A 250,214-nucleotide genomic window follows, 5' to 3' on the forward strand; every position below is an offset into this window, starting at 1 on the left:
TGTCTTTTTGTCCCAAGTGTGTCTCTTATATGCAACATATTGTTGAATTCAGGTTTCCAATCCATTTGGCTATTCCCTTCCATTCTATGGATTAGCTCATCCTGTTCACATTAATAATTATGATCACTAACTATGTATTTCCCTCCATTCCATTTTCCACTATTTATCCTTCTCTTTTTCTTTTTATCCTTTTCCTCCTCAAACATCTGTTTTGCTTCTATTTCGTCCAGAATGGTTGGGCCAGTTCATTAGTCCACCAACAATTCATTTACCATCCATTATCCTCATCTTCTTTAGCATTTGTCATTTCTGATAGGTATGTCATTTCTGATAGGCAAATTGAATTGTTTCAATTTGCCTTTTTCTAATCAAAAGTGATTTAAAGTGTTTTTTAAATATGGTAATAGATAACTGATTTCTTCTTCTGAAAACTGCTTGTTTCTATCCTCTTCTCCTTTCTCACTACTATCAATCTAATATCACCTCTTATAACTACCCATCTGAATTATTATGAAGTCTCAATGGGTTTCATTGAATCAACTCTCTATTCCTTTCCTCCATCTCCATCTAATAATGATAACTGACATTTACATAGCTCTTTTAAAGTTTGCAAAGTGTTCTGCATGTTTTATCATTTGATAAACATGTGTGATTATTCCCATTTAAGAGGGGGGAAAAAGTGAGACTGAAAGAAATTAAGTGACTAGTCAAGGCAACTGTTTGAACTTTAATCCAGTGCCGACTGTCCCATTTAACCCTAACCCTAACCCTAAAATGTGTGCACTCTACTTCTAACTCTGTTTCTATTAAAATAGCTATTGGACTTACTTATCCAAAGACTTGGTTACAAAACAAACATATCCTTTAGTGGTTCCCTATTGCTTACCAGGTAATGCTCAAACTAATTTGACTGGTGCTCAAAGACCTCCAGAATTTGGTGTAATCCTGCCTTTCTAGATTTAGTCTATAAAAGTTCTCTCAATATACTCTGCTCTAACTAAACTAACATATTTCTGCCAAGTAAGGTCATTACTATGACACCTCCTTTACTTAGAACTCTCATGACACTTTGTGACTCTTTGATTCACTTCTCAGGTATTATTTTGTATTATAGTTACCTTTATGTGTCATATCCTTCTATTAGCTATAAAATAAACAGAGATAAATACAGTGCTTTGTCTTAACTTTGTACCTCTACCATTGCTTACCACAGTACTTTACAAACAAATAGGTGTTAAATAAGTTTTTATTGAATTGAATTCTTCCCTTCTGCCACTAACTGAAAGTGATTTTTATTTCTTGTGACCCCTCATATCATCTAATTTGTACCTCTCCTATTGTTATTATATTATACTTACTTGTATGTATTCTTCGAGATTATAATATAACTCCAAGTATATGGAATGTAACAGTCTCCAAAGAACTGAAAGTGAATATGGATCTGAGGGCAATCAGATCCTCATTTCATGAGGATCTCATTATGAGTTCATCAGAGAAGAGCAATAACAGTCATGATACAACCTAATACTGAAAAATTTATATTTTAGCTCCCATTAATTAAAGAAAGAACTCTTTCAAAACATAAATCAAAACATAGACCAGAGGTATATGGTAAGTAAGCAGGCTAAAATATATAACTAATAAGATTTATGGAAAACAGGAGTAAAACATTTTAAGAAAAATGTATATTAGGGGAAAAAATGGATGTGTGTTGAGGTTGAGAGATAACAAATCATTGTCCTGAGTGCTCTATTGAAATAGTTGTGATGTCAGGAGAAATGACGAAGGCCTCCAGATTTTGAGTGGACTCCAAGTGAAGAATTTATGGAGAACATGAGCAAGAGGTGCATAGAATAAACAGGCATGGGGGAATTGAGATATACATTTTTGGAAGGAATATGTAAATTGATAAATTCATTTGAGTCTATGTCTTAATCTAATAAATTATAAATTTGACAAGAATAGAGAATGGCAAGCAATAATCTACTAATTTTGTCTAATCCTCACACTTCACAAAGAAGAAAACAGATCCATAAAGATTAAGGAACTTGTATAAGGTCACATACCTCCTTCTTGGAGTTACAGCTCCTAAAACCAAAGTATCTTTACTCTCTAGTAGCTCTTCTTAGCATCATATCATGCTGTATTAAAAGTAAAAAAATTCTGGATTTTAGAATTACTCTCTTCCTGGTTGTGAATGACAGCTCTCTTTCAGGGGGACCTACAATTTATTCTATCCTACAAGAAAAGTGGGAGTTTTCTAGAATTTCCAATTTAACTCTCAATTTAAAATGTAGTGAAAAAAATTGAGTCCATTTTAGAAGTTTATTTCTGACATATTCTTTCCTTTTCCGTTATAGATCCTAAAGAGAAATGATAGTTTGAGAAGAATTTTTACACAAAAACTAAGAGTTTGATTTCATGCTGATTTTTTTTTTAAATGGGAGCTACTGATAAAACTGAAATGTCTTATTTTGTTCAGGTTACCGAGGTAACAAAACTTTTTTTTTTCTTACTGTCAAAATTGTGATGATACCCTTAATACAGAGATGTCTTTGTACATTATAATTACTTAAGATACTGTGGGCAGCAAGGTATACTGGATAAAGCACCATGCCTGGAGTCAAGAAGACCAGAGTGCAAATATGGCCTCAGACAACATAATAACTGTGTGACATTAGGCCAGGTCACTCACTTCACCTTCTTTGCCTCAGCATCCTTATCTGTAAAAGGAGTTAGTTAGGGAAGGAAATAGCAAACCACTCCAGTATTTTTGCCAAGAAAACACCAAAAGGAGCCACAAAGAGTTGGGTATGAGTGAATAACAACTCATCTGTTGTGACTGACTGACAATAAGGTTACTAAAACCAAAAAGGAGGACCAAAATCTATTATATGGGTAAGATCTAGGAATGGAATAGCTACAAGACAAAAGGATATTGAAAGGTCATAGATAATGGATTTACAGCTAGAAGAAACATCAGAAGTTGTCTGGCCCAATCCCCTTGTTTTATAAATCATGAAAATGAGGTCCAAAGAGAATTGACTTGATCACAATCCCATAGACAGTAAGTCGCAAAGTTAGGATTTTAATTTAGGTTTCCTGACTTTGAATCCAGTGCTATTCCCAATATATCCACTTCTTGGTCTAAAAAGAGTTAGCTCATATAGGACAGTCCAGACAATCCTAAAACTGGCTCCTTTTATCAACACATTAATTTTGTAACTAACATATTTTTTCATCTAATTGTCTTATCTCATTATGAGTTCATCAGAGAAGAGCAATAACAGTCATGATACAACCTAGCACTGAAAAATTTATATTTTAGCTCCCATTAATTAAAGAAAGAACTCTTTCAAAACATAAAAAAAAATTTTTCAAGGAAAAACAAAGAACAAACAAGGGAAGTATGAAAAGAAATGACCCAAATGAAGAAAATATTGGCCACTTAACTAAAGGATATAATGTGCAAGATGCAATTCAGATGGAATTAAAACAAACTGAATGAGCCAAAAATGGATTTGACTATTGAATAAAAAGTTTAATTTAGGACATAGAGGCCCCAGATGACCGCAAATGGGCTTAATAAAAATAGAGAGTTTATCCACATGACAGGAAAGAAAGGCCTGACCCAAAACTAAGATAGTATAATGAAAAATCAAACTGTTTGACAAGAGACACATGGAATGTGACATAATTTACATTTGAGAGAGAGGGAGAAAAAAACAGAGAGCAAATAAAAGTGTGAGGGAGAATAAGAGAGGGGAAGGAGAAACAGAATTTCAAAAAGGGGAAATTCTCATGATTATTATTCCTATATTTTAAAAAAATTGAATAAATATTTAAATGTGAAAAAAGATGTAGATTTAGAAGAGAACAGAGAGGTTATATAGTCTTATCCCAAATTTTATACATGAAGAAATTAAGCTTCAGATAAGGTATTTGTTCAAGGTATCAGGGCTAGCCAATAGCAGAGTGGGAATTTGAACTTTTGTCAGTTAGTTTTTAGTATAGCATTTGTTCCATTGTAGTGTACTTTTCTAATAAGGCTATAGTTCTAATTTTCAGAAGAGTCTCTTGAAGATATTTCCTAATATCTTAGTAATTTTGAAATCAAGAACACCTCAATATTTTGTGTGTACATTTTTTCAGACAGCTTTTTGACCGAATCACATCACTTGAAGTTAATGGTTTTAGATTTGGCAGTTACATTATGTAAATTGTATGGTAGTCCAAAAACATATTGAACTCTGGGTCTAAACTTATCATCACTTTGCCACTCAAGCATAATTACCCCCTAGCTTTGATGGACTATATGGGAAATGGCATTCTCAGTTTTAGTTATTTCAGTGAAAAATCTCCAATCTCTTTTATACCCTGAAGGCTGATAAGGACTAGAACAAGCTGTGTAACTAAACTTCCAAGAATCATAAAAATAAAAAATGAGTTTGATGTAGATAGGAAGGGATTTTTTTTTCAGAAAAAAAAAAATCAAAGACCAGCAGTGGTAAATACACAAATAAAAAGGTTCAACTGTATTGTAGAAAGAGAAATTACATCTCATCCTCTCTAGAAATTAAGTTATATTACATACATCTTAAGTAGGTCACACAATCTCAGAATCCCAGAGATGGGAGGGATATCAGATACCATCTAGTTCTGTATCTGAAAAACACCTCCCCTCCCCCCTTTACCCTGACCAAAGCAAGCTGGACAATTAATTATGTATCCTCTTCCTGAAGATCTATAGGCTGTGTTTCTGACTGTCCTGGATTTAACTACTCTCTCAACTGCCTTATGACCTTGGAATATCCCTCTGTCATTCTGGCCCCGTTCTCCCATGGCTAAGTTCTTTCTGGGGACCTCCATTTTGAATAAAGGTTAAGGCAGGCCATACTTTATTTGCAGTACTTCCGAGTCTTCAGGACTACTCTATCATGTCCCCAGGGAGATACCTTTTCCATGGCTTGCCCCACTTTTTATGAGTGTCTCCCTCTCCCCCCCCCCAAAAAAAAAAAAGAAGGTAAGATCCTTGGAAGTAGGGATTGTCTTTGTTTTGGAATGTACTTTCATCCTCAGACTTAAACTTCTTGGTACACAGTAAGCACTTAATAAATGTGTATGTTGTCTATGCCTGAAGACTTAGTAAAAGGTAAATCCATAATTTTTCCAGGTAGCCAATTCCAATTTCTAATTGCTTTTGGCAGTTTTCCCCCTATTGCCAAGCCTAAATCTGCCACTCAACAACTTGAATTAAATTTACTTCAAAAGGCATTTATTATATATCTTCCATATTCAAGATACCCTTCTTCTATGAATTGCTCCTCTTCCTGTCTTCCGAAAACAAGGAGAATAAATATAATCCCTCTTCCTTATGGTAGTCCTTCAAATACTTAAAGACACCTACTCAGTTTTCTTAAGTTTTCTGTTCATTTGGCTAAATATTCCTATTTTTTATCAACTAGTCCTCACATAGCTTGATCGCAAAAACATTCTCTAACCAACTTTTCTGAAACTTTCCAAACTATTAATGTCCTTCCTAAAATATTCCAGAACATACCAGATGTAGTCCAATCAAGTCAGAGTACACCAGGATTATCAGTCCCTAAAACGTGACAATCAGATAAGAATGACATCACTGTGCACCAAAAAAAACCCCAAAAAACAAAAAAAAAAGAAAGAAAAATAGTCATCTATCAAAACTTGAAAGATATGGCTTGAAATGATTGAATAAAAGATTCAGACAAGTAGGCTTATAATAAAGAACTGAATATTTTTAATCTGTAAAAAGGCAATCACTCCTTGTCAAATTTTAGTCAATATATTTTCCACACATTCATCCAAAGCATGGGATGACTCAATTTGATTTCAGCTGCTCAAATATGATCTTCCTGGGAAAAGAAAAGGAAACTAAAAATAAGCATTTATAAGCCAGGGATCAACATCATTCATATGTCACAGTTGTTGTGTGAAGAATTTTAGCATTAATCTTCATTTCAACTTGCCAAGTCCTTAATAGTATTTCTTTGGAATATATGAACCAAAGAACTACTGTGGGGTGGAAGGTGGAGGAACCAATTGTACCAACTTATTTTATTTTTATGAACAATATATAGTTTTTTCATATTTCACAATCAGTCTGTAATAGAGATAAACATCCTAGAAGAAATAGGAAATCTCCTAAAATGTTCCAAGATAGACAAGTAATGAGTCTTCTTCAACTTTCTAACAATTACAGGACAGAGTTGATTTTTTCCATAAAAATGGGGGAGCAGACCTAGGAATTTCTACCAAATACTAACTTGATATAAGTGATTTCTATTTCTGTCTGATATTTTTGATATTCTGTCTGATTTCTGTCTTTCCATATACCTTTGTTGTCTTAAATACACATACTATTTCCTGTCTTTTCATGCTAGTCATTATTAAAAGTTTACATCATAAATGGAAGAGCATCACTTATTAATTGAAATACAGACATTCCCACAGTTAATGATTTCATATTAGTTTAAGTCTGCAAAGTACTTTGAATCATTTGTAACAGGAACCAAATGTACTTTACCAAGATATAGTTAATGTTCTAATTAGATATGCTGAAGTAAATTATCATTCATTGATCTACAGTTAGGCTCTGAAAGTTGGCATAAAATTCTATAGGTGTAAAGGTATGACACATAACTGAATGTATTTATTGAACTGAAGTAGGTTTCTTAGTTAAACTATAAAAACTGTATTTGATCCTTCTCCCCAACCATAGTTCCTTTGCAAGGCATCTTATCTTTTAGGACATGGTTTTCCTTCCCTAGTGTTTCATTTTGTCTCCATTACTCCTAATCACAAAATTTTACAGCTGTTGAGTTATTGGTTTTTGGTGGTTTTGGGGTTTTTTTTTTATTTGTTTGTTTGTTTGTTTTTAGTCATGACTAACTTTTCATGCCTCTATTTGAAGTTTTACTGGCAAAAATACTGGAGTGGTTTCCCATTTCCTTCACCGGTTCATTTAACAGATGAGGAAACTGAGGCAAACAAGGTTAAGTTCCTCACCCAGGGTCATACAGAAAAGTGTCCGAGGCTGGATCTGAACTCAGATTCCAGGTCCAGATCTCCATCTACCATACCACCTAGCTGCCATATAAGGTACATTGGAAAATGTTCTATTCTGATTAGCTACAGAGGCCAGGACCCTTCACACAGTCAACAATTGGAATTTTTAGCTGCCATACTTCTGCTACGTGACTTTGCACATGTGACTTAACCTCTGAGGATCTTAGTTACTTCATCTATAAAATGGAGTCTATTAGGTGATATCAAACTTTTCCTCCATCTCTCAGGCGCTAATAATCTATGATTCTTTCCCTCAGTGGAAACTCTTTTGTTGTCTCATCCTCTCAAGACTTGACTTCTTCACCCTTCAAAATGGCAATTAGCTGAAAAACTAATCTGGGCTAATGAAGTGGAGAAAAAGGGTTAGAAGAAAACACTTATGTCCTGTATTCCCCTGTTCCTCAGATTACATACATTTTAACACTGTATTTCTAGAGATAAAGCTAGTGATTTTATGTCTTAAAGCAATGACTCTGATGATAGCAATTCTGCCCTGTTGAGAGAATTATTATTGGACACTCGAAGTCCAGTTAGAAAGCATACTTTGGGAGCAGAGGGGGCTTTATATATGCCTTCCAATCTCCTTCCCCCGTGTAAACTGCCTTACTTCTCTTCAAAAGTTTGTTTTCAAAAAAAAAAAAAAAAAAAAAAAAGGTAGGGGGGAACTCTATTGCTGGCCACTTCAAGTACAACTCTTCTGCCTGATTTTCAAGGCCCAATCCAATCCAATAAACTTTAAAGACAAGCTCATTATGTACTAGGCACTCTGCTAAACGCTGAACATAGAATTAATAAAAACAGCCACTGCCTTCAAGGAGCTTATAATGCAAAGGGGAAGAAAACATACAAAGGGAGGAAGGAGAGCAGGGTGGGGTGGTAGAATCTTTTTCTGTGATCTGAATCCAGTTACTGTCCTCTATAAAGAAGAGCATTGAGAGGAGTTTGGTTTTCTACCCTGCAGCCCTTCAATCAGAGGATATCAATCAAAACTTGAATTTGTAGCTCAGTAGTAGTGAGTTTAGAATGAGCTTTATCCTGGGTGAGGCATCTTGTTTATTGGAATTGAAACCAGGCAAGGCAGTAAATGAAAAATAAGAAAGTTTTATCATATTTGTCTAACCCCAATTCTCTGTTTCTTTAACTTTGATTTTGTTTTCTCCACCTGGAATTTCCTTCTACAATTTCTCTCTTAGCTAAATCCCACCATTCATCTATTTTCTGTTTTCTGGACTTTACGTTCTTCAGAAAGCAGATTCAAAGCTAATGAGTTACATGAATTCACTGATGTGGTCTGAAATGAAAGCCCCTGAGATTGGACTTCACCAAACGCAACAGAGAGCAGTACTTGGGACTACAATAGAATGTTTCACAGAATAATAGCTTTTATTTTCAAAATACATGCAAAGATAATTTTCAACATTTACTCTTGCAAAATCCTATGTTCCAATTTTTTCTCCCTCCCTACTTCCTATTCCTCTCCCCTAGACAGCAAATAATCCAATACATGCTAAACATGTGCACTTCTTTAAATATATTTCCACATTTATCATGTTGCACAAGGAAAATCAGATCAAAAAGGAAAAAAAAAGCAAGGAAAAAAAAGCAAGAAAAAAAAAGCAAGCAAACAACAACAAAAAAAGGTGAAATGCTATGTTGTGATCCACATTGAGTCCCCAAAGGCTTCTTTTTGGATGCAGATGGCTCTCTCCATCGCAAGTCTATTAGAATTGGCCTGCAACACTTCATACAATTGAGTTTTGACAGAAGCAAACATGTCTTCACATATGGACTAATGTGGAAGTCCATGAATAATATTCCTGAAGTCCCCTTCTGTAGGGGGGAGGGTTGATTTTCTGAGCAGCATGATCTGTTAATAACCTTATAGTCAAAAAAGGACACTGTGTGGGCAATATCTGTCTTGGATTTGTTTTTTGAGTTCCCAACTTTGAAAGTATGGGGATTGGGCAGGTGACTTGGGGAATCAAGAGATTTGAGAATCACCCCTCCCCCTTATGCTCTTGGCAAAAGGCCAATAGGAAAGAGTGTTGCTTTGATCAGCAACCCCAAAATATTAGGGAAGAGAATCAAATACTTCATATTTTCATATCTGTTTATAGGATTCCTTGAACTCTTTATGGCATTTGAACTTTCTGTGGAATGAATTAAAGGCTATCTTATATTTACCTAAAAAAATAAAAATCTGGACCATTTACAAGGTCCAGCTGAAGTCTCACCTCCACTTCCAAGAAACTATATTTTACTGCTATAACCCATAATGATTTCTCTTCTCTGAGCTTCTACTACATCTTTTAGTTGACCATAAATAATGAATGATTCCCTGTTCCAACAAAATGCTCTTTTGCTATCTCCTAGTGGCATGGTGTCTTGAAATCACTGACTATAGAAAGTAAAGCTAGAAAGTTTACTTAGAGCATACTTGTTTCCTGAGACCAATCAAGCTGAATATGGAATCACTCATTATTAGGTAGTGGTGTAAATGGCATTATTTTCTGTGGCAGCAAGTCTCAAAGACCAAGGATTAAGTTGTAAAGGAGTTAACATTATCTGCTTCAGCACTGGAACATTTATTCATTTGCCTTAGCTTTGTCTTCCTCCAGGACTCCTAAGAGTCCTTCCTCTTAGAAATTCCTAAGAATTCCACTTAGAATTCTTTCTAGAATGTAAGCTCCTTGAGGGTCAAATTTTATTTATTTTTTTGATCATTGTATCCTGGCACCAAACATAGTATCTAGACACATAGTAGATATTTTATAAATGTTTACTGAATTGAATCTTATTATTAAACGACCAATAACTATTGCCTGAAAAATTTAGTATGAAGAACTATTCCTGAGCAGTACTAGATATACTAGATAGAGGGTTGGCCTTGGGGTCTGAAAGACCAGGATTCAAATCCTGCCTCTAATACACAACTGTACCTCTGCAGAAGAGTAATCTTATTTTTTAATGTCCCTCCCAGATAACTCTCTAAAATTGTAAATTATTGGTGAGTAATCTATATCAGTGGAGGGGATTTCCAAATCAGGAGTCATTAATTCTCTGCACAGATAACATTTCACAGTCCATTTAACCCAAGAAAAGCATTGTCTCAAGTGTTTGGTGAGGGTGTGATAACTATTGTTGTTGTAAGGTCTTGTACCATTCTTCTTGACCCTACTTGGGGTTTTCTTGACTGAAATAAGAAAGTGGTCTAACATTTCCTTCTCCAGCTCTTTTGACTGATGAAGAAACTAAGACAAACAGGGTGAAGTGACTTGCTTAAGGTCACCATCTAGTAAATGTCTCTGAGGCCTTATTGGAACTCTGAGTCCAGGTCTGGTGCTCTATCCATTAAATCATCAGATTTACTGCTCTAGTGAATGACTTATTTAATTGACAATGATGTGGAGGTGGCCTAGATAGTTTGGGGAAGGGAATGACTGGAGGCAGGATAGTTAGAAGGGATCGGCAGTGTTCTGGGTTTACTGTGGTGAGGAAGTGATGACATCGTTCAGAAATAAAGAGAAAGGTTCTTTGAATCATGTCCAATCAAAGTGAGTTTATTAAGTACTTAAGAAGCGCCCAACACACTGCTAGGAGCCAGAGAGAAAAAGAGAAGTGAAAATTCCTAAAAGAGCTAGCATTGTAACATGGGGGATAAGGTAGAAAACAAACAAACAGAAAGAAAAAAGAAACTTGTATAAATGCTATACAAAGAAGATAATCTATACTACATAAAAGGTAATGGTAGAGATGATAGCAGCAGTAGGGGAGGCGGTGAGGAAGGTGGGAAACACTTTCCTCAGAAGGTGGGAATTGAACAGAATCCGAAGGTGCGCAAAGAGTGGGTACTCAATAAATCCTAGATGACTATTGATCAATGCAGGAAGGCACTCGTAAATTGGAAGAGTGCTATGTCTGTAACTGCCTAGAGAAGAAAGATTCTTTCTCCTAGATTGCGAGCCTTAAGCCCGAGGGGAGTGGGGGGGGGGTGAGAGGGAATCCAGTTTCCCCCAGGAGTAAGCTGTCCTGCGGGAAATGAGGACATACATAAGTGTGTCCATGAGCCTGACTGCCTAAATGCATGCTCGCTACCCCCGCCACACTTGTCTCCATCACTTTTGGAACTCGACTCCCCGAGCCCGGGCACTGCGCGTTCCCCCACCCACTACCTTAAGCGGGGCGCGCTCCCTTCTGCCCCCCTCTCTCCCATGGTGGAGCGCGCGCGCGTGCACACTTGCACACAAAAACACACACTCTCTCTCTCTGGCACACTCACACGCACATATACACACGCACGCACCGGCGTAACGCTGCTGCTCCTCTCTCCGGCTCGGCGGCGGCGGCACTGGCAGCAGCAGCAGCTGGCGAAGCAGAGCGAGAACTCCCACACGCTGACATGCCCCACATCTAGTATTACCGGATTCCCCTGCGCTACGACTTAGTCCCTTTTGCTGCCCCGGCTCTCCCTCTGCCTGCCTTGAACCTGCAGACCTCCCCACTCCTCGCCGCCGCGTCCCCCCCTCATCCAGAGACCGGAGGATAAGAAAGACCAATTTCTCTTCCTCCGCCCGGGAAGAAGAGGAGCCTCGCAGCGTGGGGAGCCCGGACGGTTTGGAAATGCCCATTCCCAAGCTCTTCCTCGCTTGCTTTCAGCTCTTCTGCATCTGCCGATTGGGTGAGTGAGAGATAGGCTTGGGTGATGGTGAGAGTCTCCTCTCGGGGGGTCGTCGGGGCAGGGGGAGAGGGGTTCAATGCCAGGCTGCCTCCACTTATCCCCAGAAGAAAGGGACCCGTTTACTTTGCTCCCACTGGGAACGTACTGAACCTCCTAGATAGGAACGTGTCCCCTCCTCCTCCTCCTCCTCTTCATCTTCCTCCTCTTTCTAATTCTTCACATAAATTCTGCTCTTCCTCTGTTCAAAGGGCGTGATTCTTGACCCCTTGAAGAGATACTTGGGCTAGAATCATTCCTTTCTCCCTGACCCGCCTTTCTTCCCCTTTGGTGAAGTCTGGAAAGGACTATTAAAAGCCACAGAGACTAAATAATCTAACAATCCCTTAATAAATAAATAAATATACAAGTATTCTCATACTGCCAAGGGGGCATCCACTTTCCAAGCCCATGCCTGTTATATTTACCAGAAAAAAAAAAATGCTCATATGTGGAGAACATAAAAGTCCTGTAACTCAAAATATAGTGTCTGGCAACAAGCACCAACCTGACTCTTTGCTGTTTTCAATACTTTTAATTTAGTCACGTTCATGTTTGGGCAGTTACCAAAAAAAAAAAATCCCTCCTTAAATCATATATGACAAAACACATACACACAACACAACCTTTAGCTGACAATTATGTTAATGCTGCTATGTAACCTGTAAAACAGTGTATTATCCACAGAAAGCTGTTTGTTATTCCCTTTAGTAATTTATCCATCTTTCATTCCACTCCTTCCAAAACACAACACTCACATTTTACTAGGATTTATTAAATAACTCAAATCTTCTTCTTGTAACAGCCAATAGAGTATTTTGAATGTGTTCCAGATTTCATTTCTGCCAATCACGAATGAGTAGGATGGCAGAACAAATTTTCTGATTATTAAAGAAGTGTGTAACTGTTTTCCCCACCACCCCCAATATAAAAACTTTTTGCAGTCACAAACTATAGGGTAGTTGTGATGTGGTCAGTTTGTGTAATAAGTATTAAAAATTGGTGGTGAGCTAAGTTTTGAGTTCGCCATTTAAAATTTGTTTTATGTATGCTAATTGTTGAAATTTATTTTAATAAAGTAGGCATTAATTCATATTTTCATCCAATAGATGGTATTCCTGTCAGAGCAAACCTTTATAAACAGAGATCATTGTCATATTCTAATAATAAGAATAATGAGAAATCAAATGAAATGATGCTTGAATAATTGAATATACTTAGACTTGAAAATAACTTCATTTTCAAAGACTTCATGAAAAGTATTCAAATGTACTTTGTGATATGTAGAGATGGCATTTAAGAATTATTGGTCTTTTTTGATGGCTTCATTAAAATGGTTCATCTTAAAGGGAAGATATCAGATTTTCACCTGTTGATTTTTCTTTTCCTCCTTTTTTTTTTTTTATTACAGATGGGAAATTCCCATATAAGGTCATCATTCATTATTTAATGTAAACTTATTGTTGTCAGAGAGTAAGCATGCAAGCATGTGGCTCATCCCCCAGGAACAATATGCTCCGCTTGGGTTGTCATGTTCTGTACAACAGAAAGACATTATTTAGAGCCTGCTGGTCTCTTGTTATACAGATGCTCATTCACAAAGTAAATTCTTTAACTTCAGTAAAAAGTGCAAATGTTCATCATTTTTTTTTTTTGTTTTTATGTAGGCATATAATGTTGTCTTCCTTTTTTTTAAAGTAGAAATCACCATTTGCTTTTCTTGAACCAATTATGAAGAAAAGATCTACCTTACTATCCCCCCTCCTCATAGTTCTACTATTGTTCGTTGCCTTGACCTGGAAGGGTCAGAAGCTCCAAATGTGATGGATGACTTGATCTCAGTATTAATTCCTTTTGAAGAGTAGAGGCAGATTGCATACTGTGCTGAATGGGGTTATTGTTTTGATGACTATGCAGATTCACAGCTCACAAATGAAGACTCCATTTCAATTAATCATCGCTTAAACTACAATCTGTAGTTTTATTTGACCAACTTCATATGTTTCCCAGTAGAATGGAAGTTCAGATACATTTCTGAGTGATGTATAGTCACCTTCATAATTATTCAGGTTTTACCTTATCAAATTTTAAGACATTAACTGTTGAAGAGTAAGAAGGGATATGGGAATAGATGGTGAAGAGGTAGGGCAGTCACTGTATCCATTCCTTTGTCCAGAATATCTAGACATTTTGAACATTTATCTTGAAAACTTGGCATGCGAGTCAGTTTCCATGCTGTCCCTGTAGACTATTTTTGCCTCTGTAGGAAAACTGAGTAGGTACATACAAACAAAGCCAAGATCAAATTATTAGCAAAGATTACCCAATACAAAACTAGAAGTTTAGAGTGCTGAGTGTAAAATTTAAGGACTTAAAATTATTATTAGCTTTTCTGAGATTGATTTGTCATAGTTTTAGAAAGTTTGTACTTCCAACACAATATACGGATTGTCAAAATATGACCATTTCACTCTTCCAGATATTTCAATGAAACTTAAAATAAATTTCTTTACTTAGGGAGTTTTTAAAGACATTCACTCTTGAAGACCATATTGGATCTGTTGACTAAATCAGCTTAATCAGAATGTCAACATCTTGTATGTTTTAGATAAATTGGAACCTTATATTTTATGTGACCTTAGAGACTTGATCTTTAATACCTGAATATAATATTAATATAATACTATTGCAATATTCATGTCACAACAATAACACAAAGAGCATGGTAACTATTAAGCAATATTGTTAGTTAAGCAGTGTCTCAACAAGACAGAAACTAAAAGTGAAGAGTATGAATGTTCTTTAAATAACTTTAAATCCTGTTTAAAGGAAAGTTTGCCTTTTCTCTCAAAGTTTCCTGAAGGCAAGATTTTTTTTAAAAGAAAAGATGGTGAACACAATTAGTTATTCATTTAATTTCATCCTCTGAACAGATTATTTGGGAAACAATGCAGTGTTTTGTTTTGTTTTGTTTACCATAAATTGGCTTAAATGATTCACAAAAGAGATATAAAAGTTTAAGAGGTGAGGAAGTGGATAGAAATTTTACTTTTAGAAGCACCTTTGTGTGACAGAAAAGGAACTTCAAGATTTTCAAAGTAAATTATTAAATAAATACCAGGAAAAAGCTGCTTATTGTCAAATACTTCATGAACTAGATATTCACCTCTTAATGCTTGGAAATGAGCATGAACTCCATAATATTAAGTGACACTCTACTCTTCTGAAAAACTTTATTTGCCTCACTTAACCAGGAAGAAGTATTGAATTTAATAATATATGCATCTCAACTTGGGCTATTTCTTAAGAATATATATACAAAATAAAGAAATAAACATGAAAAGTCATTTCAATTTTCTCAAAATACTTTCAAGTTCATGGCACAAATATTGAAAATTCCTATAATGGTAACTGTCTTTTTTTTTTTAAGTTTGCTATTGACAGCTTTTGCACATACATTAAGGGAGCTCAATCAGAATATGTCATTCTATTGATATGTTTTATTTTGCTCTTATTTTTTATTCTTCTAGAAATTTTGAATTCTCATTGAAAATTCCATATCCATTAACTATCTTTGCCATTGTTTTGCCTTTGTGAGAAAAAAAAATCAAGGTTTTCCTGGAAGTACTCTTGTTCTTTTATTTTTTTCTTGGAAAGCAGTAACTTGTAAAGTTGTTAGAAGCAATGGGTTAATGAAGAAGGCAAGCTAAATTCACTATTTTTATTAATACTATTGTTAGCTGAAATTTATATAGGATTTATGATGGGCTCTGTGCTATGCAATCATTATCTCAATTGATCTTCAAACCAACCTTGGGAGATAGATGCTATTATTAAATTATAACATTTCATAGAAAAAGAAACTGAGTTAAACAAAATAAGTTAAGTGACTTAACTTGCCTAGCATAACACAGGTAGTAAATGTCTGAGAACAGATTTGAACTCAGATCTCCTGGTCTCCATACTAAGATTTTACTACCTAGATGATGAGATTGATGATGATAAATATAATCAAAATCTCTTTTGATTTTTTTTCTTCAGGCTATTCCACATTACTGAAAAAACCTTTCAATTTTCTAAGATACTCATCGGAAATCTGCAAATTTTCTATTTTTCACATGTACTTAATTTGGGCTGCTAGTTAAAGAGATCAACCTTTTTTTTTCCAACCATCTGTTAGTCTTTTATTCACTGAGAAAGCTCAGGATTAAAATAGTCATTTAAAACAATACCTACTGAACAGTTATCTTGTTGCTTAACACATATTTATTCATAGAATCAAATTCTGAGAGTTGGAAGACCAACTTAGCCATCTAGTTTAGCCTCCTCTTTAAAAAGATGACTAAACTGAAGCCCATAAGGTTAAGTTATTCTTTTTATGTATATTTATGTTCCCAGTCATTATTTTCCACCAGTAGCTTAGAATTTTCAAAGAGCTTATCTCAAGAATTGTACAAATATCAGGAAAATGGAAATGAACTTTGATTATAGCTTATACCAATGGGATTACAATATTAAGGTTAAATTAAGCAAATAGGAACATATATTGAGAGCTACTATTACCTCTACTTTAGGAGGCCATGTTATGCCCTAGTTGCCTCCTTCCTTTAGGTCCTTTTTCCATTGATGAGTTCTTCCTGCAATTCAGTTTTGTAAAAGGACTAATCACCCATGATTCTCTGGATTTATCCATCTTGTTCAGTGTTAGAACCTCATACCTCCATGTTTTTTCAGTTTTCCTTTTATGTATTATCTTTTCCCATTGGAATGTCAGCTCCTTGAGGACTGGAACTATTTTGCTTTTTACTGGGTTTTGTATTCCTCAACTAGTAAGCACTTAATAAATGCTTATTGGACTGCCTTGAGAAGGGACCTTAGAAGCCATCTAATCCATTATTCTCCTTTTATGGATAAAGAACTTGATGACAAAAAAGACGAAATAATTTTTGCTCATCATCCTTAAGGTAATAATGTAGGAGGTGAAACAAACTTAGGACTTCAGATAAAGGCCAGTACTTTTTCTCTTCACCAGGCAATAAATATTGGAAAACTAAAGTATTTTTTCCTAAAAATAATAAATATAGTACTTCAATTACTAAAGACAATATGGCAGATGTTAATTTGGGGAAAAAATTAATGCTCCTGAAATGTTTAGTTATATAAGTATGGAATTTCTTTCTGGATTCATTTCACATTAGCCATATTCAAAAATGTAATGACGTTGAGTTTTTTCCATGGAAATTTAAGCAGAGATGAAGAAGTTCTGGTGGCATTAAGGGTGAATGGAAGCTCAAGTCTCAAAAGACAGATTGTGGATTACCTAGACACTGTGAATCTTGTGAGAGTCCTATGCTGAAGCAGAAGCGTACTGGACCTTGCCCCTGACTCAATTGACTTAAATTTTAAGTATGTATATTTACACACACACACACCCCAAATCTGCAACTGCTATACATCAGAGCTTGACTTACTATTTTGCTGATTGTCTAAGCTTAAGAAAATGATAAAAAATGTTGATAATGAAAATTATCTTTAAGTATGTCCCAGAAAACCAGTTGTTAAATATTTATCACTGGCTATGGGTCACTGAGAGTACTATCTTAATGAATCCACAAGGAAATAAGTACTCCTCTCCTCCAACAGTGCATTTGTTATTGATTTAATTAACTTCAGTTTTACCATCCTCTCTTCCTTCCTCATAACTCTGGTTCTGACTCTGCCTGCAGATACTGGGCCTATATTAATTTTAACCCTTCCAATCATAATACTTTTCTGGAGCCAGTTTTTTTTCAGCCAACTTTCCCAAGAGTTTATTCAGAGATATTATCTGGATCCAGACTGAGTAGAGGCTGAAAAAAAATCTCCCCCACAATATTTGAAATTTTAAATAGATCAAAGGGCTTTCCAATTATTGCACTTTAAGTTGTACACTAGTGAGGGATATCAATTGGAAGTGGTTAGTCCATATGAGTAGGAGCCTGCTCATCACAGCAATTTAGCTTGGTTATTTGAGTCATGGCCCAATGACCCAGGTACCATAAGAAGAGTCCCAAAAAGTGGGTGTGTTTGTATGTATTGGATGATAAGTCAGAAATTGGGAGAGAATCATTTCAAAGGTACTTCAGAGCAGTGGACTTCTACAATAGCTAAAAGCCATGACATTAAATTAATTTCTTTCCAAGGACTTTCCCAGAGCTCAAGATGACTTCCAGAGATCAAATCACAGGGAATAATAGGTAAAGAAACAAAATTGTATGTCTGGGCATGTACTTGTGTATGCCTGCAAGAGCAAGTCCAGAGGCAATTTAAAGAATGGGAGATTTGGGACTTCTCAGAGGATTTGTAGACAGAAATTGAGAACCACTCTTTTATTTATTAGACTTTTTCACTTCTTATTTTTTTCTGCTGCTTATCCTTTCCTTATTATTTTAATCTTTATTAGTTTGTTCTCTTAAGGTTGAACAATGAGCACACAGATAAAACCTAGATCGGACAGCATCAATGATTAAAAGTTTGCTAGAAGAGGAAGTTAAAACTATTAATTAAAACCAATTTTTAAAAATCTGTGGCTTTTCCTTTTTTCTATTCCTTATTTGCATAGATAGCAGAATATCACATAATTAGAAATATATAGGTACAGATCAAAATTAAAGGAAATGTGAATATCGATTTCCTATTTAAAATTGGTTTCTTCTTATTAAGCATATATCTTTCATGTAACTTTTTTAAAATGAGCTATATCTATGGCTATAGATTAATTTCCCATTTTAGAAGGTCAAACTTGATATCTTGGTCCATATATGCCTTCTAAAGAGTTATAATTAATGACTAAATAAGATAGCTAGTTTGTAGGAAAAGAGGAATAGCTGTATTAAAGCTTTCCATAAAATTAAAACCCAATTCCAATATTATGAAAATAGATATTTTGTTCCTTCCCCATTTTGACCTAAAAATCATTTCACTCTTGTCTTCTTCCATTTTTCTTTCCCTTTTCTTACTCTGTTCATTTAATTTTTCTCCTATTTAGCTCTTTAAGCCTCTCACTCACACACACTCACTTGTTGGATGCTAAAAGTTTAAGCATTATGGTCAAAAATCATAAGATTTGATTTGATCAATTTCCTCAGCCTGCCAGGGTACATATTCACGTCAAACAGATTAGAATAAAGTTTGAACCAATATTAAGAAAAAGTTTGAATAAAATTAAAGATATTAATATCAATATTATCTTGTTCTTTTTAGAATCTGAAATATCATTTGCTAAAGTTTGTTCAATGAATTGCCATATTTCAAAATTTACTTATTTTGAAATCAAGTAAAATACTTGATTGATAAAATTGATAAAATACTAACAAGAATTTAGTATGTATAGTTAGTTAATATATCGATAAAGGCAATATTTTTGTCCTTTATTTTAGACTTTTTAAGCAGAGCTCATGGTACCTAGTTCTGATTGCTTGCTGCTATTAGAGGCCATTGTGTATATTTCTAAAAGTAATATTCTTTGCAAGTTTTAGTGCATCCTAAAACAAAACAACTATCGTTGGGAAAATGTTCATTGAATCTTCTCATTGTGTCACCATTTGACTTTCATAATAATCCCCTAAGTAGGGAAAATCCCAGAGATAGGTTCATGTAAGGTTTTTAAATGGATAATTTTGATTATATAAAATTAAAAAGGTTTTGCACAAACAAAAGCAATGCAGCCAAAATTAGAAGAAAAAAAGGAAGTTGGGGGGTAGTTTAAAAAAGGCTTCTCTGATAAAGGTCTTATTTTTTAAGTATGTAGAGAACTGAGCCAAATTTATAAAAATAACATCTGTTATTCAACTGATAAATGGTCAGGAGATACAATCAGATAGTTTTCAGAGGAAGAAATTATTTTCAATAGTCATGAAAAAAAACACAAGTCACTAATATTAGAGAAATGCAAATTTAAAACTATGGCCAAAAGATATAAAACCATGAGAACTCTTTAGCCTAGGAACTGAAAGAGAAAGGACTTGTATGTACTAACATTTACCCATTAATGCATATAATTTTTTTTAATTAAAGCTTTTTATTTTCAAAATGTATACATGGATAGTTTTTGAAATTTATCCCTACAAAACCCTATGTTCTAATGTTTTTTCTTTCTCCCCCCATCTCTCCCCCAGTTGACAAATGATCCAGTATATGTTAAATATATGCAATTCCTCTATATACATTTCCACAAATATCATAATGCAAAGAAAATATTTTGTGGTACCAAAGAATTGAAAACTGAGAAGATGCTTATCAGTTGGGGAATGGCTGGACAAGTTTTGGTATATGAATGTGATAGAATATTATTGGACAGTAAGAAATAATAAAGGGGATGGCTTTAGAATAACATGGGGAGACTTATCTGAATTGGTAAAGTATGCAGAGCCAGAACAATCCACCCAGTTACAGTAATATTATAAACAACTGAAAGACTTAGTAATTGATCAGTGATATAATAATCCACCACAACTCCAAAGGGCTCAAGATATAAAATGTTATACACCTCCAAAGAACTGATGGATGCAGATGGAATTAGTTTTAGGGTTTTTTTTCCCGTTTATTTTTTTCCCCTTTCCAGAAAATGGTTAAAAAAGAATTATGTTTTGCATGACTTCATATATATAAAAGTATCTTTTTCTCACCTTTTAAATGGATTAGAGAGGGACTGGGGAGAAGAAGAGAATTTGGAGCTGAAAATATAATTTTTAAAAGAAAAAGCAAAAGTTTTAATCAAAAAGCATTTGTTAAGTACCTATTGTATTATAGATATCATAATAAGTAAAGGTTAATCGTTGCATATAATCTATATCCTGAATCACTGTCTTTCTTAATGGTTCTTTGAAATATCTGAATAGCATTCTAAATGTATGAATAACAACATTTTCTTAGAAACAAACTGGACCTTTTAATTTTGTTAAGTACTCATCTTAAATGAATTTACTCTCATAATTATCTTGAATTTTTTTATTATTGACTTTGGCCCTCTGAAAGTGAACAAAAATTTGTCCTCAACATCCACATCAGAAATCTATTAAAGGCTTCTTCCATATCCAGAAAGTCCAGTTTGCATAATGGCTACCATCTTTGTTTTTTATAAACTCATGACTATAAATGTACTTAAAATTTGAATTTTCTGTAAAAGCATCAAAATAGAAAACAATAGCTTAATTAAGCCTTATAATAAATTTTCATATCGTTCACCTTATTAAGTCTCATTTTTAAATGAGAAGTATATATAGCATCATTTTGGTATGATCGCTGCATCTATTTAGATAAATTAAGGATAAATGAAGTATTAAATTGATGAATCATTGAAACTGGGAACTTAGGAAAATAATGCCAGGCTATTAAATACTGTAATACTTTGCCTATTTAATGTAAAAGTAGACATTCTAAATGTCTACATATGAGTTTGAAATAGAAATACACATATATATTTGATGGATGCAAGAATTTTGTCTATTTAAAAGACATAGTTAATTGTTTTAGGATGAAATCTTGGTTGGACACTGCCAAAATATTATAGTGAAGTTTATTTGTTATATATTTAAATTAAAGTAAATATATGGGTATTGCTTTCAGGATATGTTGTTGGTACTTTAAAATTATGTTGTCTTGTTTTGTGCATTAAAAATATGTGATGATGGATCATAATAAATTTTTTATACTGTATTTTGACCTAATGGAATTTCTAAAATGGGATTTTCCTTTTCTATCTCTCTTTCTTCTTAACTTTAGTTTTCATTCACAATAAACTTTTTCCACCACCCCACTCCCACTGTCCCATAATTCCTTTCATTCCATGGAGGCTTTTTCCCTACATATAACACAAGACCTTCCCCATCCAGTTGCAGTGACACAGCTCTCAAAGGTTTGTTCCGTGACTCACCTAATCTTTTCCTCTTCATATTTAGGTGTGGTGGTTTTTAGTTAGTGCATCTGGCCATGGATCCTGGTAGAGAAATAGATAACTTCTTTTGTTACTGTTAGCCCAATCAAAATAGTTGATCTTTGGAGGTAGAAGGAGGCAGCAGTTGCCAGTAAACCAAATAATCTTCTACCGTAGCCACACTAGAAAACAAAGCTAGCCCAGGCTTCTAGACCAAACCGACCCTCATACTGAAGAGATGATTGACTGTTGTCAAGAGGGACTGAGCAAAAGAGCCACGTGAGACTTTTTTTTGTGACACAATAGTTATAGTTTTCTGGTTGGTTTTCCTTCTGTGTCTTTGTTTTCCTGCTATCATGTGTATCCTTGGGGAGAATCTCATGCAATGGGATGTACTGCAAACTGCTAGAACTCATAAGGCACAGCATGCACTAAGGGAGTAGTGACAACAATGTATCACACGGTCGTTAAAGTCTACATCCTTGATACCTTCCAATATTTTCTCTATTTTTCTCAGGTATGACTGTGCCAGAAGTCACAGAATCATGACAGTTTCTTTAGTTTGTTAGTCATTGTTCTTTTAAGTATTTTTACACACAAAAGGTGTCTACTCTATCTGTGTTTATTCCTTTCCATCAACCTTAGATTCCCAGTTGGAAAAACTTAACCACAAGGTCCAAATGGATTTTATGCTTCTTTCAAGATTATCACTATCTTGGAAAGGTAAAGACTTAGAAGGAACCTCAGAGATTATCTGGCCTAATCTGTATATCTTCTCTGTAACTTCTAACACAAAACCATAGAGCCAGATCAAGCTTTTTCCCAGTCCCAATTTATAGAAGAGAGACGTTCCTCACAGAATTCTTCCTTTGAAAGTTGGGTGGTAATTTACAAGAAAGAGTACCTGAACTTTGCTTCTACTTGTCATGGGGATAAAATTCTGTAGTTTCCTACAAAACATACAAAGTGCCTCCAGGATCAGTTGCATTTTTTTTTTTTTTTTTGGCAGCCATAAAGAGAAGAATAATGCAAATTCACTTCAGCTTGACTAAAGAGGCATGTCTTTAGTCCCTAAGATGTATGTAGAAATAGGCTGAGAGATACAGGGGATAGAAAAGTTTGATATAGAGCGCCAGTCCTTAAATAGCTTATAATTTAGTTGAACTTGCTTAGAAAAAGTCAGTTTATGATCAAGTACCAATTTGTGTGGCTCAGACAAGAATTATATAAATAAAAGGCAATATGAAAGGAGATTGTCTGGGATGCATTGATGACAGAGCACACATGATAGATCTGTCAAAAACTGCTTCCACAACCTACTTACTTCCAAACTCAGGAGCCTTGTGATGCATTTTTTTTGTTGTTGTTGTTGGATTCAAAAGCACACTTTCATTTAAATTTTTTTAGTCTTGTAAGATTATATCTTGTAAAATATTTGACATTTTATAGTTCTTTAATGTTTGCAAAGCACTAGATATATGTTATTTGATCTGATGCTCACAATGATACTGTGAAGTGGGTACTTTTTATTTATTTTTTATTTAATTTTATTGATGAGGAAATTTAGGCTGGAAAAATTAAATGACTTGCCTAGTAAAGGTCTAAGGTAAGATTTAAACTCAAATCTTCCTAATTTCAAGTTCAGTGCTCTAATTCTCATTAATGTTTGTATGTTTTAGAACAGTTAGGATCACAACCAATTCATTCCCCTTTCTATGTAATATTTGGTAATAATTCTCCAGTAAATCAATTATGGGAAGACAACTCAACGTATTGAAGTTCTTCTGGTTCTTTTCATATTGGGAGGCTATCAGTGGAATACAGATTGCCTATTTGTTTTTTTTTTTGTTGTTGTTTTTTTTTTGTTCTTACTGCATTCCTGGTCTTTCTCTTTTGGTCATCTAATTCTTTGATGATATCCTTTCTGGTCATATGCTCTCTTTCTGATCATATGGCTCTCTGATAATATCCTTTCATTGCTTTTGAGCAACTGCCCATTGTACTATGTTGCAGGTTACACACCCCCACCAAATCCCTCTCAATTTCTCTTTGGATGGCTATCAACTTTAATTCTTTGGAGACTGATATTCTAATACAGCTGTAGAGGAGGAGAGAAGACTGGATTGTATTCAGGATATTATGCAATGTTTTTTGTGGTTCCAAGTTTATGCTGGAAATGGGCTCAACTTTTTATCAGAACTTCTTCCAGAGTTGTAGTATGGCTACAAGTTATTGTTTTTAAAAACAGGGCTTCTATATTATATATTTTTTGATTTACTATCCCTAGCATGAATTAAAAGCTTTGATACGGAGGTTTGTTCATTGTACTGAAATGTCTTCAATCTCTCCCCCCCACTATCATCTAGCTACACTAAAAAAGTACCTAACAACTTTTATTCAGGAAGCTACAAATGTAAATTATTGTATTACTTTACAACTTTTCTCTGAATCACTAATATTCAGAACCACTTATTATATAAAAATGATATGTAATTTTCTTAGGGTAGGTTTGTCTTTGTTTCCTGACTTAATGTTGGCATCAGACGACTGTTATTTGCTGATCAAAGCAACCCTAGGTGCTAAAAGGCAGAGATTTGAGTTAGTTCCCATGGTTCTTGGATACTGTCCAATTCAGGATTGTGAAAGCAGACAGAAGCTAGAACTGGATCTGATAAACTGTTAACTTCTGAAGGGAGCAGAGTAAATGGGATCTACCCTACTTAATTGAGTGGGGCTTCTCTATGTCAATATCCATTTAATGAAAGCATATGTGGTGACGGTACTATCTCTCCTGGGATCCTAACTTACCTTTATCCAAGCCACTCCAGGTTATTTTCTTGGCTGTAAGAATAAGTTGCTATTATTCTAAAGTCAATCTCTTGGTTTTGGTTGGTACATAGAAGACAAAGCACCACTGTACCCATTTTTAAACCTTTTACATTTAAATAATGAATGTTCAAAAGAGTCTCTCTCAAAGATGTTATCTATATCTAGATAAATGGATTTAATTTATCTTGGTAATTGAAGTACTTTGTTTTTCTTGCACTCAATATAAATAGAATTTGAGATATAACTGTTAGCTCATTTACATTTTTTGAAAAAAGATTATTAACTCTCCCTATGATATGCTAAGGTTTGGGCTGAATGAAATATGGTATTATCACCAAACTGGGATGAGGATGGGGAAACACAACAGCAAAAAAAATATTTCTCTCAAGAAATTTCAGCCTTCAACGTAAATTTTTTAAAAGTCACATATAGTATTCTAGAAAATGAATTAATAACTATTGAGGGGTAATTTGATGTGCTGATTTAACCAATTATATCATCACTGTTATAATTGACTAACATTTCTAAAACTAAATGAATCAAATGACAAAAATTAGAAAAAAACAGTGAGAGTTTGAATAATTTAAAATAATTTTCAGGTGATTGGTTACTTTTTACCTTTTGTAGACTTTTTTTTTCTTTGAATACCATGATTGAGGCTTACTTAAAGTATGGTATTTATTTACTTAAATTTTCTTTCCTGTTTTCTTTGTTATGTTTTCTTTTGTTCAATGTATTAGTATGATCTGCTGCTTTGAATTATTTCTATGCCAAATCAAAAGGAAAAGGGTTTAAATTTCATTTGAGAATGGGGAGTAAAAGAAAAAAAAAGACAAACATTTTCTTTATTATTTGGTGACAGTCTTCACAGTGTCTGACATCTGACTTTACAAAAATATATTTATAATCTGTAACATATATTTTAATGCAAGTTAATTTGCATTAGCTTTAATAGCATTTATTCAGATGTTTTATTTTTGTCTTTCTTTACATCCCTAGCTTAACACAATGCCTGACATATATAGTATTTGATAATTGATTGATTATGAATACATTTCCCTAAGGAATTATTCCTCTCAATAATGGTAGTGACAGAGAAGCCCAAATGAAAAGATTTGAGAAACTGCTCTTTTTTTCTGTAGACAAAGTCCCTTTCTTTTCTGAATCATATTCTCAACTATGAGATTTGGTTTGTGTAACCTGTCAGAGAAAAATGTACCTTCCTATAGCTATATTCTTTTCTAAATACCCAGGGAGTTTTGATTTTCTTGGGTAAAGCTATGTGATTGACACACAGGATGCTAGAGATTTGTTGGGGTGGTTGTGCAAATGGAGATAGAGAAAAAGAAAGAGACAGAAAAATAAAAACAGAGAAAGGGAGAAAAAAGAAAGTGACACAGGTAGATGGAGGGAGGGAGGAGAAAAAAAGAGAGGGAGGGCGCTACTTTCATGGAAGTAGGTCATCAAGAAAGGATTGATAGGTTCTCCTTTGTGCAGAAGTAATTGTGCTCATTTATTGCATTCAGTTATGACAGATATGCTAAAACTGTGTAGTTTTGTTAGAAATTTTTGTTAAACGTTAATCCTTTTGGCATCCTTGTAAAGGAGACTAAGAAAGAGAGAACACAAAATAATTGAAAGGAGCAATGTTACTCCTACCATAATTCACAGTATTATCTGCTGTTTAAAAAACAAACTACAAAAAAACAAAAACAAAACAAAACAAACAAAAAAAGAAAACACCCAGAATCTATTGGCTGGAAAAAGCTTTTCATCAACTCAATTACATATTAGAATTCATTGAGTTAATAGGACATGCAGCTAAATTCTTCACTATTCCCTTTGCATAAATTATTTCTAATCTTAGACAAGTATGTGTGGACTGTTTGCAAGCAGGTAGCAATGTATATAATAGAGTATTTAGAGCTAGTGCAGCAATCATTGATTAAATGCCCACAATGAGAAGGCATTGCACTGGACTCTGGGGAAATAATCACAAAAAAAGCCCATGCCTTGGTTATGAAAGAATATGCTATGTAAATAAATAAGTAAACATATATATGATAAATTAATGGAAAAGACATTACTAATAAGCTGGGGGGAGTAGTTTGGGGGATACAGTTTGAGAAAACCTTTCATTCATTAAAAAAGAAAACTGAGAATTCTAAAAGACTGAGGTGATGAGGAAATTTTTTTCAGAATATTTGCACTTTACAGACAAGAAAAGTTATTTAATTTTTCCTATATGTGGTCACAAAAAGAAAAGACTTCTGTGAATCTATTTCCATTTTAAAACATACAGAGGTTTTGGAGAAATCTTTCATAAAATTACAGTTGACAGTCCAGGTAGTTTAAGCCTATCTTATTTGTGTTCTGGAACACTTTGAGCTAAAATATATAAGATTACAGAGGAAATCACATATATTGAAATACAGTTATTAAAACATTTTTAAAATTGTCTATGACCCTATGTTAAGAACCAAATCCTTGGCTTAGCCTTTCATGGTCCTGAGCAACTGAATTGAATGAGTTCTTGAGAACCCTTGAAGGCTTTTATTTTGTGAAGTAAATAAGAGATAAAGCAGGGTATCTGAAATCAAATGCTATTCCACTTCCCAATTCTTTCACTTCATTGCCAACAATAACAAAAATAATTTTAAAACAAACAAACAAAACCATGAATTGGAAGAGGGATCCTTGCCACCATCTCCTCCAGTTACCCATTTGGTGTAACTATGCCAGCATTTGTAATTTGTTGTATCCCTCAATACAATTTATTCTTTTAGCAAAAGAAAGGGAATTTAGGAATAAATGAGTTAATTAAATCACATTTTCAACCCAAGAATTCATATAGGTGGTGAATTGAATTAAATTGGCAGGCCAGCATCAACAACTTTCTCAGGACATCCACTTTACTGTTAGCATTCAAATGTTTAATAAAGAAAATAAGTAATCAGAATAGAGAATAATAGTGAATGCAAGAAGAGGAAAGATGACTGTAGCCAGAACATGAGAAAAAGGGAACTTTAAGTTCTCCTATTCTAAGGGGTTGTGGGAGAATCTACTTTTTGGCTTGTACAGCGGATGCATCATTTCTATGGGTAACTTTCTCTTATGCTTCCTGTCAAGCCAGTGTTTTAATGAAACAAAAAGATACCGGATCCCTCTTACTAATACCTCTATATCCTTCCATCATCCCCTCTTCTTTGCTGCCAGTGCTAGCCAAGAGCATTTCTCCCACTCTTTTATCCTTTTTACACAGAAAACTATCTGAAATACAAGAGATCCTGTCTGATTCAAGCCTTGCAGAAAGCTCTGTGTATCTTGAGCTCAGTGATTACCTGTGTATATGTTACTAATAACTAGTTAAGGGATTGACACTGTTCTAATTTTTTACATTTTAAAGTACATGGACTTGTGATTTTCAAAATGTAAATCATATCCCCTTAATTACTAGTCAAAATTCTTGATACTTCAAGTCCTTAAAATAAATAAAAGTTGTAGAGCTAGCCTTAATGAATTAAAACCCATTTATTAGTATGTACTTTGTGCTTAAAACCATCTCAGGTTTGAATTATATTTTAAAACACCCTTGTTTATTCTAAAATTTCTCCTTTCTTAACATTTCACCATTTTTTAATCATCCCACATTCTCCCAGTTACCAGACCGGAAATTTTGGAATCACATTGCAGTCCCTTACTGGTGCTATTGATCTTACTTCTGCAGTAGCTTTTGCATCTCTCTTCTCCTCAGAAATCATACTTCAGCCAATTAAAGTCTTCATCACTTATTTCTTGGCTCATTCACATAATTTTCTAACTGGTCTCCCCAACTCAATTCTCTAACTTTTCCAATAAGTTCTTTGTATGGTTGTCAAAGTAATTCTACAGGCCTTGACCTTGTTGTAACTGGCTAGAAAATCTTCAGTTGTTCCCAATTGTATATCATATAAAATATGAACTTTTTAGCTTATAGTTCAAAGGAGATTGCCACATTCTGGCCTTTTCCATGCTCATTAAAAGTTTGGTGAAAAAGAAGAATATTTGAAAATCACAAAAAAACTGAATAAAACTTTTTCTAATGTGAGGGTATCTTTACTTACAAACCAAATATAAAGGTTCAGAGAAAAGAAAAACAATGTGAGCTGGAGCAATTGGGAAAATTATCCTCAGAGAGAAGGTAAGAACTTGGGTTGGGTTGTGAAGAAAAAGTTAGTTTTAAGTAGGCTGAGGAGAGTGGGAAGGACATGCTAGGCAAGGAAAATAACAAGAACAAAGCTAGTAATAAAGTAATTGGGATCCTAAGAGTCTGGACAAAGGCTGTAGCACTGGGAGTAACTGGGAAAGGGCAAAACCAGAGATCTCATCAAAGGAATTGTGGATATTCTATAGAGTTGACAAAGGAGAGAAAGCCGGGCCCAATTGATAAACTGCTGCTGACTTTCAAGAAGTAAGTCCTAGATTCAAAGTCTACTTCTCCCACACATAGACTATGATTCTGGGTAGGCCATTGCACTCTTCAGAGCCTAAGTCAATCAAGAAACATTTATTAAGCACTTATTGTGTGTCAAACAATACAAAGAAAGTTTTTTTTTTTTTTTATCCTTATTCTCAAAGATATCACAGTCTAATGGATAAACTATAAAAATAACTAAACTATAGGATAAATTGGAAATGAGCTCAGAGGGAAGGTACTAAGATTAAAGAAGGCTCAGAAATGTTTCTTGCTAAAGGTAGGACTTTAGGTGAAACTTGAGGGAATTCAAGGAATGTAAGATGCAGAGATGGAGAAAGAAATTTATAGAATGACCAGAATTTATAGAGTGGCTTGTGTGAGATTTAGCAAGGAGGCCAGTGCCAATGTATCAGATAGTATATTTGATGGAGGATAGGAAGGTAGAATAAAATATAAAAGTAAGAAGAAGTCAGCTTATGCAGGACTTTAAAAGCAACCAGAAATTATATTTTATTTGATTTTGGAGGTCCATAAGGAGCCATTGAAGTTTGTGGAAATGGGAGGGAAAAATTCACATATCTATCAAATATTTCATAGACTAGCAGGAATATTCTTAAACAAAAATTTCTGACAAAGATTTATCATTTAATGATGTTTTTAACTTGATAGCATAAAATCTATTGATAAATTATGAGGAACACATCTTTGTTCAGCTTACAAGCCTCTACTAAGCACTTAATATAGGTAAAGCATTTTAAGTGGTGATAAGGTTTTCAAAATGGAGTGATTTAAAAAAAAATACAATTGGTTGGACTCATAAGATGTGGAGTTGACAAGCATCTTAGAATCATCTATCAGGGACCCTCAAACTACGGCTCATGGGCCAGATGCAGCAACTGAGGACATTTATCCTCCTCACCCAGGGCTGTGAAGTTTCTTTATTTAAAGGCCCACAAAATAAAGTTTTTGTTTTTACTATAGTCCGGCCCTCCAACAGTCTGAGGGACAGTGAACTGGCCCCCTATTTAAAAAGTTTGAGGACCCCTGATAGATCAACAAGCTCATTTTACAGACGAGGAAACTGAAAACCAGAGAACAAGATCTTTGCCCAAGTTCACACAATCAGGAAGAAACAGATCTACTCAGGTTCGCTTATTCCAAATCCAGCATTCTTAAATCTGTTTTGGAAAATATAAGCCTGAGGTGATTTAAGGATGATTCATTGAACAACCATTTATGAAAATGGTGGCTTTTTTTTTTTTTTTGCTAGGTTTTATCAACATAGAGAATTCCCAGACAGAAACTTATGTCAATGCAACTGAGCAACTCCATCTTAACTTATAATTGTATAGAGTTACCTGAGGCACTGGTAATTTAAGATAATAAATATCAGGTGCCACATTTTTTTAAACCACAAATCAAATGTAGCTGCACATGATTTGAACTCAGTTCTTATTCTCTCTACTATGCCATATTATTTCCTATCAATTAGTACATGATATAATACAAAATGAATATTTTGGTATAGAGGTAAATGAAAGAGGAGTAAGAATCATAAGAGATTAATGATGGAATATAGAAATGATGTCCACTTAAAGTTGTAAATAAGGTCAAATTTGTAAAATCTGCATTGGTTCAAATAGCAGAGTTTCTTCTCCCTTCCCTTTCCTTCTCCTCTCATTTATTCTCCCTCTCGCCTCATTTTTCTGAATTTTATGTTTACTTAACAAGGGAGTAACAAGTTTTACCTCACTCTTTGCCTCAGTTTCCTCAAGTATAAAATGGCAATAATAGTAGTACCTGCCTCACAGGAAGGTTATGAGGATCAAATAAGATATTATTTATAAAGTACTTAGCATAGGGTCTGGCACATTATTGACATCTTTCTTTCCTTCCTTCCCTCTTCACATGGTATTTATATTAAATGATATAAGAGGTTGCTTCCAGCTCTAAATCCTTTGATCTAATAATATAGTTATCATGCAAACAAGCCTATGGTGATTAAAAATGGAAACAGCATGTACTAAAAGATATAAAAGCTTGCCTAACCAAAAATCATTACTTTTTGCTTAGTACATCCAAACATTGAGAGGGAATGAATCTAATTTTTGACATTTATTTCATGATAGAAAATTCAGAAACTCTTTTGAAATGTTTAATTGTTTTTAAAGGGATTTTAATATGTCCTGAGGGAGGCAACAATCATTATAAATTTAACAAATACATTTTTTAAAAGCCATCTTGGGAAAATAATTACTGTCACACAGATGTTTAGTGAGAATGACATCCTGGAGTACACTATTGAAATCTGGTCCAGAAGTGACTACAAATTTGTGTGTGAATATTCAAAATCACAGAGACTAATATCATATCAAAGTCAGATGCATTCCCATTGGCTTGTGTCTGAAGAAATATTGTTTCATATAAAAGAATTAGATCATATAGGGTTCAGGAAATAACCAAGAACAATGATTCAGATTACAGTAGAATTTATCTTTTTTAATTTTGGGGGGAGAGTTAAAGCATGGTGGCAATAATCTTGTTTGAAGGAAAGCTGTAATAAGTTTGCAAGTATCTGCCACATAAAAATCCTGAGGGCATGGAGCAATCAGATTTCGTCAGCATTAACATTTTCAGTGGTGTGGTGCAATAATTTCCTCTTGCTTTCAAAACAGCCTTAATCAAAGATTTAATCCAAACCTAAATAATCTCACTTAAATGAGGGCAGAGCCAAGTAGAAATAATGTGCTGAAGTTATAAATCTTGCATAAAATTCAACCAAGGAAGTGAAAGAAGTGTGTGGTAGGAGAGAAGAGGGAGGGTAGATGGGACCTTCAAGAAATAAACAAAATACTGTTCACACAAAAAAAAAAGAAAGAAAGAAAGAAAGAAAAGAAAAAGAAAAGAAATGTACTTGAGTTTTAGAAGAAAAAAAATTCTAAGAGGAAAACTTTCTTCAGAAGAATTTTCTTCTGAGGTGGCTAGATCAACCTGAAAACATTATTAGAAAACTTGCAGAAAAACAGTCTGCCAAGTAGTAGCAGCTCCATCTATTCAATGATTTTTAAAGGTATTCTCAGAGGAAGGACACTGTAACTGAACTGTAGCATGCACAGTGGCTATATCCAATTAATCCTTCTTGGCAAGATGAGGTAAACCAGGTTGAGGGTACTCGACTTCCTCAAAACCATAGGTGAGTAAGGGAAATGTCTATCCTAGTATGTAAAAAAATTCTCTCTTGAAGAAATGGGTGATGAGAATTTCTTCTAACAGCTGTGGAGGTAGCTTGGGGTGTCATCAAAGACACCAAGGTCACCCATTGCATCCCAGCCCTTCATCAGCTGTTCTGATTTTTGCCTTGCCACTGAATTTTGATTACCCTGGAAGAGAATGAGGCTGAAGAATTTGTGCAGCTCTACCTGACTTAAATCCAATCTTCAAGAATGTGATCCTATGATGTGATCTTCAAAAATGAAGAACAAACAACATTCCTGGCTAATTATCATCAACATTTCTGTTTACATGATTTACTTATTCCACCTCAAATGAACAGAATAAAATGTTTACAATCTTTGATCTATATGAATATAGATGTAAATATAAAAAATTTGCTTAAATTATAAATATAGAGACCCTTAGTGTAATTATATGTAATAGACTGGAAATTTAACTTAAAAGTTTTAGGAATATTTTTATATCCTTATTTTCATTGCTAATAGTACAGTATAGTAGAAAGAATACAGGCTCTAGAGATACAGGAACTCTGTGTTCAAATTCTGTCTCTGAATTTGAAACTGAGAATCGTAAAGTACCTCAGAGGGTCACCTAGGCCCAAATAGGAATTTCCCATAGAAAACATCAGAATAGTGGGTTTTTTAAAATTAAACTTCTACTTGAAGGCCTATCATTATACGTTTGGATGGCTATTTAGATCTGGGAGGGAATTCACAAGTCATCCAATCTTTGGTTTTTTGGAAGGCTGGGGAAATTGGAGTTAAGTGACTTGCCCAGGGTCATGCAGATTTTAAGTGGAAGGAGCTGGATGTGAACTCAGGGCCTCCTTAGGCCAGGGGCAGTGCTGTATCCATTGTATCATCTAGCTGCCTCCATTTAATCCTTCCAGCATAAAAATAAGCTTTATTACATTAATAGTTACATTTATGTGAGCCTAATATATATTTTTAAAAATTAAAAATCTAATTATTTCAAAGAGACAATATTACTCCTTGGTGTAATTGGTTGTTCTGATGAAGAAAGTTGAGAGACATTAAAAACATAGCAGAATACCAGACTAATGGGCATGAAGATTGACTTTCTAGGAATGGAAGGCACCGGAAATCTTGGTAAAATTGTAATTAGGTTGAGACTGTGGTTCTCCCTCCCTTTTAGTCATCTATTTCTTACCTTCTGATACTTTTGATATCCCTTACTTAAACTATTGAGTCTTCTGGATTTCTAATGGCCTTAATGATTTACTTGCTTAAAGTGGAAGTTAGGTCAAGTAGTTAGGTCCAGAGGTATCTATTTTTTATTCTTTCCTTTCCCAGTCATACTCTCTTAGGCTCATTACCCTGAGGGTACTCTCACACCCTTAAGGTAATCACACCTTTGTAATTAATTCACAGAGTATAATGACTGATCATTGTCTACCTTGTTATAAAAGGAAAAATAAAAAAAAAAAACTTGACTTTAACTGAAGCAGTATTTTAAGTATACATTTTCTGCCTTTCTAATATAAGTGGCTAGTTTTTATAGATTTTTTTTTTCAAAAAAGTGTCAACAGCACATTATCTAGCAATATCTTTTCCTGACATGTATCAATTTCTTCACTTCAGATTACCAGGCCCATTTTAGTTAAATTACTTTTATTTTTCTGGCTTGACCAATTAAATTTCAATTTCCAACAGTTAACACATTCCAATTTTCTTTGTCACTGAAAATTCCATAGGGAATTTCACTTCATGTTTCAATACAAATTAATTTTATTTACTTTTATCCATAACTAGATGTCCCACTCAATTCAGTTGTTGTTTCTTGTAAACATCAAGCCCTGGGATTTTAGGGCTTATTTTAGAATGCATATATTTCCTGTGATTCTTTTAATTCATAACTTGTAACATTTTTGCTTACAAATCTCTGACTCTGAAAATAGTATTTTCAATTAAAAATGCATGTTCATAACTATTTTATGTTGATTACCTGTGGATTTTTTTTTTTTTTTTGAGTTAAGAATTTCCTGTGGTTTAGTTTTTACTTGGTAATATAGAAATTCATTGATTATATATGACTTTTGAACTTGTTTGTTAGGACTTATAAAATCTAGAAATGATTGTTTATACCCTTGTATCTGTGCCTTGCTATTCTTATATGTCTAATGTTCTGATTGTTCATATATCTAATGGTCTGATAGCAGCCGATAATGTTGAATGTAGTATCCTGCCTTGCCCTGTAATTCCAGCCCCTTTGCTTGTCATTGAACTTCTCATTACATGCTAAAATAATAAACTAGTGCATGGGAAAACCATGTCAGTGTGTGTGATCCTCAAGTACAGAAGGTTAATTCTGAAGCAGAAACCTGAGAGACAGGGATTAAAAACCTATATCAAGGTCCAAGCCAAAGGTCAAGTTTAGTAATTTGAACAGTATGCATAGGTGAATTGAGTAGGCAATACAATTAAAACACAATGTGTGGGAACATATTCAGAAGTGAATTCAAACTAGAATACAAAACTGAGGTCTCAAGTTTGACTAAAGGTCAAACAAGGAAAAATGAAACAAATTATACAGGAGGTCTGATGGTTTATCATCCTCTTTTTGAAGGAGAGCTGATATCTACTTTGGATTCATGACTTCAGGAAAGAATAAGCAGGCAGATTATTCTATTCTCATCCACACCTTCCAATGATATTAGACTTGGAAAGGAGGCATTAAGGACATCAAGTAAAAAAAAATCTGGTACCAAATTTGCTGTATTCAATAAACTTTATATTGCTTGTCCTGATGTGTAAAACTTGCTAGTCTCTTAGACTCTCAAAGAAAGGACTTTCCCCTTCTAAAATTAATATTGGTCATAAGAAGGAGCAATTTTGAGACTTCTTAGCCCGTATTCATGTGAAAACACTAGCCTCAATAATTTAATTCTAATGTTCATAATGGATACTTAAAAGTGAGAGAAATGAGATAAAAATAGTGATGTGGTAATTTAAAATAGGGTTAAGTGGGGTAAAGTAAAACTCAATTTAAATCTAAATTTAGTTTAGTGCTAATAAAACAAAATTACATTTTGCTAAATGGTAGAACCTATGGGGACAGAGCTCTTAGATCATAATGCTTGAAGGCTTCTGAGTCACCCCACTTTTTGTTTTTAGCTCTTTCAGGAATTTTAATAACAACACTTTATATTTATATGTCATTTTATGATTATATATATTGAAGAAAATGATTTTATAGAAATTGTTTCTGCCTTCTCAAACAACCCTGAGAGTTTTCAAAGCACATATTATTAACCCCATTTTACAGGAAGGAATAAAATCCAGAAAGATTGTAAATTCCAATATAACAAGTAACATGACAGAGACAAGGATAACCTTTTGATTACATATCCATTATTTTCTCTTCTTTGCCATGTTCTCTTTTCAGGAATAAATAGATTACTATTTTAGGGTTAAGAAAATATTTATTGTACATTGGTTAGGCAATGGATAAACCATTGGTTGGTTTTTTTAAATTTAATTAATTATTATTACTTACACACAAACAAAAAATATGAAGAATTTAGGGAAATTTGGGAAGATTTATTGGAACTCATCAGAACATCAGAGCAAAGTAATAATAGTATAGCAATTACAGTAACATGAAAGAAAACATTTGAAGGAAATTAAAACTTGGATCCATACAGTGACTAAGTGTGAAGTCGGTGTCCATATAATGAAGAATTCCTCATTCAGTAGAGAAGGACTAGGTTGAAGGTGTAGAATGAGGCATATTTTGTTACCCATATTCTTTGAGTGAATTTATTTGCTTTATTTTGCTTAGATCTACTCTTTGTTGTGAGAGGGGGTTTTTTTTATTGAAAGGGTGAATGGAGTAATTGAAACAAAGAGCAAATTTCAACATGTTGCCATATCACAGGAATTCATTCCAGATATGAGGGGTGGATTAAAATTCCTGAAGGTAGGAGGCTGGATGAGATACAGTACATAAAATAGAAGCAGAGTTAGGCTGGAAAAGTAGGTCAAATGAACAGAGCTTATAATGCCAAAATGAGAATTTTGTATTTTATTTTATTGGAAATAGCAAACCATTGTCCATTTTTGAGCCAGAGTAGTGATATGATTATGCTATTTTGGTGATTGTATGAAAGATGTATTGAAGATGGGAAAACAAAGATAAGGTGATCAGTTAGTAGACTATGGAGCTGCTCCAGCTAAGAAGTGATAGAGCCCTAAGTCAAAGCATTGAGAGTAGATGGGATAGGATGCCAGAAATATTGCCAGAGTTTACCTGATTAGATATGAGGAGGAAGAGAAAGTGATGTTCAAAGATGATTTCAAAGTTTAAATCTGGCTTGATTAGAACCCTGGTACTAATAAAAACAGGAAAGATGGGCGAAGTGATAGGCCTATGATTTTGATTTTAAAATAAAAAACTTCTGCTGTCGTGTAGCAATATAAGAAGTAGTATAATAATATTAGATACAGGGAGTCATCAAACTAGGATTTCATGTTGCAAATAAATATTGAGGGTTTTTTTTTTTTTTAAAGAAACTCAAATTGTAGACTATGTGTCTTCTTATTGATGGATTTGTCATTGTTTTTGGAAGCTGAGAGTGATTGAGAAGTTTTCAAGCTTTTTCCTTAGGTTTCAAGGGAAGGTTGTGAAGAGGGTCATGGGAATTAGGAGTAAATTTTCACTATTTTAAAATGAACAAGTTTACTGATTTGATGTCATCTATATATTACAGATTTCTCATTCTTTGCTTTCTGATATTTGTGGTGGTAACTTAAGGAGATCATTTATAGCTCTGAGTCTGAGAGAACAGGAGTAAAATTGATCACAATTTCTGCTTCTCTTCTGTTATTTTAGCAAGCATCTTCCATGTAATTAGGTACTAAATATCTGTTGAATTAATTTTAATATAGAACTTAGGTTTTCAGGCCATATCAGGAGCCATATGCTCTTGGCATTTGGAAATTTGAAGATGGTCTTTAGATGGCTTACAGTTTCTTGGGAATATTCTACATTGTTTTAGGAATTTTTGCAAAGAAAATCACCAACTTTTAATAATAAGAATATTGAATTTCTGCAATAGAGGCAAAATTTTCTAATGAAAGTTTTTCAAAAGTGGAATGTGCTTTCTTAAGAGGAGTAGAGATCCTCACATCTGAAGGTCTTCAAGTAAAGGCTAGGGGGAGGAAAACAGAATTAAGGGTATTCTTTTGCAGTTATGAGTTGGCTTAGATCTGTTAGCCTCTTTATAATTCTGAGATCTTCAAGTTGTAGACAAATATTTGTTTATGAGTTAAAAAACATGCCATCATTATCAAAACTAAAAACAATTATTGAGTACCTATTACACAGTGTGTCAGGTATTGCATCTTTAAAGAGCTGAAGGCATGGTTTCTATGCTCTTGGGTTTAGGGTTTCCTCTGAGAGATAACATGGATATGTTAAAAATACTTTAAAACTCAAAGTGCTTAGGCTAAGTGTCAGATGAGTGTTTTGCATAATGCTAGAGGCAATCAGAGCAGGGAATTTGGCCACTCCAGGGATGCTTTCATGGAACAAATGGACTTTTGGCCCTAATTTGATTAAAAGGTAGGGTTTTGAGAAATAGAGAGGTGGGAGAGCAGAGAAGGAAAAGAGTTAAAGGCAGAAAGGAAATGCAAGAGCAAGAAACACTAAGATATGAATGCACAAATTGAAGGAAGTTAGAGGAATAAATATGACTGAAATGGAAAATTTCAATAGATATAATTAAATGTAAATGAAAGTTTTGTCAGATCATTTACATATATATGTATATGAAGAGAGAAACGTATAGATACAGTTATATAATATATATACACATATATAGGCATATGTGTGTATTTTATTTTAAAATAGCAAATATAAATTAGAACCTGTTGTAACTCCAGGTTGAGATTGGAGCTTTAGTTCAAGAGTAATACTTACATATAGTTTTCATGTGAGGTTCTCAAAGGGTTTTTACCAAGAACATGTAATATTATTGATAAATAATGCTATACATAATGAAATCTGAGGAAGATCTTGTTAGCGCAAGAACTTGGAATGTAACTGATTAATTTTAGGTTCCTTTGAGACAACCAGGCAGATAAACAAATAGTGTAAATAGTTGGAGATATCAGTTTGTAACTGAGAAGAAAGGATAAACTTTGAAATACAGTTTTAAGAGTCATCTGTGTGGATATGAATGGTAGTTAAAGGTATAAAAGTCATTTTGATTGCCAAAGGAGGGAATATATAACCAAGAACAGATCTTGGGGAACATCAAGAAGTATTTAAAAAAAAAAAAAAAAAAAAAAAGGATGAGGAGTAGTGAATGAAGGAGATAGAAAAAAGAAAAATTTGGCAGATGTGAGGATAACCCAGAGAGAATAGTTCCTTGCATCTCTGAGGGAAGGAGTTTCCCCCCAAGGGGAGGAAAGAAGAAAAAGTAATTAATATCAGAAATTGTAGTTGTGATAAAAAACAAAAGAGAGGGCCTAAAAGATATGGAAATTTTTAGGGTAAAAGATCGTTTTTAGCTTGGTGGAATCTGAAAAGGCTTTTAGGTGCCTGAGAGAAAGGGAGGGGTTTCATCCATCAGGAATTAGGAATATAAGAGAGCATGGGCAAAAAAGAATTATCTTGTGTTGAGTTTAAGGAACTAATGGGATATCTGGGTGGAGATAGATATCAACATTTGGAAATAAGGAAATGGAGTTCTTAGGAGATGTGGCACAGGGCATAGAATGCCTCACCTGGAGTTAGGAAGACTCATCTTCATAAGTTCCAGAGACCTAATTATCTCTCAGTAAAAGAAACGTGCTTCATTTCTAAAATGTTCAATCATGAACAACTCTTCAGGACCCCATTCGGGATTTTCTTGGCAAAGATCCTGGAATAGTATCTTTTCTCTAGCTTGTTTTACAGATGAGGAAACTGAGGCAAGCAGATTTAAATAACTTGTTTACCCTCAAAAAGCTAGTAAGTCTCTGAAGCCAGATTTGATTCATCAGGAAGAGGAATCTTTTTGGTACCAGGCTCAACCCTTTTTTCCACTGTGTCCATTTAAGACTGAAATTTAATGAATGGAGAGCAAAATAAAAAATGAGGAGTAGAGAAATATTCTGCTCTTGAAATTACTAAATATCAGGCCAGACTTTATTCATGTGACCCTGAATGATCTTTTAAACTATATTTTATATTACTCATCTCCATGAAATCTATATTGTAGACAAATTGGATGAATGTTTGGCTATTACCCAATCTTGTCTTATGTACCCTATTTTTGGAAGTAATTCCTTCCACATCTTAGCCTCTTGGAATTTTTCACTTATTTTAATAGTTAAAATGTCACCTCTTAATGATAACTTCTCTTTTTTTTCTCTTAGAACACATATTTCCTTTTGAATTTTGTAAGCCTTTCAGTTATGATCTCCTAGAAATTTTTTTTCTCATTCTAAATTTCTCTTAGAATTTTATTTATTTCTCATCTTCCAAATAAATTGTAAATTCTTTGAAGGTCACGATTGTCATTTTTTTTTTATCATTACATCTTTAGAAAAGCATTGTACATATAGTAGACAATAGATATTTATTGACTTAAGGTGAATAAGTAGGAAAGGAGATAGGACATGAGTGATAGATTTTTGGGAATGATTAAAGTCATGAGTGATTGAAGTCATAATGATGATAAAAAATATATTTGATGAAGGAGAAAAGAAATGGGAGAGACAGGTGAGTTAGGAAAACATGAGGTGGTGATCAGAGAAGGGCATTTTAGAGATCAAGATCTTAGATCAGTTATAGGAAAGAAGAAAACAATTGCTTATTAAATACGAACTATGTACCAAGTTCTGTACTAAGCTCTTTACAAATATTATTTTATTTTATCCTTACAAGAAGACCAGGAGGTAGATGCTATTATTATTCCTATTTTACAAATGAGCAAATTGAGTCAGACAGAGGTTAAGTGATTTACTTGGGTCACACTGTTAAGAGATTTGAACTCAACTCTATCTATCTGACTGCAAGGCCAGTGATTTATCCACTAAATTATCTAGTCTAACTATAAAGAATATATTCAAAATTAGATTGTAAACTCTGTGAAAGCAGGAATCATGATATCTTTTTATTTCTTCCAGTGCCTAGTACAATACTTAGACCTAATGTTTATTTAACTGAATATCATATATTAGATTTGTTGAGTATACATATATGAGTACAGGCAGCTAGGTGGTACTGTGGAGAGAGCACAGAAAGACTTCTTCCTGAGTTCAAAACCAATCTGAGACACTTATTAGCTTTATAACTCTTGAAAGAGTCACTTAACCCAGTTTGTTTTAGTTTCCTCATTTGTAAAATGAGCCGGAGAAGGAAATGGCAAACCACTCCATTATCTTTGCCAAAAAAATCCCAAATAGGGGTCAGGTAAAGAGTTGAATATGATTGAAAAATGACTGAACAACATATGTGAGTATAAACATATGACTGTTTATATGTGTGCCTATTTATACAATATTGGAATGAAATTGTGATATATCAATGTAGGTAACTACTAGTATGAATCTTCCTCAATGATTCATTCATAACATAGTCATAAACGGCTGCCTGAACCAGCAAGAGGTTAAATGATTTGCTTACAGTTGGACAGTGTTAGAACTTGAACCCAGATCTTTTGGCCATGGTGGTTTAACAGCCACTCTGTTAGACTGAGTCTCATCACAAATATTAGTACATTGAATATAATAGTATTGTTCTGCCAAAATAATTATATTTTCGATTCTTATTGCTAACAGTTTTAGGAAAATATAGCATTCTAATATCTAAATTTTTTTGCTGTAAAGGAAAGCCATGTGCATATTTTATACTTAGCTAAAACAAACATGGATTTAGGGAATTAACCAAATTCTCTATTTTACCTATGCACTTGAAAGCATTCTACTGACATCTGAAAACATTCTATTGTGTGTGTAATTACACCCAGTAATTATATTGTGGCCTGTCAATTTAAGGAAATAAACTTCTTTAAATACTTTGGTTAAGCTATAATTATAAATTATGGAAATTTTCCATACTGTGAACTTCTATTCTAAATGTTTTCACTAGAGTTAATAAAAAAAGGAAAATGAATCTCCAGAGAATTAGGCATTTGAATTTTTTTTGTGAATGTAATTGAGGGACATCCTTTAACATTTCCTATTGGCAAGTGTGCCAAATTAGCACACCATTCAAGAAACATTTATTGGACATTCACTATCAATAGAACACTGTAGTAGACACTTAAGGGTCAGAATTTGAAGTGGGGAACATAAAAGAGGATGTCATACTCCATCTTCAATTCTCTTTACAAATTCTAAAGAGGTGCAAAGAGCATCTCTCCCATTATTAGTTGCCTTCTTCATTCCTTCCTTCCCTTTCCCCACCTTTTTTTCTTTTTAGGCCCACTCCAAAGCCCACTCCAAAATTTCAGTTAATGGCCAGGTAGGGAAATGTTCATTATGTATAGGAGTAATGATGAACTTTTGAACATTTTAGAATCTTTTTTTTTTTTTTTTTTTGGTCTTTTCCACCTACCTCTAGCAGAAAGAAGGGAGATATTGGGAATAAAAAAGAAATGTATGAAGCAAGAAAAGAGACAAATCACAGACATAGGGGACTATGGGAGGCCTTTAGAGATGATCCAGACCAGCTTCATTATTTTATAGATGAGGAAAATAAATTAAATAACATGTGTAGGGTTGCACAGTTAATAGCAGACCTAGGACTATTCTGATGGAGATCTACTGTATTCTTCCTACTTATTGCCATATCTTGCTTTGTACTTTATCTGCCTGTTAGTAGTTTACAACATGATTATAAACATCCCAAATTTCCAATATAGTTAACTACAATGCTCTTTTTTTTGTACATGAAAATATTCCATAAATATAAATAGAGAAGGAAACCATTTAAGATTTAGTTGTTCCTATTGCTAGTGGGTTGAAATGAATTATCAGGCATTCAATGTTCATAATTACTTAATACTCAGAAATTGTAACTATGTTATATTTATTTTGTAGATAAAACTATGTGAATATGTTCTTCAGAAAATTGATTAGAATCATGTTAAGGATTTTTTCTGAAAAGGGTAAAGTTGTCAGATTATATTTAAAATTTATATTTTGGCTGATTTTCAGTGATCAGCTTGTCGATATGTTGCTACCCTGACAGACTTATAATCAACTCCTTTTAATTATCTAAATAAAATAAAATAAATTTTATATCTTGAAGCAGAATCTTGAAGTAACTGACATAGCCTTGTATACTCCAGGCAGTGTGTATGTGTGGGGAGGTATTGTACATATCAGTGTATGGTTTGTTAGAGAAATTCTAGTATTAGTTAAATAGAAAGAGGTACCAGTATATTAAATTCATCCTTTTGAATTTCTTTGTAATTACTCTGTGATATTGGTGGTATAGGTGCTATTATGCTTATTTAACAGTTGAGGCAACTAATTCTCAGAAATGTCAAGTGACTTATCTTTAATCACATAGTAAGCCTCAGAGCCAAGAGTACAACTCAGATTTTCTTAACTTCAGATCCAACTTCCTTACATTAATCCATTCTACAAGCTCAACTAAGAGAGAGAGGGTGGAGTGGGTTTCATGCTATTCTTTAAAATAACTAGCTTTTTATGTGACAGATAATTAGACAGCTCTTGCATTTCATTATTCTAATAGTGATTCACTTTTGTTTTCTTTGCAGACAAAATATAGTGTGGAAAACACATTGGAGATTATGGACATATAAAATACAAAATATATGCTATCCTATTCAGGAGCAGTCATTTGGGAAATTCCCTCCCATTCCCTGGTTCAAAAGCAGTTAGAACAATATTAATGTTATTAACAGATAGAAAGAAGGAAAATTCCATATTCTTTTCTCAGGCAGAGTAAAATGGAAAATTGATACAACAATTCAGATAATTTTTAAATTGTTTAAAAAATCACAGCCCCTGGTTGCAAATTTGTTTGTATTGAGGTGCAAGGGAGGTAGAGGGGAATATATGACTTTTTTGGCCACAAAACTATCCAGCTTGGCCACAAAATTTATTCACTGGAAAATAATATAATTTTCCACATCATCTTATATACAGTCTAGACTTAGTAAAAAGAGGAACAAACTTGTTGAGTCCTATTTAACTTGACCCACTTAGGAAAAATAAGTTTTCTTTTCCATCATAAATCTTTTATATAGTATACTTGACATTATCTGAATGATAAGACAGTATTTTCCTTACTTGTGTAGAAATCAGTTTGCCAATGTTCTTTTTATTATTAGTGGTAAACTAGATTTTCACATACAAGAGAGTATATTGTTTTAGTTTCCCACTAAGCTTCTTGACTAAAAGAAGCCTGAACTGCCATCTTTCTCTGTACGCTAATGTAAACTTCTAGAGACCAAGGGAGAATAAAAGGAGTCTGAATGTGTGTCCATGGCAATGTCTTAGATGTGAGGAAGAAGTTACAATGGACTTAAGCCATGAAAAGAATCAATTGTTTTCATGGAAAGCAGTAAAGACATGCCTTGAATTCAAAGAATTGTGTTCTTTAAAACTGGAAATCATCTATTAATTTTTTTCCCTCTCTTCAAGCACTCTTTCTGGTTAACAGCAATCCTATTGAATAAAATGTAAACATGAAGGAATTTAGATTGGAGAGTATGGAAAAAATGTTAATGATCTTTTTCTCTGAAATTTTCTATAAGAAACTACATCACATCCTTGCTGTTAAACATCCTGTGTTACTTCTGTTTTGCATTCCTTGTTTTTGTTACTTTATTAGAATAAAATGAAAAGACATTGATACACATGAGACTTCAACACCTTATGCTTAATAGATAGCTTTACTCCAAAATAGTTAAGTTATTTTATATCAAATCTACTGTCATGGCAGTAAAAGGGAATAGTTGTACTTAGTGGTTTGTATGGGTTTGAGACTCAGCTTTGCTATTAACACTTGTTTTTTCTGAATATCATTTCTTCATTTAGAAAACAGAGATCATCTTTGTTTTATCTGCTTCATGGAGTTCTGATAATGAAAGTACTTTCTAACTTCACCATATTTTGTAATTGTCAGCTTTATTATACAGCAAATATTATTAGAACAGGATACATTTGGAAAATCATGAATTATGAGACACTTAAAACTTAAAAATCAAAATGTTCCTGTAAAACATAATTTCAGTTAGTAATTTAAATTTACATGTTAATGAACACTATTATTAGTATTATTTTCTTTACTTATTATCTTAGTGAATAATAGTACTTGGAATTGGGAAAACACTGAGATCTTTAAGTGTCCCTCAGACATTTAAACAGTTATGTAATGATAGATATGTGACAATCTCTTACCCTTAGTTTTTTCATCTGTAAAATGGGACTAATGGTAGCAACAACTTCATGAAGTTGTTATAAGGTTGAAATGGGATACTATGTAAAACACAATACGAAGCTCAAAACCGCTTTATAAATACAAGCTATTATTAATATTAAACTTTTTTTGGCTTATTAAATATTTGCAGAATGCCTCCAAAGTCCAAAACTGAAATAAGAGTTTTGAGATATCCTGCAACTATTGATTTTATATCAGCACAACAGCATAATATATCATCTATCCACCATCATCAGGTATATCACAAATATGAGGTTTTTGATGAGATACTTGTCAATCATTTCAATCATGTCTGAACTCTAAATGACCCCATTTGGGGTTTTCCTGGCAAGACACCAGAGTAGCTTGCCCTTTCCTTCTCCAGCCCATTTTACAGATGAGGAAACTAAGGGAAACAAGGTTAAGTGACTTGTCCAAGATCACACAGCCAATAAGTGTCTGAGGCCAGATTTGAGCTTGGGAAGAGAAATTTTCATGATTCAAGGCCTAGCATTATCTCCATTATACCACCTAGCTGCCCATGAGGTTTTTAGATAATTAAAATTGACCAGTTTACTAATTAGAGTGTCATACTTTCTTTTGAATATATTTTGTAGAAATATTTCTAAAAATTAATTAAACATTGTTCTCCTTCATCCAACAATTTCTATTCAGTATGATTTAATTGTTTTTTCTTCTTAGCTCAGAGTCATCATAATAAACATTAATTATTGTATTCCACTGCTCCACAGTGATAGAATCTGGAAACAAATGAAGGGTAATGAATTGTTTGCTTCTGTACTAAATGATAATACACTATAGTCCTCATTTCCTTAGGTCATCTGATCCCAGACAATCCTTCTATATCTTTTGTCATTTTTTTTTTTTTGCTGTTTCTTAGTGAAATTAATGTAGTGTGTTTCCAATTTTGAGAAGTTTTTACTTTATACACTTTTGTTGGCAAGAGCATTTTTTGCAACATGGCTACCATTTCAGTGATATTCCCAGAAGCCCTATAGAGCATAGACCATTCTGTCATCTTGTCCTTCTGTATTCACCTTGCTCATCTCAACCACTTCTCCCATAAATTAGATCATGTTTTCTTGCATTTCTAGTCTCTTCACATAAATTTATTCTTTCCTATCTCCCCTTAAACAAACATAAATCTATAGTAAAAAAAATCCTTCCCTTAGCCTTGATACCTTGAAAAATAGAGCCCAATCTCTCATCTTTACTCTATTGCCAAACTTGCAGCCACATATTTCTTATTAGCCTGTTTCATCCTTTCTTCTGATTCTACCAAAACAGAAATCAGAGTCACCAATGATCTCTCAGTTACCATGTTGCTTCAGTATCATATAAACATATCATATGCTTAGGGGTACGGGGAGTTTTAGACTGTTAGCATAGTATAATAGTATAATGTTAAGAGGAACCAACTGAAAAAGATGAGATCCGAGTTCTAGTTAGTTTTACTACTAATTAATTTTGCAACTTTAAGTACAGTAAGCTTCTAGGACTTCAGTTTCTTTCTCTCCAGAAAGAAAGGACTGAATTGCATAAATTCCAAGGTTCCTTCTAGCTCCAACATTTCTGTAAAAGCCAATGGTCCCTTTCCTCTGTCCTTACTTTCTATGACTTAATTCTGGTAACTGGCCTATATCAAATGTAAAATTTTTGAAAAAGAGAGAGGTCAATAGAGTTTTTCCAAGTCCCTCATTTATTCAACAAATATTTATGTAAATATTTACTCTATAATGAATATGTATGGTAATTTTCACTGTTTACATGTTTACACTGGATAAAAATTTGTTTAATTAACGAATAAATGAATGATTTAAAGAAACTGTGAAGGCTTTGTTTCAACTTTAAAAATTTACATGTTAGATTTATTATAATATTTTAAAAGAAATGCAAGCTCCACATAATAGACACAGTTTTGTATGCAGTCTTCTTTTTTTCCTGTGATATATATGGAAATGTTCATTTTAGTTGGTATTTATTAATTTCTGAATAAAACATAAATATTTTTAAAAATACACCAAGAAACATATGTGAACAAGACAAATGGTGATATCTGTCAACCCTGCTGCTAAATAGACTCATTGACAATTTATTAAGTTCTCCCTCCATTTTCTTCTGACTCAGAAAAGTTCCTCAGATTTCAAGGCAGAGATTTCTCTTGGACTTCAAGAGACTAGAAATTCCTGCAGGAAAGAATCTAAGAATCTCTGGGAAGACTTAACAGTAAAGACCATTGGATTCCTCTCCTTTGGGACAACAGAGGCCATTCTATAAGCATTACTGCAGGTGGATGATACTATGATTTCTTAAAAGATTTCTTCTCCCTAGAAAAGAGTTATGGAGTTGTGTGCAAGCTGCCACAGTTCTTTTCTATTACATTATGGACTTTATTGTAACTATTTTCTTTATTTCAAGACATTTTTATTAGCTTCTGGATTCATGACAGTGTTCTAGATAACTGAGGTTGCTGTAAGTTTGATTTTAGAATAAATAGAACCTTGCTGGAACTGTCTGAAAGCTTCTACAGTAAGAGGGCATCAAAACAAATGGTATTTGATATAAATAAAATTCATTGTTTTGTAACCATTGCCTCAGTTGAATCCAACTATTGAAATGTCAGCTAATGTAAATTGGTAGATTCACTTTTTTTCCTCCCGATTATCTATAGGTTGGTTTAAGTCTTTTGGGGAGGCTGAGATATATTTCTCAGCAAAATTGACTTCAATCAAACTAATAGATCATTTTATACTCTTCCCTATAGTAGGATTTAAGATTTTTAAATGATCTTCAAACATTCTTGTATCTCTTTATTTGACGAGGACATTTTTTTTTCTAATTCACAATTTGTAGAAAAACTACTCCCTTTCCTCTCCACAGCAGTAGACAATTTGGCCAGCTAGTTGGCCTTATTAACATATTGAAGAAATACTTATGTGTTATACCATAAGTCACTTTTTATAATAGATAACAGAGGCTAATATGTAAATAAATGAAGACCCTTAAGTGTATACTACTATCCTTTTAGAAGTGATTATTTATAAAGGAGGATATCTTTTTAAAAACTTTTTAAGTGATGTTCTTATACAAAGATATTGACTTATAAAATTTATGTCAAAAGATGGAGTATGGAGAAGCATGTAGTCACCAAAATAATAGGAAGTCATGAAAATCTTGTAAGGACCACATTTTAATAGACAAAATCATATTATTATTCATATATAGTATCCATTTCCATTGTCTAATGTGATTCCTTTTTAAGTAATGAATTTTTCTTAGAGTATAAACTCATTTTAGTCGTTACAGGTTATCACTTTTATTTTAGTTGTGGTAATTTGGTTTCTTCGGGTAACTACAGCTATACTTTTATAGATTTTACTAGGGAGATACTGTGAGTAAAATTTGGAGTTACCGGGCAAGATTCTGCAAGACTATTAAATTATTTTAAGAGGCCATTGTGTGTTAACCTGAGGGCAAAAAGCCTTCCAAACCAGACTGAAACAGTCTGTTAATTTGAGTAAGTCTTTTGACTTTCTCACAAAGCTATAAACTTATAGAGAGAAAGCAGATGTTCTATTTGAAGTAACCATTTCAAAGTACATAAATTATAACCGCTGCAAAAGTTATTTGGATTTTTGTTTAAAATGTAACTTTACTTGGATAGATTCTCCAGGTCCATTATTTTTGCACAGAAGAGGAACAATATTTTAAGCTCCTGTTCCAGCCACACTTTTTTGCGTCAGGCAGCATAAATCCTTAAATAACCAGCACCATAGGAAACTCAGAAGTCTCAGACAGAGGTTATTGTAAAGCTATGTCATAAAGAAAAGCCACATTTAAAAAGAAATATGATTGGCTTATTCCATTATCAGAAGAACTGAAGTTTAGAGGACTTACATCATTTATGACAGCATTGTCTTACAATAGCCAGGCTTCTTAGTTCATAAGTATCATGGGGCTTCTCAACATGGGGAATCAAGGAGGAGAAGGTGAGGCGAGAAGAGCAGGGTCAGCAGACAGGAGGAAATAAGAGAGAATTGAAAGAAGAATAAAGCAGCAAAATTTAAAATGAAAAATATTCTTTTATTGAGCCATAAAATATTAATTAAAATCACCCTATTTCTGAACCATCTCAAATAACTGAAGATTTTCTCTTGGTATTTGAGGAGTTTCTAAATATCATTGAGTTTATAAACACCTAATTGTATAATATGTACACATAGAAAATTTTGTTTTTAAATGATGGCTGAAATGAGTTCTTATTTAAAGGGAAATTAAAATCCTACTTGTAAAGCTAGAGGACATAACTGCTTATTTTACAAATGAAGAAGTTGTGAATCAGATATTAAAAACTTGCTTGTGTTCACAGAAGTTAAGAGCCAAAAGGGAGAATTTGAATTCATATCTTTGATTCCCAATCTTCTTTTCTTGTGCTATTTGAGAAAGTTTGAGAATCTACCCCCCCCCCCCAGATTATTTACTTTTTTTCTAAGTAAAAGAGGCCATTGTTTGATTTCTTACCTTGTCTTAATTACTGAATGGACACTTAACCTCAAGCAAACTGACACTTGTTAAAGACCTTAGCTTAAAAAGACCAAGATTTCCCAAGATCTATACCTTGCCACCTGACCAGATGACTCTGGGGAAGAAAGTAAGGTTAGTGATTTTGCACATCTCTCTAACTTAAAGCTGACTCTCATGCACATCATGGCATCACCTTTCTGCTGTCATGACTCCTTCAAGAATGAAGGACAAAGAATAACAAATATTTATTATCTAAGTGAAATTGTATAGCAGTGGTATTCAGGTGTGGTAAAAATGAAATCAAGAACTTCATTTAATATTTTATTGTTAGAATGATATCTTCACCAGTAAAGCAAAGGGTTATGAGAAATTTATGTACATGAAGAATATTGCAAGGTAACATAAGCACGACATATTTTTATAAATTGGCAGTCAATTACTTAAAGCAGTTCCAAAGGCTAAAGATTATTGTTTTGTTGGCTTCTAAAAATTTAAGAATAAGGAATTCATAACTTTTTAAATCAACAGAATGGTTTAAAATCATCAATCAATAATCATAAATTGATGAAAGATTGATAATTATAGATTGATATAAGCTAAGAAAAAAGAAATCATACATGTAGAGCTAGAGGAGTGTTGATAGGACTAGATAAGTAAAGAAAAGACATTAATTGAAATGAACATTTAAGTTATTTTATGTTTTACATTGTTACAGAGAGAGATGCTTTCTATTAGTGAGAGTTTATAGCATATTCATTCAGGAAAATTAAAATAAGTTTCTAGTTTTCTATTTTCACTGGCAGAGTATAAATGGTTTTATAGATTGGTTATAGCTTCATTATAGCTTGTATCTTCTAATCTAAAGAGAATAACTAGACTAGCTATCAGCAAAGTTTAAAACAGCCAAATGAACCATCACTGCCATTTTGTCACATAATCAAAATAGAATCATAGATGATGATGTCTAATTGAACCTTCTTGTCTTAGGGACAAAGGGAATATGAAGTTTAAAGAATCAAAGTGACTTGCCCAGGATAACACAGAAAGTAATTAAGATCAGGATCCAAACTCAGGCTTTCTGATGCTAAATCTAGCAGCTTTTCTAGTTAATATTATCTTTGTCCATGACTAAAATTCCATTATTCTATAGGATTTTGTTTCTTTGTAGGAAAGTCAAATTTAATACATTTTAAGTTAATTTAATAAAATTATCTGAGTTGCTGTGTGGTAAGTTTCCACCCAAGAGATGAACATCTATCTATCTATCTATCTAGTTATCTATCTATACCTATATATCTATATATAGAGAGATAACTAGATAGATATAGATAGATAGATATATACACACACATTATATCCTCTTTAAAAATATCCTTATAAAGTAAATATGTGTCTCCATTTTGTTGTTGTTGTTGTAGGAACAAGGTCAATGAAATAAATTAGCTGTCCTAAGATCCCAAAATTGTTTTAAGGACAAAAATGATTTATATAGTAAGTTAAAAGAATAGCAAAATGGCAACTTTTCTAAGTATTAATTAAAAAGAACTCCAATTCTTGTGGGATTTTTATCAATATTTTTATCACTTTGAATTTTGACAGTGAGAAATAGTGAAAGTTTCTTGGTGAAAGTTTTAAGTTGGACTATTTTAATGAGTGATGACAAATAGAATCAGATGCTAATAAAATTTATAAATGGTACTGTACTGTACTGTAATAAAAGTAGCAAGTTAAGAATAACAGAACAAGAGACGTAGTAAAAAAAAAAGATCAGTTTGCTTAACATTTCATGCTTTTCTTAAAGATAATAGTTAACTCTTTTATGTACGTCATTAAAAACTACATGAGTACAAGGGGTTTACAGCATGTACAATGGTAAGAAGAAAAGAACATCTTTGTAACTTTGAACAGACTAAACATTTTGGCATACTTAATAACAAATTAAAAATATGTACCATAAATATTTTAAGATAATATTAAGATATCTAAATGTGAAATTTTTATACTTAGAACAAATGAATAGTTCACAACTTTGAACTTTATTACTTACTATAAAGTACCTATGGATAATAATGCTACTGAGTTCTACCCAGAGGTAAAAGGTTTGGGCTGATTTGGTCTTTTGGGCCATTTTGATTGATGCAATTTGATGATTTATTTTTTCTGGAAATAGATCTTTGAATATCTAAATGATTACAATCATTGTCCTGATTAACATGTGGATATGATTTCCTAAATGTGATCTGATTACTATCATTATTTCATTTGACTTCTATGTCAGGAGTCTTTCCTTTGGAATGTTTAATGGTGGGCTTATTATTTCTTATATATATTATTATTATTATATTGTTTTCTCTTCTGAAATATAAATTGAGAAGAGGCAATTGTGCTCCCATGCTTTTACGATGGTTAAAGAATTAGTAGCATGAGTCATCACAGCAACAATTTAAGTATGTTACAATTTATTGTTCAGTTGAATATAATATTTCATTTCTTTTCTTTAGTTTCTTCCAGCCATCTTTTCTTTTACCTCTCTTCATTTTTCCCCTTTTTTTTTTTTAACCATCTACTATGATTTTCTTTTATTCTCCAATGTCTTTCTTTACTCACATTATTACTTGTATTTCTGGTTGCTCATCACTGATTTCTCTTTGAGATATAGTTCAACTTTTTATCCTGATTAAAAAAAAAGATATTGTGGGCATTAGAGTTCAAATATTAGTGATTGAAAAAATTCAATGGCATTTGAATTCTAACATTAAGAAGCCAACTGCTGGAATCAAGGGAATGGAACACTGAATACACAACCTCACCCCAATGGGCCCTTTTCCTCTAGACCCATGTATTTTGTACATCTTCAGTTGTGTCCTGAGGGAGCCTCACTCTAATGAGACAGAACTACTTTCTCTTTCTCATACTCCTTGGCACATTAAACCTTCCCTCCAGAGTCCTTGGGGGGAAATTAGCAATAATTTAGGCTGATGCTCTGTCTAAGGACATCCCAAAGGAGAGAGTATAAAGGTACACAATGTAAAATATAAAATAATAAAATATAAAAAATATAACAGATGGGGCAGATATTTTACTAGATATTTTTTCTACATATAAAAGAAATGCTAAAAGATTACTCAGTGACAGAAAGACTTAAGACATGTTGAGGGTAGTTTGTATGTCAACTTCATCAGAACATAAAAGTTTACAGGAGCTGATTAGACATTTTACATTTCACTTTGTTTCTCACAACAAACTCGATGTCTTCTGATAATTTCTGAAGTAGAAACTTTCCATGCTATTGATTAGCCCCATTCCTTGGACCAGGATTTCCAGAATTCTTGAATTCACAAGATTGCTTCCAGGCCAACAAAATAGGCATCCAAGGTCCCAGAATATGTAGTCTAGAGAGAGTGAGTTAGTTACCTTATAATAGTTATAGAAATAAGCAAGCTGGAAAACATCTCTTCTTTTTAACTGATGAAACATCTAACTTTTCTGATGCTATCTCAGGGTCGGGAGAGATCCAAGAGACCACCCAGGACTCAATATGTCATATCAAAAGATCACGTTCTTTCAATGCTGAATTATCACAAGGCCAGAAGTAACCTGGGAGTCACTAAAAAACCACCAGTAGCCACAAAGATTGAGTTTCTACTATTTACCTTTCCTCAGGGTTCTTTGCACTTCACATATGTGTAATTAATGACAGTGAAAGTTATCATTGATATATTAATATAGGAAAATCGCAGCTTTCTCACGGAAAAGATCCTGATTAATATTGTGGAGAAAAATAAAAGAGCTGAGATGGGACAATCTGTGCTTTGCTACATGTGCTCATATTGGTAAAGGCAGCTGCACATATGTTTTGCTCGTGAAAAAATTTTGCTGATGTGATTATCTGTGATACATGTGAATAAACATATGTTATTCAGTTATCAGTCTTTCCAAGAAAAGTGGTTTACTTTTTTGTTTGTTTGTTTTTTATGAGAGACCAAAGCAGCTTTTACAAAATACTACATTCTCCTCATATTATATTTTCTAGGTAGAAAATGACCTGTTTAGTTAAACAAAGGCATATTTATAGACTTTCTTTTCTTAAACATATTGATTAATCAATCAATCAATCAAGATTTATTAGGTTCCAAGTATGAGCCAGTTTCTACACTAAGTATCCAAGAAAGAAATAAAGTTTAATTTTTAAAAAATATATTATAATTTGTTATTTAAATTACTATCACTCATAGAGCATTAGGGAAAAGAGCCTGGTCTTTAGCAAGTGGCTCTTCTCCAAGCTTAGTCTTCTAAATTAAACACTAGTGGGAATTAGGGGTAGATCTGATTTCATTAATTGGTGTTAATACAAATATTCCTTTTTTAAGTTGACTTTAGTTTTTTTAAACATATTCCATTTAAGTAATTTACTGATTAAATTACTTAAATGGAATATGTTTAAAATAAGCACTGATTTAACTAAGATTTTTCCTCTCCCATTCCCAAATAGTTTGAAAAATATTCAGGTTTATGGCCATAAATCTTTGGTTTAAGTTGTTTGTAGTAGACTGGTTGAGCTCCATATGGGCAGAAAGAACATTATAATTATCTTGGTATCTCCCCTAGCACCTATTATAGTACTTTGCATAAAGTAACTAGTCAATAAATGGTAGCTTAATGAATAATTTTAACTGATAACTGTACTGAAAGTAGCTAAAAAATAACAATTCTCAATTTCATCATTTTGGCAGGTTCACTTATTTAGAGAATTGGTGAGCAAAATCCTCCATATTTTCTTATGTAGCTGTTGTTTAATCCCACTTTAATACTAGTGTGTAATTTATTTTCACTAACATACAGTGTATATTTCATCATTTTATTTGTATCTGAAGGGCAGCATGGCATCTTGGAAAGGGATGCTAGCATTAGAATTAGGTACCCCTGAATTCAACTTCACCCTCTGAAATATGCTAACCAAGTCATTTTAGGCAAAACATTGTGACCTGTGACTATTCTCTAATTCTATAATTGGCATAATAAGTCCTGTTCTGCAATAATGGAGGGATTTTCTTACCTGTTAAATGTTGTTGAGTGCTTTTAAGTCTTGTACTCTTCATCACCCCATTTTGGGATTTTCTTGGCAAAGATACTGGAGTGGTTTGCTCTTTCCTTCTCTGCGTCATTTTACAGATGAGGAACTGAGACAATAAGGGTAAAGTGACTTGCTTAGGGTCACATAGCCAGTAAATCTCTGAGTATCCCCTTACAACAACAGTCTCATTGTGCCACAAGAATCATTTCATTAGTTTAATCATTTAACTTAATAAATAAGAATATTATAGAGGAGAAATAGACTGCCTACACCATACATATCTACAACTTATAATGCTTTTGCATCATATATTTTTTAAAGTGATTAATGCCCAACTATGAGTTTCCTTCAGCCACTAAATTCCATCTTTTACTGGAAATCTTTACCAAAATTTCTTAATACTGGTATCTTTATCATTATTTTCTACTTATCCATTGTGGAGCTTGCTTTATGTATTTGTTTAGATCTTGTCTCTCCTGGTAGATTGTAAGCTCCTTGAAGACAGGAAACCATCTTTTATCTCTTAATGAGCACTTAATAAATGTTTATTGATTGGTTGATTAAGTCTTCATGCCTTGCATTGGTAAAGGAAGTTGTAGCTTTTACTTAATAAAGTTCTGTCTGGTTGCTGCTGTCTTTACAATAACCTATCTTTCTTGGTGCTGTTAGGAACCTGGTTCCTGGAAGCTCCTCTTTAATTTCTTTACCATCCTAGAGGATCGGTCTTCTAAACCCATCAAGTGTTATCTGGATATTGGAGAAATTCTGATGTAATTCTTAGAGTAGACTCATTCATGACCTCATACCCATGGGATTACTTAATACTTGGAGATGATTTATCATAGGGTAAACATAATTGCAATGTCCAAGCAACATTTAAAACGCTGGAGACCCTAAAGATGACCTCAGATACCTGGTATGCTTGGGAAAGGAAGAAAGGAGATTCGCCAATTTGTAATAATCAATTTGATGACTTAGTTCAAATCCTGTTACTTGCAAAGAACCTGTTCCAGGTTCCCACCTTCATTCTCTATCTCATTGCTTTCCTTTTGAGGTTGCTTCCTATTGTAGTGTATCAAGCCTTCAAATACATTGTTATTCATATTCTGTCTCACTCATTAGAATGTGAAAAGGGATGAAATGTGAGTGTGTGTGTGTGTGTCCCCTATGCTTACCTAGCACACAGTAAGTGCTGAATAATAGCTTGTTGACTTGACTAGATATGGAATTTTAACATATTCTATAAGTTATTCTCTATTAAACATTTCTTCATATCTCTGAGGATCTATTTCCCTATCTTAGAAGAACATAAAATAATAGTAACCATTTTGGGGGAGATCTTCAGCAACACCAGATGCATAGGGAGGGATGATGAAAATGTATTGTTGAGCAAGATAAAGCAGAGGCTTTAGAAGTGTATAATCATTTTTAAAATTAATGCTAATACCCAATCTGCATGTTGTTTTTAAGCAACCAAACTGTTCATATGTTTAATTTTACTGTTCATTTGAATTTGTCATGTTATGTGTTTTCCAGAGTAAAAATATTATTTCCACTAAATGAAAGACTTGAAATGTAGTTATTCTCTAGAAAAGTTGTTTATTACTTGAATTTTCAGAAAACAATATTTTCTGAAAAGCAAGCACAATAGTATTTCTATCCTTTGTAAGTTACTATATCCTTAGCCAAAAATGGCAGTTGAATGCTTGTGTAGCAAAGAAACTAACTGCATGTCCTGATGGATGGGCCATGGCCCCAAAATTCATATGGGGAAATCTGAATTTTATTTGCAGGCTTTCTGTGGACAGGGGGAATGATCTTGGGAAGCTTGTTAATTTAGAGCCCAGTAAGGATCTTGAATAAATACTTCACAACAATCATAAGGTTAAAAAAGAAGAATTATTACTATACTTTAGCACTGTGCATTATTTTGAAATTGTTAACCAATTGTGGAGAAAATTTTCAGTTACAAAAAATATTTTTACTTTGCTGCAATAATGGGGATCTAAATAAAATGTAAACAACACCTAGTTGAACTGGAGTTTGCTAAATAGAACTTTGTTATAAGCCAAATGAATTTCTCTTAATTATGCAAAGAGATTGTGGAAAGAATTCCAAGGCCACCTACAATCAATAGCCTTAGAGAAAGAAACAACAGAATTCTATTTAGAAATGTCTTTGTAGTTAATTAATATGAAAATATTATCATGCACTGTGCATACTTGTGCTAAAATAAAATATTCAAGCTTGAGAATCGTGCATTTTTACTTGAATAATTTTAGTTTTTAAGGAACTAAAGTCAGTAATATTCATCATAAAGAAATCAAAAGCATTTAAAATATTGTATTTGTTAATATGGAGCCATATAACTATAGACTGAAAAGTGATTTTAAAGAACTTAATATTAAGTAAAATGTTTATTTGTTATGAAATTAGAAGAGTTAACTTTATGCAAATGCTGCTCTTTTTTTATAGTAGTAGTAGTAGTAGCATCAGAATAATGTAGGAAAATTGTCTGTGATATCATGACATAAATTATATACTTTCCAGCTGTGTGTTAAATTTATGGTTATTGCTAAAATTTTACTTTATTACCTCATAAATTAATTAATTTAAATGGGGAAAATCTAATTATTCTTTTAATTAGAATTTTCTTAAAAGAAAATAAAAAACATTTGGTGCATGGTTTTTATTTTCTTTTTTTGCAAAAAAGAAAATTATGAATTTTGTATTTGGTGACCGAGTGGTTTTCAAATGTGCATACATTTCATTGGTTCTTTTCTGCTTATATAGGATTTACTAGTTTTCAAAGTATATAATGCCACAAAAAAAAGTGAATCTTGCTTCTTTTTTTCTTGTTCATCGAAGCTATCACTACTCATCTATCAGAACTCTAAAAAAAATTTAAAAGTGAGGGTACTCTCTCACGCCCAGGACATACATAATTAACATATGAATGCCCAGTGGATTGTCTGAAGTAATAATTAAGAGAACAATACATAAAGGAAGAAAGTAAAGAGCAACTAACACCTGGGACTTCTGTATTTTAAAAACTTTCTCAATAAAAGTAATTAAAAGAAAAAAAATATTCATTGTCAAATGCCAAGGAAAGTTGAATTCTGTCCACATCCGGCTTTGAAAGCTTTACTCTCTGCATGTCTAAAGCAGGAGCTGACTTTCAATTATTCCTGTTACTTGTAAAATCAGCAAAATGTCTTTACTAAAAGAAAAATTTTCCAAAATGTGAATAGTTATTTTCAAAATTAACTTTTAAAAATTTAACCAATTTCTTCTGCTCCTATGACAGCTTACAAGGTGACCAGTTACAAATTAAAAGGGGGATATATATATATATATATATATATATATGCACATTCATGTGTGTTTATGTATATAGTCAAGTCAATCTAAATGCTCTGTTGTCTGTGATGAACTTCCTGTGCAAAACAAAGAGAACCATTTTAACCATGGAGGCCACTGGGTTTTATTGCTAGGGATAGTTTTATAAAATATCCTACCCTGACAAAATACATTGGGAAACAATGTTTGTATTTATCTCTTACTGAGTTTTCACATATTCATAGCTACTATCCTTTCATTCTCAGCAGGGAACATAAATGTTCTCAAATTCCTTCTTTATTCCTCTAATCACCTCAACATTTTTATCCAGCATCCTCTTTCTGTCTTCCTTTAGTAATAGGAAAATTTATTCCTCTTTCTTGGTTAAAAAAAAAAAAAAAGTTAGCTTGTTTAGACAAATATCCCATCTTTGATGGGATTTTCCCCTCTCTACTGTCTTTTCCCTCACACTTCAGACATGTTCATGTGTCCTGTCCTCTATGTCCCTCAGTCCTGAAACCAATCAATCAGTCTTCCCCAGAGCCTTCTACTCTTCTCAGGCTATCATGTAGGTTCTCCTGAACTTCAATACCAAATTCATAGAGGGCATTCTATAATAACTGTAATTTCTAATTCACTCCCATTCATTCACTTACTACTGCAGTCTAACTTTTCTCTATGATTAATTAATCATAGAATCATAGATTTAGAGCTTGAAGCATAGGTCAATGCCTATGCTAATGTCTTTCTTTGCCTTTATTTTATTTATTTTTATTGTAATAGCTTTTTATTTTCAAAATATATCCAAAGATAATTTTCAATTTTCACTCTTGCAAAACCGTGTGTTCAAATTTTTCTCCTTCCCTTCTCCCTACCCTCTCCCCTAAACTGTAAGCAAATCCAATATATGTGAAAAGTGTAGTTCTTCTATACATATTTCCACATTTATTATGATATACAAGAAAATCAAAGGAAAATCAATGGCGAAAAATGAGAGAAAACAAAAGGAAGCAAATAACAACAAAAAAGTGAAAATACTATGTTGTGATCCACACTCAGTTCCCACAGCTCTCTGACTGTTGATCTGATTTTCCCAACATTCCTTCCAACATTTATCATTATCTTTTCCTGTCATATTAGCCAATCTGAGAGGTGCAGTATCTCAGAGTTGTATTAATTTGTATTTCTCTGATCAATAGTGATTTAGAGCCTTTTTTCACATGACTAGAAATGGTTTTAATTCCTTCGTCTAAAAATTGTCTTTTCATATCCTTTGACCATTTATCAATTGCATAATGGCTTGTATTCTTATACATTTGAGTCACTTCTCGATTTGTTTTAGAAATGAAACCTTTATCAGAATCTTTGAATGTAATTTCCCCCCAGTTTTCTGCATTCCTTCTAATCTTGTCTGCATTGTTTTTGTTTGTACAAAACCTTTTAAATTTAATATAATCAAAAATATCTATTTTGCATTTCACACTGTACTCTAGTTCTTTTTTGGACATAAATTCCTTCCTTCTCCATATATCTGAGAGGTAGACTACACCTTGTTCTCCTAATTTTCTTATAGTATGACCCTTTATGTGTAAATCACGATCCCATTTTGACCTTATCTCAGTATAGAGTGTTAGGTGTGATCAATGCCTAGTTTCTGCCGTACTATTTCCCAATTTTCCCAGGAATTTTTGTCAAATAGTAACTTCTTATCCCAGAAGCTGGGGCCTTTGTAACCTCTTTATTTTAGAAATGAAGAACCTGATCTTCACACAGACATTTTCAAATTTTCTGAAATTATTCTAAACTTGTGAGGCAGCAAAGGATGAAGGATGGAGATGAGTTCAAATCCCACTTGACACATACTAACTATCTGGCCCTGGGCAATTCACTTAATTTCACAGTGATCTAAGCAACTGTGTAAGACTTTAATTTATTGAGGAACTTGGCAGATAGCATGGATAGAGTGAGTTTTCTCTCCAAGGAATATCTTTCAATCAGTGAAATCACATGTCTAGCCTATATTCTATATAGAATAGAGTAGAAAACTTGGAATCATGAAGGCATGTTTTCATTTTTTTTTTCCTGAGACAACTGGGGTTAAGTGTCATAGGTCTCCATCATCATCATCATCATCATCATCATCATCATCATCATCATCTATCCCATTTCCAAACTTGCCATCAATAAAACTAAAACTTTCAGATGCACAAACAAAAGTAGAAAAATATTTACATAAAATAGTAAACTCTATTATTAACTTGAGTTTTTAACATATGTTAACTTTAACAAAATAATACAAAAATGTCATTTGTTTTCTCTATTGTGTCTTTTTTTTGGGAGGGGGAGCGATTATTGTTACTATTGTTATTAGAAGAGGCAACTTATTCTAGTGAAAAAGGACTGGCTTCGGAGTCAGGAAGACCTGAATTTTCATTCCACTCCCTGACAATCACCAACTGTGTGATTCAGGGCAAATCACTTAAACTCAGTGCCCAAAACAATAAACTCTCTAAGACCACAAATTTCAGGACAGTTGTTGGTTGTTGATCTGTATTCTTAGAATGCATTTCCTTGGAGAATTTCTCTATGCCAATGAAATCACCTCCACCCCCACCCCCCAAATGTTATTATTGTCTTTTTTTATTCACCTAGTAGGCAGTCTGTTTTTTTTTCTTTGATTCTGCTTTTTCATTCATCACTTCATATAAATCTTCGCATATTTTTTTCACTTCTTGATACTTATGGTGCAGTAATATTCCATTTATATTCAGATATCATTGTTTCAACAATGAACTATTTCCAGCTTTTTGTTATTACAAATTTCTATGAATATTTTGTACAGATATGTCTTTTTCCTTTAAATAATGCCCTTAAGATATAATCCTAGATGTAGAACCATTGGGTCAAAACATCTAAAATCTTTTATAACTGTAACTGCAGAATTCCAGTTGTCTTTACAAAATATTCTATCAGTTTGTATCTCAGCTTGCAGTGGAATAATACCTATATTGCCACATCCCTGCCAATATTGGACTTTATCATTTTAATTCTCTGTGTAAAATAACATTTTGGAGTTAACTTGATTTTCATGTTAGGAAGTTTGAAGAAGTTTTCACATGAATATGGATAATGTATTTCTGCTTCCAACAAGTACTCATTCATTCCTTGAGAACATTTCTTGGCCAATGCTCTTTTTTTTCTGGCCTCAATTTCCTTGATCTCTGTGGCATATGACACTGGGAACCACTTCCTTCTTGATACCTTCTTATCCTGTTTCTTCAATGATACTGTATTCTTATGATTCTCCTACACTTCCCTGATACCCTTTCTCATTTGTTTTTACTGGTTTTCTTCCTTCTCCTGGGTCTTTTAAGTAAATGTTTCCCATGGTGTTTCTTTTGTTCTCTCTCTTCATGCTCTTTTTTCTTTATGTGCTTTCCCTGAATGAGCTCATCATTTATTGTGTCTTAAAAATTACTTACGTGAAGATGACTCCAAAATTTATGTCAATGCCCTCAGCCTCTTTTCAGTTCTCTAACAACTTTCTTGATCTTTCTAATCTCTCTTAATCCCACTAATTTCAAATTCAGCATGTTAAAATTTCGCTAGCCATCTCTTTCTCTCTCTTCCTCTACTCCCCATCTTCCTTTATCCCTTCTGAAAAAATAACTTCTCTTTTTCACCAACAGTCCACCAATCATCAAATTTTATCCTTAAAATCATATTTGATCCTTGCTTCTTTCTTAACCTCATACATTAATTAATTGCCCAGGCTTGTTATTTCTGTTCCTGCAATATCTTCCACCTAGGTTCTTCCCTTCATTCCCACTACAATGACCATCTTTGTCCTCACATCCTCTCTCCATTGATATCTTTTAATTGCTCCTTCTGCTTCCAGTTTAACTCTCTCTAGTCCCCTTTCTACCCCCCTCCACATTGCTGCCCTAGTAGTGCACAGTATGTATGTGAAACTCTACTATACAAAAATCTTTATTGATTGTATTAGCTTCTGGATTAAGTTTAAACCACTGCCCTGGAATTCAAGCCATTCCTTAAATAATATGCAATCTTACTGTTCAGACTTATGTCATCCTTATCACCTTCAAATATACTATATTGCATTAAAATTACATTATACTTTCTGCCCTTCCTTTTCATCCTACACACATCTCTCCCTGACTGACATGGATATCTTTCTTCTGCCTTTCCCTATTCCCCATCTTTGCTTAATGAAGTCCTTATTATACCCTTGGGCCAAATTCAGCTACCTTCTCCATAAAACTTTGCTTTTTCCTTTTTTAAAAAATTATTTTCTATTACTTATTTAACACTCATCACAATCATCAAAAAATACAAACCTTTTGATATACAAAAAGAAAAAGAATTATTTGTGAAGCTGTGAACTATTATTAGTTTGTACTTTAACAAGTACATTAAATTTAATATGTGAGTGATAAATCTGTCCAATTTCTATTCCCTTCTGAACTTCTGTTTGCTTTCTTCTGTGTATTTTAATGTATTGTGTTTTTTTTTCATTTCTGCCTGTAGTCATAAGATTTTGACCACTTCAATCCCTGCCACCTTGCCCTTGATATATACCTAGACATATATACAGATGGAAGTGATCTCTCTCTACTCAAATTTCTTATTACTTCTGGAATTTTCCTTTATATTTATCACCTTGTTCCCTATATCATCCTTGTTTATATGCTGTTTCCTGTAATGTTTGGGTTAGCTTTCTGGAAGACCTTGGGACCAACCTTGATCTTAGTGCAGGAGTACAGGAGGCAGGAGAGCCACCAGGAGGAGGGCTAAAAAATGGAATGTCCCTCTTTCAGTCCTTCTTAGCCCTTATATACTCTATTGAAATTACATCATTACAGCATACTATGTATGTGTGAACTAGAAAACTATTATATCACCATACTAAGTACTAAATATATGTGGGAACTAGAGAACCATCATATCATCTATTCCACTGAGTTAACACCTTGTTTCAAGTATACTTCTCCAGAGTTCCAGCCCTCTACAGTTTCCCCCCCTTTTTCTCTAATTAAATTATTAGCTCCTTCAGACCATGGTCTTTGTGCCCCATTAGACTGTGCACTTCTTAAGGGTAGAGACTTCTTTTGCCTCTTTTTTGTATCCCTAGTACTTAGTTCATTACCTGGCACATAATAGTCTCTTAATATATGTTTATCAATTGATTTTAGGACTGATTTTCTAGCTATTTAGTAAAATGATGCATATTAAGAGAATAATTATTTCTCAGAATTATTTTTTGGTTTTGTATATCATTATGTTTATAAGGATGTACAAATATGCCAAAGATGAATTTCACATAGATAATCATAGTCATGTAATTTTAGAACTCCAAGAAGCTTTCATTTAGATTTCATCTAATCTAATCTCCTTTTATTTTATAGATAAAGAAATTAACTCAGAGAAGTCAAATGACATGTACAAAATCACACATTTAATTAGTGGTAGAATCAAAGCCAGATCCCAGATCTCCTGATTCCCATCCCACTATTTTTCCAGAATTTGACATTTTAACCTATTAATGGAAAGGAAAAGGAAGGAAAGAAAAGGCAAAGAGAATCTCATTATTCTGAATAATTCTAGATCTGTAGGTCTCATCTGACTGCTGAAGGAGATACTTATTGGAAAAAAAGTTAAGAGTTTTTGCTTGCTCTAGAGATTTCAGTTATTCTCAGAAAATATCCCATATATTGGATGGATAAAAATCTCTGGTAGCACTGTAGTGGTTGGGAATATAGTGGTAGGGAAGAAGGATGATTTGTAAATCAGGAGTTTTGTATGTGTGTATGTGTGTGGGGGGGTGTTGTAAATAGGGACCTGACTGTATATGGTGTATTCTATCATATAGAGTTGTGACCCACATGGTATATATAATAAGTTCTTCAGTATTTATATATTTTTCTTGTTTATAGATTGGGCTTATGGATACTATCGACAACGAAAACTGGTGGAAGAGATTGGTTGGTCTTATACAGGTAGGTACAATAAATTCTCTAAGCATAGCCATTTTTTAAAAAATTGTATTAGGTTATTATATTGAATGTAGGATTTTGATTTTGTGATCTCTTTTTATTTGTTTCTGTAGAATAGATGGAATAGCAGATATAAATTTATTTCTTAAAAGGACTAAATAATATGACATTTTTTTTAAAAAATTAATAAACATTTGTGGAATTCCTTTGTGAGAGAAAATGCCTATAAATGCTTTCCACTGAATTCGTGTAGCAGGGTTTGTTGGAGTTGGGAAATGTCTAGGGCTATGACACTATTAACTTATAGACTATTGAACAACAATTTACTGTCAGGGAAGAAACATAGGAGATCACAAAGGCAGTGTTATAATCATTGTATTAGTGACTCTTGATTTTTTGGGGGGAGGGGAGCCCAAAGAAATTGCAGTGACTTGGGTTCTAAGAACCCCCAAGAACATTAAATGACTGATGTAAAGACAAAAGACATAAAAATGTATTTTAGAAAATAATTTCACTTATGATGCTGGAATCAAAAGTATAGATTTATAAAAGCACAGTAAATAGGAATCAAGATCAGAATCATGGATTTAGAGCTTGAAAGAACCTTGGAGGTCATTGAGTTCAAACCCCAATTATTAATAATATTAATATTATAAGCAATAAGTAATTTTATATAGTACTTATTGTGTCAATAGGCACTTTACAATTTTTTCATTTGATCTTTACAAATATGAGAGTTAGGGATTATTATAATCTCCATTTCACTGATGAGAAAACTGAGGCAAACATAAATGGAGTAACTTTCCCAGGTTTATACATCCATTAAGTATCTGAAGTAAATTGTATTTCATTTCTTTCTGATTCCAAGCACTCTAGCCACTTTAACTTCTATATCCCCAATAAGTATCTGAAATAGGATATCCAAAAGACTTTATCTCACCTCAGTTTTATATACTACATGAGAGTTCCTCTCAAATACAGAAAGAGATATAAATACAGAAAACACTATGGTTCAGCTTATAGAATGGAATAGTATTATAGGTGCTAAGCAGAATATGAAAGCCTACACAGCTATACCTGTTGGTTTATTGTCCCCATGAATTCATCTCCCAGGTTAATGTCTATATTCACTCTGCTTACTTCCCTACTTGCCACCTAATGTGAGAATTTATATTATTGAATGAAGTTGAGATGACTGGATGTCATGTTGGAGGAAGAGTCCTGAGATTCCCAACTGGACAAGAGATTTTCAGTCAATAGCTTGTGATAATATTATATATATAAGATGAAGCCAGATTGTACCACGTTGAGGTGTTTGAATTGTTTTCAGTTACTTATTAATGAAACTTGCAAGCTAACTCACAGCATTTTCAAACCCCTTACTCTAATCTTAGGGACATATGAGATGTTTAGGGAGGATTAGTAGCTCTGTCATTTGGGCTTATGAATCTTTTTCAGGGCTGCTCACCCACCTTTGGTGTCCATCTTCACCTGACTTTCCATTGTGACTCCAAGAAGCTGTAGCATTCCCAGGAGCCACACCAGTAAAACCCTTTCAGCAGGTTAAACCAGATTGAGGGTAACTGAAAAAGCCTTCTGATCTGTCAGTGACTTGGGAAGAGCATGTGAGACTTCCCCCATCAGAATGGGCAAATGAGAACAATTTTTTTTTTTCTCATGGCCACGAAGGTAGCTAAAACAGGAACTGTGCAATGCTCAGGGCTTGGTCAGGTTTCACAGACATCAAGGTTATCCACTGCATTCAGGGTCATTCATCAGTCATCCTGCCTATTGTCTTGCAATTGGATTTCTATGACTCAGGAGCAGAGAAGGATGATGACTTTGCACAACTCTGCCTCACTTAAATCAAAGTCACTCACAAGTGAAGACATCACCTCATGATGACATTGATTCTCTGAAAATGAAGGATGAACAACAACAATCCAGTCTTAATTTATCCATCCAGAGTTGTGACTCATGTGGTACATGGAACAGTAGTTCAAATTTCAAAATTATGTGATATAGATCATTTGATTTTCAGGTATATTCTTTTGCTTCTTGGACATTTTTATTTTCCCTTATATAATTTTGCAATTTGTTTTTTTATTATTGATAATGGGTATGCAAAGAAATTTTTCACTGCCTCATCTTATATTATTTACAGCCTTTGAGTTAATAGGAATTACATGGGCATAATATGAAAGTATTTCACCAGAAAACTTCATGTTGAGTCCAGAGATTCTAAGTCATTCTAATTTTAAATGTAATGAATGATTTAGGCTCTGAGATTTCATCAATTCTTAATACATTTGCAAAAAACATTTCTTAGGAAAAAGCATTTGACGATGCATTTAAATAAGTTCATAGTAACACAGTACTTTAAAGAGTTCAAAGGAACTTTAGACATTATTGGTCAAATCAACAACAAAAAAGTATTTTGGCCATAACATGCTCTATGTCTTTTTCACTAGATTTATAAAATAATATTTAATTTTAACATATTTTAAAATATCTCCTGTAAGGTCAATAGGATCACCCTATTCATTCCTAGCATTTGGCTAGTAAATTTGTATACTTTTTTATCTGTATCTGTTCATATTTTTAAAATTTTTAACTATATGTGTTTAAGCTCTTTTCCAAAGTAACACTTTGATATATTTTAATTTGTCCTCATATGGAGTCTACACCCTTTTAATCATTTTAATTACTATTCTATGGAACTTAAAAAAGGGGAAAAACATAGTTTCCTAGAGTCAAAGTAACAAAAATGTATAGTGTGTAATGGATGCCTTGGGATTTTGTATAAGGGTAACATTATATCTTCTGTATCTTAGTAAAACAATAGTGAAAATACCATTAAAGTGTTACCTTCCTTCTCTTGAAAGGTAAGGGAATATTTCATACACTTTCAGGGTGATTTTTAGGTTTGCCAAATTATTTTCTTTCTTTTGTAGATTGTGCTTCATGAGTAGCTTACTGGATAGTAGAGAAAAAGGCAGATATCTGGAAGTGAAGATGATGTAAAAACAAAAGATATCTCTGTCAATATATATGTATGTGTGCTTGTATATGTATGTATACATACACATGTATATATGTGTATATATGTACACACAAACATGTACAAAATATAAAACACATCTATATGTAAATGTATATATATGTGTGTATGTATATGTGTCTATGGGGGTATAGCATGCATGGTGGATAGAAAGCCCACTTTGTTTCAAGTCCTCTCTCAGAGAGAGACTAGACTGGCTGTGTAATCCTGGTAAATTTACTTAAACCTTGTAGGCTTTCAGACAACTCTTTTAAGATTATAAATTTTGGAGCAGGTGTCACACTCCATGTGTATAGAGTTTTTTCAGTGGAAGTTCTTTATATCAATAAAATCACTGTCTGATTTTTTTAAAAGTCATGAAGCTGAAAATGTTGATACTGGAAGGACATTTAGAGATTCTCCTATCCAAAGCCTTCATTTTGTAGTTGAGAAAACCAAGGCCCTGAAGTTAAGAGATGTGTCAAGGTTATGTCCTTCCATTTGTTTATATACAAAATAGCACATGACATTATCTACAAAATATCTCAAATAACAAGGGTTCCACCAGCCAGCCCTCATCAGAATTATTTTCACTTTGCTTATCAGTTCACATAGCCTAATTGCATTGTGTTGAAACCAACTTCAGATTTCTTTTTTTTTATTTGAATTCGTTTTCACTATGATGAATTAGTTGGCAGATTGTTAAGCAAGGACCCCAACTCAAGCAAGAAAGACTAGGCCAGCAGACATGGAAAATCTAAACCTAGCTTCACTACCTGTACCCCTTTGCAGCCTTTGGCAAATCCCATCAGTAATAAACTAACAAATGCAATAGAGGTTAACTTGATCTTTTCTGAAGCTTGATGCCTAAGAAGCTGCCTTCTCTCTCTAACATTTTCAGAATTAATGCCTTGGGAAGCAAGGGCACTCTTTCAGCACTCCATTAATTATAAATACTAACTGCAGCACAGCATCCATCTCAAAGAGGGCTAATGAATCTACTCCAAGCCATTTTTGAATATGAACATCATTTTAACATGTATTCTACTACGGAATGTTTTACAATAGGTTACTACATAATTATAGTGTGTGTAGTAACAATGTAAATCTCAATAGGAGATTAGATGGATGGGGAAATACAGGGTGGAGAGGGAGAAGGATCTAGGTGGTACCATTTTGGTTCATTTTTATAGATTAAAAATAAAACCTTTTCTCTTTAGGATGTATGCTATAATTATATTCAGAAATGACTGGGCTAGTAAGTAGAGAAGACAGGCAGTTTTAAAAGTGATAATAAGTAGGTTCATGGTGATTATAGGATTGAAATGAGTAAGATGAATTTGGCATACTTGTGACAAAGATTGGATTTCTAAGTTTTGGATCTAAGCACCAAGAATACAATTCTTTCCTTAGAACTTCTTTCTTTTTGAAGGTTTTAGTTTAGAAAAAACAAATAAACCTCAAACATTTTAAGCTTCATTAAAGAACCTGATGTTCACATCAGGTGATGTGAAGAATATAAGCATGAAATAAGACATAAGCTTTGCCCTTACAGAGTTTACTATCTAAAAATGGATTATTAGTCAATTATCTATTATTAACTACAATTATGTAATTGAATTGAATTACAATAATATAATTATGTTGTATGTATGTAATGATGATAATTAATAATCTATTAATTTTAAACTTTGCCTACATAACTAAATGTCTTTCTAATTCTGTTAAAAATTAGCTGTAGCTATGTCATATAGACATAGACTATCAAGTGAGATGTTCTGTGTTTCTTTTTTTATAGTAAGGTCTTTGACTATGCTAGGGTCAAATCCTAACAAAACTAGGGCTTGCTAAATGATCTTCTTTATTACAAGATAATAACAATGTTTAAATTACCATAAACCACTTAGCTCTGTGACTTTGGACAAGTCATTAATCTGTCTAGTCCTTTTAACTTTTCATCTGTAAATGAAAAAAATAACAACACACTTATATAGATAGCACTTTAAGGATTTACAAAGTGTTTTTGATATAGGAGTCACACATTAAAAGCTAAGTACTGCTGCTATTATGATTCCTCTTTTTACAGCTGAGGAGACTGAAACTCAAAAAATTAAGTGACAAGTTGTCAATGTTGAAGGCAGGATTGGAGGTCATATTTTTATAAACCCAAGTCCAAAGCAATTTTGCCTCTCACAAAATAATCTCTAAGGCCCCTTCTTCATCTTAATATTCTCTGTAACCTTTTAGGAATGAGTTCCCACCCTATCAATTATTTAACATGCCCTTCACCAAACATCAAGATAAATGGAAACTGTATCCATTACACCAATTCTTACCAAAGGTTCATGAGCAATTTTTCAGAGAGGGAATTTAGAATTGTGTAGAGAATTCCCAATGTAGCAACTCCTTCTACCAATGCAGGTGGAAAACTCGTGGTCATAAGAAAAATGACTCATCACTTAACAGTTGGGTTTGACTCATATCTAAGGTCATCCCAAAATCAAGAATGGGCAATAGAAAGGTACTAAATGTAAAATTTAAAATAGATAATTATTTCTTCCACTCCAAAGAAATGCTGAATACAAGAGACTCATGAGGGGACATTAACAAATTCTCAAAACAGACAGGATAGAGTAACTTCTAATTACTGTTATTTTCTCGTAGAAATTTAATTTAGAAAACTATCAAAACATGAAGCAGTTTATAAGACTGGCATTTAATATTTCACCTCAATTCTGCACTATCCAAACAATTCTCTCCAGGTTCATATTTTCTGTCAAACCAAATCATAGCTCATCTTCTTGCTTGTGATCTTCTTCAGTGCAGAAAATCTGCTTGCTATTGGTCAGCACCAATTGAGAAACCTGAGCTCTCCAGAACTTTTAAATGCATAAGCTTCCTTGTGAAAATAAACAAATGAGAAGAGAAAGCCAGGGACTCAAGGACCAAGATCAGGCTTGCTTAAACCAATGCACATGCTTTATTTATCATATAATTGCAGTTTATAATTTCTTCTTGGATGAGTGGAAGATACCCAGCCCAGGAGCTAGAAGTCAGAGCCATTCTTGGTAGATCCCACTGATAATGCTATTTCTCCCAGCTTAGTTAGTGGAATGACTACAATATTGTATTAGATGTTAGTAAATAGATGTATATATACTATATAATATATATATATTATATAGTATATAGATTATATAGATGTTAGTACACAGCAACAAGATTATGTGATGATTAGCTGTGATGAACTTGGCCCTTTTCAAATGAGGTGATTCAAGGCAGTTCCAATAGACTTGTAATAGAAAGAGCCATCTGCATCTAGAGAGATATCTATGGAGAATGAATGTGGATCAAAGAATAACATTTTCACCTTTGTTGTTGTTTTTTTGATTTTTTATTGTATTTTTTTCCTTTTGATCTGATTTTTGTTACAGAGCATGATGAATATTAAAATATGCTTAAAAGAATTGCACATGTTTAACCTATAGTGGATTGCTTTCTGTCTAAGGGAAGGAATAGGGAAAAGATGGGAAGAAATTTGGAACACAAGGTTTTGCAAAGATAAATGATGAAAACTATCATTTTTTTTGTATTTTTTTGAGGGGGAATTTAAAAAGACTTTAGACTTCTTAACCATACGGTGACCCATAATGACAGAGGAGGAGTTATGAATTCTCCTATCTTTTGACAGTAGAGTAATGGACATAGGCTGTGAATATTTTTGAAAATAAAAAGTCTGTGAGTTGATTTTGTCTTAATATGCTTATTTGTTAAAAGGAATTTTTATAATTTTTATTTTTGGAAGGTTGTGATAGTGAAGCCAAAAAAAAAGAGAGAAAAGAACATCAATGAAACATTTTTTAAAATTCAAAGGCGAGAACAGAAGGAAATTCAGAAGGAGACATGGAGAAGAAGGACAACTTTGGAAAGAATATGTTTTATTTAGCATATAATTTAAAAAAAACCAAGACCAAAGTAATAGAGATTCATGCTTCTCTACATAGAATTTCTTTACTTTTCTTTGTATATAGACATGTTTATGTTTGTTGCTGTTTTTCAAGTTCAAAATAACAAAAAAAAAGACCTTAAAATATATAGAAACCTAGAAGGTAAATTGGAGGCAGATGGTGGAGAGTTTTAACTACTAGGCTGAATAGTAATACCCTAGAGACAATTAGAAGTCATTCTGAATTTCTGAATGAGAAAGTGGCAGACATGTGCCTTTATAAAAATTGTTTTGTCAGCTTCATTAGGAATGGTTGGTAAAAGTAGATGTTCAAAATCGGTAGAATAGTTCAGAGACCATTATAGTTTTACTGAGATGAAGACCTAAACTATGGTGGTAGCCACGTTGAGTGAAGAGAAAGGGACAGATCAAGAAGTCATCATTGATATAAACTAGACTGAACTTAACAAAGAAATGCAAGAAATTTATTATGGTGAGAGTAAAAATGCTTAGGCTATTTCCTAAAGGTAAATTTCTTAGTTTGAGAAGCTCAGAAACAGAGATTACCGAACTATAATCCCTGCTGGTGCTGATTTTGAGTGCTGGGATTTCCAGACTCCCTCATTATTCCCTTAATTTCATCCAAGTTTTCTCTAAGGTCAAGATTTTCAGTTTTGTGGAATTGTGAGGAATAATTAAACATTTCAGGTAACTTGACAGTATTGTGTTCTAAAATGTAAGGACAGAAGATGCATATTTATCTGGGACTTCACCAGATAAAAAGCTTTATTAACCCATAAGGAAAATGAATGATAATTGATTTAGAAGCAAACCCAATCTCCTCTATAAATCTCTAAGGTTGAATCAACATTATGTAATTTGCCTGTGAAGTCATGAGCCTTTTACATTTTTCACATACAATAAATACTTAATTTCCAAAATTCATTATTTGTTTCTTGTGATTAAAAAAAAGTCCAGATAGTATCTAATTATGTATTTGATAACATCTCTAGGTTTTATGAATTTGTGTTGAAATGTGAGGGTTTTGTCTGGGTACATTTTATAATTATTTACTAGGAAAATGAATTTTATTCATATATGATATTTTGGACATTTAAAATAATTTATTATGCCTTGGAAATGACAGTATGATCCTATAGTGTGACTGACTAAATTTAATAATGGGATAGAATTACAAGATATTTAAAAATAGTAAACATCTTCTATATTTCAGTTCAATTGAATAAGCAGACTGACTAAATTTAATAATAAGATTTGTTTCAAAATATTTTAAGGTATTAAACACCTTATATATTTCATCTTAGTGGAATAAGCATTTAACGATCATATTAGCACCATCGACTGCCAAATTGGTCTCTACAGCATTTCTCATGTACATCCTTCTTGATAATTCACAACACTACTACCTGTTCAGTTCAGGACTGCATCATGTCTCCCCTGCACTATTACAGTATCCTTCTAATTGCTTTCTTTGCCTCAAGTCTCTCCCCACTTAATTCAGTCTTCCACATAGCTACCAAAGTGATCTTTCTTAAGCATAGGTTTTAGTACTCCATTTTCCCTCCTACCCAATTGCTCTCTTATTCAATCTTGACTCATATAGTATAAAATATAATCTCTTCTATTTGTTATTTAAAGATCTAGTGCCCTCTCTCCTAAAACTGCCCTGTATCTCTTTTTCTAAACATAATTTACCAATTACTATTTTTATTGCATTATGGTTAACTATTTTGCTTTTGTACATTTATTTGCAACAACTTTGAGCCCTAGTCATGGTCAGTTTTCATAAAAGTTCTAGAAAGTATTGAAATAAAGTATTTTTTATTACCTAAATGCTAGGCTCTTTTATTTCTACAATACTAAAGGACTGCAGGTATTCGGAACATACTGAATTGAAATTCATCATCAAACACAAGCTTTGAGATCTCAAACAAGTCACTTAATCTCAGTTTCCCCAACTACAAATGGGAATTAATAATATCGTCTTCATTTCAGGATTATTGTGAGGATCTAATAAGACAGTATTTTGTAAGGTTCTTAGAACAATCCCTGGAGTTGTGGTAGGAGCTATGAAATGTTTATTCACTATTCCTTCCTCCCCTATATTCTAAATTCAGCACCATAGGGCATAGCCCAGATTTTCCTGCCTACTAACAATTCTGTACCTACTCCTTTTGATCTATTACCATACTCTACACACAGACAGTACAGAAGCTAATTCAAGCAACAGTAACTTATAGTTTTGTGTGGGCCACATGCTGAATATAATGCAATAGAAAGAGCAGTTGGAAAGATGAACTTGCTAAAATTATAACCAGTGAGGATAAACTGGAAATTGAAAATGTTCTAAAAGAAAGGACAGGAACCCTTGCCCACTTAATATAGAGCATCCTAAAAATCCTAGGGCAGATTTAAGCTATTAAGTCTTAAATCTGTCCTTAGACTTTTGGGAACATCTTATATCTGCTGGCCCCTAGAGACCTCTATAAGTATTTTTTTTTTTAAAGATCAGCATTTAAACTTAACACTGAAGTTCTTTTTGACTTTATTAAATGGTTAACCATAGGTTTTCAACATCCTGACCCTCTTTTGATTTTTCACTAACATTTTTTTTAAAAATCAGCTTCTACAAAATAGTGATAGTTGCAGAAAATGGGGGTAAAGGAGAGAAAAAAAAAGATTTATGTAAATACTCATTGTATGGCAAGCCATATAATAAAGGCTTTGCAAATGTTAACTTCATTTAATTCTTACAATAACCTTTGGAAGTAGGTGCTATAATTATACCTATTTTACCATTGAGGAAACAGAGGCAAACAAGATCACACAGCTAGGTAGAGTCTGAGGCCAGATTTGAACCTATGAGTTACCAGCTCTATCCTCTGATACAGGAGGGATAAAATTTTATGTTTTAGGATTTCTTATCATTGTAGCATCACAGCCACTCTTTAATTTAAAAAAAAAAAGTATTAAAGAGGGATTTTTCCCACCAGAAATCAAATCATTAAGATGATGATTGCATTTGGTTCTTTTGTGTTGTAACTATCAGAAACAATAAAACTAATGGTCTAGATTTTGGAATCAGAAATGTTCAAGGCCCAGATATCTTTTGCCTTAACAAACGTAGGATTGATTTTAATTAGTTTTTATTTAGTGGAATATTAGTCATCTCTTTAGTTCTATAGAGAAGTTTCACTGTGGAAAAATTTACTTTGTAATGGATACTTAATAAGTATCTGTTTCTATTTGATTTTCTCTTACCTTCCCTTGTCTGCCAGTTTAGGAACTTACTCATTAGCAAACTTATTAAGCCATTGTTTTCATTGTTAAGAAGTGTTATACAGATTTTAAAATAGAGCGTGCAGGTGGACTGCGTAAAAAAAAGTCGCAGACTTTTACCCACTCCAATATTGCTGTACTTTAAAAAAAATTTGTAGGGAGAAAAAATCGTATTTGTTAGTTGTCTGCTAGAATGTAAACTCCATGAGGGCAAAGATTATGGCTCTTATAATCTTTGTGTCTTCTTGCAGACTGTGTCCTATATATCAAATAGCAATAACTTGAATGTAACTCTTGCATAGTTTTTTTTTGTTATTGTTTTTGCAGTTTAGTTGGTAAATTGTTATTAATTGTAGTGTAAATGTGTGATAATCACACCTTTCCAGGAATATCCTTACAAAAACTTGATCTAAAAATTAACATTTGATTAAGATTAAAATGAATTCCTCTGAAGACAGGGAAAGTATTTCTGTTTGCTTTTTAACACTTTTGCAGTAGCCATGTTCCTGGATCATATTGTCTTTTCAATTTGGGCTAAAAAATCATCTTATAAATATTCACTCTCCCATAGCCTATGATCTAAGTTACCAAAAGCTCCATCACTTTTTCTATACTATTTTTAAAAGGGTCTTCAAAAAGAAATGTAAAGGGAAAAGATATCTAGGCAAGTCACTGCCTAGATATGCCCCCAAATACATGCTTATAAGAAGTGAAACAGACTAACACTTGTATTCGTGGGCATAAATGTTCCTCAACTCTTCTCCCACCAGTGTTCTTTTATGGCTTTATTAGAGTCCTCTCTCTGACCTGCGGGTGATATAATTGAATTCAATTTAATGTAGATTCATTGTCTTTTAAAATAAAAACAATTTATCCTGGAAAATTATCTTTATTAGACATAAAGATATGTGGTGGGCCAAGACAGGAAGATGATAAGGAAGGGAAGGGACTAAGCATTTATTAAACACCCATTATATGCCAGGCATTTTGATCCCTGCAACAATACTATGAGATACATGCTTATTATTCAGCTCTTCCTTTTAAAATACTGTTGAACAAATGGGGCAGAAAGAGGTTGAGTGATTGTGTAGGATTAGAGACTTGTTAGTGTCTGAGGCTGACTCTGAATTCAAGTTTTCCTGACTCTAGGTCCAGTGCTCTATCCCCTGTGCCATAGCTGCCTCTGGTAGCATACCTATAGAAAGAGTATATGTATGTGTTCAAGTATGTATGTATATGTGTATGTTTTTCTGTAAGGAGAACTCTGCAGAGATTTTGGTGGGGGGTTAGTGAATAAGAGTGGGAAAAATACATTTTTATTTCCATTTTTTCCCATTTTTAATCCTATATAATTTTTAGAACACATTTAGAAATATGTTCTGAAAAGATATCCATTGTAAGCATCACTAGTATGCCAAAGGCATCTATGACACACAAAAAATAAAGAATCCTTGTAGAAAGAAAGGAAGGAAGGAAGGAAGGCACAAGGAGAAAAAAAGAGATTTTTGATTTTTAAAAATTCTTTTAATTCAATTATATTCTATTTTTAATTCCAAATTCCCTCCCTTCTTCCTTTCTTCACTCAATGGCAAAGCAAATGACAACAAAAAATCCCTAAAAACCCAAATTGTTTACAATTTCTGCTGGTTCCCTTATCTTCTTTGTTTCTCAGTGGACTATCTATTAGTTGTTAAGCACAAAAAGGAAGACTTGTGTTCCAAATTCATACTGACATATTTTAATGCCATCAACATTTTTGAAAATAAATTGAGTAGAAAATGAAGCCCTGACATATGATTCAGAGGTTTCTCACGTATTTGGCCTTTATTTAATTATACATGACTGTCCGCAAGATGGTTAGATAAACTGGAAACCACAGAGATCCAAGGAGTGATATTTATTTGATCCTACTTTAATGGATAAATTCACACCATTTTCTAGACTCCTAATGTTTAGTAATTGCAACAAGCAGAGCTGTCGGATAGATAGCCAAATCTAAATATCCATTAATCACTGAAAGTCTGCAAATAGACTTCTGAACAGTAAGAGGGGGTTGTGAACAACGCCTATCTATATATTATCTCCTAAACACTTGACTAAGACAAACTTTCTGAAATCCTTTGATGAGAGAATAAGATTCATTTATTCCTTTACTTCTAATATAATCAAAAATACTGCATCTATTAAAAATCTGTAAAAGATCACTAATGATGTCTATTAGACTCAAGAAATAGTTAAAAAGCAAATTAGGAAAACATTAGAACAGATATCCAGCTACTGGTTCTGCAGTGCAAGAGAACAGTATATTTGTCATGAGGTAGGTGAACCCTTATTTATCACCCATTCGGTATAATAAATTCATGCCCATTTATCTAAGGTAGATGCACAAGCCATATTTTCATATGCAGCTTAAGAACCCAAGACCGAATCAATCATTAAGAAAAATAGGCTTCCATGAACTTTCAAGTAGAATAGTCTTGAAAACAACAAACACTAAATCAGCAGTAAATCAATGGAACGTGTAAGGGCAATTTAGTTTTCTAAATGTTCTCCAAGTGATTCCATTATCTTACTGTGAAGGCTTTAAGAACCTTCCCATCTTTTCTCTCTCTCTTTTTTTTTTTTTATTTTTCAAAATCAGATTGCTGAAGGGTCATTTGAGCACATAAAGAAGAAAGACAGTAAAAGAGACTGGGACAGGCTAATGAATAGAACATAAAGTAAAAATTGAGGACCCCAGAAATGTTAAGATGTGGTTTTGTTGCTGATCAGCTGTGCCTCTCTAGACAATTTTCTTAATGAAGGCAACAAAATGTGGAGGCAGGGAGCAGTTTGAGTTCTTAAAAGGAAAAGTATTTACTATTTTTTATAATTGTTAATTTGACAATTCCCAATTGTTATTTGGGAAAAAAGAAATGGTATTTGCCTGGATATGTAACTTTCTCAAAAATGTGATTTTAAGGGGATAGTCAACTCCTTCCAATTCCACATGTTGAAGTTCTATTGAACTTCAATTGAAGTTCATTGAACTTCATTTCCATTGAAAACCACCTCCCAATTTCCCTTCTTCCACAAAATCTTCCCTAATATGCTTCCTCTTACTTTCATCTCTTTGATCTTCTTAACATTTTCTTTCTTATTTCATAGTTATATCCGGACTAGATCATAAATTACACAATATAATTATCTATCTTCCTCATGACATGTTTTGTGCACAGGACCTTAGTAAATATTTGTTGAACTGAACTGAATTGGTTAAATCTGTAAAATCCATAAAATTATATAACTCCATAAGAGTCCATTAGAAGATAATAAATTGGAAAATTACCAATAAAATTAAAAATCATTCAGAATCTTCACAGCTACATATATATAATCTTGTTGCTCCTAAAAGAAATTAGCTAAAGGATTGACCTAAATAATTAAACCCAAATACTGTTCTAATTTCCACCAGAATATTATGGGAATGGGTTTTACCCAGAACAACATTTCTATCCTTAAAGGTCCCCTAGGAAAAACTTCTTTCCTAATTCTGATTACTTTTATTATTCCCCATTTCCTGCTTACCAATGCAACATACTGGTTTGCCTTATTTTTGTAGCACCATGAAGCACTTTTTGAGGCTCTCAGAAAAGCTAAACTGTCTTCAAGTTCCTCACTGTATCTACTACTACTCAGTGTCACAGCTCATGAGCTCCCACTAATATTTTTACTTTTACTACTCAAAGGACACAGTTGATCTAAAGCAGTGACACTTAAAAAAGTAGCATGACAACAAAAGTTATATTTCTACCACAAACTTGGGTCCTGCCCTCTCCCTTATACATCACCATTTTTGGAAGGAGTTAGAGATCCCACATGGTATGTTGGAGCAGTGAGCACCATGGAGGAAATAGATGTAGCTAACACACATGTGGAGGGTCAAAATATGTAAGGAGTATGTGTGACAAAGGCAAAAGCATTGAGGAACCACGCATATATCTGACACTGAAGAGCTGCTGCTGGCATTGTTCCACTGGAGAGTCTTTCTTGCTCCTGGTCCTTCTGAATGTAGCATTTCTGTCATTTTCTATATCTCTTGATTCCCACTCATTTATTTTTTTTTATTATAGCTTTTTATTTACAAGATTATATGCATGGATAATTTTTCAGCATTGACAGTTGCAAAACCTTTTGTTCCAATTTTTCCCCTCCTAAATTCACCTTCCCCAGATGGCAGGTAGACCAATACATGTTAAACATGTTAAAGTATATGTTAAATACAATATATGTATACATGTCCATACAGTTATTTTGCTGCACAAAAAGAATTGGACTTTGAAATAGTGTACAATTAACCTGTGAAGGAAATAAAAAATGCAAGTGGACAAAAATAGAGGGGTTGGGAATTCTATGTACCCACTCATTTATTTTTAAGGCTGCTATTCATTGGACCTCAGTTCTAGTCTTCAACTGAGGTGTTAACTCTTCTCCATAAGAGAAAATTGTATCTGATTTTTAAAAGTGTATATATCAGAGGCTTTTTCTTAAAGTGAGAATGACAGACCTACTCACATTCAGTCATCAGAATATAAAAGAGTGGCTTTCTCTTTATAAGAAGAGAGAAGTAGGATGCTAAGCTTTTTTTTTGAAAATGAATGAATCAGTCACTTAATTAGGGTTCACAGGCCTGCATTTGAAGCTACCCTTTCTCTTGTCAACTAAAGTGAGGTCTCTGTACCAAGACTCTGTCTGACTTAGAATTAGAAAATCCTTTTTAACACTAATCAGAAAAATTGTGTGGGGCAGAAACACCAAAGTTTTCTTCAACTCCTATATTCTCTTGGTATGTCTCATAAAATAATAGATGAGATCAGGAATTAGTACTGGTGGAGCCCACAGGCTATCCTTGTCCATCCCAAACTTTTTGTTTTAAATTCCTACTTTTCACATACAGATGTAGTCAGGAACAAATCTAGGCTAAAACCCAGTCTACATTTTGTAGAGGTAGATCATCTTTTTCAACTGCATGCTATTTCAATGCTTAGAAAAGTATTATATCTAGTATCATTCATATTTTCTAAGGAGTAAAAACTAATTTTCTTAGATACTTGACGGTTTTTATTTTCTTGAAAGATCTTTTTTTGACTGGCTTTTAAATTTACTTTTAAATATACTTTGCAAAACTTTTTAAGGTATGGTAGTGCTAAGTATTTTTAATGTTGTTTAAAAAAATCATTTTCAATCAGTTTCCAGGGTAAGTAACCATTGCATCAAACACTCTATTTTATGATCATATTTCAAAATTCCTAATAAAATATTAATATATTAACTCCACAAGAATTTTTGTTTAACTGCTAAGGATACAAATTACATCTCCACTCACTAAAGCTGGATTTCTACTAGAGACTCACATTTTTTCTAACAGCAGTCTGGCCTTTAGACTAGTGATGACTGCAGTCTGAGTATGATTGCAGTTATCCACAGGGGAGTAGCTAAGGCACAAGAGAAAAATAATGGTACTAATAGAAGCCTAGATAAGAATATTACAGAGGAAGTATATATAGTTCAGTGACTCTCCATGCATAAATACAATCATTAGTGGATGCCAACTGTGATGTCCTCAGGTTAGAATGCATGAGAATGCCTTAAGAGTTGTCCTTTTCTCTTACTTCCTTCATGACATGCCCCTAAAGTGTTACTTGGGTATTTGTTGTTAGAGCATTCTCATTAGAAGATAAACATATCCACATAATAGCTATAGGGAATTTCAAGAAATCCTGCTTCCAGAGAGATATTTATAGGAATGAAAGGTTCTAAGCCTTCCCTAATAACCCAAGGACTTCAAGTAATTGCTATTTATTAACTGATTTGAGAGGTGGACATTTTAAAAATTAATTTCTTTGGACTCTTATTTTCCCTTATAACTAGGACGTTACAATAATAAATCTTCCTAACCCACAGAGGAGATTGCTCAAGTGGAAAAATTCTCTGCCTCTACTGTATTCATTCATAGAGAACAACTTATTGCAGTTTAAAAAGAATCCCTTCTCCTTATCAGAGTAGTTTGCTTTTGGCTCCAGGTATCTATGACATTCTACCTGATTCAGCAAAGTAAAAATAGGCAGCACAGTGGAAAGAATATTGTTCTTGAAGTCAGGAAGGTTGGAGTTCAAATTAACTTTTTTTCTGCCTTAGGTTCTTCATCCCTAAAATGAGAATAATAATAGAACCTGCCTCTCAGAATTGTTGTGTGATTAAAGAGCATTAATATTTGTAAAGTGTATTGCAAATGTTAACATGCTATATAAATGCTAATTATTGTTATTATTAAGAGCAGTTAGATGTCATAACAGAAAGTGTCAATCCTGGAGTCAGGAAGGTTAGTCTTTCCGAGTTCAGATGTGACCTCAGACATTTGCTGTGTGACTGTGTGACTCTGGGATCCTATTTGTCTCAGTTCCCTCATCTTAAAATGAGCTGGAGAAAAAAATGAGAACTCATTCTAGTGTATTTGTCAAGAAAACCCCAGATGGAATCATAAGGAGGTGGACATGACCGAAATGATTAAACAACAATTATAGGGATTATTTATTATTTCAGCAACTATTTATAAAATAGACATTTATTTGGATGAATTCTTTTCCTTGATGTATTAGAAATATTATGATAAAAACTTTTTGCCTACATTATTGTTTAATTGGAACATCTGTTCATCTATACCTTGGGAAGTAAATTTAACCTGTGTTAATAGCATATTGAATATTAAAGTTGCTTATTAATAGGAAAACAGATGTTCAAAGATAGGTTTATCTTTTTCTGTGACTTAGCCTGTGACAAGATCTGAACAGTAATTTTGAGCTAATAAATACCAACTTTAGAAGTTACTGGTTTTTATATAGCATGAATGAAATATTCTGATTCTTATATTCTTTTTTGAAAAATGAACTCAGTGGTGTGTTTTAAGAATATGAACAAAGAAGACCTTGGGACATTAAAAGATCTAAATGTTGACTATCATTCTCATTCTGAGTGTACCGTCACTTTCCTCTTTTATGTATAGAAAATGGAAAAGGCAGAACTCTCCTCCCCACTGAGATTCCTTTTCCCTTAAACCTGTACCTAGATGAAAAGAGACTTGCTGTTACTTGGACCTCCTCTGGGAACAAGGAAGATAAGATATAGTGGATCATCATTTGATGATAATACTTGATAATGATGATTGTAATGGAATGGAATAAGATAAGCATTAATTATGAGCCAATTGTGTTTATATCCATTAGGATATAAAATAAAAAAATAAGAAATAGCTCCTTCCTTCAAGGAACTTGCAGTCTAATGGAGGAAAACAACATGCAAAAAGAAGTTGAAAAGGGTGAGGGAGCATTCAAAACCAAGCAGAGCAGCTGATGCAAAATTATCTTCAGAGTTTTGAGCCCTCAGTGAAGGATTGTTTGGGGCAGGATTTATTGCTTTGCCCCTAAGCCAAAAGATTAGAGGAAAAAAGTCAACTAAGAAGTATTAAAAGTTAAATTAATCAGCATGGTAATAGATTTCAGGTCCTCAGCTAGCCTTTGCTGCTGATTTTGTCATTGGGTCCATAATTGAAGCCTTTCTAGTTCAATAAGATTTTACTCACTCCACTTTCTATTACCACATCAGAACAGGACTTTAGTGAAGATGATATTCATGTTGGTCTGGTGATACATATGCTTTTCTGTAAAGCAAAGAATTGTTGCTTCTTAAGATAGATTCACTTTAGTCACTAGGGGCATATCAAGTGGACTCTGTATTGGAGTATATCTGTATACCTCACCTTGGTCATTCCAGTACAAAAATAACCTTCCCCCATCTTTTCTTGGGGAAATTTCTACATATAATGACAAGATGCCTTTATGAAATCAGTTCAAGATAATAACCACATATAACAGAATAATAATTATAACTCACATTATATAACTCACAAAGCATTTTCTTCTCAATAGCCCTGTGGAGAAAGTTGTTGAAATGCTATTATCTCCATTTTACAGATAAGGACACTGAGTCATAAAATAACATCCATTGTCTCACTGATTTGTAAGTCCTGGGAAATGATTAGAATTCCATTTTCCATCTTCAAGCCTACCACTTAACTACAGTGGCTTTCAGAAATGCTTAAGAATTATCCAGTTTTGCCTTCTTTTTCATAGATGATGAACTGAGCTAATTATTGTCATAGCCAGGGCTAGAAGGAAAACTGTGGGGAGCATTAGCAACTTGGAAGCATGTAAACCTCCTTGTCACAGAACTACAGAATCTCAGAATTAGAAGAGGACCTCAGTGGTCATCCATCCCAGCCAATCTGTCCTCCAATAAGAAATCATTTTATAGCATATCCAACTAAGTAGTTATCTAGGTCAAACCCTAGTAAAAGGGAGCCCAATATCTCCTTAGGCAGACTGCTGCATATTTGATTAGCTCTCTAATGAATTTTTTTCTGACCTCAAGCCTAGACTTGCCTCTTGCTTCCTTGCAATTTCTATCCAACCACACCTAGTTTTGCCTTCTGGGACCAAGAAGAACAAGTCTGTTCCCTCTTCCACATGACAGCCTTCAGATACTTGGACATCTCCCCTAAGTCTTCTCTTTTTCAGGTTAAACCTTTTCCTTCAGCCAATTTTTTATACAGCATGAACTTGAAGCCCTTCAACATGGTAGTTATGTTTCCTGCAGCCTCTCTAGCTTATCAGTGATCTTTGTAGGATATAGGTTTTATTCAGAATTGAATGTAATATTTCAGATAACTGATGAGTAGAGAGAATAGCAAAACTATCTCTTCCTGCCCCTGAATTCTTTGCTTCATTAATGCAGTTTAAAATTACATTAGTTATCTTAGCTGCCATAATGAATAGCACAGTTGACTCACAATATTGAGCTTACACTCTATGTAAATTTTCCAGATCTTACATGAATTTCTTTCTAGTCATACTTTTCCAATCCTTCATTCATGAAGTAGCTTTTGTGAACTCAAGTGTAAACTTTATTGCTATTGCTATGCTATTTCAATTTATTAGATTAGATTACATATTTAAATATTGATATGTTTAGCAATTTCTCTTAGCTTTGTGCTTTCTATAATTTTGATAAGCATGCCATCTCTGCCTTCATAAAAAATACTTACAAATTTATAAAAATGTTGAATAGCACAGAGGCAAGCAGAGGTCTCTGAGGTTTTTTGATATGAAGACATTAATAACTCTTCCTTGAGTGTAGCCACTCACTAATTTCCAAACCCAACTAAATATATTCTTGACTGAGCCCATATTAATATTCTCTCCTTCCCCCCACTCCCTCCAAGAATAGCCATGAGACCTTGTTGAATTCTTTTCTACAATCTGTGTAAACTTTAGCAATAGCTTTTCCTGGTCTATTACTCTAATAACCCTTTCAAAAAAAAAAAGAATTAATCTGGCATTACTTTAAAAATAAATAAATTACAGTAATCTGGATTCATATCTTGTTCTACTGCGAGGCTATATGTCCAAACCTCCCACAGTCTTGTAGAAAAGCATATTGTCAGCACCTTTTCTCTACTTCATGATTAGTTGATTATTTTTGTTGCCATTTGTTTATGTAAGAGAAGTTCATGCTATAAGTATTTTATGGATCCTGATAGAATACTTCCAGATTCCGAGTGCTCCACAATGCATGGTATTGTCTTTATAAATTGCAAGATGTTTTAAGCAAGAGCAACATTTTTTCCTCTGGAAATATATATATATATTTTTTAATTTAAATGTAAGTGAAAGGGCATAAGTATATGATTCACTTTTTAAAATACTAAATTTATAGTCAATTTTTCAGACTTTCATTGAAAAAGTACTCAATACATTTTTTAAAAAATCAACAAGTATGCACCATATACAGAGCACTAGACTAGGCTCTAAGGAGTGGGGTTGTTTTCAGTTGTTCAGTCATGTCTGATTTTTTGTGATCTCATGGTCATATGACACCAGTCCCTCCTGTCCTCAACTATCTCTCAAAGTCTGTCCGAGTTCATATTCTCTATTTCTAAGACACTGTCAATCCATTGTATTCTTTGCCATCCATTTTTTCTTTTGCTTTCAGTCTTTGCCAACATCAAGATCCTGGAAAAGATCCAGGGAGTCCCATTTTATCATTACGTGGTCAAAGTATTTAAACTTCATCTGTAGTATTTGATCTTCCAGTGAATAACCTGAATTAATTTCTTTAAGTATTGATTTGATCTCTCTGCTGTCCAACGGGCATTCAAAAGTCTTCTTCAGCATCACAATTCTAAAGTGTTGATTCTGCAGTGATATAGTTATATGAAGATTAAAAAGCCATACTCTCTATGTTTGAGTAGCGTATAGTCTTCAAGATATAACATGGTTTATATATGGTTACAACTTTGAGTGTGATTGATTTGAGAAAAAGATCCAAATAAAATAACCTATGAAATTCTTAAAGAAACCCTCAAATCCCAGCCCTCTAAGTTTATTAATAAATATCCTAAGGCCCAGAGAAATTGAAAGATTTAAATAGAATGACATAACTAGTAAGCTTCAGAATCGAGATTTAAATTCAAGTTTTTCTGATTCCAAATACAGTGCTCTATTCACTGTTCCATGAGATGTTCCCAAAGGTCCTTTAAGCTCTAAATCTATGGTCGTATGAACTTTAATTAACACAGAACATCTATGTTTAAAATTTCAATAGCTAATTAGAAGTGTGAAACTGGAGCACAGGAAACAGATTGGAGATATATATTTGGGAGTCAACTGCCTAGAGGTGAAAGCTGAAGCCATGGAAATCATTGGGACTAGCAAATAAGAAAAAGAGAAATGGTGAAGACCAATTCATGAGTGATAATCAAAAAGCTAGAGACAGCATATGAACCAAGAGAGTGAGTAGGGACAGTCTCACAGAAAACGAAGGCAGAAAAAAGTATCAAGAAAGGGAAAATATTTTGATATCAAATTCAGAATGGTCAAGAAAAATGAGCACTATAATTTGGAAATTAAGAAGTCATTAATTTTTTCAACTTCAGTAGCACAAAGCCAGATTGAAGGGACTTAACAGAGGAAATGGTAGGGATGATTATAAACTAGAAGTCTAGCAGAAGGCCAGAGGAGAGACAGAGAATGATACTTTGAGAGGGTAGCAGGATCAGTCAGAATTTTATGTTTTTACTTATAGGATAAGATGAACACAATAATTGATTGGTAGAAGTGCCAGTAGAAAGGACTAGATTGACAATGAGAACTGAGAGGGAACAAGAATAAGAAATGGTCACTTGAGCCAGATCCAAAAAGAAATGAGTGCTTGGACTCAAAGGCAGACAGAATTATCCTTGCCAAGGAATCCTCCTACATTTTCCGTGATCAGAAAGAATGGGTAAAGATGGGTAAGGAAGAGAAGAGGTGAGAGAGTTTGTGTTAATAATCTTTAACTTTAGCTTTAATAATCTTCATAAAATAGGAGATAACATCATCTACAGGGAAAGGGAGAGTGGAGAGGATTTGAGAGCTTTCAGAGAGAAATTTAGGAACTACTACTGTGGGGAGTGTTAGAGAATCTCTCTTTAGTGATCCAAGGATTACTATATAAATCTATTAGTACTATCTTGTAACAAATGTTTAAGGTGCTGTAAAACTATTATAGGGAATTCCTAAAGGATGTGATGGGTTTAGGAGAATGCATTACTTCACTTATTGGAAACTACAATATACAGTAGAAAGAAGCATAGCCAGATAGTATAATGGATAGAGTCAGGAAGACTCATCTTCCTGAGTCATATAGTGGTTTTAGATACCTACTAGCTGGACAAGTCACTTCACCCTGGAAATGATATCTTTGTTAAGAAAACCCCTGAATGGGGTCATGAAGAGTTGGACATGACTGAAATGACTAAATACTGGCAAAAAATTAGAAAATATTGTCAACTGTATGATTAAGAGGAGTATTAAGAAAATTTTCTAGACCAGCCCTTTCATTTTATAGATAAAGAAGTTGAGATCCTATCTCTGATATATAGTCCCTCAGTTGACCAGTTTTAAATGAAATGATTGGACTAGATCAGTGGCGCTAAAAGCTCATGTTATAAGCTGCCTCCAGACTTAGAAAACCACAAATTAAGATTTATCTGCCTTATATTGTATTTATTTTTTGGGGGGTTAAACAATTCCCATTACATTTTAATGTTTTTTCTGGGCATTTTACAGTCTACAGAACTGGAAATTTGACACTTCTGGACTAGATCAAAACTTCTTGATTTGTATACCTATTTATATAACTATATACTTGGGTTCACAACATTTTTTCAGGTGAAAAGGGTTGTGAGTATAAAAAGTTTAAGAAGGCCTGGACTAGATGACCTTCAAAGTTTCTAAATATATAATCCTGTAGTTCTCTCAAAGCCAAATAGCTTGGATATTGGCCTATTTAGGGCAAAAACTCAAGTTTTCACTAGATAGCCAGTGTTGTTTTCAACATTATTTGCTACATTGACAGTGTAAATCTTAATTTAGTGTACAGTAACTCTTTAAATTTTTTTTTTTTAGTCTAAGAGACCCCTTAGCCTAAGGGCCTCTGAGATCCTGCTAACCTTAAATATGATTCTATCTTGAGAAATATGATGAGGTTTTTCTTTAAAAGATCCCTTTTTTAAAAGAAAATATTAATATTTAAGAAAAACTGATTAAATAATGGAACCTACATTTTAAAAGCAGCTTTTTTCTTAATGTTATAATCACCTTGTCAAGAGTATATGTTTTTTAAATAAGTTATCTTTTGAAGGTCTCATGATATTAAAAGAATAATGCAGCTCCCATTAAATGATACAGCATAATTTCATATACACTTGCAATGATACAACTCTAGCATTTTTGGTAGAAAATTGTGACTGAACAGATTTTTAAAATTAATTTAAAGTAATTTTTCCATTAAAATAGAAAAAACATCCAAACATAATGCTATTTAACCAAAGTTTGGAGATTGTTGTTTTCTCTTGGTTTCATTTTTTCTTCAGTTGTTTCAGTCATGTTCAACTCTTCATGACCCCCATTTGGGGGTTTCTTGGCAAAGATACTGGGGTGATTTGCCATTTCCTTCTCTGGCTCATTTTACAGATGAGGAAACTGAGGCAAATAGGGTTAAGTGACTTGCTAAGGATCACATAGCTAGTAAGTATCTGAAATATCTGAAACCCTATTTGAATTTAGGGAAATGAACCTTCTTTCCTTACTGCCCTTCAGATAAAGTAAAATGTAGGAAATTAATATGGGATTGGTAATTTTATTCTGAGGCAGAGAACTTTTAGAGCGCTAGCAGATAGAATATAGAAAGGGGCAGATTTTTGCTTACTGTAATAACTTTCTAATAGAACTATCTAAAAGTAAAATGCTTGTATAAAGTAATGAATTCATGCATTCTTTCATGTATTTGCCCAAGTATTTCCTGTTATAGACAATGTGTTATGCCAAATGTTAGGATAATTACAAATATAAATAAGATCCTGGTCCCCGTTGCCAACAAGCTTATAGTCTAATCCTTGTTGTTGAAGCAAATACTGGATGTTGGTCTATCAGGGATTTTGCTGAATGAATTCCTGTATTAGGAGGATGTTGACTTAAATAGTCCCCCAAGGCTCTTACAATTTTATAACTAAGTGCCAGCTCTATGTCATAAAATTTTGAGAGTATATGCTTTGATGTTATATATATGTATGTATTTACAATATAGATAAATTATGTGACTGAATTTTATATTAGAAAATAATCCTGCACAGAATCCCCTTCATACATTTTTTAATAAAACCCCGACTATCCAACACCCATAGGGAATGAACTCTTCTTTATACCCTAACCTTTTTATTTTGTTTCCTCTTGGACAGTAGTCTCTAAAATGTACTATATGCTTTCTTGTGTTCATAAATTATTGTACTGGGATTTAGATAGCACCACAGATACATCCATAAATGAAATGGGATATAGCATTGAAAGATTTAGCTTGGGGCTATGTTCCTTTTGAAAATGAATGCTTCCCATCCAGCCAAACTGGCCTGGTTTGTATGGTTTTAGGTGCTGGTATCTATTTCTCTGGGCCCTGTCACCAAGCATTTTGTATTCCATATTTTGTCTGTGCCATGGTATTCATCTCACCTCTCAGAGAGCCTACAGTTTAATGTTCCTATCAATCATTGTATAGCTAATTCTTCCAACCTGACATATTTACTGACATATTCAACAGTGTCTCTCTTGTCATTCTGAAACCATTAAGCACACAGTTGTAGAATCATAAAAGGTTAAACAGACTTAGATTATCTGGTCTATCCTTTTCTTTCTGGATAGATGAGGATGCTGAGACTTAGAGAGTCCATGTGACATAAGAAATTTCATTAGATCTTATGGGGTCAGTTATTATCTTTGCCAAATAGCTTCCAAATCCATATATATTTACAGCCCACAATTCCCCTGTGCGCCAATACTATTTCTAGCCATTGGGATATTTGACTTTTGCAATTCTGAGTACTTTATACTCACAACATATTAAAAACTTAATCCCTCTTCCTTCCTAAATTCACCTTTCTTCCACATTTCTGCTTCTCTTGATGAGATCACCATCATTTTAATCACCAATTTCAAAATCTTGAGGGTGTATTTGACTCTTCCTACTTCCTCATCCCTTCTCATAAGCCAATAAAATTTCCATGTCCTGTTCACTCTTCCTCAACATCTCTCAACCATCTCTATTTCTTTCTATTCAGTATCACCACCATCCCAATTTAGGCACTAATTACCACACACCTGGAATATTTGTATATTCTCCTTAATTGGTTTCTTTGTCTGTAGTTAGATTTACTCTTTGCCATTGTATCTGTCACAAATCTGATAAAATAGTCTTCCTAAGGTACAGATCTGACTTTGTTACTCTCTTGTTGAGTGGCTAACTATTGTTTCTGGATGAAATGGAGATTCATCTGCCTAGCAATTAAGCCTTTGACCTTTACATCATCCTTTCTAGCTTAATTTCTTTTTATTCCAATTTACATTTTCTACTTTCTAACCAAATGAATTATAATTTTTCTCCATGAACTCATCATGTCACGTTCTACCATTAGCAAAGACAAACACACACCTCCTTTTCCACCATTGTTGGAATGCATTTACTCCTCATTTTTTAATTTTTCAGACATCTACCTGGAAGGTAGGAAGGAGGAAGTCTACTTCTTCAATGTTAGGTTCTGTTTTTCCCATTCAAAGAGTCTTCCTCCTCCTTAAATAATAGCATTATAGAATTTTGTATGGATCTCACCTTTGTCCCTATCACTCTTAGCCTTGTATTATAGTTAGCTGATAAAGTCACTAGCTAGAGTGCTGGACATGGAGTTTCCTTTGAATATTGCCTGAGAATTAGCTACTAGCCTGTGTTCAAATAGGCAATTATTTGAGACCTCTAATCTTCAGCTTCCTCCTCTACAAAATGAGGATAATAATATTTACCTGTTCCATCCTACCTAATAGAATGTAAACTGCCTGAGAGCAGTCTTTATAAGACCAGTACCCAGTTATCGAATTGGAAGTCTTAGACAAATGATCAAATTAAATCTTCAATCAACATTTTCTAACTATTTATACTTATAAGTATTAGAAGAATAAAACGTATCAAAATCGTTGCTGTTAGCTGTCCTTTTAAATTTTAGCTACCTGTATATCAACCACTATGGACAGAGGCAAAGGTGATTTTTTAGAAAATCTCATTACTTTTCTTTGCAACAACAGTGGGTAGTGCAGTAGATACGGTCCTTTTTACTTCCTTTTCCTTTCTGGGAGGAAGTGGAGCTGAATCTCACCCAAATATACTCCTCTCATGTTTTTCTTGACAAACTTTCTCCCTGCTTTCCATTCCTTCCTCACATCAGTGACTGGAGACTTAATTAGTCATTACATTACAACAGCTTGATCACGTTTGGCCTAAGGGCAATATAAGGCCCATTGGTCCACGATGACTACTTTCCCTGCTATTTTATGGAATTTTCATCAGATGACAAAATATTAGTTCAGTAACAATAACTCAGAGCCCTCAGGGAAAAAATAGCATTCAGATTGAAGTTTGGCTCTCTGTCCTAGTTTTAAATGAGGCAATTGTTTGGTCACTGAACATTTGAAGCAAAGTAGCAATACAGGAATCATTAGGTAAAAGAATTGATCTAAGCGTATTATAGTGTATTTTACTGAACAGATATGAGGAGGGGAAGTTAGAGAAAGAACAGACTTTGGGAGAAAGCTTTATTTAGTCTTTGAAGTGTTGGAGTATAAGAGATAGCTTTTGTTTTGGTCCTGTATTCCAAGATGATTGGGTTTAGTAGATCTGCAGATATCAGCCTTCTTCTGCTTTCTCTCCTATGTCACTAACTCTAGCTTAGCTCATTAAGTTCTAGTTAGAGGGTGTTTCTGCAACTTCTTTCCTCTTAATCAGCTTCCTCAGGTGGGATTCAAATCCTCCTTCAAGCTCATAGATTGAAATAATTCCAAATCCTTCTCAGCCTTGAAAGGGAAAGTATGTCATTCAGATAGACATCTGAACTACAAATCTTCTAAGTTTCATTTATTTCTCAAGCTTCTATTATATGTTTGTATAAAATTAGCATATTTATAAATCTATATAATGATCACTATGTGCTTTTGCAACTCTGTTTAATCTGATTTGTCCAGTGGCAAAAATAAAAGTAATTTACTTGGTATTTATGACTATCACTTTAAAATACTTTTTCCTGAAAAATAATTCTTCAAACAAGGACAACAGTGGGAGTACTGCAACTATAGTCTTATGTTTACCTATGCAATTTCCATTTCTATCATAGAATCCCAATGACATAGATTGGAAAGAAAATTGCAATAAAAATTCTTCTTTCATGTTCTTATTGTTTAATTTAAATTCTGGTAAAAGGAATTTAGAGTTTAAGTTCCAAATCCTGGCCTAAATAATTCTATCATTATAACATTATCATGGTGAATTCCAATGCAGAATAGCCTATTTCATTTTTATCCATTGAAGTTTTCTAATGTAGTAGGCAAACAGTGAAGTGGAATTAGGTTTATATGCTGTTGATTATCCCCAAACTACATCAAATCTGAGACTACTGAGTAGCATTAATCTTTTGCTTATTTTAGTGGATATTTTATCTTATATTTTTAAAAAAAAATTTGATGTTTAAGGGGTTTTGTATTTTTAGTTATTTAGTTATGTTGTATCTCTTCCACATTAAGTTGTCTTGATTTACATTTACCTTTTTTCCAGGGATGGGTCAGCTGGAGTCAGGTAAAGATTAGTAAACATTTTATTTAGAATTATCTATGGAAAGAATAAAAGAAAATGCATCTCAATCTGGAATTATGCCCCAAAAGTTATCAAACTGTGCATACCCTTTGATCCAGCAGTGCTACTACTGGGCTTATATCCCAAAGAGATACTAAAGAAGGGAAAGGGACCTGTATGTGCCAAAATGTTTGTGGCAGCCCTGTTTGTGGCTAGAAACTGGAAAATGAATGGATGCTCAATTGAAGAATGGTTGGGTAAATTGTGGTATATGAATGTTATGGAATATTATTGTTCTATAAGAAATGACCAGCAGGATGAATACAGAGAGGCTTGGAGAGACTTACATGAACTAATGCCGAGTGAAATGAGCAGAACCAGGAGATCATTATATACTTCAACAACGATATTGTATGAGGATGTATTCTGATGGATGTGGATTTCTTCAACAAAGAGAAGATCTAATTCAGTTCCAGTTGATCAAAGATGGACAGAAGCAGCTACACCCAAAGAAAGAACACTGGGAAATGAATGTAAACTGCTTGCATTTTTGTTTTTCTTCCCGGGTTATTTTTACCTTTTGAATCCAATTCTTCCTGTGCAACAAGAGAACTGTTTGGTTCTGCACACATATATTGTACCTAGGATATACCGTGACCTATTTAACATGTATTGGACTGCTTGCCATCTGGGGGAGGGGGTGGAGGGTGGGAGGGGAAAAATCGGAACAGAAGTGAGTGCAAGGGATAATGTTGTAAAAAATTACCTAGGCATATGTTCTGTCAATAAAAAGTTACAATTTTAAAAAAAAAATGCGTCTCCATGATAAGGATCTGAAGCAAACAGGAACAGAGAATATGGTTGATGTTGATTGCCTACCCTAAAAAATTTATTCACCTCCTTATTAAAAGCATTGTAATCTGAAAGTTTTGAAAGTACCCTCTGCCACAAGAACCTGAGAATCATGCTAAATCTATTAATCTATCATACATCTCCACAAGTATTCTCAACCCTAAGATTGTGATTTCTGGATCCATTAGATCATGATCTCCTTGTGAGCAGGAACTCTTTCCCTGTTTTGGTATCCCCACTGCTTAGCACATGTAGCAAGTGCTTCTTACATATTTTTCATTAATTGGTCTTCCTGCTTCTATGCTAGGGTGAATCTAGTTGTGAGATCATGTAGTGAATACTCAGATGTCTGCTGTGCTCTTCATCAATATCTTATTAAAGTTAATGGCAGGAAAACCAGAATCCATTTCAGAGAGTTTACAAGAATGAAAGACTGAATTCACCAAAGTCCAAAGGCGGGAGTACATTGTATATGAAATGGATGACATCAAAAATGAAATTGTCTGATGTGACAACTGAAGGGACCAGTGGCAAGTGGATTGTAGATGTAAGGAGTTGGAGTATGAATGAATCAATTTTGATTGCTTGAAAAGAACATAAACTAAGAGGCTTGTTTATAAATTGTGGTAAAGCAATAAGCAGGTTACAAAGAAGAAGGAAGAATCGGTAATCTGGAACCAAATCTTTTTAATAAGTAGGTCAAAGCAAATGTTTGAACTCAAGAAATGAGTTTCACAATTGTAATGCTCAGTGAACAGAGAAAATATAGTCTTTTAATTTCCAATATGCAGAACTATCTGATTGTCTAGATTAGCTAAAGGTGTGGACAGCTCCCTCTAACTTCTACTCCCTATTCCTCTTCCATGGGAAGATGCAATATCTAAACAGACTCGATTATTTGAGATACAGTTGTGGCATAAGTTCCCTTCTTACAAACTATCCACACACCCAAATATGCTAGAGCACATACATAAATATATAGCTACAGAGTTTTCAACTTGATCACTGAGAATGTTTTTATTATGCTCACAGGACTAGAATAAACATTCATTACTTTGGGAAATTTTTCAGCTAAAATCAAAACAAATATGACATCTACCAAAAAAAGCATATCTCCGAATGACTATTTTATTATAATATACTAATCCCCAAAATTAATTCATGTAACAAATGTGTGGAATGAAATTGAATTGCACCCTTTTGAAAGAAACTTTATCCCCCCATGCTAAGGAGCAGTTTCAGTCAATCACAAAGTCCAAGACCCTAATAGTAAAGCAACCCAGTTTCATTTTCAGCCACAAATAAGATCTACCTGTCCTGTTAACCAACATTTGATTTCTCTCATTAACTTTAAGCTTGACCAAAGTTATAGATAGGTATGACATGAAGGCCACATTTTTCCCTTGTAAGCAATGGAAAAACTTTTCTTATTCCCCAAGGTTACAAACTCTGGGTCTTAAGTTCATAGGGCCCCTATGTTCATCTTTGTCCATTTTCTCCCAAAAATCAGGTAACAAAATTGTATTTCCTTCTTCTATCCCATGCTAGGCTTATGGCTCATCACTGTTTGATTTATTGTTTAGTTGTTTCATTCATCTTGGGTTGTCTTGGCAAAGTTACTGGAATGGTTTGCCATTTCCTTCCCCAGCTCATTTTACAGATGAGGAAACTGAGACAATTAGGTTTAAGTAACTTGCCCAGGATCACACCAGCTTGCAAGTGCCTATGGTTGGATTTAAACTCAGGTCTTCCTGACTTCAGGACCAGTGCTCTACTCACTGTATCACCTAGCTGCAAAAAGCTAGCTGTGATTAGAAGAGCCTTCCCAGTCATCCTCAAAAAGGAGTCTCTGCTTCCATCACATGGCTTTGGTATCTTGAGATTCTATTGTGGCAGAACCTTTTCACTCAAGGGAACTCCAGGAAGCAGCTGCTAGGCTAAGAGGTCTGTGAATTCACTGATTACCACTGATTACTGTTAACAGCTCCTAGGGAGAACTAGATTAGCAAGAAAGGTAGAACTGTTCACACCTGACCTAGGAAACAAAGTTTAGGAATTGAAGGAAAGAGGCAGTATATAGAGGTAATTGTACCTTATTCTAAAGTCTCTTCATCTCACCAAGAAAATAAGGTCAGGAATCTTCCAAATGTGATATATAGTATTTTAATTTTTTTTTGGCAAGCTTGCACTCTTGAACCTTATGAATATGCTAGATAATACACTCTTTAATATGTTATCAAAAGTATATTTGTAATAGTACCTATCCAGTTCAACTGGTTCTAAGCTTGTGCTTTTTTTCTTACTTTAGAGTTGAATGGGAACATATTAATTTCCCAATCCAACTGACCACTCAACTAGCATTTTCATAGTATTGTAAGTTTTGCAGAGCTTTAAAAATATTAAGTCATTTTGTCCTCACAACAACGTTAAAAGTAGGTGCTTTTACTATCCCATTTTACAGATGAGAAAAAAAGTAAGTTAAAAGGAGGCTAAGTGACTTGTTTAGAGTCAGCCAGTAAGCTTCTGAAGTATGATTTAAATTTGTCTTTCTTATTCCAGATATAATATTTTAATGGATTGTGATAGCTACCTAGAATATTCATTACAAATTGGAAAGATTTCTCAAGTAACTAGTAAATGTCCTATCTCACAATACAGTCCATTTCAGTTTTCAAATATATCTAAATATTAGAAAACATTCCTTAACGTTGTTGTTTATCATATCTAATTCTGTGTGACCTCATTTGGGGTTTTCTTGACAAAGATATAGGGCTGATTTGCCATTTCTTGAGCTCATTTTTACAGATGAAAAAACTGAGACAAACAGAGTTAAGTGGCTTGCTTGGGGTTACACAAGTTAGTAAGTATTGGAGGGCATATTTGAACCTAAGAAAATGACTTTAATTGGCCCTAGACTGGGATATATTATCCACTTCACCACCTACCTGCCTCCTTCAATATACTGAACTGAAATCTTCTCAGTATTTCAGATCATTGATGCTAATTGTATTTTGGAAATTACACAGAATAAATCTAGTTTTTCTTCCAGTTAATATAATTATTTGAAGGTCAGCCATTCTATTTCCCTATCATCTTTCTTATTTACTCTTGTTCAATCTTTTTTCTTTTCTTCTATGCAAAAATTGGGGCAGCCAGGTAGTGCAGTGGCTCGAATGCTAGACTAGAGTAAGTAATACTTCAGTTCAAATTTAGCCTCTCACACTTACTAGCAGAATAATCCTGGGCAAGTCATTTTACCTTAATTCCCTCCTCTTGAACAAGAGGATAATAATAGTATCTATCTTCAGGGTTGTCATGAGGATCAAATGAGATGATGATTATAGTGCAATGCCTGGTATATACAAAGCACTATATAAATGTTAGCAATGATTCTATCAATATGTAAGGCTCATATTTCTATAAGTAACAGTTAGTTAGGGTTTTATTCTCATTGCTATTTCCCATTTTTAAAGCTGTATGTCTAATCTGAGAGTTGAGGAGAAGATTTCAAAAGAAATAAGGGAATAGATTAGCCAAAGGTTACACTGCAGGAAAAGAATGACATGAAATAAGGTTGGAAGGATAGAATTATGACAGATTATTGAGGATATAGAGACAGATTATGAGGAGGGAGGTGACATGTTCAGAATGACACATTAAGAAGAGCATTTCAGCAGCAGCATGAACATTGGATTGGAGAAGAGAAAGCCTGGAGACAGATAAAATGCAGAACTGCCAGCTGAGGTAAGACATTATTTGGACCAAAATTGGGATGGAAACAATGAAGATGAATAGGGAAAAAATGCATGTGAGACATATGTTGCTAATAGCATAAGGCTTGATAAATTATTACCAGGCAGAGGATAAAGGAGAAGAAAGTCAAATGACTGAGTACCTGGACAGGTGGTGATGGCATCAGCAGAAATGGTAAAATTTGCAAAAAACAAGATTTATAGGTAAAATAGTAAGATTGGTGTTTTACTTGTTAGATTTTTAAGGTATCAAGTGAAAAAGCCCTTATACAATTGAAACTACAGATTGGAGATTAGGACAAAAATGTGGCTTTGGGAGTCATAATCATAGAGGTGTTAATTCTTTGCATTTGTATTCCCTATTAGTCAGCACATAGTAGGCTCTTAGGTGTTTGTTGATTGATAATTGAAGAATTATTTTCACAAGAATGAAGACTTAATATATTATACAAAAACTCTTCCCAAAAGAGTCCAAAACTGATAAGTGTATGTCATGCATTTTAAATGCATTGTTGGTAATTGTCACCCTCCATATTACTGCAAGCAGTCTTGTTTTCAGAAGGATTGTATATCTATAATGGAAACGTGAGGGCATATGCATTTTGAAATGTTTGTCCTATGATAATAAAAACAGAGAAATTGTTATCTTCTTTAAACAGTATTTTAACTTCTACTTTAAAATTTTGAGTTTCATATTCTTTCCTCTCTCTAAACATTCTTCCATTCATTGTAAAAGCAAGCAATATGTAACACCTCTTATACATGTGAAGTCATGCAAGACATATTTCCATATTAGTAATATTGCAAAAAAGCAAGAAAAATAAAGTTTTCTTTTAAAAATGTGTCATTCTAATTATCTTCTTAGATCTGCTTTGTGATTGTAATACAATCATATGTAAATTATAAATTAAAGTGAAATTACTCTCATATAACTCTAGGAAAACAGTTGGACAGTAAATCACTGAACATTTGTCAATAGCTTTTTATCACTGGCCAAGGAGTGAATGTCAATATTAACTGTCAACAGCCATTAAGTTTTTCTATATCACCAAAAAGATTCATTTGCTTGAATTTGATGCAAGTAGCTTTATTAATGAAAGATTTCCTAGTTTCATGCTCTTGGTCTTTTATAAAGGAAAGGGAAGAAAGTGAGCTCAGAAAAGCATTATTCTTATTTATTTTTCAATCTAACAATGAATATGTTTAGACCTTGAATGTCTACTGTTGTACTGAAAATTAAAATGATAGTAACAGTGACAACAAAAAATAACACAAGTGAATGAATCTTGCCTGAGGTATATTTTTATGACAAGAATCTTTGGGAATATTATGGAATTTGTGTTATACTTGTAGATATACTTTTAGAAAAAAATTAGATATACTTACAGATAAAAGGTAAGAGTTCTGAATCCACAGGCTTGTCATTTTCTGTTCTCATTAGTCTAGTCAAATCTATAAGCATTAATTAATGACCTATTTTTTTAAGCTATGGTGTTAAGCTAACCAGAGGATAAAAAGAAAGATAAAAATCTATAAATATGATTCTGGAAAGATTAGGTATGGGTCAAATAATATTTCCCATTCATTTATACCATAATTTTAGAGAGATATTTCATTTATTTAAGATAAAACTTGCTACTGTTCTTTTAAGTTTAAAGTTTTGGCTCTCTATTTAGCCTCTATAAGAAAATATTTTGATACACTAAGGGAAATTGCTTTTTACTAGAATGCTACAGTAATCTTTTATAGTAAAAATAATAGCCCACTAATTTATGTGTTTTGTGAATTTCAATCTCATAAATAATTATATATTGTATTATAAGATAGGAGATGATGTGTAAAATTCTTTTTAGTTCTAAATCAGACTATAATTAAAGTATTTTTGCTTAGCTCTCAGAGGCAAAGCAAAGACAAGTGTGCAATTATTAGGATAAAGATTTTGACCCAGTAGAAAGAAAATACCTTGTAAGATTCTAAGTTCCTCGTTTCAGTGGATGATGGATGGCCACTCTTAGATGTGTTGTATGAGTTATATAAAATAGGTGATACCTTCTGAAGTCCTTCCCAATTCATAAATTATTTGAATCTAGGTCTTAAAATAAAACATTCTCTTTATGTAATAATATAATTAAATAAAATAGGAACAAAGAGAAAGATTGATATTTTAATCATTCTATTTTTGTGCATATAGTGTCTAACTTTTGTAGAAAATAAGTAAACAGAACATGAAAAATTTAAAAAACAGAATATTAAAAAATAAAAGGCCAACAGAATGACCTCATTTTCAGCCCATATATGCTGTTTTGATATTAAAATTATAATGCATAAGCAAATATTGACTTTTAACAGCTGAGCAGCAAAGTTTCCATTAAAATTAAAGATACTTAAGTTACTTATCATTGTGATTTTTTTTCATTTTCTCATTTTCAACATTATTGTTGATTTTAATTTGAAAAAAATCCTTTACCTTCTCCCCTTCAGAGTCTATTTCTTTTGTTAAAATGTTTCTTGCAAATTACTTATTTTTTTTTTAATTTGGTTTGGTTTGGTGCTCAATACCTTGAGTAATTCTCTGAAATGAGATATCTTTTAATGACCTTCCCTCAATCTCAAAGAACCATGATGATCTTAAAAGAAGGTAAATAAAAAGCAAAAGAAATTTGGAGTAAAAGCTAAATTTTTAATTTTTTAATTATCCCTTATATAATCTATATCATTCCTAACTTAAGGAATTGTATACATATGAACAACACAGAAAATGGATCCTTGATGATTGTAACTTTTTTTGTTGTCCAGTAAGATATCTCTTTAAAGCACTGTTTTATAATGAAGTTATTTTTTATGCTATTGATCAAGTAACCTCTTACATAGTTTTTCAAATATATAATGGATTGGATTAATTTTTCTTAGACTCTCTTTCCATATGTCTTATATATATTTATGTAATTTCTAAAGCTTAAAAAAATCTCAGATTTACTTGCTATGCTTTATTTAGCATAACAAGCAATTTAATTGACACATCTCACATCAATTCTATATCTGATGGTGGAACTACTACTTGTTACTTCTATTTCTACTCTTAGATCAAAGAGAATAAGTCTAATCCCTCTTTTCTAATAACAATTATTCAGACACATCAAACAGTCATGATATTCCTCTAGTTCTTCTGTTTTCCAAATTAAAAATCCCTGTTCATTCAAGTTATCCCTTATGATTTATCACCAGTGTCCTCATCATCCTCATTGTTCATTTTTGGACTTTCTCCAACTTGTCAACAGCCTTAATAGAAAGTATGAACAGAACTGAACTCAGTATTCCACAGAGTATGACTTTCTTCATGCTAACAGTTAATCCTCTTATTGAGTTCTAATGGGCACCTAAGCAGAGTGAATAGAGCACAGGGCCTGGAGTCAAGAAAACTCATCTTCCTGAATTCAAAACTGGCTTCAGATTCTTATTAGTTGTGTGATTGTAGGGAAGTCACCTAATCATGTTTACTATAGTTTCCTCATCTGGAAAATAAACTGGAGAAGGAAATGGCAAATCACTCCTTACCTTTGCTAAGAAAATCCTCAAATGATGATGTGAACAGTGAGACACAACTGGAATAACTGAAAAACAACAAACTAAAGTCTAATATATAAATTTGCTTGAGTGACATTTCACATTGTTGACTAATATTGAATTTTCAGGCCACTAAAATTTTTAGTTCTTTTTCATACAAACTCTTGTTTTATCATACCTCTGCCATGCTATATCTGCAAGGTTGATTTTTTTAACCCAAATGTAGGAACATTTTTCCTGTTAAATTATGACTTGCTAAATTTGACTGACTATTGTAACCTATTTAGATCTTTTTCGATTCTTTTGTTTGTTATCCAAAATGTTAGCTGTCTTTCCGAGGTTTGTGCCATTTACAAATCTGATGAACATTCTCTAATGTTATGATCCTAACCTTTTTAGTCTCCCTTGTGAACAACAGCACAGATTTCAAAAAAAAAAAAAAAAAAAAAAAGACTGGTCTAAGAATATATTGTATGATGTGAATATGGAACATAATATAGTTAACTAGCCCAATCAGATTTGAATTGGATAGAAATTTATTGTTTTGGAAATTATATTGACCAAGCTTTTTCCTTCTTCTTTCAAAGAAGAGAAATTAGAAGGTTTTTTGCAAAGGTGGAAGACTCTGGGTTTGAAACATTGCATATGTCAAATTTTTCCAATATGTTAGCTGATTTTCATGAATCATTTCCTCTCTTAATTCTTTGTTATTAATGATGGCTTTTAGGGAAGGGGAGAGTTAAAAAGTTCTATTGAGAAAGGTAGGTAATGTAAACACAAAATATATCAATAAAAATGTATTTAAACAGTTTTTTAAAAGATTAAATTGGAAACATTGCAATAATTAGCATCATTAACTAACAAAATTGAACAATGAAGTAGAAAGAAACTAAGAAAAATGTTTTGGGATGGCGGAGACAACACATGTTTCTTTCTGATCTTCTCTACAACCCTCACACTAATTACAAAATCCAGCCTCTGAGTTAGCTCTGGACTGGCAGAACCCACAAATATTGGGAATGCAACAAATTATCGGCAGAAGATAATTTTAAAGATCACCAGAAAAGGTCTGTTTCAGTTGGACACTGGAGGGAGGCAACCAGCACAAGCAGCCGAGTATAAACGTTAGCACAGACAGCTCAGAGTCCTGTGGACTCTGTGTAGTGCAGACTCTATGTGGGAGAAAATGTATGGGGAGGAATCCACAGGAATCTACAGCAGTGTTTGTTACTCTGCCCTGGTTGCAAGCCAATAGATCAGCAGAGAAGTTATAAAACATCCAACACAAACACAAAAGATGAATGGTGAATCCCCAAATGCCAGAATCTCATGGGACCTAACCACGCCCACTCAGCACTGGGAGTGAATTAGCACTGATCCAGCACAGCTGCTGCCACTTGGAAAACCTCCCCTGCCCTAAAATTGATCATAGATTAGGACATAAATACCTCAAAATCAAATGCAGAAAGGAAGAAATAGTAAATGTAATTTTTTTTTCAGATAGTGATGCAATAAAAATTACATTCAATAAAGGGCCAGGGGAAAATAGACCAAAGAAATTGGAAACTAATCTCATCCTAAAGAATGAATGGGTGAAACAGCAAATCGCAGACATAATTAATAACTTCATCCAAGAGAATGACAATAATGAGACAGCATACCAAAATTTGTTGGATGCAGCCAGAACGGTAATAAGGGGAAATTTTGTATCTCTACTCGTTTACTTGCATAAAATAGAGAAGAGAAGATCAATAAATTGGGCTTGCAACTAAAAAAGAGCAAATTAAAAACTCCCAATCAAATACCAAACTTGAAATTCTAAAAATAAAAGGAGATATCAATAAAATTGAAACAAAACAAACAAAAAAAACCATGAGCAGAACCAGGAAATCATTATACACAGCAATAACAATGATCAGTTCTGATGATCGTGGCTCTCTTCAACACTGCGATGGTTCAAATAAGTTCCATTTGTGCAGTGATGAAAAGAGCCATTTACACCCAGAGAGAGAACTATGGGAACAGAGCATGGAGCACAAGATAGCATTCTCATTCTCTCTGTTGTTATTTGCTTGCATTTTATTTTCTTTCTCAGTTTTTCTTTTTCTTCCTTCTTGAGCTGATTTTTCTTGTGCAACAAGATAACTGTAAAAATATGTATACATATATTGGATCTAACATGTATTTCAACATATTTAACATGTATTGGCCTACCTGCCAGCTAGAGGAGGAGATGAGGAGAAGGAGGGGGAAATTTGGAACAAAAGATAATGCAAGGGTAAATGTTAGAAAAATTACCCATGCATATGCTTTGTAAATAAAAAAAACTTTAATAATAAAAAAAGAAAAGTACTTTGACAAAAACTAAAGGATGAACTCATATAGCTAAAGGTATATTCATGATTGAGAATTGTATCATAGCTCCCTTGTTCCTTGTTTCTTACCCTAAGTAAGAGACAGGTACAATATACAAACATATTACAAAAGGAAAATCAACAATTTTTCAGAGGTTTCCTTCACTTTAGAACCTTCATTAGGGTGTTTTCTTTATGATTCATTAGCTGTTCAGAAACTGCCAGACATTGGCAAGGAGAAGAGATGGCCTTGCTCCATGGCCAAGAGCATGGTCTTCTGTAATCTTTTGGCGGAATGATTGCCCTCACATTTAGTGGAATCTGTGAATGCAGATTAATAATAGATTAAGTCTAAAGAAAAGTATTGCAATGAATTCTTTATTCAAATACATGGTACTTTTTTTTTTTTTTTTGTAAATCTTAAATGTTAGAATGCTATTGACTCCTTTTGATAAAACCATAGAGATATTGTAATAATACTGACTATGCAGTTGCTCCAAAAGCAAATAATTTCCTTTTTTATATATTTGTGATGGTCTCTGGCCTCTGCAAATGAAGGTAATTTAATAAGATCAACTCATTTTGGTTTCTGATAGTTGTCTAATTATAAAGTCCACAGCAAAGGATTTTGACACCCAGGGCAAACAGTAAGAATTGTGCCTGGAGCAAATAGCATAAATAATATCTTCAAGTCAATTCTCTAATTTAAGTTGTTAAAAATGCAAGACATAATTAAGAGAAAAATTTATTTTAGCAAGCAGGAAAATTAATCTATAATGTTTTTTCTACTTTTTAAAGATTTCATGATTTGAATTTTTATAAATTCTAAATTTTGGTTCTCTGATCATACCACTCTAGTTTTAGTTCAGCCAGTGTTGTAAATTAGGGTTATGAAGGTGAAAAACAAAATATTTGAAGCTAGAAATTGCTAACAAAACTCATAGCAACTGATAACAACCCTCACTTTATAGATGAAGAAACTGAGGCTCAAATATACTAATTGACTTGCCAGTGTCCAGGCTGAGTAACAACTTCATGATTCACACTCGGGTTCACTGACTACAAATCTAGTTATCTTTCTTCCATCTCCCATTAGATTACATGAATATTGGTATTTATATCTTAAATTCATGTGAATTAGAACATGCTTTGACCAACTGACTGATGTATTGTTATTCCACTTTTTCTTGTTATCTTTGGTATTTTAATTTGAAACTTCTGAAGGAAGTAGAATGGAAGATAGAGGAAGAGGTGAAGGAAAGAAATAATAGAATAAGCATTTATAAAGTACCTATTTATGCCAAATATTGTGCTAGCTACTTTACAAATATTTTTTCATTTGATTCCTTCCAACACTTTCCCTCACTACCATTCTTACTTTGCTTCCCATTCCCCATTTTCTTTTATCTTCTATTAGAATATGAGCTCCTATCTCTTTATCCTTCAAAATTCATCTATCTTTCTCTTTCTACCTGACTACCCACTTATCTTTCTATCCACCTACCTATTTCTTTCTGTTTATCTTATCCCTCCCATTATCTCTATCTTTCCATTCAATCATCTATTCATCCATGTATCCATTTTGCTCTTTTTATTTATCTATCCATCCATTCATCTCTATTCATCCATCTATTTCTCTGTTTATCTATTCATCCATCCATCCATCCACTTCTGTTTATCTCTCTGTGTATCTCTATCTATCTATTCCTGTGTCTCGTTTACCTATTTTTCTATCTCTGTCTACTTATGTATTCATCTATCTTTCAGTCATCAATCAGTGTTCAAATCTTGGTTCTATCATTTAGTACCTATATGAGCTTGAGGCATCTCATTTCTTGGGCCACAGTCTCCTTATCAGTAAAATTAAGTATTTGGATGAAATGTCTTCTTGGGTTCTGTCCCATTGTAAGTCTGTGATGCTTTCAGAAACACCTAGGAACAGTTTGGTCCTTCTTCTTCAGCAGCAAGGCAGACAGCAGGAATCTATGAGGTTGCTACTTTTAACCAAATTCACTCCTTTACTAAGGCTTGAGGTTGAGAAGTAAAGGATCGAATTTTGCTTTTTATCCTTCCTTTGCCTCACACTTTGACTATATTTATATACCTCCACTCCCACTTGACATTTTGGGTTTAGAAGCAAAAAATCAAAAGAAGAAAATAAATAAGTGGGAGGGATGTTTTATATGTATCACTTCTATAGATGAGCTGAACTTAAAAGCACCAAAATAAGAACCTTTCCCTCACTTTTATTTATTTCAAGCCCTGTAGTATTTTCTATTTCTGGGCATTTACTTTTTTTTAATTCCCCAAAAAGTATTCTCATATTAAAAGTGGTTATCATTTGTTTTTTAAAGCAAATGATTTTATCAGTTATCCCAAATATTAGTTACTTACATCTGATATATATATATATAAAACAACTGCAGGTCATTTTGCTACACATATATTAATATATTTATATCTAACATATATTAATATATATGTGTAATATGCTGTATGAATTCAACAATTTTCTCAGCTTATGTTTTTATTTTTGCAAGTCACAAAATAAAAATTATATATTTTAGTTGATCAGGTACAATCTAAATTTAAGAGCCACAATTTTGTCAATTTAGGATATATCCTTAAATTCCACCAGCAGCTCTGGAGAAAGTTGCAGGTCTGTCCCTCATGCTGTTTATACTTTGCTGTAATAAGTAGCTCTTCTGAAATGTTCTGTCCAGAACAAAAACTCTTCCAAATTAATTGACAGCTAACCCTACTGCCAGCTATGGATCCACTTGATTTTAAGATATCAGCCAGGCCAACAAAGATTAACTGCTGTTCTGAGAGGGCACAGGCTGAAGAGAGGTGAAATCTTAAACCAACAGAGTTAGAAATTGAAAAGGTTTGAAGTTGTGCTCCATCTGAAATGAGTTTAGATTGTAGACAAATTGCTTTTGCCATTGGAATGATTTGTAAGGCTATAAGAATTGCATGGTTTTGTGATTGACTTAACTATTCCAAAGTGCAATGGCCAAACCATTTTGGCTTTATTTTTCTTTTTAATGGATAGGACTGGTCATTTCAATTATTGTTCAGTCATGTCTGACTATTCTTGACCCTGTGGATTTTACTGTCTTTATGTTTTCTTGGCAAAGACACTAGACTGATTTGTCATTTTGAGCATTTAAGCAATCATAGATCAAGTGACTTGCCCAAATAAGTGCCTGAGAATAGATTTGTATTCAGATTTTCCTAAATCTAGGTCCAGTGCTCTTTCCATTGAGTTCTATCCACTAGCTGTCCAGTCAGCTAGTGGATAGGTCTGTGGTAAAATCCAAATCAGTTTTTACATGTAGACATAGTCCTTTTAGTTTACAACAAAGAAGATAACATTCCTCTTTTTTCTAGCAAAATTGTTTATTGATAACTTTTTAGGATGATACAAAGTCACTAAAAGACTATTATTCAGTCATAATTTAATTTTTATCTTTCTTTATTAAACTTACTTTCTGAGGTATGACAGCTGTAGCTGTGGGGAAAAACACAACCAAAAACAATGACCTTTTTCCAAAATAATTTCTCTTTCAATTTTCCAGTGACTTTAATTCTACTGCATTTTCCTACAAAACCTGTAGTGTTACATTTAATTGAAGTGAAATGCTAATCAATCAAGTATTTTTTAAATTCACTGTAAAAATAGTGTATTTTTAAAATATTTATTTTATTAGTTTTTATTTTCATTATTTGATTTATTATATCTGTTATCATCTTTATTCTGCTTTGAGATTTGAAAAGAATCTTGCACTGGTAGATACAGATCAAACTCTAGCTTTAAGTATTTGTTCATTATGGAATGGCTGAATAAATTGTAGCATATGAATGTAATGAAATATTATTGCATTACAATTGGGTAGGGTGAAAACTACAGAGAGCCATAGGAAGACTTATAAAACTGATGCAGAATGATATAAGCAAATCCCGAAACCTAATATACACAATGACCAATCATCAGTAATGTAACAGGCACTTTTTATGCATTTAACTGTATTCATAGACTGTCAGGTGTAAAGATAAAAAAGGCAAAAAACAGACCTGCCCTCAAGGAATTTATATTTGAATGGGAAAGATTACATGCACACATACATAGGTACACATGCATGCATACATACATACATAAGAATAGATGTATGGCAACCTTAGAAGGAAAAGCTTTAACAGCTTAAAAGACCAGGTATTGACTCTCATGGTACTTTAAGTGGTACTTAAATGTGTTTTGAAAGAAGCCAGGAATTCTGAAAAGCAGCAGTGAAGAAGTAGATCAAGTACGGGGGACAGCCTCTACAAAATCTCAAAGATGGAATGGGATGTGTTTTGTGAGAGGAATACCAAGTAGTCCATTAAGGACAGACTATAGATTTCACAGAGGAGGGTAAAGTGTAAGAATATTTGAAAAGTAAGAATGAGCCAGCTTTGTAAAGAACTTTATCTGTAAAAGAAATGATTTTTAAGTGACAAGCATCATAGTACAGTAGAAACAAAAATGTTTCTAGAGTCAAAGGATGCTGGTTCAAATCCTATTGTTGATATTTATATGCTGGTTCAAATCCTATTGTTGATATTGGTGTAAATGTAGACAAATCACTTAACTTCTCCATTCCTGGTTTCATTTACAAAGTCAGGCAGTTGAATTAAATGACTTTTCAGATCATTTCTGTCTTCAAGTTTAGGACTAAATTTGACAATGAAAGTCACTAGGGAACCAATGAAATTTATTGAGAAGCAGGAGAAGAGTTTACTCTCCAAACCCATTCGGGTTGGAATTAGGCTTTAAAATCACTGTTAGCTATGTGACATATGGATTGGAGGAGGCAGATACTTGAAGTTAGAAGCCTATTTAGTTAGTCCAGTTGAAAGGTAATGGGAGCCTAAATTACTATGAATGACTGTGTGAGTGGAGAGAAAAGAATATAAATGACAGGAGTTTTGAAGGGAGAAATTAAAAGATTTGGCAAAGATTTGGCCATTTGATATATGGCATGAATGAGAATAAGAAATGTAGGGTGTCTCTGAGGATACAATCTGGTTTTGGAAGATGGTGATATGAAATTGATAGTAATAGGAAGTTCATATGTATTTGAAGATAAATATAAATTTTATTTTGAACATATCAAATTTGAAGTTTCTATGAGACATCCAGTTCAAAATATACAAAAGTCAGTAGACAAGACGAGAACATAAAAGAAAGACTTTTGTTGTTGTTTAGTTATATCCTGCTCTTTGCAACCTCATTTGGGGTTTTCTTGGTAAATATAGTGATTTGTCATTTCCTTTTCTAGCTCATATCATAGATAAGAGTATAGAGGTAAAATGATTTGCCCAGAGACAAACAGCTAGTAAGAGTCTGAGGGCGAATTTGAACACATGAAGAATCTTCCTGATTCCAGACCTAGCATTCTATGTATACCTTACTGTATACTATAGCTACATTGGAAGAAAGACTAGGGCTAGATCTATAGGTGTGGGAATCATCCTAAACGTGATAATGATACTTGTACTTATGGGATCAGATGAGACTAGAACAAGATCAAAACAAGAGCAAAACTGGACATTATCAAATTGTAATGACTAAGCTTGTTCTCAAGAAGAAGTGACAAAAAACACTTTTATCCCTTCTTTGAAGATATTGGGGAATGTGCAGATGAAATCCTGTATTTCTCAACTCATTTGATGTGTTTGCTTTACTAAAGTGTTAGGTTTTTTCTTTCTTTTATTTTTTTATTGTAAGGGATGGTTTTATGGGTAGAAGAGGTGGAAAGATATTTGTAAATGAAGGAAACATAAAAAGAAAATGTATAAATAAAAAAGTTAAGGCTCTGATTTATATCATATGAGATCATATGTCTAATTTCCTTAAGCAGGCCATTGTTAAAATAATTATGAGCCTGCTAATTCTGAATTTCTACCTCTGTTTTCTCCAGTATCCTTCATGTGTGTGTACTGCAGAAAATATAAATATCCTTAATTGCAAAACCTGGGAAAAACAATCAAGATCATATGAAAAGCAATGTTTTTCTTCATTGATTTTTTGAGGATTTTTGGAATAGAAAAATTTCCAAGTTCCCCTTATTCTGAATCGATGACTTTTAGTAGCCAAACCTTTGCCGAGCAATTGTAATTTGGAGATAGGTTGAAGAAGCAATTGATTTTGAAGTCTTGACTATTTAAAGTTTCTGAAAATTTGCTTCACATTCTTTGACTGACTTTTAACACACTATATTTTTTTTCTTATTCAATGAATAATGAAAGGAAAAACTCATTAAAGAGAATAATGAGAAAGGAAAGGAGAGGGCAGAGAGATAAGAGATAAGAATGATTTCTCTTTCTTTATTTCCTCTTACCTACTCCCACTCAGTTAAGCTATTTTTTTCCTCCAAGAATTAAAAAATCTGTAGTATTAACTTTTATTTGATGCTTTCCTCCATGTTAAGTTGTCTTTTGGTCAAATGTTATTTCATTTTGGTGATTAATGGAAATATGTTTTTCTTTAGTATTGATAGTAAGAAATAAAAGGTATGACATAACGTGAATAACATGCAAATTTAAAGGTGATGGTTACATTAAGAAATCTTACATTGTTTTAATAAATTCATCACACACTCCTTTTTTCTTTTCTTTTTTTTTTCTTTTTGCTGAGGCAATTGGGATTAAGTGACTTGCCCAGGGTCACATAGCTAGGAAGTGTCAAGTGTCTGAGACCAGATTTGAACTCGGGTCCTCCTGACCTATCCACTGCTTTGCCTAGCTGCCCCACACTCTCCTTTTTTCTAGTGAGTGACCTTCTAAGAACTGATATAAGGATAAAATTTGATAATGATTGTGAAAATAAAGGATGGCTTCAAAAGTAATCAATGGCTCCAACCTGTTACTTCTATATTCATCTGTATAAATCTCAGTTCTAATCATGACATACTTGCACTCATGCACATTTATTGGATCCCCCTTGCCTACAGAATTAAATCCATATTCCTTAGACCGGTATTCAAAAATCACTGTACCTTGACTTGTAGTTGCCCTTTCTAGCACTCCTCCTCTTACATGTCCGCTATAGTACAAATAAACTGAAATACTTGCTACTACCTGAACACTCCAGGCTTGCCCCCTTCTGTGTTTTCACTCATGATGCTTTATTCTTCCTGGAATGTTTCTACTCACTCCACCCCACCCTCATTTCTGTCATTCTCTAGCTTAGCAATCTTTTACAGGCCATCTCTGATGTCGCCTTCATAAGGCTTTGTCTGAACCTCTTCATACAACCACAAGTGGTTGTACTATTTTTTGCCTCCAAGCCTCTATAGTACTTTATTTTTATCTCTATAACCTTCATCATATTGTGCCTCATTTTATTTTTTAGGTTCTTGCCTTTATTCTCCTCACCCCTTTTTCCCCATTAAATTGTAAACTCCCATAGTATTCTTTTTTATTGTACTAAGTTTATTTATTTTTAATACACACTACTTTATGAATCATTTTGGGAGAAAAAAATCAGATCAAAAGAGAAAAAACCAGAAGAGAAAAAGAGAAAAAACCATGGGAAAGATTATAAAAAAAAAAAAAAAACAGAAAAAAGAAGTGAATATAGCATATGTTGATTTACATTCAACCTCCTTAGTTCTTTTTTGGATGCCAAAGGAATTTTCTGTCCAAAGTCTATTGGGATTGCTTTGGATCACTGAACTATTGAGAAGAACTAAGCCTTTCAGAGTTGATCACTACACAATCCTGCTATTGTGTACAATATATTCTTGGTTCTGCTTGTTTCCTTCAGCATCAGTTTATATACATATTTCCAGGTCTTTCTAAAGTCACCTTGTTCATTATTTTTTAATAGAACATTAATATTCCATTATCTTCATGTACCACAACTTGTTCAGCCATTCCTTAATTTATAGGCATCCCCTCCTTTTCCATTTCTTTGGAAAGAGCAGCTACAAACATTTTTGCACATATGAGTCCTTTTCCCTCCTTTATGATTTCCTTGGGATCCATAGTAAAGGACTGTAAAGTCTGGAATGATGGGCTAAACCAAATTGAGGGTAACTAGCAGACCTTAAACCTTCAAATTTGTGAGTGTGAGAAATATCTACCCCAAGTATGTGAAGACTTCCCCCCAGTAGAATGGACAGATGTGAACAATTTGTTCCAGTGGCCACGAAAGCAGCTGAAATATGGTCACACATTGAAAATGTGAAGGTCACCCATTGCATCCCAGGCCATCACTAGTCTTCCTGATTTTTATCTAGCCATTGAACTTTAATGACTCTGGAAAAGACCTTGAGGGTGACAACTGTGCAATTCTGCATTACTTAAAGCCAGTTCATTTATAAAGTCCGTGATGTCACTGGTCCTTTTCAGAAAGGAAGGATGAATACCAATTCATCTTTATTATATCACCTCAGTGTCTACCACATTTAATTGAACCTTATAGGTGCCTAAAAAGTGTTTTAAGTGAATAAATGAATGAAAGGTACAGCCTCATTAATTGTATCCCTAGCTATAGTTAGATGATAGGATGGTAGGATTTACAAAATATCTAATCTAACTGTTGTCTCCAAGTCCATGGGGCCTAAATTGGGAAGCAAGAAGCCAAGAAACAGGTTGCTTCTTGTCTTCCTTTTGCCAGCACACCCACTGCTTAGTGATTTAGGTAAGGATTTGAAAAAAATAATACACCTTTTTATGCCACACAACCCTAATAGTTTCTGTCAAATCAGTAGTAAAAAGTATCTTTTGAGGATACAAGTATAGTAGCAAATTCAGTTTCATAAGTGCTGGGTCCGAGGAAGATTTTTTCTTGAAATTCACTGATAAAAGCCAATTCAGAAAAACCAGTGAGATCTGTGTAACATTATGGATGGCCCACAGACACAGAAATTTGTATCCCTTTATATTCTAATAATAATATTAAAATATATTTTAATACTAAATTACTCGGGTGTACTTTTATAAATGAATAAATTTTATAAATGAATAAAATCATAGGTGAGCCAGTCCTCATATACTAAACAAACAACATACCCTCTACCTCCACAGCCTTGCAACTGCAACAAAACTATTCTATCCTAGATTCTAAATGGTTATGTGTCATTCAATTTTTCTCAATCCTTTCCTACAGTGTTTACCCCTTTTACTTTCCTCTTTGATTATTTCACTTAAATGCCTTTACTCAAGGTCATAATGTAAACAAACAGGTTGATTAGTAAATGAATAAATAAAGCAAAGGCTTTAATTCAAGTGCTATAGACACCATTTACTCTCCAAACTTAGCTTTCCCTGAAGCTGATTCCTTTTTTTAGGCGGGATTCCATCTCCCTTATCTCTGTTTTTTTATTTTATTTTGTGTGTGTGTGTGTGTGTGTGTGTGTGTGTGTGTACAGAGTACAGAGTACTCCTTCAGTAAAAGGCTGAAATTTTTGGCTAACCAAAGATGATTGATTATGAATTAAAGACATTTGATGGCCTTTTTTTTTTCAGCCAACCTTTCCCACTTTGCAACAATTATTATTTTTTATTAAATTTTCCTTTTCTGGTATTCTCTTCCTACTAGGTCTTTGTGGAGTTGTTCTGTTATGACAGTCTTCCTATTTATCTTATTATTCCTTTTTAGTCTCCTTTGCAGGATCAACATCCATATCTTGCCCCCAAACTTGGATGAATCTCAAGACTACCTCTTGAGCCTTCTGTTTCCTCTGGCCAATTTCTAGGTGATTTCATGTCATCCTATAGATTCAATCAACATCTTTATTTAGATTTCTCCAAAATCAATGTAGTTACCTCTCAATATTCTCCTGAGTTCTAGTCCCACAGCTCCAACTGCCTACTTGAAGTCTCTTCCTGCATCCTTTAATGACATCTCAAATTTAATATATACAAAACCAAACTCATTATCTTTACCTCTAAACCTAGCCTTTCTCCCGACATCCTTGTTTCTGACAAGAGAACCACCATTCTCTGTCATCCAGCTTCTCAAACTCTGAGTCATCTTTGACTCTTGATTCTCACTCAATTTCTGTATCCAAATAGTTGTGAAATCTTGTTGAAGGAACTTCCTCAAAACCATCAATATTCATTCTTTAATCACACCCTCATAATTCAGGCCCGCATTATCTCTCATATACAATATTTCATTGATCTCCCAAATGATCTCTCTTTGAATGTAATCTTGCTCCTTTCTAACTTATCATAAAGTTATCAAACTGACATTTCTAAATCATAGATCTGACCATATCATTGACCAAAATACAAATTGTGTCAAAAGCAAAAAAAGTTTCTCTCACTTAAAAGAATAAGGAAATGAGTCTACATCAACCATAGTAGTTGATCCAGCATATTAGAGAGGTGGGGCTGCTCATTGTCTTTAATTTAAAACTTTCAATCAGTCATAAATCATTGACTAAGTACTTACTCTGTCCCAGGCCCCTGTGCTAAGCTTGGGAATATAAATATAAATGGAAAGAAAGACAATATTTGCTCTTAAGAAGCTTATTGTAATGGGGGAAGACATCACATAAAAGGAAGATTATAAAAGAGTAATGAGACCAAGGGGTTCTGTGCTTAAGTATAGTGGAGGAAGCCCTGAATGAAGCTTGAAAGGGGAATAAGACTTGGAATTTTAGGAGGAATAATCCAATGAAAAGGCAGAGGCCACAAGGATGAAGACTTTTAGTAGGTAATAATAATAATAATAATAATAATACCTACCATTTATGTAGTAACTAATCTGAGTTAGGTTCTGCATTAAACTCTTTACAAATAGCATTCCTTTTGATCCTCACAGCAACTCTAGGAGATTTTGGAGTAGAGGAAGCTGAGGTTTAATGGAGGAATTAGAGGTTATGTGACTTGGTCTAGATCACACAGCTAATAAGTGAATGAGGCCCAATTTAGTCCCAGATCTTCCTGACTTCAGATCCTCTTCTCTATTGCACTACAAAGCACTGTGAGACTAGCTTCTTAAGTGAGAAAAATATCTATCAGCTTTTTCTTACTCTTCCTGACCCTGATCCACTCTGTCTCCATTACTTACTTGATATTAACACCTTGACCTTGTTTTCATTTCTGAAATCAAGAATGAAAAATATTTTAAAAGCCCTTGTACATGTGGTATGCTTTTTAAATGCAGATCATTGTCCTTGGTGTTCATAAGGATTGAAAAATGGCAGTCCTTGCTTTCAGAAAGTCTGTATTTTTATTGGGGAGAGCTGATATGTAATGGTAAATAGAATATAAATTAAGGTATAATGGAAACAAAAAGGAAATCAGACAAAATGCTGTATGAAAATTTGATAGGGAAGAAAACAATTTTTTCATCTGTGGGCAATCAGGAAAGACTTAACAAAGAAGGCAATGCCGTCAGATGGGGTGATGGCACATCAGATTCATGGCAAATCAGCTATACCTCAGAGTCTAGTTTGTTTGAACTATGTGAATAGTTCCTATTCAGATTAGGTGGAATATGATATAACATAACAATAATTGATTTTAAAAAACTATGCCCTGGATAGCTTTTATTCTTGTATAATGTTATATTGTCTTTTAAAATAATGTGACTGGAATAGATATAGATGATATATTTATCTTGTATTGTATATGTTTCTTTTAAGAATATGCCAAAATCTTTTCAGTAATGAAAAGTCTTGCTATAATATATGACCTCCACTTTTATTCAACCTCTGCCACATAAAGAGGTAGTATCTCCGTGATCTGCCCATAACTTATGTTTTTTTTTTCCCTATTGATTTACAACTCTGGAATTCCCTTCTCTGATAATTTCATAGTTTTCTATCTCTTCTAATTATTCACCATTCCTAGATTTATCCATTATTTTCTGCATAATGATTGGGTAATGGACCTTTTTCTCTTCTCCTAGTCCATCAGCCTTTCTCTGGCCTCACAGCTTCACTTAAAGTTTTGTCCATTGTTAGACAATTCACCTTTATAGTGCTTTCTATCCTTGAATCTCCACTTCCCCACCCTAACACTTGCTTTATCAAAGTGATGTTCATACTCTGCTAATACCAACTCTGGGTTATTCTCACATTTGTAAAATGGAGACTATACCAATAGTTCTATGACAAGGATTGTTGTATTATAGATAATTCATGTAGGGCACTTTGCAAACCTTGAATTGCTATATCATTGTCAATCTTCCTTCTACTTCCTTTTCCTCCTCCTTATCCATTATATCTACTTTTGTTCAAGTAGTATTGAAATCTGCTGGAGCTAGTCACACAAAAGTGCCTACTAGGTCCAGCTACAAATTTCTGCTGCTTGTTCTTCCATAGAAATCTTTTTATTCTTCTATTATCTCTGTTTGCCTCATTCCCTAAAGGAACTGTCACATTTTCTTTTCTGTGGTTAAGCCATATTCACCAATCTTTCACCTTCCCCCTCTTAGCAAAAGACACTTCCCCATGCTGTTACACATACTTTATTGAAAAAGTTAAGACCATTCTTTGAATCCAGTCTTTTTTCCTATTCCATAATTCAGAACACTACATATTTTCTCCTTTATCTGAGAAGGAGGTTCCTTTTATCTCTGCCAAGGTGAATCTTTCTTTTTCTACCCTTGATCCCATATTCTCCTATTTATTCAAGATATTGAAAGATATCCCATATTCTCCTTCCCATCTATTCAAGAAATTGAATGAGATCTATCTCCTTCTATTCTCTCTTTCTGTCTCTGTCTGTCTGTGTCTCTCTCTCTTTCTGTGTCTGTCTCTCATTTTTCTCATCAGTTGGTCTTTCAGCACTACTAGCTACAAATAACTCTGCTAGCTCCAAATATGCCCGTCTATCCTAACATACTCTTTGACATAGTAATACTATTAACAAGCTTATAGTTCAAAGAGATCAAAGAAAGAAAAAAAAGACCCACAAGTAGAAATCTTTTTATATTCATATCAGCTCTTTTTTGTTGTAGCAAAGAACTGGAAACTCTAAAGACATACCTAATTGGGCATCTGGCTGAATTGGGACTGGCTGCATAATTTGTGACATATGAATGTAATGGAATGCTTTTGTGCCATAAATGGTTGAAGTAGATAGCTTCAGAGAAGCTTGGGTAGATTTATATAAATTGATACACAGTGAAATGAGCAAAATCAGAATAATTTTTACAATAATATCAGCACTAGGAAAGCAAAAAAAATTAAAAGCTGTAAGAACAATAACCAATGCAATGAACAACCATAATTACAGAGACTGATGAAATAGAGAGATGACAAACTCAGAGTGCTTACTGAAATATATTTTTTGATTATGGATAATTCTGGAATTTGTTTTGCTTGATTACACATATTGTTAACAAAGGTTTTCCTTCAAATTGTGGAGAGAATTTTAAAAAAGAGAAGATTGGCTTTTATTAATTAAAAATATTAATTTTTTAAAAAAATCACTTGATTCTGTCATCTCAAGGCTCTCTATCTCTTCTTTTTCACACTTAAGTTTTAGGAAAATCCATTTAGACTTAATTTTGGTTCATTTCCCAACTGCTTATAGCTTACTTTTGACCCCACTCTCTGACTTAAAAGCATCAATTAAATTAAATAGAGTATAATTAAGAAAGCATTTATTAAGTTTTGACAATGCCCAAGACATTTCACCATATCCAAGAGATTTAAGGGGTGAGGATAGAAAAGACTACCCCTGCCCTAAACAACCTCAGAACTATGAGGGACATGTCATAAAGTCTGAGTAATTTGTATCTGATTTATTAACTCTGGAACTATATATATATCTTTAAAACTAAATTTGTACCTTTACCTATCTTCATCTAAAACAAAATCTGGGATTGGGAAGATTCTTGGTGTACTCCTCTATAAATACTTGGCCTGGAAGAAAAATTCATTCCTTTCCCACCCATCTACCTACCCCCACACCATACCACTTTTAGCTCATTTACATCCTTGAGCACATCTTGAACATTTTGGTTATGAAGAAATGTTGCTGATCCTCTAAATTGATTTTCTGCCTTTGCTATATTTTTGAAACTTCATTACTTGCATGTCCATGTTTGGGCAGCATTTTCTTCTCCTTATTTGTGTCCAAACTGCTGGATTTTATATCTTATTAATTAAGAAGGGACTTTTTAAAGATCTTTCAGGTCAAACCTATGTTTGTGTGGAGTCCTGTCCATGACAATTGGCCATTTAATGTGTATTTGAACACATCTCATAATGAATATTATCAACTCCTCTCAAGGAACTGTCCTCTTCCATTTTGGGGCAACTCTAATTGTTAAGAATGTTTTCCCACACATTATTTATATTTATATTTCCATATAATTCCAATATATTCCCATATACTTCTACTTGCAATCACTAATTCTGCACTTAGGGGTCAAGCAGGACATATTTAATCCCATTTGTTGAATAATAGCCCTTCACATTGTACAATAGAAGTTAAATCTCCCAAAATCTTTTAGTCTTCTTTGCTCTTGTTGTTCAGTTATTTCAGAATCTTTATGGCCCCCTTGGAAGTTTGCTTGACAAAGATACTGTAGCGGTTTGCCATTTTCTTCACCAGTTCATTTTATGGATAAAGAAACTAAGGAAAATAGGGATCCACTTGCAGAGGATGACACAGATAATTAGTGTGTGAAAGAAGGGATTTGAAGTCATGGAAGTTAACTCCATGACCTGGGCACTCTGCTGACTTAACTAATTTCCAGGACACAGGCAACATACACATTATTTAATCCAATGTTTATTTTGTACATAAATCTATTTGTGGTAGGGCTTTCTAAGCTAGTACTAGTTTGATCAGCTACAGTTGGATATACTGTACATTGACCCCATCATAGTGACGTCATTTTGGTCTTCTTCAGTTACAAAGGATAACCAGTTCCAATGAGTTTAAATAACTTATCCTTACCACCCAGACTCATCAGAGTTGATAAAAGCTTTTGATTCTACATCCACCGTCATATCCATTACATTATGATAACTCTTAAGTTCCTTCACTGTCTCAAAATATTGGACTCTTCACCATTTTGCTTACTGTCCTGGACATACTTTAGTTTACCAATATCCTTCCTAAAATACCATATACATAATAAAATAGATTGCTCCATATCTCATTTGACCAGCAATAATATGGTTTCTCCCTTTCTTTCTCCCCTTATCTAGTATATATTGCTCCAACCTAGAATCTTACAGTTGATTTTGTGAAGCAAAATGTGGGAATTTTTATTTGCTCTATTAATATTCATCTTGTTAAGAGTCAACTTTGTGAGATTTTTTAATTGTGTCTTGGTCAGTCAACATATTAACTATCCATACAAGCATTTTGTTATTTTAATTTTGATTGTTAATCACATCTATGCCATGATTCAAGATTCAAATAAAAAATAATTACTAGAATAACCAAGGACAAATCCACAGAGAACTGCATTAGAGACATTTCTTCAAATGACATCAATCTATTAATGATTACTCTTTGGGAACGTGTCAATGGCTCACTCATCATATTTTATTGATTTACATTATCAAACAAGATGATGATGGAATGTGGTTCCATTTAATCTATTCATAGCTTACCCTCCTCTAATTTACATCTCTTCATCTTGTTTCCCTAGTTGTAATGCTTTTCCACCTAAAAATACCTTTTTTCTTTTCATTTTATTTATTTAGTTTCACCATGAAAATTGGAGATTTAACATTAATCTATAATATATCAAATTCTGCTATCTAGGAGAGCATGTAGTAATGCTATGCTTTGTAATAGTAGCTATCAGAATTGTAACCCTCAATCAATGCAAACAATAAAGATGTTCCCATTTGAAAATTCTCATGAGTTTCCTTTATGTTTCAAATGGCAGCTTAACCCATATATTAAAACTTATTTGCATCATTTAGTAATGTAATAATTTGGCAACTAGTAGGCAACTCTTTTGAAAGTGTTTTCAGCTCAAAATAGAATGACATTTCTGATTTCCTAACAAGTCAACTGCAATGGAGACCTTTCTTTTGATATTGTTTCTCTTGTGATTCATTATCTCATATTTAATTTCTAGTACCTGAAATTGTGAAACAAAAACTATTACTTTTTAAACCACCATTTCTTTGTTATACTGCCTGCAGTGGCAGATAGCATGAAATCTGAAAGATTTCTAATTATTGTTTATATTTTTCAGTTTTATGCAATGTGACTAGAGTCTTTTGGGGTTTTTTGTTTGTTTGTTTTGTTTCTTTGTAGTAGTGTCAGTGGATAGTAGCTCCTTTATTTTTATTTATTCCTGAGCTTTTCAGAATTCATGGAACCATGCTCAGACTTGTAAGTCTTCAAAGGGGCCTTGTCAATTACAGCCAAAGTCTGTGTTTCTCTTGCATTCAAATTGGGATGGCAAGAAGTAGACCGTGTCTCCTGTTGACAGGAGTATAAATCAGTATATTACTACAGATATTTTTATTGCTATTCACTGGAGCCAGAAATGCTAATTTCTGCATTTTTAACGTACTGTCTCATATTATATAGAGGCCCTAAAGTAAAATTTTTGTGTACATTGAATTTGAAAGTTATTTCTAAGAGTGGAAGTGTTAATGATCACTTTACAAGCATTAAGTTCATAAACTAGCGAGGTCACTAGAACATACCAAGAAAATTGCATGGCATTCAAAAGTTTAGGGTGTCATCCCTGGTGTCATTTCACACCAGTAATATTGCTGAGCACTACATAGTTAGCCATTTGAGATATGTACTGTCCTCTGTTCTTAAATCTCAAGCCCCACAGGATTCCTTCAACTTCTTCCATGTTAATTCCCACCACTATATAATCCACTGTATCTACCTTCTCCTTTCTTACTTACAGGTGCTCAGAAAAGAAATCATAAAATTCACACTGGCTAGATTTTCTACAAATTTATTCTATTTGGGTCCTCACTGCTGTATAGCAAGCAACCTTCTCATTCACTTCTTATTTATTTCCTATAATATCCCTCTCCAGTTCAAACCTCTCTTAGGTCTCCTAACTCTGTCACCCTTATGCTCTTTCACAAGACTTTGCTCATCCTCTATTAACAAGATTATAATCTTTCAAAGTGCCCTCTCTGTTCCTCTCCTCTTGCATCTTTCAGTCTTCAAGAATGAAGTAGCTTTTTCTCTGCCACAGTCTTCCTGTCCAGTTTTGCCTTTATCCCACTCTTCTTCTCTGAGATTTTGCTCTAGTTATCCATACCTCTCTTAAACCTTAAATTTTTCTGCCTCTAAGATTATAATGGCTTATGTGGTATGTGTACCTGTTTGTTTGTATCTCCTATTAGAATATAAGTCCCTTGTTTTGTTTTCCTTTCTTTGAATCCTTATCACTTAGTACATCTCCTGGCATATAGAGTAAGTGCTTAATAAATGCTTTTTTTACTGACTAATTAAAATAATGTTCAGTTCTTATTTTTAAGTACTTTATAAATGCTTTTTTTACTAATTAAAATAATGTTCAGTTTTTATCTTTAAGTATACATATACCCACACAGCCTTCACTTTTTTCTGACATCCTCTCCATCCATAATCCACTTACTGCTTTCATCATTCACCCAGTATATAGTTGAGTGTAAACATTTAGAGGGCAGGAGTTTTTTTTTTTTCCCCTTTCTTAAACTTTTTTTTCATCTAGCACAATGAATGACACATAGAAAGCACTGAATAGAGTGCTGAGCCGGCAGTCAGGAAGACTTGAGTACAAATCTCAGACCAAATCTAGGCTTTCTAGCTATGTGAGCCTGGGCAAGTCACTTAATCCTGTTTGCTTTAGTTTTTTCATCTATAAAATGGGGTCATTAACAGCACCTAATTCCCAGAGTTGTTGTGAGATTCAAATGTAATAATAATTATACAGAGTAATGAGCACAGCACCAAGAACATAATAAAAGTTATATAACATTAGCTATTATTATTATTAAAATTGTATTTCAATATTCACTTATGTATTACTCCCATCCTACCCCCAGCTTCCTTCTATCTGGCTTCAGGCTACTATTCATTTACTAATACTGTTTTCCCTAAGGAAAATAATAACCTTCCACTTGCCATATCAAAGGATTTAGAAAAGGAAGGGACCTTAGAAACCATGTAATCCAATGCTTTTTTACAGAAGAGGAACATGAAATCCAGACAGGTTTAATAATGGAAACTCCCAAAGATAGTTAAGTGGTACAATCAAAATTCAGACATAGGACACTCAACTTAAAGTTCAGTGCTTTCTGTGCTACAGATATTGCCTCTGCAGTGATCACTTCACTTCTTATCTTAAAATCTTTCTACAGCATTTGATGCCCTTCACCATATTTTTTCCTAGATACTCTTTCTACTCTTGATTTCCATGATAGCATCTCTCCTGAATCTTTGTCTTCTAGCCTGCCAATAGTTTTTTTTTCCCCTGTCTTTCTTGTTCTTTTTGTTCTTCCCAACCCGAGATACAGACTTCCTCAAGTTCTGTAATTGATTTTCCTTTGGCCCAAAGACTCTACCCTTTAACAGTCTCATTCTTTATCACAATATATACAAGAATTGCAATAATGGAAATGGAAATAATAATAACTCTCCTTCCTTGCCCTATCTTCTCTCAGTCAAATTATATACTGAGTAATTATAATAACAACCTTGGCCCTAAAGAAGAGAAGAGAAAATTTACTCTTTTCCTCTTTGTAGATTTCAAGATCTATTGGTGTGGGCATTGCATAGCTTACCGGTAGTTGCTGTGTCGGTTGGTTTTGTTGAACTTTTTTTCTACTGCCTTTCCCTCTTAATTTCTTATATGCTTTCTTACAAATATGTATTCTTTCTCTCTGTTAGATATTAAGCTACTTCTTGGGGGCACAGAAAGTCTTACTTTTGTATTTGTATCTTTATAGTATGTTTTTTTTTTCAGTCATTCAGTCACATCCAGTGATTTGTCATTTTTATTTTGTTTTTTAATATTTATAGTTTATATGATTCTATTATAAAATTTTATTTATTTATTATATTTATAATAGAAATATAAAATAATATTTATATATGACATATAAATATATGATAGAAATATGTTTATTATTTATATTATTTTTATTTTTTTAACATTTCATTTATTAAAAAAAAATAAAAAACAGAAAAGGAAAACAAAACAAAACAAGACAAAATAGAACATTGTCATGTGCCCAGCAGAACATCAAGGAGAATTCAAAATATATAACAATAAATTACCAATTCAAAAAAGGATATATAATAGTAGAAGAAATTATATTCATAAGTGTCCATCTTTTCTTTGCTTCCTTGCAATTTGTTCTTTTGCTCTCTACTGAAGTTATTTTTTGCTTTTGTTTTTGATTTGTTCTTTTTTCCCTCTTTCATCTCCCCCCACCTCCTCCAAGAGGTTATAGTTAAGCAAAAATATATATATAGAGAGATACTTACATACACACATATATACCCACCCACTCAACATCCATCCATACACATACCTTTCTTATCCCTGCTAACTTTTCTGCTATAATTCTGCTCTTTAACCTGCCTTGGTATTACTTAATCTCCTCTCCTCCCCCATGAATCCCTCTTCTCACCTTTTGCTTCCCCCTCTAGCCATTCCTCCTCCCTTATTTCTTTATAGATTCTGTAGAGTACTATACCCTTCATGGTATATATGTCATGTTGCCTATTTGATTGATTCCCTATGTGATTAGGTTTTCAGAACTAGGAGCCCTTCTTTCCCCTCCCCAAAGTGTTTGTTCTTCCTCTGCACCTCATTTGTGTAACATAATTACTATCTTTGCTTTAATTCTGCCTTAATGTTTATTTTTTAATAATAGATTTTTATTTTTCCAAATACATGAACAGATAGTTTTCAACATTCACCTTCACAAAACCTTGTTTTCCAAATTTTTTTCCCTCCTCTAGATAGCAAGCAATACAATTAAAATAAGTTAAACATGTGCAATTCTAATAAACATATTTCCATATTTATCATGTTACAAAAGAAAAATCAGCTCAAAAGAGGAAAAAATGAAAGAAAAAAAAGACAAGCAAGCAAACAACAACTAAAAAGGTGAAAATATTATGTGTATGTGCCTGCTTCACATTCACTTGCCATAATATTCTCTTTGGATTCAATGGCTCTCTTCAACATAAAACTATTGGAATTGACCTGAATCACCTCCTCAATCTTTCTTTCGAGCTATCCTATTGCTAATGTCAATCTTAAAACTATTAAACATTTCCATGTAAAAGAAACATAAACAATTTGTCATTTTAAGTTCCTTGAAAATAGTCTTTTATGTTGGTTCCTATATGTTAAATTTTCTATTGAGGTCAGGTTTGGTTGAAAGAAAGTTTTGAAAATCTGCAAGTTCATTGAATGTCCATTTGTTTTCATTCAATATTATAGATAATTTTGCTGGCTATGAATTTTACCCCAAGCCTAGTTCTTTTGATTGCTGGTAAATGTGATTCCATGACCTAAAGTCTTTTATTGTGGCTGCTGATAAATCTTGTATAATCCTAATTGTGGCATCAGCATATTTGACTTTTTTTTTCTTGTAATACTTTCTTTCTGATGTAGGGGTTTGGGAATTTGGGAATAATGTTCTTATGTGTTTTCTTATAAAGGATCTCTTTGAGGTAGTGGTTGGTGGATTTTTTTTTCTACTTTCCCTACATGTTCTATCACTCCAGAACAATTTTCTTGGATTATTTTTTGCATTATTGTGTCAAGGTTCTTTTTTTGGTCACAACTTTCAGGCAGTTCAATTATTCTTACAGTTTCTTTTCTTGATCTGTTCTCTAGAACATTTGTTTTTTTATGTTTCACATTCTGTTCTATTTTTTCATTCTTTATAATCTGTGTTGTTTATTTCTTGGTCTCTTATAGATTCACTGGCTTCTCCTTATTCCATTCTAATTTTCAGTGTTATTTTTGGCTTTGAGACTGTATCTCCTTTTCTAGTTGGTTAACTCCCCCACACCCAAATAATCTTTTTGTGCTTTTTTTGGATGGTTTTTATTTTATTTTATTTTACTATTTTTTTTAATGTCTCCTGTTGGCTTTTAATGTGGAGTAACCCAGAGGTGTTTGTATGTCACATTGGTTAAACCTTGGTTTTGGGGTCTTTTGGGGGTTATCCCAGGAGGACCCCGGTTTTGCTTTACGTCATCTTGATTTTTCACTAGTTTATGTTTGCCCTGAGACACAAATAAATTCTATTTGTGGGGGAAATTTGGAAAGCTTCAAATTTACCCACCTGCTCCGCCATCTTCCCAGAATCACCCCCATCCAACTCTTTGTGATCTCAAATGGGTTATTTGGGGGGGGGGGGCAAAGAAAATGCAGTGATTTACCAATTTCTTCTCCAATGGATTAAAGCAAGCAGAAGTCAAGTGACTGACACAGTTGAGTATCTGAGGCTAGATTGATCTTGAGTTCTTCCTAACTCTAAACCTAGTGTTCTATCTGCTGAACCACCTAGCTCCTCCTCATCCAGCACTTACTGAACCTTTAATTCATCCTTTTAAAAATCAATTCATTCAAAGAAATGGCTTGCTGAATTAAGAAGATTAATATTCAGAAATTAAGTTGTGTAAATGCAGATTTCAATGTAAATTTTAAAGTTTTAAAAAATTTTTTTGAAAAGTAAAAACAAATCCAGCAGATATGTTGACAAAATAAGAATTTCCATAATATACTGATATACTTAACAAGAATGTTTTTGAAGGCAATAAAATCACTTAAAAGGATAGACCAGGAGTATGTTTGCTCTAGGGGAAAATATTGGGGAAATTAGAACTCTGGATCCTAGTCAAAAGACTTTCAGATTACACCAAGGTGTCCTGGGTTCTATATCTTAAAACTATTAATTGAGGATAGTGTGATCACTATATTTGGATTTTACTGTATAGGCTTCATTTTTTTTGTATTTAGTTATCCTTACTTAAATTATCTATACTTTATTGTATTTATTAGCGCATATGTGCGAAGTAGGAGCAAGTTGGCCACTAATAAAGTGTCAGATTGGAATCAGGAAGACTCATCTTCTTGAAGTTCAAATCAAGACTTAGACACTTATTAGCTGTGTCATCTTGGACAAATCACTTAACCCTCTTTGCCTTAGTTTCCTCATCTGTAAAATGAGCTGGAGAAGGAAATGGCCAACCATTGCAGAATCTTAGCCAAGACAACCCAAAATGGGGTCATGAAATATCAGAACAGATCAAACAACAGCATAGTAGACTGGAAAGAGCACTAAAATTGGAGTTAGGCAAGATCTGGGTCTGAATTCTACCACACACACACACACACACACACACACACACACAGGGCTGTGTGCCCAATATAATAAGTCACCTTATCTGACAAAATCTCAGTTTTCTCCCCTGGTTAAAAAAAAAAAGAGGATAGGATAATAATACCTGTAGTATCTATTCCACATGTTGTTATGAGAATCAAAGATAAATAAAATAAATAAAAATAAGATAAATGAAATTAATAAATAATAACCAAATAAGATGCTGTATCCTATAAACCCTAAAGCAAAATATGACAGCCATTATTATTAGTCTACATCATAGTTATTATGAATACATATATGTATTCCATAAACTTTTTTTAACTTTTTATTTGCTCTTAATTTATGAAATAAACATTTCTGTCACAGTATAATAAAAAATCGATGATTACACATGAAGTGATAAATTATATATAACTTGCTTTTCCTTTTAAAATATATAATGAAGTTTCTAATTTTTTTCTTTCCTCTCCCCACCTTAAAGATAATTACCATTAGATACAAATATATATATATATATATATATATATATATATGTGTGTGTGTGTGTGTGTGTATATATAAAATTTTATATTTTTATTTATTAACTATTTCTCAGGATGCAGATAGTGTCTTCTTTCATGTCCTTTGAAATTAATTTAGGTAGTTATAGTAGCCAAAATGACTTATTCAAAGTTGTTGTCAAAACGAAATTTTTGTTAATGTATACCATCTTCTCTTGTTTCTGCTCAAATGAATATGGATGCAAAAATTCTAAATAAAATAATTGCTAAAAGGTTGTATAAACTTTCAGATTAATATTAAGAACTCCATTATCTATTATGTGTAGCCAGAGTTGTGTTTTTTTAATTTTGTTTTACAAAATGAACCAACTATTTTGTAAAGTATGAATTTGAATTTGGACAATATTTTAAGTAATATAACTTCTTATAATGTTCTCTCTTAGGAACACTGAATCAAAAGAATTGGGGAAAGAAATATCCAACATGCAATGGTCCTAAACAATCCCCTATTAACATTGATGAAGATCTTACCCAAGTCAATGTAAATCTTAAGAAATTTAACTTTCAAGGCTGGGATAAAGCATCTTTGGAAGACACTTTCATTCATAACACTGGAAAAACAGGTAAAATGCTTTAATGCTTGCTCCCTTTTGAGTGTTTTATGGGACAGGAAAATATTTAATCTGTCTTATTTTCTTTTTTCTGGCTAAAAGGACAGGTATAACAGCTAGAAAGAGATAGGTGGTGACAGCCACCAAACCTCCTGGACAAGGCCTAAAATATAGATAGCACATGAAAATTTAGTATAAAAAATAAAATAGCTGAAATTATCACATCATTAATGACATGCAGGAAGGTACAATTATTGAAAATAAATAATAATTTCAGCATCTCAATGAGGACAATAAGGATGACTGTGAAAAAGAATGCAATCAAAATAACAGGATAACAATATAGTCTAAATAATTGCTCCACTTTAAATCCATCTATATTTCCTTATTTGAGTGGTAGTGTCTTTTATCTTTGTCTTCTAGATATCCCGCTTTATTAGGGGCTTAGAAATGAAAAATAATGATGAACAAGTTCTGTGTTTTTAAGTAAAGTTAATTACCAGTGTTTCTCTGTTTATGAGGTTTTTTTTTTTTTTTTTTTTAAATACTATGCCTAGGGAGTATTCATAAATTATTTTATGTAAATTATATTTCATCATTTTTAAAGGATTTAAAAAGCACTACCAACAGAGATGAGGAAAAAATTTATAACTTACCTTTCATCTGTCATATATCTAATGTTTATAGTTTTAGTCTTAAAATCATTTAACAAAAAAATAAATTACATCTTTAGCATTTTATTCATAGCATCCTACCCACACCTGGATCGATTAGTAAGCTTGCTATATCAGTTGACTGGCATGTCAGATTTACCACCAAGGACTTCTGGTGGGGGAAAAGTGTTTCTCTGATTTAGAAATAGCAACATCTGGTATGTTGGAAATCATTTATTCAAAGCCTTCTCCTAAAGTGTCATATAGGTATTACTGATCTCATCCTGATGTCTAAAAGTTCAGATTTATTATAATAGCTAAATGAACTATAGAGATATAATTAAAAGAAAAAAAAACTGCTAAAGAATATCATCATTATAATACATTTAAATGACACTCTGAAAGTTTATGTAGTCCTTTGATAAAGAACTACAAAACTACTATTGTTACTATTATTACTACTTATGAACACACACATATACATATGTAGATATATATATGAGAGAGAATATTATAGAAAAATATTATGTTACAACCGTAGGGATCATCTTTCTAAGTCTTCATCTTGAATATAAAGAAATTGATGTCCAGAGAGATTAACTAACTGGTTCTTCACATAGCTGCCAATTATAATATTCCTAAAGCACAGCGCTGACCATATCACTCCTCTGATCAGAAATCTCTGGTGCTTCCCTGTTATCTCTAGGATAAAATATAAACTACTCTGCTTTCCATTTAAACCCTTCCCAACCCAGCTCCAGTCTGCTTCCTAGAAATTACACTTTATTGTCCTTCACATACTGTGCAGCAATGGCTCTTAAATGGTATGTCCTGCTACCATTAGTATGGCTAGAGTTTCAGATGTACTGAGAATTTGATAGAATTTGCATTTGGAATCACATTGCGAGCATTCCTTAAATTATACACTTGTGATCACACACACGCATATGAGTCTCTGAACTCTCCCATATCATGCTGGTATTTGGTATAGCAAAAAATAATATTGTGCTGTGAGATGGAAAGTATTTTGAGAATCACTATTTTTTACACACATATTTAAACTCCTGTCTGTGCCTCCCTCTCACCACCTTTTAGAATTCTAGCTTCCTTCAGCCTTCAACTCAAAATGTTACTTGTTGTTTTAGTCTTTTCCCAATCATAATTCCTACTTACTGGTGCTTTTCCCACCATTCATCACAAAATATCTTGCATTTACTTTGTATATATTTTGTGTGTACTTATATGTATAAATGTTATTTCCCCTAATAAAATATAAGCTCCTTGAGGGCATGAACTATTTGATTTTTTTTTTTTTTGTCTTGGTAAACTCAGTGCCAATCAGATAGTTAATATTTAATAAAATGATTTTTGATTGATTGGTTAATTGATAAGTCAGTCAATTAATAAACTGCAGAGTTGGTAAAACTCAAGTTTCCTGATTCCCAATTTTGCATTCACTCCATCACCTCAGGCTACCTATCTCAATAAAAAAGGCCCATTTCTTGGGATAGGGGGTCATTTGAGATATTTTTTTTTTTTTTTTTTTTTACCAAAAGAAAGCAATGAACTTTAAGAAATCAAGTTCCCGGCTTTCCTGTTATCACTTTAAAATGGTTGTAGAATAAGAGTATTTTATGTTCACAGATATAGCCAGTTTTTCCTATAGATTGGATCATCCTGAATGATTAATAGAATATTGTAAAAAATCCCTTGGCCTAGAAGCCTGTACCCCAGGTACTTACTGGCATTGATTCTTATTTTCACTTCTAAGTAGTCATTCCTTTTTACAAAGGCCTTTTATGCTTAGAAACTATTGAATTCTAATGTGTTTTGAATAACACTCGAAGCTATTTTTTTTTAAATTAAGAATGTAGATAAACTATCAGCAAAACCAAGTTGCCAAGAGTGCTATTTTTCTTTAGTGAACAGGAGAGTACAGAAGGAAGTTTGGAGAGATACAGAGACAAGGATAGCTTGTAAATTACCGTGCTTAATTTATTATGTACTTGTAAAAATGAATGCAAACTATAAGCAGTAGAGATTTATAGTTTTACATACTACTCTGTTTTCTATTCTTTTTTGTATATGGGAATGTTTGTTGGTGACTTTCAAGTTCAGAAAGCTATAAAGTAAAATTTTAAATTAAAGAAAAAGGAGTATATTATTAATTTTTATAGAACACAAAAATGCCATCATCAACCATGATTACTTTATCGTAAATTAGTTTTGCAAACCAGAAATATATTAGTAAGGCATTAGTTGTGGTCCTGAGGGTTTCAAACAAAAGATGGGAAAATTTTGATAGTGTGAGGTTTAAGAATATTAGTACTGCCCAGAAAAATCAAAGATTAATAAAGAAAGAAAGGTCTAGGAAGATCGCATAGAGGAAAGATATACAGTGCAAAGGGTTTATTTTCTATGTCACTTTTATATCTGTAGCTATACAAACAGAACATAGAGATTCAAGGTAAAGCAAATAGAATCCATATCAACTATTTCATTTTTTAACCTCTTCTCCCATATTCAAATTGAAATTACAAAAGATAACTCCTCTGTCAATAATAATATTTGTTGTGAGGAAGGTTGTTGTGAGAAAAGCTTTTTTAGGGATTTTAAAGCACTTAAGGAAGCATTTTAGTGATCTTAAAGCAGTGTATAAAAAGTGACTTATTTAGATTTCGTTGCCATTAAAGAGCAATTATAGTACAAGTCTTTGGACTGGGCTAAAAGTAAAAATATAATATTCAAAGATATAGTCATATTTACTTTGCAAATAAAAACATGGTTTTGGGTGGGGTAAACTTTCTATATTCTGATGGTCTAACTTGTTAGTGTATCTTGTAGGAAAGTACTGTTGTGTTTCCCAACCCTTCAGCTCTACTCATCTCATTAACTCTCCTAATCATCACCTCATTTTTCTGTTCATTCTACTCAAAATATGAGGTGAATTAAATCTTGTCTTTCTTGTATTTTATTGACTCCCACAGCCTATGATGAATTGAAAGCAGTCTATTTGCCTATTTGTCTATATGCACAAAATCATTTAAGAAAAAAGGAAAATTTCCAATATTATATAAAATCTGATTTTAGGGCTAGATTTTTTATAGTATTGTAATGCCAGAGGAACTGAGGCAAAATAGAAATTAGAGAGTATTTAATAATTTATTAAATGGGAAAGATTTACTGGGACCAAATAGATCCATGGTTTGGTCCCAGGGCTGAATGAGACTATCGTCTCCAAGAATCCAGCAAACAATGAGAGTTCTCAATGACCTGTATACACATGGCTCAGACACAGAGGGTAGACTGAGGCAGGGGCGGAGTCAGGGTGCTGAGAGTGGGAACTGGGACTCTGACAGGGTGGGGTGAACCTCCGGAGAGGGGGATGATGTAATAGGGGGAGGCACCCCAGACATGGGGAGAGGCATCTTGATAAGATGGTATCTAACATTCTGATAGCTTGGGATGGGGAAAGGCATTCTGATATTCTAAAACTTAAGATCTTTTATCCTTATCAAATATTCTGATAAAGAGGGAGGAGAGGTTTTGCAGGACTGAGAAGCAGAGAAACTGAGTCAGAACTAGGTCAGGATAATTGGAGAAACTAAGTCAGGATAAAAAATTTTTCAATGCAATTGACCCTTGCAAAGCCTTCTGTTCCAAATTTTCCCCTCCATCCCCCACTCCCTCCCCTAGATGGCAGGTAGTCCAATACATGTTAAATATGTTAAAATATGTTAAATCCCATATATGTATACATATCCATACAGTTATCTTTCTGCACAAGAAAAATTGGATCAAAAAGGAAAAGAATTGAAAAAGAAAACAAAATGCAAGCAAACAACCACAGAAAGAGTAAGAATGCTATGTTGTGGTCCACATTCAGTTCCCACGGTACTCTCTCCAAGTGTAGATGGCTCTCTTCATCGCTGAACAACTGGAACTGGTTTGAATCATCTCATTGTTGAAGAGAGCTACGTTCATCAGAATTGATCATTGTAGTCTTGCTGTGGTGTATAATGATGATCACTTATTAAAAAAAAAAACACTTTTAAATTGAATTTTATTCTATTTTCAGGTCATGTTCTCTCCTGTCCCTTTACTTAAGCAGTTCTTAAAGAAACTGAAAGAAACCATAAAATCATGGATCTGAATTAAACCTATTCATAACTAATCCCGCTGGACAGACTCATCTTTTTAGGGACTTGCAGAATCTGCTGCCAAATTAAACAATCAGTATTTTCAATTAGTTATTCCCTTTGTCATCTAGTTCACTATGGACCAGTTAACATTCTTTATAACATTTCTCTATCACCTTTATTGTGCTATAGCCCAGCTTTCTATTACCTAAATTACTGGAGGGTCTTTTTTGGGGGGTTGTTTTTTCTGGCCACCTAAATTCTATTTTATAGTCATTTAATCAATGTTGTGTTTTTATGGTTTGTTTTTGGTGTTTTATTTTCCTCTGAAGTATTTATAAATTTTCCAATTCAGAGTTGAAATAAGGAGTCTTGGAAGAGTTTTACTACTGGTAAACATTGGGGGTGGGTAGGTAGGTAATTTGTGCATATGTGTCATTTTTGATTTAACTAAAAAACTTCACATGTAAAGAGTAATCTCTAAAAGTTTCCTTCAGTTATGAACTCTAGGATTTCAGATTCATACTATACTTATATAGGTAATTTCCAGCTGTCAATCCAGTTGTATTAAAAAAAAAAAGTTTGATTATTTAACATAAAGAATGGCATATAAAAACTATATCATTAAAAGTACTATTAAACTTAATCTATAGTATAATTGAAATATACTATAATTAATAGTACTATATGACAAAACCACTGTGTTTTATAGTATTTCTATTTATAAATACATATAGTTCTAACATGGAATGCTAGGATTACTTTTTTTGCAAGAGGATCTGGGATTTTTCTCTTCTGCCCACTACCTTCTAGGTTGGCAGCTATGAACTGGGATTGTCTTTCCTCAGTACAAGGATTGTACTTATGAATTGTATAGAATTGTACAGGATGAAAGGAGAGGGTTAATGAAGGCATGGAGTAAGAGAAGTAAAGGCTATGGGTTTAAAGAGGACATTAAGACTAGGTAATGAAGAGCAGGAAAACATGGTTTATTTTCCTTCTTTCTTCAATTCCATCCCTCCTCCTCATATGCTAATAACAGGCTAGTGAGGAGAATGGTAAAAAAAAAAAAAAAAAAAAAAAAAAAAAATAGAGTGACATTGTGGTTGGGGTAGGCTGAAAATAGGAAGAATTGCTGCAACCTAGCTTTCCCTTGCTTCTTCTTCCATCTTGCCAATACGTTCATTAGAAAGGGGAGCCAAATGAAAATTTTATAGGACTAAATGGAATGATCTATAATTGATCTTAAATATTACTTAGTCTTACCTCTCCACTTCACTGAAAAGAAAACTGAGACCCAGAGAAGTTAATTGACCTCCCCCAAACCACACAAATATTCATTTATCTGTTCTTCTTAAGAGTTGGAAGGAAAAGGGATGTGAGAAGGGAGGCTTTGGGAACCATAGGATGGTTCCTACCTTCAAAAAAAAACAGTAATAGAAAATTAATAGAATCTGTGATTACTGTATATGGATTGTTTTGTCTTCATTAATAATTCAACTACCAAAATTGTCATTTGATAGAATTATTTTGAATCCAATAAATAGTTTCATTTTAAATTTGTGAACAAATTAAATGATACAACTTAAATATGAGAAAGATTTGTTCTAAAACATAGTCTTTGGTTGTCAAAAGCCTGGATATAACTTTGTATTAATTTTTTTTTCCTTCTTAGTGGAAATAAACCTGACAAATGACTACCGTCTCAGTGGAGGTGGTATTGAAACTATGTTCAAAGCAAGCAAGATAACTTTTCACTGGGGAAAATGCAATATGTCATCTGATGGTTCAGAACATAGTTTAGAAGGACAAAAATTTCCACTTGAGGTAACAACTATCATAGTTATACTAGAGACTGTTCCTTTTTGTAAATATTTAGTTATCCAGTGGTTTGTGTTTCATAGATATTATTTTTGAAATCTATGTCTAATAATTTCTATGTAAAACACTTTTATATCAGAGGAAATAAAAACAATATATTTATATATGGAAAAGAGGTCTTTATTTCATTCACCTTCTCTCCTCCAAATAAATTGAATCCAGTAATTCTCAAGAAAAGGAGATTTTGATATGATCTTGAATTATACAGTTCTTAAAATAAGAATTGTTGAAATTAGAAAGGTCTTTCTAAATATTTTAATTTCTAAGATCATAGATTTAGAGTTGGAAGGAATATTAGAACCTGCCTACTACAAGATGGGTAACTAGGTGTTGCATTGGATAGAGAACCAAGTCTGCAATCAGGAAGACCTGAATTTGAATCCATACTCACACTTGTTAGCTGTGTGACCCTGGGCCTCAGTTTCCTTATCTGTAAAGTTAGCTAGATAAGGAAATGGTAAAACACTCTAGAATCCTTGCCACGAAAATCCTAAATAGGGTCACAAAATTGAAAGCAATTGAAGCAATTGAAAATGGTTAAACTACAACAATTATAACTATTCCTTTTTAAACTGACACTAAGGACCATGAGGTAGAATTATTTGTTCAATATCACATAAGTAATAAATGTCAGAGTCAGTGTAAACATTCCAAATCCAGTGCTATTTTCTACCATAGCTCCCTTCAAGAAATCACTTCTAGGACCTACTAGGTAGAAGAAAAAGCAACCTAAAAATAACACATTCACATTTTTAAAGAATGAATGCAGCTTCCAACTTTCAATCAAGGGGCTGTTTTTCTGTTAGGACAATCTTACTCCATTACTGTCTTCAATAGTGGCACAATGATGGCAGACCTTTTGCTATCTAGAATTCTTTGCTTTACACAGTAGATGTGTTCCTGAAATGCTTCTTGTAAATTTAATTTTTGTAACAGGTATCAGTTGCACTCATTGACTTACCATTTTAATTTCAGAGGTCTTTATTTTCACATCTGATGTCTTCTCCAATGACATCAGAGTATAGTGACCTGTTAGCCTTTCTACCAAATAATTAATGAAATGTAAGCACTTAAGTACACTAGAGAATTCAATACTTATGGAGTCACTGAAGTGAATCTTTTGGTGTGTGTAAGCAACATGACATTTTTTGTTATGGAAATTAAAATTTCCAAATCTTAAACTAATAATTTTGTTCTTCATGTATTATATTTCTTTAGAATAAGTTATTGCTAGAGCTTTTAACAAATATACCTTCTCCCTCTTCCTACCCTAATACCTATTTGGAAAAAAAAGTCAATAAATTCCTTTCTTTTAAAAATTACGGTAATATATACCACATCATCTTTATGGAATTTAGCCATCCTTTTTTTAGCCATCATTTAGCCATCATGACTCTGGAAGTAAACAAATAAAGACTCTGAACAGCCAAAATATTTCATAAAAGGAGATAATAAAACCTAATTCCCTGGTCCTTTCTGTGCTTACTCAGACTCTGTACTCTTAATTTATATACACTTTACAACAAATTAGAATAAATGCAATAACTCTACATAGTTAAGAGTGGGCCAGCAGGACAGCAACATTTCATCAGTATCGTTCAGTTTTGAAGACCATGTGAAAGACAGAGTTGGTAGTGGATGGAGGACAAACATTGGAGCTTTGTTTGGGTTTAAATTCTGCCTCAAATACTTATCTAAATGACCTTGCAAAGCCCTTTACCGCTCTGCCTCAGGTTTCCAATCTGTAAAACAGCTTTTGAAAATCCTTCCATCTCAAAATCTATGGCATTATAATGCTAGGAAATTCATTCTAACCCTTTAAAAAGGCTAGGAAATGATGAATATGTTTTATAAAAATTTTTGTGCAAATGTAAAATAAAATTTTAGTGTACTAAAAACTAGACTATTTCAAGTGGCCAATTTCTCTCCAAGATTTCTAGATAAATTGATATTTTACTCTGGTAAGTCACTTCCTTAATGTATTCTGTGGCCCGAACATGTTAATCAGCTTCCAAATGAGTCTTACTTATCACTAGGGAACAGTTTACAATCTGCAGTCTTTCATTCAGTGCATAAAATATTTATTATATTCAGGTCATAGAATTTACATTGACTTTTATGTAAAAGAGTAAGCCTTTTGTGTGGTTTTTAAATAAAAGCTGACTACTATGGTTGCATGCACACATGTATTTTGAAACTAATCTCTGTCACTCTAAAGCTTATGGCCTTCCTGTGGATTTGCCTTTTGCAAGTAGACATTTCAATTCTCTTTAGTTTGTTTATCAACGTTGGTAACTTATTTCTAAGAGCTAAAAAAGTTTATTGTTTTGTTTATAGATGCAAATCTACTGCTTTGACCCAGATCAGTTTGAAAGTTTTGAGGAAGCAGTTAAAGGGAAAGGAAAGTTAAGAGCTTTATCCATTTTATTTGAGGTAATGTTATTTTGGTTATAGAACTATATTATTTCCTATTGTTTATTGTGAGTATCATATGATATGCTAAATGTGAGCATATGCATATATAAATGTAAGATTTTATTATCAATGGCAGTTATTTCTTCCATATCATGGGGGATAAAGGGCCTGGCATCCTTGTGATCTGGAAAATCCGCATAAAAATTTTAGTCCTCCCTTTGTACCAAAGATGTTGAATTATTATGGAATTAAAAGATAAAAGATAAAATATGTTGATATTACAAATATATATATTTTTTCTAAATTTTTCTGTCACCTATAGACCTTGCATGTTGTTTGCAGCTTCCACAAAACTCACTGCAAATTTCCATTTAATTTCTTATGCCAACCAGTGATATATTGAAACTCTCATGAGAAAAGTTGTAGTGTGGAAGAGATAACTGTATCATAGTTACTCTAGAGTCAGCTTAGTCCAACAGAGAAAGTGTTGGGCTTGGAGTAAGGAAGAGATTGATACAAATCTTTTCCCTGACACTTATCAGCTCTGTGATATTGGGCAGGTCATTTCATATTTATACACCTCAAGCAACTCTGTAGGAATTTCCTACTAAATTGTATGTAGTCAGTCTTGATGGGAGTTCCTAAACACAAGTTATTCAGTCTGTCCAAATCATAGATCCTTCAGATATAGTAGTCATCATTAATAATCAAAAGGTTTTTTTTAAGTTTTATTTGAATATATTGTACTTTAGAGCACAATTTTTGAATGTTTAAGATGAAATCTGCTTTTATAAAACTATATGCTTAGACAATGGGTGCTTACTAAATGTTTATTTACTAACACTGAAAAAAAAACTGTATTTAGAATTTCACTTTTCTTTAACAGGTTGGAGTAGAAGAGAATATGGATTATAAGGCAATTATTGAAGGAGTGGACAATGTTAGCCGTTTTGGTAAGTTACTATTCAGTTTAGAGGAGTATATATCTTCCAGATGATGTCTTTGATGTTTTTAAGGCTTTAATGAAAAACATGTACTCTCAAAGATTTTGTGAATATATACACACAGAGAAGATTTATAAGTGTACACAGAAGGCATAATTTCTTAAGATACTTAGAACATCCTTATTTTTTCCAAATGTACAGATTTTATACATTTTAAACTAGACTGTATGTTAAGAATATATTTCCAGCTTCTAAGAATAACTTATATTACACAATCTGTTAAATGTGACTCAGAAAATTCTAATGGAGGGAAGAACCTGGCATTTTATTGATTTTATTCTTTAAATAATGATTTTGTATTTTGAATTATTGCTTCTATATTTCATATCAGTTTTGTGTATAATTAAGAGATTTGAGCTTCTAAATAGAACAAGATACTTCTATGAAATAGAAATTTTCAATCAAAGACTGAATAACTTAACTTTTCCAAATAAAAATTAAACTCTCAGAAAAATAATGTGGAAAAATACTTTTCCTCAACATGAGGAAACTACATGGAGACATCATTATTATTTTGTTATCCATTTTCATGGAACTCTAGCATAGCGTATTAGGCCCTGACATTTTAAAAGTTACTGATAAAATAAAATAAAAAAATAGCAATGTGGAAGCTCTCAAATTTCAAATCAAGAATAAAACTCAACATCTAAGTTGATCTTTAGATCTTTAGATCTTTATCTTTATCTTTAGATATCAAAAGCCTACTATAGGATTGATTCATCTTTGTCAGTTTTGTGTGATATCTTAAATTAACCAAGCATCTCTGTAGTCAGGGAAGTGTGACCTACTGGGGAGCTGCTTTTACTTTGTGAAAGGGAAAATTAAACAGGAGACAAAAGGATCTTTCCATATCTACTTTCTTCATTGGAAGATACTGCTGCCCAAGTCAACCATGACTGTTACAGAAGGCACATTTTTCTATTTAGATAGTAACAGATTTTATCTAGCATGAGGGGGAAAACTGTTAAAATGCCTGAACCTAAAAATGTTGTTTTACTTATAAAGGATATATCTTATTCTTCATAGCCTAATCACTGTACCTGGAAGCATGTTGATTTATTCTTTTCCTTTTTAAACTAAGATATCCAGAAGTAAACACAGTTATTTAAAAAATTCAGCCTCATTGTTATGTTTAGATTAAAATAGTGCATTTATTTCTTATTTAAATGTTATATTTTATAGTAATAACCTACAGAATAAAGAAATGAGAGTTAGAAAAAACTAATACTTTTATAAGAAGGAACTGCCTATATTACTGACTTATTCTTTTTGAAATATTGTTGATGCTTTTGTATTTAAAAATGTAAGAATTGAGAGTCCAAAGAAAACATGAGATTTATTCATGGAAATGCTTTATCCCCATGGTTGAATATATATTTTAATTATATAGTTGTAACTCTAATTTAATATATTCTATAATTGTAACTTAATTATAATTTCAACCAAATGATTATTAAATTGTAGGTTTCTGTTTTGCTAGCAGCTGTGATGATTTTAGTAATAACCAATGTTGGAACTCAAAACAAAACTTTACATTATTGCTTTGCAGGAAAACAAGCTGCATTAGATCCATTTGTTTTGCTGAATCTTCTACCAAATTCCACAGACAAGTATTACACTTACAATGGATCCTTGACCATTCCTCCCTGCACAGAATCAGTTAACTGGGTTGTCTTTAAAGATCCCATTAGCATTTCTGAAAGCCAGGTAATTTTGCAGATCAAATTGATATGAAGTGATATGTTGGAAGTATACCATATTCTTTCTTTTTAATTTTTTCATTTACAAATCAACAAACAAAATAAAACAAAACATTTCCATATACAAAGTAGAAAAGGAAAAGTTCTTCAAAGTTGTGAATCACTACTACATACAGCTTGCTTTTTATTTCAAGTAGATGATAACTTTAACATGTAATTTTTCTGAGTTCCTGCTTTTGTCTATGCTGTATAATTTCAAGTTCTATGGTTCACACAATATATAAGAAAGAAGGGTAGATGATAGCATTTTATTCTTTCTTTTTTCAGTGACCAGTGGTAATCTTATGGAGCCATAAAAAATGGGAACACAGGACTTGAAATTACTTTTTCTGGAAAATTTGTGTGTCACAATGACTATAATAACATAGATGAAGTCACCACAGAAAAACAGTAGTCAATGTTAGTTAACATTGTTAGAACTAAAGCACCCTCTCATTCCAGTTAAGAATCAACAAACTTTTCCCCAGAGACTATATTTTATAAGGGATTTAGTGGGAAGTATCTGTTGTTTCAAAACAAAATGTTATTGCTGTTGTTTTTTAAGAAAAGAAAACATATATTGATAAGATGACTTCTGTAAAGTTTTAAAGATTCTAGGCTTAAAAAAGATAAAATAATTCAAGGATTTTTTTCTAAATTAATTTCAAATGTAGAGTTTTACCAAGGAAGTTTTATGTTTCATTTTGGTTTGGGGAAGGTAGTATGATGTTTCTTTCCTTTGGGGGTTTACAATAATTATCTTGAGTTGTTTGATCCTTTTTCCCAGTTGGCTGTCTTTTGTGAAGTTCTTACCATGCAGCAGTCCGGGTATGTCATGCTGATGGATTACCTGCAAAATAATTTCCGAGAACAGCAGTACAAGTTCTCCAGGCAGGTGTTTTCTTCATATACAGGAGAAGAAGAGATCCACGAAACAGGTATTGTGGTTATTTTTCTTCATACCCTCTACTGATCACAGAGATTCTAACATTATTTTAAGTAAATAAAAGTCAGGAGCAAATACTTAGTAAACCTGGGCTGTGAATGAAATTCAGCCTTTTGGGATTTCCAGAAATAAAAAAAGACATGGTCCTTTCCTTCAAGGAGATAAGACATGTCTATCATAACTTGATTACAGTAAATAGTAGTTTAGTGTGTGCCTGATGTGGTTTAAAAAAAAAAAAAAAGGTACATAGCCAAAAAGGAAAGAAAGAAAAGGAGGAAGACAGGAAAGAAGGGAAGAAGGGAGGGAAGGAGGAAGGAAAGGAGTGAAGGAAGGGAGAAAATAAATAATTGTTTTTCTGAGGCAATAAGGAAAAGTTTCATGAAAAGACGGCATTTGGAATAGAGCTTCAAGTGAAGATAGAATATTGATGTACTGAGATTCACGGAATTGCAAGTAGAGAATATTTCAAAGTTCCCAAAACAGAAGTTAAGAAAAATTTGTTTAGACAGCTACAATTAGTTAATTAAGTCAGTCAGCAAACATTTATTAAGCACTTACTGTGTTTTAGACATTGTGTGTAAAGGCAAAAGACAGTCCCTATTCTCAAGAAACACACAATCTATTGGGGAAGACAATAATATAGGAGATATATATATATATATATATATATATATATATATATATATAGCTATAATAGAAGATAAATAGAAAATGACCAAAGGGAAAGACTTCCTATAAAAGATCAATTTTAGCTTGGATAAAGTGAAGGAAGCCAAGAATACAATGGGAGAACTTTCCATGCATGAGGGACAGTCAACAAAAATTCCAGGAGACAGAAAAAGATCTTATTTGAGGAACATCTTATTTTAGGAGGCCAGTATTTCCAGACTGAAGAATAAGAGGATGAGAGAAGAGATGTAATAGGGAGGGAAGGAATAAGGAGAGGGAAGGAGATATAAGTTGTAATAAGACTGAAAAGGTTGGAGGGGGCCAGGTTCTAAAGGAATTGACCATCAAAGATTTTATATCTGATCTTGTAAGTAATAGGGAACTACTAGAATTTATTGAGTGCAGCAGAAACAGGACGAAAAGTAACATGTCAGACTTGTGTGTAAGGAAAATCTATGTGGGGACTGACTGGAGCATAGACTGGAGTAGGGAGAAATATGTGACAGGCTAATCAACCAGTAGGCTATTGCCATAGTCCTACCATAATGTGAACAGAGCCTGTTCTAGATTGATGACAGTGTCAGAAGAGAAAAGTGGGCAGATGCAAGACATATGACAAAGGTTAAATCAACAGATTGAATATAGGAGGGTGAGAGAAAGGGAGGAGTTGAGAAACACCTTGTTTGTGAATCTGGTGGGATGTGTCCTTCACAATAATAACAATGTTTGGCAAGGGGACAAGTTTGGGGGAAAAGATAGAGTTCAGTTTAGGAATTATTTGGATGTCTATAGGACATTCAATTTAAAGTAACTAAAAAGTAGCTAGAGATGGGAGGTCAGCAGAGAGGTTAAGGCTGGTTAAGTCGATTTCAGAATCAATAGAACAGATTTGATGATAGAATCCATGGGAGCTGATGAGATCACCAGTACAGGAGAGAGAAATAGTACAGAGGGGAAGAGAATAGGGCCCAAGACAGATCCCTGAGGAAAACCCATGTCATGTTGGTTTGATACACAAGAAAATCTAGCAAAGATGATTGATTGACAGAGAGTGGCCAGATGGGTAGGAGGAAAACCAGGAGAATGGTGTCCCAAAAACCTAAAGGAGGATTATTCAAGAGGGAAAGGGTGTCATAGATTGAGAACTGACAGAAATCATTTAGTTTGGCCAGAGTATGGATGCATGTAGGAACCTTATGAGGTTGTTATGATTCACATTTTTTAATAACTAAGAAAACTAAAATTTTTAAAGCTGTTAAATGATTTGCTGAAGATTATGAGCTAGAAAATGGTAGAGTGTACACTTAAATTCTAGTCTCTCGAGTTCTTGATTTCAAATAAGCTCTTCTACTTTATCATTCTGCTGACTTGTTGAATTTGACGTGCCTTTGGGACATCCCAGTGGAGAATACAAAAGGTAGTTGAAAAGACTATCATACTGGAGTTTGAGAGAGAGGCAGGAACTTCCAGATATGAGTTATTTGCATAACATTCATAGTCCAAAAAATGTTGTGAATAATGAAATCCCCATGAATGAGTATGTAGGGAAAGAAGTGAAGGCTAAAGAGAAAATCCTGAGAAACACCCAATTAATCCATGACCAACCTCAGTTCCAGAGGGTTCATAATAAAACATGGTATCCACTTCCTGATAGAGATTATGGACTGTGAATACAGATTTAGATATGGCTAGTATAGGGATCTGTAATAGAAGGATTCAGAGATGAGAGGGAGAGATTGTGGACCTGAAAATAAAATTCAATTTAAAAAAGAAGGGGAAAATGAGAGCCTATAATGGGATATAAATGAGAAATCAGGGAGTTAGAAAAATGGCCAAATTGATGCATGTCATGTAAGACAAAAAGAGTTGAATCCTAACTCTAAGCCTATGCCTATATCAATATACCATACTCTCTCAGAATCCTGTGTTTGATAATCGTCAAGTTGAGGGACCAAAGATGACTAAAATTGGTAGCATGGTAGTGTTATCTACCATGAGTGAAAAATTACACAAAAGGGAATATTTTCAGAATTATTTTTGTTATTTTAAATTCATCAAACTACAGACATTATTTTAAAAATAACAGAGAAGATGTAACTGACATTTTTATTTTTAACCTTCCGTTTGTCCCGGAATTTGCTATAAAGTTAGTGAAACAGTTGAAATGCTCCTTCCTTGAAGACTTAGAACTGATTCCAAAAGTTCTCCTTGGGAAATGATTTTTTTTTTCTTCTTTTGTTTTAGCTCCATAAAAAATGCCTTTGACATGTATAATATTACTTTAATAATCTTCTGTTTTTCAAAGATTAGTCTTTAGAAGAACACAGGTTAATTGTTTTAATGTGATATTGGTGGGAATAACTTTCCTGTTGCCAAAAAAAGGAGAGAGTGAAAACAATGATGAATAGCTACATTTAATGCAACATTAAGTTTCTAATTAAATTGCCCCAAAGCCAGGAAATTCAATTATATTTCCACCAGCAACAGTGAACACTGTAACATCCTGTCCAGTAAATAATAGAATATTAATTAATGGAAAATGGAACAGAACTGAGCCAGCTTCTTTTCTAAAACAAAATAAACAAAATAAATTAATTGAATTTTTTGAATTAATTGAATTAATTAATTAATTGAATGCTATTATATTCTTTAAAAAACACCTTTATTAATGATTGGCGAGTGTGAGAATGTAAGGAAATTCAGAGATAGGAAAGCATTGTTATGTTAGGTGGCTGCTTTTTATTTTTTGGGTTTAAAATATAAGTTACCATTATTCTGATTTGTCAAAGAATTTTGTCATTTTTGCCCTGGAACCATAGAAGTATGTTTTCTTCCCACAAAGTATCAACACAAAAATGATAAGAACCTGTATATTTGCCAAAAGGTACAACAAAATAGGTTTTAAACAATTTGGCCTTTTGGTTAGTCTTAAGAATAAGGGAAAGCTTTCTAAAATTCTATAAATTATTTGACAACTATAGACTGCAGTTTATAAAATATAAGGAAATTGACTTTTCTTGTATAACTTAGAAATAAGAGATTTATTTTTCTTACTACTTTAAAGTATCATCATGTATAGGGCTAGGAAATTTTATCTTTTGCTAACTGAAATGAAAGCAGGCTTCAGAAGCAACATTACCCTGATTATCAAGGGGCAGTGTGGGGGTGGGAAGGAGGGATTAGAGGGGATGTGGGAGTACTTTCAGAAAGTGAAGTAAGAAGAATTTTTGAGGGATCTAATCATGTCGGGAACCTTCTAAAGCCATCTTGAAGTTTTAACTACTGAGATGGATTTTAGGGGAAAATATGTGTGGAAAAATAATAGTAGTAAACTAAGATAGAATTAAAATGATAAAGAAAAATTTATTATCTTCCCTGAATAGAAATTCCTTCCCCAATATCCTTGACAATTGGTCATGTAATCTAGTCAGGCAAAGTAATTTGATACTAGTAATTTTTATCAGAATACAAAAATTTTCTGTGGTCAGCTACAAATTTTATTGTGGATTATTCTTTAGGATTGTTTCCTTCTTCAAAAAGTCAATAGGAATAAATAGCATTCATAAAAGTCCCTGGTATGCAAATACTGCCTTCCATCTGTCAGAAAATAAAGAAGTGAATATTTGCACCTGAAATTATTTTGACTATCAATAAATAATTGAAATCAGCATAGCACTTCAAGTTTTTAAAAACACTTGCATAGTCTATCATATCTTCAACTCTATAACTCCATTTTACAGATATGGAAACTGAGACTATGAAACGTTCAATGACTTGCTCATCATGAGTCTAGGTCTTCATGATCTAAAGACTAACACTCTTATCACTCTTATATGGCAGCAGCATACCAAATGCTCAGCTGCCTCTAGAGCTATTGTGAATTCCAGAAATTAGTGTTCATTGGGGCAAGAATATTAGAGACTAGTTTATTTTCAGGACTATGACTATTTCTACCACTTCTGCCTTCTTAAAAGAGCTGCATGTCATATACTATTTTAGATGAGCAAAAGCCAAGTTGAGTGCATTTCTTAAGCATCCACATATGCCAGGCAGTATGATAAGCATTGGAGGTACTAAGACAAAACAGACCCCACTTTCAAGGAGTTTGCATTATATTTAAGGACTCAGCATAGAAACAACCACATACAGACTAGATGCACATAAAATAAATTGAAGATAATCACAAAGGGAAGGAGAGCAAGAAAGTGTGTGGTTTTTGTTTTGTTTTGTTTTGTAGATGATGGAGTATTAGCTGAAACTTATATGAAGCCAGGAGTTGGGGATGAACATTGTAAATATGTGGGACAGCCATGGAAAATACTTTGGTATCAACAGACAGGGTATTTTGCATGAGGAATAGTAAAAGATTTAGAAACATCATTTAAACATTTATTTAAATTGAGGATTTAAATTTCACTAAATCAAAGAGTATAGAAAGGGAAGCAAGGAATAAGAAAGCCATTAACTTCCCATATGGGAGACTCAGTACCATAATCTTGGAAGACTCAGTAATACAAATGACTTTTTTTTTTTTAAATGGAAAGATATCCTATAGGTGTCATTTCCTTTTACAATGTTACCCACAAGGTTTCTCTTTTTGTTGTATTTATTTTTCAAGAAATATCAAAGATATAAGATACATAACAAGAAGGTGAATTGCTCATATAGTGAAAAGAGCAGAGGATCTGTGTTGAAATCTGAGCTCTGTGATTAACTTTATGTTTAGTTAAATCCCTTCATATCTCTAAGCCACTAGGATTCTTTCTTTTTGAAATGTTTACCTAAAAATATGATTTCTTTAGAAATTCATGTAAGAAATACATCATTTCTGATTATGACATTTACAACCTTTGAAGATCTATATTGATTTTTTTTTTTGTTTCAGTTCATTAAGATATACTACTCCGTGAGGAGAAAGCTTAACCTCAGTGATTGTTAACTCATGGATCCATAAATCTTATTGTTCCCTTCGTAAAAGTCATCCAAGTATCTGCTTGGTATTGAAAAAGAGGTCCATCAACTTTACAAAAGTGTGGTAGGAATACATTAGTACATGTTTATAGATTACATTCAATATAGTGCTATGTTACATCTGGACTAACACTTAGTAGTAAATAATAATTGAGTCCTATTTAGTGACACTAAGCAGTTAATAGTACTTTCTCCACTACTGCCCATCATAAGTATGTCTGTTCTCTTTTATCTTCCTTACATTTTTATTTTTGCTTCTGCTATGTTCCCAGGCCTAGAAAACTTCCCTTCCTCACCTCTTCCTCATAGACTCCCTCACTTCTTTAAGATTTGGCTCAAGTGTTGCCTTTTGTACAGTCTTCTGACCATCCTCCCCGCCCCCGCCCCCCCCCCCCCATCCGCTAGCATCTTTCTTTCTTTATCTATCTACCTGTATTTAAGTAATTTATATTTACTTTATATTTAATCTGTATATACTTATATATAAACATTTTTCTCCCATAATAGAATGTAGGGTCCTTGAGAACAAGGATTATTTTTTTTTTATCCCCAACATTTACAATGAATGGCACATAGTAGGGCTTATTAATTAGTTCCTTTTCTATTCTGTCTTTTTTATATCCTCAATATTTTCTTTTCTTTTTGCCTACAATGGTATATGATGATTCCCATGATTCAGCTTAGACTCAGACTAGTTATTAGACCAATTCTTAGACCAACTAGACCATTATTCCATTTATAAAGACAGAATAGTATTTTGAAAGGGGCAGCTAAGTGGTACAGTAGAATCAGAAAAACTCATTGTGAGTTTAAATGAGATAACTCAAACATGACTAGAAAAACCACCACAACAAAATATTTTGAAATTCAATTGTCATATATATTATATGAATCTGTAAATTCAAATCCAGTCTTGTGGGCTTGAATCTTGGCTTCTCACCATTTACTGAATGTAATGCTCAAGAAGTCATTCAGCTCCAGTTTCATTTTCCTCAGCCATGAAATATGTGCAGAATTATTGGAAATAGCCACCACCCCCACAGAGTTGTGATAAAGATGAAGAGACAGGATGGGTGTGAGTCACTGAACTCTATCTATTATTTATACTAGAAACCTCCCTGAGAATAGAAATTATCATATTCATCTTCGTATTTCCTGGTACCTAGTAGAAAGTCTTCAATATAGTGGGCATGTAATGAATATCTTTTGAACTGGAAATTCTATGTGAGAAGGACATAGTTAGGTACCCCAAATTCACAGGTGGTAGCAAGAATAAATTCCCTTAAATCATAGCTCTTGGTGTTAGCCAAAAGTATGTATAATTTTCACTATTTTTAATAGATGTGCAGATAATGCTAAAAGCAGTACTTAAATACAAAAGTAGCCTCTTTAGACCTTTGAATTCATCTACATGGGAGGAAACTGTCATAATAAGATTACAAAAATATTTATAGACTTTTCATGTGGACATTGAGGACTAGGCTTCCTGGTCGCTTATGCATTAAACATCAAGAACCTGTGAGATTTGTCAGAGATCCTAAGGTGGTAATAACCTGAGGTGTAACTGTTGATGTGCAGTAGCTATGATCTCCCTTCCTGACCTTTATCTTCAAGAACATTTGCTTTTCAACAATGAAAATATTTTTGCTAGTGAAGACAAGAATAGACTAAATTCAGCAAATATTTATTAAGTGCCTACTGTGTCCAAGCTACTTAGAAGGGGAGATACAAAAGGGGAAAATGCCATCATAGCCCCTGTCCTTGGAGAGCTTAGGAAAGTAATGAGGAAAGAACGAAAATTATTCAGAAGAGGTAAATTGACTGTGCTATCCAAGCATAAATGACAGAATTTTAGAGCTTGAAGGAAACATAGAGATTTTTTTTATTGACATATTTTATTTTATTTTACATTTTTTATTATAGCTTTTTATATACAAAACATATTGCATGCGTAATTTTTCAACATTGACCCTTGCAAAAACTTCTGTTTCAACTTTCCCCCTCCTTCCCTCCACCTCCTCCCCTAGATGGCAGGTAGTCCCATACAAAACATAGAGGGTTTTTAGGCTGCTTCTGTTATTTTACACATGAAAAAACTAGAGCTTTCAAATATTTACTTGCCTAATCTCACATAAGTAGATAGTGGCAGAATGGAGGAATAGCATGGAAAACCAACTGAAGAGACTAGATATAGAGTAAGAAAATCTGAGATCAAAGCCTGTAGAATTTGGACAAGTCATTTTACTTTGATAGACTTCCATTCATTGATTTATAAGATGAAAAGATTGGATTTTATAATCTCTAAATCCTATGATATCAAGTTCTCTGATTCCTTGCTCTAGCTTCCTTTTCTAAAGGAAATTCTGTTTTTTGCAAATAAACCTGTATGTGGTAAATGTGTACTTATTGATTTTCTCATTATCATTCTTTTGTTATATACATTTTTTAAATCCTCAAGATATGGCCCTACTTACAAAATGGGTTGGGGCAGCTGGGTGGAGCAGTGGATAGAAGGAATCAAAAAGACTTGTTATCTGAGTACAAATCTGATCTCATACACTTATTAGCTATATGACTCTAGGCAAGTCACTTAACTCTACTGCCCCAGTTTCCTCATCTGTAAAATAGACTAGAGAAGGAAATGGCAAACTACTCTAGTATCTTTGCTAAGAAAACTTACAGCGTTGAGCACAACTGAAATGACTGAACTTTAACAAAACAAAATGGATGTCCCAATATGATACAACTATCTGGAATTGGGAATTTATTAGGAGCAAGACTGAGGCATCTATCTTCCCTCTCCCTCCACCTCCTATTTTAGATGAAATCTCCTAAGTGGTTGATTAGTGATTTCTTTGTGCCACCTGCTGGACTTCAGTAGCAATATCCCAAGATTTAAAATTGGAAGGGATCTTGGATATCATGCAATCTTAGCCTTTGGGTGTGTGTGTGTGTGTGTGTGTGTGTGATAAACCTCCTTGGAAGGGTAGACCCCTTCTGGAATAGCATTTTTAAATGCATGAGCTGAAATATCTAGAATTATAAAGGAAAACAACTATATTGAAATCATCAAAATATTTTCAATTTACAAGACCTCGGTTATGAATACCAGTAAAGTTCCCTTCATTTTCTAGCTACCCAGGAGCCCATGATCATGAAGAAATTTGCTCAACATTGCAAGGTGACCTTGGAACAAAGCCAGGATTTAAACTTAAAAATCATAGACCCTTTGATTCAGAATTGGAATACACTTCCAATGAGATTTAAACCCAGTGTTTCCAATACTCAGGCCTGCTTTTAAATTATTTGAATTGATGGACAGTTTAATGTGCTTTAAACAAAAATCATTTCGCTGAGATTTTCATGATGATAAAAGAATTGTCCTACAGGAACACACAAAAGTCACCCTTTTCTCCCCAAAATAAAGAACTTAGTTTTGACATTGAATTCTAAAAATATACAAAATCTTCAATCTACCATTGTTACTCATTTGTACGCCATCTATATGTGCAGCACATTTATTTCTGGGTTGCTTAGTTTTTGACAGTCTCATTAAGTAACTACTGGGGAAATGTCTAAAGAATCGAGTTGGCTCTACAAAAAGCTAATCATTAGTTTGGAGCGCCATCCTGTGTTTATTCCACTAAATGCAGTTACTACAAGAAATCTTTTTCTTTCTCAGGGGATGCTGCACACACATTTATCCGTCAGCTTTTGTGTCTCACTTGCTCCCAATCATGCCTGTACATTTTTTAAAACTATTTAGTTCCATTCATGCAATTCTCTGGTGATTTGTTAGTGATTTAGAGGATTAGTTGGCCAAATTTATGTGTGACCTTAAAAGATGGTCTTAGGGATATCATTTTGGTTTTTTTCTTTTTTTTTCTTTCTTTTTTTTTTTTTTTTTTGCAAAAAACAAATACTCTTGAACCAGTCTCACTTCTTTAGCATCACACTTTAACAGAACTAGTTACAGTGATCCAGAGGCATGATTTCCTTATATATTGCCATATTCTTCATTTAGATTCATGAAATTTCAAATTTGCACATTTAAAGGATATACTACAAAGCTCCTATTTGCATACTACATTGCTAGGTTTTTTTGGTGATTTTCTAATTTTTTTTTTATCTTAAAGAATCATGGAGACTTTGTGTAGTTTTTATTCATCTAGATCAGCAATAAACGAAATAGATATTCTGAGTTATTTCAAGTATAAAATCATTTGCTTAGTCCAGTTTGTGAAACGAAATTAATTTTTTACAAATATTTTTTAAAATAATAGAAATTAAAATTAAAGATATTTCAGAATTCCTTTAGGTCTAACTCCCTCCTTTTACAAATGAGAAAACTGAGTCAAGAAATGTTATTAAGTGTGTTTAAAAAACTTGAGGCTAATTTCTGGATAATTATTTTTATTAATAATGCCATTATTTTATTAATAAAAGAGGTTAGTGGCACTATGAAAATTGAAGATGACATCATGCCCTTGGAAAAGTGGGTGTCCCTGGGGGTGGGAATCAACTCTGATGGGTTAACAATTAATGAAAGAATGAATATTACAATTAGGGACTAAAACTATTTTAATGAACTTTGATTATGTCATTTACTTTTAAATTGCTCAGTCTTGGGTAATCTATCCAAAGCATTTAATCCCACCCAAATCTGTAAAAAGCATAATGGACTTCCTCGATTTAGGTTAATTTTTTTTTCCCTAAAATTGGATAGGGTCTAATCACATTTGATTGCAAATATCAGCTTTTTCTAATTTTGGGATAAAGATTTATCACAACCAAATCTCTGGGGTTTTGGTTTTTTTTTTTTGGGGGGGGGGTATTCTATTTTGTTTTATTTTGTTTTTATGTCAAAGGTCTCAAGCATTTAAACAGCACAAGATCCAGCAAGGAGTGATTCACATCATAGAAGCCTGCCAGCTTAGATTTCATATGCAATTGATCTGGTTCTAAGATTTACTGATAGTATACAAATGAATCTAATGAACCAAGAAGTGAGGATGCCTATGTCCTAACTACTTTCTTTGCCCTCTGAGTCTTAGTGTTAATTCTTTTTTTTTCCCTCAATAGTATTTTATTTTCAAATTTTACAAATTTCATATGTAAAAATAATTTTCAATATTAATTTTTGTGAGATTTTGAGTTCCAAACTTTTTCTTCTCCCTTCTTTACTTCCCTCTTCCCCAAGACAGCAGGCAATCTGATATGGTTTTTACATGTATAATAATTTTAAATATTTCCATGCTTGTCATGTATAAGAAAAATCAAATCAAAAGGGAAAACATCATGAGAAAGAAAAAGCAAACAAATAAACAAAAATACATGAAAACACTATGCTTTGATCCACATTCAGACTCTAGTTTTCTCTGTGGATGCAGATGGCATTTTCAATCCCAAGTCTATTGGAATTATATTGCTGAGAAGAGCTGAGTCTATTGGAATTGATCATCATATAATCTTGCTGTTACTGTGTAAAATGTTCTTGTGTTCTTATCACTTCATTCTACATCAGTTCATTTAAGTCTTTTTAAGCTTTTCTGAAATCATCCTGGTAATCATTTCTTATAGAACAATAATATTCCATTACATTCATATGCCATAACTTACTTAGCCATTCTCCAATTGATGGACATTCCCTAAATTTCCAATTCCTTGCCACCACAAAAAAAACATCTGCTGTACTCAGTGTCAATTCTACTGAGAGATGAAGCAACATAGGCAAAACCAATAGACAAGCAGACTGCCCCAAAATGTTGGCTAATTAATTATGAGTTACCAGGAAGGTAGAGATAGTAGTGTTTTACACTTAGGAGACTGAGGAGAGTTAAAACTCTTTACAGATCAAAGGTAGACAAATGTCAACTGTTCAAATACTGGAAATGTTAGCATATCAGATAAAGATAAGGAAACGAATTAGTAGAATTTCCCTATTCTAAGGTTTCACTTTTAAAGTCATCAATAATTCTGTTTCCTATACTTCCATTCTTGGGAGGGGTAGAAGCCCAAATTACCATATTGCAAAGCTTGTCAATTTCTAATCAAGACCATTGGCTCCTGCCTTGGTTGATTTTCATGGTTTGTTTCACCTACAAATTTAATCTTTCTAGTTTCCTTACATTTAAAATCTTTTTATTTTGCATCTGCTTCTTTCTCTAAATTTATATGTGTATAATCTCAGGTCAAGCCTTAGGCAAGCCCAGATTAGCCCCTAGGAAGTTGAAAGAAAGGCAGAATAACCCTAGTAGTAAAAAAATAGATCTTTTGACTCTGTTTCTCCACCTCTCCCAGTCTCTTAGTCTCTCTCTGTCTGTCTTCTTCTGTCTTTCATCCCTCTCTCTTGTTCTTTCTTTCTCTGATTTTCTTTGTTCTTATTTTTCTCTCTTTTCTCTTACCCCATTGCTCAGACTGGAAATACCGCAGCCAACATGGACCAGTTTCTCTATGTTTTCTCATCATAGAAATTTTGATATTTCCCTCTCCATACTGGTCCATTTCACTTCTCTTTAGGCAATCCAGTGGCCCCCAACCCATATGACTGATTATATTGATTCTGGGCTTACTATGGACATTCAATGGACTTTAACCCTCTTGCAACTCAAAACTCTTATATTCAAATGATCCATTATCTCAGACTCCTGGTGGCTAGGCTTACAGACCTGTACTACCATACCTCAATTGCCAAAGGACTTCTAATGAAGTAACTCAAAACCTGGGATTTCCTCAGAATTCTGGTGTGAGGTAATAAGAATTTAGACTTGACTAGAATTTCCTAGGACCAGAACCTATCCAGGCAAATCAAATTGCAGAGCTACCACATAGACATTTATCTAAGAACATCTGGGCCTGAAGAAACACTGATTCTAGGGAATATCTCCTCTGTTCTTTTCCTGCTCTTAACTTATGAATCTCTGATGAATATCCAATATAATTAGAAGCTCGAAGATCATTCAGGAAGCTTACAAATGTTCAGGCTATAGAGATGTCCTCTGAAAAAGGGTTTGAAGATAAGTGAACTTGTTACTGGATATGTAGGTCATCAGAGAATACCCAAAGTGTGTTATAATCATTTCAGCGTATCCTGGTGTTTACTATCCATCAAACCTCTAGGTTTAAAGCAAGGAAGAAAACTGGATACCAGAATAGACTATTAATAAATGCAAATGATGGAGAGAAAGGGCATAGATCAGAGGAGAAATGAAGTCACAGAATCAGAGAGAAATAGATATATGTACTTCTACAAGAACATTTAAATGTGTTTTCTAGGAAGGGGCAAGAAATTTACTAAAGGATGAGAGACAATGCAACATTCCTTTTGTGTAAGGTCACATTCTATAATCTGTTTTGGTTTTTTTAAATAAATATTCAACTTACATCTTTTAAAAAAATAATTTGCTGTTTTTTTCTTGTTTGTAAGTATAATGCCTAATTTTAAAATTTTCTTTCAGATATGACCAAAAATCATCAAACAAAATTTTTGTAGCTGAGGTTGAAATTAAAAAGTCACTATTCTGTTTCATAATCTTTTTACCCTATTTGAAAATACATAAAAATAAACAATATCAACTGGAATTACTAGAAGAAATAAAAATATTTATATGATCTTTGGAAAAATATACTTTACCTTTTTGAAGGACTGGGATTTGGTAATTCTATGATTGTTAAATATGTTATTATTTTCTTTCTAAAGTTTGCAGCTCCGAACCAGAAAATATCCAAGCTGATCCAGAGAACTTTACCAGCCTCCTTGTCACATGGGAGAGACCACGAGTGGTTTATGATACCATGATTGAAAAATTTGCAGTCCTTTATCAGCAATTAGAGGGAGAAGACCAAACTAAGCATGAATTTCTGACAGATGGGTATCAAGACTTGGTAACTGTAAACTCATTTATTTTTATGCATTAATATGTTTGTGATATTGTGACTTCCGATGGATTTCTTTTCAAATTTTGTACTTTACACAAGCTACATTTTTTAACTTATAGATCTTTGACTTTAACCATCTTGTCTTTATGAACTATTTTATTTTTTTAAATTAACATGTATTTATTTTCTCTCTCACCTACACCCTTGGGTCCTTTTTGGGGGGAAAAACTGGAAAACAAACTTGCCATGACAATATGCATAGTCAAATGAAACAAATTCCTGCATTGGTTATGTCCCAAAAATATTTGTTTCATTCTGAACTTTGAGTCCATCATCCCCACCTCTCTTTAGTAGGTGGACATCATTCTTCATCATCAGTCCTCTGGAATTGTGGCTGATCATTACTTTGATCAGAGTTAGACCTTTCAAAGATTTTACCTTTATAATGTTGCTATTATTGTATAAATTGTTCTTTTGGTCCTGCTTCACTTCACTTTGCATCAGTTCAAATAAGTCTTCCAAAATTATTCCTTTCATCATTTCATATGACCTCATAGTGTTCTATTACATTCGTATTCCATAGTGTCTTCTGATACATTCCAGTCAATGGATACTCCTTAGTTTCAGTTCTTTGCCACTAAAACAAAAAAGCTGCTTGCTACAAATCTGGCACTTACTAATTGTGTGATCCCAAGCAAATCACTTAACCTTTTGGGACAGCTCACACATAGAAATGGCTAGAATAGCTAGGTTGGAGTGAGAAAGTTAAAATCCAACCTCAGACATTAATCAGCAGTAGGACTCTAGGCATGCAAGCCATTGTTAGCTATTAATTAACTACCTAAGAATTATCTCCTTATCTATTAAGTTAGAGATGGATTATTGTCTAGCTTAGTAGAGAAGTTTTCACATTGGGAACTTTCTTCAAGTTAATGTGATCACATATGGTATTCAATTTCCCAGAGCTATGATGAGTATAATAGTTCTGTATTTTATATTACTGGCATATTGTGCCACATTAAGCATTAAATGATCCTTAGTAAAAGTACCACACATATTCAATTAATGTCCAGTTAGTAATTGTCCAAATTTTCAATGCTTATTTTTCTAGTTTATGTCCTAAGAAAGAAAAAAGTGAAATAAAATTTTTCCCCAGCAGGATTTGAATGCACATTGGGAAAAATCTGATTGAATATAGATATAAAGGAATATTACTCAAACTTCAATAATAAAGTAGTATATCTATATGTTATAGATTATACATAAGTATCTGCTTATGTAAATAAGTAAATTATGAAAAAAGCTGGATGACACTTGGCTAATTATATTCTCATATAGAGCAGGAAAAGAGAGCCTTCTCCATCAAAAGCAAATGGTCCAGAAAAAAATAATAATCAAAGGCCACATATACAAAGCAGTAAGTTTATTTTATCGATTTGAAAAAAAAAAATACAAAATGTAACATTTCTCTGTCTTTAAATTTAAGAAAAGGAATAAAAGGTTATTCAGTTGACCAATATATTTTAAAATATATTTTCGTTATCTATTATAGCTAAAGGGAGAAAATAGCACAGAAAATAGGAAGAGAAATGAAAATCAGGTAATGCTAGAGAAGGAAACACATGAAGAAGGCAGATACATTTAGTCATAGACATAAATATGTATCCTTCTTGAGCTAGATGCTAACAGACAATTAGATATTTTTCCATTTTGCTCACTCTAGATAATTGAAAGATATATGTTCTTTCAATATACATATATATATATTCTATTTTCAAAAGATATAGTAATAACAATAGTAGTTGTAGTATGGTTCATATTACATTTGGACATTGCCCTGTGAACAAAATAAAATCAAGTTCCAGATCTAGGCTATAGCTAAAATCATAAATTCTCAAAGTTTGAAGGAATATCAAAAACCATCTAATCTAACACATGTCTTTTCGGGAATATGTTTTCCAACTTCCCAAACAAGAGGTCATCTATCCTATGCTTATAGACCACCAATGATGGGGAATCTGCCACTTCCCTCTTATGACACTCCATTCCACTTTTGGGCCTGCCCTAATTCTTAGGAAAATGTTAACTTTTTAACTTCTGTCTGTCTCTTATCTCTTGTCCTTCTCTGGAGCCAAGCAAAACAAATCTAATCCTTCATGTTTAATAACAACTATTGTATTTCTTTAAATCATTTCTTCTTTAAGTCAAATTCTCCTCCTTCATCCTGACAGTCTTCATAATCTTTGATCACCCACTTATAGATGATTATCTATATTATAAATATCCTCCCCAGAATTTTGCATCACCCAGAATTAAATGCCATACTTCAGATATGTTCTGACAAGATTAGAATAGGGAGACAAAAAAAGACTGTGTCTGTGCCCTGGAATGGACAGAATAGTGCAATATCAATTCAATAAAATCTAGTGGTGTTAGAAAATGAGAAAATGGACTTAGCCAGAAAATTGAATCAGCTGTTACTTCTTAGTAAATTGAATCCCTCCCTTTATTAACTCTTCTACACACTTATTGTTGGGCATCTTTGCTATTAGAAAATTTCACAATTTCAGTCTTCTATAGTCTTCAGAAATTACCAATATTTAAGGAGTATAATTCTCAACTTTATTTTTCTCTTCTGTAAATTGAGGATAATAATAGCACCTACCTCATAGGGTGAGATCAAATGAGTTAACATATGTCTACGACACAAATACAAATCTTAAAATGCTATATAAAGGCTGGCTGCCATTGTTGCTAACAGATGAAAAAAAATTTTAAGTAAAACTGTCTGATATGTTCAAAAATGAGTTAAAATGAGACGCTTATATAATAAACAACATTTCTCTTTTAGGGTGCTATTCTAAATAATTTGCTGCCCAATACAAGTTATGTTCTTCAGATTGTAGCTGTATGCACTAATGGTTTATATGGAAAGTACAGTGACCAACTGGTTATTGACATGCCTTCCGATGATACAGGTAAGTGTTACTTTGAGAGCAGTTGTCATTTTAATTGAAAAGAAACATGTTATTTCTTACACAATTATGTCACAAGTGTGTCTAAAATGTAACTCCTCCACCATCTTATATTTTCTCTATATAACTGACTCCAACTCATTTGGTAGCCCCTCATTTTCATTTCACAGGCAGCTAGCCACAGAACTTTTAAGTACTATCCATGAATGAGGATCTGTTTTCCCTTGGAATGCCTTCCCTTTCTGTATTGTCTACTCATTCCTTCCTGTTTTACCTGATTTTATGAGAATCAGGGAGGTGTAAGGAGTCCTACCCAATAAGAGTTTTTCAGAGATAAAAAGGAAATCTGGGAGGAGAGAGACTCACCCAGAGAAGGAAATTTGAACCTAGGGAGGATAAAAAGGCAAGTCTGAATTATTGAAAGATCTAAAGAGGAAATTCTGCTAGGGAATAATGACTGATTATATGCTTAAATTCACATTAAAAAAAGCATTGGATTATTGAGATTTGTTACCACTGCGCAAGCCAATAGTCTCCAAAGTCGACACTATATACCACCAGTCATAGAATCATCCTAAAGAATATATGGTGAGACAATCATCCTTCTGCTTGATAAGCCATTGTGAGATTGTCTCCAACACAGCTAAATGACTCCCTGTACTCATTTATTCCTCCATTATTCTTCATCCCCTCTAACTGCATCACAAGCCATTTTTTTAAGTTATATATATAACACAACCTTGACATACAACAGGCAACATTCTCCCACCCCCGTCAGCATCTGCATATCCTGTTTCTTAAGTTACCTTATGATGATAGCAGATTTCTGGCTTTTCATGCTGGCCTAGTAGCCAGTAAGTGAGGTTTCCTACCATTTTTCTGTTTTTGTCATATTGGACAAGTCATTTAGGATCATTTGGCAAATCTCATCTGTCAAATGGGGATAAGGGGATTTAAATTAGAAGGACACTTCCAGCTCTGAACTAAGAATGTTAAAGTTGTCATCTATATCACAAATCCCTCTCCACAACCTAACTTTCCTACAAATTTCTCTGTTATATAGTGGATACTAGCATCATTCCTAGCTCTTCACTGTCACTCACCCCTTATCTAATCATTTTTGGGGGGGGTCCTACCTCTTCAGCCTTTCTGGCATCAATCCCTTCTCATTCACATCAAATGTAATAACATTTGTAAAGTGGTAGGTGCTTTAAAATATATTTATTCTCATCCTTCTTCTCCTCATATAAATACCACCAATGTTCAGGTCCTTATTGCTTACCTGGACTAATACAATAAATTCTTAATGAATTTCCCTTAATGAATTTCTCTTAGTACTCCCATGTATATAGCTTTCAAAGAGCTCTCATATTCACTAAGTTTCAGTGATTCCCTATTAATATTAGGATTAAAGATTTTATATTTATCTCATCTTTTTATTTCTATCTTAAATTTTACAAATAAATAGATATAGATACTTTAGAGTACATGCTCATAATTTTTTTTTTTTTTTACTTATGACGTTTCATTGTCAAAAAGAAAAAAAAGTTTGGAGACCATTGGCCCAGGCAGATAGGAAATGGAATTTATTGTCATTAATTCACTTTAAATTTTTACTTCATTGAACTTTTTCTGTAATGGCACCCCAAAACTTATAGTTAATATATTAATAAATAGGCTGTAACTTTTAGCAAATTAGTTAATTAGGGTCATGTTTACACATCTGTTATCCACAAAAGCTTTTCATTGTTTAACTGAGCTCTCTTAAGTTTGAGAGTCATTATTGCTTATTAATAAGATATAACACACTTGCATTTCTTAAATATGTGTGAATTACACGAGTTTCCTAATGGGGGGCCTACCCCTTAGTCAATATTTATTAAGACAATTCTCAGGAAGATATTCTTAAATAAATATATGATTATTCTTCAAAACAGCATCATAAAAAGCATCTTAATAAATGGATTTCCTTTAAATGGTCCTTGATGCTTAAAGTTAGACCATTATAGTACTAATGCATATTTTTATATGGAATGAGCAGATAATTGTGACATTGTTTTAAAAAATGACTCTGTTCCACTTAATTATTAAGGAAATTCTTCTTAAAAATCAATAGGATGGGGCAGCTAGGTGCAGTGGAGAGAGCACTAACCCTGAAGTCAGGAAGACCTGAGTTTAAATCCGGTCTCAGACACTTACTTCCTAGCTGAATGACCCTGGGCAAGTCACTTAACCCCAATTGCCTCAGCAAAAAAAAAAAAAAAAAAAGAAAGAAAGACAAAGAAAAGAAAAAAAAAATCAATGGGAAGGAAGTGGGGAGGAATAACACCTTGCTTTCTTGAGACCTAATACATTATCTAGTATTAAAATAAGCAGAAATTTATTCCTGAGGAGCATGGAATTAATTTCTCACTGTCACTGACTACTACAAAAAATCAAGCAAATTATATTAATTATAACATATAGCACTTCATTTTTTGAAATAATGGTAATAATTCATGTTTGTGAGATATGTAATGGTCTTCAAATAGAAGTTGTTATATAAGTGAAGACTTTAATGTTATTAAAGTAAATTCTCATTTTAATTTTCTTTTTTTAGCTTTAAAAGTATCTTGTAGTAAGTAAATTCATGATGTTAAGATCATGTGACAGATTTTAAATTTTTTATTTCAAAGCAGCTGAGTGTTTTTCCCTGGTTGAAATAGCAGTTGATATTATTGTTTCTTAAATTTTTCCTAACTGAATTCTTCCAACCAAGAACAAATTTCATTTTAATATTTGCTTCCAATTGTATTTTCTTTGCATGTTATTGCTTTTCTTTGCATGGTGTTGCTAAATGAAAATCTGAGCAGACTTGTTCTTGAAGCACATTGAATGACTGTATTCCCTTGCTGTTTGTTATTTAAGAAAAGCAAAGCTGGCAAGCATAATTTTATGTTTACAGAGGTAAATTCGATCATTCTTTTGCTTAGTATAGTATTAAACCAGTGGAATTCGAATTTTAGCCATTCTTTGGTCTTTATAATGAATATGTTAAGGATGAGATTCCCACTGAAATTGGAATGGATTTTTTTCATTTAGATGAAAATTGAAAACTGTTAAGTAGAGTCAAATTTCAGTTTTATTCATGTCAAGGAAAAAATAGATGCTCTGTTTTTCCTAAATACATATGGCAAAGAATATAACTTCCTTGTTTTAAAGACTGCATTTTCATTAATCATTCTTCCAGTGTCACGCTAGCTAATTCAGTAACTCCTTCAGTAAACAGTGTGTTTTTGTTCAGACATCGTACATGTTAAAATACACAAGCTTCCAAATTATTGCTTAGCTTTCTCACCTAAGATTGTTGTCTTGTTACTGCCAGAATATTAGAGCAATTTTTTTGAAGTTGTATTTACACATTACTTATAATTAACTACTCTGATAGAAGCATAGTTAATAAAATACTATGACCATGGGAACATGATTATCCTTCCTATTTTCTTATTTTAATATTCTTTTCTAACATATGAATGTTTTGAGCATAAAATGATATTTAAAATTAAGTATATCAAGTTAATTTGTCATAACTCCTAACCATTTTTAACAAAGTTCTGTTTACTAGACCATCTAAAATAGTACTACGAATAGTAGTATTATGGAGATCATATAAGTCAGTGGGATATGAAGGGATAAATTCTTCATGTGGTAAATTTTTTCCTTCCCTTGTGTGTTTTTAGAGTATGTCAGATTTGCTTCATTATATATTTAATTTAAATGTCATGAGTTCTATCAGACTACTGTATTTTAATTCATATATATTTTTTAAAGAGTTTTTTAAATTGAGATTGTGTTTATGCTTTTACATATCATGTTCATCATGCTAGACATTTAAACCTCCAGCGAGGTCAAATATTTCTTTTCTGTAGAAGAGTGGTTTCTGAATGATCTTTTGAACTGAGTTTGTATTGGCTCAAATAAGCTACAAGATTCCTGAATCCTGGGCAAGTTCTGTGTTTGTGTCTACAATACTATTTCACACAAGATTATGAATATTGCAACTTAATCTTCATTCTTTACTCAAAGGATCTGGACAGTTTCAAACATCACCATATTGAAATGGTAGCTTGGACACATCACCTAATGTCTATGTTTGTGTCTCTGTATGTTTCCCTATAAAACATTTACTGAAAAATGATTTCACTTTTAAGAAATGGTATGTGTTTTGGATGATTCATTCTTTGTGGGAACCTGCTAAAAGCCAAATTTTTATGAACTAAATTAGATTTTTTTCCTTTCCTTTTCTATCCTGTTACCTTTAATGTAAGGCTTTTTTTTTTTTTTTTTTTTTTTTTTTTTTTTTTTTTTTTTTTTTTTTTACTGAGCATTGGGGTCTTTCTGCTCTTATTGCACTTTGCAAACTTCTAAGCAATATATAAATGCTAGCTATTGTTATTATATTTAGATCTCATCAGCACAAAATGCATCACTTTCTTTAGCATCTGCAATAGTTTTAATTATACATTGCACTATAGTATTGAAATTGTCTTGTTTTCAACATTATTTCCATAAAATATATAAGAATTTAAAACCCTGTAGTATTATATAGCAGTTATGAGTGTCTCTGATATTTGTTCATTTTAGGATTATCTGACTAATGTTAATTCCAGCTTTAAAAACTCCCTTTATAATTCATACTGCCGCTCAGGCTATTCCTATTGGTAACCTTCCATTTTGTTAATCTCAGTCATAGGTCAGTAATCTTGTAAGCACTATCTAATTGAACTGTTATAATTATAGAAGTACTATACCTTATAACTATTGTGTTTTATTGGTTTGTGGTTTTTATAGTAGAAGTCATTTTTGGTCTGTTTTACTCCTTCTAGCTTAGATTTCATATACATTAAAAACTTTTGTTTTCAATAAAGATATATAGTGGAAGAATCAGCCCTCGGAGAGTTCACATTTAAATTTCTGAGTAGTCTGGTCAGTTTGGGGCTTGTGCATTTTAATTACATGTTGTTGTCTTATGCAAATTCCATGTCCATTGAGTATTGTTTATACATTTAAATTTATTATAAAATTGAATGCATAATTTCATTTCAAAAAGCAAAACTTTTTAAAAATATAATGAAAGTCAACCATCTTTTAAAAGGTATCATGTATTTCTTTCTTTACTGTTTTCATATGAACTGATGCATTTGAACCCAGAAACCATAAGCATTTTCATTTCACTAGTAACTAAGATTCTTTTGCTAATTTGTTGTTGTGTAATCTAGAACTATTCTGAATATACAGAGCAGGTTGTAGAGAATACATATTTTCAGAGCTTTGTTTATATGTGTTTAATTTAAATGCATGGGTGTATTTGGTCACCATGTGTTCCTGTTAACATGTGCTTGCAAGTATACACAGATTGTCTTTGTTAAATCACTCCACATCTGTCCTTCTTGACTGTACCACCCTATATTGTTGGTGTTTATTTTAGAATGCTATTGAAAATCACAGTTTGAAGACATTGCGATCAACATTTGCTTTTAACTTCTGCACTGTAAAATTTGGCTTACCTTCAAACAATTAAATAAGCCTTGCTTGCCAACCTTCATCAGTGTTGCTTTTTGTGTTATGGAATGTTGATGTGTTACTAACATGTTAGAATTTTTTTTGAAAATTCAATTTTACAAACAGCAAAATACAAAATCAGAATGAACACTTAGTTTTATTTCAGTTAGCACACAAATCAAAAGGAGAATTATGTAGGATTCCGAAATTAAAATTTTATTTATTCAGTGTCTTATAGAAACATAGTATTCTAAAGTTATTATAATTTATCCTCCTGAAGTGGGGGAAACTTGAGACCTGCATGACATTTACATTATATAACATTATAATAATGTCCAAGGAATGCCAAAGTCACACTCGTATAAGTGCTTATCTGTACATTCTGGGAAATTAGCAGATCAGAGTCTGGTAGCAAGTCATTACTGTCAGGTCAAGTCTCAATATGCTGTTACCTTGAATTCCTATAATTTGTATTATGACTTCAGGGTCTCAAACTTTTCAGGTATGGTATTTTGGAACTCATTTTAGCTTAAAGTTAACCCCCAAAGATCTAATGCAGAGGATTTCTGAATGGGTGGGTGGTTCCAATGCATCTTTGAATTCTAATCTGTTCCCTCAATTCTGAGGTAAAGTACAGGGTCGTGCAGAACAAAACTTGTCTCAGATACTTTGTAGGGAATTTATTCTCATTAATATGAAGTTCTATTTGTCTGACAGCCAGCTTGAACTTAAAGTACACCAAATGGAACCAGAATTCTCAAATGTTGCCCATTTTTATGGTTATAAACAACAAAGTCAAACATTTCAAGGACTACCTGAGGAAAGTCACTTTTATCAAGTCATAAATATTCGTTAATATAGCTCTATAATTTGTATTGTAAATTTCCCTTTTAGCAAAACTTTCAAAGTAATTCAAACACAGTGTAGATTGGCAATATGAATATAAAGCCACATATAAACTTTAACAATGTAATGGTAAAATGCATTATTTCCATTAATAAACATTTTTCCATACTCATAAAAATCATACTACAAAGTTATTTCTGTAGTCAAATCCGTCACTGCTCTTCATGATGTAGCAGCAGATCTACTGAACTACAGAATCAGCAGTCCTGTGATTGCCATTTCCATCTTGGTCCAGCTAGCTGCACTGCTGCCTAATCAAGTCTTTGACCTCCAAGTAGGAGGTGTTTTAGTTTGGTGAGCCATCCATTGACTGTCATCCTTGGTACTTGACCCTTTTTCTCCTATGAGAGATTTCTTCCAAAATGTATTCCAAAAATGTGTTTTTATATATTTTGATAAATAACTTATTTTGAGATTTTACCCTAAACATGTTGAGAAGCCAGGGAATGTTGTTATGATTTTATTTTTCCCCAGAATCATCAGAAAAAGAGGTAAGATTAATTATTCTTTTTTTCTAATACAATATAACAAATACATCACTCAGCATTAAACAATGGTGTTAAAATGTAAAATATAATTTTAAAAATTATTTAAATATGAATCAAATTCTTGATTTAAGGAGGTTTAATTATTTATTTCTGTGGCTTATTTTATAAGAATAGTCAGCTGCTCTAATTTTCCCAGCAAACCTTTATTCTTTTTTAGAAAACCTTCTTAGAAATTATCTGAGCAATGAATTGTACTCTTTTTGAAAACACATTTCAAAGTTCCTTGGAATTTGTAAAGACATAGATATGTTGGAAGTGCAGAAATTAAAAGGATAACATTTTTAAAAAGTCCACTCCCAAGATGTATCATCATTGATTTTAACAAAAGAAAAAATATTTAATTAAAGCATTTTTGTTACTTCATAAATTCTTGGATGGGAGGGTATGGGTGGTGTTTAATGGCTTTGGGAATAGTGAAAGGCAAGGAATAATACATGCACCAGGTGAGTAACTGAAAATATTTACTTCATTGATCTACTACTATCTACATATTATCTGGGGGAGGGATGGGATGAACACTTTTTTTGTTTCATATTTGCAAGCCTCTCAACTTTTAAAAAATGTTTCTAATTTTCAAAAATTAATAAGTAAAAATTTATGAAAGTTAATGTAATTCATTTTTCTTTACAACACATAAACAATACTAATTTTGTTAGAAATTTAAAGTTATCATTGGAATATTTAGTAGAATTTGCATTTTACTTTAGACTGTTTAATACATAAAATGTCACTCAGGAAAATTTTAAACATGCTTTATAACTTCATTCAATTATGCATATATATATATTGTTGTTCTTAAAATATTATTATCCACTTCGATTCAACAAATATTAAACACCGTAACAAGGCACTGTGCTAAGTTCTGAGGATTCAAAGTAAACTATTATTCAGTTACAGCTTCTATTCTTAAGTCTTGCATAGAAATATGACATCACTAAAAAAACATTGATGTGAAAGGAGTTTGGTCATTTTTTTCCTCCCAGAGTGGAGGCAAGTTGAAGAGGAAGAAAAAAGGACATAAAAACATGAGGAGAAGGTGGAAGATGAGAGGAGTAAATGAAGAGATAGAAACTTTCTGCAAAAGTTTTAGAAAAAAAAGGATAGTGTCTTGATAAGGAAAGAAGGGAAAAGATCTGAAAATTATTCCAAGTCATAACAATCACTCTTGGATCAGGAATTTGAGGTGAACAGGTAAAAGAATATGATGGCAAAAGTGGATGGGGATAAGCAAGAACAGGATGCTTATTAAAAACTTTTTGGAATAAGAGAAAAATAATCCTATATTATTGCCCTCTTTGTCAAGACGGGTTTTTTTCTTTAAACTGAAAAAGAGAAACTAATAACATTCACTACAAATTTCTTGGCCTCTTTAGAAATGAGGAAATTCCTACTAGCTTCCCAATGACAATTATGATCTTTTCTTCAGTTAAAAAAAAAAAAAAAAAAGGAGGGCTAGCTCCCATGTTCTTATAAATGCTGTCAGTTCTATGGCTTGCTTACAACTGTTCTGTGAGTTCTGTATCTATTAATAAAAATGTATTTATTCTGATAGACTGATAAGATCTTGTTTTGAGCTTAGTTGTTCTATTTTGCATGTAGAGGTACTACCTGTATATTTTTATTGATATAAAATTATTCATTCTCACTGTTTCTGAGGTTTAGTAATAATTGTAATAATAACACATTTAAACAATTATTTTTCATCAATCTATAAAGTATGCAGCACACATTTTATTATCTCTTTCTTATTGAGGTTCAAAGAAATTAAATACTTTGTTTATATATTATCAAAAACAGGCTTTAAACCCAGATGCTTTTTCAATACTTCACAGTATTGAATCTTGAAATTCACTTAAATTTTCAGTGTTCAGAACTCAAAACAAGGCCTCAGTTACTTTATGGGTGCTATGATAATCATGGTGACTTTGGGAAACCTTATAATGGGCAAAATATCAATTTTCTCTTAGTTTAGGAAAACAGAAAAAGTTTGCTAAATTATAGAACTAATTGAACAAATTATCCAGTAAGGCTCTGGTACATAAACAAAACAAGTTCTTTATAAACATTACTTAGGGTGAAAGTAATTCTTTACTTTTATTTACTTGAAAAATACTCTTTTGGTTTTCTTCTACACTTAATAGCAGCTTCATATCATCACCTTTTCTATCCATTTGCCACACTGAGAGTGGGTAATTTTTTTGAGGAAATGGTTTTTTAATGTATTATTATGTAAACATGGAAATTTACATGGAAAATTTTGGCTTTTTCATTTTAATAGTGAAATATTTTGTGTCTTTAAATATTATTACCCTCCTTACAAACAAAATATAAGTTCAAAAGATTGAAATATTGAATTGGGAGTTGTGATACTTATTATTATTATTTTTTAATTTTAGAGTTTGATCTTCCCGAATTCATTGAAACAGGAGACTTATTCAAGGTATATTTTTTCAAGGTCAATTTTTCTGTTCATCTTTTTTCTTTAAGAAATCTAATTAAAAAAACAAAAATTTTGAGTTAAGGATAAAGATTCATATAATTGTTAAACTAATAATTAAAGGCATGTTTCATTATTTGAAATCAGTTAATATAGTGCTTGCTATTATTTGTAGTAAGAAGAGGTCCACTTCAGATTACAAAAGACAGTTACATGTTTCATTTCTTCTTTTTGAGGAACTATACATCTCTCTATCACTAGCATTAAAAAGAAAACAACTTTTGTAATATATAAAAATAGCCATAACATATTTAAATGTTTAACTTTGAACTTAGACTATTATTCTCAATTCATATCTTCTTAAAATTTGGGAAACATATTTTGGCTTATAATATCTCAACAATTATTTAGATAGATGACTTTACAGTGGTATATCAAATGCCTTAATAGTTAATGTGATCAAGAATATATAAGTATAGAAATTCACATTATATATAAATAGGCATGAGTATTTCTATTGCTTGTACAAGTTGTCCATTATATGTGTTACTTTTAGTGAATTTATAGTATCAGACCAACTTTCTTACAAAATACTTTGGATTTACTGAATTATGCTGTCATGACAATACTAATAATTTTTGCAATTATTAATATTTTATTTATTTATTTATTAAATTATTTTTAATTTAAATTTAATTAATAATTAAGTTAAAAATTAGGAAGAGAAATACTTAAGAAATACAGAGATAGGGATAGGAAATGGGGTTATGATTTCACTGATTAAGAGGAACCAAATGAGGCATTTCCTCCTAATATAGTTCTGTACTTTCTCTTCTGTCACAGACAAATACATATAAATATAGATCTAGATATATGTATGCATGTATAGATGAATGCATATGTGGGTGTAGGTATGAATTGTGTCTGTGTATATATTCATATCTCATAAGCATAAAGTGAGATCAATTATCTAAACACATATCTTCATTAAAATTCAGAAAAGACATTTTTTTCCTAAAACAAAACAATCAGAAAATTCATTATGTTTATATTATAGTCAATTCTAATCATTGGTTTATTTGGACTAGAATATTCTCCTTTTATTATAGCCATTGGGACCTGTTAGTAAATGATTTTTTCCCCTGCAATGCCATGCAACCAGTTAGGAAATCCTTCTACAAATGAAAACTAGTAATTACTTTATAAATTACAGTCTTAGAGAGTTACCTTGAAGCACTGAAGATCTGAACTATCTTGCTCATCTTCACAACCAGTATTTGCAAGGGACAAGACTTGAATGTGGATCTTGTTGATTCCAAAGACAGTCTTCTTCTCATTGTGCTATAGTATCTCTCTAATGAATAACACTCTTTGTATTTTTATAATAAATCATAATTTTACATTTTTGTATTTCATAGAAAGGGTCTAAATAATCTTATAAAATTCTAGTACTAATATATTAAATTGTAGAATTTTCAGCCAACAATGGAACTGAAAACAGAATCTTGAATTCTTGATTTGTTAAATTTATAGCAGTAATTAGCATTGTTTCAGTCATCAATATCCCATCTGTGCATGCATACAGTCATGAATTGTTCAAAAAGTAAGTTTAAAAGGTTTCCTTTTGCTTATATTTATATAGTACTTAAATGTCCACAAAACACTTTACATACATTATGCCATTAAATGTGTACAATATGCATAGTATGACCATCTTTTTTGATAGTATTATATTTTGTTGAACATTTGTGGCAATACTGCGCAGCAGATTAGCTCTCATGATGAAAGTAAGCCATTAATTTAAAATAGCTGGTTTTGATGAAGAAGCCACATGAAATTGTACCACTTATCTGCATAGTCATGATGTATGGACTGTTACATTTGTATTCATTATGTCTGTATTTGTTTCCAAGATGGATACATTACAGCATTGATTTACAATATTAATTACAGCATTAATTATGCTATAAATATGGGCTAGTTTCTCTGTGAGAAGGCTAAAAGACTTGAAAATTTCCTCTCCATTCTCTTTGATGGGATTGAAGATAAATCCATGAAGGGAAGAAGAAAAAAAAAATTCAAAAGAGATTTAAGGAAAGTAAAGTAATTGAAGAGGATGATGAGTGAAGGAAAGTAAAAGAGAGGAGAAAGAGAAGTTTTGTCCCATTGAATATACATTCTGAGTGTGATAGTTGGGATATGATATATAATAGTAGAGAATAAATCCAGACTTTGTGAAGAAGAAATGGCACACTATGCTCTTTGGAAAACTAAGTAAGGATAATGCACCAATCCTAGCAAGTGATAGGAATCATATTATCACATCCAAGATGAGGAGTTGCATCAGGGTATTTAGTGATTTTTCCTGAAATGTAGGGTGATATTTGCACATAGGCCTGACCTGATTAACTGAGAGGTATAATGTCTTTCTAAAGCAGGATTTGAGATATACTAGGATTACCTACTTATAACTGTAACTCCCTTCTTTTGAGAAATAGAGAAAAATGCAATCTGAAATCAAGCGAGTATTTCTGAAGTCCTGAGCAAGAAAATGAAAGACTTGGAGATACATGGGGATTTTCATTGTATCTTGATATTGAAGGTCATGACTTTGGAAGATTATGCCCACTTCCCAGTTAAAGATAGATGTGAAATCTTAGCTTTTATTCAGGATTTTTAAAATCCTTTATTGAACTATATAATGTCAAAATTACATATTTTGACATTAATGTGAAAGAATATACCTGAAAGAGGTTAAATAAAAAATGAAATGAAATTTCAGAGGAAAAAATGGAAAGATATGTCAACAAAATAGAAAAATCAAATACTTGGAGACAATAGATGTAACTTAGAAGAGACATTAATAGGAGAGGAATGCTAAATAAATCATATCTGGATAACTGTGAGATTAAAAATCATTTAAAATAAGATGGAGTCTCTATCCTTATGGAATTTATTCTCTACCAGTAGAATAATATATGATTCTCAAGAAGAAACAAAATAGAAAATAATTGAGAATATTTCAAGACGATTATCACCAAACCACAGAATAGAGTTAACAAAGTAAGTGAACTTTACTTTTAACTACAAAAGGTTACTACAACTTCATCACAAACATATCATATCACTTGGTAGAAAACGATTGATGAACAGAATGTGGCGATTATACAAAGTAGATAGTTAATAGAAGAAAAAGGGTAGTGTTACTATATATTAAGAAGATATGCAAGTAAGAGAATCCATGAAAATGGGAATAGAAACTAGGTGAACATGAAGATGAACATGAAAAAAAGAGAAACATAATTTCACTGGAGAAACCACGTGCTAGAAAAAAATTTGGTTGATAACCTTCCTAAAATAGAGCACAAAACTGTCTAAGACAAAATAAAATGATAGGAGGATTCAACTGTTATAACATCTGAGTTTCATTCTGCTACCAGATCTGGCTTGATCTGGATGACTTGACAGTTTCATTATTTATAAGACAGAAGGAACAAAAAAGGAAATGGAAATTAATACAGTCTGTATTGATTTACTAAAGAAAAAGTATGCCAAACTTTGCCTTATTTCATAATTTGATAGGTTTTCTAGACTGGTATATAGGAAATTGCAAACAGAGTCTATGAATTTCAGTAAAGAGAGCATTTCTTAATTTCTTTGTGGATAAATTGAAATAATATGACTTTGGATGAATGTTGACAAATTAGCTAATTTTATATTTTATTAAATAACCAGAGTATTGAATTATCAGCAGTCAAAAAGATAGGGTTCTTGTTGCAAGTCATAGTACTATTTCCTTGGCCCTGATCAATTAAATACTTTTGTCAATTACTCATATAAAGATATAGAAGGCATGGCAGTTAGCTTTGTGAATGACACAAAGTTGGAAGGGATGATAAATACTTTGTATGATAGAATTACCGTTTTAAGATCACAACAGGTTGGAGTCATGGAGCAACACAATCAAAAATAAATTTAATGGATGGGTAACATAAAGGCATTTTTTTTTTTTGCTTACCTTATATTAATAAGGAGTGAAGAGAACTCATTTAACAATATTTTTTATGAAAATGTCTGAGGATCTTCAATGACCACAAACTTCATCTGAATAGTATGACATGTCTGCTAAAAGAGACTAATAGAAGTTTACGCTGTGTCAATAGGTGCATAGGTTCCAAATCAAGAAAAGCAACAAATATCCTATATTCTATGCTGGAAAGACCAAATCTGAATTTCATTGAGATTAACAATTAAGATTAAATAAGATAGTCCCTGCCCCTTACTGAGCTCACAGTCTAATAGAAAGATAACACAGAATACATAGATACCTGTAATATAAAATGATATGCAAATAAATAAAAATGGAGGGAAGTGCTATACAAGGCCCAAGTGAGAAAGGGTCTTTTATTGTCTTGGAAAAACTGGGAACTTGAGAGAAAGGGTATACCTCTCCTCTGGTATATTTCATTCAGGTCTGGCCACCACATTTCAGAAAGAACATTGATAAACTAGAGAAAATCTGGAAGAGAACAAATATGGGTAAGAATCTTGCCATTGCATAATGTGAAAATAAATTGAAGGATGAAGGGATATGTAGCTTGGAGAAGAAAAGACTTGAGAAATATGACATCTCTCTTCATCTATTTGTAGAGTGTCACAAAGAAACATCATTTGACTTGTTCTACCTTACCCCAGAGGACCGAACTAGGTTTTCTGGATGGGAATGATAAAGAAATAAATTTATAATTAATGTAAGGAAAATATTTTTACAGTTAGAATTATGCAAAAATACAGCTCACTTGCCTACCTTGGGAAGAAGTAGGTACCCCACCTCACTGGAGGTATTTAAGCAGTAACTTTATTCCCTATTTGTCCATTATACACACACACACACACACACACACACACACACACACACATATTATTGGTCCCTTTGAAATCTTAGATTCTGAGATATTATAAATTTGAAACTTAAAGAATGGGTATGATTTCAGCAGGTGAGAGAAGATAAAAGGGCATTCAGTCATAAGACAGTGATATTAAACAAATACATGGAGGGAAAAGAACATGGGATACATAAAATGGATAGCATATAGTCTAGTTTGATCAAAGTGTAAAGCACATTATCCTAGATAGAAAGGATGATGGTAGAGAGTGGAAGGTTTTGAAATTTTCTGACATTTAGAGTTAGGCAAAAATTAAATGAAGCTACTTTGAAAGGCAGTAATATCCCTACAACTACAAGGGTTCATTTACCAATATTATTGAAGGTATTTTTGCTTTTGGAAGACAGTTATGCTAAACAATTTCTGAGGTTCTATGTTTTTATAATTTTGAGTCCGAAACAGAATGCCTTTACTGGTAAAGTTAACATTTATATCAACTCTTTAAGAATCTCTATTTGTCCCACATAGAGATTGGAATTCCTCCACATATTCAAATATGATCAAAAAATTTATCCTGCTATGGCAATTCTATTATGAAATTCTCTAAAATTTGTGATTCTGAAACTTTAATGAGCCATCCAGTACATGTATGGCTGTACTAATGCTTATCCTCTGCTGGCATAATTCCAAAATCCTATTTTAATTCTGTGCAGAGGATGAAGCCTTAGAATAGTTTAGTATTGCTACAAATACCTAAGAAAAGAACATTGTCAACACTTTTTACTATGCATATTTCATTGGTAATTAGGTTAACAAACTTACTTTTTGAACAAATTAATTTACATATAATTTCAAGGTTCCCCAAACTTCAGAATAAAAGCCTTGTGGAGTAGATAGCGCAAGTGGTATTATCCCTATTTTACCTATTAAGGACAAAAAAGTAGTAAATATCTGAAGCTAGGTTTGAACCTAGGTAACCATGCCCTAAGTCTAGTATTGTACAACACTCTTAATAGAATGCATCTGTCTGTGTGTTTGTATATATATTGGTCAAATTAGGATCCAATCCCTTTGTCGATTTTACTGCCACCAGGTCAACTCTTTCTCTCAGTTTTATGACCAAGGCATCTATTTCAAAGTTATTGGAAACTGTAAAATAGCAAGATTTATATATTATTTGGCATGCAGATGCCTAATACCATGAGTCTGAAAAATATACCTTGATTTATTTTTTATTTAGGGTTTTTTTTTTTTTTTGGATCACATAAGTTTAGATTCACAATATGAATCTACAACAAGAGCACAAAGTGTTTTATTAACTTTTAGGCAGAAATCCCCCTCTTCAATCACAACAGAATTTAGGCTTTCATTCATTTAGGCATTCATGATCCCCATATGTATCTAGGTGACTTGAGGTATGTTCTCATAAATCATCTTTAGAACCTCAGTTTAGATACCACATTGATATTCTAAACCAGATTTTGTTGAACACAGTCCTCAGGCCCTGTAACCTAACCCAGATTGAAATGTAATTGGAAAATAACAAATCAAATAAAGATAGAATATATATATATATATATATATATATATATATATATATATATATAATGTTAATTTGTAGTTTTTAAGGCAATATGTATGCACCCTGAGTGGATCCTTATGCAAAGTTTAATGGTCCCCATTTCTATTTGAGTTTGACACTATTACTTTATAGGCTTCCTGATAAAAATTATTGTTTTTTTACCCCATAACTTAATGCCTAATTCTGACACAAATACAAGCCAACATTGATTTATAATAATATTATGTCCAGAAGTAAATAGTTTATTTGACATCTCATGGTTCACTTAATTAATTGCTTCTTTACTTGCTACTAAAATTATGGAGATAAAATAAATTTATATTTTATTAAAGAACACCCTCAGCTAATATAATCAAATGCCATCTTTCTTAAAAACTGTGGTGTTCATTAATTTAGTTTCTTCAATTAAAAGGAAGTCCACAATTAAGGTACCTTATATAAAATTTATTAAGTCAAAACCTCACTGTGATGGTAGTTTATAAATATGAAGTCATTAACTGAAACCACATAGTAAATAAATATTTCACAGCAAAGTGTATGGATATATTATTATTAACTGTTTTTCTCTTATTTTCTAGGTATTCTTTTTAAAAGTTTGAATTTTTGATTACCTTTTTATAGGAAGAAGATGATGAGAAAGAGATGGAACCAGAAACTGCAGCAAATCCAAGTACACCTAGTGTCACAAGCCAAATAAAGAGAAAGGAACCCCAAGTTACTACTGCATCAAACTTCAAAAGAGAACAAATGAGGACAAAGCCCAATATTGCCCCAACCAATAAGTATTTAACAGAAGAGAGTGAATTCTCTGAAGAGGGGGATGTCCATAATATGATTTTTTACAGTACTTACCAACCAGTGACTGAATTATCAGCCCAAGAGAAAGATATTTCTTGGATTTCTCAGAATATTACTGATGTTGTAGAAACAACATTATCTCCAAATGATGGTTCTAAAACTACTCGTCACTTCTCACAGATTAGTTCCTCTGAAACTTCAGATTCTTCACCTGTCTTAATATATGAATTCCAAGAAACATCAACTGATAGTCGTGAAGAAGATAGTCTATTAACCAACTTTCAATTTGAATCTGGCGGTGATGATTCTTCAGGATCTGTTCCTGCAACTTCAGCTGTGCCATTTGTATCAGAGAATGTGTCTCATGGATATGTCATTTCCTATGATGTCCTTCTTCCAGGATACACCAAAAATACTTCCAAAGATTCAAATTCATCCGATTCTGAAGAGTCCTTGAAGAGTTCTTCCCTTGATGGAAATGTGTGGTTCCATAATATGACAGATTTGACAACTAATCCTGATGCTACATTAGATAAGAAGTTATCTCAAACTAGTTCTACTGATACAGTTACTAAGGAATCAGCAGCCGCTACAATGTCCTCTTCCATTGGCCCATTAGTGTCCCAGGATACATCAGCTGTGGATTTGGAAATGCCCCCTTATTCCACTTTTGCTTACTTCCCTACTGAGGTAACACCTCATTCTTTCTCTCCGACCTCTGGCCACCATGAATCTGCTTCCGCTGCCAGTGATGTACTCTCTCAGACAACTCAGCCAGGATACAATGGTGAGATACCTCTCCAACCTTCCTACAGTAGTGAAGTGTTTCCTCTAGTCACCCCTTTGTTGTCTGAAAATCAAATGCTCGACACTACTCTCCCTGCTGCTTCAGGTAGTGATCTGACCTTGCATGCTACACCTGTATTTCCCAGTGTTGGTGTGTCATTTGAATCCACTCTGTCTTCCTATGATGATGTACCTTTGCTTCCATATTCCTCTGCTTCCTTCAGTAGTGAAGTGTTTCACCATCTGTATACAGTCTCTCAAATCTTTCCACAAGTTCCTCCAGCTGTTGCCAGTGATAAAGTGTCCCTGCATGCTTCTTCGCCAGTGGCTGAGGTTGATTCATTATTACAGCCCAGTCTAGCTCAATATTCTGATGTGATGTCACATCAGACTGCTCAAGCTACTTCAGAGACATCTGTACTTGCTAATGAATTGGGTGCCCTTAATAAAGCACGTATGCTTTCTCAAGTCGAACCATCCAGCAGTGATTTAAAGATGCATGTACTTTCTACAATATCTGAACTTGCTTATGCTTTGCCTGATAAAGCCTCCCTCCAGACTTTTCCTGCTTCCTATGATGCTACAGTATCTGTGCATGATTCCATTCACCAGGGTTCCTTATTTAGCAGCCATAACAAAGTACTGATGCTTAAGCCTACTGTTATAGCCCAAACTGAATCTTTCCAGGAGCCTACAAAGGGTCTTGATAGTGATACGGATTGGTCTGGAGCCTACTCTGGTAGAGAGTTCCTTTTGCCTGACACAGATGGCTTGACAGCACTTAACATTACTTCACCTGTTTCCATAGATGAATTTACATATACAACATCTGTGTTTAGTGATGTTAATAAGATGCTTCATAAAAGTGATGGAGATGAGACAGTACAGCAGATTTCCTCTCTTAATGAAACGGTTTACCATTCTGAGAGTATGGTGCTGCCCGAACTCCCTACATCTAATGACAGTGTAATTAAACCAAATGTATCTTTACAGGAAACCTCAGTTCCTGTTTCTGATATAGAGGGAATCTTTCCAGTGTCTCTTTCTGTTCCCAGTCCTAAGAATTTTGGTCCTGAAATTAGTCACGTTTCTGAAAATCACTTTTCAGTGCAATCTTTGCATGCTATATCTCCAGCTTTTGGCGAAACTTTGCTTATGTTTAGTGCAATCTCAGAGCAAGCTTTCTCTGCTGCTGCTTCTAGTGAAATGTTGTCTCCAACACAGCCATTGTTTTTTGAGGCCTCCTCTTCCTTAAGCAATGAAGCCTTGCTGCAAACTTCCTTTCAGTCCTCTGATGTTGGCACTCTGCTTAAAACTGTCCCAGCTGTGCCTAGTGATCCAATATTGCTTGAAACCTCCATGGTTGATAAAAATTCTTCTTCAATATTGCATCCAATGGCATCTGATTCTGCTTCGAGTAAAAACATGCAGCATTCTACCTCTGTACCAGTTGCTGATGTATTATCACCTATCTCTAGCCTACCCACTGCTTCCCTTCAAGGTTTAACCATTTCTCATGCAAATGAGAAATATGTCACAGCCATTTTACTTAAAAGTGAAATATCACACCAAGTTGAGCCTTCTGTGTATAGTAATGATGATTGGTTTCAGTCTACTGATGTGGGGATTACCAGTGCATTTCCTCCCACAGTTGAACCTGCAGTTGCAACTCCTGATTTCTCCACTGATACACTGCCAAGTACTCATATAAGCAAGCCCATTTCTTCCGATGATTTTCCCAACTATAACACAATTAGTTCCCTTACTGATGATATTTCAGCTGCTGTAACATTGATTGCTTCCGATATGCATAAATATGTTGATCACATTGCTCTTCCTTTCCCAAATGCATATGTCTCCGTTACAGCTGCCTCTCCTACCACTGAAAGCACTAAAACTATAGATGGGTTCTTAGTTCTCTCCCAAACAACTACTCCTGAGTTAACCTTGGGTACCAGGTCTAATGCTAATTTTGTAGTTGCTGGTGGTCGTGGTAATGATGATAAGGATGATAGTGATGAAATTGATGACTATGATGACGGTATATCTGTAAAAAATTGTATCTCGTGTATTCCATATAGAGAATCTCAGGAAAAGGTAGTAGATGATTCAGATGCTCAAGGGAACAATTTTGTGGATCAGAGTAATCTAATCCCGTATTTGCCGTTGGAGAAATCTGAAGAAGAAATGAAAACAACAGGTTCAGTCTCAGATAGTCAGCTAAACCCTGACATGGAGAGAAGTCATGAACATTTCACATCAATAAACAGGATACCCCCAAAACGCAGTGATGCAACAACAGTGGGAAATTCTATTCAGACTGGTTATACCCAATTTTCTGATACCTCAGAATCTAAGTCTTTGTCTATTTTTACAAGTGATGAAGAGAGTGGCTCTGGTCAAAGTACCTCAGATAGTTTTAATGATAATGAGACTTCAACAGATTTCAGTTTTTCTGATCTAAATGAGAAAGACACTGAAGGGACCCAGCAAGCAGGTGACTCAGAATTAACCCCTCGCTCACCACAGGCATCAGCTCCATCTGTTACTAATGGTCAATCTGTCTTCAACATTTCTGAGGCAGGTTAGTTATGAATCAATTTCAGTGTTGTAAACTCATACAACATTTAGCTGTGTTATTTTCCTTCTACTGATAGACTAGAGCCATCGTATGTTACAGAAAGAAGGATAATCTGGTATATTTTCAAGACAAATTACAATTTGGGTTTGAGACAAAAGTGTCAAAGTAGCACTTTGTTGTTATTTTTATTATCTAACATCCTTTAGTTTTCAGAATATGATCTTTATATTTAAAAAAATAATCAGAGCTTTTTTTATTATCTTCATTTGCACAAAATAGCTTAAATTATTTAATTTAAGCAATCCTTTCCTAATATTTCATCCTCTATAAGATAAGCTGGACATTATGGGATATGATTTGAAATAATTCAACTAATTAATAATATCAAGATTCATTACAATGATGCATCATAGCATCAAGTTTTTTCAAGAATATCCTGGTGAAACACAAAGTGCAAGCTGGAATGCTTGTAGAGGTACATGTAGAGGTACAAACCCTAAACTCTGGGTCTTTATCTGAGGACCAATATTCCTCCATTTGGAGAAGATGACCACAAGAATGTTACATATCAGTTAATTAAGTTTTTAAGCACCACAGACCAGGACATCATCTACCAGGAATGGCTGTCAAACTCTGTCAATATAGGCAAAAATTTAAATATTCAAGTAAGCTTGTAAAGATTGACTATTTAAGAAATTTTAGAACAATGCTCTTTGCAATTCTCAGTTTTTAAAAATTTTATTCTAGAAGCCCTCCCAAAAATGTTACACAATTGTTTTAAGAAGCCACAAGACAATCGGAAATGTCCAAAAATGAATAATAAATTGACTTCTTTGGATTAAACTGTAATGAGCCATTAAAAAAATGAATATAGTATGTTACAGTAATTTAAAGATTTTTATATTCTTTTTGGTTGATTCTCAGTGTGGCCTGAAGAGGGCAGTATCAGGCAACAAAATACTGCATCATTCCCTTCTACCTAGTGTTCCTGAAGGAATTCATATATCAAACACTGATGCATCATAATCATATAAAAAATAAAAATCAAAGGATTTTTTTCTGTAAAATTAATTTTTTTTAAATTTTGTGATAATTGTTGTGTTAGCTAGATTAAAAAAACATGTTTAAAGCATACATAATACACATTTTTCTTAAGAATTAAAAAAATAGGTTCATTATGCACATAAGGATACAAGTTAATTACACCAAAGGGATCATGTTATTTATAGTTTGCTTTAATTAAATTTAAGGGAACATTATTTGTAATTAGCAGTGAAAAGATTTGAAATCTTGACAGTACTTCAAAAAATACTGTTTAACATGTTGCTTGACTTACTAATAGCTTCTGTTTATAACCCAGCACCTAGACGTCAACCTCATTAAAGAGTTTTTCTCTGTTATTTTCTTCCACTAAATTATGTTGCATATTTTCTTTTAATGCAACAGCAGCAATTAAAAGTGGGTACATTTTGGTCATGAGGTTTCTCTGCAATCAAACTTTGTCTGTTTAATATTACATTTAAATTTCAACAGTTAAAACTCTGACATTTACATTTATAATGAATTTATAATTGAGAAATTTTGGTGCATTTGTTAGGGCTAACAGGTGGAGTACTTTCTAGCTGAAAATTTTGTAGTGCTTTTAATGGTTTTTTTTCAATTAGATTGTTTCAGAATTTTCAAATTCTGTCATGTTGTCAAAGTTTAAACAGAAGATGAGTTTTAGAGGAGAATTTCAAGAATCTATTTCTTGTTTGTTTTTTTTTAGATTGTCATTCATCATTAATATATTTTCCTTACAGGTAGATATAGTACCTTTCTGGATGAATTACAAACCAGTTTGCCACTCTTAAATGACTTTCTGAAAACAAACAAACAAAATTATTATATTGATGTTTACCCACCAATGAGAAGAAAAGTGGAACATAATTTCTATTATCAACTTAGTATTATATAGTATTACCTAATACTAGTGATTAAAGTTAAAAGACATTAAGATTTTGAGAGAAACCTTTTTTTGGTAAAAATTTGTCATATACTTATATCTGGAATTGAATTCTACTTGTATGACACAAGTAGCCCACGTTGTTCCCAACAGGAGTTTTTCAGAGAAGTAATATTCTCTTCTAATAATATCCAAAATTCAAATATGTCCTTGTTTTTTCACCATGTTTATAATTAGGATATATATGTATATAATTATCATACCTAAGATTCCAATTTTACATTTTATTTTCAAAGACTATTACAAGTATTAGTATTTATCATTTATTGTCCAACTGGTTATTAATCAATTTCCCATTTCCTTGATCAAATAATAAGTAGAAATCAAATAAGCTAAATTTACTTTGCATAAACAGCTGTTACATTTAGCAGGGGAAAATATCTATTGTTAAGTGTCATTCTGATTGACTAAGCATTTCATATCTTGACTAGTTGCATTGTTGTGTGTGTATATTTTTATATATTTTTAAAAAGCATATTGTGGTATTACCTTTCAAATAGAACCAAAATATCATTATTGTTAAAATGATTTTTAAAAAATTAATTTGCTAGAAAACTTATTTAAAAGGATTGCCACAAACTGAGCTAATATTCAGGCATTTTATAAATGTCAATGTCATTTTTCCAAAATATGAAAATAATCTGGTTGAAAAGTAAAAAAATCATTTTGAATAAGTTGGCAAAATATTCAGATATTTAAAAATACTGAATAAGTTAGTTTCTACATAGTGTTGTTCTGTTGTGACAATTCAGATAGCCGATCAAGTGGTACGTCCAAAATGAATCTAGTCATTTTTTTTGCTTGTCATTTAATTCCAAAAAAAAAAAAATGATAATCATGAGTTATGTATCAGTCTAGTTGAATGTCCAAAATGGGGAAATATAGTAATTGTGATCATACGAGCCAATGATTCTAGCCTCATTAACAGAAATGCTGTCTATTAGTACAGGTAGGGGCGACATAACTAAATGTTTTACTTTTTTTCTGTCTTTTGTATGTGTTGGCACATATCACTACTCTAACATCAAAAATAAAAAACAATCTTAAGATTCACCTTTCCAATATTAAATATTTTTATTCAAAATCATAAAAAGAGGACTAATCACGTAGTCCAATGTACATCAGATGGACACTGTGGTAAATTATAAATATAACCTCTTTTAATCCTCAGAAGAAGGCTGGAAGGAAGCCCCCTTTTACAATTAAAGAAACTGAAGAAAACAGGTTTAAGTAATTAGCTCAGGATCATGGGCTAATTAAGTGTCTAGGACAAGATCAGTCCTTCCTAGTTCCAGGATCAGTACTCTGTTCTCCAAATTATCTAACTGGTTGAGCATCCTGTTGAGAAGTTCAGCAGCCCATTATTCTTTTCTATGGAAATGAGTAGTAGTTAAGAATTATGCCTTCCACAATGAGCTAAACATATTAACCATAAAAGAAACTGAAATTCTATAGCTAGTTAGTGATGGCAAGGCTGAAGAAAAGAAGAACAGTCAAAGAATTGGCATTGTGATAGCCCAATAATTTGAACTTTTCCCCCACTTTTCATCCTAGTTAAACATTCTATGAAAGCAGTCATATAGTGTTATTTCTCGTAGATAAAATAATAGGACTACAATTTAAATATAGACCTAGGTTATATTTTCTTTCTTCCTACATAAGAACATCATATGATATTTGCCAGCAAAAGTTCTTTTCCTTTGGGAGGTGGTGAATAAAAAAAATCAAACTTTGAGCCTGTTAAAATTAAACAATATCAAGCCACCACTCCTATAGTACTGTAAGAGTTTTCCTTTTTCTTAAGTATTATTTGATATACTTCAAGATAATGTTTTATTTCTTGGCTTTGTTCTTTAATTTTGTATTCCTTAAAATGTTTATAATTAAATTGATTCCCCATGCACTTTATTTCTGGTAGTATGATGATCATTAGGGAAACATCAACTATGCCAGTTTTATTGAATGATGAAAACCAATTACTTCTTTTATGAGCATTTCCAAGTATATGTACCAGGTCAAGGAGCTCCCCATGCAATAGAAGTGCAATCCATTATCTATGAGGAAGTGATTCTAATGAAGAGTTCAGTGGATTCTTAAAATTTCTTTCCTACTAAGTACCATGTGAAATATAAGGCAAGAACTGTTAATAGCTCAATTTGATTCTATGGGAATTAAGTAACCATAACAGCAGTGAAACATTATTTCCATGTAACAGTGATAATACAGGTGAGAATATAGTTTTGTGTGTAAACTCTAGTCACAAAAGAAGTATCATTTTTTTCAGGCCTCTTAGTTAATGTGAAGAATGGATTTATATATTCTTATTGTTTAGTTTTTTTTAAACTAAAAATGATTTATTGGAACTACATGATTCTTCAATTCACATGTAGTACTTTGGGTTTTTTGATAAAGGAAAAATAGAAAGAGAAGGATCTCAAAATAAAAATTTTAAATAGTCTATTAGTCAAAGTCAAGATAATTTTAAATAAAGTGAAGCAGTCAGTTCAAGAAGTTTTGTTGCATTAAGATTTGATTTAATTGAAAAGAGAAATAATTACAAATAATTTTGAAGATGTAAAGATATTTAATGATTTAATAAAAACATTTGCGACCTTTGTTAAATTTGTTTTAGGAATGGGTACTTTTCTTACTTGAATTCTTAATTGTCTTTGTAAAAAATATACAAACTAGTTTCCAAGAAAGTGATATGTCATTTACTATTGGGCTAACATGTTTCTTCTGTTCAAGAAGTCTATTTTATTTATTGTCTGTTTTCCATAAATGTATTTATAAACATACTCATCTAACATGATATTATAGAGTCAAAACATATGAGGTAAGTAGAAATATATAGTTTTACTATTCAGTAATTCTGTGACTTTTCCATGTGCTTAAGTATAAACTGTCTCAATTTTCTCTGACTTGCAGAAGCAAGTAATAGTAGCCACGAATCTCGTATTGGTCTAGCTGAGGGTTTGGAATCAGAGAAGAAGACAGTTATTCCTCTTGTAATCGTATCAGCCCTGACTTTTATCTGTCTAGTGGTTCTAGTGGGTATTCTCATCTATTGGAGGTAAGTTATCTGATTTTCCATCCTGTACATAATTCAGATTTTGTTCTGATTAGTGAAATAATGATTATTATAGTGTGCTCTATAAGCAGATGTGAAAGGTTTTTTAAAGTAGATTTTTCTCAGAACTTTAATTATTTCTAGAGTAGTCATGAACAAGTTGCCATCTTGTGTACATAAAGATTTAATGAAGGGGATGATTGATTTCCATAATTAAAGTAAGAAGATAAAGGTAAAATTAAAGAGCTTTGGTTCTGGTTGTTTTAGATTAATTATTTTGACAATTACATTTTCATGTTGACAAGTAAAAGACAAGAAAATATCATTGTTAAAATTAATTTCAATAATAATTTTAACCAACTACATGTTTTAAGTACATGCTTTAGAAAAATTAATATAGAAATAGCAGCATATACTTATTTAACTGTAATCCCTTGTTTTGCATGAGTTTTATCATATACATAATTAAGACCTACTCAATTATATATCAGCTCATAAAGAAAAAAGTATTAATTTGCTAAAATTGAAGTGGAAGGACAATACTGAATTCAGAAGAAAAGTCTAAGAATAACTGGGTTTGGGTGCATTTTTTCTTTTATGGGATGTATTAAAAAGGAAAGATGATTAGCTCTTATACTGTATTATGATACTTAAGAACAAATCATATCTTAAATTATGTATGCTCTAAAGAGAGACAGATGGCATAGCTCTGAGTGAGGAATTGTGGGCCATAAGATATCTATATCTATATCTGTGTGTATGTGTGTATACAAAGAAAAGAAGGAAGGGATATATATATATATATATTATATAAATGTATGTATACATGTATATATTAAAACAAGCTTTGTATGGAATGATACTATAGCTAAACTCAGAAAGATGGACATATTTCACTGACTGGTAAATTAGAACATTTTACTCTGAAATTCTATAGTTAACTGATTCTCTTTCTCATTTTTCTATAGCTTCATATAGTAATAGACATATCCATTTCTGAGATGTTTTCCAGAATTGTTCATCTCAATTTCACTCCACAGATATTTATTAAATGCCTTCAATATGTAAGGAACTTAAGGATAAAAAAGAAATATGACACATGCTCCCAGCCTTCAAGGTGCCTTACCTTCTAATTCTTATGTAATAAATTCCTGATTGATACATGACATATAGAGAAATATAAGAAAGTATATTTTTAAATATCAAAATTTTTAAACATCTATTGCTGTAGACAATAAGTAATGTAGCAAGAAAGGAGAAGTCTTTTGAATTCATAAAAAGATTGAAATTTTCAAGGAAAATGTAGAGAATTTGAATTGTCTTAATGGACAAGGAGGATTAGGATAAGTAAAGAGAAGGTGAGGAAACATACAAGGCAGGAGAATCAGGCTAAGCGAAGCCATGAAGATAGAGATGAGAATGATATACTTATGTAGTAAGTATTTAGTTACATTAGAGCATTGTTAAAAAAATAAGTCTTATTTTATGCTTATTTTAAAAAGTGGAATATAATATTCAAGTAGTAGTAATCTTAATCCTATATATTAATTAATCTTTATCTTTGCCCATATCAATATGATACATTATCTTCCCTCTACACTTCAATGAAATACAATTATAGGGACTTTATTTTCATGTTATCCAAATCATTTCATGAACGTATGACTTCTGCAGACCAGAATTATAGAATCTGTTTTATTAAGGAGCCTCCAATACTATCTAGACCAACCCATCACTGAACAATAATATCCTCTATATTACCTTTTAACAAGAGGTCATCTTCCACTTTTCAATTAAAGGTCCCCAAAGAAGGAGAACCCATTACCTCCTCCCAAAAATATTTTCTACTTTTGAATGGCTAATTTGTTTTTTTTAAAGGTACTCTTTACATGAAGGCTAAATTTATCTTTACAACTTTCATCCATTACTCTTGATTTTTCTTTGGAGGGCAAGAAGAAAAAGCTTAAATCATTTCCCATGAAATAACCCTTCAAATATCTGGACAGCTTATAGATTCCCTTCTCGTATTCCTTTACTCTCTAGATTATACATCCTTAATTCCTTCAATTGATTTTCATATGACAATTTATACTTAAGGCTATTATACAACATTATGTTTTCTCTCCTGTGTGTATTTTCGAGCTAACAAATGGCTTTCCTAAAATGTGGTATCCAGATTTAAACCTATTATTCCTGATGTGACAAAATCAGAGCTAGAAATGATTTTTCTGCTTTGTAATGCAGCTTAAAATCATATTAACTTTTAAGGCTTCTGGATCACACTGTTAACTTTTATTAAACCAACAATATACCGAGACATCATTCTTTTTGACATGAACTGCTTTCTAGCTATATCTTCCCCAATTTCTTTTTTCTTACTTCTTGAACTTGATTCTGTTTGAGTCTCTTTGGGGTTTATTTCCCTAAAAGAACTTTAGTTTCTGTGAACAAACTAACTTACAAAAGTTAAATCATTTAACGCTTTGTCTAAAGTCATATATATACATATATATGTAACTGTAAAGACTGAAAGACTGAATATGGGTCTTCTAACTAACAGGCCAATTCTATTTTCATTCATTGCTTCCCTACTGACTTGTGTCAGTAAATCAGATCTTGCATTACTTATACACAGATAAAACAAAGAGAAGGTTAACATTTAAAATAGGACAAAATTCCAATAGACTAATTTATCTTCTGTGTTACATACTAGTGAACTTATATGCTGGAAACTTCCCCCATTATGCTTTAATAGATTCATTCATGTGTTTCTGTCCTGAAATTAAACAAAAAGGTGCCTACAACTAAAAATACATTTTATTTCCATTCCCCCATCCCCATGTAGATACAAGTATTGATTTAATTTTATTTTTTTCCATATTCAAATATTTCTTCCAGCATGCGAAACTATGGCTTGATTAAAATAAATTACATACTTTATTTAAAAAATCAAGAAAATTTACATGAAATATTTCCAGTAGAGTTTCTTTAAATAGTAAGCTCCTGTAAGATCCAGAAAGAACTGATCTGCCAAAACTGAGTTTACATACAAAAGTTTAGGAATCTATCTGTTGAATAAAGTGACATGCTGTATTTTAATGTGGCTTGTTTAAGGTAAAGCAAAATTAGTCTGATCAGTCCTCTTACTAAAATAGTTCACATCCACACAAATCTTTTGTTTAAAGCTATAAAACCAACTAATTATTGATTTGTCTGTCAAAATTGATTGATTGGACACCACCACAATTCTTTTTAATGAGTTGGATAGTAGATTTCTAAACTAAATAATCCTCTTTATCAAGTAGTGTTATAGAACTAGTCCATTGTTAATACCTAAATGAAGCCTATGTGCAACATGCTGTGATAAACTCCAAAGATACTAATAAAAAAAGTAAGGTGACTTGTTCTCTCAAAGACCTCACTTTCTAATGGAAGAGACACAACATTCGGAAAATCAGCTGAAAGCCTGATGGAGAGGTCCCACAATTGTTAGGCAAGGATTCTTGCTTACAAGCAAAACCCTTTCTTAAATATCTTTTTCACTGATAAAACAATCAATTTCTGATATTAAACAATTGGCATTGTCAATTACTTTGGTAGCAAGAACTTTCTTTTCTGAGTCTATTACCTGACATTAGCCAAAAACTAATACATTTATATATAGAAACAATATATATATATGTATGTATATATAAAACATTGATGCAATATGTATTATACAAGATGTGTAAATGTACATTTATTCATGTATATGTACATACATACATCTATATGAAAATTTTCAATCAAAGTGATAGTAAAATTAATAAAATATTTGGGAAAAGATAAAATTTGATTCATTTAGTAAATCTGTCCTTGCTGAGTTTTTCTATCTTAAATAAGTTCAATGTATTAGCGGTAGAGGTAGTATAAACTAGCTCTTGCAGAAGCCAATCAAACCATCATTCTTGATCTCTCTACAACCTCTTTGATCCTCTCTTCTCTCTATGTTTTCCAGATACCACTTTCTCCTGAATTTCTTCCTATCTCACCGCTGCTCAGTCACTTTTGCTGGATCTTCATCTAGATCACTCCTTTTGGCCACAAATGTCCCACAGAGTTCTATCCTGAATCATCTTCTCTTCTCTCTCTATACTACACTTCATGATCTTATCAGCTCCCATGGATTCAATTATTATCTTTACCAAATCTACCTACCCTCTCCTATGATCTCCCTTATTATTGCAGAAGACAATATCATTCTCCCAGTTCCTTAGGCTCACAGCCTGTCATCTTCAAATTACCACTATCTTCCACCTTTCTCCCCCATATACAATCTGCTAACAAATTCTATTGATTTCACCTTTGCTACATTTCTCCAATGCACCCCTTTATCTCCTTTGACATTGCCATCACTCTAGTGCAGCCCCTTATCTCCTCACGCCTGCAGTAGTCTGCTGGTGGGTTAGTCTGCCTCAAATCTCTCTTCATGTCCAATGCCTGCATCCTCCAGTCAGTCAACAAAATTTTTCGTAAAATATCAATCCCTACTCAGTAAACTCTAGTGGCTTCCTATTTCCTCCAAAGCAGATACAAAATGCTGTTTAACATTTAAATTCCTTCACAATCTAACCTCCTCCTTTAAGAAGCCTGGAAAGATAGGAGGGGGAATGTCAGGAAGAACTTTAAAGCTAAATTGAAGGTTTTATATTTGCTCTTAAGAGGGGAAACAGAACTACTGGATTTGATTGAATGCTGGGTAGGAGAAGAAAGGAGGTCATAGTTAGACTGTGCTTTAGAAAAATTAATTTGACATCTGAATGGAAAATGAAATGGGGAGATATTCGAGGATGGGGGCCAAACAGTCTTTTGCAGTAATCTAGATGTGAGGTAATGGGGACCTGAACTAGAATGATGAATTTCAGAGGAGAAAAGTTAATAAGAGAGGAGAGGTGTTACAGAAATAGATTTGGTAAGATTAAGCCAATAAAAACAAACATAAACTTTTAAAATGGTCTTTTGAGGCAGGGATTAATAACTGAGAGAATTATTGAAGGGCTTTTGAAGAGGATGGTGTTTGAACTGAGCCTTGAAGGAAACTAGGGGTTCCAGGAGTTGGAGGGAAAGAGAAAGAGAGCTGAGGACAATCTGGGCAAAGATATGGAGGTGGGAAATGACAATCATGTTTGAGGAATATGAACAAGGCCAGTTTGGCTGGAATTTACAATTCATATAAAGGATTACTACGTAATCATCTTTGAAAGACGGTTTCATCAAATTGTAAAGGGCTATAAATTCCAAACAGAGAAAGCATGTGGAGGAATGACATAATCAGATCTACATTTTAGGATTAGCAGTTTGTCAACTGAATGGTGAATTGACTGAAGAAGGGAGAGACTAAATGCAAGGAAAACCATTAGAAAGTCTTTGTAATCATTTCTATGAGGGTTAAAGGCCTAGACTAGGTTGATATAATTATAAAGAGGATTAAAAGTTATTCAGGAGGGAGATGGTCGAGATTTGGTCATTTGAACATAAAGAGGTGAGATGAGTAAGAGTAATGGATTGAGAATGATTTCTAGATTGAAAACCTATGTGACTAGACGACTGATGGTGTCCTGGATAGAAATAGGGAAAGATAATGAGTTCTGTTCTAGATAGCTGCCCCCTATGTACAATATGATACTATTTTATAGAAGAAATTGATTTAACATCAACAAGAACTTAGGCCTGAAGCAAAACCAATATCTTTCCACTTGAATTCTTTCCTACTCCTGATTTCCCAATTTCTGTTAATGATAACATGGAGAAACCAGGAGTCATCTTTGACTTTTTCCTTCCTCCTTCCCCCAAATAGAATTGGTTTTCAAGTCCTAGGGATTTTTTTGTGCTGAATAACTCTCCCTTCAGGGCTAAGATTTCTGTTTCCAGAGCCTCTAGCCAAATTACTTCTCTCCTTTCCTCATTATCTCTCCCTTGAACTATTGTTGTAGACTTTTAAATGGTTTTTCTGTGACAGTTTCTGTCCCTCCACCTACTCGTCCCTTCCCCCCTCTAATCATTGCTACCCAAAATAACCTTGCTTCTCTACAGCTATGATCTGAGTGTTCCTTTGCTGAAAAACTTAAAATGTTTTCCCCATACCACAGAGGTCAGTAAGGAATGTTAGGTAGGGAATTCAGAAATCCTGGGTTCAGATTTCATCCTTGGCTCTTCATGTGGATTTGGAATCTGAAGATTTGGATTCAGATCCTCGTGCTTAGATTTATATCTTGTGTCATCCTGGAAATGAAAATTACTTGACTTCTCTTGGTCTTGATGACCTCAGATGTCTCTCACAGTTCTGTGAAGCCAGTCAACCTCTTTGACCCTCAGTTTTCCTGTATGTGAAATGGGGATAATATCTGTGGTTCCTGCCTCATCTGGTTGCTGTGAGGGTTACAGGAGGCAGTATATGCAATGTACTTAGCAAATCTGAAATTGGTCACATAAATGTCATTCTATTGAAATTATTTTGTTTTTATTTTCATTATTGGCTCTGATCTGTGATTCATCTTGAAGGGGAATTCCCCACTGTGGTAACATCTTCATCAATACTGATTGGTAGTTAAAATCTGTAATTAATAGTTTTAGAGAATTACCTGATTTACAAAGAGGTCAAGTAATTTATTTGTAGTATGTGTCAGAGGCAGGATTTCCTAACTCCTCTTTTGGACTATGTATCCTGCTATCTTTAATAATCATTGAGACAACCAAATAAAATAACTGATTGAAAGTATTTTATATATTTGTTGTGCACCAAATAAATTCAAAATTCTTCAGGCTTCCATTCATGCAGTGCCTTTTGCAATCTACTTCCAATAGACCTTTCCAGTCTTATCATATACTACAACCAAACTATAATTTTGCCCATATCCAGAACATTCCTTTGCTTTTCTACTGGACTATCATACTGTCATACCCACTTCTCCACCTGTTGAAATATATCCCATCTAGGATCCCATGATCTGTTCTTCAAGACCTAGCATGGTGGATTGACTGAAGAGGGGAGAGACTAAATGCAAGGGAAACTATTAGAAAGTCTTTGTAATCATTTTTATGAGGGTCTCCCTTTGTTCCTCCCTTTATTCCATCAACCAGAAGTCATCTCTCTTTCCTTTGGACTACTTAGGTTTTGTGGTAATTACTTTTTTTGTGTCCACTTGTGTCAGGGTTAAGTAACTTGTCCGGAATCATATTGAACTCAGGTCTTCCTGACTTCAGGGTCACTGCCATCTGTCTGCCATTGTGACAGTTGCTTTATATGTTTATCACCCACCAGATTATAATCCTGAAGGCAGGAACCTTGTCCTTCTTATCTTTATTTTTTCTTCATTATCTAGCAGATAGCCTAGTGCACTGCAGCCTCTTAATAAGGTTAGCTGTTATTATTCTCTCACATATTATTTATTCACAGTTGTTTATATGTTGATCCCTTCATTAGATTGTAAGCTCCTTGAGGGCTATTTCTTGCTTTTCTTTGCATCCTTAACACTTAGCACAGTGCCTGGCACAAAGTAGAAATGTAATAAATGTATATTGATATATCTTGACTAATTAAAACTTTTACCAATTAAATTTGATAAGCAGTAAATGATGATATTGGAGGCAGCTAGGGTGGTTCATTGGATAGAATGTTGGATCTATAGTCAACAAGAGCTGAATTCAAATTCAGTCTCAAAAACTTGCTTATTATATGACTCCAGGAAAGTCACTTAAACTAGAGAAGGAAATGACAAATCAATCCAATATTTTCCCCAAGAAAATCCCATATGTTGTTGTGAGGCTAAGAATGAATCCCCATAAAAGCATTGTCTTCATTCTGTCATGGGTAGCAATCATGCAGATGTCTGAAACTGATTATAAGGTATAAAATCTGGGTATGAAAAGACTTGAGTATTTTTCTCTTTTTTATTCTACTTGACTACTTAACTCTTGACTTTCACCTACATTTAAGAACAATCTTCTAAGTTAGAGTCATCATAAATCCCTTTCTAGAAGCTGAACATTATAAAAGATAACAAGACCTTACAGAGAAGTTTTGTAAAGTCTTTATAACTAATGCAGCACGTTGATTATTGTTTCATATTTTTACAAGTATTCAAAAATGTAATAGGAATTACATATTTCCAGGTTTTAGATCTAAATGCTTTCTGTGATGAAAAGGTGTAAATTAAATAATCAGGTTAACATTGATTGATAGGACCTATGGCTGCAAGTTTAAAACAGTCATCACTTTTTTCTTCATAGCCTGGTGATAATTAGCGGGAGACATAGTTATCAACACTTAGCACATAGTCGTGAAGATGTTTGCTACTTATACAGAACAGATGGAATATCGATGTTGAATGTTCTTATATATTAAATAATATGCTTTGAAATAGTTTTCCAGATGTTTTGGGGCATAATTTACATGTGACAATCCCTCATTGAAAAGATGTGAAATGTCTTCAGCAAAAAACAATGCATAACTGGCTGTTCAGAAGGAGAAAGGGGTATAAATTTTAAAGCAGAAACAAAACCAAGGGGAAACATATTCATTTATACTATAGGATTATGGCATATTAAAGTGATAAAGGTATTGAAATGACATCTTGAATCCAGGCACTGCTACTTATAAGTTGTACAACCTTGATTACAGATCTCAGTTTCCTCATTAAGAAAAATGAAATAATTAAGAGTAGTTTTTTTCTAAATTCAGAGGGGATGCTAATTCTTTTATCCTACCCCAAATCCCACTCCAGCTTTCCTTAAGGTATAATGCACAAATCTTTAAGGAGCAGAGGGTATTAGTAGAAAGTGCTTTTGACTTGCAATCAGAAAAAGCTGGATTCAAATCTAGATTGTTTTACAAGTTACTTAACATCTTAGAGATTCAGTCCCTCCTCTGTAAAATGGGGATAATAATGCCTGCAGTACCCATCTCTCAAGTTTTGTTAAATATGAGTTAGATTCAACCACATACATAACAAGGTTTTTGTCTGGAGTTCATGCACAAGGAAGCCAATTATTAAATTTTCAGTGTACATTTGCATCTTGGAAATAGGCAAATATTGACAAATAAGGGACTGAGTTATTATTTTATTAATTGTTTAGAGAGTTAATGATTCAAATTAAACACAACAGTTTGTTATTCATTTATAGATAGCGAGGTGGCACAGGGCTGAGTTCAGATTCAGCCTGCTGTAATTTAGGGATTACTACCACTGTTCTTTTGAAACTCACATATTTAATTCTTGTCAATACTCAGATATAAACATGATTAGATTTGATTCATACTCTTAGACCAATAACCTTTCCAATCCCAAAGACAAAAAACATTTTAGTAGAAATTCTTCCATCCTTAGCAACAACATCCAAGATCTATTTTGGGATGGAGAAATGAGAAAATGATAAAGTATAATGGATAAGTAACTTCCATTCATATATTTAGAGCTAGAAGAGGCCTTTAAGATCATCTCTTCCAACTTCTTTATCTTAAAGAAAGGAATGAGGCCCAGAGAAGTAAAAGGGTTGGCCCAAAGTCGCACAGGATGGAAGCAACAGTTGCACTTAAACTAATATCATCTGATTCCAAATCTACTGCTCTTTCCTCTTCATTGCACTGTTTCTTCTATTTTGAGAAGATAATACTATTTCTATACAACGATAAATACATATACAAACATGTACTCCTATTAATTTTTAAAATGTTCTGAGAATATATCTTTGAAACACATAAGAAAAAAGCCCAATAATTATAACTTTTTTTTATTACTTTCCTCAGAACACTTCTTAGAGTAGGCAGAATGGCCATAAGCAGGGGTATACTGGTAATGTTTAACAACTGGCTCTCCAAAAAAAAACCATATAAATACATATAACATGCTCTTGTGTTTAAAATGAATGATTAATATGTTCTCCATTACTTTCTTATTTCTAGAGAATTAATAAAACAATAAATCAAGCCCAGATTTATAACTCTTGCCAATTTCCAAGGTACATGCTCAAACTGAAAATTTAATAATTAGTTCTCAGGAACAACTAGCATCTTACTCCTATATACTTCTATGAACTAGTAAAGTTCTGGGAGATCTCATAACAGAGACTTACATGTCAATGAACTTTTGTGAAATCTTAAATACTATATTTATAAATTTTTTCAATCAGTTAAAATCTGCCATCTTTTCTTCTCATCTACTCCCATTCTCCAACTAAAGAAAACCAAAATCCTATTTACAAAATGTGTAGCTTATAAAAAACAAATTTGTCCTTTGCCAAGTATATTGAAGAAGTCTCATTCAGAATTCTGAATCTTTCTCTCTCTCTCTCTGTGGATGACATTTCATCATTAGTCTTCTGAAAACATGCTTGGTCATTACTCAGCTCACTCCTAAAGTCTTTCAAAGTTGTCTTCATCATATTGTTGTCATTGTATAAATGGATCTCTTGGTTTTGCTCACTTCATTCTGCATCAGTTCATACAAATCTCTCCAGATTTTTCTGAAATCATACCTTTAGTCATTTTATGGTAAAGCATAACTTGTTCAACTATCCTTCAGTTGATGGGCATTCTTTAATTTATTCTTTGTCAACACAAAAAGAACTATATATACACAAAACGTTGTGCCCTGGACTAATCTATCCTTCTTTCATTATCTTTTCTCTAGATTTAGAATCACAAGACCTAGATCTTAGTATTGACTCTACAGCTTCTTAGCCAATTCTGTGGCAAGATATAAAATCTTTCTGGGTTTACATCCTTCATCTACAAGATAAAAAAGTTAAACTAGATGATCTTCAATCTCTAAATTTGACTCTCTTATTAACATAATCAGATTAAAAATAATAATAATATGTTATTTACATAGCCATGGATCAGCAGTATTTTTAAATTCCCATCCTTGTCAGACTACAGATAAGCCTTCTTTAAAGATCTTATCATTTCATCTACTGTCTCAATCAATACACATGCATTTAAGTGCTTTCTGTGTTAAAGATACTACTTAAAGCACATAGATAACTTTTTCATTGATAATTAAAATATTTTACTGCTTTAGGACATTTATGAAAGGTACACATACAAATATGTAGAAAATAATACAAAGTAATTTGATGAGAAGTCACTGAAAACTGAGATGCAGAGTGGCTCTTAAGCTGAGTCTCAAAGATAAGGAGAGATTTCAAAAGACATAGATAATGAAATATATTCCAAGCATGAGGAGTCTTTGCAGAATCATGGATGTGGGAGATGATATTATAGGAGAGAAATAGCAAGAAGGCTGGTTTGACTAGACCATAGAATATGAGAAGAATATTAATATTGTAATAAAGCTAGAAAGATAGATTGGAGCCAGGGTTCCATATACTATATATTAGAGAGGGCTCTATATACTAGAGTGAAGAGTTTATATCTTATTTTTGAGATGAAAAGCCAGTGCAGCTTACTGAACAAGGGAATAACATGGTTAAACCTGTGTTTTAGAATTAATACTTTTGTACCCGAGTGGAAAATGGATAATAGAGGGAACGCTAGAAGACACAGTGGATAGAGAGCACCAGCCCTGGAGTTGGGAGGACCTGAATTCAAATGTGGCTTCAGGCATTTGACAGTTACTAGTTGTGTGACCCTGAGCAAGCCACTTAACATGTCTTGCCAAAAAAGAAGGTATTACAGAAGGTCTTGAGGTGGGAGGACGAATTAGGAGACTTAAATTACTCCAGTTGAGAGGTGTTGAAACTCTGAATTTGGGGAATAATTCCATTAATTTGGATATCTGGTTTATTTTTTAACTTGCTCAGTGTTTTTATTTTCCTTTAAAAAGATCAATATGCTGTGTTTTAAGCTCCATTGTTTAGCATGCTAAATTGTTTCAACTAACATTAATTATATGACCATCAATGACTAAAGTGCCTTAAATTGTTTCAACTAATATTAATTATATCATTGTGAACAACCTCAGTGCCTGACTATCAAATACAGTCTTTATTGTCCAGTATCTATGTCCCTTCACTAAATGGCATAGGGACTGCTACCACAATTCTCTACATAGCCCTTCTGCTTCAGTCAAACTAATCTACTATTTGCATATGATTTGTTCATCCTTACATGAGGGGTTATGAAGGGTAGGTTTTCTTGTTTCTTTTTGGGACTTCCAAGTTCAATGGAAACTCAATGAATGTTTATGAAGTTAATGGGCAGTGTTTCAAAACTGCTTTTTTTCCCACCTTTATTTATACAGAAAGACTATCTAAATTACTCTGGTAACCTAGAAGAAGTAGGGAATACCACAGAACCCTCCCCAGCACCTTATGTACTCCTCCCTATTTTTTTGTGATAAAGTTATGGAAAACATACCTTTTAAGTCTCTAAGCAGAGAAAGCCAATATGTTTGATAAAATCAAGAGTCAAATGTGTCATGCCAAAATGTAACATCAAGAAAATCAACACGAATGAAATTTAACAAGAATAAATAGGAACATCAGCATTTTAGTCCAAAAGTCAATTATTTAAATGTAGGATGATATGTTTGACTTCAAAATAGTATGAAAAAGACCTTGAGATTTCAGTTAGCCGAGCTTAATGTCCTTTATAATTACAGTATGATTATTAAAGAAATGAGTAACACCTTAAGCTGCATTACTGGAAGTAGAATTTACATCATAGCAAGCAATAGTCCCGTCTATTCTAGTTTACCCAGGCAGATCCAGTATACATTCTACATGTGGTTATGATACAGAATAGATCTGGAACATAACATACAAGTTGTGTTAACACAGATCAAGAGTAATATTGAAAACTTATGGTGCATAAGGGAGAAGAAGGGAGAAGAATATATAGTGCCCACTGTGCTATGTACTTTCTTACAAATATTATTTCATTTCACCCTCACAACAACCCTTCAAGGTTGATGCTATTGTTGCCTCATTTTACAATTGAGGAAACTGAGGCAAACAGAGCTGGTAAGTATCACAGACCACATTTGACATCAGGTCTTTCTGCCTCCAAACCCAGCACTCTATCCACTAAGCCACCAACTGCACCACTAAAGAACAGTAATAGGAAGTTAGGATACTTCCTTTAGAGAAGTAGTTCTTAAAGTATGGTCTAGAAGTCCCCAAGTTCCTTTCAGGGGATTCCTGAGGTCAAAACTATTTTGATAATAACACAAAGATTTTTTTTCATATCCAATACAGTAAATCTCAGAAGATAAAACCCACTAAAACAAAAGCTATATTGGAGAATACTCAGTATTTTTTAAAGTGTATAGGTGTCTGGAATCCAGGGTGTGCGAATCACTAGCTTAGAGAAAAAGTAAAGCCATATTACCCCTGGAAAGTTTTAAGTCCTTTTTGTTTTCTATTCCCCTTTATCATATTCAGGATCATTTTCCCCCGAAAGGTTTATCCTTCTCTATCTCCCTACTTTTTCACATGCATGTCATTGCTGTGTATTGCTAAGAAGATGAGTGAATAACCAGTTATATCTTTTAAAAAATTAGGCTAAGCTATATAGAAGTCACTAAAAATAGCTACTGTAGGACCATTATATACTTAAAACTGGAATTTCATAAATGTTAAATTATTATTATTTTCATTTATACATATATTTCTATTTAAAATTAACCACTTGCAAAAAATATTTCAAATAAATTAAATAAGCCATGCCAAAGAGTGTCATTAACAGGTTTAATTATCTGAGTTTTTTAATTAAGGATGCTTTACATTGCTTTAAAGCAGCAGTTGGTTATTTACCCCTCTCTGAATGAAAATAGATGCAAGTTACATCTTGGGTCAGAGTTGCAGCTGATTCCATTTGTATTCATTCTTAAACCCCTCATCAACAAGGCTAGCATCTGTTGGAAAGAAAAACTCCCCTGCTTCCAGTTGCCTGCATCATGATGATTTCCTTGGCTTGTATCTGGCATTGCCATGTTAGCCTAGATCAGATATGAGGCTACTTATTATTATTATTATTAGCAAAATGGTATCACTGCGATCTCTCAATTCCTCTTAGTCACAGCATGCCTCATTTTACAAGCAGTTAAATATCTGAAATAGAAGAGAGCTCAGGAAATGCTGGAGAAATTATTTCAGACCATCTTTCCAGCTTCACTTCTGTTCCTATACAGTGGAGGGGATCCATTATAGATGTACAGTGGAAGACTGATTTGCTGGGTTGGGGAGAGATTTCATTTCTCTACAAAGGTACTATTTAGTACCAGAGTTTCAAGTGCCTTTTCTTCTTTCAATATGTCTGATTTCTGCTCTTTCTTCTGCATCTGGTACAGGTAAAAATAATATGAATGGCCGGGGGTGGGGGGAGGTGGTACAGCGACAGTACCATTCAGTCCATTCTATTTCTCTATAGTACATTTGTTAGTACAATTTAAGAAGTGTTTTGGAGTTTTTTTTTAAGTTATATATATATATATATATTGTTCACAGTGCTTGACATACAGTGCATACTTAATATATGCTTGCTAAGCTGAGTTGAAATGTCATCACTTTCTAAGGATCCAGATGTTCTCTTCTATTTAAAACATTTCATGATTCCATTTGCTCTAACTTCTCTCTCTAGGAAATGTTTTCAGACTGCACATTTTTATTTAGAAGATAGCACATCACCTCGAGTCATTTCTACACCTCCAACACCCATCTTTCCTATTTCAGGTAATGCTTTTGAATTATTGTGTGAATAATTATTGATGTGAAAGAAAACTACAGTGTCAAATGCTTTGACAAATTTGGCAAATGCGTTGTCAAATAATCTTGAAGTGTATATTATTTTTTAGCCATAAAATATAGCCAGCAGTTCATGGTTACTATTTTCAGCATACCTGTCTATTACCTGTCTCATTTTGAAAATTACTGCAGCAGTGTAATAGGAAATTAAACAATGAAAAAATGTTCAATGTAAACCGATAATAATTGTTATGGATGAGAGATTATTATAAGAAAAATAAAGGTCATTTTGTTGTATAGTCACTTGTATTTATTCTGGAAATGACTTCTTAATTGCTTTTAAGAATAGGCCATCATGGAAAATGTCTCAAAGTTTGAAGACTTTAAAACTTCCAAAATGGGGAGTATATTACTTGATAATATTTAAAATTTAACATTTAAAAATCTATTAAAATTCAGATAAGGCCCTATGTAGTGAGCACCTAAAATACATTAATTTAAACCCTATAACTATAGTTTTTGATTTTTGGCATAGTTGTCTAGCCCCTCTCCTTCTTTCCCCCCCCCAAAAAAAAAAATCCTTGGAAAAGAGTGAGGGGGAAGGGAAATGAAGAGATAAAATATGGAAAGGCATATAGTTGTTGTTGTTGTTGTTGTTGTTTTTTAAACTGAGGGGGAAATGTACATGATTTTTCTAAGCACTGATTTTATTGAAACTTCTTTATTTGGTGTGGAATTCAGTGTGTCCCAGGTCATACCCATGTTGTTATGCAAAATTTCAATAACCAAGGGATGGGAATGAGAAAAAAACATCATTCTTTTTCTAATGCCCAGCAAAGGTAGCAAATGTTATCTTTGTTATTTCTTTATCTCTTATTAATTTTTAGCCCTGCCTTTTTGTTGACTCGCTGAAGTGTTTGATGCACATTGTCATAAATCAGTCACGTGTAAAGATATTCAGAATTAAACTTCAGCCAGCTCTCATTTATCTATACATGACATTTAAAAACACATCTCTACTTTGGGAGCACATTGCCTTCTCCTGTTTAATTGATATAAAGAATTCAGATTAATTATAACCTTATACTAAGTAAATATATTTTGATTATTAGAAACAACTTTACTTTCAAGTCACATAATGAAGATGACCCAGGTTCTCAGGACATCTCTGGAAAGTTCCATTGAAGTCACTAACTATCCCCTTTGAAGAAGAAGGATAGAGAGATGTAGATGGCCAAGATTTTGAAAGGACCGTCTTCTTTACTTGCACCAGAAGAGATTTCTTGTGGCATGTATGGAAATTAAAAAATAGTTTTTAGACTAGAATTCTATCTGACATTTTTTCAGGGACAATTCATCATTATGCTTGATTGAACTCAAACTGAGGAATCATTCTCAGATGTCTAATTTCACACAGATTTTCATAATATAATTGAATTTAGTTGCTTTGCTCCCCAGGTCATTTATATGTGTGCATTAGTACTTTTCAAGTGCTGTTCATCCACTGTGTACGTTTTCCACTGCACAGCCTAAGATAAGACAAAAAAAGATTTAGGAGTTGGGGATGAACAGCAAAAACCTTAATCACCATTCACACCTCTGGGAAATTTGTCTGTGTGAACATTACTATACAACAATGATCTTTAAACTCAAGACATTTGAGTCCTCTAAAATTTAAAAATCCTCTAAAACTTTCATTTAGTTGGGATAATGGAAAGTTAAAAAAAAAAAAACTTTCCAGACTATTTTGGACTCATGTATAAACTCAAGTTGTTTGGTTTTCTCCTATTTTTAATAGGAGCTTCCGTGTAATTAAACTGAGAATCTCATTTGTCCCATTTCTGGTAGATCTGCACCAGGAAATTTTTATAATAGTGTATCAATGATGATAATGCTATCTGAATTCTAAATTCAATTGGTGTATAGCAGTTAATCAAATCAATATATAAGAAAGTCGCTTTAGCACAGAAGAAATATTTGAAACATGTAATGAATAGAGTATGAGGTTTATTTAGACAAAAACAGAATTAAGAATGGCACTGAGATGCTAACATAAAATTAAATCTTCCCAGTGATGAGAATTGACTTCAAAAGTCAGTAATTTTCAATAGGCTATGTAGGAATCTTCAATAAAACCTTACTCTGATGCCTAATCATGGCACTATGTAGGCACTATTAGGCTTATGAAATATAAGTGTGAGAGTAGCACAAGATATACCAGATTTTATCAGGTTGGGAAGTTACGGGCACAGCAAAAGAGAGTGTCTTGCCAAGAATCATCATACTTAATTACTGAAACTCTTGCTCTTGACCAGAAAAGTGGTCACCATATTATCCATTCCATCAGCCAAAGAAGCTCACAAAAAAAACATTTTACTAAGTGATGGAGAGATCACAGTCTTCATGTGCAGAGAAAGTGCCCACTCTAATGAAATCACAAATTGTTAGCATGTGTAAAATATTTTTAAGGATTTTTTTTTGGATTGAACCTCCATCAGGAATTTTTAAGAAGGAAAGTCCATAACACAGACTGTGACCTGTTCTACAACTTATGTTAAGGAACTTCCTGGGGGACACCAAAAGATTAAATGATTTGTCCTGGATAACAGAATTTAAGTGCAGTTATTTCTGATTTTGAAACCAGCTCTTAATAATAATAATAACAATTAGTAATAATAATAATCATAGCTAACACTTATAGGGTACCTACAATATGCCAGGTGCTGTGCTAAGCATTTTTAATTAATTAACTCATTTAATCCTCACAACAACCCTGGCATAGTAGGTTTATTATTATATCCATTTTACAGATGAGGAAACTGAAACAAACAAGTTAAATGACTTGCCCAGAGTCACACAGCTAGTAAGCATCTAGGGTCAACTTTGAATTTGGACCTTCCTCCCTCCAGGCCTGACTACTGTTTTACTTTTCTACTCTATTTCTGGATAAAGCATAATTACTTCATGTTTCTACTAAAGGCAAAACAATGTGGCATTGTGGGAGGATTTTTTTTTTTTTTTTTTTTTGCTGTCCTGATATATTGTATATTTATCATAGAATTAGAGCATTGGGACTAAGGTAGAAATGTTAAATATCAATCCAAATATGTCCAATTTTACAATTGAGAACAGTTTAAAAAAGGTTTGGGTTGGCCAAGGTCATTCAGATTAGCTAGTGATAGAGACAGGACTGACTGACTAATTCAAATTAAGTGTGTGTACACATATGTACTTATGAATTATAAACCTACACCAACTTGTATAGCTAATTATGGCTAAAAACCAAACAGTAATAATAATAATTTGCATTGCTACTTCCTTTTATTATTTAAAAAGTGCTAGAATGATCTACATATTAAGCTTGAAGAAGGGAGTGTCAGAGAGATTAAATGATAGAATTAGTCTCACAATGTGGGTTCAACCCCCATGACTTAATACAAAAAGATTTTCCACCATACAACATTGACTTTCAATAATGTCCTCATTATTTAATGTCTACAGCATGAAAGAATAGTTAATAAGTTTATGAATCAGGATTCTATTATAAAGTATAATTATTTGATTGGTTCCTTTGGACCACATAAATGCAATGACTGAGCTTTGGACTCCTAGGCAGCTATGTGGTAAAGTAGATAGAAATCCGGGCCTGGAATCAGGAAGAGCTTATGATATCAAACCTAACTTCAGATACCACTAGTTGTGTAATCCTGAGCAAATCACTTTACCTTTGTCTGCCTCAGTTTCCTTAACTTTAAAATGGAAACAATAATAGCATCTGCTTCCTACATCTGTTATAAGAATGAAATGAGATAATATTTATAAAGTGCTTAGTACAGTGCCTGATCCATGACAAATTTTTTTGGCAAGACAATTGGAGTTAAGTGACTTAGTCAGGATCACAAAGCTAGTAAATGTTAAGTATCCAGATTACTCCTGAATCCAGGGCCATTGCTCTATCCACTATATCTCTAATTAACTCAGTACATTTTTAATAAATCTTTCTTCCTTCTTCCCTTTTCTGTGAAATATGAAGATTTACCAAATGCAAACAAAATTGTGAAAATTAAAACACAATTGCATTTATTTGTGAACCATAATGCTTCTAAGATTGTTATGGACTATCATTGTTATCAATTGATATATAAATAAATATTTATAAATTTAATTGTTCTCTCTAGCTACAAATATAAATGTTTATGTTTAACGATATGTGTTAATGGATTTTTAGACAGATGCATATGTATATAAGATGACAGTTTAACAAAGAGGTTCTTAATCTTTTGTTCTATCACTCAACCCCATTGGCAGTCTGTTGAAATGCTCAAAATAAAATAAATAGGATTACAAAGGTAATCAATTGCACTGAAATACAGTTTTCAAAATATTTAAAAGTTCAGAGGACTCAGGTGAAGAACTTTTTATTTAAGAGAATATCAGTATAGTCGTGGAGGGGATGTTAAAGGTCATCCAGTCTCTTTCTTTTACAGATAGGGAAACTGAGGCCTGAAAGTAAAATTGATCCATTGATCTCAAATCCAATATTTTGTGCATTCCCTCAAATTTCTTTTTGTGGTAGATTTGTTAGATCTGTTCAAAAAATCATCACTTTTGTGTCAAAATCTGTCTTGTACAAAGTAGGAAATGTTCCATTGAATTGAATTAAATTTTAAAGCCTCTTTGACTTAAGGACCTTTAGAATTATTTGAATCCACATTTAGCTTATCACTGAGTCCACTGACATTCAGAAGGAAATGAGTGTTCTTTCAGTAAGTGAGCTTTTACCTAAAAGTGAAATTAGAAAACGAAAAGGTCTTTCAGCCTTTCTATCCCTCCAGCAAGCCGGCCAACCAATAAAATAAACCGGAAGTAATGTAGGAGTGAGAGATGGTTTATTTATAAGAGAATGGAAGATGTGATTCTATGAAAGCTTTCATTTCTTCAAGATCTTTACGAAAAGGACTTATGATTTAAATGACTGGTTATTACTGTTTTCCTATTTAATTATAAAACATATTTCTTGGCAGAATCTTTCTGTAAGGTGTGAAAGTGAAATTACACATTTGGGTAGTTTTTCTTAAGCTTGACTGGATAATTCAATTTTAGTATTCACGTCCACTCATCTAAGAGAGAGAACAGATGGATCCTGATTAAAAGAAATCAACAAATTCTTGGTAACTGAAGCTTAAAAATATTAGATGGCCTAAACGCTGAACATCTGTTGATGTAAATAACTGTTTCTGGTGAAATGTGTTTGATGTTTCCTTGTCGGAGACATCACTTGTGAAATCGCATACTGTGAAATTGTAATATGTTTAATCTAAGAAAGGCACTCCAGAAGGGGGGAAAAAACACACAGAGCTAGTTAAAATAATTTGGCCCCTTCACAATTAATTAACAGATCAAATGACTTTGTTTACATGGCATATTTTCAACTTAGAATTCTCGGAATTTTACAGATTAAAAGTCCCAAAGGTTTTTGACATTTTCCTTAATGAATATTCTGCACACAAATGTTTTCTAGTATTTATGTAGAGAAGGAAAGAAATGTTCTCAAATATAAACAACAATCAGAATATTTGGCTACCAGACATTAAATTCTACAATTCTATACAAGTGGTATTGTTCTATAAATTATGACTATTCTATTGTATGATAAACTTTATTTCTGAACAAAATCTTTTTTGGAATTATTTAAGAATTTTCAACTAGAATTAAAGGAAAGCTTCTGTGAAAATATCTTTCCACAAAAAAAAAAATAGAGCTTTTGGTGATATTTATAGCATAGGCTTTAATTGTGGAGTATTTCTCTGTTTGGAAAATGTTACTGAGAAAGAAATTACTGAGCCCATCAGATTTCTGGAATTCTGGGATTGTGTTTATAGAAAATATGGAAGAAAACAATCTTGTTTTTGGCGTAGTGTTTCATTAGACTTTAAAATTCTAATTGAGTGACAATCACCATAAAATGAAAATAAAAAAAAATTCCTTTAGGGGAAAAAATAATATTAAAGACCATGAGTTAAGATGGCTTTATACGTTACATAGATATGCATCTAAATATTCACCTGTTTGTTGTCCTTCACCAACCATTCATTTTTGTGTTCTTCATCCTTATAGATGATGTTGGAGCAATTCCTATAAAACACTTTCCAAAGCATGTTGCAGATTTACATGCAAGTAATGGTTTTACTGAAGAATTTGAGGTATGTTTTCAGTGCACGTCTTAAAATCTGATACAAGACCTATAAAAGTCAGTGTTTAACTGCTTTTTGCTATAGAGTTAGCTGAAGTATTTTGATTCTAGGGAAACTAATAAACTTACGATTTATTAAGCCATCCAAGGTATGTGCTACTTATTGACATAAAATAAAGTGTTCAAAGAGTCGGGAGGGTTTGGCTTCTGGTTTCTTTGTATTTTGGTTCAGTTTTTTTTTTTTGTTTGTTTGTTTGTTTGTTTATTTGTTTTTTTTTTTTTTTTTTTTTTTTTTTTTTTTTTTTTTTTTTTTTTTTTTTTTTTTTTTTTTTGCTTATTTGAACCAATGAAAGCTAATTTCAAGAGCAAAACCTAGAGGGGGAAGTTGAAAGCAGGCAAATTGTTAAGTTACTTAATGACTAGAAATTTTAACAAATAGATTGTCCTCTTTCGTAAAACTATGGTCTTCTCTGCTTTTTGTGAATTTTGTCACTAAATTCTTGTTAAATTTTTTTCTTTTTAATTTTCCAAAATAGTAAAATTATTAAAAGCCACTGAATATCAGGGTTTTATACCATTTACCTATCCTTACACTAATTTTATTCTGACTCTACACAAGTCCCCTGTATGAGATACAATTATAGATTATCCCCAAGGAAAAAACAAATTTCAAAACTGAACATTATAACTAGTAAAGTTTTTTTTCATATAATTACATAAAAATAACAATAGCTGACATTTATATAGCACTTTAAGATTTTCAAAGTGAATATAGATACCTTCTCTCAGTTGATCCTTACAACAACATGAGAATTATTAGGACTATTTTAGAAATGAGAAAACCAATGATCACATTTATTAGTAAATATCTGAGATAGGATCTCTTTTGACTTCAAATTGATCACTTGTTCCAGCATGATTATCAGAATAATGATGCATTAGCAGAGTACTGCAGTGATCTATTCATTGAACCATTAAAAGTGGTTATTTTAATATAAATTTTGTCTAATTAATACAAATTTTGGTCTAATTTCTGATCAGCCCTGAGCAACATGTCATCTCCAGACAAGTGTCCAGATAATGACCACCAAAGGAACTCCTTTAGCCATCTACATTGAATGTGCACTTTAGCACACTCAATTGATGGTGGAGTAGGGATATCTAGGAAGAGACATCATGAACTTGAAATCTTAAGGAATAGTTTGATATGCAAATAATTGCAAGTATTTTCCTCTTTTCACTAAATGAAAAACAATGAGTCCATTTAACCCTGAACAACAAATTTTAAATTGTAATTGTACAGTCAAGAGTGTCTCACAATACTGGAGTTTGCGAAAGCCCTTAGGTAAATGAAGGTAATTTATATCATTGTATTCATAATATTTTAAATTTCAAATTATCACCCCACATACGCCCATGGTAGAGCATTTCCTTTTTGTAAGCTAGACCTATACAAACCTTTCCTTAAATTAAATCATTATTGCAATATTCCAGATGTTATCCAGATAACATACAAGCATTTAGTGAAAAAATAGAAAAGTCCAAGATTGTACTATGCTATAGGGAGAAGACACCCAAATTTATATTAATGGATGTCTACATGTGTTATGGCCCATATATAGAAAGTAGCAGTTTATGAGATATAACCCAGGGTTAGATAAACAAGTTTTTCAAGACTCATGCAGCAATAAAGTCATTTTAAGTTATTCATTTAAAAAGAATTGATTTTAAAAAGTAACTTCACTTTCAACTCAAATTTGAAAAATGTATTTCATTGTTTTTAGCACTAATTTAAGAAACTTATTTATTCAATAATAGACTTATTCATAACCATGATTACTTAATTGTGTGCCTGACTTGATTGTTTTTAAGCCTCAAGTAACGATTTTTCTCCACACCTGGAAAAGTCTTGATTTTCTAATGGGTAAATTCCTTTATAATGAGGAAAATACTACATTTGGGCCTTGCTAACTTTTTTTAAAGAAAAATAATCATTTTAGTTATAAATGATCAGTTATATAAATATATATAAAGTTTAATGCAAAGCGGCAGCTAGAATTTATATCTAGACAATCTTTGAAAAAATACATGTTCAAATTTATACAAAAAAAAACTAGGTCTAGAAAAATATACATATATACTTATGCATTCTTTACATATATATGTATCTGCATAACCATGTACATGCCTATGTACATATGCACATGTGTGCATATTTATGTATTTACGTGTATGCATGGGTAGTCATAGATAATATAGTTGTGCCCTATGCTTAGCATAATGACTTGCACTTAATAAGTGCTATATAAATGTTAGCTATTCTACCTAATTAAAATATTTCTGACCTCCACAGCTAAATAAAGGTCTCCTTGATGTCATATATAACAAGTATTTCTCTGGCCTTAGCTTAAAGTGAAAGTCCACATACTATCACCCTAAAAAAAAGACCTTTCCACTTATTCATAGTTTCCTTTCAGATAGTTGTTTTTTCTATCATCAAAATTTCTTTTCAGTTTCTTTCTGTAGCTTCTTATTTTACCAAAAGCAACAAGTCTAATTATTACTACCTTTTCCACATAACAGCTTTTTTGATACACAAAGATAAATAGGTTTGAAAGCTAAATAGGCTTTCTCAAATTAAATAAGTAGTAACCAGTGATAGACTTGGGGGGAAAAAAAGAAACTGCATCAAAATAATACAGTATCATTGATATACTGAGGTCTTTTTCTTCTATTAGAATTTTATTTTTTCCCTAGTTACATGTCAAGAAACATTTTAACATTCATTTTTTCAAGATTTTGAGTTCCAAATTTTTCTCCCTCCCTTCCCTCCACTTTTCTGAAAATGTCTTCTTCTGAAGACAGGTTTTCAATTTTTTGAAGGAACTAGGTTATTTTCTGTTAAAAACACACTATAGAAATCTTTTTCCATTTGAATACAAAGTAAAGAAATTAAAAATAGCTAAAAATTTAAAATTATGTTATGTATAGTTAAATTAAATTAGTTATAAATTACTTACAAAAATAATATTACTAAAGGAAGGGTCATGGAATATGTAATTTTCTCACCTGCATTTTCAGAAGTCATCATTTGTCCTACTCTTCCTTTTAAAAATATTACTTTAAATTCTAAATTATCTAGTGCTTTTATTTGCATGCAGTTGTTTGAAGCCTTGTTTCTATTAGACAAATGTATTTATTGCATGATCGTAGATGTTTTCCATTGTAAACCTAATATGAACACTTTTTTTTCCTCATTTGTCGTGTGCTGTGGAATTTGATTTCTTTACTCTTTTTGCATTCATTCCCTCATTAGACACTGAAAGAGTTTTACCAGGTAAGGCATTGTTTCACTGCATGTTTTGTTTTTTGTTTTTTGTTTTTGTTTTTGTTTTTTTTTTAAAGCAAAGAAGTAGTTGTAAGATATAGAAAAAAATGTTAGAAGATTTTGGTTATTTTGACTTCCAATGTTACATTTTAAGGCACTTTGTTTTACAGAATATCTATTGAAACTGCATATATACATTTTCTTTTCAGGAAGTGCAGAGCTGTACTGTTGACCTAGGTATCACATCAGACAGCTCTAATCACCCAGACAATAAGAATAAAAATCGATATATAAACATTGTTGCTTGTAAGTATTTTGTACCTGACCAATTTGTATGGATTGTCTAAAACTTTAAATGCCAGTTTAATACAGTACCATCAACCTGATAGCTATAATATGTAATTTTAATATCTATGATATATATATATATATATATATATGTACACACACACACACACACACACACATATATATATATATATATATAATACATTATAACTTTTACTGTTGCTGCATTTCAGGAAAGGGCAGTATAGTGATAGATTTACAATTATAAGGGTGCAGATCTTGACTAACCACATAACTGAAATGCCTTAGGCAATTCCCTGACACTTAGTTAGTTAGTTATAGATAGCTTATTTTTAGAATGGATGTATTGAGTTATGGATGAGCTGTTGATTTGAAGAAGTAAAAAGAGTTCCTATGGTCATAGTCCCTTCATTTATTTGCATATATGCAAGCTATATTTTGACCTAGACTACATATAATTCCATATGTCAGTGAAGTAGATTATAAAGCTATATCTAAATTGAATACTTAATACAGCAGATCTTTTGTTTACAACCTAAGGTTAGCCAGAGTTATCACAGATTGTATATGAATTAATGCAAAGCTAACAGAATCAGAAGAACAGTAACAGGAAAATGCTGAAGATCATCACTTGTAAAAGACTTAGAAATTCTTATCAGTACAATGTCCCATTACAATTCTAAAGGATTCATGATGAAAAACTTGGAGCATAAATCGAAACATTTTTTTTCCTTTTCTTTTTCATAACATGGTCAATGTAGAAATCTGTTTTGTAGGATTTCAAATTTATAATGGGTTTTGAATTGCTTTCCTTCTCAATGGGTAGGAGATAATTTGGGGGAGGAGAGGAAGAAAATCTTGAACAAAAAAAAATTTAAGAGACTATCACAGATTTTTAATATTATCTAGAATATAAAATAATTCTTAATATAATTAATTAAATTAACTGAATTCAATCTCAATCATCTCTTAAACAATAAACTGTCAATAATACCTTTATTTATGCTTTCTAAAATTATATATAGCGTAATGAACATTCCTAAGAAATAAATATGATGGGCTGAATTTATCTTTACTAGTGCCTCTGCCTTTTTTAAAAATGATTTTGCAAATATTCCCATTGAATTCTTAAAGTTTCTCTTCATTTTTAGAAAATATTTACAATCCTTCTGTACTACACAATGAACGAACCAAAACTTTCACAAAAAACTCAATTATTTATCTTCCATTGGCTAACATCAAATTTGCATTTTCATTATTTTCCTTTCTTGTCCTTCTCTAGTCCTTTGATACTTTTCTCCATTTCTATAAATCCAATTATCTTCACGAATTAGTATGTCATTCTTGCACAGGGGCCATGCTAACCTCTGTATCCAATTTTAGTATATATGCTGCTGAAGTGAGCCCTATAGATCCAATTCTCATAGTATTTTTTTTTTTGACAATTGCAAAACCGTTTATTCCAATTTTTCCCTTCCTTCCCCTCATCCCTTCCCCCAGATGGCAGGTAGACTCTTGGCCCCTTTCCTCTCTTTATTTCTTCTCTCTCACTGCTTTCCTTCTCTGTGGGTTTTAGAAGGGATGATTTCCCTTGAAGCATACCCAACACTCTTTTCTTTTTATAGCTACAATGGTCATGACTCTATTTTGCCTCTGACTCATCCCTTTCTTTTTAGACTTCCCTCTTTTTTCATACCATCACTTGAAATCCCTTTATTTTATTTTTCTTCATCTCTTTCTAAAGCATTGCCATCCATTTCTTATTAGTCCCAAAATGGTTTCTTTTATTTGCATTAGGATATTATCATTTTAGTTCCATTTCCTTCTCCATTCTAGAAGCTTGAAACTGGCAACAATACTTGATTTCCTTTCTTGTCATTCTCCCGAAGATAATGTAGTAGACAGATTGTTTCTTTACTACAAATTTTTAATTCCTTTTTACAAATGGTACCCTTTTTTCCTACTCTCTTCATGTCTGAAACACAAGTTATGACCACATTACATTCATGATTTCTTGTTCTACATCCATAAGATATGGCTAGCCCATATACTAACTATGGAGTCACAGAGTAGTAGTGTATAGTGGTCTGAAACTACCAAGAACCAGTTTCTGCCATTAATACATACTGGTCTGTGACTGGTGTAGATCACTTGACATCTCAACATTCTAGGTAATTTTCTTTGTGTAGTAATAATAATATTTTCCAATTTCATTTAAAAACAATATAACATTAATTTTTTTAAATCTTGAGTTCCAAATTTTCTGTAGATAACTTTTTAAAACTATAAATTGCAGAAAAGGTGCTAACCTGAATGGTTGACTTAGTTTTCTGACTTGGAAATTACCTATACCAGTGAAATCATAGGTTCAGATCCCTATCCTCTCTACCTACTATAGATGTTATCTTTTCTAATGTAAAAAATGTGTGCCAAGAAATTAACCGCAACCTCCTCTTCACACTTATATCTCCCTGTCCAGAACAGCCTGTCCTTTTCATCACAGTACATTTACCACTATTAACAAAGTTATAGCCTTGTCTATATTCACTGTCCCATCTCCAAAAAAAAAAAAAAAGTGACAGTCTAAATTTAGACTTGACTTGCTCATTGAAATCGTCACAAAGAAGCCTGATACTTTCTCCAAAATTGATCATTTCTCTGCTTATCCAAAATTCATGTCAAAATCCATTTATCTAGAAAATTGAATTATCTTGCATCCTTGGGGTGATTATAGTTGAATTAACCAAGATCTCCACTCTATAATCTAAATGGGTACCTCCTTTTACCTTCAGGAAATTACATATTTCCTTTTTCCAATATTTCACTTGAAGGGACCTTTCACATGATCTGCTTCTCTCAGAAAAGCTTCTTCTTCTCTCTTCCTTTTTTCTTCTTTACCCACCGAAGGCAGGAAGCCTTGTGGAGACAGGCATCTAAAAACATCCAAAGACAGATTGCTAAGTATATGTGAGCCAGATTATGGCACTGTTAGCTCTAATGATTATGAAGTTCTCTCTTACAGTGAGCTGGATCCAGTTTGCTCTGTTATTTCTACCCATCAGTATTCATCTTCTCTTCTAAAACAACACAAAGAAAAGCCAAGATCTGTTCCATGTGACAGGCAAGCCTTCAAATATGTGAAGATAGCTGTGTTACCCCTACATTTTCTCTCCTCTCCATTAAATTTCCTGGATGTTTTAATTGTTTCTCATATGACATGGTTTCTGATTATTCTTCTCTGGATCTATTCTGAATTGTTTTTCCTAACTCCTCCAGACATCTCAGGATACTGCAATAAATACTTTTTCAGTCCTGAGTCTTTGTGACTCTTATTTGGAATTTTCTTGGCAAGATACTAGAGTAGTTTGCCATTTCTTCCTCTAGCTCATTTTACAAAATGGTGGCAGAGAAATAAAAAGCATCAAATGATAGATTTTTTTTGCTTTGAAAAAAGATGAAGAGAAAGGGACAAAGTCACAGATATTGGTTCTGGAATACTTCTGCATAAAAACCAAAACTTCCCAGTTTTTTCTTGAAACTACCTTTAAACTCTCATATATAATCAGTTACCACATCCTATTAATCCTATCACTTCACTGTCTCACCTGGCCAGTCCTTCTCATCATCTGCTCAGCCTTTTGCCTGTATTACTGCAGTCATAGTCTCTTTTCATTGTTTTTCCTGGTTTATTGCAATAATAGCCTTTTCTTTATTTTCTCATTCTCCTTTATCCATTTCATCTTCCAAACAGGTGCCAAAGTGAGATCTTTCTAAAGCAAAGGCTTCATATGCCACTTTTCCAATCATGAAACTTCCTTGGCTCTTATATTTTTTACCACCACCCCCCCAAGAATAATGTAAGCTTGTTTTAGGCAAGTGCTGTTTTCAGTGGGTTTGGTATCATGGCCTGATTAATACTTGTTGAACTAAGCTGAATTGCACATCCAGAAGAATTTTATGCACAGTGCAGATAGATCTGAAAATTCATTTATAAAATCCAGCAAACAAACATCAATTTCTTGTCTGAGACAGAATTTGAACTCAGGACTTTGTGACTCTAGGCCTGGCATTCTGTTCATTGCACCAGCTAGCTTCCCACTCCCTAAAGAGCACCAGCCTGCTCCACTGCAAAATTGACTTTGACTTTTGATTTATTGCAGATGATCATAGCAGGGTTAAACTGGCACAACTTGCAGAAAAAGATGGCAAACTGACTGATTACATCAATGCCAATTATGTAGATGTAAGTGTACTTTTTTTTTCTTAACTATATTAAGAAAAAAATTATGCTTAAAACTTAATTGTTGATATGCTCCATGAAGGTAGGAACCATTTCTAATCCTTAGTTCGAATTTTCCTCAGTGCTTGCTTAATAAGTATTTGTTGAATTGTGTAGAATTAAAATGGGAAATAAGATCTAATCAATTTATTAAATATGGTACTAGCACAGTTCTCTATTTATTTATTTTTATTTAATATTTTATTTTATTATATAATTAAATTTTTTATTTTATTATTTATTTATTTATTGTTTATTATAATAAAATAACATTTTATCTTATAATTAATTTTATTTAATATTTATAATATTTAACTAAAATAGTATACTCAAAGATATAAATGATAAATAAATTTAACATTTTTTAGAAAAATTGACGTAAGTTTTTAAATGCAAGACGAGGCTTGTCTCCTCTTGTTAGTTTTACACTTGCTGAGAATGTTAATTCTCTCTCTCCTAGAATACTGGGTCTATCTCTTATAATTCTCTTATAACACATTATATCTATTATAATAGGTCTTCATTAAATACATTAAGTGGTAGTCTGAACAAAACCAAGAAAAACTATTCTAAGTTTGTTGGTCTAATTTGTCAATCATTTTTATCCTTAAGCTTTCTTAAGAATACACTCCCATCATGGGAGGTGAGATTGATTTATGGAAACTTTTTTTTTATTTTCAAGATGGTATTTAGTAACATTCAGGGTGCTTTCAGCAAAATACTCAATTTCTATTAATATAGTAAGTAACTATATTTACTATATTAATAGTAAGCATATTGATATTTGGGGAAAAGGGAATGTCAAACTGTTTCAAATGCCAAGAACTTTAAATACGGCTTGAATTAAGACCAATTCAATAAAGCATGGGAAAATGACTTGGATCTCACAAATGGGCTCATGCTTCCTATATGGTATGAGATAAAAACAAATTTAAACTGGGAAACTCCTAGAATTTCATTAATGCATACATGGTATTCATAAATAAAACACAAAGATACACAGTATCCAAAGGACTTTCAAGTTTTATAAATGTACTTCCATCCTCATCTTTGCAAAACAACAATAGCAACATCACTAAGTATTATAGCAGGAAGCAAAAATGAGAAACTAGTACTAACATTGATCATTTATTCCTTTTAGGGCTACAATAGACCCAAAGCTTACATTGCAGCTCAAGGCCCATTAAAATCCACAGCAGAAGATTTCTGGAGAATGATATGGGAACATAATGTAGAAGTGATTGTAATGATAACCAACCTAGTTGAAAAAGGAAGGGTATGTAAATCACTTAACATGGTAATTTAAAAGAGGCTTTTCACTTGACTGAAATGAAACAGAATCATAGGTAGGAAGCAGAAAAAATTGTGGAAATGAACCAACATTGTTTTTTAATTGTTTTTTTACAAATGTAGTAACTAAAGGGGAAATGCTGAGAACACGGAGCAAAAAGTTATTATTAGAAATCTATCTGATTTGAATATTTTCCTGTATATTTGTCTTACTTTAGGAAAAAAAAAAATTTGAGTAACAATGTGGTAAAATGGAAAGAATATTGCATAAGACCTAGGTGCTACTCCTAAATAGCCACTAATTATGCAAACTGAGGCAAATTATTTAGTTAGGATTGTAGGTCCATAAATGTCGAGTTTGAAAGGACTTTAGAAGTTGTCTAAGTTCTCTAGTATAAGTCCACTGATTCTATATCCAGCACTATCTCCATGATCCCACATTGATCTCCAAGTTCCAATGTTTTATATTCTCTTTTGTAATTGATTTCAAAGTGAGCTTTATGGAGAAATGGACAATCTAAAGTGCTAGGTTTAGAAGGAGGAAGATCTGATTCACATGCTAACTCTGACATCTACTAGTTGGATGACTCTGAGGAAACAATCTAGACTTTTAAGTATATAAAATGATGGTTATGATATTCTTACTGTTCTCATATAGGAAGTTTCTTAAGAAATTCACAGATCTTTAGTATATTCATTATAAATGAGAAGATTTAGAAGAGTGAGTACATGTCTGGTTACTTCTTAGAGTTCTTATTACTTTAAAATTGAGCATTACAAATACCAAAATTATAACTCTACTTCATTTGTTACAGAGGAAATGTGATCAGTACTGGCCTGTTGATGGTAGTGAAGAATATGGAAACTTTTTGGTCACACAGAAGAGTGTTCGGGTACTTGCCTATTACACTGTGCGGAACTTTACTCTTAGAAATACTAAGATAAAAAAGGTTAGTTCAGTACAAGTGATTATTCAGTCAAGCAAAATTCTTTAATTATTTAAAGTACTTCCATAATCCTTTATTTACCATCTTAATCATCAAATGTGGATTAATTTTCATATAATTTGAGTATTTAGCATATTTTATTATTTTCTAATGCACTAAAAAGTCAAACTATACACAATCTATATTATTAACCATCCATTAATCAAAATGCTTTACATACTACAGCATCTTGATCATATCAAATAATAAAATATTTTCTGTGCCAATTTAAACAAAAATTTTAATGTAGAAATCTGTTATGGAAAATTTTAGACTAAATACACATGGTTCAATAAATATTTGGATTAGTGTATAGCTTTAAATCATCAATAAAAGTTTCCCCTTGAGAAGCCAAGAGTGAACCTTCAATTGCAAATCAGAGGTTACATAATCTTTGATGCAGTGGACATTACAGTGAATATTATTTGCTTTTTATTGCTCATTATCAAAATATTACTTCTACCAGAGGAAACGTAGAAAACTATAAGAGGATAGGAATTCTTCACTTGGAGTTGTGAATATTTTTTTTTAATATTTTGCTAAGTGTAATTCTTCTCTCTCCAAGGCATTTAGGGTCACACAGTAAGTGTTAAGTGTCTAAGGTTGGATTTGTACTGAGGTCATCCACTACACCATCTGACTGCCCCGTTGATAGCAGTATATCTCAATAAAATTGGTTTCATTTGTAATCCTATATATTTTATTTTATGAATTGAAAAGCATTATTCCAAGGATGGGTACAAGACTGCCTAAGTGTTAACTTGGGTTAAGAATCCCTTCTCTTTCCTGTCATCAAAGCAGAAAGGACTAGGTGGAGATTAGTGGAGAATAATCAAGCCATTTAATTCAATAGTTGCTTACTGATCACTACTCAACACTGTACTAGGCAACATGGAAGTTATAAAAGTATGGGAAGTAGTTCCGAAGTTTCTATTCTAATTATAGGAAACAATGTATGCACACATGAAATGAATGTGAAAAAATTCAGAGTGCTGTTGTCCCTTGTTCTTTGAACTATAAGTGATACTTTAAAAAGCCAATCGATCAATGTGAGCTGAAGGCTATTTTCTTATAAAGAGTTCACTTTGTGAGGTTTAAACTCTAGGTATGAACAGCTCTCTGTTTATTGCTATGTTTGATTTTTTTAATGTGAATGGGCATAAAACTAGATTAATATTGAAAGAAGTCAAAGTAATGAATAGCATACTTTGGAAGTCCTTGTTCTATCCTCACTAGCCAAGGTTCTCAGAGCAGGATTAACACTGAGTTCACACAACAATTCTACAAATGGGGGAATGCAGTGGGAATTCCCAATTCCTCACAAGACTGTGACCAGTTCAACACACGTAGTGAGTGATGATCATAACAGAATCCTAACCAAACCCCAGCATCTAACACAAAAGATTGGAGCATAAAAGAAGAGGGGAGTTTCAGGGAATGTACATCTGATCTCTTTCCAAATCTGACAATTTATATAAAGCACCATTGAAATCCACATAATCTTTATTACATATTTACTTTGTGCAAAAAGAACTACAAAAGGTACTAGAGAATATCAAGATTAATAATTCTTAAACTGATGGAATTTATAAGTTCATAGAGGCCTCTAGATGTTGTAATGGATAGGTTGTGGGATTTGAAATCAGGAAGATCTGAGTTCAAATGCTGCCTCAGACAATTACTAGCTATGTGACTCTAGGTATGTTTATTTCTCAGCTTTAGTTTCCACATCTATAAAATGGGATAACAATGGCACTTACCTCATAGGATTGTTATAAGGTTAAAGTGAGTTAACAAGAAAACTACTTTGTAAACATTAAAGAGCTATATAAATGCTAGTTATTATTATTCTAGTTAGACCTGGTACAATATACACAAAAACATGTATTATAATGCAAAAAATAGAATGAAAATGACACAGGAGAGGCTCATAATGCTATGAGAGATATAAGGAGAGAAAATATGGTATCTTGCTGGGAGTAATCAGGGAAAACTTCATGGAGGAGGACCTTGAATGAGGAAAATGACAAGGAGCAAAGAATAATAATGAGAAGGATTTCCTGTACCTAGAGAGCAATGAGAAGAGAGCAGGTTTAGGGGATCATTTGAATAGTTCAATCTAGAAAGAAAACAGAAGAGTCTCATCTCTTCGAGTCTGCTCCTCCAGTTTATGCTCAGAGTCAAGTGTTGGATCTCTAGTTCATGGGTTGCTCAGTTGGATTTTAGATGTAACCCTGAAGTTCTAACATCTTAACACTCAGTCCATGTGCCCCTATAAACAGCCTGTAGACACAATTAGCTCTTAGCAAACAGCATTTACTAAACTGGTAGAGTAAAAAGAATTACAAAACATTTCCCTACATAAATCTTGACACTCTGCCACAAAACCACAGAAACCCCAGGAAGTATAGACTCCCACTTAGAATAATGGGCAATGTGGTACATGTAAAAGAAACACATGTGGCCAAAGCAATTAAGTATGTCCTTTCTCTCTTAACAGAGTGCTCACAAAGCTTCCTGTGAGTATAATATTATCTTTACTGAACATATTCCTCAGCAGGGATCTCAAGATCAGTTCTGTTTTCTGATTCAACTCTTTTCTCTGTTGCCTAGGGGTCCTTTTCTTTAAAGTTACTTCCTCTTTTAAGTAACTGCCTTTCTGTATCTGTGGCTTTCTCAATTGTCTTTTCTCCTTGATGGATGCAGTGCCCCCTAGTAGTCAAGTAATTCTCCTTCAAAGATACCTAGCAAAGACAAGCCACTGAAAGCTCCACAGGCAGCTTCCAGCTTGCATTGTTTCTTGTTCTTGAACTTGAAAACTCCAGCAAGGTTTACTTATTTAAAGCATCCAGGAACATGGCTAATTTGCTAGTTCAGAAATCATATTGTTTCCTTCTTGATTCAAAAGAAAAGTTAAAGCTCATAAAGGAATCACTTAGAGTGGGTGCAGTTTTACAGTGAATTTAATGCTTTCTTAACACCGAGTGATTATATATATATATATATATATATATATATATATATATATAATATTATATGTATTTGTTCTGGGAGATGTTAAGTTAGGCAGAAACCAACTTTTCAGAAAATATATGAAGTGACATAATGTGTTTCCTAGAAAGAGAAATGGACGTGTCTGGGCTAAGGAATTCATCATACATATGATTGTTTTTAACCCTTATTTATTCTTTAAGGGTTCCCAAAAAGGACGACCAACTGGCCGTTTGGTAACCCAATATCACTATACTCAATGGCCTGACATGGGGGTCCCGGAGTATACTTTGCCAGTGCTCACATTTGTACGGAAGGCATCACATGCTAAACGACACGCAGTGGGACCTGTTGTTGTACACTGTAGGTAAGTTTTAAAAGCAATAAAAATGTCTTATTCTGAAACCATATGAGTACTTATGTTTCAAAAAAAGAAAGCTGTTTCAATAAAATTTTATTCAAAAAGTATGTGATTTTCTACACTCAGTGAAATAAGTAAAAATATATGATCTCTTAAATTTCCATTATCAACACCTGCCTGTAATCTTTGGGAGACTGAGGCTGGTGTATTAGAGTTCATTCTGAATTCATTCTGAATTACATTAGGGCTAAAGCAGATTAGGTGACTGCACTAAGTCCAGTATCAAAATGCTTACAGAGGGGCCCCCGTCAGAAACAGAGTGTGTCAAAGCTTTTGTGCCAATCAATACATGAGTAGTCACTATATCTTCTAACTGGGTGAGATAGGGTAACCCAAAATCATGTGTGAATCTCTCTCCCTGCCTCTCTTTCTTTCTACATATAATATATATGTGTGTGTGTATGTATAGATAGATAGATAGATAGATAGATAGATACACACACATATTCATACATACAAACATGGCTTTGGGTAAGCCAATTTTCATGTGTGTATGTATTTGTATGTTTATACTGCTTGTATATAGAAGAGTGATTGTGCTATTTCTCTATAGACAGATATATTTATATCATCTATCATTAAGAGATTGGCTTGCCTAGAGTCGAGTTTTTGTTCTATGAAAATATCATATTACTTTTTATAATTTTTTTAAGTATACATGACCAAATTATTATTTTGCTGTACAAAAAGAATCAGACTCCGAAATATTGTACAATTAGCTTGTGAAGGAAATCAAAAATGCAGGTGGGCATAAATATAGGGATTGGGAATTCAATGTAATGGTTTTTAGTCATCTCCCAGAGTTCTTTCTCTGGGCGTAGCTGGTTCAGTTCATTACTGCTCCATTGGAAATGATTTGGTTGATCTCATTGCTGAGGATGGCCAGGGCCATCAGAACTGGTCATCATATAGTATTGTTGTTGAAGTATATAGTGATCTCCTGGTCCTATTCATTTCACTCAGCATCAGTTCGTGTAAGTCTCTCCAGGCCTTTATGAAATCATCCTGTTTGGTCATTTCTTACAGAACAATAATATTCCATAATATTCATATACCACAATTTATTCAGCCATTCTCCAACTGATGGGCATCCACTCAGTTTCCAGTTTCTAGCCACTACAAAGAGGGCTGCCATAAACATTCGTGCACATACAGGTCCCTTTCCCTTCTTTATGATCTCTTTGGGATATAAGCCCAGTAGTAACACTGCTGGATCAAAGGGTATGTGTAATTTTTTTAATAATTTCATGTATAATAATTAGTTCATTGCACTTCAACTTATCTTCATAACTCTATAAGGTAAGTATAATAATATTAATTCATTTCTTCAGAGCAAATCTAACCATTTCAGTCCCCTGCTCCAATTTCAGGGGATTCTTTTTGGTCTAGGCTAAATTCCAAATATTTCATTTTTTCAGGGGAGGAGACAGAGGGTAGGCAAAGAGTAACATTTAAAACTCTCCAGCCTATTTTTCCAGACTGTTCATTTTACTCTCTTTAGCCATTCTACATTCTAGGTAAACTGGCCTATTTGCTGTTCTCCTAGTTTCTTGTTTCTTGGTGCTTTTGCACTGGTTGTCCACTTAGTTGCAGTGTTTTCCATTTCGCTGCTATTTTTTGGAATGCCTTGTATCACCCTTCAAGGACCAGCTCAGATGATACTCCAAGGGGTTAATGTTCTCATAGACACACAGAGGTTTATTTTTTCACATGCTGAAAGCATGATTTGTGTTTCTTCTCCATGTTCTTATTATATTCCTCTGATGGAAAGTGCTTTGAAGGGCAAGCTTACCCCTATATCACCATTGCCTACCACAGTGTCTTGCTAGATTCTTAATAAATTATTTTTGCATAGTTTAATGAAATTATTGAGTGACTGGCATGTATAAGCCATTGTTCTAGGAGTTAAAGGGATAACAAAATAGAAGATTTTTATCTATTTTATCTATTATCTATCTTTTATCTATTTTATTTTATATATTATCTGTTTTTAATAGATTATATTTATTATCTATTTTTTTCTTTTCCTTCAAGAAATTTATAGTGTAGGGTTCACCTCTATTTCTTTAAAAAGCTTATATGAAGAAACTGAGGCACAGAGGAGAATGAGCTGCCCAAGCAGAGCTGGAGCTAAAAACTCCAGAGTTTCCTGTTCCTTTTCAAGAGTTCTTTCCAATATGCCATTTTAGGTTTTGTTTAGGTTTTCTGTATACAAATTTCATTTTTACTCAAGGACCCTTTGTTTCCCAACTTGTACTTCTGAATATGTAGGATAGTTTGTTAGCAAGAAGAAAAAAATAAATCTTTTTGATTCTCCATGCTTATTTTTCAGTTGCTGCTTCATGGCTGCAAACATTAAGACCCAGGCTTTGTGCTATTTTTGATGAGAAGATACTGATATTTCATAAGGCAGTGATGATTTCCTTTTGAACCATGACTTAGCTCTTTATGATTTCTGATCTCAGGAAAAGACTTAGAAAAAAAGTTTGAGAGAACTATTTGATCTCTTTAATCTGATGTTCTGATGATAGCTAGTCTGAAGAAACTCAGAAAAATGCCTGAAAAATAGCTCTGAAGGTCAGGGATTGTTTCAGAGCAATAGAGAAGTAGAAGGCTATTGTGTATGAACAGGTGCTGATTTTCCATTCTAGCACTTCATCCTCTTGGGAGCATTTGAAAAGAAGCCTTTCCTATAAATCTGTCCCTCTGGCAGTGGTTCTGAAGGAGTCAATAGATAATGGTCCTTTATAAATGACTTGGAGTTCGGCTTTATTTCCAGAGATCTGACTGAAATGACATTTTCAGTAGAAGGGCTTATAAAATTCCACGCTTTATTAATACCGAAACCTTCACAACCATATCTTCCTGGTAATATTGACACATGGGCCTTTTCTTCTTGAAACCAAAGCAGTACTGCATGAGACTAAAGCTTTTATTTTCTCTAAGTATATATATTAAAAAAAAAACTCACCATGATAAACTGAATCAGGTTTCCTGTAGGAAAAAAAAAACTTTGTAGACATATTCAAACAACTATTTCAGTATAAATATGTGAAATGATCCATTTGGATTTGGAAGGCTTGTCCATATTGCTAAATCTTTTTTGATGGTGGATAGCTAAATCATTCATCTAGTTTCAGCCCAATTGTGACCTATGTTCAAATTCATTTTTCATGCTTCTCTCTGAAGTGTTCCTTTGTTTTTATGTCCCCTTCAGTGCTGGGGTTGGACGAACAGGCACATACATTGTGTTAGACAGCATGTTGCAACAAATCCAACACGAAGGAACTGTCAACATATTTGGATTCCTGAAACACATACGCTCGCAAAGAAACTACTTGGTACAGACGGAGGTAAGAAAGGATGATCTCAGTATTTCTGAATGATAATTTGTATTCCCATGATGTTTGAAGGGTTACAAAGCACATTTTGGTAACAACTTTGTGGAGTTAGGGGGAAAAAACTGTATTATTGTCTCCATGTTACCAATAAGAAAACTGAGGTTTGTAAGAATTAAATGACTTGCACAAGGTAGCTGTTGGAAAAATATGGGAGATTAGTACAGATAAAATTCAACCCAGTTAAGACTAAACCCTTTTCTACTACACTGCAGAACATCACTAAAGAACCGATTTATTTTTTGGTTTTGCCATTATTATAAAGGAAATTATCCAAGCTGGATACACTGTTAATCTAATCTAGTATGGGATTTGTGATCTAATATTCCAGAGTCAGAGGCAGCTAGGTGGGCTCAATGGATAGAACACAGAGTCTGGAGTCAAGAAGCTCTGAATCCAAATGTGACCTCAGATACATACCAGCAGTATGTATGATACTTTGTATGATAATCACTTATATCCTCTGTTTACAAACACTGTACACAACACTAAATAATGGAGTAATAATGGAGTTAATTGGGGGGGGGGACTTTTCCTTATCCTAACTTGTCATCTCTTAAATTAAGTTTAGGGGTGAAAGTGGATCAGTACAGATTCATTGCTTCTACAGGAAGCACCAATAACAACAATTCAGAGATAAGTCCTAGCAATGGTTTGCCAGCAAGGATCATAATTCAAAGAGCAGTAAACTGCTACTCCTCAACATGGCTTCTTTCTCTCTCCTAATATTGATGTAAACATATCATAGAATTTAAAGTTGGAAGGGATCTTGTTGTTTGTTTTGCAGTTATATCTGACTCTTCACGACACCCTTTGAGGTTTTCTTGGCAAAGATACTGAAGAGATTTGCCATTTCTTTCTCCAGCTCATTTTACAGATGTGGAAACTGAGTCACAAGGGGTTAAGTGCCTTGCCCAGGGTCACACAGCTTTTAGGCTAGGATTTGAATTCAGGTCTTCTTGATCTCAAGCCCAGTGCCTTATCCTTTGTGCTACTCAGCTGCCTTTGAGAGACCTTCTCCAGGGGTCCTCAAACTACAGCTCGTGGGCCAGATACAGCAGCTGAGGACAATTATCCCCCTCACCAAGGGCTATGAAGTTTCTTTATTTAAAGGCCCACAAAACAAAGTTTTTGTTTTTACTATAGTCCGGCCCTCCAAAAGTCTGAGGGAGAGTGAACTGGCCCCCTATTTAAAAAGTTTGAGGACCCTTGTATCTAGTCTAACCTCATTTTACATTTAAGGAAACTGAGGCTCCAAAATATTAAATGACTTTTCCAAAGTCATGTGACCATTAAGTAGAAAAGACAAGACATTTGAGGGCTGGTTTTCTGATTCAAAATCCATTGCTCTTTCTATTTGTTTACATTACCAACTGACCAATGTTGTGGATAGAATTAAACCAGTGTATTTTCCTTTCCTTCACTTCTTTCATTTCTAAATTATGATGAATTTGGATTTAATGGGGTAGGCAATATTACTTTATTCAAATTCCTGGTTAAAGCCTTGGGGAAAAAATAAGCAGTTTTATTGCCAATCTATCTGAAGTTTTGTATTTTTAATACTAATATTAGCTAGTATAAATCTTACACTTTGAGGTTTATAGTGTGCTTTACAAAGTACTATCTCATGGGAGATAAGTACAGTTGTTATATACATTTTACAGATGAGGAAATAGAGGTGGAGAGAGATTATAACTTGTTCACAATCACATAGCTAGCAAATATCTGAAACCAGATTGAACTCAAGTGTTTTTATTCCAGGTCCAGTGTTCTACCCATCTGCCTCCAATTTCTTAAATGGTTGGAACTGGGGAGGGAATACTTAGAAATCACCTAATCAAACTCACTTTTTTCTATCTGGTAAAATTACAGCATAACACATAAGTCACTTAATAAATGTTTATTGATTGTTAAATCCTAAAGAAATTAAATAACTTTCTTCAGTTAGTTTTTGTATCTCTCTTTTTTCCAGTTGGTTAATTCTACTTTTGAAGGTATTGTTTATTTCAGTGGATTTTTTGCTTGCATTTGGCCAATTGTATTTTTAAGGAATTACCTTCCTTTTTCATATTTTCTCTAGCATACCTCTTGTTTCCTTTCTCTTCTTTTCTTCTATCTCTTTTATTTGCCTTTTAAAGTCTTTTATGAGCACTCCCAAGAAGCCTCTTTGGGCTTGAGACCAATTCATATCATTCTTTGAGATTTCCTCTGTGGACATTTTGTCCTCATCTGAGTTGGTATTTTGGTCTTCCCTATCACCATAGTAGCTTTCTATGGTCAAAGTTCTTTTCTGTTTTCCACTGATTTTCTTTCTTTTTCTTTTGGTATTTGGTATTTCCTTTTTTTTTTTTTTTTACTTTTATGGTCAAGCTCTGTTCCTGGGGTAAACGGGGTGCTGCCCCAAGTTTCCTGTGCAATGGGAACTGCCCTATTGGTTTGCTCTTTTATTGAACCAGGACCGAGAGTCTCAGTAGCTGATCTGCTGTGATTATCACCCTCTCACTAGCTTTCCCAGAGTCTCACTATTTACTTCAATGAGACTGACCTTTCTTGAAGTTTTTTGTTTTTTTTTCCAATCTATATTGAGCTGGAGAATGGTTTCATTCCATCAGCCTCTGTTCAGAAGTGTATGAGATAGTGACCCTTACCCAAATTATAATCAGAGACTCGAGGTAAAAATAAAAGGCAAAAAGGGATTTATTACAATCTCACAAGAAAGGGCAATTCCCAACAGACAAGGTCAGTAGAGGAGTGAAAAGCAGAAACTGCAAAAGATGAAATTAAATAGACCCTGAATGCAGGAGGACCCCACACACACACATTCTGTCCCTTCTCTCCCATTGTCTGAGGGAGTCTAGGCTTACATTCTAAACAAGGAAGTCTATCCCAGAAACAAAAGAATATTAGTAAATAACAAACTCTTAATTTAAATTTCCCTAGAGAACTGCTATATAAGCAAATATTCTTGGATGAGAGAATTATTATCTAAATTCCCAAAGCCATCAACATTTTTTTAAAAGTACTTAAATGCTAATTAAGGGGGGAAAACAGGAGGGGAAATGTTCATCCAAGACAATCAAATACTTACAGGTTTTTAGCTATCTTGTTATTGCAGTCTCAAGTCACTTAGGGCATAGTTCAAAGCCACATTCCCATGAGAGGTCTTCACTCAGTTTATCCCATTTAGATGCTTGGTTTCATGTGTTTTTTGAAAGCTTGAGCAGCTTCTGGCTTCATTCCATCATTTTAGTTCCACCCCCTTCCTGACTGAGATAAAGTAATTTGACAAGACCATACAGCTAATTAATAAGAATTGAGACTGAATACTGGGTCTAACCATGGATTACTTTTAAGGCTGAATGAATCATTTTTTTGAAATAGTAATGACCATTGTTCTAATCCTCCAAAAGGAGCAAGATATTGTGCCACAGTTCCCTTTTAATTGTCCTGAGTCAGTTTTCCTAAATTGTCCTGACTCAGTTTCCATGAATTGTTCTGCCTCAGTTTCTAATTATTCTGCTCAATCCTGCAACACCATTTCTCCCTCCTAATCATGATGATTCAGATAAGGAGAAAGACCTTCTATCTTAGACATCATCAGAATATTGGTTGTCTTTCCCCATTCTTTCATCCCAATTTATCAGAATGCCTCCTCCACCCTGTCAGAACCAGACTGATAATCCATTCCAGCTCTCAGTGCTCTGACTCTGCCCCTGCCTCAGTCTACCCCTGATAGCTTAGAGCCATATGTGTATATATACTTAATGGGAAGCACATATTAGCTCCTGGATGCTTTGGACATCAGCCCTGGGTTCAGCATGTCCCCAGCACAGTCTCTCCCTTTCAAATAAATTATTAAAAATTCTCTAATCTCTATCCTGCCTCAGTTTCTCTGGCATTACAAAAGAGACCAACCTCTCAATTTATATCAATCACCCAAGCATTTATTAACTACTTACCACATATCAGATGAACTGTGAGCCAGGGAATATAAATACAAAAGCGAAACTATCTTTGCCCTAATATCTGTTTTTAAAATATATATTCAGACATATAAATTTGTACATATACTATAAAATGTTGTTCAATGGTTTCAGTTATCCAACTCTTCAAGAATTAATTTGGGGTTTTCTTGGCAAAGACACTGGAGTGCATTGTTATTTTTTTCTCCAGCTCATTTTACACATAAGGAAACTGAGGCAAACAGGGTGAAATGACTTGGCCAAGGTTACATAAGAAGCAAGAGTCTAAGGTTAGATTTGAACACAGGAAAAAGAGTCTTCTTGACTCCAGACCCCTATGGCACAGTATGTTTGCAATGTCTGCGGGTGTGTGTGTGTGTGTGTACAAAGTGGAGTACATGGCATGGCAGGCAATCAGTACAAAGGCATGGGAATGGGAAGAGTGGTGTGTGTAAAGAATAGTAAGTGATCTGATTTGTCTACACTATAAGATGTGAGGATGAGAAATAATGTGGAAAAAAATGCATGAAAAAGTAGGAGGTGGCAAGGTTGTGAATAACTTTAAATGCTAAAGAGGGAAGTCTCTATTTGAGTATAAATAATAAAAAGTCACTGGAGTTTATTGAGTTTCTGAGAGAGGTGATTTAATCAGATCTTGTACTTTAAAATTTTGGCAGCTAAGTCAAAGATTATTGTGGGTAGAGATTTGAAACAAGAGACCTATTGGAAGGCTGCTATAATACCCCAAGCAATCACTAAAAGTGAACAGGGCCTGATATAAGGGCATGGCTATATAAATGAAAAGGTGGGGAAGTGCCTCCCAAATTCCATCACTTCCATCCTATGTTCTATCTCTGGCAGCACGGCATTTTGTACTCACTCCCTAGGACAAGACCCCTGAGAAACATCTCCCAGCTTCTACCCATCTCCAGCCATCCTAGAGCTTTCTCAAGCTCTGGACTCAGGCTATGTGCCCTGGAAAAAAACCACCTCCCAACTTCTGTGGATTTCTGTACCTTAGACACTCTTCTCTTTTAAAAAATATTTATTTATTTTTAATTTATGAAATTAATCTCCAGTAGGTATAATAGAAAGTTTGCATGATCTGGAATTAGGAGAAATCTGGTATCAACTCCATCCTCTGACTTTTACTTGTTGGGTGGCATGGGCAACTTATCCAATCTGAGTCTCCATTATTTCATCAATATAATAGATTTTATAAATATGAGGTTTTTTTTCAATTTATAGCTTTTGTTTTTCTTACCTTTCAGATGGGTTTGGGGAAAAGAGAATGGAATGAATTTGGAACTTTTTCTAAAAAAAAGGAAATTTTTAAAAAGTATATGCTTTTAAAAATAATTTAAAAATTGAATGCACACAAAAATAATGATAAAAATAAAACAGATAATACCTGTAGTTCTCACCTGACAGGATTATGGGAATGATAACATAATATATATATAAAGCACTTGGTAAGACTTAAAATGCTTTCTAACAGCTGTACTTATTAGTACATGTTTAGGCTTATGCTATAGTCCTTGTCTTTAAGCATATTAATGTCAAGAGTGCTACTGGCTAAAACAAACTGCACAAAATGGTGAGTAAACAATACAAAGGAGCAGGTCCGTGAGGCAGTGGACAGATCACTGGCCCTGAAGTCAGGAGGATTTGAGTTCAAATCCTGCCTCAGATACTTAATACTTCCTAGCTGTGTGACCCTGGGCAAATCACTTAACCCCAATTGCCTCAGCAAGAAACAAAAGACCAAAAAAAAACAAAACAAAACAAAACAAAAAAACCCAAAACCCCACACACAAGCTGAGATAAAATGTTAAACATTAAAATATGCAGGACAGAATATAAATTTTTCAAGATCTGAGACAAGGGGATGATTATTGAGAACTTTAGGACTCTTGGAACGTTTCATGGAGGAAATAGGATTTTAGAAGTGTCTAGAAAGAAGAGTAAAATTTGGATGGTCAGAGAAGATTGTAGAGAGTATTATTTTTGTCCCATTTATGACATAGAAAAAGTAGGAGGAGGACGCAGAAGAATAAAGAACATATAACATTCTCTCCTGTCTTTTCCGAAGTCCTGTATCTAACTTCCTACCAAGAGATCTTATGAGCTTTCATTTTCAAACTTTAAAAAAAATTATAAAGCCTTTGTCCTATAGATGAAGCACACTGTGGAAGTTCAGGGAGAGCACAAGATAATGGTGCTTTGCATTGTTTTTTCCAGGAACAATACGTCTTCATTCATGATGCACTAGTTGAAGCCATACTTAGTAAAGAAACAGAGGTGCTGGACAGTCATATGCACGCCTATGTCAATGCTCTTCTCATTCCTGGACCAGCAGGAAAGACGAGACTCGAGAAGCAATTCAAGGTGAGTACTTATGGACACCCAGTTATCAAAGGAAAAAAAAAGTCACCATATTCTTGTCTCCTACCATTCTAATCTCCAAGGCCACCAGCATGGACTAAGTATCATTGGCGTGTATTTTGTATTTTCATTTTTAACAACTTGGAACAGAGACGCGGGGACAATTTCAAGGAGATCCATAACTTTTTTTGTGTGAGAAGAAAGTTCTTTTCAGAAACCTTAGTCAGACTTGTATAAATGCCAAGTCAGTCCAGGAAAGAGGGGCACAGGGAAGAATAGATGGAATGAGAGTAACCTGTCATATCAACTTTACAAGTACTCTTTACTTCTGAAAGAACCAGACCACTTACTATAAGAGCTAAGATCGTGGCTATTCATGTTCCTCTTAGGAAAAATAAATCCATACATCCCATGAAGAGACTGACTCAAAATATAGTGACAAGAATTAGTCTGTCTTTTTTCTCCTAGAATAATAGCTTCTTCAGACCCAGACTTCTACACTGCACCCTATCACAACACATTGTGCCAGGGAACAAACTTTCTTTATTGAATCTCCTCCCCCAATGTGTTCTTCAAACTCCAGGTTTCTCCACTGGAAACAAAGGAATACGTTGGATAGGGGGAGGAGGGTTAGTGTGAAGTGAAAATGGAATGGGATATTATTTATATTATTTTTCTGCCCAACATGTTGGCATTCCTGGATGCCCTATAACTCACATCATCCTGGGATAGAAGAACATTTTGGAAGATTCATTAAAACCTCGATTATATCCCTTTCCATAGTCATTTATTAAGTATCTACTGTGAGCAAAACACCGTGTTAGGTACTAAGAGAGCTACATATTAAGAGATGGATTGTACTCTTTGCCTTAATGGAACATAGAATCTTCCATAGAGAAATGGCATATTTTCAAGCAAATCTTACTACAAAAAGAATCATTATGATGGTAAATGATACGGGGGTGGATTTGGATTTTCAGGGCTTACAGTGCACTACCTAATAAATGCTTATTGATCAACTGAGTTATTAAGTTGGAGTCTAAAAAGTCTAGGATTCAAATTCACAAGTAGCTGTGAGACTCTGGGCAAGTCACTTAACCCTGTTTATCTCAGTTTCCTCATCTGTAAAATGAGGTGGAGAAAGAAACAGAGAACCATTGTGGTATTTTTGCCAAAAGCCCCAAATGGGATCATGAAGAGTTGGAAATGACTAAACAACAACAAAATTATCCATATTTACTGTCCACCATCCAACTCCTTTGAAATTTGCCTTCTCCTGATTAAGCTACTTTCTTATGTTTGTCTAGGGGCAAAGGAATTTTTGGATATTTAAGAAAAGGTTGTTTCTCACCTCACAGAGAGAAATAGAGTCTATACTCAAGCAGAATCACTGAACTTGTGAGACTTGTGATAAATCAACAAGTGCATGACTTAAAAATTGAATCCTTAGTAATCCTTATTCTCACAACAAAATCATATGATTTCAAAGAGACTTCTTGGTTGGACATTGAGGCTAACCAACACTTGAGCAAGATTCTCCTCCCTGTGCTACATCTCTGACAAGAAATTACCTATCTTCTCCTTGAAGACCTCCCTGGAAGAGAAACTCATTAGCTGCTGAGGAAGTCTACTAAGAAATAGTTATGATAATTAAGATCTTCCTTGTGTAAGGACTGAACAAGGCAATTAGATGTAGACTTGGCCCAAAATAGAATAGACTCCTCTTAGAAATAGAAGACCCATCCTCAAGAGAGCTTCAAGCAAAGGCTGGGTGAGGTTTGGGTTGAATGAGTGACTTTTAGGTCTCTTTCAGTGGAACTCTGCAAGTTCACTTATTTCTCCTGACAACTGGAGAACAAATCGTCCTTAATCTACTTGATTTCCCTTCTACCTCTTGAAAAGAGCTACATTGTGACCAACTCAGTGTTTCATCTGGTATATTCAAGATGGTTAGTTCCAGACTTTAAAGAGGACCCTTATTGCAAATACATCTACATCTACTGGCAGAATTCTTTCCACCAATTTATCAACAATGCATTAATAAACATATAAATGTCAAAGGAAGGAATTGAACACAGTTCTTACTTACTCAAAGCCCAACATGCTGAGGCTAACTAAGCCCTTTTTGTGTGTTTTCATCTTTTGTTTGAATGGAAAGCTCGTGAGAATATTTAATAAAGGTTTTTCCTTTCCATATTAAATTGCAGACTGACTTTTGAGATAGAATTCTAGGAAAGAAAAAGGGGGGAATCTTTTTTATTATAAAATATGTGAATCCATGTTTCCTTCCAAAGCAGAAATAAACAAAAATATAGAATGTCAGAATAGTATCTCTCCCTCCCCTTACAACTCTACCTGCAAAATAAAATTGTTTTTTTACTATAATAATGATTTCAAGGGCTCTGATTCATGGGAATAAGAGCTGAAAGAGTCCTCAGAGATCAACTCATCCAAATTCTTGTAGGTTTTTGCTTGTTGTTGTTCCTTTTTCTTTTTTCTTTCTTTTTTTTTTGGCAAGTAATAAAGCTCAGAGAGCTCAAAAGAAATGCCCGAAATCATATAGGGAGGAAATAGCAGAAATCAGAATTTAAACTCAGATTGTCTGAGTCTATCTACTCTGTGTTACCTCTTTAATTCCAAGCAGTGCTATAAACTAAAATAAAACCATGTAATCTGTTTCATATTTCAATTTCATATTCAGAATTTGATGAATTTAATAGCACCCAACTGATTTTCAAACTACAGTATAGGATGAGAGCAGAGGGGAAGGACCAACATTACCCAAATCACAGAGAGCACAAAGGCTACAGGGGGATAATCTTTGCTCACAGAACTCAAATGGAGACCTGTGTTTTGCTTCTTCCTACTCTGTGTGGAATGATTCTGCAGCAAGGAATTAGCTGCCTGAGGTTATCCAGTAAAGTTGGACATGCTCAGTAAAGGCAAGCCAGGTGTATTTACATTTCATGTTTTCATTGAATCATTTCTGTCCACAAATCCTATTTCTTCCTTTGCCTTATTTTTTTCTAGCTTCTGAGTCAGTCCAATATACAGCAGTGTGATTACTCTACAGCCCTGAAACAGTGTAACAGGGAGAAGAACCGAACTTCATCCATCATTCCTGGTAGGTGTTTGCATATTCAATATCGAATTAAACTAATTTTTATAGGATGATGTCTGTAAGTGGTATGGGTTGTAGATAGTCTGAGAACTCCCTTGGAATCAACATGACTCTCCAAGACTACGCTGAGGCAGAATATTCTAATTTTTCTGATATATTTATTAAAAAGGAGTGTTGAATGATTGCAGCCATTTTAGAAAGAAGAAAACATGTGAGATACCCAGAACAATTACCTGCGGGAGTCTTCTTCATTTAAAAATCATCAGAGTAAGTGAAACTGCCTCCAGGGACAAATTAGTTCAAACTGAACTTTTTTCTTACAGTGGAAAGGTCAAGAGTTGGCATTTCATCACTGACAGGGGAAGGCACAGACTACATCAATGCCTCTTATATCATGGTAAGTCATGTGAGCTGCTGTTGAGTCTTCCCCAGGTGCCCGTGCTTAGTAAACCAGAGAAGGGGCGGGGAGATGGGTAGTACATTATGTACACAGGTTGGAGCAAGATTACCTGGTAGGGACACTAATGGGTGGGGGGAGGAGATCCAGGAGAAAGCTTCTTGAGCTTTCTGGAAGGACATTGCCATAGATAGCAGTATCTAGAATCAAAAAGCTAAATAGACATTAACTGTATGTGCGTGTGTAAGAGAAAGAGATTATAAGAATTACATATATATATATACATATATGTGTGTATATATATGTGATATAAGAATTAAAGAACAGGGAGACAGAACAGAAAAAATACATTTCTTCCCCCTCAGCCCTGGTTCTTACCATCTGATGTGTCAAGCATAACTCCTGATTAGGATCAAGCCACCTAAAAGAGCAAAGTGTACAGCACAAATAGGAACATTTCAATCATCATCAAATTAAATATCATATCCTATACTGTTGATTCCTGGACATATTTTTTTTCTAGATTCACTTGGGAATATATAAAACCTGTTTCTAAATGGAATGACAAAATTGGCCTGTATTTCAGTGAAAGTAAAACAATCCTGGTCTTCTTAGACAAAAGTTACTGAGCATTGTAGCTGAAACAGTGGTAGCAAACATTTTATGTTTTGATTATAATGCTGCATCTCAGATCTTTTATTGCAAATAAGTATTGGCTTTTCCCCTCAAATATCTTATAATATCCACAATATTATTTGAAAGACTTCACCCTGTTTTTTCCCCTAATGCATTACCTTCTCTATATTGGTCTTTCATAAAAACTCTAATATTGAATAAAGGTTGATGTGATGTGAAAGACTTTCTTATACTTATCATGTTCAAAAAATTTCTCTCTTACATGAATTTTCTCAAACTGAATAAAGCATCAGCCTCAACTAATAGCACTGCCATATTGCTTTCATTTGTGTGTTTTTGTCTCTAGCTGTCAGATTTGCCATCTCAGTTAGACTTTTTGCTTTTGTAGGGTTATTATCAAAGCAATGAATTCATCATCACTCAGCATCCCCTACTTCACACCATTAAGGACTTCTGGAGGATGATATGGGATCATAATGCCCAGCTCATAGTCATGCTTCCAGAGAGCCAGAATATGGTAAGCCTTTGTTGTCATTTCAATAGCCCAGATTACAAGAAAGCTAGCATCTCAAACAGCTTGCCACAACATTAATCAGCATTAATTCAGTCGGTTTCTTGGGCCAAAATTCTGCTTTTTGGTCACCACTCACTGTTCCCTCATAACCATGTATGTCATCCCTATTCCTCCCTTGTCCTTATCCCAAGATTTTGATTGACTGATTATTCATCCTTCATCTTTAAAGAGGACCAATGAGTATCCCAGGCTACCCTGCCTTTCAACTTTGCCCTCTTTAACAATGATTATATTGTCAACAATTTCCCTTCTCATAAGAATTGCTCTCTCTTCCAGAAATTATTTGGTATATTTTGTGTTGAATTATCTCTGCATGTGTTGTTTCCTCTCCCCATTTAAAATGTAAAGAGGACAAGTTTTGCCTTATTTTTGTCTTGACATCCCAAGAGTCCAGCCCAGTGTCTGGCACATAATAGTCAATTCAGTTGAATTGAACCAATACTGATTATATAAAAGACATTATTCTAGGCTCTAAAATTTCAAAAATAAAGCCCAAACTGCACTTACCCTCACAGAGTTTTATTGTCTTCTATAAAATGAAGTCTTAAAATGAAAATAAATAACTTTAGCATTCTAATACAAAAAAAGCAACACTTGATTAAGCATATCACATCTATAATGATTGGTTGTTATTATTTTTGTTTTTTTCCAGTTTGGAATAGTGTCATTGGAGTTATAATACTCCCTATTATTCCTTGGACTTTATGATACCTTCTGTCTAGTATTGCAAGATATATTTTGTTATACTTCAGTTGTTCTCCCTACTTCCTTTTAAAAATTAATATGAATTTTAAAAGGTATAATTTTTAGTCTCAAAGGTACTTTTTGAGGTAATAAGATATCATTATTTGGAAAATCACTTAGTCATACCCACATGCCTTCCCTATAGATCTCATTTGAAGTAATTTAGAAATATACTTCTACAGTTTAGGGCATAGAACACACATATATGTATACACACATACATATACATGTATATATACATTTATCAAAATTCAGATCAAGTGTTTTCTGTGTGTCAGAAAAGTAGAAGCTTTCACTTACCATCTCCTGAGTTATTTTAAGGAAACCCTGTCTATCTCTTTACAATAGTGAAATAACATATAAGTGTGTAATTCTGGATTTTTATGTGTCTTTAGAGGGCCTTGGGATTCATTGCTTCTATTTCACTTAGCTTTACATTCTTCAGATAATACTGGGCCACTGGCACCCCTTTACCATATTCTGCCATTGTTGACAGCAACAGCAAATGTGTCAATGTGTGGAAGATGATTGGGAAACAAAATGGCAAGGTTGTGCGGATTGTCCCTAAATAACTGTCAAGTGCTGCATCTTCTTAAGTCTTGTTTTATTCTGCACATGTCATTATGACCTTAGAGATAAGGAAATTTATGAGAGCTAAAATGGGATTCAGAAGCAAAGGTTGAAATGAATTTTCTCTTTAAGCAATTAGCTTCATTTAACACTTTGACCTTTGGGATATGAAAAATTTATATAAATGATGCACTATTAATACTACTTGGCTTTCTGTGGACTAGTGCCCCCAGATCTACAAATAAAGCAGCAAAATCTTGTTACTTTTCCACTCCTTACAGGCTGAAGATGAATTTGTTTACTGGCCAAATAAGGATGAGCCTATAAATTGTGAGAGCTTTAAGGTTACCATGATTGCTGAAGAACACAAATGTCTCTCTAATGAAGAAAAACTTATAATTCAAGACTTTATCTTAGAAGCTACACAGGTATTAAAGATGTATCTTTAAGTGATAAATGTATGGGAACAGATCCTCTCATTTAATTTATCTGAGTATATATACCTATACATATGTGTGTATCTAGGCACTTGTGTTAATATATGCATGAAATATATAAGTGCATGTGTTCATTATTTAGTTAGAATTTTATTTTTCCCCAATTATATATAAAACAATTTTTGACATTTGTTTTTTAAAACTTAGAGATGCAGATGCTCTCCTTTCCTCCCTCCCAACCCCCTTCATTGAGAAGACACATATGAAGTTATGTAAAACATTTCCATAAAAGTCAATCTGTGTATATTAAGTGCATATATCTAATATATATATATATATATATATATATATGTATATATATGTGTGTGTGTGTGTGTTATGTATGTATGTACATATGGGTACAATTGTGTTTATATTAAAAGCAGCTAGAAGCCCAGTGGATAGAGTATTGGACATAAAGTCAGGAAGATCTGAGTTCAAATCTGGTCTCAGACATTTCTTTGCTGTATTATCCTGGACAAGTCACTTAACCCTGTTGACACAATTCCTTATCTGCAAAATGAACTAGGAAATGGGAAAATCATTCCAGTGACTTTGCCAAGAAAACCCTAAATGAAATGGGGATATGAAGAGTCAGACATGACCAAAACAACAGTGATAACTGTTTACTAGTTGTGTGACTCTGGGTAAATTACTTAAGCTCTTGGTCTACTGAAGAAGGAAATCACAAACTGGCACCAAGAAAATCCCATGGACTGTACTGGTGTTCTGTGATCCAAAGGGTCACCAAGAGTAGAACACAACTGGATGACTGAACAGCAACAACAATGTATTAAGTGCCTACTTTACACACAACACAATGCTGTTAGGGGAGATTAAAAAATAGACAAAGTCTCTGCCCATATGGAATTTACAATCTACTAGAAAGACACAGCCTATACACAAAGAGCTATAAGACAAAATAAACCGGGATCACCAGAGCAGTATATTGGGAAGATGCTACAAAACTTAAAATATTGTCCATGCCCTAATAAAGATTTTAGTCTATTATAAAAATGTAGCATAATAATTGTTACAGTTTATAGTGATATAGTATTTTTAGGTTTGCATGCTTTACATGTATTATCTCATTTGATATTCGCAACAGTCTTGTGAACTATTATTATCCTCATTTTAGTAAAGAGAAAACTGAGTCTTAGAGCTGTTAAGTGACTTGCCCTACTGCTGCATTACTAGCATCTGAGGCAAGATTTGAACTTGGGTCTTACTGGTTTTGACAAGTCCAGCACTCATCTATTATACCAACTGACTGCCTCAAATAACTATGACTACAGACTAAAGCAAGATGAGAGAGGGTCATTTAGAGAATTAGTATATAAGAAGGTTTTCTGGAGGGGTCCTATTTAAACCGAATTTTGAAGAATAAACAAGATTTCAGTTGACAAAGATGATGAAAAGGGAATTTCAGGCATAAGAAAGAGTATTAAAAAAAAGACAAAGGTACCAAGGTGCATAGTAGGTGTACAAGAAGTGCTGTGATGGTATAGATCAGTGGTCCTTAAACTTTTGTTCTCAATATTTTTATCATATTAAAAATGATTAATGATCTGTCCAAAGAGTTTTTGTTTCTGTGATTTATAGTTATAGATATTGATCACATTAAAAATAAAAACTAATTATGAATTTGTAGACTCTCTGAAAGGATTTCAGAAATTCCCAGGATGCTCTGGACCAGACTTTGAGAACCACTGGTATAGATTTAAGACATGCTCATTGGAAAGCCTCTCCTAAAAATGTGAGAAAACCTGATCTAATCTCAATATCAACTACTTTTCTAGTTGACCAACATGACTACACTCCTTTGATAATATGAAGGTGGCTGTTGGTTCTCGGTGATTTTTGCCAACATAACACAAGCTGTGTCAGAATGTTATTTCCAGTATGTAAAGCCTTGAGATTCCTAGTTCATATTCCATAAAGCCCCTTTCATTCCCTTCAAATTCCATACATATTTTAACCCTAAACCTTTGAATCACTGTAATTCAAAAATACCAATGCTATCTTCCAAATAAATACTAATATTTTAGATTTATCTTTGTAACTTAAAACCTGGATTAATTTACAATCCTTTGTTAAGGGACAGCCAACCTTCAGTTTAGGATTAGCTTGAATTGTCTACCCCTGGGCTTCACTTGAAGATTAATTATTCTTTTCATTCCTTCAATACATACATAGAGTTTCTAGAAGTAAAGATATTCTTCTATTAATATGCAAAATGAACTATTCCCACAGCTCTCTTGTAGTCTGATTTAATTATGTTATCACAATTACTTGTGTCAATATCTCATGATAAAATAACAATCAGAATGTCCCACAAAAGATGGTAATTTTGTCCTCTTTTCAATAGGATGATTATGTACTTGAAGTGAGACATTTTCAGTGTCCCAAATGGCCAAATCCTGATAGTTCCATTAGTAAAACTTTTGAGCTTATAAGTATCATTAAAGAAGAAGCTTCCAATAGGGATGGACCCATGATTGTTCATGATGAGTAAGTCTTCAATTTTAAAATATATTTTCTATCTATTTCTTTAGAAATGGAAATATAGATGTATACTCAATTGTGTATTCATGTTAATGTGTTTGTTTTCATATACCTATATTCCATAGATGATTTGCAGAAGTGGGGACTTTTCTAAGGGAAGGAAAGGAATATTTCTTTTTGCAAGGCCCTCCTGTCCCACTGCTCCTCCTGGAGCCTTCATATTATGAAGGGGATGAGACACCTGCCTTTAGAGTCGACTCTTGGAACTCTGATCAAACCAAGAATAATAGTATTTTTGATAATCATCTGATTTTACAATTTCATGTTTTATCTACTGAATAGTTTTTTTTATACCAGTTGCTTTGGTCTAAAGATAATAACCACCAAAAAAAAAAAACTTTAGCAAAGATAAGCTATCTAATTTTCACATAAGATTAATTACACTGAGCCTATATTCAGTATATATATTATCTTTTGTCTTTTTCGTCCATAATGGATTTTTAGCATGCTTGTGTTCAGAGCAAATACAACCATGATCAATGAGAATATCTTTAGATGGCCCCACTATGCAGATCAGATTGTATTCATTTATACCTCCCACAGTATCAAGATAAAAAACTCAATGCATTTCTAAAGAATGTCCCCATTACTCACTTAACCTGTGAGAATTTTCATTTAAGACCATAACTCTATATAAGATGGCAAAAGCAGATATATTAAAAAAGATAATTTGATGCTTCTATATCAAGGTTATATCCCTAGTGTGTTGTGAAATATAACATCTTGATACCTTTTAAATAAAGTTTTTGACTGCTTTCCTTTCCACAAAGGCATGGAGGAGTGACTGCAGGAACTTTCTGTGCACTAACAACCCTCATGCACCAGCTAGAAAAGGAGAATTCTGTGGATGTTTACCATGTAGCCAAGATGATAAATTTGATGAGACCTGGTGTCTTTACAGACATTGTAAGTATTTGTGTATTTTTGTTATTTAAAACCCTATGACCAGCTTTTTTAAGATCTTGGATGGTTTAGAAACTTACAATTGCCAAAGGCATCAAGTGGCAGGAATTAATTTATTTCCCTAGGGACAAAATGAGAAGATTCCTAAATTATAAGACAGGTATTGTTTCCTGGGTAGTTTTCTTTAATGTTTATTTTTTGAGAGAAATTGGAAAATAAAAGGAGGAAAAAAGAAATGTTTCCTATCAAAGAGAACACATATAAACATATATGTAGAATCACAAAATTTTCAAGTTGGAAATAAGTTCGTTGGCTGCCATCTAATCTAGCCCATGCTAAAAAAAAGTCCTAAAAATTGTCATTGCAATATTTTCAGTAGACAGGCATCTAGTCTCACTTGAAATAACTCTCCTACCCCTGAAGAAGCAGTCTATTTTATCTGGGTTTAACACTGATTGTTAGGATGTTTGTTTGCTTGTTTGTTTCCCTGACAACGAGCTTAAAATGACCTCTTTGCACATCCCTCCAGTGGTTCTGGTTTTGACTTCTGGGTCAAACAGAACAAATCTAAGGCCTCCTAAACCTAATAGCCCTTTAAATACTTGAATACCGATATCATTTCCTTCCTGTATCTTCTCTTGTCTGAGATGTTTTTCAGCATTAGAAATATCTTTCCTAACCTATTGTGCCCAAAATTGAATGCAGTACTACAGATGTAGTCAGATTAGGGCAGACTCCAGATGTACTATTACTTCCTTATTCCTAGAAATTATGTTTCTCTTAATGAAGCCCAACATCTCTTTCTCTGTCTCTGTTTTTCTCTTTCTGTCTCTTTGTCTCTTCTCTGTCTCTGTGTCTCTGTCTCCGTTTATATCTTTCTCTGAATCTCTCTCTGTGTATCTCTGGCTCTATGTGTGTCTTTCTTTATCCTGTCTCTCTTTCTCTGTTTCTCTCTTTCACTGTGTCTCTCTGTATGACAGATGAAAGTTATCATGTCCCACTGATTTTGTACTTTACAACATTTAAATCCTCAAGTATGAGATTTTAATATAGATCTTAGCCATCAATTAAAAATGTGAGTATTCTTCCATGATTCTATGAAAACTTGAGACAAAATTGAGTTGTGTTTACTATACACCCAACTACAAGTCATTTATTTTGATAAAAGAATTGCTAATAAAGTCTGTCACAAGGATTTTCCCCCTTTTTTTCTCCCTGGAGAAAGGGAGGTCGAAAGATGAAAAAAAGTTCTCATTAATTAAAAAAGTTAAAATTAATTATAAAAAGAATTACTAAGGCATAGTCTCATTAGCCCTTCTTAAGGATCAGTTACATTGCCTTCACATTATATCATATTACCTTACATTGCATTGTATTATATCAACATATATTGTTGTATTATATGTTGTATTATATCATATTATATTGTATGTTATATTGTTATTTCTTTCTTTATTCTGTAGGAGCACTACCAGTTTTTGTACAAAGCTATCCTCAGTCTGGTTAGCACAAGGCAGGAAGAAAATCCTTCCACATCACTCGATAGCAATGGCACAGCTTTACATGATGGAAATGTGGCAGAGAGCTTAGAGTCTTTAGTTTAGCCCATCGAAATAGTCCCTACATTTGAGCATTATTGTTTTCATCCTTAAATTATATGGGAAAATCTATCCAATTGCAACATCATCTGTTTACTTCCCATCAAGCAAGAATACTTTTGATGGTGTATGATCTTACTGCCAAACTGACATCATTAATAATGTGTGCCTTTTTGCAAGATTTCTTGTAATCCATTTGTTGTGTCTGAACTAAATCAACTGAATTTTACAGTGTTTCTATTAACAGAATTGTGGTGGGTTGTTTTTTATTTTCAGTATTAGTTTCCTACCATCATGTTTGATTGTATCTGAAAAAAATCTAAATTTATAGAACTAGGAGTTCTCAAGGATATATAAACACTTTTGTTTGTAGGGTCAGATTTATGGCTGTATTTGTAGCAATCTTCATTGTTTGCCAGAAATTAAACTTTTAATATAGTCTTTTGTAAATAAAACACTGTTCTCTGTAATATTCAGCATTTTACATCTGCAGTATTCACCTAAAGTAGAAATAATCTGAAACTTACTGTAAATACTGCTCTAGTAACTATTCCATGGACCAAATTTATATTTATAATTGTAGATTTTTATATTTTACTACTGTCAGTTTTATAGTTCTGTGTACTTGCATTGTTAAAATGATATAGTTCACTTTCTGTTTTTACTTAAAATCTTCTGGTATCTTATTGTGCAGCTAAGTGATTAATCATATTCCAGCATGTAATTTTAACTTTTTGTGGAAAATTAAAAATACAATTGTTTTGAAATGAGACTTTTTTATGAGACTAAAATCTTAACTGGTATCATTTAAATTGTTTTTACTTACAGTGCTGCAAAAATAAATATAAATAGTGTAGTCACTTCACATTTAAATACTGTCACACTGTTCAGTAGGCAGCAGTGGGTTGTGAGTATGAGAGAAACAGAAATAAGGTAGAGGATTCGGGAGATATCAAGGTTCAATTACAGATTCGAATAGGCAGGCTAAAAACAAGGGGCAGAATAAGCAATGGGTCAGAAGCCATGTTGGTAGAAAAGAACTAGGAAGATCCAAATAAATACTTCAGAATAAAACAGGACCAGAGATGCAAAGCTTAAGGGAACAGTGAGAATCTAGAACTAGAGGACCTTCAAAAATAAGACTTGTGAAGAACATAGATGGAAGGTGCAAGTAGTAACAAAAGGACCTTGATAGTTGATGTGGCACCCATTTCCCAAATGGAACTAGCATCCAACTAGAATGTAATGGCAACTGCTAAAAGGTAGATTCTAGATCCTGAAACTCAGCTCTTACAGAAAAGCTCGCAACTATTATTTTAAAAGGGGCACAGTAGATAGAGCACTGGACTAGGAATTGGGAGACTCATAATCCTGAGTTCAAATTCAGACACTTAGCTGAATCGTCCTGGGCAAGTAACTTAATCTTGTTTGTTCATCTGTAAAATGAAGTGTAAAAGTAAATGGCAAACCACTTCAGTATGTCTACCAAGAAAATCCAAAAATGGGATAGTGAAGAGTGAGACATGATTGAACAACAATAACATTTTAGAAACAAAGGGCATTTTTCTTACTGAGAGCTTAAATTAGTAGGTCACACTAAACATTCATTTCTTTTCTGTCTAGCCTCCTGACCTGGATAAACTTCACTTCCTCTGGGAAATAAATTGTTTGTTATGAATTCCAAATACAAATAATTACACATCTTAAGCTAAACATTTTGAGAGTGTAATCCATCCCCTTTGCCATTAACCTTTTAGAGGACATTTAATTATCTGAAGAGCCACAGTTTAATTTTCCTTAAATCCTTAAAACAATTTCCCCTACTTGAATTTTTAAAAGTATAGTCATAAAGGTATTAGAAAGAAGTTAAGGAGGCATTTTAAAAAATCAGATAGAGGGTCAAGAGTCAAAGAGGTCCAGAATAGAACCACTGCTCTATTATTTTATTTCTCAGTGTCCAGGATTGAAGCTAAAGAGGTCAGTTTTGAATTCCTGGTTGCTTTTTTCTAACCTCATCTCTTAATCCTCTTGTAGTCCTACCACCCACAAAGTCTGATCACAAGCTGATTTGAAACAGGACTACATGTTATCTTAATTATCTTGTCTACTAATTTTGCCTATCCTTTGTCCCAGAAACACCGGTTCTTAGAATAGACAGATTTTTTTTTTATCCTTTACAGTGACTTATTAGTGTCTCACTGCACCTTTTACAAGGAAAAATAATCATGCAGTTAACAAGTATAATAATTAAGTATTTCCATAGACAAACTATAGTAATTACATCCTGCAATGGAGAAGGCAAAAAGGACTCCCACTCCAGAAATAGAAGTCTTTCTCAATCCTCCCTCTCCAAAACATAAAACAATTACACAGATGGTCTTGAAAAAAAATAAAATCAAGAAGTCTGGTACTCTTCCAAGATTCCTTCCATCAATTCCAATAATCTCATTCATCATCTTATCATGATGACAAATTATTTAAAACCTAAGTCCTAAGAATAATCTTTTTTACTTACCCACATTGGTTTTTAACTAGGAAAAAATAACCAAAAAGCAAGCTATCACTGCTAATCTTCCTCAAACTCTGATGGATTTAGTAAATTTAATAAAAGTGTGTTAATTATAATAAACAGTTAGCCCAAAGCTATTTTGTAATTATATTTTTATTGTAATTCCAGCAAGCACCTAAAGTAAACTACGTCATTTTCAGAAAAGATACTTTTACAAATAAATCATTTTCAGTCTTAAATAATCTCAAGATACTTTATAATTCCAACCAAAAATATCCAAGAAGGTATAATCAACTTAGACTTTAAATAAATTATTGGTACTTCTACATATTAGAGAATTATTGTAAAGGACCATTTCCCTTGATCATTTCCATTTTGTATAGTGGTTACATAGTATACATGTATCATTTATGGATGGCATATGAGTATATAATAATGTAATTATATATAAGTTCAACATTGGGTTAATATCACAGTAACATACTATATAATTAAATAACATATGTAATACATATTATATGTATATCAGAATTTTTACTTTGGGGGTTTACAATCCCTTCACCCAAATAGTTCACATGCTTGAAGGATCAGAATAATTTCTCTAAGAAATAATCCTTATAAAATAAAAGTGAGAGATGTCTCTTAATAAGCTCATAAATGCAAATTCTTATTAAAATTTTATTTCCTCTAACAGAGTACATAGCCTCAGGGGAAAAAGAAAACCAACTTAGATGAAATCTGTCAAAACAGATAACACATTTCCTGTTATTAAAAACCTCAAATACTACTATCTACTCACTGGCTAATTTGTGAAATGTTCTGTACAAAAGGTCTCCTCTTCATTAGTACAACATTAGAATTCTACCATGGATGCATTAAATAGTAAAGCATAAAAAATAAGGCATGATCAGTGAAATTTGACTTCACTATGTACTCTTCTCTCAACCCTTTTCATTCTGCCTTAACTCACTGCTATTTTATTGCAATTATTTTCTCAAAGGTGGCTAATAAAATAATTGCAAACCCAGTTACCTTTATTTAGTCAAACATCCTCCTTGACTTCTCTGCAATCTTTGACACTATTTATCACCCTTTCCATATGGATACTTCTTTCAATTCATTTCCAATATTCCTTTCTTCCTCTTAAATCTCCCTAAAGGTTCCTATTTCACCAAAAGCCTTTACTCTGATTGTAAAGATGGGTATTGGTCAAAAGTCTATTCTTGGCTTTCTCTTCTCCTTCTACAACTCCTTTTACTTTTCCATTTGCAATCTCACTTGGTCCCATGATTTCAACTGTCATCTATATATAGATGACAATATATCTTCAGTTCTGATCTGTGCTACATACACCCATCTCCACCTTTTATGATAAATTTTTCCTTGACTAGCCCTCTAGCAATTAAAATCAGTAATCTAATACAGCTTTCTCCCCACTTTTCCCGTATTCTTCAATCTGATTTCACTAATTTTCATTTGCCTTAACATTCTCCCAGACTTTCCTAATTCAAAGCCACAAAGTTGTCTTTTCCTTAATCGATGAATTAATCAAGACTTATTTGTTAAGACCTATTATGCACTAGGGATTGTGTTAAGTGCTAGAGACAACTGCAAAACAGTCCCTACATTCAAAGAGTTAACATTTCATGGGGCAGACAAACCTGTTCATAGGTAGGTATGTACCTTTAACTTAAAAGCTATATTCCATCTCTTCTATATTTATTTTAGATGTATTAACTTAAATTGTATAGATTTTATTGAAAATATGATATCCAGTGTAGCACAAGCAACCCTTTCTTTTTTTTCTGAGCTTGTTTAGGAATAAGCTTAGGAGGCAGTTCTAAGGGGACTTATGGAGAGATAGGGAATAGTCTTAATGTCAGGGAAATATACTCAGAATTAACTCCTGAGTTTCCATCAGTATATTTTCTGCTTACATAAACCAGGTCAAACACCATTAACTCTTAAACATGAAACATTCAATAAACAAGAAAGCAAAAACAAAAATCATCATAACATGATATTAAATAGAAGAGACAAGGAATAAATTAAAATATATAAACGGATTTTAGAAATAATCTAAAAATAAGCTCACCCATAAACTTCATAATTTTCCACTAATAAACCTAGTATCCAGAAAGAGAATGGGCACATGTAAAAACTTACCAGTGAAATATAAGAGGAGGAAAACTTAAATAGCTGAGACAACTCAGAACTCTGGACTACAGGCTGGATAGCAAGAATGTCTTTAAAGGACTGTATGATTTTAACATGTTTAACATATAGTGAATTGCTTGCCATCTAGGGGAGGGAATGGAAGGGGAAGGAGGAGAAAATCTTAAACACAAGTTATGCAAGGGTCAGTGCTGTCAAAGTATCTGAGCATATGTTTTGAAAATAAAAAGCTTTATAAAAAATTTTAAAAAGAACTTTATGTACCACATGATTCTTGTCAAAGAAAATACTTATATTATCCATGCTCTCCATTTTGGAAACATATCTGTCTGATTTATTAACAACACTGATGGCATCTTAGTTACTGCCCCTTGTGTTCTTTCCCATAAAAGATCCCATCTTTCCCCTTGTAAATGGCAAGTTTCACTAGGGAACTTTGCCTACCTCATGGCATGCTAGTAAAGCTTTTCCCCCTTAACTTGAAGATGGCTTGAGCCAATAGACTATTCCTCACATAGAGCATGAAGATGGGGGATGATCCAGAAAAATTCATGGTCTTAACCCATCTTTGAGTCAAAGAGCAACATTTTTATTATAGTGCCACAAGGTGGACAAAGTTCCTTAGTGGAACCCACAATTTACAAGGGGAAAGATGGGACATTTTATAGGAAAGGACTCAAAGCAAAGTATACTAATATTCTAGTTGTTTACTTGTAAAAGTCAACTGATCTTTAAGGAATGTTTATACAAAATAACCTTGGGATCTGATGTCTATAGCTTGGCCACCTGATTATATATAGTAACTGTGGGATTTAGTTCAAAATAGATAATAAAAAAGATTTAAAAAAAGATAATCATGTCAGTACAACAAGTTCCCCAAAAGCCCACTTAAGGACAAGGTAATCTCATATTCCTTCCTGGAGCCCACTTAGATATTGCTATTTACCCCATCAACATGATTCTAAAATCCAGGCTTTTCTAGCTTAAAGAAAGATTTCTAAATTGGCATGGTCCAACCTCCCCACCTCCATTCTTTTGAATATATTTTTCTACTCTAAGACATTTTGAAATAACATTTATAGAAATTATGAAGCAGGAAAAAGTTATAACATGCTAAAATATAGATTTTGACTAACATTCAAATAGTCTCAACTTGAATTATTGAATCTTTTCCTTAACTATAAGTATTAAAAGAACTTCCTTCTGGTATCTTAATTTTAATCACTGGATGAATCAGGTGAATCATCATACCAGTCATTTCAGCTAGGTAGGGAAGAATGCTGTTATCTGGACAAGATCTAAGTGTAATTTCTACCAGCAAAGCATTTCCTGGGATATTAGCTTTTGTCCTACCCACTTTCCTGAAGGAAAAAGTTTAGAAAGTATGTCAGGCAGGAGCAAATATGTATTTCTTAATCATTTTAGAGAAACTAAAAATGAGACTTCTTCATCCTCTTCTGAAGTTCTCTGCTCTCTAAACTCTGAATGGAAATTCCTTCCTATTTCTTCACTGTTGAAGTAATTTTGCTCTTCTAGCTTACAGCCATCTTAAGCCTGTGATTTGTACAGCTTCCTGTCTTTCCTTTGGTTAGACACTGAGACAAAATGGCCCTTTTTTGGTGAAAAGCAGTTTCCATTAATTCTGGACTCTGTAAAGTTGTTCAGTTTTCTACAGGCTTTGGAATGGAGTGGAGTATATTTCCTCCCCTCAAGTCATAATAAAAAGTAATAAAGGAAGTGTTTTCAAAGCTATAAGAATGTGTAGAGCAGTAATTGTTTTTGCTGCTAATGTACTACTATTTTCCAGCATTAAGCAGAATTCCTGGACTCTAGATGCATTTAAGAAGTTAACATTTAAATGGGGCAGAAGTGGAAAGGGAAAAGATAGAAAGAATCAAGAGAGATCTCATTTAGAAAGTCCAATTTCAATTGATTTTTGAAGGTCCCTAGTATTTTAAAATGTCAGACTGAGGAGGGAGTACCTTCCAGTCATTTGTAACAGCCAGAGAAGAACATGAGGAAGAACAATAGTAAGAAAGCTAAGTTCTGTTGACTTTTCATTGTCTTATTCCTTCCTTCAGACTTCTTATTTCTTTCTTCATTACCATCACCCTAGATCATCTGAGTCCTTGTTACCTCTTCCCTGAAGTTTAGAGGTTTTGTTTTGTTTTGTTTTTTTCATTTTATCATGTAACTTCATTAATGAATTCTGGAGAGAAAACTTCCTCTACTACTAATGTAGCTCTATAACCTGTTTTATAATTTAGGGTCTTAGAGAATCACCTTGAGCACTGAGAAATTAAAGGACTGTGTAGGATCCTATAACTGGTATGCAAAAGAAGAATGACTTGAATCCAGGTTTTCTTAAATCTAAAACACTCCCCAACCACTACTCCCATGTTATCTCTTTCTCCTAACAAATCTCTACACCTCCATTATCTCCATCATTCCATCATAAGTATACCTTTGTCAGACTTATCTTCTGGATACATTTATCTATCATATCATTCCTCTGCTCAAAACCTTTAAATGCATCCTTGTTTTCCACCAAGTCCAGTTCAAAGCCTGTCACTCAAGGCGGCATTCACCATTTTAGCTTTCTCTCATATATCTCCACCAGATATTCTATCCTCCTGTTCAGCTGGACTAGTCATTGTTTTCCCACAGGTCCTTCAACATTTGTCATTTTTCTTTTTTGCCATTTCTATCAATCTGATAAATGTAAAGGGGAACCTCAGAATTGCTTTATTTGAATTTCTCTAATTGTTTGAAGTTTAGAGCATTTTTATATGCCTATAGGTGGTCTTGGTTTTTTCTCTTGCACATATTTTAGACCATTAATCAAATGGGAAATGACTTTTATTTCTATAAATTTACATCAGCTTCTCATATGTCTTAGAAATTTGACAGTTACTCAAAAATTGCTGCACATATTTTCCCAATAAATTGTTCCTTTGTATTGGATTTGATTATGCAAATGATTTTTGTTTTATATAATCAAAATTACTTTATCTCCTGAGAACTTCTACTCATGAATCCTATCTGCATCCAGTCCTACCATATATTTCTAATTTTTTAAAAGATGTAATTTTTTTATATCAAAGTCACCTATCCATATCTCAGTATGTGGTGATGAGATGTTTGTCTAAATATAACATCTGTTATACTACTCTCCAAATTTCTCAGGATTCTTTTATCAAATGATGAGGCTTTATCCCAGTAATAGAAGTCTTTGTGTTTATCAAACAAAAGGCTACTAGATTCATTTGTTTCTGATTATTGTGATCTTTTCCACTGATGAAATTTTTTTTTTAGATAGTAACAAAAATTCCACCTAGCTAAAATGTACAATCTTCCTGGTACATTGTTGTTTTAGTCTCTTTGCTAATATAATATTTTAAAATGTTGCATCAAGTGTATAAAGGATATTGACATGTCGTTTCTTATTTCTTTTTTGATTCTTTTTTTTTTAGAATTAAGTTACTTGGTCTGCAGTTTAATTTTTAATGCTTTTTAGTACCCTATTTTTTATTTTATTTTACAGTGATCTGCAAATCATGTGTGAAACGTTTCTCCTTTTCTGCATTTGTTTGTGAATTTTTTTTATATTCTGAGACATTAATTTTTGTAAAGGTGGCATGCACAAGTGAAAAACATGTATTCTTTTTTCTATTCCCATTCAATAATCATTAAAGATATGTCACATTTAGTTTTTCTAGAATTCTATTGAAATATAGGAGAAATATGAGGAACAATCATAATTTAAACTTCACTTTTATCCAAACTGATCAAAAAAGGTAGAACACTACATGCTACTAAATGATTTTCCTAAGACTCAGGTCCAATCATGTCACTCCCACTACTCAATAAATTCTAATAGTTTCCTATTGCCTCCAGGAGCAAGTACAAAATACTCTCTTTGGCATTCAAAGCCCTTTATAACATAACTCCTTCTTACCTTTCCAGTCTTTTTACATCTTATTCTTCAATACTATTTGATCCAATGAGGCTCCATGAATCTTTTGGCCACAGACATTCTTTCTGGCTGATCCTCATATCTGGAATGCTTTCCCTCCTTCACTCCACTTACCGAACTCCTTGAATTCTTTTGAGTAACACTCCACTTTGTACAGGAAGTCTTCTCCAATCCTTCTTAATTTCAGTGCCTTTCTTTTATTAACTGTTCCCAATTTTTCTCACATATAGCTTGCTTATGTGTTTATGGAAGTGTGTGTGTGTGTGTGTGCGCGCGCGCATGCGCACATATATATATATATATGTATCTATCAATCTATCTACTGTATCTATGCATGTATGTATGTATCTATCTATAGCTATCTATCTTTCTATCTGTCGATGTTGTATTCCCCATTGATTATAAGTTCCTTACAGGGACTGTCTTTTGCCTCTTTTTGTATCTCCAGTATTTACCACACTGTCTGGCACATAATAGACACTAAATAAAAGTTTATTAATTGATTGATTATACACACATAGTTTAGTGTCAGAAATCATTCAATTCAACAAAGATAGAAATTTTTAAAAAAGAAGAAGAGGAGAAAGGAGAGTATAAGAGTAAAAGTAGATTTAGAGAGATCTTCATAATAAACAAAACAAAGTCTAAAGTTAAAGAGAAAGTAGAAAGGAGGAATTTTTTAAAAAATAAAATATAAGAACCTGCTATAAAGAGTGAGCAATACAGAAAAGAAAAAGTACTAGAGAATAGAATAAAAGGAAAAACACAAGTACATATGGGATAGATTCACCCATAAAATGGAATTGATTAAAAAGCAAAGTCCAATAATATGCTATTTTAAAACACTCAAAACATAAGAGCATCACCACTTTTATCTTTCCTGAATATTTTATCATTGATTTCTATGGCACTGTTCTGGTTATGCCTTTCCTAAATTCTCTTCCAAGTCCTATTTTTTCTTTCCAAGGTCCCTTCCCATCTATTCCAGGAGTGCGACTTCCTAAACATGGCCTTTTCTAGCCTTTATATAGACCCCTCATACTTTTGCCTTCCTTCAGGACTCAGCTTTAAACAATAGTGGAGCATCCTGTTGCAGTGGAAAGGGCACCGAACTTGGCTACTACATGACCTCCAACATTAATGTTAATTGTTGTTTAGTTATTTCAATTGCATCTGACTCTTTGTGACCATTTTTGGTGTTTTCTTGGCAAAGACACTGAAGTGGCTTGCCATTTTCTTTCCTAGTTCATTTTACATATGAGGAAACTGAAGCTAAAAAGGATAAGTGACTTTTTCCCAAGGTCATACAGACCAGATTTGAATTCAGGTCTTCCTGTCTCCAGGCCAGATACTGTATTCACTGCCACCTAGCTATCCTTAAAGTCCCTTACAATTCTAAATCTGTGATTCTTTTATTTCAATGAAAACTTTCATCATCATTCTGCTTAGGAATGATCTCTCTTCCAGGAACTTGTCTAGTACTTCAATTTTTTTTATATTGGGTCTTTTCTTATTGCTATTTATAAAATTATCTTAGCTTCTATACTTTTAAGTTCAAGAAAAGACATTCACCTTGCATGACATATAGGACCTTGAACAAAGTAGTAGGTGCTCAATAAATGTATGTTGAATGAAAAATTCTTTGTGGAATTATATTCTATATACTCTTGAAGGCTTGGCTAAGGAATTTCTTCTTTATGTTGCATGAAAGGAGAGAGGGGAGAATTAAAGTTTTGTTTTAAACAAGAGACTAACATTATCAAAGAAACATTTTAAAAGATTAGCCACTGGGGACCAGAGTGTTAGTATATGAAACAAATGTATATATATATATATATATATATATATATATATATATATATATATACTCTCAGAAGTCTTATTCCCCCATAAGTTAAAAGTATTTACATCTGTGCATATATATGGAACATAGAATAACTCTCTTACTCAGTTATCTTCTTTTTCACTATTTAGATATCTTAATTAAATTCTTTTCATGTTGTAGGAAGAAATAAAGCATTGAAGGCAAGATAAAGAAGGGTTCAAGGTTTCAAAATAGAGTAATTGAAAGAAAGATGATATTAACTAGAAGAGGAAATTTAGGGTGAGAAGGAAGATTGGGATGAAATGATCAATTTTAGACATATTGAATTGAATGCTAAAGTGATGGGCTGCACTTAACACAGCACACCAAGATAAGCTCAAGATGGATTCATTATCTAGGGATAAAGAATGAGATTATAAATAAATTAGAAGAACATAGGATAGTTTACCTCTCAGACCTGTGGAAGAGGAAAGACTTTGTGACCAAAGAAGAACTAGAGATCATTATTGATCACAAAATAGAAAAATTTGATTATATCAAGTTAAAAAGTTGTGTATAAAGCCAATGCAGACAAAATTAGAAGGGAAGTAATAAACTGGGAAAACATTTTTATAGTCAAAGGTCCTGATAAAGGCTTCATTTCCAAAATATATAGAAAATTGACTCTAATTTATAAGAAATCAAGCCGTTCTCTAATTGATAAATTGTCAAAGGATATGAACAGACAATTTTCAGCTGAAGAAATGGAAACTATTTCTAGCCATATGAAAAGATGCTCCAAATCATTATTGATCAGAGAAATGCAAATTAAGACAACTCTGAGAAACCACTAGAATGACAGGAAAAGATAATGATGAATGTTAGAGGGGGTGTGGGAAAACTGGAACACTGATACATTGTTGGTGGAATTGTGAATGCATCCAACCATTCTGGAGAGCAATTGGAACTATGCTCAAAAAGTTATCAAACTGTGCATACCCTTTGACCCAGCAGTGTTACTACTGGACTTATATCCCAAAGAGCTTTTAATCAGATTTGTCTTATATCCCCAAGATATCTTAAAGAAGGGAAAGGGACCCACATACGTAGCAAAAATGTTTGTGGCAGCCCTTTTTGTAGTGGCTAGAAACTGGAAATTGAATGGATGCCCATTAATTGGAGAAAGGCTGAATAAATTTTGGTATACGAATGTTATGGAATGTTATTGTTCTATAAGAAATGAACAGCAGGATGATTTCAGAAAAGCCTGGAGAGATTTACATGAACTGATACTAAGTGAAATGAGCAGGACCAGGAGATCATTATATACTTCAACAATACTATATGATGATCGATCAATTCTGATGGATGTGGCTCTCTTCAACAATGAGATGAACCAAAGCAATTTCAATTGTTCAATAATGAAGAGAACCAGCTACACCCAGTGAAAGAGTTATGGGAAATGAATGTGGACCACAACATAGCATTTCCACTCCTGTTTTTGTCCGCTTGCATTTTTGTTTTCCTTCTCAGGTTATTTTTACCTTATTTCTAAATCCGATTTTTCTTGTGCAGCAAGATAATGCATAAATATGTATGCATATATTGCATTCAACATATACTTTAACATATTTAACATGTATTGGTCTATCTGCCCTCTAGGAGTGGGGGCAGTGGGAAGGAGGGGAAAAGTTGGAATGGAAGGTTTTGCAAGGGTCAATGCTGAAAAATTACCCATGCATATGTCTTGTAAATAAAAAGCTATAATTTTTAAAAGGCATGGTTAAGGAAAATTAAAAATAAATAAATAAAGTGATGCTGCTGTTTAGAAGAAGTTTGACAAGTAGGACTGGAGTTTGGTAGAGGGGTTAATACCAGAGATACACATAACATCAAAGCCAGATCACAGAAATGACAACTCAGACTAAATGGGGGAAAAAGCAAAAAATCAAGGAGAGAATTTTGGGGGACATCAAGAGTAAGTGGGTAGATAGAGTGAAGAAAAGCTTCCAAAGGAGGAAGAATAATTCAGGATAAGGGGTTGAGGTGAAAACCAGGATAGTGTAAGCATAATAGAAGGCATAGGAGAAAAATGTCAAGATAGGGTGGTAAAGATTTGAACGATTCAGGGATCCAAAGGGATAAAAACTAGGGGTATGAAGTGGATGGTGCAGATTTGTCAATTACTTGGCTGCAACCCAAAGAAAACTTCAGTTTTTCTGAGGGCATTATAGAATATGTAGGTGGTAAAGAACAGAGGTTGGGGATAAAGTTTAAGGACTTAAAATTTGAAATTATATGTTTATATGGTATTTTAAGGTCTACAAACACAAAAAGAGATTTCCTCTAAAACAATCTTTGAAATAGATAATTCAGGTTTAAAAACAGTAATAGCAGCAACAAAACTGTTTTTAAGGCAAATGGAAGTCATCAAGATATGACATGACTTAATATTAAGAATTTACCCTTCAATTCATTTCTTTCCTCCAAGTTCGTAACCATTACTGTCTGCTCTACAGAAAACTCCACATATACTGCCAAATCACAAATAGTCTCTGAAACGAATATATATAAAATAGTTCTCAGCCCTGCAGAACTTTAACTTCATCAGTGATGGTGGCAGAAATATTGAATGGGGGTAGAAGGTTCATTGAGCCTAAGACATACAAAAATTTTAAAGAAACTATGAAAATTTATTTAGGTCATTGTGTTCTATAGAAGAGAGCTTGTAAAATAATAAATACAAATACTTAGGAGAGGGCAGGTGTGGTAGTGAAAGTGTGTCTATGACCGCTTTTCTTTTCCCTTGCTAATTTGCTCTCCAGAAGCTGGGAATCAGTAGTATACTGTCATGAAACTAAGAAATGTCATTTCAATCAATTAACAAGTATTTAAGTGTCTGTTATGTGCCAGGCACTGTGCTACACTAGGCACTCTGTTTCTGGCAATGTATTTATTAAAACAAAATTGCATTATACCTAAAAGAGTTTGGAAGGTCCAAAGACTTTTCTATAAAGGGGAAATACACAGGTAACATCATCTTTTCCCAAGAATTTTAAAACTATGCATACTTTCAATACAGTTCTTTTACAGTTTGAAAGATCAAATTAGTTCTAGAACAGTTTTCCAACTACCTCAATGGCAAAATTTTACTTCCAAAGGACCTCTCTCTTTAAAATCTATATGTTGTCACCTCCCTTACAATACGATCCTCTCTGGTTTTTAATTCTTATCAATCTGATAGCAACATATTTTTACCATTGTTCAATGTAATTTAGATTAGAAAAATAGTATTCTGAAGAATTTGTGCAATTAGCAAGGCTTAGTGGATTAGCATCTAAGGCTGTCAAACCACTAAAATGTTTGTATTTCATAGCTCACATGAAGAGCTGCATTTATGAATATTTTTTTCTTTTTTGTGCCATTTCACATAATATATACTTTAACAATCATAAATCAAACAAACATTTTCCATCAAAACTCTCCTAGAAACTTTTACTCAAACAATCAATAATTTTGAGAAACAAAAGAGAACTCAAGCATTTGTTAAATTTTAAAAATATTTATTTTCCATTCAAAGCACAGTCTCATTTTTACAGGTTTCATTCATGCGGATTGTCTCTTAAAACAAATGCTGAACAACATCAACAAATAGTACTCTGTTTTAAAAGAGTTGGACACTTTCTTGGACAAATTCAAATAATCAACTAAAAAGTTTTTAAAAATCAGTACTTTTGTTGGGTTTTGAGTGAGCAGATATTAAGTTGTGTTTATGGCTATAGTTTAGAAGAGAAAACTAACATTTTTACCTAAGGGGAAAAGAAATCAATAAGCCACCATCACACCCCACCCTACCCCTTATAAGGTATTTGAATTTGAGAATAAAGGAACTAAACTTCATTTTTTAAAAATGTTTCATTGATGGATATGGTTTTAAATATTCCAAAACATGAGAGACATGATTTCCCTTAGCAATAATGACATATCAAATTAACCTAAATATATCTAAGAAAAAATTGATTGAAATGCAATTATACTAAATATTAAAATGAACATAGAAATTCTGAAAATTAAAATTAGTGATCCAAAAGTATAACTTTACTTTTTTAATCTAAATCAAATAAGTAAGTAAATAAGAAACAGACCTATTAAACAAATCATTCTTTCTTCATTCATTTTACATTTAATTTATTTCTCCATGTTTATCTTTGGTTTTCCATCCATGCAAACTTAGGTGCTGATCTTTTTTAATGAGGAATGAAATCACACACAAGGTCAAAAGAAATCTTCCACCATAGGATAAAAAAATAAAGAAAGTTACAACCAATTGGCAACTAATTACACACACTCCACAAAATTAAGCCTGATCCAGAGCTTAAAATTAGGCCAAAGC

At 33.1% G+C, this 250,214-nt stretch overlaps 1 protein-coding gene and 1 pseudogene across 4 annotated transcripts; one reads left to right on the forward strand and one right to left on the reverse strand.

The window, feature by feature from the left end:
• Nucleotides 1-11,224: 11,224 nt before the first annotated feature.
• Nucleotides 11,225-236,144, forward strand: PTPRZ1 (protein tyrosine phosphatase receptor type Z1). Of its 4 annotated transcripts, none has more exons than XM_023504831.2 (30): nt 11,225-11,782; nt 63,568-63,630; nt 124,972-125,151; nt 131,607-131,758; nt 134,150-134,245; nt 135,114-135,180; nt 136,781-136,938; nt 137,758-137,908; nt 151,256-151,440; nt 154,286-154,412; nt 163,801-163,844; nt 170,931-174,477; nt 179,408-179,552; nt 194,128-194,219; nt 200,349-200,434; nt 203,741-203,761; nt 203,962-204,058; nt 208,222-208,304; nt 209,482-209,616; nt 210,446-210,580; nt 213,811-213,974; nt 217,246-217,381; nt 223,630-223,776; nt 226,804-226,897; nt 227,218-227,291; nt 228,316-228,444; nt 230,097-230,243; nt 232,660-232,802; nt 233,627-233,762; nt 235,223-236,144. In XM_023504831.2, the coding sequence occupies exons 1-30, from the start codon at nt 11,725-11,727 to the stop codon at nt 235,361-235,363; spliced, it is 6,933 nt and encodes a 2,310-aa protein (XP_023360599.1). In that variant the 5' UTR covers nt 11,225-11,724; the 3' UTR covers nt 235,364-236,144. The 4 variants fall into 4 exon arrangements, with proteins under 4 accessions (XP_023360599.1, XP_031794780.1, XP_031794781.1 ...); XM_031938921.1 differs by having other exon boundaries at nt 11,355-11,782; nt 170,931-171,894; nt 235,223-236,136; XM_031938920.1 differs by lacking the exon at nt 203,741-203,761.
• On the reverse strand, nt 205,369-205,468 carry LOC111721119 (annotated as a pseudogene).
• Nucleotides 236,145-250,214: the final 14,070 nt, after the last annotated feature.

The sequence above is a fragment of the Sarcophilus harrisii genome, chromosome 5 (assembly GCF_902635505.1).
Source record: "Sarcophilus harrisii chromosome 5, mSarHar1.11, whole genome shotgun sequence".
Classification (NCBI taxonomy): domain Eukaryota; kingdom Metazoa; phylum Chordata; class Mammalia; order Dasyuromorphia; family Dasyuridae; genus Sarcophilus; species Sarcophilus harrisii.

Coding starts and splice junctions, on each gene's coding strand:
- PTPRZ1 (XM_023504831.2), top strand. CDS start 11,725: ATGCCCATTCCCAAGCTCTTCCTCGCTTGCTTTCAGCTCTTCTGCATC. Junction 63,631..124,971: donor GATTGGTTGGTCTTATACAG/GTAGGTACAATA, acceptor GTTCTCTCTTAG/GAACACTGAATCAAAAGAAT. Junction 179,553..194,127: donor GGTATTCTCATCTATTGGAG/GTAAGTTATCTG, acceptor TTCTCTCTCTAG/GAAATGTTTTCAGACTGCAC.